The sequence below is a fragment of the Cannabis sativa genome, chromosome 2, assembly GCF_029168945.1.
Source record: "Cannabis sativa cultivar Pink pepper isolate KNU-18-1 chromosome 2, ASM2916894v1, whole genome shotgun sequence".
Classification (NCBI taxonomy): domain Eukaryota; kingdom Viridiplantae; phylum Streptophyta; class Magnoliopsida; order Rosales; family Cannabaceae; genus Cannabis; species Cannabis sativa.
In genome coordinates, this window is record NC_083602.1 from 91570459 (window position 1) to 91853294 (window position 282836).

Below are 282836 nucleotides of genomic sequence, written 5' to 3' on the forward strand. Positions count from 1 at the left end.
ATGAATAGAAATAGTAAGTAAGAAAGAAATAGGATAGATAGGTCCCACCGTAAGGCATAGGGTGGACCTGCATGTGGATGAATTTGAATGTTGAAAATGACATATGAAACTTTCTTGATTTAGCACATACTACAAAAATGTACCCTATCAATAAAAACTCACCAATTCCTTATTATCATTATTGCTCTTCTTTTCTATTTTTATTTTTTCACTTTTCATTTTTACTGATTACAAAAGTGAACTTAATAAGTCTGAAAAGTCAATGAAAGTTTGCAGATTTTTATTTATTTATAAATGTTTATCTTAGGTTGTTAGGGCTTGTTTGGTTACAATTTCTATTTTTGCTTAAAAAAAACCTTTTTACAAAAAAATCACTACTTCATTAAAAATAATCAACATTGAGTATACCACATAAAAAAATAATAGAAAAATATCTATTTGAATTAGTTCATCGTTCATTTCAAGCATAGACAAGTGGACCCTAAAAAATTCGAGAAAAAAATTTATATGTATTTTAATTCATTATAACATATATTTGTAAATAAAGATGATGCTTATTAATATTTTTTTGAGTGAAAGTTTGTTGTATATTATTAATTAAAGTGTAAATCCACTAATAAAATAGCATAAAGACCTGTCGGGATAAACCCCTCACTGAATCGACGACCTGAAAAAAAAAATAAGCAGCACGAGCCAAATTGATCCCTTGTTCACAAATTGATTTACATGTAGAAAACAAAGTACTTCTTATAAAAATAGCTTATTTATAATAAAAGCTTAAAATTCATTATAAATCTTTTTTTTTTCTCTCACAGTATAAACTAATTTGAAATTCAAACTAGAGTAAAAGTGTTTTTTTTTAAAAAAAAAAAATTAATAATAATAAGCAAAATTTATAAAGACAATTGACCAACCCTTTAATATTATTCATGTTTATTGCAGCTTTTGTCATTAAGTATGGCTCTTTTTTCTTTAGACTATTTTTTACTTTGTTTGGTAAAAGAAAGAAAGTAAATAAATGGTGGTAAAAAGGTAAGGTTAAAAGGGGAAAGTTAATTGGAACAGAAAGAAATGAAGATCATCACCGGAAAAATCAATGATGGGAAATGTTTTTTATTTATTTATTTTTTTTCTAATTTCAATTTATTTATTTTCTTAAAGAAAAATTATATATTTATTCAAAATGTGCTTAAAATAGTTTGATGTCTTCAACTTTTTTACAAAATGTACCAAACCAATAATTTATTGGGCTTTTAATGGGTAGGAGTCTAAGTGGGCCAGATTTTATTTTTTTTTCGTTCTGACTAATTAACTTGTGACATTAAGGGTGACAAAATGGTTACGTCACGAGATACAAACATGACACGAATTTTATTGGTTAAGATCAAGAAAATTAAGTGTGGTCGATAATGGGTCGATACTCCACACGAACCGCTTAACACAAAATAAAAAATAAGTTAAACACGATATGGTTCGCTTGACACAAATTTAACATGTTTGATATATTTAGTGATTTACTGTTGAGTTAAAAAATTAAAATTTATTTTTTCATGAAGAAATTAAAAATATTAAAAAAAATTAATTTGTATTGTAAATAAAAAAAATTGTATAAATAAATTTTCTAATGGAACTCTGAATCTATTATTTTCTCTATAGTTTTAGCTTTCGTAATAGCAAAATAAGTTAAAGTGGGTTAACACGAACACGATGCATTTTTTACGGGTCGTATTAGCATTGAGAAAATTTAATGCGGTCGAAAACGGGTCGACACCTCTAACACAAAATTTAAAGGGATAATTTTAAAAAATAAAATACAAAAATAACAAAAAAAATTACAAAAATACGGTATATACAGAGTTTTAAATATTTTTACGGTTTTTTATATTTTATTTAAGCTAATTAGTAATTTTCTCCCTGAACTTTGACATGTACTAAATCGTGCCCCCTGAACTTTTTTCACCGTTAAAAATTCCCCCCGAACTATTGAGATTGTTAAATTTAAGGATTTTTGTCTAATTTTAGTAAAAAAATTCTAACATGGATGAAAGTTCAAGATGCATGATTTAGTACATATCAAAGTTTGAGGGGCATGATATTGTAGATATTAAAGTCTGGGGAGCATGGTTTAGTACATAAACAATCACTGAAACAGTAAAATTAAATGAAATTAGACAAAAGTCCTTAAATTTAAAAATCTCAATAGTTCGGGAAGAATTTTTAACAGTTTTTTGGTGTACTTCTATGTTGTGTTCTTGTTATTTATATATTATTTTCTTATGTTGTTATGATGTTATTTTCTTGTTATTTTTTATGTTTTTATAAAATATTGTAAAAAAATATATATATAAAAAAAATTTTGCACGTAAATTGTAAATTTTTTTTATAAAAAGTAGTATTTTATGTAAATATCCCAAATATAAAAATATGTCTAATAAAATATGACACAAACACAATACGGCGGTGAGTCAATAACACGTTTGGCCAACCCTAGTGACACCAAGATTTTGGAAAGTGATGGAAAATTCAATCAATTTTGTTAGTTGGAATGGAATTTAATTTAAGAGTGATGAAAAGGAAATAAATAAATGAAAATTTGAGATGAAAAATATAAATATATTTTTTTTTTTTTTGAAAAAAGAAAGGGATGGGTCTCTATCAAGAATCCCTTTTAAAATGGAGAACCAAACAAAGAGGGTATGATGCATGAACAGTAATTATTGGCTGTGACCACTGTCCTATCTTACCAGGCACTACAGTCAAATTAATGTGTTTTATGCTTCATCTTCAAATTACTATTTTACCCTTCAATATTACTTCAATTTCATTCAACTATTCTTCTTGATAAATAAAGAGGTATTTCATATTTATATCTCAAACACATTGTAGGATTTTAGGGTTGATTTATATATATATAAAAAAAAAAAAAAGAGTTGAAGTTTTAAATTTAAGATTATTTCACATCAAATATACAAAAATAATAAAGAAATTATAAAAATATGATTTTACGAAATTTTAAATATTTTACGATTTTTATAATTTTACTTACAGAAAATACGATTTTTTTTATGTAGTACTCTTGTTAATTTGTTGTTAATTTTTTATTAACTATATTTTATTTTTGTTGTACTTTTATATAATTTTTTTATTATTTTCATATTGTTTCTATAGAAAACTGTAAAATTATAAAAATATAAGAATATAAAATTTTTCTAAAAAATAGTGTTTTATGTAATTATTCCTTAAAATTTGGTCCTTTAAAATAAATAAATAGAGATTGTTTATATTAAAATTACAATTTTATTACTAGTCTTTTTTTTCCATTTTTGTAAGATACATTTATAAACTTTCAGTTATAATTTTTTTGTTTATGTATGTATAATAGAAAAAAAAAACAAATTTTAGAAATTGAGAGTCTTGTATAATAATTTAAGCTGCCTAATATTTAAGACGATGCTTGTATGAATTTTCGTATTTATTTGATTTATGAGAAATATATTTTGCTGAATATACAAATGAGACAATGTAAAATATATATTATCTATTAGGTTAAATAAAAATTTAAGATACATTTGTTGGGAGAAAAAAAAATATTTATTCTAAAATTTCAATTACTTTTTTATTCTAGGGATGAAATATATTTAATTTATATAAATAAGTTATTTTCTTCTTAATAATAATGGGAAAAGGATTGATTTAAAAAAGGTATTATATTTGTTTGATTTAAAAAAGGGGAAGATGATAGAGATAAAGATATGTGTGGGTTGGGTTTGGTTTGTGTGTGTTTATATTTAATTAGAATTAATTATGTTAGAGATGATTATCTGTTCAAATAATTAAAATATACTTTATTCAAAAAAAAAGTGGAAAACTTGCCTGGCCTGAATCTATTTATTATTATTATTATAAAATTAGTAATTTGCGGTTAAACTCTTTAAATTTTTAAATTTTGTAAAGTGTAATTTTTATATTGAAAAAATTATAGTTAAAGTTCTCAATTTATATTTTTGTTTTGATTAGTACTTTGTCTATTAATTTTTGGTTATTAAGTGTTAAATAAATTTATCACTGTACACATGACAAAATTTTATTAGAGTACTTATGTAATTTGGGCACTCATCATTAAGTTTTGGGTGCCTAATTTATGAGAGGTCATTTAGTCAATACCACTCATAAATCATTATTATGCTAAAACTTCACTTATTTTTTTTTTATCTTATGATTTAATGTATTGAAATGAAAATGACATTATTTATGATATTTTTAAAATACTTTATTTATTTGATTGGGTGGGTGAAGAAACAATCTTAGCTAACTTAATTTGATTAGTACTTAGGCACTATCAAATAAATAACTAAATAAACAAATTATAAACAATGCCAAATAAAATAAAAAATAATTGTATATAAGTATAACTATATATACATAGGAGAATTCTCTATATATATTTGGCAAACAGTCAAAAAGCTAAATTATAGCTCAATTATATCATAGTATATTTATATAGTTATTATAATAGATTATGTAAAAATCAGTAATACTAAATTTATCTTGTTGTCTTATTATTATTATTATTATTATTATTATTATTATTATAAGCTGAGCAAGCCAAAAACATGTTGCACATGCATGTGTAAGAATACAATAAATGAACAAAAACAATTATATGTTGTTTCTTTCCAAAAAAGAGTGCATTATTTATTTATTTGTGTTTTTTTTCTAAGAATATTGAAAAATATATTTAATATCACATAAATATTTGGTTGATTAAGCATAAATATTCATTAGATTTTTTATTCCGTTTTAAAAAATATGAAACGTAATTGTATGGATGAAAACAAATTAGGCCTCAAACCAATGTTATCTGTTGGTAACAAGGAAGTCTCAATTATATACCACATATTCTAATTTTTAATCAAATTATCAAGAACAAAATTAAAAAAACAAAAAAATTGGAAACCTTCCAAAAATTACATCTTATAAAAGAGTTCATAAAATTTTACAATTAACTACATAATTATCAATTTCTCACTTCGGGTTCAATCCCATATATGACATCTTTAAACACTATATCAGAATCAAATTGTACGCCTTAATCTACAACAAGTTCTAATATCAACAAACAAGATGCAACTTCCTTACTAAGAGTAGCAAAAAATAATTGCTTAGTACCATCCCACAACCACAACACCTTCCCTACATGATTTCGAGCTACCACCTCAAGCATCATACCTCCCTCGAGTTGGCCTAAATTTTTTAAGGACTTTGTGCAAAAGTTTAAAATTAAACCCTTTATAAATAAAAAAAAAATAGGAAAATTACCCATATACTATTTTTTTTAACTTTTTTTTCTAAAAAAAAATTTACGGTTTGGGTTTTTAAAGTGGTTTCTCTGGTGGTTTATATATGGGTTGCTATATGATTTTTTGTTGCGATTTTGGTTGCTCTGCTAGTTGCAATAGGAGTTTCTATGTAGAATTCTGTAAAAATGTAAAAAAAAAAAAGTATATATTTTGAAGTGTAAAAATAAAAAAATCTCCAAAAAATAATGTACAATAAAACTACAATTTCATAACTATTTTTTTTTTTAAAAAAAATACGTTCATAAACTTTTAATTATACATTTTTACGTATGTATGTATGATAGAAAAAAAAATTAAGCATTTTCTTTCCAAAAAAAAAAAAGAATGGGCTTTAGAAAATAGGGCCTTGTGCAATAGTTCAAATTAGGGTTGTACATCGGTCGGTTTGGGCGATTTATCCTATATATTTTCTAACCCAATCTAAAGTTTAGGCTGCTAAAATTTAAATGCAACCCGCCCAATTTAAAAAAATAATTTGTAAACCGACCAATGATTTGGGTGGTTTGGTCGGGTTAACCCGCCCAAACCGATCAAATTTTTTTTTCTTTTTTAGTTTCAAAGTCAAAATCAATAAAAATTAAAAAGATAAATTAAAAACATCACATTCCACCAAAGTACAACACAATATATATGACTTTAAAACTAAAAATTAAGTATATAACTTTATATTATTATATATTTAATCATTTATGTTATATATAATAAAAACTAAAAAGTTAAAAAAAAAATTAAAATCTAAAATCGGGTTGGTCGGTTTAATTGGGCGGGTTGGACTTATTTTCAACCCTCCAATTTGTTAATTGGGCGGTTTGTAATTTTTTCGGGTTATTTCGGTTTGTATTTTTATCGGTTTTTTTAGTTTGGTTTGGGCGGGTTATTCGGTTTGGGCGATTTACGAATTTTTTTGTACACCCCTAGTCCAAACTGCCTAATACTTAAGCCAATCCTACTCCTTCCTAACTGCTACATCACAATTGAGTTTAATTCGGGCAAAAAATCCCGCTCATAATTAACAGAAAAAGATTATAAATATGAGACAAAAGTAAAAGACTAACAATGACTAACAATTTGTTAATTGGGCGGTTTGTAATTTTTTCGGGTTATTTCGGTTTGTATTTTTTATCGGTTTTTTCGGTTTGGTTTGGGCGGGTTATTCGGTTTGGGCGAATTTTTTTGTACAGCCCTAGTCCAAACTGCCTAATACTTAAGCCGATCCTACCCCCTTCCTAACTGCTACATCACAATTGAGTTTAATCCGGGTAAAAAAACCCGCTCATAATTAACAGAAAAAGATTATAAATATGAGACAAAAGTAAAAGACTAACAATGACTAACAATTTGTTAATTGGGCGGTTTGTAATTTTTTTGGGTTATTTCGGTTTGTATTTTTTATCGGTTTTTTCGGTTTGGTTTGGGCGGGTTATTCGGTTTGGGCGAATTTTTTTGTACAGCCATAGTCCAAACTACCTAATACTTAAGCCGATCCTACCCCCTTCCTAACTGCTACATCACAATTGAGTTTAATCCAATCTACAGTAAAAAAAACCCGCTCATAATTAACAAAATAAGATTATAAATATGAGACAAAAGTAAAAGACTAACAATGAGTAATTAGATTTGTTATTCTACACATACACGAAAATATTTGAAAGAGAGATTAGTAATGCAGCCAACAAGGTTAATTATCTTTAATTAACTACTACATAATTAAATAACATAAAACATAATGTAAAATAATAATAATCTTAACGTAATGTTTTTACATACATTCACATTGAAAAAAAAACAATTTACTAAATCAAATAAATATTTCTTTCAATGAGATGAATTATTATTTTTCCTAATAATATATAGCTACGTCGTGCCATTATATTTTTTCATTACTTTTCTAATACGAAAATTCGTCAGATAAATAAATTAATAATGACTAAATATTAACATAATAATTTTTAATATGCACTTGAATTTAAAATTTACAAATTTCTCGACGTATATATCTATAAATTTCTCAATTTCGTTTTGTGGGATTTTTTCAAATGTCACGTTCGACCATATGGTTTCTTAAAAGTCATTTGTTATGCTCATACTTTTTAGACCTAAACATAAAAAGAGTGTATTAGAGTTAGTCTGACATTGCTAATGTGAAAAAATAAAATATCATATATAAGATGAATGAGTTACTCCTCACATTGTCAGTTAATCTTGAGATAGAACACCATGCACCTTCATCACACCTTAATCCCAAATTCTAACAATGTTTGGTACACACTTTTATTTTTAAATTTTTTTATCAGAAAATGGAAGTAAAATTTTTATTTTTAAACTTTTTTTTTGAAAAATAAAAATATGTTCAATAACTACTTTTGTTTTTTAATTTTAAAAATAAAAAATAAAAGTGTGTTATGTAATTTTTTTTTTTAAAATTTTATTTAAGTCAGATTTGGGTCTGGGGTCGTGTTGGGGTTGGCCGCTAGGGTTTGAGATATGGGTTTGAGTTTGGGATCCAGGTGCAGATTTGGGTTCGGGTTCGAGATCTGGTTCCAAGTCTAGGCCGAGGTCGGTGATTGGGTCTGAATCCATGTGTCAAAGTCCAAATTGAAGTCGGAATTCAAAATATTGGTTAAAAAAATTATTTAAAAATAATTGAAAGTTACTTTTTTCTGTTTTTCAAAATTTTATTTCTAAATTATAAAATTAAAAAGTAAAACATTTTTATAAAATATGTTTTTACTTTTTTAATTAAAAAAATAAAAAAGTGTAATCACACTTACTATTTTTTATGTCCATTTTTTTTTTGAAATGGTGAAATATATAGAGTTTAGGTGAACTATTAATGTGTATCTATTTGTTTTTTTTAAAAAGAAAATTGTGTATCTATATATAAACATGGAACCCTAATAAATTTGTTGCTTGGTTTTTTTTGCTTATATATACATAATGATTAATGATATATATAGATATATACACATTGTCATAAGTGTATAGGTGTTGTCTGGTTAATTTGATTGCTATATATATAATTTGATATAGTATTATGGTATGGTGCAACTATATATGTCATCAAATTTATGGTACAACACTACTACTAGAATAGATTTATATAGGGAAATTTGATTTTCTATACTTAGAAAATCAAAAAATTTGATTTCTAAACCAATAATTTAAACCCTAAAAAAATTATACCTTTTTTTTTTCAAAACCCCAAAAATACCCCCAAACTAAAACTATCTCTCTTTCTCTCTCTATCTAGCCGGTCCCAAGAATCCCACACCCCAGGTCCGATGGTCGGACCATGGGGTCCGACCAATCGGACCCATCGGACCCCAAGGTCCGACCATCGGACCTCTCTCTTCCCCTCTCTCTCAAATCGCGGGAAAAAAAAAAAAAAAAAATTAAAAGCGGTCGGACCTTGGGGTCCGATGGGTCCGACCATCGGACCCATCGGACCGAAGGTCCGACCATCACCTCTTTCTTCCTCTCTCTCCCAAATCGCGGAAAAAAAAAAAAAAAAAAATTTCACAGACGGTCGGACCTTGGGGTCCGATGGGTCCGACCAATCGGACCCATCGGACCCCAAGGTCCGACCATCGACCTCTGTCTTCTTCCCTCTCTCAAATCGCAGGAAAAAAAAAAGTTTCAGAGACTGGGGTTGGGGTCGGACTGGGGTTGCTCTTTCGGGTTGGGGTTGGGGTCGGAGGGGTTGGGGTCGTGGTCGACGGGGGTGAGGGTGGTGATCGGCGTTGGGGTTGACGTGGGTGGGTGAGGGTGGTTCGGGTGAGGGTGGGCGGTTGGGGTGAGATAGAGGGAGAGAGAGATGATGCAGAGAGAGAGAATATTGTGAGGGGGGTATTTTTGGGGTTTTGAAAAAAAAGGAATAGTTTTTTTAGGTTTTAAATTTTTGGTTTAGGGAAAAAAAAATTTGATTTTCTAAGTATAGAAAATCAAATTTCCCTTTATATATATACAATTATTTATAAAAAAAAAAAAATGACATGAATTTCTCTTCTCCACCACTTATTTATTTTATAAAAATAAATTAGGAGTGCCCAAAAAAATAAAAAATAAATAAAAATAAAGAAAGGACAAGAAAATAGAGAGTGATGAGGTGGGGTTGGGTTGGGATGAGCTGTCCAATACTGAATTAGATGCTTTATCTGATGCTTACCTGTGCTGTCTATATATATATTGTATCTATCTATATATAATATATAGTATTTATTTATATATATATTTATTTGAGTAACATACATAACCAATGTAAAATATTCACATTAATTTAAATCACCTAATCTAATCTAATCTAATCACAGCAAGTAATTACTATATTCAACATATGTTTACTTGTTATAAGACTATACTAATATGGTAATAATATATAAACCCTAGTAGAAGAAAAGAAGTAACTAATTATTTTTTGTTTAGAAAAATACCATAAAACTAATAAAAATATCGAAAACAACAAACTCTTGTCCTAATACCAATAGCGTCTAACACCACAACTTTTCATTCCAATCTTTTAGTTAATTTTTGTGCTCGAAAACGCATGTCGGAATATTTTTTTTTTCATGGCGGTATTCGTTATGCTTACAATATTATTCCAATAAATTTTTGATTTTTTTTAATATTATCGAAAATGCGTTTGAAGTTTTTTGAATACGTGTGGTAAACTGAATTATTAGAACTTATATTTTCAGTAATGTAAACTATTCGGAATTTTTCAAAAATTTATAAAAATAACACTGTAACTATAACAAATATACCGCTATGAAACAAAATACTCTAACATATAATTTCAGACGTGAATGTTAACTAAAAAGTTGTAATTAGCACGCCTCTATGATCGGAATATGGCAGTTCTCTCAAGTAAAAAGACAGAAATACCCCTGGATCTAGGTATAGATTAGATTAGAGCAACATGGAAGTGTTGATAATAGTACATATATGTTGGGTTTTCAAGGCCCAAAAGTTGTGGAGAATGTCCAGACTTCAACCACAGCATAAAATTCAACTATGTAAGTTTGTTTTGTGTCCTAAAAAAATAAAGATTGGTTTTTTTTTTTTTTTTTTAAAGTTTCAATTTTTAATTAATTAAACATTAAAGAAGACTGAAGTGAAAGACCCCACGAGTGGGTTTTTTTTTTTTTTTCTGGGTGTTCTGGTTTATAGTAGCTTCAATTCAAGGTCCCCCCACCTGCATATTTCTCTCTCTTCTTTCTCTCTCTAAAAGAAGAAGAAGAAAGACAACAGTCAATCCCAAAGCAAACTAACCCCACATACCCAACACTATCAATTTTAAGTCTTTGGTTACTTACTTTACTTATGTCCAAAAAAAAATGAAAAAAGAACACATTTTTATTTCATTAATATAAAAACACAACCTTTCTCTCACTCTCTCTTCTTATTAACTCTTTCAAAGTTTCAATCTTTCTCTATATCTCTTATGACCCAAATTTTCAATTTTTTTAATAAATAAAAAAAACCCTAAAAACCCCTTTTTTTTTTATTAAAAAATAAAATATATATCATATCCCAATATACCCACAACACACACACACAAACCCAAAAAAATAAAAATTTAAAAGAAAAAAAAAACAAAAAAAATTAAACCCTTCCCCACCAAAATGGACTTAGCAGATTTGCAAAGCAATAACAAGAACAACAAGCTTCATCAGCAAAAACAGTCATCAAATTCTTCTTCTTCTTCTTCTTCTTCTCCTTCTTCTTCTTCTTCTCATCATCAATTTGTGGTCCCTTTTGATGGCAGATCTTCTTCCAATTCACCTTTCATGGGCTCCATTTCAATCCAAGCTGGTCTTTCCCATAGCCATGGCCATACAAATTCATCAACAACAACAACAACAACAACAACAACAACTTCTTCTTCTTCTTCTTCTTCAACGACAACAACAGTTGATGCTTCACTAGCCATAGCAACCAGATCCGAATCTCTTCCTCTTAAAAACCAGTTAGTGGTTGCGCCGGCGGCGCCGGCGCCGGTGAAAAGATCGACTAAAGATAGACATACTAAGGTGGATGGAAGAGGTAGGAGGATAAGAATGCCTGCCACGTGTGCGGCACGTGTTTTCCAACTCACTAGAGAATTGGGTCATAAATCTGATGGCGAAACCATCGAGTGGCTGCTCCAGCAAGCCGAACCTGCTATCATTGCGGCCACTGGTACCGGAACGATTCCGGCTAATTTTTCGAGTTTGAATATTTCTTTGAGGAGCAGTGGGTCTACTCTCTCTGCTCCTCATTCTAAGTCTGCTCCTCATTCGTTTCATAGTGCTCTTGCTCTTGCTGCTCATCATTACGATGATGGTGGCGGTTTTGCCCATTCGGGTTTAATGGGTTTTCACCACCATCAACAACAACAACACCACCATCAACAACCGTCTCCCCCGGTTCCGCTTATGACGGCGGATCAAATTGCCGAAGCGTTACCCGGGGGAGGAGATAACGGTGGTGGTGGTGGTGATTCTAGTGAGAATTATATGAGAAAGAGGTTTAGAGAAGATTTGTTTAAAGAAAATAGTGACTCTACTACTAATCAAGGCGGAGGAGGCGGAGGCGGATCGCCTTCTTCTAATAGTAATAAGAGTTTTAAGAGCGGTGATGGCGGCGGCGGCGGTGGTGGTGATAGCGGTGGTGGGTTGCAATTGCCTAAGCAACAACAAAATCAAGATGGGTCAGGATCTTCTGGGTTATTAAGACCTTCTAATATTTTACCGGCTACTGCCATGTGGGCAGTAGCGCCAGCCCAAGCTAGTGGAGCTGGCAGCACCTTTTGGATGCTGCCAGTCTCAGCTGGAGCTGGAGTTTCTCCAGTTCCAGTAGCTGCTGCTGCTGCTGTTACGGTCAGTCAGCAGCAACAGCAGTCTGAACATCATCACCAGATGTGGACGTTTCCGACTCAACCGGTGGTTACTCATGGTTCGGGGATTAATACATTGCAAGCGCCGTTGCATTTTATGCCACACCGGTTTAATCTTCCGCCTCATCACGGGAACATGGAGTTTCGAGGAGGAGGTGGAGGAGTGAGTAGTCCTCTTCAACTTGGCTCTATGCTAATGCAACCGCAACAGCAACAGCAGCAGCACCAACCTTCGCAACATTTAGGGCTTGGTGTTTCGGAATCGAATTTGGGAATGTTGGCTGCTCTAAATGCTTACTCTAGAGGTGGTTTGAACATGAATTCAGATCATCAAAATCATCCATTAGATCATCATCAACAACAACATCATCAACATCATCAAAATCAACAACAACATCATCAACAACAGCCTCAAACTACTGATAGTGGAGATGAAGACCCAAATAATTCAAGTTAAAAACTTTGGGGTTAGTTCTTGATTATTGATTTAATTAAGTTTACTTTTATGTTTGTATGTAAATAGATATTTGATTGGTTTTTATTTATTTTACATTATAGGAGTAAGAAAGATGTGGTTGAAGATTGCTCATGGGTTTGTTTTTGAAGATTTGTAAGTGTTAAATTTGTGATATTTTGAGTGTTTTGTCTTTTTTTGAAAAAATTATTAGTTTTTTTCTTAATGGGTTACTAATTGTTATTGTAGCTTTGTTGATTTTGGTCATTTTTTTTAGAGATTATTTGCTTTGGGAAGAGATTGTATTGATTATGTAATTTGATTAGTTTTGGTCCTAATGGGACTGAAGAAAAAGCAGAGAGTGAGATTTGTATAGAAGGATATTATATGATATGATATCTATTTTGTGTTTATTATTATTATAATTAAGAAAAAAATTTAATTTTATAAACAAGCCTTCATAAAAAGAAGAAAATATAATAATATTTAAGCTCAGAAAATTATGATATTGGCATGCATAAAAGTGTAAAAGTATTTTTATTTTATTTTTTTTCATGTTATTTATGGAGAAATGTAAAGAATTTCTTGCATTGTTGTAACAAGTGTTTAAAATTCAGAAAAGTAGAAAGAACAACTCACTACACTTGGCAAGATATAAATAAATATACAGATGAAATTGTATTTTATTGTTTGTTAACTTAAGTTTCTTTTAATGTCAAGGACTTTTTTTAGGGCTTAATTTGTATAGGAACGAAAAGAACAAAATAATAGTTGTTTGATTTTATTTTATTTTTAATTTTGGGGATTTTGGATCTATAATAATTAAAAGGAATTTTTGAATTTTTTATTTTCTTTTCACTAACCAATAAAATGTTTGATTTGATGTTGTAGATATTTGTTACAGTAAAATGAAAGGTACCCCATAATAATAATAATAATTATTATTATGAATTATGGTTATAGATTATGTATATGTGTAATACTTATTTCTCTTTCCACTTAATTATCTTTAAAACATTCTTTGTTAATATAATACTTGATAACTTAAAGAATTGTTTCAGCTTGTAAATCAAGTTATATCTTTATACCATGTTTAATAATGTCTTCAAAACATTTATTTATATAAAATTTTCACTTTTAAATTCCAAAAATCTTTGATGATGAATGAAATGAAAAATAAGTGGAAAGAGGACTTCAATTTAGGACTTGCAAGATTCCATTGTTTTTGGTAAAATTGTATGTTTGTATATATAAAATATGTATGTGTCATATAATCTTAATATTGTATTTATACCTTCTAGATTTAGAAAAAAAAAATTATGCTTTTTGGGTTTTTTTTTAAAAAAATTTATTTTGCTCTTGATTAAATCTAAAAAGAAAAAGCAAAAATTCAAAGTAACACCTTAGGTAGCATTGATATTGAAGACACTTTTGGTTTGACTTGTAGCTGTACACATTACATCAATTCAATTTCATTTATTTGATTGCTTAATCATTTTTCTCCAATTTCATTTCTAAGTGAATTTACTATTTTGTCCTTTTCTCTTAATAGTTTTGGTGTTTATCTAGTTTGAAGTTGAACCCCCAAAGATTTTTCTTTCTTTTTTTCTCTTTAAATTTAGTTGAGTAGATATGAAAAAAAAAAAGAAGAGAATTGTTCCATATAAAAAAAAAAAATAATTGTTCTATAAGAACAAGGCAAATAGCATTAGTCCTTATCTATTTTCTTTAATCTTTACCAAGATTCTCTTTCCAAAAAGGTAATTTAAACTTTAGCACTTTACCATCTGTATTTTTATTTTTATTCTAAAATATGATTTTATTTTTTTATTGGGTGAAAAATGTTATAAGGTTCTTGAGTAATGTGTATAACGTGTAGTTATAAAGATTATCCCTGGTAAAATGACATATATATATATAGTATTAAAAATGTCACATCATTTTTGACAAATATATTATATATATAATAAGGTGTGGTGTGATCCCAATCTATGGAAAAAATGGTATCAATTTCAAAAAATAAAATAAAATAAAGAATTGATGGAATAACCCTAAATACACTATAGTCAAATTGATAAGCTTAAAGGGGTTTGTTTTTAATAGAATAGCTAAGCTAAGCCAAAAGACAAAACACTACTTTGTACTTTCTTAATCCAACCAATTTTCATATAACAAATTTTAAAATAGTTGATTGATTTTATGTAAATGAAAATTAATACTATTTTAACTTTTATGATTTGTAAAAATTATTATTTAAATTTTTATTTTGTAAAATGATAAATGAGATTCTAAGTTCAATTTTAAATATATATATTAATATAATTAATTTGAACATAATTTTTAGCATAAATAAATACGAAAAAATGTACTTAATTTTGTTATAACAACTATAAATCGAATTATTATTAATTTTTATTTTAATTAAAAAATGACTTTAAAATATTATTTTATACTATTTTAAAAAATATAGAATTCAACTTATCATTTAACAATACATGAATTCAATGAGATTTAAAATAACCATTTATTCTAAAAATAATAAAAGCAAATTTACTTTTATTATAATGTTTTTTTTAGGACCTCCAATTTTCTAGAAGCAATAGTGGAACACTAATCCCGTAATTTACGGAAGAAAAAGATAGAAGAGAAAAACCACTAATTGGTAATTAATTTTAAAGTAAAAAAGACTTAATATTAAACAAAACAAAAGTAAGAAAGAAATGTTTTTTTTTTGACTTAATTTTCGAGTTTGGGTTTGAGCTGGAAGAACTGGAGTTTTTATCATTATATGAGATGAGGGAGTGACCTGTAAAGTGAATCAACGATCAGGATTGATTCCATTTTTTTGGGTTGCCAATTGTCATTCATTATATATTACTTTCTATTTTTTTAATATATAATAAATAATAATAATAATTATGCCACGCGCTTCACGTAATCCAATCATATGTGTGGTAAGTGGGGTTTGGGCAAGAAGAGAGCGCGTGGCATAAAATTGAAACACTCACTCATTATAGTCATATACTGTTCATACATATATATATATCATCATATATCATTACATTTTCACACGTACTCAATCTACTGAACACAACACCACACGTGCATACCCTTATATCATTACTTCTACTAAAATATTTACAAGACTACATAAAAAAAGGAAAATTTGATTTTCTATACTTAAAAATTTTCAAAATTTCTTTTTTGAACCAATACATTTTACACTATGAAAAATATGACTCTTTTTTCAAAACTCCAAAAATACCCCCCTCTATCTACTTTGTCTCTCTCTCTCTCTCTCTCGGATCGAAAAAAAAAAAAACATATGGTCAGACCACATGGGCCGATGGGGTCCGACCAATCGGACCCATCGGACCATGTGGTCCGACCATCGTGACCATGTCCATCTCTCTCTTCGTTTTCCTTAAAAAAAAAAAAAAAAAAAAAATATGGTCCGATGGTCGGACCACATGGTACGATGGGTCCGATTGGTCGGACCCCATCGGACCATGTGGTCCGACCATCGGACCATATGTTTTTTTTTTTCTGTTCGAGAGAGAGAGAGAGACGAAGAGAGTGAGAGGGGGCGGTACAGTGGGTGGGTGGTGGAGGTGAGCCGTGGTGGTGCATTTGAAGGTGGGGGCGGTGAAATGGTTTAAGCGTCGACGGCGTGGGTGGTCTGCCGTGGGTGTGTGGGTGCGGCACCGAGAGAAAGAGAGAAAGAAAGAAAGAGAGGCGAAAGAGAGAGGGCTGATGGTTTCAAATGGGGGGGGGGGGTATTGTGGGAATTAAGAAAATGTTATCCCATTTTACCAATATTCCCTATTTTAAGTTTAGAGAAAAAATTATTCCTTAATGTAAGCATAGAAATTCAAATTTCCCTAAAAAAAACCAAACTGTTAATAACAGAAGGGAAATTTGACTTTTTATGCATTTTATAAGGGATAATAGGTTAGGAGAACCAATAATTAAGATAATTTTAAAAATAGGATACTTTTACCAAAACCCCTAAAATACCCTCATAATTTCTAATCCTTTCTCTCTCCTTCTCAAACAAACTCTCTCTACCCACTTCGCCTGAACCGAACCGCGCGACCCCCACCTCCCACCACGAGACGACCCCCACCTCCGACCGAGACGACCGCCACCTCCGACCGAGACGCCTCCGACGGAGACCCACAGAACCACTCCGATCGAGACCGCACGGTACCGACTATACTTTGGTCGGATCCAAGAAAAACATACTCGTCAAGACCATCGGACCCAAGGTCAAGACCATCAGACCCAAGGACAAGACCATCAGACCAATCGATTTTTTGGGGGGGGGGGGGGCCATCGGACCCATCGGTCCGATGCTATTAAAATCGATTTTTGGGACCATCGGACCCCATCGGTCCTATCGGACCCCTGGTATTTTTTTTTTTTTTTGGTTTTTGGTTGAGGCTCACGGGTTGAGAAAGAGGAAGAGAGAGGGGACTGGGTCCGAGAGAGGGGGCTGGGTCCTTCGTCGGAGGTGGTGGGTGGTCCTCGGTGGTCGTCGGAGGTGGTGGAGGTGAGTCGTGTGTTTGGGTGGTCCTCACGGGTTGAGAGAGAGGAAGAGAGAGGGGGTGCGTCGTGGGTATTGTGGGTCGGTGGTGGTGCTTCGATGATGGTGCGTGGTGGGTCGGTGGGAGAGCACCGTGGGCTAGTGTGTGGCCGTCGTTTGGGGTTCAGCTGGGGTTGGGAGGGCTGGGTTGGAACGGTTGAACAGAGAGAATAGAGGAAAGGGTGTGTGATTTTCAGAGGGGTAATTTTGGGATTTAGGTAAAGTGGGCATATTCTAACAATTACCAATAGTTTAAGTTTTCCTAACCAATTAACCTTTAAATCATGCATAAAAAATCAAATTTCCCTAACAGAATTTAAATTTTCTATTACAATCTCTTACTCAAATTCTGTGTTTAAAAACACATACTGAATTCTTTTTTTCTTCGTGATAGTGTAATTAGTTATTCTCACAATATCATTCATGTAAATTTTTAAAATTTTTTAAATAATTTACAGTTACAAAAATAAATTTAAAGTTTATTTAACATACATAGTAAGCTAGAGGCGTTTGGTTGGGAGGAATGAAAATATAGGAATAGGAATGGGAATGAGAATAGGAATAGGAATGAAATGGAATAAAATTTAAAATGCATAAAAAAAATTGATAAAAAAATAATTAAATTTTTTTTCTCGTTACATTGGAATGGTCATTCCTTTCTTTTTAAAATGGAATAGCCATTCCACCAAAATGGTGGAAAGAGCATTCCATTAGAATGTCATTCCAATACTTTAAAATGCAACCAAACAAAGGAATGGAATGAAAATTGTTTCCTTTCCATTCCATTCCATTTCATTACCTCCAACCAAACGCCACCTAAATTTTCGAAATTTTTTAAAAATTTACAAGAATAATATTGTAATTATAACAAATATTACTATAAAAAAAATATTTCAACATGTTATTTTGAATATAAAACAATTATAATAAGAATTTATAATTAACAAAGATCAACTTTTAAAGATTAGTGGAGAAAGTACAAATTTCCTATAAAAGCATTCTATAATGCATCATAGGTTACTCTCATGCCATATAGTTTATGTTATTGGTACTAATAGTATATAACTATTCGTATAGTTATTCACTAAATAAGGCTTATACTTTTTAATTTAAAAATAATGTGTGAAACCTCATGAAATCATTTAAGTGTTTTTTTTTTTTTTTTTTTTTTTTTTTTTGATTTAAGCGTTTATATATTACAACATGTTTTACCCGGGACTCGAACCCAGGACCTCCAACACTCACACACCCACCTATGGCCACTTGAGCTAGCCCCAAGTGGTTGAAATCATTTAAGTGTTAAAGATTACAAGTAGTTCCTAATAATGCCACTTCTTATTGATGTAATTTAATAATAAATCACATATATTTTAATTAATAACTAGTATTTACTTATTGTTGTTGGACACCACGAGTACAATAATTTAGGTAAATTAACTCATTTTTAATCATTTTGCTAATCAAAACAACATATTTCATGTTTTCATCAGTATAAACTATTTAAATTTTTAAAAATAGAACTATATATGTAAGATTCTAAATAACTTAAATAGTTTTTGGATTTTGGATTGTTAATCATGAGCACTGTTTTATACATAGATTATTTTGAAAATATAATTTGGACACTATATTATTTAAAATTTCACAAAAATTTATAAGATCCTAAATAACTATATTATACATCTTAAAAAAAAATACTACCAATGGAGCCGAAAAGCATGTTTCTGTCGATTATCTAATGTGTGGGAAATGCTATTTTTTTTAAGGAAATACTGATTATATTAATTCATCTCATATAAAATAAACGAGATTAAGGATACAAGAAAAGTAATTAGGCCACAAAACCTTACTAATAACTTCCAATAATGCATATTTAGTCAAGGGAATTGGCAACAACACTAATAAATCTAAAACAGAAAGAAAGACTAACAAAATTAAATTCAGAATAATATTATTATTATTATCCCCCAAAAAAAAACCATAGCAAAAACCTACTTTACCAAACAACTCTATTATACTAGTATAAATCACATGAAAAAAATAACATTAAATATGAAGTTAGGAAACAACTCTCCAATTATACTTACCTGCCCTAAAAAAAATGTTGTTACAGCTAATTTCGAAGTGGGGATTATATAAATGTGAAACCTTTTCTTATGGTTTTGGTGAAGAGAAGATATATTATCAATATATATAATAGGGACCGACACTACACACTCACTAGGTGTAGGTCTCCATCAATAGAGATTCTATTCCAATTTATAATCAAGTGAATGAATGGTTGTAAAGTGTTCCAAGCATATACAATAAAGATATTTATATGTATATATACATACACACACATGATTCAATAGGCCATGCCGTACTACTGTCCGACTCTAATAAGATGGGTCTCTCTGAAAATAGCTTTTATGATGAGGGATTCAAATCAAGACAATGACCAACCAAATCTAATAGATTCCACAGAAGTTTCTAAAAAAAATAATAAAGCAGTGAAATATTTATTATAGTTATGTTATGTTATGGCACACAATAATGAAATAAACACTATAAAGCTCGTGGGGTTGTTTGTGTATGTGTGTGTTTTTATGTTAAATGCTATACAGATTAAACCCTTTTCTTTCTCAATGTGAAATTTTCTATGAATGTACATGATATACAACTAGATACCTCGATGGAAGCTGTTTCCTCAGGATATGCTTGATCTCGAAAGAGTTAGAAACTCGTCGTCTCTTTTGGCTGCTGGCTAATCTGCTTGTGTTGTGTACTACACCACCGCCATCATTCTAATAAATTAAAGATGATTAAGAGAGCACGAAATGGTCATTACCATGAACGTTGTTTTGAAGATGCCCAAGCGAAGCTTAAAGCCAAAAATGTTTTCTTTTTCATTTCAGTTTGTTTTCTTGTAGCTGTTCATGAGGTTCCGAGGGTAAGAAAGACAAGATCTTCATCCTATGGACATAACAAGAATAAACAGGGCAGAGTTTAGTTTTTCGTAGTATCATCACTGCTAATGACAATGGCAATAAAAACATCTGAAAATATGATAGCTTTAGAGCTTACGATAACACATCAGCCACGTAAAATATTGGAAGCCTTCCCAATCTTGTATCTCCCCATTTATTTCTTTGAGAAGAGATAACTTTCTCAGCCTCTGAGTTGCTCGCTGTCAAAACAAACTGAAACACGCATTTTGTTTTACCATTGCAATGAGAATACATCCACTTCAATTTAAACAACTGGGAACAGAAAGGCTTTTTAAGCATACCAGTGGATACAGCATAGCCATAACACCAGATGACACGAAAGACGAGCAAAATAGAACAGGAAGAGCACATGGACTACCTGCATTGACATCAAAGTAATTTTAAAAAGGTATCTTGCTACACCACTTAAGGAACAGAATAAGATTTAACATCTCCATTTTATATTCTTGTAAACAAACTCCCTCCTATATTCAATTCTAAAGCATAAATACATTAAACTTCTGATGTTCATCTCATAAGACAAACTATTGAGTATCCAAAGGGAATGTATGTTCTAAAAATGACATTAATTTTCTTAGCAAATAACCACCACATAGGAAGGCCGCTGCATAACTTAGAAGTTACCAATTCAAAATTAAGGTCACAATTATTACTCATGTAGAATAAACCACTGCTAGCAGCTAAGGAAATGAAGATTATATATATGACAAAACTGGCTCAAAAAACAATAATAAAGGTGAAAAAGTACTTTACCAAAACCTAAAAAGAATGCCCAGTTAGATTCAAAAAAGCTTAGCCGTTTGTCCAGTTCTACATTATGAAGATTCCATTTGTACCTTACAATTTCAAAGGAGAAATTAGTATAACACTATATGCAATAGTTAGTGGAGCTCAGAAAGAATAAGAGAGAGAGAGAGAGAGAGAGAGAGAGAGAGAGAGAGAGAGAGAGAGAGAGAGAGAGAGAGAAAGACAAAGAAAAGGAAAAGAACTTGTCACATACTCGAAACAGAAGTAGGCATACATCCAAGAAACATGAAGAAAATTCAGTGCCGTCCCAATGTAGGGTACAAATCCTGTCACAGAAACCTGCATATATAAAAATCATATCATCATACGTGAGGACCCCACTGTATACAAGAACTTATTGCATTTTCTTATGTTGCAAATAAGCATATCAGATGATAATTTGTTTGAGCCAAAAAAAATATGTGGTAAAAGAGTATAGCGCATAATATTGCAGAAATTGAGAAGAGATGGAGAAATACCACAGGCTAGAATGTTAGATATATTTGAACAATGCAAAACTAGAGAAAGTAAATAAAACTGTACTATTTGATATATCTTACCTCTATGAAGAAGAAGCTCAAAAGAAGTATAGAATACAACTGTTCTCCTATTACAATCATGATCCTAAAGATAAATAAAATAGCAAAGATCAAAATGAATCAAAATATCTGAAGTAAAAAAGGAAAAAAAATCAAATCAAATCTTACCCTCCCAAGCCATCACGCTGTCGCACATGACCTGTATTTTGTGAGGTTAATTTCTCCTTTCCCATGGGATCCACTTTCACGGGACCAGACTTTTGTGCGGCTTCAAAACCATACTTAGCAATATCATTGTACCTGAATTTGATATTTTAGACCCATGAAAAGAAAGGAAATCTTAAGTATGGGGAAAAAGTTGTATGTTACACTAATGAAACACAAGCTTATTGTCACTTCAGAATTTTGGTGGACTGAGTTGTTGTTCATATGAGATAATGAGACCATAAATTGACTTAAATAAGATTAAGAAATAAACTTGGCTGACCAAGTTAAAAAACAAAAGATGCAACAAAGGTAGAGCAATAAATACCAGAGAGCGCTTAGAATAATGCTCAGTGCATACAATGGGTAGAACCATATGATCTGAAAGTAGCAAACACTTACATCAGTTAACCACAATAAGATTGCATTATGTGTAGGAATAGGAATCAGAATAGAATGAAATTTAAACTTCATTAAAAAAAATGATCAACTTTTTTTCATCTTGTTTCCATTTCAGAATGGAATAGTCATTCCACTAAATAGTAGAAAAGTCATTCCAATCTTTTAAAATGCAACCAAGTAAAGAAATGAAAGAAAAGTTGATTCAATTCCATTCCATTTCAAACGACACTTAAGTGTTCACAAAATTGTAAGTAAACTATTCCATCTTTAGATAGAAAAGAAAAGTATAATGTTATTTCGTTGAATAGGACTACACTACTAGGCAAAATATTGAATTTGAATATAAATCTTCAACTGCATACTTACATAAAAGAGTTTAATGAGTCCAAACTGTAAGAAGGAATAAAATTTCAAAAGACCACCAAAAGAGCAGAGTTCTTGAGAATCAAACTGTGAGCAATCATCAGGTAATATCCATTGTAGAGTTGGGACTATAACTGAATTTAGGATAAATATACTGCATAAAAGAAAAAGGATGAACATCTCTAATCACTTTACTCATCACTTAAACCAAACCCAAGTAAATACATTAAACATATGTAAACAATTTACAATCCTTTTAAGGTTTCAAGCTCTAAAGTATATTAACAATGTACATTCATCAACTAATCCAATCCAAACAATTGACAGTTTCTTCGTACCTTCCCAAGAAAATAAACCCATTTAGAAGAAAACATTGACCAGTGCGTATCAAAAGCTTCCTTGACCTGCCACATAAGTTCAAAACAAACCTGTTTAGTCTTATCAAAAAGCAAGTCTTTCATTTTTTTTTATTTTTTTTTCTCTAATTTTCTCGTCAACCAAACAGAAAAAGTAATAAGAAAAGACAATAATTGAGAGACCTGAAGTAGAAAACAATAACCCGATGAAGACAACAAGCTTCTCTAAAGCCTTCAATCCAAAGCATCGAAGCTTGTTTCATTTTCGCAACCGAAGCTAATCCAAACACTTTAATTGCTTCCATTTTTGATCAAAACTGAGAGACTTCGAAAGCAACAGAGAAGAGATAGAGAAGAAACAAAAGCAGTGAAATTACCAATCAGGACCTCTTATAAACAAACCCATATTCGGATCCCCGACCCGACCCGACCCGACCCGATTCGAATTAAACCATCCAATAAAAATGCCACGTGGCAGAGTACGACGTTGATTTAGCTGTCGTTTTGTGTAGTGAAATTGTATAAATAGGGTTGGCTACGAAGAAGGTATGAGAGAGAGAATCGAATTGTGGAGAAAGAGAGAGAAATGGCGAAGCAAGAGAATAAAGAGCCGTGCAAGAAGGAAGCATGTGATATTCAAGCTTGTTTATCTAAGAATAATTTTCTTTCTCAAAAGTAAGTCTAATAAATCAATAATATTTATACACATATTTGTATAAATTATGGTTCCTTAATCAATTTTAATCTGAAACGCTATTTCAATTTGATTTCAGTTTTGCTTACATTGCTTGGTGAGATTGAAACTTATAAATTGACTTGTTGAGCTTATTTTGTGTTACCCAAAACTTGTTCTTAACAAGTCTTAATACCAAAATGGGAATGGGAATATTGCATCAAATTCTTTAGATGATGATACCAAGCTATACTAGGTGAAAACATTGGATTTTAAAACTTAAAACGAGTAAAAAGTTCTTTGTCTTTAATAATTGGATTACAAATTGAACTTTTTATAGCAGAGCAAAAGTAGAGCATTGTTATAAGGTATTACTAGTGTCTAACAGCAACAATAACGCTTGTAATTAGTTAGTAATATTCTATATGTAAAACTCAATATTTAATTATAACAAAAGTGTGATATAAAATTTCTAAGTGGTATTAGACATTACTGATACCTTTTAACATTTCTCGTAGGATAGTTAGATTTTTACAAAAAGATCTTGAATTGTGCAACATCTAATACTTTTTACTTGATTGACAGGTGTGTTAGTGTCATTCAAAAGCTTCAATCATGTTGTGAGAAGTGTAATAACAACTCCACACATTGTGGTTCTGTGGCTGGTCTCCTCAAGCAAATTTCCAAGTAAAACAAACTCAACTCTCTTTCCAAGTAATGAGGAGAAAGAAATGACATAAATTTTAGTGAGATTTTGTGGTGGGGATTGCTCACTAATTGGTGAAACAAACAAACAATGATGATGTATTATAGACTTTGTATCAATGCAGAAGTGTTTTTTTTAGTCATAATAGTTGTTATCATTAATTATGATTAAAGTAGCTACAATGCATTTTGTGAAAGATTGAACAAGATGTTCAGCCACTAAAGACTAAAGAGCTAAGCGTTCAATGCCTGAAAATCTAGGAGTGAATCATAAAACAATCACCGAATTCACTCTAAATAAAAGATTTCAATTTGCCTAAAACTTGTCCTAACCGTTTCCGTACACTATATACTTACAGTATAGTACTGTTCCATGGCAAATCGTCCAAACCGTTTCCATAGGCTAAGTACTTACAGTTTGAGTATTATCGTTCACTGCTTCGAAATCCATCGAAGTGACTGCATCGCTTATAGAATTCGTGTACTGATGAAACTGCAACCACCAACATGCGAAAGAGTGAAGACAATGATTAGAAAATGAAAAATGCTTGACAAAAAACGCTACTAGGTTAAAAGGCCAAAAGGGTATTTCGAAAGCAGTGTGTGGATTGTACCTCGTTGGCAAGCTCCTCACACTTTGAGAGTAACTCTTGCTGTTTAGCTGCTCCGGACTCTTTTACTTGTGTTGTTCTTGAAGTTATATCATCCACCTACAGATTGCAACAAAGGTTTTAAATCATCACAACATCAAACCGATTTAGGGCTCGTTTGAGGTAAAAATTATGAAAATAACACCTCTGCTACGACAGCTTCAACAGTCTTCTGCCGTGCTTCCAAATTACGCCTCTTAGATTCCACATCAAGTCTTACTTGATTAAGCTGTTTTCTAGCTTCCTCGCATTTCAGTTCATTTTCTTTTTCAAGTTGCTTTTTGTATTCCTCCAACTGCTCCACTGAGGAAAAGGAGAAAACAAGGCTTAAGGCTTCATCTTTTTACTATATGAGGCTATGAGCATTACCCAACAACAGTCTTCTCATTCATTCCAACTGATTAAAAGAAAAGGTACAAACAACACATCAAATCAAATAAAATTCTAACCACACCTTTTCCACGCCGATCCAACAATTTTGCTTCTAGTGACTTGTCCAATACTACATCATCACTTAGTTTAGTTTTTAAAGTCTTGTACTCTTTATCAACAGATTTTGCAGAGTTTACCTGTTTGGGCAATGGAAACTTGTACTTGTGAAGAACAACTCTCATTACTCAAAATCCATGTAAAAATTTTAAATCATAAGCTTAAACTTATCACCTCAAAGAAAAATACAGCAATATATGTAAACTGACTAAACTTTTTTGTGAAAAGAAAAAAAAAGTGAGAATAACGAACCTGTTCCTGTATAGCCTGCATTTGAGTTAAGTGCTTTGTCATTTTCTTAGAAACCTGAGAAAACCCAATAGAAAATACAATCAATTAACTTCAAAATTTTCCAGCGTCTCTTCAGGCTATGAGTTATATTGTACAACATCTATCTTGCTCACGCATGTATGTTTTTATGTTAACAGAAAGTTTGTTACCTTGGCATAAATCTCAGCTACAGCAGTCTTCTGTTGAAAAGATTGCATAGCCAACTTTTCAGTATTTTTTGCTTCCTCCCGTACAGATTTCTTCTCCTCCAGAGCTCTCTTTAAGAGAGAAAAAAATAACATCTTAAGATCGTTTATATAAATTAACCAAAAACAGAAAAAGATAAGTATGGATGCAGACAAACAAGCATATAACCTTATACTAAAAATATTGAGGTTGTGTCATTTTAAAATGACTTGTGAGTTGTGACCTTACCATCTTATACACATGACAGACTTTTCTTAGATTATAAATAGTATAACAAATAATTCAGACACAAATATTGAAATCCCACCAGAAACTCTTTATTGAATCTTCAAGAATTACAAAGACAAGCTCTTTGAGAGACTTTCTTTCATATTCCAAACTTTCAAGAGGTTTGGTCTCTCCAAAAGAGTAATCTCCCGATAATTCCCAGCTGGTTTAAATGAGGTTGTTACCTCTCCATTTATAGGCATTGGCCTTTAAAAGACTTGGGTCACCTAGGCTTACAGTTGGACCAAGAGAACTAAAACAATCAAAACACTAAGACAACTCAATCTATGTACATGAAAAGACTAAGTATTTCATTTATTCCTTCTGTGATACATTTGATAAGTCTTAGGCTTATCAATACTTACCCTGCATTTTACATTTCTAACTGCTTAAAAGTCTATCATTTGTTCAAATTGATTTTCTAACGATGCTCTTAGTGGTTAATTATTGCATGATTACTTAACTTTCATGTTCAGTCCTAGGGATTGGAATACATCTCCTGACGAATACTTTGTTTGGTGTGTTCCTAACAGACTCCTTTGTTTGTAATTTTTCTAGACAATAACAACAATCTAGTATGGTTTTTTATTAGAAAATTGTTCAGAAGAATACTAAGTCGGACCACACCAAACAATATGTTCATTGGAAATCATGTACATAAATTTGGAAGAAGAAAAAAGTTACCTGCAGTTTATCTGGTGATTGCACAATCTTGGAACGTAAATTTGCATTTTCTTGGGCACTTTGTACAAGAGCGAATTCAGCACTAGATATCTGGACATGGAAAGAAGGAAGCATAAGTAAAACTAACTCACATAACCAAAACCAATCTGCATAATAATAAACTTGAAACAAAATTATTATAAATTATTAGAATCACAGTGCATTATGCATGAAAATCCAAGATGACCCAACCCAGATCATCATATACTACTAATTGTTCAAAAGTATTCTCCCTTCAACAAAATATTAGTTCACAATGAGAGTCAAGTGAAGAACTTACATAAATAAAGTATTAGTTCTAATTAATTAGGACGTCCGATACAGGTATACATATACAGTCTAGTTGAATATAATAGAGGTACTAGCCTATAGAGAAAACTTAAAAGTGTTAAATCATTATACGAAATCCAACCTTCTCATCCATTTCACCAGTCTTCTCTTTCAGCTTTCGTAAAGTGTTTCTCAGTGATGCCTGGCTACTGTTGAGGCTTCCAATGGTTTGATGCAATTCTTTAACCCTTGCATCTACATCTTGTACAAGAGGTAACTCTGATTCTCTTGCTTCATTGTAGCCTGCAATCTCTGCATTTAACTGAAAATAAATGCAGTTAGCAAACATGAATAAGCATCGATTGAAAGCCCATTACATCTGTTGGAAATCAATCCAACCCCAATCTCAACTCCCTGTATACAAAACACAGCAAAGCACAAAACAGCGCAGCAAATCCAAGAACAAAGCATAAACAAATCAAAACCAAAAAAAGTAAAGAACACCAAGAATTTTGTAGAGGTTCAAATAGAACTTCCTCCAACAATTGTTGAAGAGCCCATTCCTCTCTTCTAAACTCCCAAAGTTGGATTCAGATCTTCCACTATGATGCTCAATGTCTAATATTACAATCCAAGGTAACCTGACATAGGTCCCTGAAAACTTCTCTATACAGACTCGACTATACAGCTTAGATATTCATCTCACACTAGCACTTGACTCTCTCTGTTTCTCCCTCTACGGTTATCTCATAATACAGTCTTGGATCAGAAACTTTTTCATCTGAACAAATGAGCTAGGAGCCTTTACATAGACTAACTAGCTTTATAAGAGTAGACACTAAGGTGGCATTTAGTTGGAATGAATGAAAATGTAAAAATGAGAATGAGAATATAAATAAGAATAGGAATGGAATTAAATTTAAAATACATAAAAAAAAAATTGATAAGAAAATTATTAAATTTTTTATCATCTTGCATTGAAATGGTCTTTCCTTTTATTTCAAAATAGAATAGTCATTCTGCAAAAATAATAGAAAAGTCATTCAAATACTTTAAAATCCAACTAAACAGGAATATAATAAAAATTATTTCTTTTCCATTCCATTTTATTACATCAAACCAAACGTCACCTAAAAGACATAATAGACAACTACCAAACCAAGAACTCAACTAACTAACAGTCTTTGATTAAAGAAACACCTGCAAGAACAAGCGTAGGCTGAACCAACAATATCTATAAAATTACCTGAGAAATCTTCTCCTCCCAATCCTTACGCTGATCCTCTAGAAGTGTCAGTTCATTGACCATTGGCGATAAGAGTGCCATTTTTGTCTCTCTAACATAGCAAATGAGCAATAAAACGTCAAATACATAATAATAATAATAATAATAATAATAATAATAATAATAATAATAATAATAATAATAATAATAATAATACCCAAAATCAAATATTAGGTTTGATCATTTCCAAAAACACAAATAACTTACTTGTGAAGACAGAAATTGAGAAGAGCACTGACGAAATACTCAGTGCGTTCAGCATCTGGTTTGATGAGATCTTTGAGAGTAAATCTCTTAGGACAAGCTAACGAAGCCACAACTTGCTTCACCCTATTAAACAACTTAAGTAGACTAACCGTATCCTGTTGAAGATCAGGATTCTCAAGCTGCACAAGAGCAGAAAATTCAACTTGTTCTTGATCTTCCCTAAAAAAAAAAAGAACTCAAAACCAGATAAACAAAACAATCACAATATCAAATAATCTGTTCTCTGCTAGTGTAAATTATTACTTACTCGTGAATGAAATCGAGGTATATCAAAATGCGAGTGTAGAGGTCTTTAACGAAATCGGGATTAGGTTTGAGAAGATCGTTGTCGGAGATGGTGATGATTTGAGCTTCGGCGAGAATATTAACAATCTCCGATCGAGAAAGTCGTGGGTACTCGAACTTCGACATTCTTCTCTTCTCTCTTTTTCTTCTCTTTGCTTTTTTTGATTTTCAAAATGAAATGAAATGATATGAATGAGTGAGTGAATGACCCCTTCTTCTTTCTTCCCGCCTTTTAACTTCAAATGTCTAAATTACCCTTTTATATTGTTATTATGGCTATGTAGAATTTTCCCAACTTTTGAGATTTAACAAATCATTTCTCTTGTATATTTCAGTTGTTAAATTTTATTTTTTTTTTTTAATTATTAAGATTATTAAATGTAAGGACTTTTATTTCATTTTACTAATAGAAGGTCGACGTGGGTAAAAGTTCAGATGAGATGATTTGGTATATCAAAGTTCGGGAGTATAATTTAGTAGACATCAAAGTTTGAGAATATGGATAATTGTGACATTAGTAAAGTTGAACAGAACTTGATATAAGTCATTCATTGAATTCAACAATCTAATAGTTCAGGGAGAGTTTTTAATAGACTGGAAAGTTTAAAATTTGTGATTTGATACGTATCAAAGTTTATAGAGCAAAAATCGTATTAGTCCGTTATTATTTTTTAAGAAAATGATAACTCATAAAATTCAACTTGAACTTCAAGTTAACACTGTTTGGTAGAGTGGGTGGAGAATGATGAAGGAAAGGAGGTAAAGGAGAAGAGGAATCATTTGTTTGGCGAAGAGGAAAAAAGGAAAGGCGAAGAGAGTTGGATGGAGAGAAATAGGGCTAAACTTTTGGGCAAGCGAGCAGGTTTTGGGCTTCGTGGGACAAGGTTTCGAGTTTTGAGTGTGGGAAAACTCTATCCAAATTCGCTCTTTTACTGAGTTTTTTTGGGTTTAGGTTTGGAATTGGACTAAGTATGCTTGATCGAGTATGTGCGGGCACTGGTGTAAGTGTCAGGTATGGGTCGATTCATGGCTTGTCAAGAGAGTCATGGATACTTGAACTTCGACATTCTTTTTTGAAGAAAAAAAATATCACCGATATGTTTTTGAGAGGGTCATATACTGATATAGTATAAAGTTGTGTTATATAGTAATAAACTACATGCATTTTTGTGGTGGTTTAGAGTCTTACATTTCTTGAATGTGTGTAGACACATTACAATGTGCAATCTTTTTTAAAAACAATACCAAATTAAAAAAAATAATAATAATAAAAAGATCACCTTAAAGGGACACTCAAGTAAAAAATTATACCACTTGTAAAAATGACATTAAGCATCCATCGAGTTGCTATGGAGTTTCATCGAGCAACATCATTTTGTTTAATAAAAATATTATTTTAAGACTTTATCAAGTTGGGATCGAATATTATTGAATTTTTGCAAACTTTGTTATTTCAAATTTGGGAAGAAAAACAAAACATTATGAAAAACTTGGAAAATCTAACTTTATTCACCATCAATTTTTGCAACCAAAATATAGTAACAAATCAGTTGGAGTGTCCCCACCCTAAAATAACAACTAGAATAAAAATAGAAGCTTGAGTAAATTGATGAACAATTAATTTATTTTTTGATGTAGTGAGTAAATTAATGAACAACTAAATTAGTTGATCGTATAAAAAAATTAAAATATTTTTTCACTCGGAAAATAAATTTTTACAATCTTGAATAACAATATCAAATAAAAAAATTATAGACAAAACTCTACATAATAAAAAAAAAAATACATAACACAATGAGAACAGTCATGGTGATAGTAGATCGTTTTATAGATATTGTGGTAATATTTATATAGAAATGGTGGAAAGAGGAATTGTGAAATAGATATAGGAAATAAAAATAAATAAAAAACATATTTTGATGATTTATTTATGACATAGAAACTCAAATTCAAATTTCCCTTCAATATGCACCCATGATTTCAATTATGAATAGCTCTTAATTTAACCAACAAATTCACTAAATTTGTCAAATAATTATCTGGCTTGGCAAAGAATTAACACCCATGTCTACTATTTATTTCACAAGAATTAAATTGTATCTTCTCCTAGTTTTTTTTTTCTTTTTAACTATTGCTTATTCCTTAATTATTTCTACAAACATCCAATCACATTAAACAAAATAATAATAATAATAATAATAAGAGTTTTAAGAGAGAAATGGTAAAAAAATAAGGAAAAAAAGAGCCAAAACTAAATTTGAAACGACTCTTCATGTGTCCAAAAGAAAAAGGATACATGGCTTTTTAAGCTTTTTTAAAATAATTTTATTTTTTTAAAAAAAATTGTGTATTCACCATTATAAATTTATAATTAGATATGTTAATAAAATACAAAGTTGAAACTAATGAGATCACCATATTGATTAGGTGAGTTACTCTTGTTTCTTTTTCTAAACAATAAACTATGAATATATACATTGGAAATGAATTTTCTCTTTTATTTTTCACAAAAAGATAAAAGGTTTTTTTGGAGTTGGATTTAACTTGTGTTGGCTTTTATATAAATATAATTAGGAGTGGATAGGATGCAAACCAATCTTATTATACTAACTTAATTTAAACCAATTCAATTATATACAATACGAATAAATTGTATTTTAATTGGATTAGATTAGTTATTCGATGACACTTTTAATTTTAAAATCAACTAAAAACTCATGTATATAATAATTAAATATATTTTTTATATTATTTAAAAATTCGAGCAGAAATAAAATTTAAATATTATTAAATATATATTATATGCAATTAAATTTAATCAATTTTTAATTGAATTTAGAAATAAAATTCATTCCCTTCTCCTATAATTTTATGCCATGAAAGAAATTTAAAATATATTAAATTTGATATTTTTAGAATATATGATATATGGGCCACTAATTTGTGATTGTTTGATCTAGTGAGGTAACACATCACATCATATATTAAAATTTTAAATTAATAAAAAAACTCATCACCATAAGGAGGGAGGTTTTTAAACCAATTTAGCCAAAATAGATCTTCCAATCCTTTTTTTGTTAATTTTAATCTAAGGTGGTTAAACAATAATGCTAATTTTGGATTTATACCCCAAATTGTTGTGAATTAAGGTGGCGTTTAGTGTTTTTTTTTTTTTTTTTGATGCAACAGAAGACTTTATTGAAAAACAAACTAGAAACCAGTAGCAACAAAGGGTGCTACTTCCCTTTCAAAGCAAACACGAGAGACATTGTTCATTGCAGCCCAAGCTGCAAGATTGTGAGCCACCCCATTGGCACCTCGAGGCAGCCAAGAAACACTTAAACCAGAATTCATTTTAAGGCAAGAAAATAAATGCAGAAAGAGATTAGAGAGGTTCCACACAGGGATAGAAAAATTCCTAACAACATTAGCAAGTTGTAAACAGCCAGTGTAGAATACAACATCCTTGCAATTCAGCTTCAGGCTCAAGGAAAAGGCATGGCAGAGAGCCAAACTCTTGGCTTGAAGTGCAGATGAAGCAGGCGTTTAGTTGGGAGGAATAAAAATATAGGAATAGAAATGAGAATATGAATTGGAATAGGAATGAAATAGAATAAAATTTAAAATGTATAAAAAAATTGATATTTTAAATCTTGCATTGGAATGGTCTTTCCTTCTATTTCAAAATGGAATAGTCATTCCACCAAAGTGATGGAAAGACGATTCTATCGGAATGGTATTCTAATGGTTTTAAATGTAACCAAACAAAAAAATAGAATAAAAATTGTTTTCTTTCCATTCTATTTCACTTCATTACCTCCAACCAAACGACACCTAAAAACATCTTTAAAGCTGCACTAATTCACTAAATTTGTGTAAAAATTTTACACCATTACACTTTTAAAGATACATTATACAAATTGTCATAAATATCTTATTTAATTGCATTTTATTTCTTTTTAAAGCAATTTACTTATATGATCATGAGTTATATATATTTACAATATAATTATCTATTTAACAGCTTTAAGCTACGAATATAATTTATTGACATTAAATATACAAATATTTTAAAAGCTCAAAAAAATTAACATATATTAATTATTAGACTGTTAGTTTTGTATTTTATTTTTGTTTGTATACTTCAACTAATTATCGCCAAATTAGTGTTACATCAATAAATTGTGAAGAGATATTAACAACAATTTTTATAGTTCAATAAAAAATTTTGCAGCAAAAAAAAATCATAAAGTAAAATAATACATAAGTATGAAAAAAAAAATAACTATTTTTATATGAATATTGAGAAAAAGAAAAGATAGATGATATTATATAATTAAATAAATGATATTATTTTATATGAGAGTGAGAGAATAAAAATAATAATAAAATAAAAACATAATTAGATTAGATTGGATTTTTAGATGGAGAATGATTGAGTGTGGTATTCAATTTCATCAATCTTTAGTCGGAGTCCAGTCACTAATATTGGTAAAATTTCTATTTCTATTTCTACTTTATTATTTTTTTAAGTACAAATACATATAAATTGGAAAATTTGGGTAAAAGTTTATTTTGATATAGATAAATTTTAATTTTTAAAAATAACGATAATAATAACTAAATTTGAGATTGTAAATATGTTTAATTGTCATTTTAACAGATCTATTAATTGTTCAAAAAATATTATATGTTGGTATTAAATTGTAACATAAGTTTCTAAAAAATTTATTTTGATACAAATAAGTTCTTAATCTCGAAAAATTATAATAATAGCTTCGAACTCAAAATTCTCGTTCATCCATAAATACCCAATTAATTGTTCTAATTGTTACTTTAAAAAACAGAACTGTTAAATTAGGTGCTTATAAACTAACGAGAATTTTGACCTGTAAAACTTTTACTATAATTTTTTAAAATTAGGACCTTTTCTGCATCAAAGTAAATTTTTTGAAGACTTATGACACAATTTAATATTATCAACACCTGACATTTTTAGAGCCGTTAACGAATTTGTTAAAATAAAGAGAATTTCAAACTTGTAGTATTTTTCGAAGTTAGCGACTTATTTATATAATGTAATTTTTTGAGAATTTTTACCGTAATTTTTAATTTTTTTATTATTTTATTTGAAAAAAAATTTATTTTATTATTTATTTATTTTTCAAAAATTTCAATTTTATTTAAAAAAAAACACAAGAAAAAACACACACACACACTCTCTCTATCTCTCACTTCTTTCTCTCTCTACTTTCTCTCTCTTCCGTTTCCGATCCAAGAAAGAAATCTCAAACACTCACAACAACAGCTGTAGACACCTAAATCAGGCGCCGACAAATTGTTTCAGTTTTCAGTTTTTTTGTTTTTGTTTTCTCAATCTAAATCTGTGTTTGTCTCTGTTTTTTGTGATCCCGAGTTTGTTGTGACTCGGCCGAGTTCGAACTCAGTTCAGCATTGATTCTATATCTTATCATTGAAGTTTCAGTCCCAAACAATAATGGTTGTTGTGGCGGATGTGATTTTATGATAAGACTGTACTACTGACTCGTTTGGTTGGTGGGTGGTGTGGTGGAGGAAGAGGAGAAAAGGTGTGGTGTGGGTTTAGGGTTTGTTCGATTCTCTTCTTCTTCTTCGGTTTTGTTTGGGAATGGAGACTACTCAGAGTTCGAGCAGTTGGAGAGATGCATACAAGGGTATGTCTTCTGATAATATCAAGGGTTTGGTTCTTGCTCTTTCTTCAAGTTTCTTCATTGGTGCTAGCTTCATTGTTAAGAAAAAGGGTTTGAAGAAAGCTGGGGCTTCCGGTGTCAGAGCGGGTAATGCTATGATTTTTGTTCTATAAATTTGTTCATATCCTGATTTTCAATGTTTGAGATTTAGATGAACCCAAGTTAATTGGGGTTTTGATTTTATATTTAATTTTAAGTATGATTTGGGAAATGAGTTGGACTGTCAAATGTGCTGTAAGTAGTGGATTTGTGAAGTGAGGAATTGGGTTATTTTAGTATCAGTTGGATTTTACTATAATTTTGTAGTTTTTGTATAGATGGTGATAGTTAGAAATGAGATTTGGGAATTTTGTTATAGTGAAGAAGGGGATAGTTGAAAATGGGATTTGGGAATTTGTGTTAGTGAACAAGATTTCTGATCCAATTCTGTAGATGATCAGCTTATATAAAGGGCTTAGGACAAGGCCCAAATCTTTGTGCTACTATGGCAACTTATGTCTAAATTAATTCTCTCATTAGTGATCTACTATGGCAACTTATGTCTAACTGAATTCTCTCATTAGTGATTAAATAGAGTGGTAACTTGTATTGGATCTGTTCTACTAGCTCTGAAGTTGTTCGTGCTTAAGTTCAGTGCTCATTTGCCCCTTCTGGGATTTGGATTTGTGATGTGAGGAACTGGGTTAGTTTAATGTGGATAGTGCTATAATTCCGTAGTTTTTGTATTGATGGGTGATAGTGAGGAATGATATTTGGGCATTTGTAATAGTGAAGAAGAGGGTAGTGGAAAATGGGATTTGGGAATTTGTGTTAGTGAACAAGATTTCTGATCCAATTCTGTAAATGATCGGCCTATATAAAGGACTTAGAATAGGGCCCAATTGTGTGATCTTTGTGCTACTATGGCAATTTATGTCTAATTTAATACTTTCATTATTGGTTACACTGATTAGATAGAGTGGTAGGCTGTATTGGATCTGTTCTACTAGCTCTGCAGTTGTTGGTGCTTAAGTTTGATGCTAGTTTGCTCCTTTCTGATTATTTATTATTAGATCATAGATTTGTAGGAGCTCTTGTGGAGGTTCATAAAATTGACCTTAAATTGATTTCTTTGATTTGTTCCACAGGTGTGGGAGGATATTCTTACTTATACGAGCCACTTTGGTGGGTGGGCATGATTACAAGTGAGTTCCATTTGTTCTGTTATGGATCTGTTCATTAGTTTTTATTCTTTTACTCTTCTATTCAGTTGAGTCACAGAAATTTTACACAAGGCTATTTTTCACTTAACCAACTATTATAGTATCTATATGATTGTATATTACCTGGGCAGTTCAATTTCCAATCGACATTTGTATTGTTATAAACTATATTTGTTAAGCTTTTCAGCTTGCTAACTATTTGAGCTATTTATAGTGCCTTGGTTTTGTCTGCTCTGCTGGAAGAGAAAGAAATGTACATTCTGATTTGTTTCCATTTTGACAGTGATTGTTGGAGAAATCGCTAACTTTGCAGCTTATGCATTTGCACCGGCTATACTGGTCACCCCTCTCGGTGCCCTTAGCATAATTATCAGGTAGGCTACATACAAATTATACCTACCATGACATGTTGAATTTACAGTATTTTAGTGCTGATGATCATTTTATTTGCAGTGCTGTACTTGCACATATTATTCTACGGGAGAAACTTCATATATTTGGAATACTTGGTTGTGCTCTATGTGTTGTGGGTTCTACGACAATTGTTTTACATGCTCCTCAAGAACGCGGAATTGATTCTGTGACAGAAGTTTGGGATCTTGCCATGGAGCCAGGTAACTATAGATTTTCATGCTGCATTATGATGCAAATTTTCAGTCATATATATTGTTGTTTCATTAGATGCTCCATATCCATTGCAGCTTTTCTTTTTTATGCGGCCCTGGTTGTAACAGCTGCACTTGTACTTGTATTCCACTTCATCCCACTTTACGGCCAGACACACATTATGGTTTACATTGGAGTTTGTTCCCTTGTTGGTTCATTGTCGGTATGTCTCACTATATAATGTTAACTGTTTATTTGTTTGCTTTGCTTTGCTCGTCTTATCACTTATCTAAGTGATTTTATATTAAAGCTATCCTTTGGCAGGTCATGAGTGTAAAAGCGCTAGGAATTGCTCTGAAGTTGACATTGTCAGGAACTAATCAGCTTATATATCCCCAAACATGGGCCTTCACTTTAGTTGTAGTTTTTTGTGTTATCACTCAAATGAATTATTTGAACAAGGTAATTTGCTCTTTGCTTTTTTTAGGGGGACTTCTTTATTTCCTTTGAACTAGATAGTGTATGCTTGAGTTGTTTCTGGAACTAATTCATTTAATTTGTATGAGTTCATGTGTCATGGTGGTTAATGATTTTCTACTTAAAAGTCCCAATAATATTAATGTAGATACTTCAATTACAATTTTAAGCATAATATTTTATATTTGTTTCATTTTATTTCATATGGTGCCCATATATACTGCCTTTCACTTTTTTATTTTTGGATTCTTTTCACAATCTTGTTTATATTATTGGTCTATAACAGTATATCTATCTTACGGCTTTTGATTGCAGGCTCTTGATACTTTCAACACAGCCGTTGTCTCTCCCATATATTATACCATGTTCACATCATTAACTATTTTGGCTAGTGTTATCATGTTTAAGGTAACTTTTTCCTTTTGATTGCAACAAAACCTATTTTTTTATTGCTTTATTGGTATGATTTGATTAGTTTATTGAAACCGAAAAACGAAAAATTTCTGCTGTTGATACCTTCTGATAATTCCTACCACTGTGCTCACTACCCTTTTGTTCAATACTTCTAATTTTGGTAGGTATTTAAGTGCTAGTATATATTAGAGAATATTTTACTTCTTATTTGTACTTGAAGTTGAGATTTTGGATCAAATAAATGAAATCATGGAGAATGTCAAGCGAGAGAATAAGGTAGCGTTTGGTTGGAAGTAATGAAATGGAAAAGAAATAATTTTTATTCCATACCTTTGTTTGGTTGCATTTTAAAGTACTGGGGTATCATTTCAATGGAATGAGTTTTCCATTATTTTGGTGGAATGACTATTTCATTTTAAAATGAAAGACCATTCTAATGCAAGATTTAATCAATTTCTTTTATGCATTTTATATTTGATTTCATTCCTATTCTTATTCACATTCATATTCTTATGTTTCAATTCTTCCCAACCAAATGCCACCTAATAATATAAACTAGGAATTTCTCGCTCTTTCTTTTACCAAAAGACATAGAAGAGTGTTTGAAATGTAAAAATTGTTGGTGATGAATCTCATTTATAACTCTGTCTTTGCACTATTGATTTCCATTGCCTTTCAGGATTGGGATAGGCAAAGTCCAACTCAAGTTATCACAGAAATGTGCGGGTTTGTGACTATCCTCTCAGGGACTTTTCTACTTCACAAAACAAAAGACATGGCCGATGGTACTTCCTCTCAATTATCTCAAATTCTTCCTTACATTCTGAACCTTTGTTTGATAATGTTATTAAAATCGCGTGTAGGTTCATCATCGTCCACACGCATGCACAAATATTCAGAAGAGGACGGATTTGGCCCAGAAGGGATACCTCTTAGACGGCAGGAATCCATGAGATCGCCATAAATCTTATTCTTTATAATTGAGATTCTACCATGTCAAGAATGAAATTTGCATTACTTGTGTGGGGGAAAGAAGAAGTAGAGGGTTCACCCGGCCTTTGGTGTTCATTTGTTATCGGTACCTCGTCCCACTTATCCATCCCCGGCATATCCTTTAGAGAAGATGGGTGAGAATTTTTGGTGTTTCTATCTCCTTTCCCTAAATCGAGTTTCGGCTTCTACAGTTAGCTGGTTTCAGCTGCCATCTTTGTATACCGTTTCGCATATTCGTCGTCTTTGTTGTTCTTCTACAACCATTGATACTTGCCAATGTAATTTTGTGCACATTGGTTATACATATATTGTACTGTATCTGACAAATGCTACTTCAATGAATTCTTGCAAGGACTAAAAGAGAATCTGAACTTTGCCCTTATTTGAGTTAGCAATCTCATTATCTCTTTTTGACTTTTTTCTTGTTCTGGTCAACCATATATAATCTTATCTTATGTGGCTCTCTAAACATTATTGTTTGTTGATTAATCTTCTATTATTATATTTACCTCATTAAGAAGGGTTATTACCATTTTGCAAAAATCAATTGAATTTTTTTAGTGTGGTTTAGACAACTTAGTGCATGTTTAGCATCATAACTAAAAAAATTAGTTTTTTATAAAAATAGTTTTTTAAAACAATTTAATTTTTAACATTTTTTTTAATATAATTAACTTTAAAATAATTTCTGATTTATGCTTTGCTATGCTGAGAGTATCTTACTAAGCTGAATTTGATTCTATATCTATATTAATTCCTCTTACTAATGTTTTATAGTACTTTTGAAATATTTATTTATTATTAGTTTATTCTCTTGTTTTGCAAGCTCATAACTAGAAGAGCTTTGGTGTGTTTTGAAAGTAATAATCCATTTCTAAGTTAGTCATTATTTTTATTGTATTGCAATTTGCAATTTTATGTTTATTACAGAGAAATATGATATAATATTTTATTTTTTTCACATTATTTTTAGCAATATTATTTCTAAAAGTAGTATAGTAGTTAGTACTTTCAAAATTTGCTATCATTTACACGTTATTATTTAATATATTATTTGTTTTAACTTTATTAAAAAAAAGTATTATCTCCAATAATTAGTTTTTTACAAGCATTCTTTCACATATATGTTCTTTAAGGTGAAATGACTTAGCATTTAATAAGTAACCTTTTGTTAATTTGGTTAATATATGCCTTCCAATCTAAGAGGCGTTTGGTTGGGAGGAATGAAAATATAGGAATAGGAATGGGAATGAGAATAGGAATAAGAATGGAATAGAATAAAATTTAAAATACATAAAAAAATTGATAAAAAAATAATTAATTTTTTTTTCTTGTTACATTGGAATGGTCATTCCTTCCTTTTTAAAATGGAATAGTCATTCCACCAAAATGGTAGAAAGAGCATTCCATTGGAATGCCATTCCAATACTTTAAAATGCAACCAAACAAAGGAATAGAATGAAAATTGTTTCCTTTCCATTCCATTCCATTTCATTACCTCCAACCAAACACCACCTAAGTGTTGCAATAAACATGCTTAACCCAAGTGAAAATGGCATTTAGGCCTCATATAATCCAATCCATCACTTTTAAAAGTGATTCAATCAAACTAGTAAGTACTAGATTTATATAAGTTATTGAATTATGAAGGAATTTGTGTAATAAAGTAAATTTGACAATTTGTGTTATCGTGTTCATGTTAACACGTTTATAAACAACACTAAATTAAGGTAAATACGATCATGAAATAATTACTTAGTAAGTCACACAACACAATACGATAACACTATTATTGTGATAAATACAATTATTTTTTATTTTTTATAAAATATATAGAAATTAATTAGTGTTATCATATCAACATGACTATAACATGATACAATTATTCAATATGTTGATTCGGCTATAACAAAACACGATTAAGCTAAATAAAAATCTTTAAAACCGTATAAATATTTAAAATTTTGTATAACTGTATCATTGTATATTTTTAAAATAATCCAAAATTTATATTAACTATTATTTTTAGTAGAAATTTACACTTTTACATTTAAAAGATTTTTTTTTACATTTTCACAGTGTTCAATAGAACAACACAATATCTAAATAACAGAAAAACAATATCTAAATAACATAAAAAATATTATACAAAAAAGAAAAATCAACAACAAAATAAGATACAAAATACATAGTATTTTATGTAAATAAAATTTAAAAAACCGTACAAATATTTAAAATTCCGTACAACCATATTTTTGTAAATTTTTTAGTTATTTTTGCGTATTTTTGAAATAATCCCTTTATTGATCAATAGGCCCATAACGAAAGTCCAATAGTGGACTGGGCCACGGTATTGGGCTGGCACCAAAATTAATAAATAAAAATAAAAAATAAAAATAAAGCCTTAAATTTGATAAACCCTAAAACCCAAAGTAGTTGCAGTGAAAATGGTTAAGGCAGGGAAGAACACGACCACCTCCGAGAGGAAGACTTCAATGGCGAATACTGAGAACTCACTCAAGCAGAAGCGCAAAATGACCAAGCAACTCCAAGACGATACCAAGAACACGAACAATGACGAAGAACAACCAACTGTTTCCCATTCAGATTCCGACTCTGACTTTGACTCTGATTATGATGATGCCGTATGTAGTAATTACCTTCTTTGATTAGATACATATGCTTCTATAAGTATATATATGTATGTAATTTTGTATTATGCGTATTCTCTGTTCAAATAGGTGTTGTTGCTTTTCTTTTAGATGTTATTATTCGTTTTATGATATTATCTAATGTTGATTATGGCGTTTAGAAATTCAGTTTAGTTGTTTTGACTTTTGATTTAGATGTTTAGGCTTATGCAATTTGATTAAGTATAGTAGTTTGATGCCGTATGTAGTAATTATGCTTCTATACGTGTGTATATATATATATATGTTTGTACGTTATTTGTATTATGCGTATTTCTTGTTCAAATAGGTTATCTTTGATCTGCTGTTGCTTTCATTTGAGATGTTATTATTCGTTTTCTGGGATTATTTTATGTAGATTATGGCCTGTAGAGAATGGAGAACATTGCTGTAGAGAATGGGGATTTTGCTTTTGTGTGCTTTTTTCTGGTTGTTGTAGTTTTTAGTGTCTTACTGCTAAAATTATGTAACCACACCACAAGTGAGGGTTTTCAATACATAACCGGGGGGAGGGGGAGTCTTAGACAAGTGGCGTCTTCCTCTTTTTTTCAAAAAAGATTTTGGCCTGTAGAAATTCATTTTAGTTGTTTTGATTTGTTTCTGTTTGTAGTTCTGGGCAATTCTCGCAATGTCATTCAAAAGTCCGAAGAATATGAACAATGTTTTTTCTTTATTTCAATTTTCTTAATAGGATTCCTTGGAAGGTGATGACTCGGAGTCAGAAGAGTATGGATCATTGAGGGACTCAGAAAGTGGTGAAAGTGATTTTTCCGATGATCAGGTATCTAGAATTTTTCCCCAAGACAAAATGATATGAAGAGATTTTCAGTAAAAGATGGAAACTTATTCATTACCCCAATTATTTCTGCTTACCCTTTTCATTCCCTGCTCTAAATTTAATTTTTGCTTGTTTAAATAGCACCATGGTGTTTGTACTTAGCTACATCTGGATTTTAATATTTAAGTGTAATTACCATAGGAAAACATCAACACTACTAATGGTGATGGTTTGGCTGATGACCATAGTCATGAGAACCAAAGTGATAGCTCCGATGCTCATCCAGCAATTGAAGAGAGTGATTCTTCTGAAGATGAGGTTGTGTGTTATTTTTGCTTATGAAAATATGTACCTTTTTTTTAGTTACTTTTGTTTGGCTGGATTCATTCAACTGTTTCGTCTTCTTTTGTTTACTTTAAAGTAGGTTGCTCCTCGAAATACAATTGGAGATGTGCCCTTGGTATGGTATCGGGATGAAGATCATATTGGTTATGACATTTCTGGGAAAAAGATAAAAAAGAAAGAAAAAGAAGATAAATTGCAGTCTTTCCTTGCGAGTGCAGATGATTCCAAAAATTGGTGAGTTTTCCAGAAAGCAAATTTATGTGCTAAATATGTTTTCTTGCTTACATTACCTCACATTTGCTTGGTGCTTTTTTATTATATTGAAGGCGCAAAATTTATGATGAGTATAACGATGAGGTTGTAGAACTCAAAAAGAAAGAGACCAAACTTATTCGTAGAATGCTTGCTGGAAAGGCACCGCATGCTGACTTTGATCCATATGCGGTACGTCTATCTTTAGCTTTCCATTTATTGGTCAATTATTAGTAAGACTCTTTTTGCATACAATTATAATTTATGTGTTCTGAATGCAGCCTTACGTTGATTGGTTCAAATGGGATGGTGCTAAACATCCCCTTTCAAATGCACCTGAACCCAAGAGACGCTTCACTCGTTCGAAGAGCGAAGATAAAATGGTATGCTATTTTTATAGAGAATTTAAGTAAATTTACATTTTTTTTCCCTTTTATCTCTAATGAAATGAATGAAATTTCTGGTATGTTTTCCTTCTGAAATTTCATTTCACCTACTGGTTGTTGAGATAGAACACTTGAAGGAATTTCAAACACGAGTAGTTTAGTTATTCAGGCCTTGCGCTTTTGCTGTATCTACAGGTTGTTCGTTATCGTCGGGCTATTCGTAAAGGGTTAATTAAATTTGACGAGCCTAAAGAAGAACCGTCTGTCTACCTCTTGTGGGGAGATGAATCCAACTCTAACGATAAGTCTGGGCATTTAGCCTATATTCCTGCACCGAAGCCGAAATTGCCAGGTACTACTTATCACCTGTTTTCTGAATGAAAATTAAGATAAGGTACAACCCTTCTTCTCATATTTTTCCTTATTGAGTTCTGCTAAAAATTTCCCCGCCCTCAGGTCATGAAGAGTCATATAATCCCTCTAAAGAATATATCCCTACACAAGAAGAGATTAATGCTTATCAGTTAATGTTTGAGGAAGACCGACCTAAATTTATACCTAAAAGGTAAGATTATTTGTTTCTTAGATGTTCATCCTGTGCTTATTGCTTCTTCGGTCTTAACTCAGCTTATGATGTCCTACTTCTTATCAATTTTGTTAGTTTTGCATCAATGAGAAACATCCCAGCATATGAAAATGCTGTTAAGGAGTCCTTCGAACGATGCTTGGATCTTTACTTGTGTCCTAGAGTACGGAAGAAAAGAGTAAGTGACAAATAATTTTTTTAAAAGTTTTCCTGTCCCACATTTAGTCCCAAATTAGTGGTTTCTGCCATGCTTTGACTTTTTTGCTTTGCTTCTATATAATATATGTATGGCTGCTGATACTATTCTATTTTTCTTGTTAATGTTCCAGATAAATATTGATCCCGAATCTCTGAAACCCAAGCTACCAAGTCGTAAAGATCTTAGGCCATATCCTACATCATGCTATCTCGATTATAGAGGCCATACAGATGCAGTTTTGTCCATTTCAGTTGATCCTTCAGGGCAATGGATTGCTTCGGGTGCTGACATTATTATTGATTGATTGATTTCACTTATTATTATTATTATTGTAGCCTGGACATTCTGAGGTTCTAATGACCCTTGTTGTATCTACACAGGTTCATTGGATGGAACTGCGCGTGTTTGGGAGATTGAGACTGGTAGATGTTTAAGAGTCTGGAGTTTTGATGAAGCTGTGAAATGTGTCTCATGGAATCCTGTGCGGGATCTTTCTATACTGGCTGCTTCTACGTAAGGCCTTATGCTACTGTTAGGTTTTGCATCTTTAAGTAAATTAACATTTGAGTATGATTATAGTTGCTGCTCAAGTATATTAACTATGAATTAATATTTTCAGGGGAGCAGATATATATATTTTGAACACTGATCTAGGAAATGGAGAAGAACAGGAAAGAGTAAGGGAGCTTCTTTTAGTCAAGACACCCACACCGTCAGAAGACTCTGGTAAGTGAGATTCTATTATTAGTAAAAACTGTTGGCATGTGACTTTTTAACTGTTTCTTATTTATCATTTTGGCATAGACACTGTGTCAATTGCAAGTTGGCATCAAGATGACAAACACGGTGGAATCAGAATGAAGCATTTTAAGGTGTGTTAATAATTGCCCTTTGTTTTTTCTTTCGACTTGATGGGGGCACTTCCTATGGAGAAGTTTTAACTCCTTGGTTTGATGTGTGCTTGTAGACTGTTTCTTCGATAGAGTGGCATCGCAAAGGAGACTACCTTTCGGCAGTAATGCCAGCAGATATCCTTTTCCATTATTTGTCTTGTTCTTTAAACATCTGCAATATTTGGTTGTTTCTTTTCATAACTAATTGGGGGCCGCTATGCGAGCTTAAGTAATATGTGGGTATAACATAAATATTGATTCTTGGTTAGGGTAAATTTACTGTTTGCCAAGTTTCCTTAACTTGTTTTTTACGTGAATCGAGGGCTATAGTCATTCACCAGATTTCAAAGAAAATAACTCAAAGAATTCCATTCAAGTTACACGGGCTTCCAGTCACTTCAGTTTTCCACCCCACTCGTTCTATTTTCTTCATTGCAACAAAAAAGAATGTTCGTGTTTACGAGTTAGTTAAGCAAAAGCTCGTTAAAAAGCTTGAGACTGGACTCCGTGAAGTTTCCAGCATCGCCATTCATCCAGCTGGTAGCCTTTGATGCTTCATTTATTTATTTGGTCATCACAACTTTTTTTGTGCATGAAATCTAAAAATCTTCATCACTTTTTTTGTTCTATTGTGTATCGAGGCAAAGACGGTGCTCGTTATCCTCTAATTTGTCTTACTTTTTGCATGTACTTTCTCACAGGTGACAATGTAATTGTGGGGAGCAGAGAAGGAAAGTTGTGTTGGTTTGACATGGATCTTTCGTCTAAACCTTACAAAACTCTGAAGTATGATGCCACTTCTTTGCCATATTTATGTACGGTCATCACTTTTATGGGATACTATTTACTAATCTGGTTTCGAATTTTTCTGTGTGCAGGTGTCATCCCAAAGACATTACGGGTGTGGCCTTCCATCGTTCGTACCCCTTATTTGCATCGTGCTCTGATGACTGCACGGCTTATGTTTTCCATGGCACAGTGTATTCAGATCTTAATCAGAATCCTCTCATTGTTCCGCTGGAAATCCTAAGAGGACATAAAACCTCAAATGGTAGAGGTGAGAAAGTAGAAAGATTTTTGAATAACTGTGTTCCATTTTTACTAGAGATGTTTCTATGTGACCGAAAGTAGTCATTAAGATATTGCAGACTTTAGATTGTTTCTATTAATCTTTGTCTAGAAATATAATATTGAAGCCAAAGAACAAGTTCATCTAACTCTTTATTCCTTCTCTCTGCATTTTAGGTGTGTTGGATTGTAAGTTTCATCCAAGGCAGCCATGGTTGTTCACGGCCGGTGCTGATTCTTTGATTAAACTTTACTGTCATTAACAATATGATGGATTGAACACCCTATTTTCAGTGTCACTCCAAAAGCAAGGTGGAAACGATCGGTAGGGATCCGGGATCCCATGACCGGAGAACCGGCAACCAAATTTTGTTCGATTTGTTGTGTTTTTATTGTTTTGTGGAGATAGTCAAATCATTGATCATTACAATTGTCATCAGTGATTATTGTCAAATGTAATTTATCTTTTATAACTTTGGTCTTCTTTTTTAATTTATAAAAGGAATGGAAAGGTGAAACTTCTTTTCTTTAATATAATTTATTCATCAAACAAAAAAACACTATGGATCTTGCTTAAATGTGTATCGAATTCCACATATAACGTTATTTACAAAATTATTACCTTTTCCTATTCACAAGATTGCTTGTAGAGAATTATTTTCTATTTTACCAAATTAAGCAAGAACAATCATTGTCACATATTTAGATTATTACAAAAATGTGATTCCCACACGTATAAAATTTGTATGGAATTTAAGTGCATCTCTAGATGTATTAGGATACCAAATTGAAGAGCTTAGACAATACCTATTGGTTAGTTATATGGGATTTGATATTTATTTATACTAATAGTAGTACATTTAAGTATTTCTCCAAATTGACAATGGTAGCATATATTCCATCTTTTAGAAAATAAGAGTTTTGAAAAGTGAAAAAAGCTTGTATAAAAGGCCCCCCATACTAAAATTTCCTCAAGTAACATCATTGCATCTGTAGTATACAATACTGTACATACTGAGTAAACATTATTACTAAGGCCTTACAGAGCTTATACACATTCTTCTTTTTATCTAAAACAACAAAAAATAATTTAGAACAAATATAAAATGAGCCTAATTCCTTTAGAGAAGCTGAACTGCAGCGATTGCTGGAATTTTTTCCCTCAATTTCTGTGTAACAGCAACTCTTACAGTCATCACTCCTGCCGCTGGACCTGTAATCCGAATTTTTACTATCGGCTCCTCTATTGTCACGAGCTCAAGAGATCCCCCAGCTTCTCCAACTAGGTATGGCCTTATTTCTTCGAGTACCTGAAAAAATGACCCCGCAAATTAGTGAGACAGACAATAATTTTAACTGTGAGTTCTGTGCAGATATAGTTCAACCCGAACAACAGTTGGACTATGCTAACTTAGCGAAAAATGTTTTGTTCATTGACTAAACGAAAAAGCAGCTTTGTCATATTTCTTTAGTTGTATCCCTAATAGAATCAACCTAGCACATATTTCTAGTCAAACCATAAAGGAATAAGGAAATTTTATTGCTTCAAAGAAACTGAACTTCCAACACTCAACCATGATTCCGAAGCCACGAGAGAATCAGAGAGCTTAGTTGAGCCTCGTGGTACAGCCGACCTCATCAAGATTCGAAATATTAACATTTGACAGTCAAACCTTCTAATTCTAAAACTACCCGAGTTATAAGTTACTAACCTTCTCTATATTTTCTTCATTCAACTCCAAGCCAGTTTCTTCATCTGGAACTGGTTCCACTGCAACTATTTCAGGGATTTTTTCCATCAAACGACGCTCAATCCCCATTTTCATTGTCATAACAGCACTCGGACAAGAACCACAAGCTCCCTGTAACTTCAACCGTACCACATTTCCATCGATTTCATGCAATGCTACATTCCCACCATCTGCAATGAGATATGGTCGAACTTCATCCAATACAGTTTCAACGTTCTCTTCAGTTAGTGGTAATTCCACTGCTGAATCTGGAGTAGCAACAGCCTTTACAACTGTACATTCATGAAAAAAACATTAGAGATACAACAAAGAGATAAACTAGTTGGAAGGAATAAAAACACAATTAGGAATAAGGATGGAATATAATTTTAAAATGCATAAAAGAAATTATTAATTTTTTTTTTCATCTTCCATTGGAATAGTCATTTCAAAATGTAACTATCATTTCCACTAAAATAGTAGAAAGATCATTCTATTTACAATGACATTAGAATATTTTAAAATGCAATGAATGAATGAAAATTGATTCATTTCCATTCTATTCCATTTTATACCTCCAACCGAACGCCACCTAAATTCACTTTTTTTCTTTTGAAACTAAGCTCCTCACCTAAACTAACATTTACAGACCAATAAATTATAGTAATTGCTAATTAAGTAGTCAAAAGAGATTCAAATCTCAGAGCAAACCTCACACCTCACCATTAGAGCTACCCCGTCTAGGTTGAAATTCACTTATTTTTAGTGCTAATGTGCACAAGATTGTGGTTTATAGTTATACTTCCACACTAGTTCCCAATCTTTCTCTTTTGGAATTTGAGACTCTTCTCTGTTACCATATAGAGTGAAATTTGCCAAACTAACAGTATGAAATACTAAAATTTGTACAATAACTTCACTTAATTTACTCTATACGACTATAATGGTCCCACGGTGTAAATCTACGATCGTTTCTGCGACTGTACAAGATTATTTTGCTAATAAAAGATTTTATACTCAGTCATAAATGTTTTAGAAATATACTTCAAATTAGCTATAGTGAAAATCTAAAACTTTACTAGTCCTAGCTCATCAAAGATAACAAAGAATCAAATATTCCTAATTACCCAAGAAAGAAAACTATAAATATCTCTAGCTAAAAAAAATAACAAAATTCTTACCCTAAGAAATATGGTCAAAAATCAAATTATTATAATTTAGCCTTTGGTATTGAATATAAATAGTTCAAAGCAAACAATAACACAAAGTACTTTCATTTAAATTCAAGGCTAATTAGGATTTTTTTCTCACAAACTTAAACATATACCAAATCATGCCTCTTTTTTAACTATTGAGATTATTAAGAGCCTAAGCGATTTGGTACATCGACAATCGCCGGGTTAGTAAAATTACTTGTCAGTGTTTGGAGAAAAAAAATCCAAATTAGACTAAATTCAACACAGTAATCAATATTTCAAACCAAAAATATAACTTTATAAGAAAAAACTAACCTAACCCTTTTGAAGCTGAAGGCAATCGAATCCTAAGGGAGCTACAAGAGCCTCTGCTAAACGAAACATGGCCACCTGAGCCTCTGAACGAGTTCCAACTCTGCCAAACACGTCCGAAATATTACAAACTATTCTACAAAATTTAATCTTCAGAGAGAAAAAAATGAATTCAGACCTTTGAAACCGATGGTTGAATGGTTTGTTGGGCTGTGCAGATTGGTAGTGGTGGATTCAACACCACGGCTTGCATCTCGAATTGATGATTAGTTTTGTTGCAAATAACAAATAGGATTGGAAAAGAAGAGAAAAAATTTGAACTTTCCCCTTTTCTTGCTTTTTCTTTCTGATTTTCTCGGGAACCAAACAAAACGACGGCGAACTTTCTCGTTCTTCTCTCTCTTTGGGTTGTTTTTCGTTTGGCGCTGTCTTTCTATTTGGACCATTTATTTTGGTCTATTTGATATTGTAGGTCCCTATGTTACTATGGTTCTTGTCATTTGGTCCCTAGTTTATTAGTTTTTGCAATTAAACTAACTAATTTTTATTATATTTGCGAAAATGTTCAAAACTAATTGGTAAGTAGCTATGTTTGGTTAGAGGGAATGAAATGGGATAGAATGGAAATAAAACGAGTTTAATTTTCTTTTTTTGTTTGGTTTTATTTTAAAGTATTGAAATGTCATTTTTATTCTAGTTATGTTTTCATTCCTTTCAATCAAACGTCACCTAATAGCGTGTTTTTTTTTTTTTTTTTTTTGAATAAATAGGGTGTTTGTTATGTAAGTTTGAGTTGGAGAGAGTAAGAGTTGGATGAAATATAAAACCCATATGTTTGAGGGGATTAACATTACTACCATTTTGATTTAAAAAGTGAGACCTACTTAAAAACACAAATCTCATTCAAATTTAATATAAATTTTACATTTTCATTATCATCAAGTCTAAACCTCATACCAAACGCTCCATAAAAGGTATGTTTGGTAAGAAAGAAAAAGAGTAGAATTGATGGAGAGCAGGGTCGGCCTTAGACATAAGCAGTCTAGGTCCACATTTAGGGCTCACTCATTTTAGGGGCTCAAATAAAGAAAATATCTTTTAAATATATATATATATATATTTCTTAATAATATTTAAAAATACCATTTATCTTTTATAGTAAGCTAAAATTCTATTTTTTTTTGTTTATGACTCATTTCAACTCAGAGTCGGCCTTGATGGAGAGTTAATGAATAATGAAATATAAGGGAGGGGAAGTAATAATCATGTTATGTTGTTTTGTAGAAAAAATGGAGTACTGATAGAAGAGTCGATAATTATTAATTTATAAAATTATTACTTTATTCTTATAATTATTTTCTAATAATATTTGTTAAAAGTATTTTTATAATTTAAAATATTTAAAGAGAGAGAGGATTCTAAATTAGAAGTTTGAGTGGATCTATATCTTCTCACCTCTCCATTCTCTCTCTTTCATTCCTTCTTGCCAAATAAAAACTTTTCTCTCAATCCATTTACTTCTCCCTTTTACCAAACATATTCTTAAAGTTGATTTTAAAATGAGCAATACTTGTTTAACAAAAATATTGTGTATCTCGATGAATAGAGACTTGTGTGTTGTGGTAAGTAACACATTCGAGTCACCTATTAGTATGTTTAATAATTATTTACATATTTTCTAACTCTGAAACTTTGTATGTTAGAAATGTCGAAACTAATTAGTATGTAATATTTTCGAGTCACGTAATATATTACAGAATAAATAAAATAAAAAAAATGATCGAGATTTTTTTGACTAAAACTTCCATCAATATGTATAGTAACCAAGGTAAGATTAACATCAATAAATAAGTATAGAAACTTTACATATTAATTCAACAAAGTTACACTCAAAACTCAAAAGTGAACAAAGAAAAGAAGGTAAGCTCACCGTGAATAAAGAATTACACATATACATTCACAAACAAGATTTTACATCACTTGAAAGTGTTTGAAATATGGAATAGAACACAAAACAAATTAATATGAAAGATACACAACAAATAATAAAAACAAAAAATGAGTGAGAAAAACTATGAACAATGTATATAAAAATAAATTAATATTTTTTCTTTGAAAATAAATCTCCAACAAGAGGAACAATAGGCTTGATTTTCTTCTTATTGGTACTACTTCTTTTTCTTTTTCCATATTGATCATGATCATGCCCTAAGCTTAATATTTGAGCCAAAGTAGGATTCTTCTCCATTCTCCTTACCAACTCTCTTCTTATTCTCTCTTCCTCTGCACTTGTCCCCGCCGCAGCTGCTTTTGCTGCCTCAACCGCCGCCATCTTTGACATGTTCTTATGGAGCTCGGCATTGAGTGAAGCCACCGCCACCTCAGTCTCCTGTTCTCTCTCCCTCAACACCTTCAACTCGGCCTTTGTTACCTCCAACTCCCTCTCTAATCTCTTCACTGCCTCCATTATCATCGAATTCCTATTATCATTACTATTATTATCATCTGATGATGATAATAATGGTGAATTAGGAGAGTAATGCACATTACTTGTACTAATCACCTCATTTTTTACGTATTGTTCTTGGTATTCATTTTGTTGTGGCAAATGATAGCTGTTATTAGAGAAATTTGGTGAAGGAGTTAAAGAGTATATTTCACCCGCAAGAATACGTTCTCCAAAGATTGCGACGGCTTCTTTGACAGAGCGAAAGGGACGAGAGGTGTCCACGGTGGAGGAGTGGTGGCGAGAATCATGAGTATTATCATTAGCTAGGGTTTCTTCCATGTATTTATAAGTATAGGTATATGTATAGTATAAACATAGGTGATGCCTTTAAAAATGAGCTCTATATATTTATAGCTACATATAGATTAGATATGAGATGATTTTATTGGTTTGGGAGTTGGGAAATTTTTGGATATGTTTTTTGTAGTCTTAGCTTTTACTTCAAAACTTTAATGTGTTTGGTTTGGTTATTGTGAGATGGGAGGAATGATATACTGTTGTTTCAAGCTTAAGACAGTTCTTTATTAGGGTGACAACTTAGCTAACATATACTAACTACTATATCTATATATTTATGTATATGATCATCAATCAACTTCATATAACATATCATGTATATATACATTTTGTTTTGCACTATACTTTGTTACCTTAAATTCAACATTAATATATATTATACCTTAATAATAATTATCAATTGATTTTGATAAGTCTTTTTGGAGAAATGGAGAAATATTTGGTAAGGCATGAAAGTCTTGTATGTCAAATATAATATTTGACATAATTTCATTCATTGAATTCTTTAGTTTTTATTTAAATCTGTGATCACAAGTAATGATAATTGTGATGTTTAATTCTAATTTCTACACATTATCATAATAGTAAAATAGCTAAATGACATTGAGAAAGAAAAAGAATCCCACAACGTAAAACAAACTACAAACCAATTGTATTTTATATAACAAGACATGTTGTTTACCAACATAAAACGACATGTAGTCATAGTAAAACGACATAAAAACAAAGGGATTTAATTATTTGTAGCAACTAGCAAGGCATGTCGTTCGTGTACAAGCCTAAAAACACATTTGTAAGTAAAACAAACTACAAGACTGCAAGTCAATTGTTCATAGCACGACATGTCGTTTAAAATCCCACAAAACAGACATGTAAAACAAAGTATAATATTTTAAGAGTACAAGAATGGAATATTTGCGGTACGGGTAGTGTAGGTTTTAACTTTTTTTTTTCAAACCAAATCGCATGTACGATTTTTGTAATTTCTTAAACCGCAATCGCACTGCGAGATCTTAAAATCGTAAAAACTACACCGCACAAATACAGTGTAGTACAGTACAATATAAGCAGTTTATACTATCATTATTATCAAACATTATAAATGAAAATTCAAAAATCAATCTAATAAAATTTTAATATTATAATATATATGGTAATGATCAAATCATTATATTAAATTTTCACTAAAAAATAATACAATATACATATATTATATATATACTAGTTAGAAGTTACGTGCCAAGGCACGTAAATATTAGTTTTCAAGTTACGCCCACACAAGCCCGGAGAAAACCGAAGGAGCAAAAGAAACTATATGTTTGAATCGAAATTAATCTTTTTTTTTTAAAAAAAAATAAAATAAAAACTGAGGTATACTTACAGTTGCATGGTAGAGAGGTTGATACAAAAATACCTTAAAATTTGAAAATTATATCAGAAGAGAAAAAAAAAATCTTACACTTCTAACGAAGTGGCTGCAATTGAAAATAGTAGAAACTTAATGTATAAATTTGATGTCATTTAATGATTAATTAGGCAAAAACATTAGAAAAAATTTCTTACATTGGGAGCTATGATTGCAATTTTGTTCTAAAGAAACCATGTTTGAATCGAAATTAATCTTTTTTTTTTTTAAAAAAAACTAAGATATACTTACAGTTGCATGGTAGACCAAAAAACACAACAATTACGACAATCATTAAACCAAAAAAAAATGATAGTTACCTTCATCATCGATCAAATCTCTGCTGGCCGTCGAGCCTCGGTGAAATCAATATCAAAAGACCGCTCCAAAAAAAGATCAACCACGTACATGCTTTGCTTTATTTTAGTTGCTATATAATTTGACTTTTAATGACATAACAAATAATCATACATAATTTAATTTATTTTTTTTCATCTCTTTATGAACACCCAAAATAGATATAATTTCCTTTTCTATACCAGATACTAAATTTAGTAATACATATTACCTTTCTGACAATGGTTAGTTTTTGATTTACCACTGATAGACCACCCGGTGGAAGCCTAGGTGCACCAGTGACAAACAGCGAAGGCCCATCGTTCGAGTGTGAACTCTCCCATAATCTCAAGCTCATATGAGCCATGAACTATGGACTTTCACTATTAGCACATTTGCATAGTGATGATAAGTGATAGTAATGAAGTTACTGATTTCAAATGCATTTACCTCCCACATGATCTCTCTACGCCCACAAAGTAGACAATCCAACTCATATGGTGTGAATATTTGTAAAGATGAGATGTCAAATACTGTTATTATGAAGAGTATAAAAAGTACTTAAATGTAAAAAAGCAACATCGTGGAGAAGAGATGATATAAACACTACAAAGTAAAACTAACTATAAACTGTCACATCATAGTGTAAACATGATTGTGATTATGTGTACAAAATATTATAAAGAAAAAGAAACTAACATGATAGAGTAGCAGATGATACAAACAGTGTGAATCAAAAATTATGTCACATGTTTGGGACAACTACCTACCTATCAGATTGACAAATTCAGGATCTTCTTCAAGGCGAATGTGCATAAAGGCACATGTACCTAAAGCCTACATATTCATATTGTTCACTATAAAAACTATGCATTTGCACTTATCCTTTTAGCTTATTATTAAAATTCACTCTAAAACAAAATAAACACCGTCATTACCCACTTCTCTGATAATAAACTTTCACCAAAACCAGGAAGGATCACAAATATACCTAAAATTTCCTAAGTAATATTGAATAAAGAACCTATAGTTGGTCCCAATTACATTGAAAAAGAGAATAATGATGCATATGAAATGACGATTATGTTGTTAATTAGATCCAAAAAGATGTAAACATGTCATGAGCAATATAAACTTACAATCGTAATTTAAACCAACAACTTTATTTTACTTAATTGAAACTGGCCTAAATGCTTCCAAACGCCACGCAATTCCAATCTTGACTGTTGAATCAACAACCAGGGATTAAACAATATTCACAACAAATTCAAACAATATTCTCGTTATTTCTTGGAAGACAATTTTCCATCTCTTTATGTACACCAAAAACAAATCCAATTTTCGAAAGAAAAAAAATCCAATCACGATCAAACCTTTACAAAATTCGAATCCATATAATTGAGAACTAAAAGTAAAATCTCTACAATTGTCATCCCTAACATGGTATCTCGCATTCTATATATGCTCTCTACTACCATTTTGAACGACTATTTGTTTCAAAAATCCCAAATGAACTCAATACCAACAGGGAAGCCAATCCAGGTTGAACCCAAATCTTTTTCAATCGTAGACTCCAACCGAAGGAATTTTATTTTAAAATTTAAAAATGGTAGGATTTGTTAGAGAGATATGTGGGTAAGATATTTTTTTTTAATTTAAAAAAAGATTGTTTAATTTTTTGGATTTAATTATTGGGTTTATTTATTTGTTAACGTTTAACGTTAACAGTCTGTTAAGTTATTCGTGTAAATAAAAAAAAAAGAATCGTTAAACCACTGTTAAGTTATTCGTGTAAATAAAAAAAAAAGAATCGTTAAACCAAGAATCGTTAAACCAAGAATTGCCGTTAGATAGACACTTTTAATATATAAAGATACATTAGTTCTTATATGAAAAAACAAAAATAAAAATCATATTGTAAAAAGTTAGTAACTTTATAATATACATTACAGTGCGATTTGAACCGCAGTTATTTAAAATTACAAATTGCATTGCATTGTCATTGTGCAGTTTGACAAAAATACAAACTACAATCGAATTACGGATAATTTTAAATCACATTTTTATACGGTGTGAGCGGTTTGGGCAGTATAGGCGGTTTGATGAATAACTGTCTTAGCCTGTATGAAGAAATGTCGGTTTCGTTCATATTCATGCAAAACGACATGTAGTCAACGTAAGAAACGACATATAAAACAAACTACGATAACAAGTACAACCGTAAAAACGACATGTAGCTGTGTAATAAAGGAAAACGACGTGTCGTTTTTTGACCATCGTTGGAAGTGTAAAAGAGAAGAAACAGAGCGAAAAACCGAACAACAATGGCTCCCAAAAAGAAACAACAGCAGAAGCAGAAAAGCACGGCCAAAACGCAATCTTCGTCGTCGTCGGCGACGGCTTCCGGAGGTCCCAAGCTTCACATTTCGGCTGAGAATGAGAATCGGCTCCGGAGACTTCTTCTGAATTCGGGTCGGACGGCGCAGTCTGCTGCGGCTCCGGTGGACGATTCCCTCTCCAAGACTCAGAAGGCTAAGAAGCTTAAAACCATTTACGAGAAGCTTTCTTGCGAAGGCTTCACTAATGATCAAATTGAGCTTGCTCTCTCTGCTCTCAAGGTTACACTTTTTTACTTTGATTCTGTGCTTGTTCGTATTTGTATTCGATTCAATTTTTCTGTTTTGTAAATGAGGAAATGTGAAACATCATATTCAAGTGTTCATTTTTGTTAGATATTGCAATTCGTATTCATTGATAGTTGTTTGATTGTTTTCCCGGGAAATTGTATGAAAGAAAAAGAAAATCTTGTGTTCGCTTTGCTTGAATTAACTTTGTAATATTGAATGGTCTATTTTCCATTTCCATTGATTATCAAATTTGTTATTGAGTTTTAGATATTGCAATTCGTATTCATTGATAGTAGTTCAACTATATTTCTATTGATTATCAAATTTGTTATTCTTTTGCTTGAATTAAACTTAGTAATATTGAATTTTTGAATTGAATGGTCTATTTTCTATTATTGAGTAGGAGGGTGCTACGTTTGAGGCTTCTCTTGATTGGTTGTGCTTGAATTTGCCTAGTAATGAGCTTCCATTGAAGTTTTCAAGCGGGACATTTCAGCACATTGATGGAGGTAAATTATGGTGGAGCTGTTTTGAATGTCTTGTTGTATTAGTAGCTTGATTAAGTTGGACAAAGGGTTTAGAGGAATTTGGTTTATGAGGATTTTGGAAGTTTGCACTATAATGTTCAATCCTTAAGCGATTTTGCAGGTGGTTCTGTTCGCGTCTTATTGGCTGCTCAGGATAATTGGGCTCCTTCTGTGGAAGCATCATCAAATATATTTGAGGATGAAGTGGGCATTTCTGTTAAAACAAAGGGACATGGTAAAGATGAGACTTTGGACTCATGCCAACCTTCTCAGGCAGATTGGATCAAACGCTACGTGGAACAACAAGAAGAGGTATTAACAGAATGCATTAGCAAATAAATCAATGATCATTTAAAAAAACAAAAACAACTAAAAATGACATGTATGTGTTATTTCCAGGATGACTCTAAAACATGGGAAGATGATTTACTTGGTACTGAGAAGGTACTTCCATTTTATATTAAGATCAAATGAGTCTACAAAGTTCTGATCTTTTGTGTTTGAGATCCGAAGAAACACAAACATTCTTTTAAGTATCTTTTATAGAGGACTCATTCACTTCGTAGTTGATGAATTTTGCCTAATGTTTTTCTCCAAATTCTTAGTTGATGTTATTGAGATGACTCTGTCACTACTCTATTTTAATTTATTTAAATAGATCTCTGAACCAAGGTCCTATGATGTGATTGCTAAAGAATATCGTGATGCACGGTTGGAAGCTATGAGAGCCAAAGAAAAAGGTGACAAGAAAAGTAAGGAACAGGCAGGAAATATCATCCGCAAACTGAAGCAAGAGTTATCTGCATTAGGTAAAATTAAATTTCTTTCATGCTTCATGTCATACTTTTTGTCATTTTGGATCTTCCATCAGTGCTTATTGAAATTTCTATGCAGGTTTATCTGTTGACATTTTGGATTCAGAGTTTGAGAACGAACAAGCTTCTTATGCAGCTTCTGAGGCAACAAATGTGAGTTCTGTTCCCCACAACCAGTCTGAAGGAGAAACTCCTGGTGATGTAGAATGTGCTTCTGCATTTGTTTCGCATGTTGACGAATCAATTGTTGATGGAAGGGTCATGGAGTTGTGTGGTTCCGAAGAGGTTTCTGTGAAAGCTACTACATCAGATGAACCTATTAAGGATAAAGACTCTGCAGAAGAAGAGTCCCCAGATGTAGAGCTCGGTGATTTCTTTTCAGAAGATGGTCCCCAAAATGAAAGTCTCTCTCTTGAAGTTCAAAAACTGCAGCAGAAAGAAAAAATGAGAGAAATGCTTAGTGACAAAAATTTGGAGAAATTAGCTGGTATTTGGAAAAAGGTAGTGTATGGCGCTGCGATTACTTGTTTGAATATCTTTTTTTTCTTTTTAGTGGTGTATTTATGTGAACTCTACATGTTTTCTTTCTATTAAGTGTACTATAAAAGGATGATGCTAATAAAATAACATTGTTAAGTCAAGACTATTAATTACACACCATTTTCTGATGTTAATCCATTAATTTTACACATTTTTTATGATTATTATTATGCAAGGGCTTATATTTGCTTGCGATTGTACTATCTTATGTATGCTTAATTGCTATCCTTTTCACATCATAGTGACGTAGTCTAAAATTACAGGGAGATCCTCAAAAGATTCCTAAGGCCTTTCTTCATCAGTTATGTCAAAGATCAGGGTGGGAAGCCCCTAACTTCAATAAAGTGCATGGAAAAGGAAATAGTTTCTCGTATACTGTGAGTGTTTTGCGTAAAGCCAGCGGGAGGGGTAAGAGTAGAAAAGCTGGGGGACTTGTCACCCTTCAGCTTCCCGGTGAGGGTGACACTTTTGACTCTGTTGAGGTAATGACTTATCCCTATTCCTGATATCTTTCTTATGGATGCTTTAGCATAGCATACAGAAACACATACGATGCCATTTATTATTTCCTCTCTTAAAACAAACTTATATTCCATTTACATCATGTCACTTAAGTGCGTAGATTACTCATACGAATTATTTTGGTGTCAGAATGCACAAAACGCAGTGGCAACTTTTGCTCTTTATCGGCTGTTTCCAGATCTCCCAATACACCTTGTGTTAACAGAGCCTTATGCTTCATTAATTATCCAGTGGAAAGAAGGTAACTCTCTTGACAATCTGATTTAATTGCCCTGAGCATGTTGAATTCATGGAAATGGAAATCCATACTCGCTTATATTTTCTTTATCGGTAGCTTTATTGAATATCAGTGTGAGTTCTTATATTAAATATTAATTTCAGTATTTCTTTTGGTTTACAAATATATGTTTTCTTAGAAAGTAGTTATTATTTTGGTGGAGATAAAAGATTTTTATAACATTGGAACTCTTGCAGGAGATTCATCAGTCAACGTTGAAGACACCGAGGAAGATCGACGTGCAAGCTTTGTAGATTCACTATTGAATGCTGATGGTTCTAGGTCAATTGTTACCACTGATAGTTCAATTAATATTCCTCAAGAGAAATCTCAACAATCCCCTACTGAAGAAAGTGAAAGTTCAGCTGCAACTGTTGTTGATTCAGCTGTTGAAAGTATGCTCCTTCATTTCTTTTTTGGGTGCTTTGTAAAACAAAAATTGTATCTGACTTTCAATTTTATAAGTACTTGCTGCTAATTGATTATTACTCCTTACTTTTGTATGCAAATATATTTTTTTTCCTTTGTTATTTTATGTTTCTTTCTTCACAGGACAAGGCAAGGATAACTTTTAGGTGTAAGATTGTGTATGTGGTCTTCATTTAATTATAAATATATATATATGTATATATATTTGTGTATCCAAATGCAGAAGAGGTATCTTAATACAAAGCAAAACTAAAATTACATAATACATAAAATAGGGCCAATCCCTGACTAGATAAGAGCATAAAACACCTTTATTCTCTTTGACATTATATTACTATATATCTACCCAATGTCGTATTTACAGGGAAAAAAGCTTGACTGTGGGCTGATGAATAATTTTACATGGAAACTTTAGATTTGTATTTGAAGTGAAAAAAGAAGAAGAAGCAAAGAGAGTGTTTTATATGCTGCTTCTGTGTTCTTTCTCCCAACTTCTCATTGACATTGTTATATTACAGGAGTGAATCATCAGAAAGAAGTGGAAAGCGCTTATTTGAGAAAAGAGCAGGAGAATAAAATGAAGATGCGCAAGTACAGGGTTGGTATTTTTGTTCTTTGCTGACATAGAGATATGTGTTCCAGATAAATTGTTATGCATTTACTGATTTACATGTTTCCCTGTTTCAGGACATGTTAAAAACTAGAGCTTCACTTCCTATTGCTCAGCTAAAAGGTGATATATTGCAGCTACTGAAAGATAACAATGTTCTTGTTGTTTGTGGGGAAACTGGTTCTGGGAAGACAACTCAGGTATATGTTTGTTTTCTAAATGATTCTAAACAATTAATGGTGATTCTGAGTAATCCTTTACTGGCAGTCCCTTGATTCTAAAGTGCACTTACATGCTCTTCTTTCATTTAAACATTGTCACTTATATGTTATGTAGGTTCCACAATTTATCTTGGACGACATGATTAACTCTGAACGCGGTGGGCATTGTAATATCATTTGCACACAACCCAGAAGAATAGCGGTGGGTACATATAAAATCTTTACTTATATATGTAAGATACATCTATGGGCAGTAAATCCTTGCAAGCTAAACTTAGCCCTGAATTTGGGGCATTTTTTTTTTCTTTATACCTATCCTTGATAAATATTCTCTTCATGATCCAAACTGTTTAAATCTTTTACTGAATAGGAAACTTAGTCTCAGTTTGTCTGTAGTGTACCTATTGGTTAAAAGGTGCAAATTTGAGCATTGACAGAAACAAAGTATGTTTTCTGTTTTATGCTCACATAAGGCTTCCTTGTTCGATACATTTCTTTTTGAGTCTAGATAATGTGATTGTATGAAATTACTAATAGTAACTAATAACCACAAGGGAGCAAGTTAATACATTCTTGTGGCCATCTGCGGCAAAATTAAGATACTATTTTCTTTCTGTTTAATTAAATTTATATATACATTTAAAATGTTATTTATATATAATATTAAAATGGGTGGTTTCTGAACGACACTTTTGTGTTTTGCTGTTATTATATTATAGGCTATTTCTGTAGCTGAAAGAGTAGCCGATGAGCGTTGTGAATCTTCACCCGGCTCAAATGATTCCTTGGTTGGTTATCAAGTTCGTCTTGATAGTGCAAGGTGCTTAAATTGCTTTTTCCCCTTAATAGTTATGAAGTCCAAACACATGAGGAACTTTCATAAAATCGCTTCATAAATTCCTTATTATCGTCTTGTAACAGTTTCGGAGAGAGTTTGCCATTAACATTTGCACTTATAATTTATTTGTTAAATCACACAGGAATGAAAAAACAAAGCTTTTATTTTGTACAACGGGTATCCTTTTGAGGAAAATTGCGGTGAGCCCTTTATCTTCTATACTTGTAATTGATATTAAAGTTGCCTTACCCCCGTTCTCCACACAGAAAACTATCTAAAATTACTAATTTGTTCAATTTTCAGGGAGACAAAAACTTAACTGGGATTACGCATGTCATAGTTGATGAAGTGCATGAACGCTCTCTTTTGGTGAGTTGGTTTATTTTAAATGGTTTTGCTAGAAACATTGAATGTTGTGACTACACTTGATTTGCACACTATTCAAAGTTAAAGTCAACCAAACTCATCTTTGCAGTTTCAGCTTAGGCATTTGCTGCATAACTACTACAAACTAATATTCATATAAATTGATGCCTCTCGATACTTGTTACGATTGGGTTGTTAATAGGACAACCTAAATCCTTAGGCAATTTATCTGATTGTGAAGATAAACTTACTGGTGTTTTTTTTTTGGGGTTTAACAGGGTGACTTTCTACTTATTGTTCTGAAGAATCTGATTCAGAAGCAATCGGCTCAGAAATCTCCAAAACTGAAAGTTATTCTTATGTAAGCCTTACAATCTAAATTTTCTTCTAAGCTTGTTAATTTTGTAGTTTATTTATTTATTGTGTTCTCTTTGTTCAGGTCTGCAACTGTTGATTCAGATTTATTTTCAAGATACTTTGATCACTGCCCTGTGATTACTGCACAAGGCAGAACACATCCCGTGACAACTTACTTTCTGGAGGATATATATGAAAGTATTAATTATCGGTTGGCTTCAGATTCTCCAGCATCTGTAAGATATGGAGCATCTGGAAAAGAGAAGGTATTTCATCTTTTGGATCCTTGATTTCCATGTTTGTGCCTGAGCTCTATTACTCATCTTTCACTCTTTGATAATTATGTCAATAGTGAAAAGTTTCTATCACTTATATCAAGTAAATGTCTTTGTACATGTTCGATCAATTTGAATATAAACTAAAAGCTTATAATGTTTGTTTGTGGAAGTTTATTTGGGTTCAAAGCTTACAAGTAGAATGTTTGTTTGTGCTGTCAGCCTCCACTTGGTGAATAATTAAAGCATTCTTTTCCCATTTGATTTGCTTTACATTTTTGATCTTTGCAATATTAATATAATTCGAGAAACACTTTTGATTTTCTGTTGAAATTTCCGTTGTATTATATATATATTTTTGTTATATATATATAGCAATTTCTGTAGTTTCTTGGTCTCCGAAAATTGTAGGTTAGGCGGGAAGCCTAGCTTAAAAGATTATGCAGATTCAATTGTATAAATATATATATTTAGATATATTTGTTTTAACTTATTACCAAATGTTGAAACTGTGAGATCAGAGTGGTCCAGTAAACAACCGAAGAGGAATGAAAAATCTTGTTATGCAAGCATGGGGTGACGATACAATTCTTTCTGAAGAACGTGTTAACCCGTACTATGTGCCAGAGAGTTATCATTCATATAGCGAGCAAACTCAACAAAATTTGGTAAGTGCTTATGAGATGTGTATTCTTTGACCTGCATGCATTTACTTCTTGTTTGTCTGTAGATTTTATAATAAATTGAATCGGCTTTTGAACAGAAAAGATTGAATGAAGATTTCATTGATTATGATCTTCTCGAAGACTTGGTCTGTCACATAGACGAAACCTGCAGTGAGGGTGCAATACTTGTTTTCTTGCCTGTAAGCCCACATCCTTTTGCTATGAATTACTTGTGTGTACATACATTCTTCTAAATATTTAATTAATTATGTATGTTAATTACAAAATACAGGGAGTGTTTGAAATTAACATGTTAGTGGATATGCTAGCTGCTTCTTATCGATTCGGTGGACCATCTTCTGACTGGATTCTTCCATTACATTCATCTGTTGCATCAGCTGATCAAAAGAGGGTGTTCTTAAGACCACCCGAGAACATTCGTAAAGTAACATACTATTTTTCACTACTTACCCTTGCTAATTCTTCTTTAGTTCCACATTTATCATTTCCTTTTTTTATGTACCGGCAAGAATGTTGTTCTGATGTATAATGATTGTGTGCATTAATCTGGTGAAATTAACGATTGAATGTTGAATTCAATAGCAGAGAAACAATTTTTATGCACTAAAAATATAATGTTGGATTTAGAGTTTTTATTCTCTTTAAAATATATTTATATATTAATGTTGACTAATAATAACTCCTATACTAGCTATTTACATCTTTCGTTAATACTCTGTATCCCAGGTCATTGTAGCCACAAATATTGCCGAGACGAGTTTGACCATAGATGATGTGGTGTATGTTATTGACTGTGGAAAGCATAAAGAGAATCGTTATAATCCACAGAAGGTTTGTTTTTTGTATCTTGTATAATAAAAATGTTGTTACACAGAAGAAGCTGCCTATCAAGACACTAAATAAAAGTTCAATGAAAAGTTATTATACCAAAATATATATATATTATATATGATAGTTGCAGTCCGAGCTGAAATCCTTATTCTTTTCACCACTATCAAATTACATTTCACTAAAAGAAATACATTGCTAGAATCGCACATTCAATGGCTTTCAGTTCTAGAGAATGACTAGATTTGATCATTGAAGCAAGAAGTTGTCAAAACAATTCATCATTTTAAAGCTTCTGTGATCAAATTGATCATTTTATTATTCTTTTATTTATATCAATAGAAATATAGTGAAGATAATGAAGATAGTTTGTTGATCATGTTCATATGTTATAAGGACCAGCCAGCTAAGATCTGATTGTTTTATTACTGTAGAAATTGTCAAGCATGGTTGAAGACTGGATATCTCAAGCAAATGCAAGGCAACGCCGTGGCAGGGCTGGACGTGTAAAACCTGGAATTTGCTTTTGCTTGTATACACGTCACCGTTTCGAAAAACTTATGCGACCTTTTCAGGTACTTTGCCCAGTTTTTTTCCCCTATTTATAGAATATGTTTTGTCACGCTCTTGCTATTCCTATTTCATTTTTTTTTTCTAATGTGTAATATTCTATACCCAGGTTCCAGAAATGCTTCGAACTCCATTAGTAGAGCTGTGTTTACAAATAAAATTACTTTCTTTGGGATTCATAAAGCCATTTTTGTCTGAGGTAAGTATACCATCTTAAATTACAGGGTTTTACATTGACAGTTATGTCTAATAGGTTCTATTCATTAATTTTTATGTTTCAGGCTTTGGAACCTCCTAAAGATGATGCTATGAAGTCGGCAATTTCATTGTTGTATGAGGTACTTATTAAATTCGAAATCGCCATCATGAAGATTCATGAAAATTCTGCTTTGCCTACATGTCTGTTTCTTCTCAATAATAGTGATTTACTTGCCAAGTTGATTGCTTTCGCTCAACATTTTACTTTATTATTTGCTAGTTTTCTCTTCCAGTATCTTGGTTATTTTGTTTTTTTGTAAATATTTGGTTGACAATTTAGAATCAATGATTTATATTGTTTGGCATGCTTAATATCTTGGTTTTTGCATTAGTCTTAATTTTATGCAATACTCTATTTAGTTTGTTAGTAAACTAACCCTTGAGTCTCCAAATTGGAATTTATAACCACTTTCTGTTTACATAAATTGCTTCTGTTCATATGTTTTTTTTTTTTATCAGTTCACACTATTTTTGTGTATCTTTCTAGTTATTAAATGCATTTCATTGTTTTTCTCAAAAGTAAATCGATTCTAAATGTTGGGTTATTTCTATAGGTCGGTGCTCTTGAAGGAGATGAGCTCCTTACTCCTCTTGGACATCATTTAGCTAAACTTCCAGTTGATGTATTGATTGGGAAGGTAAACAACTTCCATTTTTTCCTTTCATAATCTGTAGAGTGTAATACAATTTTGACATCGGGGTATTATGTAAAATATAATTGGTAAGACCGAGTATGAAACCTGCTAAAATTCCAGCAGCAGCCTTAGCTTCAGTTTTATTTTGTCATTATTTTCTTCCTTAACATTTCATCCCTTATCTCTTTGTCATTAATATCTATTCAAATTTCCTTTTGAACTAAATTTTTTATTTATGTGGTCTTCTGCAACTACAGATGATGATATATGGTGGAATATTTGGTTGCCTGTCTCCCGTTCTCTCAATTTCGGCATTTTTGAGTCACAAGTCTCCTTTTGTCTATCCAAAAGATGAGGTTACAATTCTTCAAAAGATATTTAGTTGTTTATTCTATAAAATTAAATTTGCATTATAAACCTGTTTCCTTCTCTGTAATTCCAGAGACAAAATGTTGAAAGGGCTAAGTTGGCGCTTCTAACTGATAAGCGGGATGGTCCTACTGATTCATATGATGTTGACAAGAACTCTGACCATCTGTTAATGATGGTTGCATATATGAAATGGGAAAAGATTCTTCGCGAGGTTATTGTCTGTTTTACTTGTATTCATTCGTAATATATGATTTACTTGGTTCCAGCGGAAAGGACGAGTCCAGTTAGTTTTATTGCAATACTTTAGATATGCCAAGCTTGTCATTATAACCCACATTGAAGGCCAAGTGCTCCATAATATCAAATAAATCATTTTCATCTTTGGTAAATTTATCAAGAGCTATATTGATAGTGTTCAGAGGGGACTTATTATCCATCGTTGGCTTCTATGGTAGAATCAGTTGGTTTGTCAGAAGTATCATTTACTGTCCATTTGAAATCCGGAACCATTATTGATTACAAGCTTACATGTTACCACTGATCAGTATATATTGCAGGCATCATTTCAAAATAAATTGTATGAACATAACATCGTCCTGTTATTTGCAGAAAGGGGTTAAAGCTGCACACCATTTTTGCAGCTCTTATTTTTTAAGCAGTTCAGTTTTGTACATGATAAGGTGCAGTTTCTTCTCTGGAGTTTAATTGTGACAATAATCTGTTATTGAGGCATATTGTGTGAACAGTGTTTATAGTGTTTAACTATTATTCACTGATATATTGCTGGGAAGAAATTCATTTTAACTTACAAAAAGGAAAACCTTTGAAAAGACTTGCATTCCCAAAATTCATGGGTTAGTTCATCTTGGAGGGTTGATTCATTAAATGCGTTTGTGTTTCTAATTCTCTGTGTTTCAGTAAAAAGAATCATAAATTGTATGAAGTTAGTATTTTTCAACGATCCTAATATGTATTTTCAATTTTTTGTACCTGGTTCAGAGATATGAGAATACAGTTTGGAACCTTGCTTGCAGATATTGGGCTCATCAGTTTTCCAAAAAATTTCCAGGTATGTGGTTTCAGTATCATTCAAGCAACATAGCCTAACTGGTTTTAATGCCATGGTAAAGTGGTTCAAGTAATAATCCAACAACGGTAAACTATCTGAGATTATTTGTGTTATGCTCTTGAGGTTTAGTTAAAAAAATTGTTTTCATGTTTCAGGTTGGACGGAAGAGAGAAAACATTGACATTTGGCTTTCTGATCCATCACAGCCATTCAATATGTATTCACATCATTCATCAATAGTAAAGGTAATACATGTGATTTGCTTCTGGTAAGATTTGATCATAATCACACAAAACCAGAGACATTTACTGGGTAGTCCTCCATGAATTTCATGTTTGTTGGAAAATGGGAGAAAGACGATGTTGGTTTGTAAATCTTTGAGCTTTGGTCCATTTAGTACTAGGGTACATGATATTGTGCTTCTATTGCTTGCACACTCAACCGCAAATGCTCTTTTTCTTTTCCTTCTTAGAGGAGTGTACCACTGTAAACTCCGAGGTTTCCTTACTGTATCTAAAATAGCAGATTACTTGGCTCTGTTGTTATCCATGATTAATTGAAATATTTTATTTTCAAACTCTGTTCAGCTTTGTATCATAAGTACATTATGCATTCCCCGAATCAGAGTCAAGTAGTTCATGCTATGTCCAAATATGCAGGCAGTATTATGTGCAGGTTTATACCCGAATGTTGCTGCCACTGAGAAAGGAATTGCTGGAGCAGCACTTGGGAGCCTTAAACAGTCTATTGGTTTGACTAGTAATATAATCTGGTACGATGGAAGAAGAGAAGTTCACATACACCCTTCGTCTATCAACAGTAACTGGAAAGAATTTCGATATCCTTTCCTTGCGTTCCTTGAAAAGGTTTTCCTCATTATTATTCCTTGGATTTACTCATATACTAGATTGTATTTCATCTCTTCTATTGAGATATTTACTTTAATCTTTTACGTAGGTTGAAACCAACAAAGTGTTTCTTAGAGATACCACCATCATATCTCCATACTCGATTTTGCTATTTGGTGGTTCAATTAACGTCCAGCATCAGGTATGTCTTTCATTCAATAATGAAATTTGTGTAAGTTATTGGTGCTGGTGCTACAGTTTGTGCAGCTAAACTATTGATGCTTATAAATATAATGAAAAGTAAGTTTCCTTGTCATTGTTGGAAAAACTATAACATGACGAATCCATGGTAAAAAAGAAGAAGCTAAGGCGTTGTTCGGAAAAGGACGATTAAGTGCTTTTTGTTAAAATAAAAATAAAATTGTCAGAAGTTCTGTTTATATTTCTTTATTCAGTGTTTCTTTGGCAAGTAAAGTTATCGATGTGTGAATTTTATAGCTAATATTTTTCTTGTCTTGTGGCATCATCATTCCTTTATTTCCCATTTTCTGCTCGTATTTATCATCGAGTACTTCGCTGTTTGTCGTCATTGCAGACCGGGCTTGTCATCATTGATGGATGGTTAAAATTGGCAGCACCAGCCCAAATTGCTGTTCTGTTCAAGGAACTTCGGTTGACTCTTCATTCTATTTTAAAGGACTTAATAAGAAAACCAGAGGTATTACTAATACATTCACTATCTTGTAGTCTTTAAAGGGTTATCTTTTCCTTCTCTGAAAACTTGTTATACTTCTCTTGAAAAGTTAGGTGGCGTTTGGTTGAAGGTAATGAAATGGAATGGGAATGGAGAAACAATAATTTTTATACCATTTCAGTGCAACATGAAATTTTTTTCAATGATCTTTTAATATTTTGTTTTTTATGTATTTTAAATTTGATTCCATTCCATTGCATTTCTATTTCTATTCACATTTTCATTTCTATTTTTATGTTTTCATTTTTCTCAATTAAACACACTTTAGTTCTCTAGTCCATGACATTTAATGAGGAGCTCACTACCATATATATTTTACCTGTTGGCCCAAAAAATTATAATCATGTAGTCTCTAATGCTTGAATAGTGCCATGCATGATCTAGATTTAGTATATATATGGATATATGGTCTGAGTAGTTAATGATTCCCATGCTTATATATAATTAATTAAGCTTTTGTGTCACTTTGTTTGGCCCATCACCTAGATTGACAATGTTGTTACTTGTTAGATCCTAGGTTAGGTATAACCTATTCTAGAGAGAATGGAAAGGCTAGGATTGTTAATTAGAAGAAAGTTACGAGGTGTCCCACATATTTTTATGAAAAACCGCTAACCATTTGTAAGGATTCATCTCGTGATGGTATTGAACACCTCTGGTGTCTAATAACAATGTTTGTAGTTGAAACATGGCCAGATGTAACCAACTAATTAGGATTAGGATATTAAATAAGCTAGCCTAATAAGGGTTAGATCATTATCTCTAATTGTCTTGTTATTAAAAGAGTTTTGACTCTTTGGGAGAGACCAACCCTTCTCTAAATCTTCATTTCGAAACCTATATTAGAGTACTTAAAGAGAAATGCTAAAAGACACTAGTGGTGCCTAACACCGTTAATATCGCTATTAGTCCAATTAAGTATCAAGTCTTATATAATTTAATGTAATAACTTTTAGGGAGTATCGCTAACTAATTGTAAGACGACATGTTTAGAAGTACTAGGCACCACTGGTACCCAATACTACTTATTGTGTTCTACTTCAATAAACAATTACCTTTGCTACTAGTTCCTATTGAATGTCTTTTACTTTTTTGTTATATTTATTTAGTCAATAATTAATCAATTCCAATATGATTCATTTTCCATTTTTTCTTTGTGCACCAGAATGTGAATGTTGGTTCTGACAAGGTTATTAGCTCCATAATTCATTTATTATTGGAAGAAGACAAACCACCAGCATGATTCATCTGGTTTTTGATCCATCCTTGTGTTGTCATCTCAAGAACCGAGCTCTTCGAGACCGAGTATTGGTTCGATTCTGGTGGAGCAGAGTCGTGGACATCATCAACAGCCGCGGCTTAATGAAATCGAGTAATGGAATTCTTTCTTCATCCTAATCAAGTTTAATGTCTGATGTCCTAATACATTTGCTCTAACTAATTGGTATAATTCCCATTGATGATGAATCTTATCAATAAAAGGAAACTATCATATACATATTATTATGCAAAACATTTATTTATGAATGAAAGTTTTGCTATGAAACTATTATATTAGTTTTTAGTTTTTTAATTAAATAAAAATGTTTAAAGTACTTAGAGGATTTTTTAAGTTGAAAAAATGAAACAAAAGTTGGTATAATCCTCTTTCCAAGAAAAAAAAAAGACAAATCATTATCTGAAAAGAGTTATAACTTGATTAAGAAGCATTATCTTCTTATTAAATAAGCATAATTTTTCTTAAAAACATACTTATCATTCTTTGTTTTTTTTATTCAATAAAAGTAAAGTAACAAAATATTATTTATTAAACTTAATCTATTCGAATTCGAAGAGCAAGCACAACTAATTAATGTGCAGCTATATAAGCCGGTTAATATATATGGATCAGATACTCTTCAGATAACACACTTGTTACATCTTTTAATAATAATCTCATATCACTGGAAAAAAAATCTCCTAGCAAAAATAGACACAATTGCTAAGAAGACATAATCAACAAGAACAACAAATTTTTTTTTTAAAAAAACTCTACCCAATGTCACTAAAATTATTAGACAATATTTTTGAATTACTTAAAATCTTCATCTTAACATAAAATATTCAAAATTGCATAAAATGCAAAATAATAATAATAATAATAATAATAATAATAATAATTGCAATTAATAAAAATTAAATAGCAACTAACGAAACAATTTAAATCGCAACTAAAATTCACATAGTATAACAATTAACAGAATAAGTATCGATACAATTCAAACCGTAAATTTAATTAAAAAAATTAAAAAATAATATTGGATAATTCACCTAAAAATCAATACACTACACTCATTTTTTTTTTTAACTTTATATATTTTTTTTTTCTAATTATTATTATTATTTATTTTTTTCTCTAATAATAACATCCCAAATATCTTTCTTCAAAAGAAAAATGAGTTTATATATGTTTCTAACTTCTTCTTCTAAACCTTAATTGGCTGCTCATCACTCTCTCTCTCTAAAACTCTCACTCTTTCTCTCTCTAACTGTGTCTCCCATGGCGGCAAAGAGAGCTACTTTGCTCTCTTCTCTCCCTCTCTTTCTCATTCTCATTCTCTTCTCTCTCTTTCTCTCCCATTTACAACTTCTCACTGCTACAGATTCCCACTTCGAAGGTTTCGAAGCCGATGAAGAAGAAGAAGACTCATCTCTCATTCCCGATTCCCTCCCTCGTTCTCCTCCACTGACTCAATCTCACCTCGAACCCGACCCGATTCCAGATCCAGCTCCATCCGATCAGAATCCGGATCCAAATCAACCCTCCGATCTTCCTCCTCCTCCGACTACTACTAAGCCTTCTTCTACTAACTTCGAGTATTGGGATGAAGACGAATTCGAAGGACTTCCAATCGAACAACCGCCGCCTCAGGAGGAAGAGACTCCTAAGAGTACGGAGCAACAACAACAAGGTACAATTTCCGATCCCAAAGCATCGGAGAGTCCTAAGACGAGTTCTGTTAATACTGGTCCGAAGTATTATACGATTGAGATTGTTTGCGGAAGCTTTTTGATTGTGTTTTTGATTAATTATTTTACTGGTAAACGTGAGAATGAGAACATCGCTCTTTCTTGGGCTGGTAAATTTGCTGTTAAGGATTCGATTTTCGATAAGAATTTCAGTCTTCTTGGAATCAGTGAAGGTGATGATTCGCCTTTGTTGCTTAAAGAAGGTCAGAATGTGTTTAAATTCTACGCTAGTGGAAGGAGGTATTGTCAGGGGCTTTTGGCTACGATGGAATTGAAGAGTAGACATGATTTGATTGCTAGGATTTATAACATGGTTGTTCCTTGTAAGGATGAGATTACTTTCGAGGTTTATATGAATGATGATGCTATGGATCATGTGATTTTCGCTTTGGCTAAGAAGAAGGCGGCCAAAACTATGCAGAAGGAAGTTAGAGATTTGCAGAGGTTTGCTAGTGTTGTTTCTCCTCCTAATGGGAGAAAATGGGTTGCTGATGAATTGAGTGTTATTTCTGAGTCTAAAGAAGTTGCTTGTGATTTGATCACCGATACAGTTCTTGATCAGGTTAGTTTGTTGGTTTGTTTTTCTTTCTATTTACTGATTAATTTTTCATATGGGTGTTGTTTGTTCTCATTTGTGATTGCATTTAGAGTGGCAAGATTGCATTTTTTTCCACTTCATTTGTGTGTGATTGCATATACGTAAATAACTTGGGTGTTTTTTGTTTTAGAGAAATTATAAACTAATTTCTTTTACATGTTGGGAAATTCTGAATAATTTAAAGTATAGAAAATAGGATTCGAATAGTTTTACTTTTATGAGTTTGTATCTGACTATTTTGAGATTTACTTTTGATGACTTAAATTATTCAGAACTTATTGATGCAAAGGTGGCGTTTGGTTGGAGGTAATGAAATGGAATGGAATAGAAAGGAAATAATTTTCATTCCATTCCTTTGTTTGGTTGCATTTTAAAGTATTGGAATGGCATTCCAATGGAATGCTCTTTCCACCATTTTGGTGGAATGGCTATTCCATTTTAAAAAGGAAGGAATGACCATTCTAATGTAACAAGAAAAAAAATTTAATTATTTTTTTATCAATTTTTTTTATCCATTTTAAATTTTATTCCATTCCATTCCTATTCTCATTCCCATTCCCATTCCTATTCCTATATTTTTAAATTGAAGAATAATTTTCTTAGGTACGGAAAACAAAAAATGTTCATACTTCAGGTTAATATCCCACCTAAAAAGCTCCCTCTATATGTATATTCTTTCTTGATGTGATCATTAGTTAATCTGAGTCCCTATAATATAAGTTAAATGATTCTGTTCTGTAATAGAATAAAGCAATTGTTCTTCTTGACATTACAATAAATCATAATGGCAAAAGATGAATTGATAGTGCAGAACTCATTCAGAGCTAAGCTGGCAAACCCGAAAAGGATAAAGGGTCTGCTGCTGAAATTGAAAATGCAACCAATATCTGGGTTGGATGAATCCAAGTGATACCTGGTGGGTGAATTAGATACCGAATATTGTCACTAATTTCTTTATGCGCAACTTAGTTTTTAGAGGTTTGCTATCTGGCACCTCGTTGTCCAACATCTAGAGACGAGGTATATTGTGATTGGTACAATTATGTATTGAGAATATGTGATTCGATATTTATTTACACCAATAGCGGTATTAGGGTGTTGGGCACACTCTTAGCATTTCTCTAACATTTTTCCTTTGATAAGGAGAGGAATTAGGAAATCAACCATCTAACTAGGATATTAACTTTACTTTAGCAAATATTATGTTATGTGATGCTCTTTTTCGTAAAATTCAGTGTAATTTGTAGTTTCCTGTGCTGGTCTCCATATGTGCATATTCTATTTTATTATGCGCTTGAGGCTTGAACAAGTACACAAATGAATTTGCAGGTATTTGGCGAGAAAGCTTTCGAGAAATATGGAAAGGGCTTCATCTCAATGCATTTTTCAGATCAACACTTAGGCACAACCAAGAAGATGCTGCTGTTCAAGTTTGCCCTCCCAAAAGTTGAAGACATGGGTGATATGACTAATCTGGTGGCTTTGGTAACCTATTATATCGATCTGATCGGAAGATACAAGCTTAGCTCACAGGTGGGTTGGTTTTACATTCTTCTCTTACGTGCATACCTACACAAAACTGATAATTTATTTAGCTATGTTTGTTTTAACAAAATATACTCATTTTGTTCAATCTCAGGCTCGGTCTAAAACCGATGCAATAAGAGCAAAAATAGCTCAAGAGGAGTACAAAGAACATCAGAATGCTAGGCAAGAAGCATTGCAGAGAAAGAAAGCCGAGAGGAGAAAACTAATGGAAGAAGCCGAGGCCAAACTCAGCGCAGAAGCCATTAGAAAGAAAGAAGCAAAACGTCAGGCGAAGAAGTCCATGCCTAGAGTTAAGATGACCCGCGGTCACTAGGAGTTACTCATGAGTTAGTTACTGAGATGTCAAAATGGAACTTTGATTAATTTGTGTTAGTTATTTCTTTTTAATTTTCTGGTATTGTTATAGTTTTGGATCATAATTTTTTTGGTCACATCTCATCACGGCCTTTTGTACTTTATGTTGCACTACTTTATTTAGTAGTTTCTAACTTATGAAGTACCAAAATCAAAATGCCTGCTTTTCTTTTTTCTTTATTTAATCCATAAATTATAAATAAGAGGAGCTCTTTTATTTTCAATTAGTTTTTAGTCTTTTTTCATGGCCCTTTCTGGTTATGTATTTATTTCCATTTTTATGTAAATTAATAGGGAACTTTACTCTAATATACTACTAACAACTTTGTTAAGGAAATTATATGGAAAAAAACTAAACTTTGTTAAGAAAAGAATAGTAATGATATAAGAAAGTTATAGTATCATATGGGTTAAATTATCTCAAAAAAAAGACAAAAATAATAAATAAATGAAACGCCGTCTGTGGGAATCGAACCCACGACCACATGGTTAAAAGCCATGCGCTCTACCAGCTGAGCTAAGACGGCAATGAATTTTTCAATTAAAATTTCACTATCTAACACAGTTCCTTATCGAGCCATTGGGCCTAGTTTTAATCAGCCATTTGGCACTAAATAAAGGCCCAGCCCAATCATTTAAAGAAGCCCAAACCCATTCATGGACTGCTTCTTCTTTCTTTGTTCATTTTGGTCGAGTGAGTGAGCCGAGCGAGTTGAACTCAGCCACCATGGCTGTCCAGACAAAGCTTCCACACAGCTTCATTCCCACTCGAACCTTCATCAACGCCAGAGTCAAATGGGTACGAGACCCATACCTAGATTTCGCAGTAGAAAGAGAAAAGAATCTCAAACAAGCAATATCATTCAAGGATCAAATCATCTCAGACCCATCAAAATCACTCCCTCTCTCACTAGCTTCACTTCTCAAACCTCGTCTCGATCTCAATATCACTTCATCCAAATTCTTCAACAAATACCCATCTTTCTTCTCCATCTTCCAACCAAGTCCAGGTCTTCCTCCACGTGTCAAACTCACAAGACAAGCTCTCTCAATCCACACTGAAGAGTTCTCCATTCACACCTCCCAAACTCATCGATACGACGCCGTACAACGTCTCACAAGGCTTCTCATGCTCACCAAATCATCAAGATTACCCATTTACGTGATCGAGAAGCTAAAATGGGATATGGGTCTTCCTCACAATTTCATATCTTCGCTTGTAATCAATTTTCCCGATTACTTTCAGGTTTGCGAAATTGAAAACCCTAATGGTGGTAAAGATCTCGCCTTGGAGTTAATTTCATGGAGAAAAGAGCTTGCTTTATCTGAATTAGAGAAAAGAGCATTAAACGAAGGTAAATCAACTAAGCACATTGGGTTTCCAATGTTTTTCCCAAAAGGGTTTGATTTGGTTAAGAAGATTAATGATTGGGTCGAAAAATGGCAGCTTTTGCCTTACATTTCTCCTTACGAAAATGGGTTTCATCTATCTCCTAACAGTGATCAAGCTGAGAAATGGACTGTTGCTGTTCTCCATGAATTGTTATGGCTTATGGTTTCGAAAAAGACTGATAGAGATAACTTGTTTTGGTTAGGAGAGTATTTGGGATTTGGGTCTTTGATGATTAAGAAAGCTCTGGTTCATCACCCTGGTATTTTTTACCTTTCGAATAAGATTAGAACACAGACTGTGGTTCTTAGAGAGTGTTATAGAAAGGATTTCTTGCTTGAAAAACACCCTTTAATGGGGATTAGATATCGTTACATACATCTCTTGAATAAGGTTCCTAATCCTAAGATTATGCATAAACCGGCTATTGCTTTGGACTCAACAAGACACTGAATTTGAAGTGAGTTTAATCATGGTGGTTGTGCCTGAATAATGTGCATGCATATTTGCTTTGATGCTCATATTTGGTCTTTGCAGTGTACATTATATTATATATATTTGGACCAGACCAATAGATTTGTATGCTGAAACCATTATACCTCTCATTTGAGTACTTATTTAACTGTTACAACTTCTTGAGTTGGGTATCAATGGCTTATCAAACGTAGGCATTGCTCAGTGTGGCGTGCTGGCCCATGACACACTGACAATGGGACCACACACTGACAATGGGACCATTTTGTAACATGAACATACCTGCTTGATCATTAGTCACCTCATTAAGGTGGGGAGACTTTTGGTAATTAGTTTTTTTTTTGAAAATCTCTTGAAATCCCATTAAGCTTTTTAAGGAGGTGATTTGGTGACTTACGAAGCACCTTGTCACGGGCTTAGTTATGTACTCCCTTACCCTATCAAGGCCGTATAATAATAAAACAAACGATGTTTATTCATATTTCTTGTGTATGTTTCTATATTTTCTTTGTGATGCCTGTTTGTTGCTTTTGTTGGGTCATTTCATGTCATTTGTCTATATGTTTACTTGTGGGTTGTGTGAGATAAGTCCTTGGGAACGATTGATGTTTGCTTGCTCATGCTTCTTGTTTGCACTCAACATGTGCGAAACATGTATCCTGCCTAACCTTTGAGCTTGTTTGCCTGCAAGCGTATTTAGGTTGACTTGCTAACTCGGTGTGCCAGCAAGTGCCGCACGTTCCGCCTATTTGGGAGTGTCCAAATAATCGGCCCGTGAGACTCAGCTATGTGAACTTCTATCCACCAAGTTTCCATTCCAGGCCAAACTACTGACCTGGTTAAGCCTTTAGAACTTCTACAAACATGAGGTATCATATTCTCCATCTTAACTTCTTATGGGATAAGGTATTTTGAGAAGCCAAAATTGGGCTGCCAAAAGTCTTTGTCAGCATTATCAACCACATTTACTATCTTCAAAATTGGATTATACAAAAACTTCCCTAAATTGAAATATAGCTTGGTCACTTTCTTAAACCACCAAAGTTAGTTGGCAACATGCTTTCCATCAACATTTTTCCACTATAGTTTTTGGTCATTTTCTGTATAGACTTGAACACTATCATATGCTTGCAAAGCTTTAAATCCCATGTTCAAATTATGCTCCTACATCATCAATGAGATTTATACTCTAAAACAATGAATTGAAACTATAGTTGTGATCTCAATTGTAGCAGGGGAAGAGGTGTCAAGATGGTCTGAAGCATCATCAGAAGTGCTCCCAAATTCCCAACTTGAAGAGTTATCTACCTGTCAGATTAGGCATGCCATGACTCATGATTAGAAACATTAGGCTTGTTATGACTCATGATTAGAAACATTAGGCATGTCAGATTAGGCTTGCCATTATACAAGTTTTTCGAATAATGTATGTATGCATGCACATTTCCTTAAAACCACAGAGAGTTTAATGTTTCTGCTGCTGTTTTCTTTCATGCTCATCATAGATATAGCTGTTTAAGTCTTCTAGTATACAAGCTAGTTTGAATTAGATGTAGTCTATTATGTCTGTTGGATTACAATGCTCTCTTCTTATCTTGTTTCGTGTGGATTAAAGTTAAAAGCATAAAACTTTGCATTTTATTGTGTGAAGAATTTTATTGACTTTGGGAGCTGTTTCATTGCAGCATCATTTAGATAATCAATCCTTATGGTTATGGCACAGAGAAGATGTTTTCTTTGAAACGGGTGCAATCATCCCAGCACTAATACACCAGATACCATCAGAACGCCGCAATAAAGCGTGCTTGGAGAAGAGTAGTACTAGGATGATCTCGTTAGATGGTTTTATATGGCATGATTTGAAATCTATTCACCGCGCGGGATTAATGCGAAAGCTATTTGTAATTGGTTCCAAGAAGTAAAATTTGGTCTGCTTTTCATATGTTTAATTTAGAAGCTTCTTTGGTCAACATGAGCTACCTAAATTTTCATTCAATCTTAAATTATTTATTTATTATTTCTTTTTATGCAAGTTTAAAGTATGAGGTAAAAGGTAGAAATATAGAAAAGGGTAGTAAGAAGCTTAGTTGAATTGAACCGGTTCTCTATTTGTTGTTTAGTAATTGTTTGTTTGTTGTCACAACCTTTTCATTCTTTGGTTTTCTTATGCTTTGTGATAAAGATGGTTGTTTTATCTACATACTTTTCTACAAAAACCAAATACCTTAATGTTGAAGTTGTTTATAATTCTTGCTTTATCTTATAATGACTTGATATTAAAAGCTTTAATTATATTTCAAGATATATAGTAATCTTATCTAGTTGTTGAAATTTTTGTCTAGTTTTGAAATATAATTGAATCAACTTGTCATTATACTTAGTAGCTTCCAAATCTTAATTCTATGATAAGATTTTAATACTTGGATAAAAGTTATATTTGGTGTGATTTATCAAATAAAAATCGAACAGAAGGAAAAATGGCAATTTTCTTTTTGTTTTGCATTGGAAAAAAAAAATAATCTTGGGAAGCTAGGAGGAGAAATAAAAGTGTTTGAAATTGTAGTTGTTGATGCAAAAATAGATATATTAGTCTTAATTAAGCTCTTTGATTAGTCTCAATAAGATTCATAGATTGATTAAAAGATAGAGACTTTGAAGTGTAGTGTTATGCAAAGAAAATTTGAAAAATTTGTGAATGAAATTTGATGATTAGTTGAACAAGTTTATAGTTACTTTTATTAAAAAAAAATTATTTTTGGCATAACATTTTAGAAATATAGCTACATGTTCTATTATATTATATTATATTATTGAGTTTTTTTTTTTTTTGGTAAACTACAGCATAAGTATTTAAAGTTTTGAATTTGTAAATAGCATAAATTTAATGATTTTTTTAGCGATATAAGTACTCAATGTTTATAAAACTGTAATTTTTTTCCAGTTTTATCAGTACAGACTGTTTTGAATTTATTAAAAGAAGATTTAGAAGTAACTGATACTAATACTACATGTTTTCATCCAGACTCGATATAGAATATGAGTCTTATATGTGTTCTGTTTAAGACAATATCAAAGTATAAATTGATGAAATTTGAGAAAAATTACAGTTTTACAAAGATTGAGTACTATGCTGCTAAAAAAAATCATTGGATTTATGCTTATAAACTTAAAATTTTAGGAATTTATGCCATTATATTTACCCTTAATTTTTTTTATTATTATTATTGTTGATTATTTTTTATTTATTTACTATTATTATTTTTATAATATCATATTCTAAAATATTTTTATTTTTATTTTTTATTGTTGGTTAAACGATGTGGAAAGTCATATTTTGTACATATTAAGTCATTATCAAATATATATTTGAAGGTGGTGGTTGCCTATACAAAATGACCTTGTAATTTTTTTTATTATTTTTAGGAAAATGGCATTATAATTTATTAATTAATTATATATAATCATTTTCATTAATTATTTGTTGAAAGCTCTATATTATTATTATTTTTTTAAGACCAAGAAAATTTTAATTATTTTTTTACTCCAATAAGTAGAATATGATATACCCTACCTAACATAAATATATATATATATATATATATTTATATATATATATATTCCTAGGAAATATGATAAGATCTCTATGTGTAATCAATGATAATAAAAATTAATTTACAAGAAAAAAAATTACCATTATTTAAATTCTTGGGTTCATGTGGTGATTGGTAAGAAATATTTGATACCATTTTAAAAATTCCAAGCAGTGTTGTTGTAGTTTGATTATTAGTATATATTTCTATGAACTTTAATTAAATATAAAATAAAATAAAAATAATTAATTTTATATTTTTTTTCTAATTATAATAATAATAATTAAGTTTCAACACGTAATGGAGACTACTATAGAAATAAGCTTCTTCATTATTTGACTCAAATTTATTCTTAAAAAATAGAAGCATGCAAAAGGAGGCTATGTGAGTCATCATTTGTTGCTGATGTCCTTTATTTTATTTAATATTTTTGGTGATTTTTATTTATTTAATTGAGTCAATAATCTTAATAATCATGCATGGTAGTGACATTAGTCTACTTGCTTCATAATAAAATTTATAAATTTAAATATTAACATTAATTATTATTGTCATTATAGTTTATATATTAATATTAATTATTATTGTTATTAGATACTAACGGTGTTTAATATCTAATATTATTTTGAGAAAATTCTTTATAAATATTAAATTAAAATATAAAATCTAATACAATTAATTATACTAATAACTTATATAATTAAATTTCGTGACCTAATATTTCTTTAATCTTAATCTTACTAACAATAGAATTACATGTTAGCAACCTAACCTAATTAAATTGAATAATTAACATGAGAAGACTTTGATTGAATGCAAAGCTTTTTTATTTTTTTCACTACTAGCCATAGCCCTACCCTAGAACAAGTACTCCTATAAATTTATTGTATGGTATAATTTTATTGTATACATATTTATATATATAATATTAAATGGTCTCAATCTCTCAACAATAAAATAATACATTAAGTGATCAAGCTTTTTCTATAGGGATGATATGAATAGTTGGGGGCTGCAAAAAGTTTTTAATTTGAATATTAATTTTAAATACACTTTTTTTTAAACTAAGATCCTCCACTAATATTTCTATAATGGTTAGGACCCATGTGGCTTTTAAGTCTATTTTGAAAAAAAAAAATTATTAATGGTTGAAATAGGATTTTGCTTATTTAACCATTTCTTCTTTTTTCCCCCTTAATTTAGTAAATATTAAAATTGATATATTATACTATTAATTATGTGAGAGTTCCATTAATTCTCTCCACCTCATCTTATTCCCTATTAGTTAAAATTTATTTACTAATAATACTATACAATTTATATCACACTTGACAATTATATATGTACTATAGTTAAAGATAATAGTTTATTTTATGTTTTATTTGTTTCAACTTTTCTATAAATATATATTTATTATTATTTTCTAGCTTTCTATTTATTTAGAGGAAATTACATTATACTCATTTTACTTTTTTTATTTAAATTTTTATTTTTATTTTTATATTTTTTAAGATATACCTACTTTTATAGATGATGTCCCCATTATAACCTTTAGAATAAAATGAAGGGTGAGGATATATTAAGCAACCTACTAATAAAAGTGGGTACATTTCAATAAAATTTAATATGAAAGTATTTTTAGTTAATAGATACAAAAAATAGTTATTTCTCAACTTCTCCCATTTATTTATCCAAATATATGATATTTTTCTATTTTTTTTTAATTTTAACGATAAAATGAACATTCATTTTATGATTTAGGAATATGAGACAAGAGGATAAGATAAGTCATTATTGTTAGTATTAATTTCACAAATGCACAAAAACAACAAAAAAATAACAAAAATACGGTTTCACGGAATTTTAAATAATTTTACGATTTTTTTGATTTTATTTACATAAAATACTACGGTTTTTTATGTTGAAATTTTGTTCATTTGTTGTTAATTTTTTGTTATATGTATGTTATTTTTTGTTATTTTTTTGTTGTTATTTTGATGTTATTTTTATGTTGTTTTCTTGTTGATTTTATGTTGTTTTCGTGTTATTTTTTGGAAAACTGTAAAAATGTAAAAAAGTATTCTTTGAACGTAAAAATGTAAATATTTTACAAAAAATGGTGCCTTATATAATTCCTTATTGTTATCCATTTCTCAAGAAAATAGATAATATATATCTAAAAAATATCAAAATCAATTAACAATCAATATTTGTTTTCAAAGAATGAGATATTTTTTTTTACCAAATAATGCACTTGATAACTACATTAATAATCTTCTTTACCAATATACCAAAGAGCCAATGAATTATGAAAGTACAATTAATCAATAGCTTAATTTCAAGAAATAGTAAAATGATATTTATTATTTTCTAAATTTTAGATTAAAGAAAAAACTCTCAAGGTTATTTTGCTATCCACGTTGATAATTGAGTGATAACAATCACCATCGAAACCTTGTTTCAAAAAAAAAAATTATTATCCAAATCAAAATGAAACAAATATATATATATATATAAAAAAAAAAAAAAAAAAACATAGGAGGACCCACTTTTGTAAACTTGTAAAAATTATAGAGCTTGAAGATTTTAGCTAAATCTCCACCATCAATTCATGATAATTAAATTATTAAATTCTTCATTTTAATTATGAGTGATGTTAGTGGCACACAAAAATTGTACACATTTTTTACATACAAAATATGTACTTAATTAATTTTTACTATATATTCTTACAAAGGAAAAAAAATCTGCTATAGATAATTATTATATTATAAACCCTAGGAGCTAAATTATTTTTGATTATTTCATTGAGATTAATTATACATGACCATTATACGTAAATAATATGTGCAAAATTAAAATAAGTCATAATAATTATAATACTTTCTTCATTTTGAATTTCTCACCACAAAAAAAATTAATGATCAAAAACAAATCATTAATAATTTACATATCTTAAGTCAATTCAATTGCAACCACATATTGTAATTAATATTTATTTCTAACTAAAAATAACAACCCCACTAATTATATGCCAACTGCAAACATTCTTTTTTAATTATTTTTTTTTCAAAAAATTATATGTGTATTATTTGTTTTTATGTTTTTGAATAATTCATAAATTTATATTTTATACTAGTACATTAATTTCTATAAAACTTTTTTTATTAATATATAAATTATAATAGTAGTATATATATCCTCACTTAATTTTTTGCCAATGCATATTATTTGATATTTAATAATTATATAATTAAGTTTGTTTCAACCCTACGTGTTCACAAATATGGTAATATAGACAGACAATCTTAAATGTAGACAATAATTAAATAGCCTTCAAATTTGAACTTTATAAAATAAAAATAAATAAATAAATAAAAATAAAAAAAATCACTAACTTAATTTTGAGATGTGTTTAATTAGGTGATTTGCTAAAAATAATTAATATTAAGCTGGTTTAAGAAAAAATAACTTTAGGTTAATTAATTCAATAAATTTTGATCTTAACTTCTTTAATTAAATGTATGTGTGTTTTTAACAATGTTAATATATTTTTCTTGAAGCATTTAATTATTTTAATATTAATGAATTCAATGATTTCCATGTTTTTAACTAAAATTGATGATTAGATATTTTTTAATTAAAAAATAAACCAATTTATTAGTTTTATCGATAATTTAGTGGATAATATATATCCTTTTTAGAATAATTTGTTTTTGAAAAAAATAAAATTATCCTTATATTATTTTATAAATTGAAAACAATAATTTGATGAGCCTTTTTTTTTATCAAACATATTATATATATATATATATATATTATAATAATTTCTCAAAACACACTTAATAAAAATTATTAGTACTTAATTATATCTTTTTTGAAAAAAATTAAAAACTAAGTTGTTCTATATGAAACTAGTTGGAAACATATGTACAAGTAATAACGAATCAAAGTAATTGATTATTATAGAGCAAGATTTGAAATGTATAAATAAAAATAAATGTTATTAATAATTTAATATACACTTGTTATTGCTATACAATGATTTAATTATAAAAAGTTTTTGTGGTAGAGCTATTACACCTAATTCGTCATCATCATAATAATAATAATATATAACCATGAATAAGGATTTATTTACCTAAAATAAATAATCACATATTATTATTATTAATTAGAATAATTACATGGGATACTATTTTCTTAAAAAAAATTATATTTTTATATTTAAAGATTTATTTTTATATTTTTATGGTATTTTGTAAAAATAACATGAAATAACATAAAAATAATAGGAAAATAATATCCAAACAATATCATGACAACAATAAAAAAATATATAAATTGACAAGAGTACAACATGAAAATACATCAATTAAAATTATTGTATTTTCTGCAAATAAAATCGTAAAAATATTATTTAAAATTTCGTACAATCATATTTTTGTAATAATTTTTTTCAGTGTGTTTGTAAAATAATCTCTTATTAATTTAATGGTGTTTTTTCTCATTGGATTCGATAATTATTAACTAAAATAATATATAATTAATTAATTAATTAATTTGCTCTATATATTATATGGTATGATGATTGCAACGCAAGCAAAACGAGTTGACATCACACATATATACATAATTTAATCAAACAATATACAAATATATATATAAAAATATACACCTTTTTTCCGACCATATAATTAATCATTATTTCTTTTTTAAAAGTGGTTATTAATTATGTAAACTTTAAATTAAAAATTAATATTAAGGTAGCTAAGATTGAAAAAATCAACAAAATCGATCCTCATTCTTAATTTCTTTAATATGCTCCTATTTTATTAATTAAGATTAATAATTTTTATAAATATATATTTATATATACAACTAGCTAGCTATAGGGTTATGTATATTAATGTATACATATATTTATTGAAGAGACTAAGTATTACGTAGTTTTTTTATTTAGGATAAAAAAAAACACATGCACGTATTCTAAGACCAAAAGCCATAAATATCATTAATGTTACTATGGTATATATATCTATTCTATATAAAGTGTGCCTATATAACTAAAATTCTTGGTTTATGAGAAATCTATGGGTGACTTGATTATTTTTATTTAATAAATAATAAAATATTATTTATATATCATAAAATAATAATAAAACAAATCATATTAATATTTGAACTGATATTTAACATATTTCAACTCTATATATAATTACAACTTAACTCTAGAAATTAAAAATATATATATAAAATAAATTGAACCTTAAACCCCATATACAATTAGTTTGTTGAGAGATCGAATTATATATGGATTTTTTTTTACCAAAAAAAAAATGGACAATCCAATTATATGCAGACTCGGTTAGAATGAAAAGTGCAAAATAAAAAATTATACTATTGTCTCTGTCGAAGCAAATGTTATCTTCAATTATCAACAATTTAGAAATTAATTTTTAATTTTCTTTTTATCTTACACACATTGTGTTTCCTTAAGTATTTGAACATCAATTTTTAGTTTATTATTGGATTAATTTAAGAACATATTTAAATTATCAAGCTTTTTTAAACACTAATATACTGCATTCGGTATTTACTTTTTATTTATATTAAAAATAAAATGGTTTATGAGAAATTCATGGGTCATTTTTCATTTATATATAATAAAATAAACAAAATAAATCCCATTCAATCCAAAAAAAAAATACGATTGACTTTTTGCTGTTGTACATCTACGATTAGGTTTTCTTCAATTATTTATTGTATTCCTTTTCCTATTACAATTTGGACATTCCCATGGGATCAGATATAATATTTCAATCCGCACTTCTCTTTTATCTTCTTCACAACTTAATAACAAATTATATAAGTAATAATAAGAATAAAAAAGAAGCGTGACTTTTATCAAAGTTCACAAAACTAAGCATCAATGGCGAAAAAAACCCAACAAAGTTTACATCTAATAAAATGATTCTAAGTGCTCGGCATATGCATTAGTTTCCAGGAGTAAAGTTTTTTAAAGTTACGTAATAATTTACATATATGTTGCAAACACAATATACAAAAAATAAAGAAGAATATGGAAGAAAGAAGAGACCATTATTCACATCTAGAAAGGCAGTGGAGATAATAATAGAAACTTTTCATTTTTTTTCTTTTTTTTTATCAATTTTTTTTTCTTTTTGAGTAAAGATAAATATGAAATTTTAATCGCATAGAGTTTTATTTTAATAAAATATAGTATTTTAAAATAATTTAATAGTATTTTGTTATAGAATACTATCACTTTTTGTTAAACATGGTTTTCACTTTTTGTCGACACTACCATATTCAATTTATCAACGAAAAAATGGACAATCCAAATATATGCGGATCCGGCTAGAATGAAAAGTGCGAAATACAAAAATTACACTATTGTCTCTATCGAAGCAAATGAAGATTGAAATCCACCAATGACTATCATTAGTTTTCTTATCTACAATTTTTAGACAAATGCTATCTTCAATTATCAATAATTTAGAGATTGATTTTTAATTTTCTTTTTATCTTACACCCATTTAAGTAATGTTTCTTTAAGTATTGGAACATCAATTTTTAATTTATTTTTGGATTAACTTAAAACATATTTAAATCATCAAGCTTTCTTAAACACTAATATATTGCATTCGGTATTCACTTTTAATTAAGAACATTATAAAATTTAATATTTAGATACACATAATAATCTCACCTAATAATTAATAATACTTTTTCTTTAATTTTTAATTGTATCACTTTCAAATAATCTAGAAAAAAACTAGCATAAATTTAGTATACGTGCCTCGCACGTAATTTTTTGCTAGTATATATATATATTTATAAATATATATTTATTATATAATCCATGTGGAGGTGTAATATCTATTCTATATAAAGTGTGCCTATATAACTAAATTTCTTGGTTTATGAGAAATTCATGGGTGACTTTTTATTTATATTTAATAAAATAATAAAATATAATTTATATATAATAAAATAAAAATAAAACAAATCTCATTAATATTTGAACTGATATCTGTAATTTGAATTTCTTGGTTTATGAGAAATTCATGGGTGACTTTTTATTTATATTTAATAAAATAATAAAATATCATTTATATATAATAAAATAAAAATAAAACAAATCTCATTAATATTTGAACTGATATCTGTAATTTGTTTCTGATTTAATTTATATATATATCTATTTTATATAAAATGTAGCTATATAATAGAATTTTTGGTTTTTGGGTGACTTTATTCCAATTACTATTTAATAATTTTGAATGCCTAAGCTAACGTAACGTCTGTTAAGTTTTTAATTTTTTCTTAAAATAAATATAAATAAAAATAAAAGTACAAATTAAACTATGAAATCAAAATGATCTCCCGTGGAAATCGAAACTGAAACCCAATTTATTAGCAAAAATAAACTAAAATCCCAATATCTACTTCTAATTTTCAAATGTAGTTTAGTAGAAAGATAGGGCTTTATTTTGTTTTCTCCTGGTCACATTTTTAACGAGCTTAGTTTTTATAATAAAGGTACTTACCGGTGGCATTCCATTTAAAATATTCAGTTTTACCTCTCAAAATCATTTCTGCTACACCTTGGGGTTATGACTTTAGGAGTTGTATATTTATTTATACTCTTAATATCCATTTTGCAAATTCAGAACACTGTTAGAATCGAGCCTGAAGATGTTGCCCAGCATCCAATGGACTACGAATTCCACGCACTATATCTAAATTATAAAGTATATTATTTAGATACACGTAATAATAATCTCACCTAATAACTAATAATATTTTTTCTTTAATTTTTAATTGTATCACTTTTAAATAATATCGAAAAAAAAAACTAACATAAAATTTAGTATACGTGCCTCGCACGTACTTTTTGCTAGTATATAAATAATTAACTATATATTATTGTTATTATATATAGTAATATATGGGGTTAGTAGCCACCCATATCTTATAAAGTTTTTTGTAATTGTAAATTAATTAATGCAAATTTAATATGAAAAAAAAACATTATTACAAATTTTAAATAATAATAATATATAATGATAATAGATCCTCATGTTTCCTGGCTCTTGTTACTGTGAAAAGCAAACAATAACTTGTATATATAATACTCATTATTATATACTAAATTAAAATTTATTGTGTACTTCAAATTATTTACTTTGATGTAATAAATAAGTTTGTAATCTAATAATAAAAATAAGTATTAATTAATGTTTTTGTTTTGGTAAACATAAAGGGGAACACGTTGCTCTTGTTCAACTATTTTCAACAAAGAACATACACAAATGTTGCTCATGTTAGGCATATTAATTTTTATTATTTTTAAGAATTAAAAAATATAATAATTTGGCCACTTCAATTAAAAAAAAAAAAAAGAAATATTTTATATTGCTTGTACTCATGAAGTTGCTCTCATTAAAAAAAAACCAATATTTCATAAGAGCATTATTATTGGTGCCTAATTAGTTATCGATATTTTTTAAAAATGATTACATTAAATTTATATGAGATTTGATACTTAATTACATTAATAATAATATTAACACGCACCACTATCAAGGCCGACCCAAGCATTAGTTAGCTTGTGCCACTGTACAAGGCCCCCTATATATTAAAAGGTCCCATTTTCTTTTATCATCCCTATATATATAATATAATATTTTTTTATAATATATACATAATAAATGTTCATAACACTAAACATATGCACTTACAAACAAAAAAAATCCATAAAACCTTATGGTCTGAATACACATGATTCTAAAATTTTTCTCTATTCTAGAATTAATGAAGTATTTTTTTTTTTAAAAAAAAAAAACTAAATTTATAAAATATTGATTGCTTATTGTTGATCGAGGTTTTCGGCAACCAATAAAATAATAGAAGATTAAAGAGCTGTAAGAAATTAAGAGAATGATTTTTACGTGGTTGGGGCGTTAATGAGCCTTAGTCCACGAGTCTGTGTATTTATGAGTGTATTAAATACAGAGAATGTTCTTGGTGAGTATTTACTCTTTTTGCACTTATGCAACCCAAAATTCTCGACCCCATTAATGAGCTTTGAGGGAGTATTTATAGTATTTTTGGTGGGGTGATTCCCAGAATTATAGTACATGTATTTCTGTAACTATCAATAAAGTTGGGTATTCCCAATGAATATACCATGGGTAATGCATAGTCAAATCCCTAGGTGCTGTAGGGCTTTTATGTGGAATGTCCTTATTGTCTTTTGACTTACGTGACTCTTCGCAGTGTAGCCGTCAATAGAATTAAGTGATCATAGCCTCGTAGGTGCAGATCGGGGGTGTTGTAGGGCTTTTATGTGGAATGTCCTTATTGTCTTTTGACTTACGTGACTCTTCGCAGTGTAGTCGTCAATAGACTTAAGTGATCATAGCCTCGTAGGTGCAGATCGGGGGTTGTGTCGTCAGACTTTATTGCGTGTGGCAGTCCCAACACGTTTCCTCCCATGCGGCATTAAATGCGAGATGACTGCTCAGGGAAAGCCTGACACCTCGCGGAGATGCTTTGATGTTACTTAGGCTTCCGGGAGTATAGAGGACTTCGTATGCCTTCTCCGGGAGGCAGGTCCCGGATGCTGCCTTTCTTCATAAAGACTTAGCAATTAATTCAAATGTTAAGATTCTTTGGTCCACGTGTCCTTGTCCGGTTAGTCCACGTATATTGGGCAAAAACAGGGGCAACACTTATTTTTTAAAAAAAATAAAAATAAAAGATTCAATTTTAATTTTTCGCCCAAGATCCCCAAATTGCTTCCTGGAGCCTTTTAGCATTACTCTTGATTATATATTTCATCGACAAACGTGTTTTAAGAGTTTATCCAAAAATAAATAAAATTTGCGGCATAAATACATAAATTTAATTCTCTGTTACAAATAAATACTTTAGTTTAAATTTTAGCAGTAATAACACCTAAGTTATAATTTTGGAACACCATAGGTATTTGGTCGTTAAATATCAAGTAATTATCCATGTGTTATTTTATAATTGGTATATTTAAATTAATTTTTTTAAAAAAAATAAAAATTTAATGACCTGGACCAATCAAGAATTTTTAGGTGACAATTTACTCAACACTAACAATCAGGTACCTATAAAAGTTCCAGAATTATAACTTATGTATTATTATCGTCAAAAATTAAATAAATATATTTATTTATTACTGAGAGTTAAATTTAAATATTTATGCGGTAAATTACTTAAAAAAAAAATATAAAAATTTTATGAGTTTATATACTATTTGTGCTAAAAAAATCAAAACAAAATAATCTATAGGAAAAATTTAAGAAAAAGTTAAAAATATGGGAAACTATGTAAAGGTAAAGAGAGAGTTATACAATTTTTCTCATATTTTTAAACAAATCCTCATAAAATAACCCTTTTTTTTAGGAAAAAACTATTTTTATATAAATTTATACCTTAAAAATCATAAAAATAAAATTTCCAAATGGATAGACTTTCAACAAGAAAGGTAGATGTTAGCAAAAACATTTAATCTAATAATTTTGAGATTTAAATTCCATATATATATAAATATATATATATATATATATATATATGAACACGCATGCAGTAAAGTCTCAATTAGACAATATAAAAAGGAGCCGTACCATATTCTTGTTCAAACTAATAAAGAAATCATGAAGAAGAGAGTAATAAATATTGCACATGTTAAATTCTCTTCTACACATAATTATTATTATTAAAATTCTCAAAAAGAATGAAAGTAGATGCTACAAATTAAAAGAAAAAAATTATTTATATATAGCTTCCCTTTTTACCATAATATATTTATTTATTTATGAGTAATTTGTTGTATAAATATTTATGTTTAATTTTCAGTTATAAGTAAATATTTAAATTTAATTTTTGACAGTAATAATTACTTAAGTTATATTTTTGAAATTCTGTACCTAACTATTAAATGTTAAGTTATTATTGGTATATTTAAACTAATTTTTTTTTAAGAATAAAAATTTATTGACTTGGACCAATTAAGAATTGTCACGTAGTAATTTACTTAACATTTAATAATCACATACCTATATAAGTTCTAAAATTATAACTTAAGTATTATTGACGCTAAAAATTAAACTTAAATATTTATTTACAATTAAAAATTAAACTTCATATTTATACCTCAAATTATTCTTTATTTATTATATATGTGTGCAGTGTACTTCCCTTTTCACTGGGAGAAATTAGAGAGTTCGATGTATAGATATATGTGAGAATCTATATATATATATATATATATATATATATAGAATATTTTTTGTACTTATAAACTTTTAAAATATTTAATTACTAGATTAAAGTTGAATTTTTATATTTAATTTAATTATTTAGTTAAAAAAAATTTATAATATATCAAAAATATATTTATATACAAAATATTTACGTCAAATTTAATTATTTTTTGTTTGTCCAATTTTTTTTTTTAATTGATAGATTTTCCTCAATTAATATAATATAAAATATAAAAATAAAAAATAATTTTTATTAAATAAAAAATTAAACATAAAAACTCACCCCATAAATATATTTTGAACACGATTAAAATAATTAAAGTGTTGTGTTGTAGTGTATAACTAGTTGATAATGACTACTTGAAAATGGGTGTGGGGTCTTTTTGTCTTTTCACATTATATATTATTTAAGGTTTTGTATCAAATTCCATAGACAACTTTTTATTACACTCATATCATCACATGGTGTTTGGTAAAAAAAGTACTTTCATCCGTATTTGGCTTTTTTTAATTTTTTTTTTTATTTATTATTGAAATATATATTATGCTTTTTTTTATTATTTTAGGTAAAGGAGTTGAAATTATATGATTTCATCTTCATCTCAAAAGGGGTAGTTTTTAAACTATTTGACTACTTAATTTATTACACACCCACCAAAATATAAAAATAAAAAATTTACTAAAAAATAAAAAATAATTTATAACATAAATACTTAAATTTAACTCGCAAATATATATAAATATTTGAGTTTAATTTTAACGGTAATAATAATTAAGTTATATTTTTAGAAGTTTCATAAATACCTAACTATCAAATTAATATTTATTTCTTATTAGTATATTTGAATAAATTTTTAAATAAAAATACAAATTTAATAATTTGGACTAATTAAGGATTTTTATGTGGCAACTGACTTAATAATTAAGGGTCAGGTATTTATAAAAGTTTTAAAAATATAACTTAAGTATTATTACCGTTAAAATTTAAATTTAAGTATTTATTTATAACTGAAAATTTAATTTAAATATTTACACCGTAAATTATTCAAAAATAAATTATGTATATCTAGATCTTAGAATTCAAAATTAGGAACCATATACTTATATAATATAATATATTTGTGACTTTTTAAGCTATAGTGGTTAAAATTGGTGCATGTTATTCATCACTCTATTTAACAAGTAATCTATATATTAATTAATTAATTAAGGTGCCGTTTGGTAACACTTTTGTTTTTTAATTTTTTAATCACAAAATGAAAGTAAAATTTTTGTTTTTAAAAAATTTATTTTTGAAAAACAAAAATGCGTTCTGTAACCACTTTTGTTTTTCAATTTTAAAAACAGAAAACAAAAGTGTGTTCTATAAAGTTTATTTTTATTTTTATTTTTTGATTTTATTTAAGTCGGGTCTAGGTTCGGGGTCGGATTCGGGTTCAAGTCAAAAGTCGGGTTTAGCGCCAGGGCCGTAGGGAGGGGATTTGGGTCCGGGTCTGGTCCTAATCTAAAAGATTGATTAAGAAAAAAAAAAACTGTTTAAAAAAATATTGAAAGTGATTCTTTTTGTTTTTAAAATTTTGATTTCTAATTATAAAATTGAAAAGTAAAAACAGTTTTATAGAACATGTTTTTGAAAAATATTTTCACTTTTCTACTTTTAAAAACAGAAAACTGATTAAAAAAGTATTACCAAACGCCACCTAAGTTTTTTCAAAGAAAAAAAAAACGCCACCTAAGTTAATCACCAACAAAGAAAGAAACAAATGAGGTTGGTAATCATTTCTTGTACGGATCATTATTTAATCAACTAGTAAGATTATGAGATTAATTAATATTAATGTATAATTATTATTATTACTAGAGAACACCAACAATATATTATATATAATATTAACCACTATACAAAAATTACATGAATTTTCTCACACAATATATAATTTGTATACATTTCGTGTATGTTTGAGTTTCTTTCTTTCACACATTTGAAAATGAAACTACAATTATATAAATATATCTATATATAAATATTTATATATATATATTTTAGAAAATAATAATAATAGAGAGCTCTTCTCACACCACAAACAAAAAAAGACAAACCTAATTTGTCAATTTATTTTTCTTTTTTTAAAAAAATCCACTTGTGTATTTACAAATTAATAAATCATTGTTATTTAAATATATAAACTATTTTGTTGTAAGATTTATATATATAATTAATGTGAATTAGTTGAACAAGTCTGAAAATAAGAGAGATTTAAGGCGTGAGAAAGAGTTTCACGTGGTAGCTGAGTTTAATAAAAGTCGTACTTATAATTTGTCTTATATAATATAACTTCTAATAATTAATTACTAATTTATATATATATATAAATATAAATAATAAATATTACCAAATTATTTTTATATTTGAAAAAATGTGTCATGCAAAGCTGTATATTTGTAGGATATATATCTGATCACTATGTATGACATCTTTCCCAACTTTTTTGTAAATACATTTCTATAATTAATTATATATATAAAAATATATATGGGTGTGTTAAATTTTTCAAATTTTTTAAAATTTTGTAGAATTATAGTTGTATTTTTTTTTTCTTAAAAAAAAATTGTAGAATATTTTAATAATTATAATAATTTATGAGAAAAAATTTAATTAAAAAATTAAATATATATTGTAGAATATTTTTCTTATATTATATAAATTAATAATTAATAATTATATAAAAAAAATTAAGGTGGAAAACAGAGAGGCAAAGCTACTTTTATGTTTCTTTTTGGCATGAGATTCACTTTATTGGTTTAGTAGTGATCTAAAATCTAAATTCATATTTGGAATCATATTAGAAAACTCTAGAAGATTTATATATATTTTCAATTTATATTTAATTAGAAAAAAAATAAATAAAAGAGTAGAATATCAACCAAAACATAATTTGTCCTTACATGCTTAAATTCATATCAACCACAGAATATCCTAAAATCATTAAAAAATCCTAAAAAAATTAAAAAAAAAAAAAATCAATTAATAATTTTGTTGTGAATCTGAAAGGAAAATATATATATATAAGGAACAGCTCATATCAATTCATATAGCAATAAGATACCTATGTAATTTCCGAAACATAATATCAAATCTAATAATAATAATAATAATAATAATAATAATAATAATAATAATAATAATAATAATAATATGAAGAAGAATAATAAATATGGGAGCACACATTCCATGTTGTTGTTTTTATAATTAAAGTCAATAAATTTGGTAGTAAAATTAGATCATATATATTCATGTGTGGTCTACATGGATAAGGATGCCACATAATATGAAAACAATATATCACATAAAATAAATATTGTTTTTATTTTTTTAGAAAGACAGCAAAAAAATCTTTTAATGATTACTATTTAATTATCAATGAAAACAAGTTAAGTAATAAAAAAATTATTTATTTATTCGGTTTTATAAAAAAAAAAAAATAATATACAAAAATTGGTTATATATTTTTTTTAATTTCATTTTAGTGAAAATATTTTGAAATATGAACTTGTTGGGAAATTTCTTGTAATTATCTCTTAATTGAAGGTCTAAATGAAATATTTAGCAATAATAATATAAGAGTACAAAATGTATTATTAATTAATTAATGTTATTTTTTTTTTAAGTTTTTGTGTAAGATTTATGGGATGGAAGGTGAGGGTTGTCCATTCTTATTGTACTATAGATAGTCATTATTAATTATGTAATCAAATTTTAGTAGTTATCATTATGTAAGGAGGTCAACTTGCCATTTCACACCCTACCCTATTATAATAATTATAAAAAAATGGTATAAGTGTAAATAAATATGAAGTCTTCCATATTTTAATTTAAACCAACTTAATTTGAATTAAGTAAATTTTGTCCATACTCAAGTTACCTTATCAAATTGGTATATTTAAGTAACAGCTCTCATATATTTTATTTTAAATTAAAAAAGAAAAAAAATATGAAAAGATATCAAGAGTGTTTAGCATCTTACTACATGATAATATCACTATTAATACAATTAATGATTGAGTCTCATATAATTTAATGTAATAATTTTTTATGGAGTATCGCTAACTAATTATAGGGTGACACGTCTAGAAGCTGGTAGGCACCATTGGTACTTAATAGTCATTCGCATTATTATTGGGCACCAGTAATACCTAGCACATTTTAAAGGTAGCACCCCACGATTAGTTATTCCCTAAAAACTATTCTCAATAGTAGTATGATACCGAGAAGGGTGCTAGGCACTAATAATACCCTTTAGCATTTCTCAATAATAATACTAAAAAAATATTAAAAAATAATAATAGCACCTTAATACGAGATAATAAACTGTAATTAATTATCAGTTCTCATATTTTTTTAATTTAATACTTATTAACTATTTGCAAGGAGTCACCTTATGATAGTGCTTAATATCAATGCTCCAAATTAAAATATGTAAAATCTGATACAAAATTACACTAATAACGATATCTCACAAATTCTCTATTATATAATCTATTTTTTTTTATATAATTTTTTTAATATTAATTTTTTTGACAATAATTGTTGGTCTATAGGGGAGAGAGGACTCTGTTACTGACTCTCCCAATAAAGGACTCATATTATAAATAGAAGCATTATAGTCCCAATATTCAATCACATTTCTTAGATCTACAAAATTAAATCAACTACTCTCTCTCTCTCTCTCTTTTTCTATAGAAAAAGAAAAATTAAAAGATAAAAGAGAGATCTTTAAATTAAAGAACAGAGAGTAGAGAGAAGATTATTAATTATATATATATATAGTGAGATCAGATTATAGATATATATATAATGGGGAGTTTAGGAACAGAGATTAGTGAGGAGTATTGTATTAATAATGATGATTTGATTATAATAGAAGAAGAAGAAGAAGAGAGTTGTGGTAGTTGGAGTAATAATAATGGTTATAATGGTGTTAATAATGGTAAATTACCTTTATTATCCCTTAACCATGTTTCTTATGTTTGTAAATCAGTGGCTAAATCTGTCAAATTTTATGAACAAGTTTTGGGTTTTGTTCTTATCAAAAGACCTTCTTCTTTCAAGTTTGAAGGAGCTTGGTATGTCTTCTCTCTTCTCTCTCTCTATATATATGTATAAATAGTTTTTGTTTCTATGAGTAAAAATTATACAGTGATTTTACGATGCACTCTTTAAAAGAGATGTACTGATGTATTTTTTATTTGTTAATTTTAGTCTAATTTTTTTAATATTTATATACGTTACAGCTATTTAAGATATCTTATAAAATTTTGAGAAATTTAAAATAATTTACAATGTAAAAAATAATGTTCAAACGATCTATTTTATAATAGTTACACTTTAAACACAGTGTTTGAACATAATTTTCGATGTATTTTTTTGAATTTTTTAAAAGAATACTAAAACAAATAAATATTTATCGGTACATCCCTTTTAAGAAAGTGCATTATAAAATTTTCTAAAATTATATATACCAAAATGAAAATGTTGATGATATTTGTAGTTGTTAATTAAAACTTGACTATGATGAGATTAAATTAGTACATTATATTAATTATTAGATTAATTTATGGTATTGGAGAGTTATATGTATGCACATCTTTATGAAAATTTGACTTCGATTAAATCAATATATAAATATATAAATGTATCAAATTGTTATATACACGTATGCATGTCTATTATAAAACTAATATTAATTATAAAATATAGAATAGAATATACACATGTATTATTAGGTAAAGTCTCTATCCTAAGAAATGTTAAAGGATACCAGTAGTGCTTATCACTTTTCTATGTGTCAGTATCGTTATTGGTCTAACGAAATATCGGGTCCTATATAGTTTAATATAATAGTTTTTAAAGAGTATTACTAGCCAATCGTAATGCGACATGTCGAGAAAGTACTAGGCACTACTAGTACCTAATAGCAATGCTATTAAAAAATCATGAGTTATTAATTCATTTTATTTACAATTAATATTATATTAATTGATCATCATTAATATCCTCAACTATCCTTATTCTCCACAATTTTATTTATGCTCTTAAATATTTCTAATAATTCATAAAATAATACTATATTACTATATGTTTAAGTGTATATTTTAAGTACGTGTAGTACCATTATATTTATTTATTTATTTAAAAAATAATAATAATAATTACAGAGGAGAGTGTCGGCAGTTTTGTGGAATTTATAAGTATTTATTATTATTATTATTGTTAATATTTTTTTCTTTTTGAAATGGAAAAATATGAGTATTAAGTAGTGGGGTATATCAATTTTGTGTGTGGATGATATTTCGTAATTACTATTATGAATTATGAGATCAAATGGTATGGTAGTGAAAGTGATAATTATGATGATGAATAGTGAGTAAATAGTGGGGTCACTCTACTCTCACACCTCCATAATTATGCCAACTGTCCACAACAAAAATATTTGAAAATAAAATATATTATTATTAGTATAATTTAATAACAACTTTCATATATTTTAATTTAATTATTATTATTGAAATTAATTACCAAAATATAAAGTGCATTGAACACTACTTACTTAGTACATAATAATATTGTTCGAAACTCTTTTTTTCAACATAAAAATAACAAGTTTTATTATTATTATTACTATTATTATTATTATGGGTTTAAACTATTTTTTGTTTTAACTATTTTGGGTTTAAACTTAATTTCACAATAATTTTTTTTATTTGAAACTCTATGTTCCTCTCAAAATTGTTGAAAAAATATCTTTTAATTAAAAGTTAACAGTCTCATATATAAAATGTAAAAACAAAATACTTCAAAACAGATATGATGATTATCTATAAAATATTTTCTTCCATACCTAAAATCTACATAATATTTTTTATTATTATTACTTATACATTTATAAATTTTGATAATTGATATGATTTTTATTATTATTATTTTTCAGGTTATTCAACTATGGAATTGGGATTCATTTACTTGAGGCAGCAGCTATAGCTGATGAATCAAGTAACAAAAATAATAAAAACATTAAGAAAAAAATAAACCCAAAAGACAATCACATATCATTTCAATGTTCAAATATGAGTTTAATTATGGAAAAATTAGCTCAATTGAATATTCATTATGTAACTGCTGTGGTTGAAGAAGGTGGAATCATAGTAGACCAACTCTTTTTTCATGACCCAGATGGTCATATGATTGAAATTTGTAATTGTCAAAATTTACCTGTTTTACCACTTGTCTCTTCTTCGTCTTCTTGTTCTTCTTGTCCTCTCAACAAGTTCAAATCCGTCACCAATGTTGATGTTGCTGATGATGTTGTTGCTTCGAGTGTAAGCAAAATGAATAAGCGATGTTCTGAAGCCGCGGCTGTGAGTATGATGGATAATTTGGTTATGGATATGATGAACATTTATTTATGAGAGTCTTGTGTTATATCAATATGATTATTAAAGAGTGTGTTTTGTGAAATGGTTTTGTTGTTTTGTATAGAGAGTTGTAAAGATAGGGTGATCTATGGCTCTTTTTTTAGTCAGTTTTGTTGTGTTTTTTTTTTGTTCTTCATTTTTTAAGTCTCTTTTGTATTATTACATTATTATTATTATTATTATTATTATTATTATTATTATTATTATTATTGGTTAATTTAATTTGTTGAACTAGTTTAATAAATGTTGTAATATTGTGTCCCTCAAGAAAAATAAAAATAAAATGAAAAGTTTAAGTGTGAGTTTTCATTTTTCAATCTCTCCTCTAAATCTTTCTTGGTATTAAGATTAGCCTTATAATATCGAACTAGTTAAGGATGTCATTATGATAAAAACAAATAAGGGACTCACGTAATAGGTAATACCACATGACTCGAAATACATAATTACACCCTAACAATCTTAATAATTCGAGAGAATTTTTAACAGCCAAAAAAGTTCAGGAGACACGATTTAGTACATGTCAAAATTCAGGAAAAAAAATGACTAATTAGCCTTATAAAAATAAATATGTAAATCCAACGAAGTTAATAAGAATATAATAATGATTAAAATTGGTATACTATTAATTGTAAGTACAAGTTAAGAAGCAAAAACATTTCTCTTTTTATTTAAAATAAAATAAAAGTAAGTGTAGTCAAAGTAAATTAAACAAAATGTCGTTTTCCTAATCAAGTAAAACGACATGTCGTTTTATTATATCAATGTATATGTACATATAAGCAAATTTGAATTAACTATTACTCAGCTTTGTTGTACAAGCTAGAATCTCTCAGCAAGCTTTACCAATACCACTCCAAATTGAGCATGATTTTCCAACTCTTCCACACACCTTGTTGGCCTAATTCAACAAAACCGTAGAGGCACATCGGATCATTCAGCAGAAGCCGGGTCAGATCGAATTTTCTCATACAAACGATATGTAAGAGGAGACCGAGACATATGAGGTTCCCTTTCGAGTACAGCAATTACATCCTTGATTGTTATATTACTACGGGGCACCTTTGTTTGAGGCGACACGCCTTGGCTTCTTCCGAATTTTCTTCCACCTGGTAATACAGAAGAAAAATCAAACAGCAATAATGGCATAACAAATTGGACTATTTTTAAGATTTTAGAGCTAATGCATATGTAAAGTTTTCACACATGATGCAAAAACATTGCCCAGGTTAAGATATCAGCAGTCAATCAACAAATACAGTGACATTATACCAATCAAGAGTTGGTTAGAAATTTATCACGTACCAGAAGCAGCAGAAAATGTTGTACCGCTTCTTTTCTCAGCATCATGATGGTCTTTTGTAGTTTTTCCAGGTGTTGATGAAGTTTTTCGGCTCACATCTTTACCTGGCTGAGAGCCAGATGCAGCATCTGTTCCTCCTTCACGTTTTTGTCGAGCTTGTTCAGCCATAAGCTGCCATTTCGAAAGCATATCATCTCCTCCAACAGCAGCTCGTGCAGCCACATTTGCCGCCGTTGTCCTCATTTTGTCATCATCCTCTTTGTTAGGTTGTTGACCCTTCGGAGGAAAAAAAAGAGCAAGGAGATAATTATCTCTTCACCTGTATAAAAAGATAACATAACAACAACTCTCACAAGAAAAGCACCATTGATACCTTAAACGATTTAGAACGAAAGTCATCTTTCTCCTTATCACCATCAACTCCATTGTTACCGTCAGGCTGCATACAGAGATAGAGTTTTCAAGATCTCGAGAAAGCAAGTATTATACCAACCAAGTGTGCAATTTTATTTTAACATACAAATGCATGGGACTCACATCATTTTGTTTACGAAGTTTTTCTGCCTCAGCCTGTTTTTTTTCCCACTCCTCCCTAGCTTTCATATTCATCGTCATAATTTGAAGCCTTATATCCGATGTGGTGATAGTCTGGTGTCTTGACTTCTCAGAATCGACGCGCTAATGAAGTTCAATCAACAGAAACAAAATGAAATGAGATATCTCAAACTTTCAAGGAAACATGAAAATAAGAGATTATAAACGAAAATTAACCTGCTTCGACAGTCTGATTAGATTTTCAATCAGTCCGCGCATCCTTTCCTCCACAGACTGATAGTCCATTCCATTTAGCAATTAGCACGGACCATAATAAATTATATATATTGAGAAAGATAAATTGGGCATCTTGGGTCTCACCAGTGATAAGCACCGCTCAACATCATTGCTTATGTTTTTCAAACCACATTTGGCCACTGCATAAATATTCAAGCTCAATTCCTATTCGGAGAAATTTAAAAAGAGCACACACAACTGGAAACCAAAACAAGCAATGAACAAGTAGGTATATCTATATATATAGTGTCTCTTAACTGATTTCTGCTAATTTTTTCTGCAGGGGATTCTTCTGCAAGATCAACCTTTCTTCTTCTTCCTGCACAGCTTTTCGAGAAGCTTCGGTTACTCGGCTATCCTCCTTGGGTACAGAAAAGAGCTGTTCTTCCTCCTCCTATAATGTGTGAAACATCATAAGATCAAATCATTGCATAATTAACTAGTAGACTACAACAAGTAGATTTTAAAATGGCAAGATCCGCACCCTAAGGTTAACTCCACTAACGGCAGTAACATCATTGAGTTGCTCAATGCTTTGATCGGAAAAGTTGCCAGTGACTTTTTGCTTCTTACTGCAAGATATTCAGCAATCAATGTGGACGAAAATGAGCAATGTGCATAGTGTTGCTTACGGAAAAGATTAAAGTAAAACTATCATATGACTGTTACAAATTACATAACATTAAGTAAACTACCCTGCTGGTGGTGGTGAAGAACCAAGTGCTTCAAGCGGTTTCTTCTGGCCAACAGAAGGTTTTTTCGGAGGTGTCTTATTATTAATTCCAGCTGGAGTGATTCCTGAAGGTGCCCGAGCTCCTAACTGAAGAAATAGATAAGCAACAAATAAACTTGCAATCAATAACAGGTAGAGATTATAATTATATCAAGTATCAACTAGCAAATTCTATTGCTAAGAATAAAACTATTGCACTCTCTCCTTAAGACGTCATAGAAAATGGAAAGCAAAAATCAAGTTATAAAATTACTAAAACGAATTAATCTTTTCAATTCCTCCTAAGCACGTGACATGTCAATATCGATTGTCTGACAAGACAACAGAAACCAAGAAGTAATCACATCTAATTTTAACAGCATCTATCTAAACATCACATGAAAGAAGAAAAAAATGCATAAAAATAGCATACATAGCAGAGATTAAAGATAAAGATGGAATTACTGGGACACTGGGATCTGGTTGCATAGCCATGGAGGAAGAAAGTGAATGTGGGGGTGCCATGCTTGTGGATGATGAAGGAACAACCCCAGCAGAAGTTGGAAAACCCATTCTTGATGGCTGCTTCTCTAAAGACTCATCTTTTAAAGTTCCAGAAAATGTGTTTCCCTGTTCAAACTTTGCGGCAGAAACTGAAGGCGATGCCTGTGAAGATGATGGAGTTTTGCGCTGAAGCTCGATAGCCTGCTCAACTGGTTCAGGTTTTACGTAAGACATTGAATTATTTGCAAAATGAGAAAGACTAGGATTTTGCCCCAATTTGGATACACCCAAGACATTCGCACCATGTGTTTCTCCACCTGACTGAGCTGATCCCAATCCCATGCCTTGATGTTGAGAAATTTGCCTCATTTGTAAATCATGTGGTTGCGATTTGACAGACAATGTTGAAGTATTGGCACTTGTGCCAGAAAACAAGTGAGAACGACTACCGGTATTTCCAAAGGAGGAAAAGGATGTCTGTGGAAAGTGCAACTGTTGCTGTTGATGCTGAAGTTGCTGTTGCCTGTTAAATCCATGCTGCATAGAATCTCTCTCTTGATTGGGGGTTACCACAGTTGACAAAGGCATTTGATTAACAAGCTTTCCATGAGAGTCTGACTGACGATCTGCCTCTCTTAACATTTGAACATTTTTGTCCATAATTTGGTGGCTTGGATTAGTCTGTAATTGGCCCATTGAAGCAGGTATGTGTGAGACATCTGCAGAAGAGCCGGCGCCCTTCTGATGTACTTGTGCAAATGAACGAGGATCAGTAAAATGTGTCGTCCCTGTATTGATAGATGGCATCCCTTGAGTCTGTTTACGCATTGATGCTTGGGGCTGCAGCTGATATTTTAGACTTGGTTGAAAGTTCTGTACGTGCTAGTTCTAAGCTTAATAACAGTATTAAATGTCTCAAACTTATAATGCATTTGGATTTACCTGTGATTGCACTGCATGTACTGCTAATTTAAGCATCTGCTCCCCAACAACACCTCTAATGAGACGGACAAATGACTCTTTGGTGATTTCTTCCCTCTGAACATACAAAAACCAATAAGAAATAGTAAAAGAAAACTAATAATACAAATGAGGATTATGTAAAATATATTACACTGACCTTGAGTTTAAGAAATAATTCTTGAAGTTGCATACCCTTATCTCTATCAAGTTGATTCATTAAAACAGGCAATAACAAGCCAAAGGGCACCTGTTTACTACGAGCTTGTGGTGGATTGGTCGGCTGATCGGACACCGTAGCCTGTTGATTACTCATCTTTTGAAGTTTCACATACTGTGATTCATTTTCTGGAGGAGGTGGTCTGTCTGGTTCCTGCATCAAGACAGGAGTTTTTCCAGACATCTGCATCCCAGTAGCTTGAGGAGTCTGAAGGGGAGTTTGTTCAGTATGCTTCTGTTGTGGTTCATCTTGGGACACCATAGGAGGCAAACCAAGGTCCTTGGGTCCTTGTGAGGTATTATTAATACTGTTATGTTGTTGTTGCTGCTGCTGTTGTTGTTGCTGTTGTTGCTGCTGCTGTTGATGTTGTTGCTGCTGCTGTTGTTGATGTTGTTGCTGTTGTTGATCGGGCACAGGTCCATGATTCACTACTTGCTCCTGCACAGATGAATTCATTGATTGTGGCTGTGCATTGTTCTGGTCTTGTTGAATTTGAAAGTTTGCACTTTCATCTAAAGTAGCCCCTGGGAACTGTGGTAATGACTGAGTAGTAGTAGCAGTAGTAGTAGTAGTAGTAGTGTTATTGCTCCCTTGGGACAAAGACAAACCAGCTGTTCCCCATATAATTTCATAAATCAATAAACAAGAAATCTTAACTTACCCAAAAAAAAGTTCGAATTTTTAAATTACACACACATTCCTTCAAGAAAACTAATTCAAGAAACTTGACAATCTTAAATTCCAACCAGTACATATAAACATAAATCAAATCAAGGGAGCTATATAATTTCATAATCTTAACTTACACATTCTCTCGAAAAATCTAATCTAAGAAACTAAACACACTCTTAAATTCCAATCAGTGCATATAGACAGAGATAAATAAAACTAGGGTTAAACTAATATTTACCAGAGCTTGGTTCAGAGGGAAGAGAATGGGAGGCATCACCGCCAATATCTCTATTTAGAGCAGCCTGAAAAGCTTCCACATCAGCCCCCGAATGCATGCTTTCGTCCTTCGAAAAACAAAACACAATTCAGTTCAAATCAAATCAATTTTACAAATCGAATTCTTAATTCTATTTCCAAAAACAAAATCCAAACCCTAAAAAGATTGCAGAGAAAGAGAGAGAGAAGGAACCTCGTCATCTTCGAGAAGCTTCTTCATAAGAGAGGGATCCATGGTGATTTGGGTCGATCGAAGCGAAGAAGAAGAAGAAGGATGAAGGCGCCAATATTTTTAATTTATTTTTAATCAATTAATAATCAATATATATAGAAGAATGGACGGTGACATGGCGCTCTCTTCTCTCCTTAATTTTTTTTTTTTTTTAATTTTTCATTCTTTTTATAAATCTTTTATCTCATTAATTCACTTATTCTTTAATTTTTTATTATATTATATTTTATAAATTAATTTAAAAATATCTTTTAAAAAAATATCGTGTATCTATATAATTTTTTAAATGGGACTTTTGTCCTGACATGTACTAAATCGTGAGTTCTGAACTTTTTTGGTCGTTAAAAATTTCCCCGAACTATTGAGATTGTTAAATTTAAGGACTTTTGTCTAATTTACCATGATTTAGTATATATCAAAGTTTGAGGGGCATGCTTTGGTAGATATCAAAGTTTGGGGAGCGTAGTTTAAATTAACAATCATGTTAGAACTAAAATTGAATGAAAAACAAAGTCCTTAAATTTAACAATCTCAATAGTTCGAAGGGAATTTTTAACAAAGGAAAAATTACTAATTAGCCTTTAAAAAATATCGTGCATCTATATAATTTTTTTCAAAAAATTAAGCAAAATATCTATTTGGAAAAAAAAAAAAAAAAAAAAGGCAAAAGCCAACCAGAAATACAAAATCTTAAGTGAAAATAAGATGTTCCACACCACCCTAGCATCAATCAAAGAATCTAGCCGATCCATAAGAAGATTGAACCAACACTTATTATGCCAGCATAGAACTTTTTAAGCAGAAATATCATCAATCAACACTTTACAATCCAAAAAGAAGAATAGAACTCTACCGGGCACCCAAGAAGCAGAAAGAAGCTGCATGAAGAAAAATAATGATTTCTCCTTTAATGATAGTATAAAACTTCATTAAATAGCTAAATATGCTATTACAATGGAACAGAAAACAGTAGGAATGGTGCTCTTAGTGAAACTACGATCTTACCAATAATAAGAGTCATGAGCCAAATAGTGAACAGTTTGTTAACAAATCGTTTAACATCATAAACAAGATGACATATCAACAAAACTGTGTAAAGCTTGTATGGTAACAAAACAATCCATGTCAACGAAACATTATTAACTTTTATCCAATTTAAGGCCTTGATGTTAAAGTTTTTCAATTTTTATTATAAGGTTTCAATATTTATACCCTATATCACCCAAACAAAGAGAATAAATAATAGAACTGAAACACAACATGGATATAAATATTTGAATCCTTAAAAAAGAGTTTACAATTAAGGGAATTAATTTCCAATATATAAATATTATTCATGTAATAAATTGTATAAATATTGATACAACATGTTTAGTCCTTTCTAGTTGACTAAACTCTAATCTCAGCCTATTTTAATTAATAGAGTTACAATAATCACATCAGACAACAATCTACAAATCTTGTGCTATATAACTTTATATATTTATATATATAGTTGGTGAAACTATAATAAGATGAAAGTGAAAGAATGGTCAATTGGGTCAAAAACACCATAAGATTAGTTTTAGTTCTAGAACACCCTCATCATCAGTCTTCTGAGGCTATAACAACAAAAACATCATCATGGGACCATTTTCTTGGTTTTGATTTCTCTGATGGATTAATTATAGCACATTCTGTGTTAGCAAGGCGATAACCGATAACGATTTCACACCTTTGTCGCGCTCTAATCATGATTTCGTAAAAGCAAAGTTCTTCTTGATCGAATAAGTAGAATTCTGCTGGTTTTATACACATTTCGTTTCCCTGCATAATAGAATCCAACAACAAGTAAGTTATAAATGTTAGATTCTTTATTTGCGCTTATATTAACTTTTATTGTTTTATTAAAATATGGATTGATTAGATAATTTGGACTTAAAGTTTAGTTGAAAGAGAAGTGTGGATTTTTTAGTTTACTGAAACCTTTGATGAGCAAATCAGTCTAACTACAGTTATATACCTAAGTTCCTTCCTAACTTTATATATACATATTATCTCATCACGACTTTTGATAATCAAGTAAAGAAAATTGATTTTAATTTAGAAATCTAGAGAGAAAGACTTATTGTACTATTTGAGTACCAGAAGAAGAAAATGATACCTGCTCTGCGAAAAGTTCCTCGAGTACTCGGTTGATTTGCTTGTCTTCAGCAACCATTGCTAGCGCCATACTTACGAGCTCATTTGACAATACATAATCGCTGATTCTCGACACTGATACTAGATTTCTAGTCCTAGAGTCCAAAATTTCGCTAATGATTATTGATTTGTGTGAAGCTTGCTGCATTTCGCGGATCCAAGAGCTGTGTGAGAACCCAGCAAACCTCCAAGATGTTGACTTTGTATCCTTGCTTGGAAGACGCTTTGACTGAAATCGTGAACAGAAAGTGCAGCTTTAACAATAAGTTCCTTTTTTCTCAACAATGATCATATTTTCGGCGAGTTGGGTCAAAGCAGTTTTACCTGGATATCGCGAATGAGGAGAAGAGTGGCAAGAGATCTCGAATCAGACTGCACAACAGAGTCCTCTAATGACTCATCTGCAAGAATTAAAATCTGTCCATTTAGAGTTAGTATTCAATTCAATAATAATTTCAACACTAATCATCATTAAGCACATCAAAATATCAAACTCAATCAGTATAATACGTACAGAATCAAAAGTTTCAAGAGGAAGATTCTCTAAATGCCGTTTGATCACAGCATTTCCCTCGCGATGAACAAGTTTCAAGTTCACCAATCCAGCAATGTCAAGCCCTCCATCGGTAAGCTTCCTCTCTCGATCTTTCTCGGGAACTTCATTAAACATCCAAAGTTCTGATTCTGGTGGCAAAAATGCCTCAAGAACCTGCAATGTAGAATTTTGTAAAGATTTTAGACTCGTTTGGTACGATATATTTGGTCGTATTATATGCAATTTTTTTATATAATACTATGTTAAATTTTAATTATTTGTGACTTACCATAATCATATCATCGATATCACGACGCCAACCACAAAACAATATCTTCTCAGGATATTTCGGAGGATCAAAAATTTTTGGACAAGAACCCCTACGAACCTGAAAATAACACAAACTCATTAGAAATAAACAGACATAACTGTCAAGTGGGGTTAAAAAGAAGAAAGTTACCTCAGGAATGGAACCTGGAGAATATGTATCGTCATCTTCGGCTATAACAAGGATTTCATCCCCCTCTCCAAGAACATAGTTATCATCTGGATTCAAAATTATCTTCCCACCTTCAGAAGCAACCTTAACTCCACATGGAACTGCCTCTGGAAATGAAAGTAACACATCTTCAAAGCGAAGACCGTCGAGTTGAGGCCACCTTTTGATATAAAACTCGGCATTCTCAAACCCCAAAATGTCCTCCCATATCTAATCGGAAAAAAAAAATGAAATTAGAAACTGAAAAAACTCCTGTTAAAAATTTGAATAAGGTGAATAGGGTTCCATCTCAAAACCAATTAGCAATGGTAGGAATAGTCCATTCATCTTATATATTCTATTATCTTTCCACGTATTAGCAATGTGAGACTCTCTAACAACTCAAGTTCTAAGTTTAAACTTAATCGAAGTTGAAACACATCGAACCTGTGCAAGACCGGGTTGCAAAGCACATTGGATCATCAAGCGTCCAATCACATCATGAGCAACAACTGTTTCGATGAGTTCTCCCCCGACGAGCTTCACCAAAGGCTCGTTGTCAAGGTCACTCAATTCCACAACAACATGGCCCCTTAAACCTTCTTTCACTCCTGTAAGGCTGAGCACAACCCGCAAAGCACGAGCATCGCTCTGGAAACAAAACACAAAACGTAAATAGTTTGTCCACAATGATGACTTACTGAAAAGCATAACAGCATCAAAAATTGGGGCAATAACCTGATCAGCATTTTCATTTGATGCCAGAACAATGATAGCCCGTGCTTTCGAAACTGAAACCTGCAAACGGAACATTACTGAAATTTAAGTACAAAATCTCACAACTGAGAGAGAGTTGGGCAAGTAAAGCAGGTATAAAGTGTAAGCACCTTTTTTAGATCAGCCAGTATAAGAGGACTACCACTTCTGCATATAACAGAAGTCCCCATAAAATCGAATTCGAGCTTTGATATATCCATCTCCATTTCTTCCTTGTCTCTTTCAGCAAGTACAACCACTACACCACCACCAATGCTCTTGTTTGCTATGGCTAGTTGTTTCAAAAGTGAACCCTACAACAAAAGTATAGCTACTCAAGACTTTATTTCGAATTCAATGTTTAAATCGCGAGAATGATAAAGGTGACAAAACAAAACATGTCAAAAGATTAAGCAAACGTTTGGTTGGAAGGAAAGAAAACACATGAATCAAATGCAACCTAAGAATTCCTTATATGTATGTGTGAAGAATGAGTTGAAGCTTAACAAACCAATGACAAGAGAAATTACTAAAAGACATGAAATTTGAAGGTATTAGAAGAAGCTACCAACCAGTTTGTCACTCCATCCAAGAATGAGTATATGATTCCTTTCAATGACTTCACTCTTCCCTTTCCTTAAGGAATCCACCTTCTCCGATATGGCATCTGAAACAAGCCCGAGCATCATCGCAAATATAAGCATACCTCCCGAACTTATCGAGACTGAAACAATTCTCGGTCCAATGCCTTCAGTATCGGCATGATTTCCAGAATCAGCTACAAAAGTCCATGAAAGCCAAAGAGCTTCAGCAAAGCTATTGGTATTAACAGCATACAATGCTAATCCACCAAACCCAATAAGGAACATAGTTGCAAATAGAAGAGCAAGCAGCTTGGCATAAGGATAGACTGAGAAACAAACATCAACAGTGTAAGCAATTCTCTTCTTCAAAGGAACTTCTTCCTTGTTTTTCTTAGTCCTTTTCGAGAAATTCATTATATGAGGAAGATAATCAAGGTATTTGCACAACAAGAATGGCATTACTAGTGTGATTAGAACAGAATACAATGCAACACTTCTATCTTCAGCATTGCCATAATCCAAAATACCAATTTCATCATTCTCTTCACTCTGCATATTATCCTTGGTGCTTTCATAACTATGACTATCTCTATTACTACAATTCCTACGTAGAGAAGCATTCTCAGCCTGAAAACCCAACAAAATATACAAAGTTCATATCTATACAATTACAAATCTAAACGAAATTAAACAACAGATCCAAATGAAATTGATATATGATTACCTTAAGTTGTTCAACTCTTCCATGGAGATGAACTGAATATACTCCAAATATCACGATAATAGCAAAAGGCAACTACACATAGTACTTACATCCATCAGTATCAAAACTCTATTATGCAAAATGTTAGAATTTTATGCGCTTAATAAAATTCTCAATATAATCTTGTTAACTTATCAATGAATGATATAGAAATCAATTTTCTATTATCTAGTTCACATGATTTTTCGTGATTATAATTTTAATATGTAAATTCTATTAAATTCTGAACTTATGGATAATTATGACTATTGCGTTGTCTACACAGTTAAAAAAAAATCATGATTATATGCTTCAAACATTTAGTCTTATGATTTATCAGTGCATTGAATTTATACTAACGTGATAATCAATGGTAGGATTTGCTTACACTTAGATTAGTGGAATGTCTTTTTCAAGGCATTAGTAAAGTAAACTAGCATCGGATGTATTGGCTATATATCAGATTGGACTGATATTCACAGCAGAAAAGATATCGTAAACTTACCGTAATATATTTTCTAAATGAATAAATATCACTTAGTTAATCTTAAATTAAAGATCTTTATCCTGAGATGGTTAGGTTCTGGCTTAACTGTACTGCATGTGTTCCTTGACTTGTTCGTTATAAGCTTATCAGAGAATCAACTCAATACTTACATCTTGGAAACATAGTAGTGTAATTAAGTGGGAGCGCTAATCATAGAAATAGAATTTATAGCTTCTATAAATACTTAGAAGTAAAATGATAATTTCCTTAAAGTTTTTGGCTAACAGACATAAATGGAAGAGCTCTTATTTTAGTAATTCTCTTATTTTAGTAATTATATTAATTTATTAAAATATCATTTATAAGAAACTAAGTGTTTTAAGGAAAAAATACATTGAAGGATAAAACGGTAATTTTAGTCCCTATTCAATGTAAACCATTTATGAAGGATCATTGATTATTTAAATTAAAACAATAGATAACTTATAGCGTATTTATTCTTAGTAAGTGTTTTAAGGAAAAAATACATTAAAGGATAAAACGGTAATTTTAGTCCCTATTCAATGTAAACCATTTATGAAGAATCATTGATTATTTAAATTAAAACAATAGATAACTTATAGCGTATTTATTCTTAGTAAATAGAGCGTTATATGTAATCAAAAGTGCAATTTCAAATCTACAGTGGAATTAGAAGGAATTAATAAGATAAAAAAATTTACTCGATAAATTCTAAAACTACTTATTGGGAACTTGATTATATAAGTCTATGGTCCCTACACTTGCTGAGTTAATATTGTTTTGCAGTCTCAATTAACTGATTTTAATTAATTAATTAAAATTCTAAGTAAGACTATGTTTTCTTTATGAGTTTTACTAAGGAAGGACATATTTGAGAAGAAACTAAAATTTAGGATTTATTTGTTAATTAAGAGAGCTTGTAAGGTCTAATCAATAAATATGATAAATGTTAATTTTATTTAATAATTAATTATAGTTATTAAATAAATAAAATTAGCATTTAAACAATTAGAATAGAAAAATAGTATTTTTGAAAAAAAAAAATAAGTATCATTAAGAAAACAATAAAATGGCAAAATTTAAACTTGTGGGCCTCCATATGAATTTTGACCATTTAAGTTTATTAAGCCATTTTTTTTTATTTTTTTAATCCATTTTAATTCTAAACCTAACCCTAGACCTACACTATAAATATAAGGTTAATTAGTAATTTTTTCCCCCGAACTTTGACATATACCAAATCATGCCCCCTGAATTTTTTTGGCCGTTAAAAATTCTCACTGAACTATTGAGATTGTTAGATTTAAGGACTTTTGTCTAATTTTATTCAATTTTACTATTTCAGTGATTGTTTATGTACTAAACCATGCTCCCCAGACTTTGATATCTACCAAATTATGCCCTTCAAACTTTAATATGTACTAAATCATGCCCCCTGAACTTTCATCCATGTTAGAATTTTTTACTAAAATTAGATAAAAGTCCTTAAATCTAACAATCTTAATAGTTCAGGAAGAATTTTTAACAGCCAAAAAAATTCAGAGGGCATGATTTAGTACATGTCAAAGTTCAGAGAGAAAAATTGCTAATTAGCCTAAATATAACTCTTCACCTCATAACACATTTTGACTCACTTTTGTCAAACAAATAGAATCAGAGAAAGAGAGCTAGTATTTTCTTTAGTGTAATTTGAAATTGTCATAGATTTTTTCTTAAATTTCGTGGTCCCTTAAATTTCGTGGTCCCTTGGTATTGAGTGATTGCATACACATATCAAGATAATACTTAGGATATTTTGAAAAACTATGTAAGATTTTCTTAACCTTAGGATTTTCATATTAGGATATTAGATTAGAAGCTAATTTAACATAATTGAATAATAAACAAGATCCTAGTTAAAGAAGTTTTTCACTTTTTTAAATATATATGGGCTATTAAAATTTTTGCCCACAAACTTTGACAAGTACCAAATCATGTTTTTTGAATTTTTTAAGTCGATAAAAATTCTCTTTAAATTATTGAAATTGTTAAATTTAAGAATTTTTGTCTAATAAACATGAATGAAAGTTTAGAGAATAAAATTTGGTACATGTCAAAGTCTTTCGAGGGTACAATTTAGTATATCGACAATCGTCACATTAGTAAAATTGAATAAAATTACACAAAAATTTTAAAATCTAACAATCTCAATAATTCAAGAAAAATCCTAATAAGCTATTTATATGTCTTAATTTTGTAGAAGAGATTAGTTTGATTTTTTTCTATATTTCTCCAATTAATCTTTCATGGTTTTTCTTACTATTAAGCTCATTAGTGTAGAATTTCATCTCTGAAAAAAGACATAAAAGTAGTTTCATGTATTAATAAAAAAACAGCACAAAATACAAATTAATATATTAAAATGTATATTGTAATATATATTTATTATACACATATACAGATTCAAAATAAAATGTGTAGAATTTTCTTAATTTTTAAGAAGAGATTAGCTTGATTTTTACTTTTTTTTTTCCAATTAATATTTCATTGCTTTTCCCATTATATTAAATTCATCAGTGTATATAAACATATAGTTATATTATATACAAAAATTTGAGTGAGTGATTGAGTAACTAACCAAGAACTTCAGCTTCCGAATCCAGGTGATCCTACTACACCAGGGCTTAGACTGAGTCGACTCAGTAGAAGAAGAACGATTAGGAACGAGTTTCACCTTCTCACTCTTCTTACACGACGGAGCAGAGATCCGATGAGGAGGTCGCGAATCGGAGGAGGAAGGGAGTTTGTGAGCCACGCGCTTCGTTGTTTGAGGAACCATGAAGGAAGGGTAGAACCAGTCACGATTCGAAGGTGGATCATCGTTGTGGTGAGTGGTTACCACGCGCAGATCGGTTCTGGCGGCGGAGAAGGGTTGAGTTGTAGTGGGCCTCCGGTTGGGCCCATCACCGGCAATGGTTTTGGACCTTTTCGGAACCGGTGGGCTGTCTATTTTGTTGGGCCCACTAATAATACCACCACTACTCCTTCTCATCTCAGACATAACTAACTAATTTATAACTGAAGATTCAGTTTTTCTTGGTAATTGTTTGTAAGAAGAACTAAAGAAGAACATAAGTAAAGACTAAAGAGAGAGAAAGAGAGAAATGAAATGAAAATTTAATTAATTAATTAGTTAATTAATAATAATAATAATAATAAATTTGAGTTTGATTAAAATGGAAGAATCTGGGCCGTGTTTGGTGGGATTTGGTCAGGCCCAGATTGCATCGATATGGGTTTGAGATGAGATTCAATTTTCAGTTAATAATGAGTTAGTTTAATCAGTTGTTTTAGAGCTCAAAACTCTTTTAGAAGAGAGGGGTTTTTGGAATTGTGAAATGGGAGTGAAATAGTTATTGTTGTAGAAATGAAAAGAAAAGAAAAGAAAAGGAAAACTTTGATGTATTATTAGTATCTATTGGATGGGATCCAACTAGGAATAAAAGATGGCCACCACACTAATCCAAACCAATATATAAATTCTTTTCCATTACAATTTTAACTTTTAGTGTAGTCAATGTCACATGCTCATCATTACCTATTTTAGTTACCTAAAAGCTAAAATATTTATTCTTTTTTTTTAGTTAGGATAATGGCAAAGATGACTTACTAAGACATTTTTAAATCTAACCGGCTAGTTCAAGTGACCATAAATGAGTGTGTGAGTGTTGGAGGTCCTGGGTTCGAGTCCCAGGTAAAACATGATGTAATATATAAACGCTTAAATCAAAAAAAAAAAAAAAAGACACTTTTAAATTTATTGGGTTTTTTAAGAATTGATTGTTATGTGTCAATTTAAATTTGCTAACTGATCCACGTGGTAAATACAAGTTGATCGATAAATTTAACTATAAATTTATTGACCAACCTATATCCACCACATGAATCAGAATAGTTAGAATACTCGAGATGAATAATAAAGTTCTAATAGAATTTATAATTATAATATTTATTGCTCTTAAAATAATTATTTTTTTAACCCTATTTTATAAGATAGATCTCTAAAAAATATAAAAGATAGGTATAATTTTTTTTTAGCTTTAAGAATAACTCCAATATTAAAAAAAATTGAGTTACTTATCAAAATAAATGGACCCATATGAGTCCCTATTTAATTTAGTACTAATAAATTCTCTTAATGTCCATTAAGAAAGTATAGACTTTTGTATGAAGGCACCACTAATAAAAGGAAATAGAATTCTATCCAAATAATTAATGTTATTATTATTGATACATGATAGTAGTAGATTATTGCAATATATTTTTGTAAATGGTAATTAATGAATAAAATGGTGAAATAGATTGAGGAGGACGGTGTCGTTTTGACAATATTGTCTCTTCCTCTAATATATGATTAATTGATGGGTCTTGATGCCACTCCAACTCCTCCATGTGGATTTTTGCTTAACATTCTAAAAACCAAGTCACCAAACCAATAAATAATAAATACAAAACTTAAAAATAATAAAAGTAAATAAATGTACATACTAAAAGTGTCGAATATTTTATTTAATTTTATACGATGCAGTATAATTAAATATACAAATTGTAAAACATCATTACTAAATATTATTGGTGTCTAAGAATGCTCGATTTAAATACATAAATATATACAAAGATTTTTTTCATATATTTTTTTTATTCAATGTTAAGTGGATGACTTATCATGTAATCATTTAGTATATCATAAATTAGGAGAATTCATATCAATTTTAATTTTTTGTGTTTGAATTTATTATGACATAATCATCATGAAACACTTAACATACACTTTAACATTGTAAATTCTAATTTATCTAAGACCAAAATATTCTTCTTTTCCTTGATTTTTGTCAATAAAATCTACTAAGTAACAACTTAAAATTCCAATTGATCATATTTTTCTGTATAGCATGCAAATAAATATATATTATTTTAGTAATCTTAAATTCTTTGTGTATATTTGGTGTTTCTAAATGCCATCCTCTCTTGTTAAATCATTTGTTTGTACATTAATAATATATCATGTATTTTTTTTTTGCCATGAATAATATTATATATATTTTGATATTAGTATATATAATTTGTTTACGTAGTTATTAGAATTATTTATGAATTTATGCAAATATTCTCAAACAGCGTAAGAATCTCTTTAAACCAATATAGCTCATCACATATTTTGTAAAACCGAAAGTCATGTAGATATATAAATTTGTAAAAATATTTTTTTAAAAAAATAAAAATTAAATTAGATTTAAGAAATTACTTTATATATTATTTTTTAAAAAAATGTATATATATTTTGAGTTGTTCCGATAATTTTTATGTAAATTTTGGTTGCAAGACTAAGTTTTTCAAGAAAAGATTGGATTTGATATTTTCTTGCCAATTGAGGAGGACCTCTAGTTTAGTACAAAAGTCAATAATTGTGTTTTTATGTATTAAGTCTTTTGACTTTTTATATTATATTAATATAACTAATAATAAATTAATAATAAGATTAATTAATAATTAATTAAGTAATTACCTGGTTTGGAATTTTGAAATGAGTACATTCCTTCTAAGTTAGAACCTTCTCTAACATCACTATCACCATCATCAAGAATAAGCATAATCTTTTGAGCCTGCAATCAAAATACAATTAGTGTCGTTTTATAGTTTTTGTGTCGTTTTCTTAAAATTAAAGCTTTGAATTTTTGTTTGTTAACCTTCTCAGCAGAAATATTGTCGTATACATTAACTTCTCCATTATAAAACAATGTGATTTGTTGTTGTGATTTACTTGAAGATTTCTCAACAAACGACACACTTGATTTCATTGCATCACACCTTCAAACCAAAAAAAAATTATAAACAAAATGATAATAGAACACAAACTTTAACCAAATATCAATACTCATTTGTAAAAATAAATAAATAAATAAAAATAAAAAAATATCAGAGAGATTCGATCCTCAAATAGCATTTATGATCACTCACTACAAGAAAATGTTACATTACCGGCGGAATTATTAGGGGCGGACTAAATCCGCCGCTAATAGTAGGGTTTATTTTTTTAAAAAAATAAAATAATATTGAAAGAATTGGTTTGTGCGGGAATTCTCCCGGCATTAAATTTCAAATTTATTAGCGGCGGACTATTACCGGCGGAAGTCCGCCACTAATAATATTAAATAATATTTTAAATATTATACTTTTATTATTACCGGCGGATCCTATTGTGCAGGCGGATCTCATACTAACCTAGTATTTTATATATATATATCATCTTCATCTTTACTCTTCATTAATTTCTATTTCTCTCTCTCTCTCTCTCTTCGTCTCCGTCCTTACCACCATCAATTCCTCTCCTCTTGCTCCTTTAAATCCACCCCTACATCTCACCAAATTAATGATAGTCTCCTCTAATGGGTGAGTATGATCTCTGATATATATTTTTTTTTGAATATTTACTTGAGAAATATTTAATTATATATTTAAAAATGGGTTTCTCTTTCTCTCTTTTTAGTTATTTTCTTTATTGGAAATTGTGCGACAAGGAAATCAAAACCATTATTTTTGGAGTCGATGCTATTAATAAATGAAAGCAAACTGCCGACAAAGGAAATCAAATTTTTTTTAGGAAACCATTATTTTTGGGTCGATTTCTTCTCTAAATATAAATTATTTTTAATCATTTTTTTTTAAAAGGAACTTTATTAAGAGTAAATGAGGTATATATGTAAAATATTATGGGTATAAAAGTATAATTTTTTTTTTAGATATATATTTTTAATATATATAATATATTTATATATATTATTAGGTGTATATTTTTTTATCGAAGAAAATTAATTAGAATATAAATTATGTTTTGAATGTATTGATTTTTTTTATTTAAAAGGAGTGTATGTATTGATTAAGAGTATATATATTTGTATATTTTTATTAAAAAAATAAATATACATGTAATTTTTAATATCTTTGTGTGTATTTATTTGTTTATATTTAAATGAGTATGTATTTACATATTTATATTTCATATATATATTTTTATATATATAATATATTTATAAGAATATATTATTATGTATATGATTTTATCTCAAAATTAATTAGTGATTATTAGAATTTAATTCATGTGGGACAATGTTCTCCAATCTCTCGTGACGATAGTGAATATTTTTGCTCACCAATCTTGAATCACCTTATCATAGGGCATGCCATTTCGCATGGTTATACCATGTTAAGACACCTTATCTCATGTTCAGGCCCGGCCCTGGGCATAGGCGGGCTAGGCCTGTGCCTAGGGCCCACCTATCCCAGGGGCCAAAAAAAAAATATTCTCCTTTTAAAATTATACAATTTTTTTTATTGATTTTCAAAAATACCATATTTTTTCTAAATAAGGGCCCAAAATAATTTTTTTTTCTATGGCCCACTAAGAGTTAGGGCCGGCCCTGCTCATGTTCTTATGTATATGATTCAATACTTTTATATTTAATTCATGTGAGATAATTTTCTCCAATAATTACCTAAAATACTATAATTTACCTTGATATAAAGTTATTAAAATTATAATTTTACATAATTTAGAATTTTTATATTTTTTTAGCAATTACATTATACATACTAAACTAAATTACATTCCCAAATCCATTCAAAATAAAGAAAATTACATTCCCAAATATTTGGTTTAATTGATTATATTATCCCCAAATATTTGGTTTGATTATTATCTATTTTTCGTGTTTTTTTCCTTCAAATTGTTCTAGTAGAAAACTTAAATAAATAATAAACTTAATAAATTGTAGTTATAGACATAGTAATTTCACACTTTTTCTTAAAAAAATCCCAAATTTGAATCTTCTCTCTTAATATATAATAAATTTATAAGTTAACAAACAAATTTATATTAGTGTGTGGCTCTAAAATAATATTTATACATAGTCATTATACTATATAATTTTCAATGAACCACCATTAACCATTATAGTATCTCATGCAATATATAGTAAATTTAGCAATTAAATTAACATATAATCATACTACTAATTACTATATTAATTACCTTAATTTCGGGGTTAATCGGAGTTCTAGAAGAGACGGCGGCCGGAGCAAAGATGTAGGAGTGAATTTTTTAGGTGGTGAGAATAAAGGAGTATTAGTATTAGTATTAGTCTTCTTCCCCATAATCTTAAGTTGATGATCTCTTCTTGCATGAAGATATTTTCTAAATAAACAAACACTATACGACATGTCGTTTTCGTTTTCTAATCTCATTCCACTTTTTGCAATACTGTCGTTTAATTGCTTCATAATGATGTCGTAAAACTATTATATATCACTGTCTCCAAATAGAGAAAAATAATATAGCATAAGATAAAAATATGAGAATCTCAATACAATATCATCATCATATACTCATTTTTTTATATATATATATATGATCAATAAATAAATAAATTTAAGGTAGTGGAAAGCTCAAATATAATCAATATATAACTACTTGACTTGATAGTGTAGTGTATTAAGTAAACTGCATATATTTATATATGCAACTATAGATGAATATATATATATGTGTATGTATAAATGAGAAGAGAAGCAGGCGATTGTGAAATTGAAAATAACGCCAAGCAAGGTGACAATTAATTAATTAGAGTTTTCGTTAGGTTCGAAACTCACTCTATTTTTTCTTTTAACTCATATACATGTATGCATGTGGAGAATACATTAGCATGAGATACATAGAAATATACTATATGAATGAATAGGTTTATTTAGAAACATATTACAATGAGACTTTTAATATCAATCATGAACTGTATTAGAATTTGGGGATAAGATGAATGAGGTTCCATCTCAAAACTAATTTGCAATGGGAGGAGTAGCTCATTCCTCTTATATATTCTATTATCTTTCCACACATTAGCGATGTAGGACTCTCTAACAAACTGAATTGGCATGAACTAAAAATATAGAGTTTAATACTCATCTTGTCATTCCTAATTCGGTGAAAAAAAATCTCATAATAAATCTTTTCACTCAAAATATATTCTTATAACCATATATGTATTTTTTGGTATTCTTTGATTAGAAGATATGCTTTTTTTTTTTTTTTTTTTGAGTGGAAGATATCTAATATTATTCTTGATCAAAAAAGATATCTAATATTATTGATAGGATTTGTCATGTTTACATAAGTACATTAATATTAACTAGAATATAATTAAATATCACTCTAATATGCATGCAACATTTTTATGTCCATACTAAAAAGTACAATTAATCTTTTCAACTATAATTAAAAGAAAAAACTAAAATTAGAAACAATGAAGAATGACCTTCTCTATTATTATGTATTTGGCCGTAAAGGCAAGAGGAATTAAAGTGGAGGCAATGTTTGACATTTTTGTACACAATTGTTAATTTTAAATTACCAATTAATGTATAAATAAATAAAATATTAAAATATACAAAACAAGAGAATGTTGCTTCGATACTATCAAATATCAATCACTACTAACTCATTTTGTTTTGACATAATTGATTGAAAAATCCAAAATGACTATTTTACAAGGTATAATATTATTATTATTGAGAGCGTTATTATAAGGCACTAAGGTTACGTCTTATAAATAATTAGTAATTTTTTATAATTTTTATTAAATTAAAATAAATAAGATTCGATATTAAATTGTACCAACATTGATATTACACCTCATAAGTGTATTAGGCAACATAAATACTCTTTAGCATTTCTCCACTATTAATATAATTCAATATCGGATCCCAATTTTATAAAAATTATAGATAAACGCTAACTAAATTATAAAATAACATGTCATAGAAGTGCTAACACTTTAGTGTGCCATAATAATACTTTAATTGATTAAAGAATATTAATGGAAGAAGAAGAAGACTACTAAAAGTAACTCAATGAAACAATGAGTTAATTCCCAATAAGAAAGAAAAACAAAGAAAGAGAAGAAACTTAATTAAATCAACTTTGATTAGGATTTTGCAAATCAAAAACTCAAAACATGTGATTATTTTGTTCAATGAACTGTACAAAAACAATTTACAAAATTCAAACCAATTGCTAAAACAATTTAATTCCCCTGTTAATCTTGTAAGTATATAAACCAATCTACCAATATTTACTACTAAACCTTTGAACTTATTCATCACTTCTCTGCAATTTTGCAACTTTAGGTCTTCTTGTGTAGACATACTTCAGAGGAGGTCTACTACTCTTTACCTTAACAGAAATTAAACTCTTTACATAGAAACAAACCGAATTATAAAATATGTTCATGTTGCTATCTAAATCATAAACAACATTTCTCAACTTTTGCTTACCAATGTTGTAAGAAGTCAACTGAAATGCAGACCTATCATCTCCAACAACTTTCATTAGAATTTCATTGTTCTTCCAAAAGGTTAGTAAATGACTGTAATGCTTTTCTAGCGGTCCAATCTGCCTGTATTCGGTCCAAGAACAAGCACCTGCAGCGTCTTTCTTCATCATGAAGATAAAAGAGGTGTTGTCACCGTTCGGGGTCAAACACAACACAACTGAATCATTCCACACTGCAAAACGAAGTGAATATTCTTCGAGTGCCCATTCTTCAACACCCAAAGCTTCAAAATTTGGCAAATTTACCAAACGAAACTTGTCATTACTCATATCAAAACTGAGGATGAATATAGCTTCATCGCTTATCACTACCATCCAGTAACAAACGCCTCCCCAACATAACCCGTTGCATAGTTGAGTATCGGCTATAGCATCAACTATGTCTTCAGACATTTTGATCTCTCTCCAATGATCAGATCCCACTGTGTATACCCCAACTTGACATTCATCTTCACCGAGCCAAATGGCAACACATTTGTATTTGTTGTTTTCAGAATCGAGTTCAAATCCTACATTGGGATAAGCTTCGAATCCAACATTCATCGGTTTTGGGAGAATCACAGATTCTTTCAAAGAAGGATTACATAACATCATTCTCCCATGATTATTCACTAGCAAAAGGAGTCCATCACAGTGATACATTACATTGTTGAACCCTTCCTTAAGAAAAACTGGTAAAGTTACAGTATCAACCACAGTTCCCAAAACATTGGTCTCAACATCATTGTAGATTATATTTAACAATGGGTGTGTGGCTAAACGATGATCAACATTGGGAGAAGGGTTTGTGAAACAAAGTAATGAAACTAAAGACTTGTTTTTGGCAATGATGAGGTGTTTGGCTACAAATTCTGGGTCTTTGATCAAACTTGAAATTAGGGTGTGATAAAACTTGTTCACAAATCTAAATTGTACAAGGGAATCAGCAGGTGCCCACAACATAATTTTCTCCACAAGTTCACTTGGCAAATCATAAAAGCAAGCCATTTCTGCCATGAGCAACCAATCTTTGTATCAAAATTAATAACTTAAACATGACATCACATAAAAATGTGCATTAACAAACCCTAAACACTCAAGAACCCTAATACCCAAATCAAGTTGTAAACAGTAAACACTATACATGAAATCACATACAATATTTCTACAAAAAGAACAAAAAAAATTAAAACTTTACATCCAAAATATTTCTTTAACAATGGATGTTAGTAAAATAAATAATCAAAATTGAAAAGAATTAAAAAAAAAATTATAAAGCTAGAAGAAGTAATAATGGCTGACCTTAATCTGCACCAGAATTGAGAAGCTGTTCTTGAAAAAAGAACCTTTTCTCTTCCTTTTCAATCCGATTTTACCTTTAGAAAATCAAAAAATGTAAATTCATAAACAATAAACTGAAACTAAAAGCTTGCATTTCTTGTTGAGTAGAAGAAAAAGAAGAAGCGTGATATTCGATTATGGGGAAGTATTAATTCAAGCATTCATCAACAATAACCGAACAAAAATCATATCTTTATCAAAATAAAAGTGAAAATTCTCATATATTTACCTTAGCTCACAGCAAATTTTTTCCAGAAAAACAGAGCAAGAACTCAGAGAAAGGAAGAAGAAGAAGAAAAGGAAAAGAATGATTTATTATTTTTATTTGATTTTCTGTTTTTCTTTCTTGTGACGGGCCTCGTGGATGGGCCTATCATTTGGGCTGAAAATGAGGTCCACATGTAGAGGCCCAACCTCGTGTTAATGATGGTAGAGAAACTTACAAAAATATTAAATTTTGGACAAATATTTACAATTTTACTACCATATGGCAAAAAGAGAAATTTGCTAAACTAATTATTTGAATTACTAAAATTTGCAAAATAATCTCACTTAATTTACTCTATTTAAATAATGGCTAATTAGGATTTTTTTCTCCCCGAACTTTAACATAATCCAAATCATGCCCCTGAATTATTTTGGCCGTTAAATTTTTTTCCTAAACTATTGAAATTGTTAGATTTAAGGATTTTTGTCTAATTTTAATAAAAAAGTTCTACCATGGATGAAAGTTCAGGGACATAATTTAGTAAATATCAAAGTTTGAGGGGCATAATTTGGTAGATATTAAAGTCTGGGAAGTATGGTTTAGTACATAAACAATCACTGAAACAGTAAAGTTGAATGAAATTAGACAAAAATCCTTAAATCTAACAATCTCAATAGTTTAGGGAGAATTTTTAATGGAAAAAAAAGTTTAGAAGACATGATATGGTACATGTCAAAGTTCGGAAAGAAAATAATCCTAATTAGCCTTAAATCATATATGATTTGTATGTTTTTTTTTTTTTTTGTTGCTTGAACTATGATTTGTATGGTTGATAATACAACTTAACAAGTAATGTTCTTCGGCCTAACTTCAAAACATTGCGTGGAGTGAAGAACAACACATTGAACTTCATATATTATGTATTAACCAAATCACTTCTAATTATTGTAAAGGAAACAAATTATGAAACTAACATTGATCTCTTGCACCAAAAACAAAAACAAACAAATTATTGCATATGTAAATATTATGTATAAAGATGTTGGACTCAACAATTTCTTTTTTATCTTTTTAAGTTTATTTTGTAAGAGCAAAACTTCTTTGTGAAATAATACTTTTTTTTACACATATAAAAGACTAATTTATATCAAAATAATATTATTTTGTAAAATTAATTAAAATATATATATTTTTTCAATAATTATTGTAATTGATTACTTGAAAGTAAACACAATTCTTTTTAAAACAAATTTTTTTTATTTAAAAAGAAAGTAGTATATATTTTACATAATAACATATATCTTACACTTCAATATAATAAAACAAAAAAAAAATATTTACATAAAAAAATAATTGGTAAGTATCATTTTTGATCTTATATTTTGTAAAAGTTATCAATTAAAATCTCTGTTTTGTTAAATGACAAAACAGACTTTGTATTTTCAAAAATAGTACAAATAGGACCCTGAACTCAATTTTCGACAATTTTTTTTTATTATAATCAACTTGAAGATAATTCCTAACACGAATATTTGTAAAAAATTTAATCGCAGTTTTTTCATAACACCTCTAGGTTGGATTATTATTAAGTTTTATTTTGATAAAAAATCAATTCAATGTCCTATTTGTACTATTTTAAAAAATACAGTGTCTATTTTATCATTTAACAAAATAAATAGTTCAATCTATAACCTTTACAAAACACACAATCTGAAAGTAGTATTTATCCAAAAATAATAATAATCTTTTTTTCATCCATTACTCATATATGTGTTAAAACTTACAATTGAATTAATCAAATAAAAAATAAATTAAAATTGTATTATTTGCCCGGTGTGACAGGATAGCCAATGCCATGTCTTCGGGTCGGAAAAACCACAAACAAAAGACTACAAACCACCCCGATTCCCACCGGAACTATATCCAAAACCTCGGCCGCCGCCTTCCCCGGCTGAGGACACAAACACATAGCCACATTCCTATCCCTAATCGCCACAACCCCAAATACCAAAACCGACAAAACCGCATGAACCCAATCCACAAACCCGATTCTGTACCCTCCCAAATCGGGTAAACCCGACCCGACTGATCCACCCGACCCGGTGGGGCAATCGAAGAGGAAGATCCCTTTGAAGGTGGCTATGCCGTAGTAGACTCTGCCGTCGGAGGCCTTGACACTGTCGGTGAAGGAGGCGACGAAGCACGAGAGAGAGAGGAGAGTCAACAGAAGAAAAGTCAACGTTCGGGTTACCGGGTCGCATGACCCGTTTTGGGTGAAAATAGGGGTGAGGAGTTGGAAGGCTAGGAGGGTCCCTGTTGGGAGGAGATTGGCTAAGTTGGCTGTGGTTGTTAGGGTTTGGGATATGGCTCTTTGGGGTAGGCTCTGCTGACGTGGCGGTAGCGGTGGTGGTTCGGTGGTGGCGGGTTGATCCGGGTCGGGTTTTGTTTCGGGTACTGATCTTCTTGATCTAATAAGAGACATGTTTGTTGATCTGTTTTTTTTCTTAAAGTTATTAAGGTTATGTGTTTATATATAGCTATATATTATATATATAGATATGTATTGAGTAGTGGTAGTGGTTAACTTGTCGTGAAAGGTGTTTAAGTATTTAATATTTTGTATATATAATATGTGTATATATGTGGAGATGAGAATTATATATAGTTATAAACAGAAACTAAGAAGTACATATTATATTGAATTGTGTCAACGAAAGCAAACTCACACATGGAGTTTGTTTGAATGTATATCATATTAATTGTTTGTTCCTACTATGATCGAAGCTTCTTATGCAAATATAGATATGATCATATGTAGACTAAGCCTATAAAAGAATATATGTGCATAATAATTAATATGTATTATTTGAATTGTTTTTATTTATTATGATTAGTTATTAGACTAATAATGGGGTTAGGTTGTTAATTAATTTGTTGAATATTTGCATGCATGTTGTCATCATAATTATGTGTGTATAATATTATAATATGAGAATTACTAAAAAGTATTATTGGTGCTTAGCATTATTCTCGGTGTAACATTCCTATCGGTATAATTAAGTATCAGGTCCTATATAAAAAAATAACTTTTAGAGAATATCGCTAACTAATAACAATACTAGCAATTAATTAAGTTGTGGCAGAGGTTAATTAGAATTACAAACTCCAACTAGACACCTTTTGCATATGTGTTATTATTAGTACCTAATTAATAATCCATTTATATATATATATATATATATATATATATATATATATGATTTCCATCAATATTAGGATTAGAAGGATATAACATAGCTTTTACAATTAGTCTTCTGAATTTGGTAAAATTTCAAGCTAAGTTATATATGCTTCAAAATGCTCATCATATATAATACACACATAGATTAATTATTTTAAAAGAAAAGGAAAAGAAAATGAAATCTTAGAAAAAAAGATATAAATATTATATATTTATATAATTTCTGAATTTATTGAAAATATTTGGACTTAATTAAAGGGAATTATATATATATATTCTTAGATTATATATATATAGCTATATAACAATATTTACATTTATTTGATGAAATATATATTCATTTGTATTACCAACTCAAGAGAAAGGTAGAATTGTGTCTCTAAAATTAGAAGCATCATTCTAATGAAAGTGTCCTTTTGACATTAATATATAAACAACTATATTTACAGTTAATATATAAATTACATTTCAACATCACACACCATTTTCAAACCAATAAGGTCAGTTTAGATAAATGTGATTATTACTTCTTTTTTTTTTTTGAAAAAATAAATAATATATTTTTAGTTTAATTTTAAGTACACATTTCATTACTCATAGATATATTCCTACCTCATTTAACAATGATTAAATACAGGGGAATCAGTCAATTGACTATTTTTTTATTTCAAAAGAAAAATATTGGTATAAATCTTGTTTAATTTCAAAAGAAATTATTCATAACACTAATTTTATAATATATCAGTGATTCACACTAATTTATAATACGTAGTTGTGGGGGAAGTAATAAATATCTTTCATTTCAAATTAGGTGGTAAAACTCCAAAAGATATATAGTGGTAAAATTACATAAATTACTATTTTTTTTGTAAATTTTTTAGTTTTATGTTTAACATTTTTATGGAATTCTATAAAAACACAAGAAAATAAAATAAAACATCAAAACAACCACAAAACAATATCAAAAATAATATATAAATAACAAAAAATTAACAAAAAAAATAACAAGAGTACAACATAAAAATACATTAAAAGACCGTATTTTACGTAAATAAAATCTTAAAAACTGTAAAATATTTAAAATTTTGTACAATTTTTTTTTGTTGTTTTTGTATTTTTTTTTAAGTAATCCCAAAGCTAAATGGAACTCTTAGTATGAGCCCAATTAAATTAAACTATATTGGGCTGCTCAACAGGCCCAATAGGCCCAATAAAAGGACCATTATAATGACTTGTCACTGAGAAAGAAAAACAAAAAGAAACACACGACGAAACGAAACGTACCCTTCGAAACCGTAAACAAAGGTACATACAATAAACATATTCATCTTCTTCCCTCTCATTGTGTTTTCTCTTTTTAAATAAATTAATTATTTTTACATTTTAATTCTGTAATTAATTGACGGACTGTCATTCTCATATTCGTAACAGACAAATCGCTCTAAATTTTTACAATTGGGGTAAATTTTAGGGTTCTAACACTCATAATCTGTGATTCGAAGTTAATTAACTTGTTTGTGCTTATTCTGTAATTTAACTTCTGTAAAATTCAAAATTTCTTTTGCCCATTTAGGTTGATTCGATTTCTGATGCGAAAGATTCAAGCTTTGGAGATTATATTCAAGTTACAATATTGGGATTGCTTGTTTGAATTTAAATTACTGAACTTTGGTTTGGATTCTGGTTTTTATTGTAATTTAGCATAATAATTTGATTATAAGAAGATGAAACGCAAACGTGGGCACAAGAAAGGGAAGTCAAAAAAGGGATCTGTGACTGTGAGTAGTGTTAAAGAAGCAGAAGTTTCAACTGTGGAAAATGAGTCAGGTTTGGATGAGTTTGATGATAATCCCAACACACCATCTTCAACTGGTAATGATCAGCCTAACAATCTTGTTGTTAGTGGTAAAGGGGTTGGGAAGCCACTTGGGATTGTTAAAGTGAAGCTTAAAAAACCAAAAATAATGGAGTCCCAACTTGCTTCTTCTGATGCTCCAACACAGAGTGATACTGATAAGAGTAGTCAGCAAATGGGGTTGGAAAGACAAGCTGTGGTTGCTGAGAAAATGGAAGATAGTGCTAATTCTTTGCTTGAAGCTACATTGAGTACACTTGGGAATTCGTCCAAGAAAGCTGGGAGCATAAAGATTAAGTCTTCAAAGTCTCTTGGACCAAGTATTAAACAGGCTAATAATGATGATGTTCCAACAATAAGAGAAGAGAGTCCATTAAAGGAACTGAAGACCCCGGTTCGAGATCATCGATATGATAAGGAAGAGTTAGATACTTGTCTTATGGTTAGTTGAAATTGTTGGATAATGTAGTTTTCGATTAGTATTGTGTCATTGGTTTTTTATTGTTTTTTATGTTGCTTGTTGTAGGTGATTCAAAAGGTAATGAAAATGGATGCTGCTGAACCGTTCAATTCCCCTGTTAATCCAATTGCTCTTGGAATTCCTGTAAGTATATAAACACACCTGTATTTCAAAGTGAAGTTGAAGATTCATTCAAGCTGAAATTGAGTTTTTCTTTTTTGTGAGACCAGGATTATTTTGATGTGATAGACACACCAATGGATTTCGGAACAATATGTAGCAATCTTGAAAGTGGTGTTAAGTATTCTAACTCTGAGGATGTATTCAAAGATGTACAGTTTATTTGGGGCAACTGTTACAAGTATAACAATAAGGGTGACTACATTTTAGAGCTTTTGAAAAGGGTTAAGAAGAATTTTACAAAGTATTGGACAGCAGCTGGATTGTATAGCGGACAATCAAGAGGAGCCGAGGGTGAGGACTTCTTGACTATGCTAATCTTCTCTGTTGATTCAATTTTTCTTAAGTAAGCTAGTTACTGTTAGATTCTTTATGTTTCAACAGATGGTGTGGTATACCAGCTTCTTGTATCTCGGATGCTTTACAAAAGTTCCAAAGCTCAGAGATTAGGACTTAATTTATAGGCAAAGAAATTTACAGGGTACAAAGACTAACAGAAAGCTAACAAGAATAACAGCTGTAACTAATCTGATCTGTTTGATTGGGTTTTTACACACTTGAATAAATAATATTTGGATCCTACAAGTTTTTTCTTCGATTTATTTTTAGATATCTGTATAAAGCTGTTTTTTGCTTCTCCCAAACTTCTGGGAGAAAATTTAAAATGGGTTTTTGAGATATATAATATTGTTTCAGTAATATGCTTTGGTTTGTATTCTCATCAATTATATGATATTTGTATTCTAAATTTCAGTGGCAGTGTTTATATTTAAATTATATTATATACTCCCTGACCACCCAGCTCTGTTTTCTCGTTTTCACCCCTTTAGTTACTATTATGTTGTTTTGTTCTTCACACTCTTGACATGTTTAAAAAGGTTTTCTTTTTGTGTATTCTTTGATCTGTGTTTGTGTATTTATGTTTTAATAATTGTTGTAATATGTATACAGTCCATTAGTTAATATTTGGAATGAAGATGACTTTTTTTGTTATAACATCTAGTCTAAGCTATTATTACATTTTCGTTGTTTTAGATGGTGAAGGGAGTCAAGAGAAGGCTGCACTATCTAGTCAGGGGAAATTACACGTGAAAGGTGGTCACTCGAAAAAATCAAAGAAGGGCGGGTATGTTCATTTTACTTGTTTAAATCTGCAATTTTCTGTTTATGTTAAGATTCACTATCACTTGCAAATAAGACACCTGAGTTGCAAATATTATGTAAAGCCTTAGAAATTGTGAGTGTTATGTTCATTCATGCACTTAATGTTAATGATATATATTGTTAGACGTTAGAAAGATATAAAGATATGGGGGCTTGATAACTAACCCCTCTTGCTGGTCTCACTATTCTATGCTATGTTTTCTGCAGAGTTTGTTGTTCTAATTCTTGTGTCTTGATTTTCTTACAGAAGGCGTCATAAAGCCGATTGTTTATGTGCTATATGTGTTCTAAAGCGTCGTAGAAGGGAGCGTGAGGAGAATGATCGAATAGCGAAAGGTCAGATTGGAGGCAGTGATAATAATCTTTCTCAAGAGTTGAAGCAAGAGGTAACAATTGGTTTATGATTTGACAGTTTTTATTTACTTTTGAGATGTTTGGGAAATTTAAGGCCGGCCAATTGAGTTGCAGGAAGAAGTTGCTTTAGTATTTTGTTTCGTTTCGTTTGTTCTATAGGAATCTTCACCGGCAGAAAGCCCTTCTGGTGAAAATTCATCGTCAGATATGGATGAATCTTCAGCAGACCCAAATGCAACTGCTGAAGGGGAAGAAAGGAAAGAAGGGACAATGGAGGAATCTAAGCAGCAATCGCAACCTTCGGCTGAGAAGGAAAAAGAGGAAGAGAATGAAGACGAGGATGAGGAGGGGGATGATGACGACGACGATGATGATGCAGATGGAGAGAATGGCGTGGAGGTCGCAAATGAAGAAAATGTTGAAACGCCAGAGCAGTTTGATAAATCAAACGAGGACGCTGATAAACGATCTCAACAAGCAATAGGAGAGGAGTCGGGTGACAGAATTCAATCCGATACTCATCGAAAAGAAGACACAACAATGCAGCATGAGGAACTAACGACAGATGTTGATCGACATAAGAATAAGGTATTCATTAAGTAATATCATAATGATTCTCTTGAGGGAACATGTTAGAGAGTTTATGATAATTTTTGTTTGTTTCAGGAAATCGAAGAATCACATAAAAAATTTAAAGCTAACCAGATTAAGCTTTTGGAAAATCCTATGCTTTTGGATTTGTGTGGAGTTCTATTCCCTGATAATCCCAAGTCCATATGGAGAGGACCTCATTCTTTAGTTCACTGTAAGAATACTTCTCGTCGAAGCTCGATTCACACAGCTATCGATTCACTCATGAAATCGGCCAACCAGTAAAAGGGTTTTTTGATTTACACTCTTGGCAACATTTCTCATGGAGCTGTGAGGCAATCTAGCTAAAAACATTAGCAAAATTTCTGTCTTGTTATATTTTTTTTTATTTTAGTTGGGGCAATATATGTGTAACATATATATCATGTTAAGAATGAATAATAATTTGTAGCATTTATGTACAAATATGTGATTATTTCAATTCTCATTTTCCATTGTGCTACTTTTAAGTTTCCAAACAGTCTAATATTCCAAAGTACAATGAATTAAACAAGAAACAACTTGGTTCAGAAAATCAACTTGATTTCTACAAGTCTAACCAAACCAGAGATGTGTTTGGAAATGAACTTCTTCATCTCCTAATAGAAATCAGACTCTTTTCATATATCGGAACTGTATCATAAAATCTTCCATTTTTAACTAGATCATAATCAACACTTCTTAACTCTTCAGTACGAATGTTGCAAGAAACCAAATGTTGTTTTCCATCATTGTCAAAGACTTCCATTAAAATCTCATCATTCTTCCAGAATGGTAGAAAATGTCCGGAATGCTTTTCTAGCGGTCCAATCTCCCCAGTCCAAAAATAATCACCTGTTACGTCTTTCTTCAAGATGAAGATAGAAAGAATACTCTGACCAATAGGGGTGAAACACATCACAACCGAATCATTCCACACTGCAAGGCGAAGCGAATAATCTTCGGGGTCCCAGTCTCCATCACCCAAAGCATCAAAATCTGGCAATTCTATTATACGAAATTTCTCATTACTCATATCAAAACTGAGGATCATTTCAGTTTCATCTTGGGCAATACACCAGTAACAAACACCTCCACAACATACATCATCAGATACTTGTTTACCTCAAATATACTGCATTATGACTTGAGATATGTTGATCTCTTTCCAAGAATCAGAACCCACTGTGTAAACCTGAACACAACATTTATTATGATCGAGCCAAATAGCAACACATTTGTATTTGTTGTTTCTAGAATCATGTCCAAAATCTATAATGGGAATAGATTCAATGCTAGCATTCTTTGGTTTTGGGAGAATCATGAATTCTTTCAAAGTAGGATTACATAACACCATAGTCTTGAGACCATAATTTGCTAGCAAAAGGAGTCCATCACAGTGAAACATGCTATCCCATCGATTCATATCCAAACGTGGTAAAGTTAGATCTTCTGTGACAGTTATAAAATGATCCTTCTTACCATCATCATCATCATCATCATCATGGATTATAGTGAGCAATGAGTATTCGATTAAGCGATTATCGACACCGGGGGAAGGCACTTTGAAACAAAGTAAGGACATAGAAGACTGGTTTTTGGTCATGAGAAGGTGTTTGGCCACAAATATTGGATTGTCGATGAACGTTGAAATACAAGAATACCAAAACTTGTTCATCAATTTAAACTCTACTAAACAATCTGCAGGTATCAACAACATGATTTTCGCCACAACCTCACTTGGCAAATCAGAAAATCTAGCCATTTCTGCCATGAATGATCAAACTAAGCTTTTAATCAAAACTAATCAAAACTTGTTTGTTCATAAAGACAGAATATACTAAAAACTCAAGACCACAATATCAAAAAACCTATTTGAAAGATAAATGAAAATAAAAATAGTACAGAAGTGAAGTGAAGTGAGTAGCTGACCTTAATTTGTGTATGATTAAGCTCTTCCTCTTCTTCCTTTTCAACCTGGTGTTTAACCCTAACAAATTAAAAACAAAAATGCATGTAATCAACAATGGTGGGTATGAAATGAAGTTAAAAGGTGTTGGTTTAAAAATGGAGTTGAATGAATCGATTGCTGCAAATAAAATTCCAAAATCAATTACTCACTCAGTACTTGTCTTCTATAGCATAAGAGTTGGATCAGTTGCTCACTCACACCATGGAAGGAAGCTTGGTTCGAAAGTAATATATAGTACTTTCTTGAATAATTGTTTTACAAAAGGGAAAGAGCTTTATATAGCCCATAATAAAATCAAGAATAGCTGTAACAGAAATGTACAGCTGGACAAAACAACCCTTAACAACCTATAACTAACTTAATACAAAGCTTAAATAACAGAATTCCAACTAATCCTAACAAGTACTGTTTGAAAATGAGTGACATGTTATTAACTGTCGTTTTCTAATGTTTTGTGTCGTTTTTGTATACGACGAAAATCATTATGGTTGAGAAAAATGGCTTAAAATGATCACACTAAGCTTTAAATCAAAACTAAGCGTCAGATTATGAAAAAGTGCAATAGTAACACATGACAGAAAAATCGAAGCTTCAAAGATTTTTGTTCAGTTGAAAATGAAAACAGTAAAAGAAAAAAATGAAAATTGAGAAAATGATAATAAATAGAGAAGTGAAGTGAGTGACTAACCTTAGTTTCTGTATGACTAACCTTTGTTGGCTGAATTATGAGTGATATTATATATAGTGAAGGATTTTCACAACCTTTTCTGTCTTACAAACAACTGAAGAAGAATAAGCTTGTTTGTCACACTCTCATGCATTTTATGATCAATAAAATAATCAACACAAACTTCTTACTAACTGTACTCCTGTATATATATATATATATATATATCTATATTATATTGCACCAGAGCAGTACATGAAAAGTATTCTCCATAACACATTTCAAAATCAATTACTCACTCAGTCAGTACTTGTCTTCTCTTCTTCAGTAGTTGGTTAGTGAGTTAGTGAAAAAGTTGAACATCAAAGATGATAATGATAAGATAAAAATCTCAATTTGGATATTCAAGATTTGTGCATTGTGCCTCTTAGTGGAACCTTTGATTAAATAATTACTAATTATGGACAAAGTTTAACTACTGATGATGATGATCATGAGGATCCAAAATCACCTTCTTCACAAAAATCTCCTCAAATTCGTGTTTCATATAAATCTTGAACACATGCCTGGCTGCCATAGTTAAACTTCTTCATCCTCTCCTTATAGAAATCAAACTCTTTTCATATAGACAAACTGAATCATAAAATATGTGTATTTCTCTATCTAGATCAAAAGCAACATTTCTTAACTCTTCGGTGTGAATGTTGCAAGAAGCCAAGTGATTTACGCGTATATCATCTTCAAAGACTTCCATTAGAATCTCATTATTCTTCCAAGCACCTCCTGCAGATTCATACATGGTGAAGATAAAAAGGATGTTGTCATCAAGATTGCGGGTATCCCCAAAAAAGGGAGCCAAAGACATCACAACAGAATGATTCCACACTACAAGGCATAGATGATAAGTATCGAACCAATCTTCATTTTCAAAAAGAGGTTCTAAATCTGGCAAATCTATCATACCAAATTCCTCACTACTCATATCAAAACTGAGGATCATTTCGATTGAATCTTGTTTCATACACCAATAACAAAAACCTCCAAAACATACAGCATTGCATAGTTCAGTATGCACTATATAATCCATTACCTCTTGAGACATGAATTGATCTCTCTCCAAGAATCAGAACTGAGCCAAATGGAAACACATTTGTATTTGTTGTTTTTGGAATCAAGTTCAAATCCTATGTGGTGATGAGCTTCAAATTTAACATTCTTTGGTTCTGGGAGAATCTAAATGATGCGCCACATTCTTGTACTTCTCATTAAGAAAATGTGGTATAGTGAGAGCTTCTGTAACAGTTATAACATCATCGTTTTCAACATCATCATCATCATGGATGATAGTAAGCAATGGGTATGTGATCAAGCGATGATCATCATGGGGGGAAGGGTCTTTGAAACAAAGTAAGGACATAGAAGACTGGTTTTTGGTAATGAGGAGGTGCTTGGCTACAAATTTTGGATCGTTGATGAAAGTCGAAATACAAGAATACAAGAACTTGTTCACAGATTTACACTCTATCAGAGAATCTGGAGGTACCAACAACATGATTTTCTCCAAAACTTCACTTGGCAAATCAAAAAAACTCGCCATTATTTCTGCCATGAATGATCAATATAAGCTTATAATCAAAACTAATAACCTACACATGGCATCACTTGTACAAAAAGGTGTACTATAGAACACAACATACTACTATATCCAGTAAAAAACCTATATGATTAACCTAGAAAAAAAAAGAGAGATAATAAATACAAAAATGAGTGGCTAACCTTAATTTGTGTATGATTAAGCTCTTCTTCCTCTTCCTTTTCAATCTTGTTTTTAACCCTTGCAAATTTAAAAGCAGAAAAGAAGAAAGAAGAAACAAATAAATAAAAATGATTTCTTTACTATATAATTCAGTTCAAAAATTTCCATGACTAAGCAAGTCTTACAAAACTCCCCAAATACATTAAACCCACCAATAATTATGACGTAGAAAGAACAATAACCTTAGTGATAGTGACTGTGTTGTGTTGTGTTGTCAAGAAAGATCAATAGCAAGAGTTGAGTTGCTCAACAAAATCTCACCATGGGAATTAAGTAGTGATAGTGACTGTGTTTGAGCCTTTGAGCGTCAAGAACCATCTTACAACTGATTTCTATATTTAAGTGTCCTAGTTAAACTTTGTGGTAAATGAAAATGTGATATAAACATGAAACATGTATAAATAAGAATATGTCAAAGCTCCAAATGAGTTTTTGTATTGTATGTAATGAATTGAGACTTGAGAGTTTTCTTTTATGATATAATCAATCAATATAACTTTGTTATAATTCTTTATTGTTGATAGTCAAGTATTATCATGGAGATGAAAAACTGTTCCGGGCAGCCTCGGTTGGGCGTGGTTGGTTCTTGATGGAGAGTTCATTTCCATGGATTTGAGGATCACATTCACACTCATTTCCAAATCCAAATAAGCTCATTTTTTGTTGCCTTCCAAAAAGACCAACATGAAATTTAGAACCATTTGGGGGAATTCACATTTTATTGTCCTATTCCTACAAAGTCTAACCAGTAAACCAGTAAAAGAGATTATCTTTTTCAACAAATATTCTTATGTTTAAACTATATATCAAAGTAATAAAAAAAACTGTGAAAGGCATCAATAATGACTTCATTTCATTACATAGATAATGTTTAAATCATAAAATCAAACTAAACAAATAACATTTTAGTCTCTACACTTCTAGAGCCAAACCAGAGAGTTTGGAAATTAAATTTCCTTCACTCCCTCCTACCTAATAGAAACCAGACTTTTTTCATACAAACAAAACGAATTATAATATATCTTTAGTTTTCTATCTATACCAAAAACATTTCTTAACTTTCCAGTACGAATGTTGCAAGAAGCCAAGTAATATACGCGCGTATCATCTACAAAGACTTCCATCAGAATCTCATCATTCTTCCAAAATGGTAGTAAGTTATTGTAATACTTCTCTAGTGGTCCAATCTGCACATATTTGGTCCAACCACCTGCTACGCCTTTATCCATGGTGAAGACAAAAAAGATTAACTTATTCCCCCATGTGAAATCAGGGGCCAAATACATCACAACAGAATCATTCCACACTGCCAAGCGCGTACTATAAGAAACCAAGAAATCTTCCGCAGCATAAAAATGTTCAAAATCTGGTAAATCTATCATACGAAATTCCTCACTACTCATATCAAAACTGAGGATCTTATCAATTCCAGGTTGGCTAATATACCAGTAACAAACACCTCCAAAACATACAGCATTGCATAGTTCAGTATGCACTATATAATCCATTACGTCTTGAGACATGTTGATCTCTCTCCAAGAATCAGAACCCACTGTGTATACCTCAACTTTACATTCGTCTTCGTTACTGAGCCAAATGGAAACACATTTGTATTTGTTGTTTCTAGAATCATGTTCAAATCCTATGTGGTGATGAGCTTTAAACGTAACACTATTCTTTGGTTGTGGGAGAATAATGAATTCTTTCAAAGCAGGATTACACAACGCCATAGTTATAGTCTCCTCGGTACCATCTTTTACTAGCAAAAGAAGTCCATCACAGTGATATATGTAAACCCATCGATTCATATTCAAATGTGGTATAGTTAGATCTGCTTTGACAGTTCTAAAATGATTCTTCTTACCACCACCATCATCATCTTCAAGGATAATAGTGACAACATCATCATCATCTTCAAGGATAATAGTGACAACATCATCATCGCCATGGATTATAGTGACATAATCATTATCATTGATTATAGTGTCATCATCATCATCATCATCATGGATTATAGTGTCATCATCATCAGCACCTTCATCATTACCATCAACATGGACTATATTGAGCAATGGGTATGTGATCATGCGATGATCGTCATGGGGGAAGGGTCTTCGAAACAAAGAAAGGATATGGAAGATTCGCTTTTGGTATTGAGGAGGTGCTTAGCTGCAAATTTTGGATCGTTGATGAAAGTGGAAATAAAAGAATACCAAAACTTGTTCACAGATTTACATTCTACTAGAGAATCTGCAGGTACCAACAACATGATTTTCTCCACAACTTCACTTGGCAAATCACAAAATCTCACCATTTCTGCCATGAATGATCAAACTAAGCTTATAATCAAAATTATTAACTTTAAAAAAGGAATAAGATTATAAAAAGGTGCAATTGTTCATTCATAGGACAAAATATACTAAAACATCATGACAGAAAAATCCAAACTTCAAAGATTTTGTTCAGTTGAAAATGAAAACAGTAAAAAAAAATGGAAATTAAGAAAATGACAGTAAATTCAGAAGTGAAGTGAGTGGCTGACCTTAATTTCTGTATTTCTGTATGATTAAGCTCTTCCTCTACTTCCTTTTCTACTCTGGTTTCTAACTCAAACCAGAAAAAGAACCCAGAAGAAGGAAGACAACACAAACAAAATAAATAAAAAAAATGGTATTTCTCTTGAATTTTTCTATGAGCTATTCTTATTGTTCAGAACTCTCATATATATATATATATAGGTAAATTATAAAAGCAAATAATACATTGAACTGAACCAACCAATACCATAATTATGATTACATAGAAACAATACAATACACCTTTTTGAAAACCCCAAACAACTGTAGGACTTCCCAATACAAGAAGAATAATTGTCAATTCATATTTCCAATACTTGTCTTCTCAATAGACAATTCATATTTCCAATACAAGCTTCTTCCCACCGTCCTATTTATTTAATTTCTCTATCACAAAATAACTCATATATAAGACTTTTTTTTTTTTTTTCATTTTTAGCTGGCTGAATTATGAGTGATATTGATTAGGAAATACTTTTAGAGGTTTTATAATGGATACGATTCAAGTTTTAAACAATAAGTGATAGTGATTAGTATAACATATAGTGAAGAATTTCCACAACCATTTCTTTCTTAGTGAAATATTTCACTGAAGAAGAACAAGCTTGTTTGCCACACTCTCATGCATTTTATGATCAATGAATTATCTACACAAACTTATTACCAACTTTACTCTGTACATATTATATATTATAAAGTTGACCAAATTGTGACATTAAGACCTGAAACAAAGAAAGAAAGCATAATGCACCAGAGCAGTACATGAAAAGTAGTCTCCATAACACATTTTAAAATCAATTACTCACTCAGTTCCTGTGCTTGTCTTCTCTTCTTCAACAGCAATACTCAGTAGTTGCTTAGTGAGTTAGTGAATAAGTTGAACGTCAAAGATGATAATGATATTGTTTTTGTTAATGATAAGATAAAAAAGGCAACTCTCACTCTAAATTTGGATAGTCAAGATTTGTGCATTGTGCCTCTTAGTGGAAGCTTTGATTAAAACACATGAATCAATCAAGAAACAGCATCATTGCTAGTATGAACTCAAGAAATAGAAATTAAAAATAAAATCACTTGAAGAAGAAGCTCCAACCTGGAATTTAGATGAAACTGAATCAGGAGTTTGGATTCAAAGAAAAAAATTTGGACCATTTCTCGATTTGTGCGTGTCATCCTTGCGCAGGGGCCATGCTAATCTTCTCTGTATCGTTCCAATTTTATCGGATGTCCCCGAAGGGACAAGCAACAAGACTGAGGTAAGGATATATAAACACTCTAAGGAAATGTTATATTGGCGATGTGGGACAGTTAGAATTTGTACTTTGTACAAATCAAATCTGTGGGCCGTTATTTACAAGGTAACAAATTTGTTGTTGGTAAAGTCCGGCCCAATACAAACAGAGCCTGCTATGCTTTGGATGAGTGACTGACTTATGTGTCGTTCTCTTATGTTTTCTGTCGTTTTTTGTAAAGACTTAAATAAAAGTTTCTATATTTTATGAGTGCCAAAAGCATATATAATTAAAATAAATTTGGGTACGGTTGAGTTCTCCGTGATTCTGGAGCCAAGTCTTGCAGGCGAGAACGGGGTCTTGGGATGGTTGTGTTAATCCGGCTCTTGCTGAGGCTCTTGGTGTGAAAGAGGTAGGAATTAAAGCTTTCTCGTGTCACTGTGGAATCGGATAGCCTCATAACAGTTCAAGCTTTTCGGAGCTCGGTGAATACTAATTCTCCTTTCGGTTGTTGCATTGCAGAATGCAAGAGAATAATTTCAAATTTGAATTATGTTTGTTTACGTTTTGTTAAACGTTCTGCTAACCGTGTGGCTCATGGTCTTGCCCGAGTCTCATGGTTATATGATGAGCGTAGTTATTTGGTGGACACTGTTCCGAATAACATTAGTGATGTAATTGCGCAAGAATTGTTTTAAATAAAGTTATCAGCTTTTATTAAAAAAAAAATATGTATCATTGGAAAATAGTAAACTAAGCCAAAGAGACTCAACATAAATTCCCTAAAGAAATTAGATATTATAGTATATTACTGGACCCAGCTCGAAGTATTTTTTCGCATTAGTCACAATGAATTCGTACTACTAAGACGTGAATATGAAGATTAATTTCGTGGGAGGAAGCCAAGATTGTTGTCAATCATTTTTCTATTAGTTACGTTAAGCGAAAACCTAGTTTTCAAGCACTAACAATCATTTTTATTGAAATAGTAAAAATCTCACATTTCTGATAGTGGTACTCCTTTGTGAAATATCGCCCGGACCATCTCAGAATATTTATGCTCACTCGTCACAATGAATTGGTACTACTAAGACGTGAATAAGAAGAGTAGTTTTGAGTTAAATTTTGTTAAAATGGCCTCCTAATTAAATAATTAAAAATATTAAATAATTAAAAATATTCTTCTTTTCAGGATAAATTTTAACAAGTTTTTTTTCTTATTCTTTCACTCGTTAGTGTTCTCTTAAAATCTCACATTACACATCTCGAAAAATCGTAAAATTTTACGGAACAAAACCAAGACCGTTGTGAATCACTTTTCTATTAGACACGTTTGAGAGAAAAAGTAGTTTTCATGCACTAACTAGTCATAATGAATTCGTAAAATTAAGACGTGAATATGAAGATTGGATTTGCATTAAATTTTGTTAAAATTGCCTCCTAATTAAAAATTTTAAAATATTTTTCTCTGTAGGATAAATTTTAACAAGTTTTTTCCTTACTCTTACACTTGTTAGTGTTCTCTTGAAATCTCACCCTACACATCTCGAAAAATCGTGAAATTTCACGTGGACAAAGCCAAGACCGTTGTGCATCACTTTTCTATTGGAAACATTGAGAGAAAAATTAGTTTTCATGTACTAACAATCATTTAAGTCGAAATAGTCAAAATTTCACATTTCTAATAGTGTTACCCCTTTGTGAAATGTAGCCTGGACCTATCTTGGAATATTTTTTGCTACTAGTCACAATGAATTTGTACTACTAAGACGTGAATATGAAGATTGGTTTCGCGTTAAATTTTGTCAAAATGGCCCCTAATTAAAATATTGAAAATTTTCTTCGTTTCAGGGTAAATTTTAACAAGTTTTTTCCTTACTCTTACACTCGCTAGTGTTCTTTTAAAATCTCAACCTACACATCTCGAAAAATCATGAAATTCCACAAGGACAAAGCCACGACCATTATGCATCATTTTTCTATTGGAGACGTTGAGAGAAAAAGTAGTTTTCAAGGACTAACAATCATTTTAATCGAAATTGTGAAAATCCCTCTTTTCTGATCGTGGTACCCTTATGTGAAATGTGGTCCGGACCAATCTCGAAATATTTTTCACCACTAGTCACAATGAATTCTTACTATTAAGACATGAATATGAAGATTAGTTTTGCGTAATTTTTTTTGTTTAAATGGCCCCTAATTCAAAAATAGAAAATATTCTTCTTTTTTGGGTAAATTTTAACAAGCTTTTTTCTTACTCTTACACTCGTTAGTGTTCTCTTAAAATCTAACCCTACATATCTCGAAAAATCATGAAATTTCACGGGGACAAAGCCAAGATCGTTGTGCATCACTTTTCTATTGGACACGTTGAGAGAAAAAGTATTTTTCATGCACTAACAATCATTTTAATCGAAATAGTGAAAATCTCACATTTCTGATAGTGGTACGTACCCCTTTGTGAAATGTGGCCCGGACCCATCTCGGAATATTTTTTGCCACTAGTTACAATGAATTTGTACTACTAAGACGTTAATATGAAGATTGATTTCGCGTTAAATTTTAATAAAATGTGCCCTTAATTCAAAAATTGAAAATATTCTTCTTTTCAGGGTAAATTTTAACAAGTTTTTTCCTTACTCTTACTCTTACACTCATTAGTGTTCTCTTAAAATTTCGCCTTTACACATCTTGAAAAAATTGTGAAATTTCATAAGGATGAAGTCAAGACCGTTGTGTATCATTTTTTATATTGGACACATTGAGAGAAAAGTAATTTTCAAGCACTGACAATCAATATAATCAAAAGAGTTAAAATCTCACATTTCTGATAGTGATAACCCTTTGTGAAATGTGGTTCGAACCCATCTCGAAATATTTTTTCCCACTAGTTACAATGAATTTGTACTACTAAAATGTGAATATGAAGACTGATTTCGCGTTAAAGCTTGTTAATATAGCCCCCTAATTAAAAAAAATTAAAAATGTTATTCTTTTAGGGTAAATTTTAATAAATTTTTTTCTTACTCTTTACACTCGTACATATCTCGAAAAATCATAAAATTTTACGGGGACAATGTCAAGATTGTTGTGCATTATTTTTCTATTGGACACGTTCAGAATAAATTTCAACAATTTTTTATTTTCACTCTAACACTCGATAGTGTTCTCTTAAAATCTCTCTATACGCCTCAAAAAATCGTAAAATTTTACAGAGAGGAAGTCAAGACAAATTTCTAAAAGGACGTCAATAATGATGAATTGATTTATCAAAATGTTTAAATAAGAATTTGGTACCAAACCAAACATGGTGGTACTAAAGAATACTTGTTCTAGTTCTATGCTAACCAATAAAAATTTCAAGCTCAATTCAATACAAGGATCTATACTTATTGATGACCATCAAGAAGAGAAGGCTCTAAAGTCATCTCTCATGGCAGATCATATTTCACTTGTCCGAGGTAGAGACCGCACGCAGGCGCCATTGGACTCGCCGCATTCACACTCCTCGCGTTCAGAATCCTTTCAACTGAGTTGTCCATTATGTTTTATAAATGATTGAAAATAATAATAACAAAAAGAAAAATAGAATAAAATAAGAAATCAGTCCATCTCAAACAGAATCAAAACATCAAGGAAATTAATAATTAGAAGAAGAAGAACAAAGCCATAGAAGAGAAGCTCACCATCAGCTATTGTTATATCTCCGGTGCCAACGGCTTTGAGTACACCAACAAGTAATCTTACCTGAATAGACAATGTATTTGCAATTTAGTCCATGATGTTTTACAAGAGTGTAGTAATAGAGATTGGACAAGCAGAATATCATCAAAACCTGGTGATAAAGAAAAGAGCGTATATCATCTTCAAAGACTTCCATTAGAATCTCATTATTCTTCCAAGCACCTGCTGCAGATTCATACATGGTGAAGATAAAAAGGATGTTGTCATCAAGATTGCGGGTATCCCCAAAAAAGGGAGCCAAAGACATCACAACAGAATCATTCCTGTTGTGGACATTGTCCCACATATAATAAATGGTAGAGAATTGAGCCATATATAAGAACATGGGCTACTCCACTCATTGCCAATTGGTTTTGAGATGGAACCCCATGATTCTCAACATGGTATCAGTCCGATCCGCACCTATACAGATAGTGACCATTTCCACGATCCGCACCTATACAGATAGTGACCATTTTCACTCTGATACCGTAAGCCAATTGGTTTTGAGATGGAACCCATGATTCTCAACAATTCCACACTACAATGATAAGTATCGAACCAATCTTCATTTTCAAAAAGAGGTTCTAAATCTGGCAGATCTATCATACCAAATTCCTCACTACTCATATCAAAACTGAGGATCATTTCGATTGAATCTTGTTTCATACACCAATAACAAACACCTCCAAAACATACAGCATTGCATAGTTCAGTATACCTCGACTTTACATTCTTCTTCTTCTTCACAACTGAGCCAAATGGAAACACATTTGTATTTGTTGTTTTTGGAATCAAGTTCAAATCCTATGTGGTGATGAGCTTCAAATTTAACATTCTTTGGTTCTGGGAGAATCGTGGATGATGCGCCACATTCTTGTACTTCTCATTAAGAAAATGTGGTATAGTGAGAGCTTCTGTAACAGTTATAACATCATCATTTTCACTATCATCATCATCATCATGGATGATAGTAAGCAATGGGTATGTGATCAAGCGATGATCATCATGGGGGGAAGGGTCTTTGAAACAAAGTAAGGACATAGAAGACTGGTTTTTGGTAATGAGGAGGTGCTTGGCTACAAATTTTGGATCGTTGATGAAAGTGGAAATACAAGAATACCAAAACTTGTTCATAGAGAATCTGGAGGTACCAACAACATGATTTTCTCCAAAACTTCACTTGGCAAATCAAAAAAACTCGCCATTATTTCTGCCATGAATGATCAATATAAGCTTATGACGTAGAAAGAACAATAACCTTATTATAGGAAGTTTGCAATTAATAGTAATGCCAGAATCAATAATTAATTACTTACTTGTGTTGTGTTGTCAAGAAAGATCAATAGCAAGAATTGAGTTGCTCAACAAAATCTCACCATGGAATTAAGGAGTGATAGTGACTGTGTTTGAGCCTTTGAGCGTCAAGAACCATCTTACAACTGATTTCTATATTTAAGTGTCCTAGTTAAACTTTGTGGTAAATGAAAATGTGATATGAACATGAAACATGTATAAATAAGAATATGTCAAAGCTTTAAATGAGTTTTTGTATTGTATGTAATGAATTGAGACTTGAGAGTTTTCTTTTATGATATAATCAATCAATATAACTTTGTTATAATTCTTTATTGTTGATAGTCAAGTATTATCATGGAGATGAAAAACTGTTCCGGGCAGCCTCGGCTGGGCATGGTTGGTTCTTGATGGAGAGTTCATTTCCATGGATTTGACTTTTGAGGATCACATTCACATTCATTTCCAAATCTAAATAAGCTCATTTTTTGTTGCCTTCCAAAAAGACCAACTTGAAATTTAGAACCACTTAGGAGAATTCACATTTTATTGTCCTAGTCCTACAAAGTCTAACCAGTAAACCAGTAAAAGAGATTAATAGATTTACTGTTTGGTGCAAATGTAAGAATGGGATGGCATGATCATCTTTTTCAACAAATATTCTTATGTTTAAACTATATATAAAAAAACTGTGAAAGGCATCAATAATGACTTCATTTCATTACATAGATAATGTTTAAATCATAAAATCAAACTTAACAAATAACATTTTAGTCTCTACACTTCTAGAGCCAAACCAGAGAGTTTGGAAATTAAATTTCCTTCACTCCCTCCTACCTAATAGAAACCAGACTTTTTTCATACAAACAAAACGAATTATAATATATCTTTAGTTTTCTATCTACACCAAAAACATTTCTTAACTTTCCAGTACGAATGTTGCAAGAAGCCAAGTAATATACGCGCGTATCATCTACAAAGACTTCCATCAGAATCTCATCATTCTTCCAAAATGGTAGTAAGTTATTGTAATACTTCTCTAGTGGTCCAATCTGCACATATTTGGTCCAACCACCTGCTACACCTTTATCCATGGTGAAGACAAAAAAGATTAACTTATTCCCCCATGTGAAATCAGGGGCCAAATACATCACAACAGAATCATTCCACACTGCCAAGCGCGTACTATAAGAAACCAAGAAATCTTCCGCGGCATAAAAATGTTCAAAATCTGGCAAATCTATCATACGAAATTCCTCACTACTCATATCAAAACTGAGGATCTTATCAATTCCAGGTTGGCTAATATACCAGTAACAAACACCTCCAAAACATACAGCATTGCATAGTTGAGTATGCACTATATAATCCATTACGTCTTGAGACATGTTGATCTCTCTCCAAGAATCAGAACCCACTGTGTATACCTCAACTTTACATTCTTCTTCATCACCGAGCCAAATGTAAACACATTTGTATTTGTTGTTTCTAGAATCATGTTCAAATCCTATGTGGTGATAAGCTATAAACGTAACACTATTCTTCGGTTGTGGGAGAATCATGAATTCTTTCAACGCAGGATTACACAACGCCATAGTTATAGTCTCCTCAATACCATCATTTACTAGCAAAAGAAGTCCATCACAGTGATATATTTTATTCCATCTATTCATATCCAAAAGTGGCATACTCAGATCTACTGTGACTGTTCTAAAATGATTCTTCTTACCACCACCATCATCATCATCATCATCATCATCTTCAAGGATAATAGTGACAACATCATCATCGCCATGGATTATAGTGACATAATCATTATCATGGATTATAGTGTCATCATCATCACCATCAACATGGATTATAGTGAGCAATGGGTATGTGATCATGCGATGATCGTCATGGGGGGAAGGGTCTTCGAAACAAAGAAAGGATATGGAAGATTCGCTTTTGGTATTGAGGAGGTGCTTAGCTGCAAATTTTGGATCGTTGATGAAAGTGGAAATACAAGAATACCAAAACTTGTTAACAGATTTACATTCTACTACAGAATCTGCAGGCACCAACAACATGATTTTCTCCACAACTTCACTTGGCAAATCACAAAATCTCCCCATTTCTGCCATCAATGATCAAACTAAGCTTATAATCAAAATTATTAACTTTAAAAAAGGAATAAGATTATAGAAAGATGAAATTGTTCATTCATAGGACAAAATATACTAAAAAATCATGACAGAAAAATCCAAACTTCAAAGATTTTGTTCAGTTGAAAAAGAAAACAATAAAAAAATGGAAATAAATTCTGAAGTGAAGTGAGTGGCTAACCTTAATTTCTGTATTTCTGTATGATTAAGCTCTTCCTCTCCTTCCTTTTCTACTCTGGTTTCTAACTCAAACCAGAAAAAGAACCCAGAAGAAGGAAGACAACACAAACAAAATAAAAAAAAATGGTATTTCTCTTGAATTTTTGTATGAGCTATTCTGATTGTTCAGAACTCTCATATATATATATATATAGGTAAATTATAAAAGCAAATAATACATTGAAGTGAACCAACCAATACCATAATTATAATTACATAGAAACAATACAATACACCTTTTTGAATACCCCAAACAACTGTAGGACTTCCCAATACAAGAAGAATAATTGTCAATTCATATTTCCAATACAATTTACCAACTCATTTTTATTTAAGCTTCTTCCCACCGTCCTATTTATTTAACTTCTCCATCACAAAATATTAACTCATATATAAGACTTTTTTTTTTTTCTCCACAACTTCACTGAATTAAGAGTAATAGGGATTAGGAAATACTTTTAAAGGTTTTATAATGGATACGATTCAAGTTTAAACAATAAGTGATAGTGATTAGTATAACATATAGTGAAGGATTTCCACAACCATTTCTTTCTTAGTGAAATATTTCACTGAAGAAGAACAAGCTTGTTAGTCACACTCTCATGCATTTTATGATGAATGAATTATCTACACAAACTTATTACCAACTGTACTCTGTACATATATATATATAAATATATGTTATAAAGCTGTCCTAGGTGACCAAATTGTGACATTAAGACCTGAAATAAAGAAAGAAAGAAAGCATAATGCACCAGACCAGAACATGAAGAAGATTTTGAGGAAGCTCCAACCTGAAATTAAGATGAAACTGAATCAGGAGTTTGGATTCAAAAAAAAATTTGGACCATTTCTCGATTTGTGCGTGTCATCCTTGCGCAGGGGCCATGCTAATCTTCTCTGTATCGTTCCAATTTTATCGGATGTCCCCGAAGGGACAAGTAATGTGACTGAGGTAAGGATATATAAACATTCTAAGGAAATGTTATATTGGCGATGTGGGACAATTAGAATTTGTACTTTGTACAAATCAAATCTGTGGGCCGTTATTTACAAGGTAACAAATTTGTTGTTGGTAAAGTCCGGCCCAATACAAACAGAGCCTGCTATGCTTTGGATGAGTGACTGACTTATGTGTCGTTCTCTTATGTTTTCTGTCGTTTTTTGTAAAGACTTAAATAAAAGTTTCAATATTTTATGAGTGCCAAAAGCATATATAATTAAAATAAATTTGGGTACGGTTGGGTTCTCCGTGATTTTGGGGCCAAGTCTTGCAGGCGAGAACGGGGTCTTGGGATGGTTGTGTTAATCCGGCTCTTGCTGAGGCTCTTGGTGTGAAAGAGGTACTAAGCTGGATAAAGGAATCAAAACTTTCTCGTATCACTGTGGAATCGGATAGCCTCATAACAGTTCAAGCTTTTCGGAGCTCGGTGAATACTAATTCTCCTTTCGGTTGTTGCATTGCAGAATGCAAGAGAATAATTTCAAATTTGAATTATGTTTGTTTACGTTTTATTAAACGTTCTGCTAACCGTGTGGCTCATGGTCTTGCCCGAGTCTCATGGTTATATGCTGAGCGTAGTGATTCGGTGGACACTGTTCCGAATAATATTAGTGATGTAATTGCGCAAGAATTGTTTTAAATAAAGTTATCAGCTTTTATTCAAAAAAAAATAAATATGTATCATTGCAAAATAGTAAACTAAGCCAAAGAGACTCAACATAAATTCACTAAAGAAATTAGATATCATAGTATATTACTGGACCCATCTCGAAGTATTTTTTTGCATTAGTCACAATGAATTCGTACTACTAAGACGTGAATGTGAAGATTAATTTCGTGGGAGGAAGCCAAGATTGTTGTCAATCACTTTTCTATTAGTTACGTTAAGTGAAAACCTAGTTTTCAAGCACTAATAATCATTTTTATCGAAATAGTAAAAATCTCACATTTTTGATAGTGGTACTCCTTTGTGAAATGTCGCCCGGACCACCTCAGAATATTTATCCCCACTCGTCACAATGAATTGGTACTACTAAGACGTGAATAAGAAGATTAGTTTTGAGTTAAATTTTGTTAAAATGGCCTCCTAATTAAATAATTGAAAACATTCTTCGGATAAATTTTAATAAGTTTTTTTTTCTTATTCTTTCACTTGTTAGTGTTCTCTTAAAATCTCACATTACACATCTCGAAAAATCCTAAAATTTTACGGAACAAAGCCAAGACCGTTGTGAATCACTTTTCTATTAGACACGTTTGAGATAAAAAGTAGTTTTCATGCACTAACTAGTCATAATGAATTCGTAGAATTAAGACGTGAATATGAAGATTGAGTTTGCGTTAAATTTTGTTAAAATGGCCCCCTAATTAAAAAATTTAAAATATTCTTCTTTGTAGGATAAATTTTAATAAGTTTTTTCCTTACTCTTACACTCGTTAGTGTTCTCTTAAAATCTCACCCTTCACATCTCGAAAAATCGTGAAATTTCACGTAGACAAAGTCAAGACCGTTGTGTATCACTTTTCTATTGGAAACATTGAGAGAAAAATTAGCTTTCATGCACTAACAATCATTTAAATCGAAATAGTCAAAATTTCACAATTTTAATAGTGTTACCCCTTTGTGAAATGTAGCATGGACCTATCTTGGAATATTTTTTTCCCACTAGTCACAATAAATTTGTACTACTAAGACGTGAATATGAAGATTGGTTTCGCGTTAAATTTTGTCAAAATGGCCCCTAATTAAAATATTGAAAATTTTCTTCTTTTCAGGGTAAATTTTAACAAGTTTTTTCCTTACTCTTACACTCGCTAGTGTTCTTTTAAAATCTCAACCTACACATCTCGAAAAATCATGAAATTCCACAGGGACAAAGCCAATACCGCTGTGCATCACTTTTCTATTGGACACGTTGAGAGAAAAAGTAGTTTTCAAGGACTAACAATCATTTTAATCGAAATTGTAAAAATCCCTCATTTCTGATCGTGGTACCCCTATGAGAAATGTGGTCCGGACCTATCTCGGAATATTTTTCGCCACTAGTCACAATGAATTCTTACTATTAAGACGTGAATATGAAGATTAGTTTTGCGTAATTTTTTTTGTTAAAATGGCCCCTATTTCAAAAATTGAAAATATTCTTCTTTTTAGGGTAAATTTTAACAAGCTTTTTTCTTACTCTTACACTCGTTAGTGTTCTCTTAAAATCTAACCCTACACATCTCGAAAAATCATGAAATTTCACGGGGACAAAGCCAAAACCGTTGTGCATCACTTTTCTATTAGACATGTTGAGAGAAAAGGTATTTTTTCAACACTAACAATCATTTTAAAGTAAATAGTGAAAATCTCATATTTTTTATAGTGGTACGTACCCCTTTATGAAATGTGGTTCGGACCCATCTCAGAATATTTTTCCCCACTAGTCACAATGAATTCGTACTACTAAGACGTTAATATGAAGATTGATTTCGCGTTAAATTTTAATAAAATGTGCCCTTAATTCAAAAATTGAAAATATTCTTCTTTTCAGGATAAGTTTTAACAAGTTTTTTCCTTACTCTTACTCTTACACTCATTAGTGTTCTCTTAAAATTTCGCCTTACACATCTTGAAAAATTGTGAAATTTCATAAGGATGAAGTTAAGACCGTTGTTCATCATTTTTTATATTGGATACATTGAGAGAAAAGTAATTTTCAAGCACTGACAATCAATATAATCAAAAGAGTTAAAATCTCACATTTCTGATAGTGGTAACCCTTTGTGAAATGTGGCCTGAACCCATCTCGAAATATTTTTTCCCACTAGTTACAATAAATTTGTACTATTAAGATGTAAATATGAAGACTAATTTCGCGTTAAAATTTGTTAATATAACTCCCTAATTAAAAATGTTATTCTTTTAGGGTAAATTTTAATAAATTTTTTTCTTACTCTTTACACTCGTACATATCTCGAAAAATCATAAAATTTTACGGGGACAATGTCAAGATTGTTGTGCATTATTTTTCTATTGGACACGTTCAGAATAAATTTCAACAATTTTTTATTTTCACTCTAACACTCGATAGTGTTCTCTTAAAATCTCTCTATACGCCTCAAAAAATCGTAAAATTTTACAGAGAGGAAGTCAAGACAAATTTCTAAAAGGACGTCAATAATGATGAATTGATTTATCAAAATGTTTAAATAAGAATTTGGTACCAAACCAAACATGGTGGTACTAAAGAATACTTGTTCTAGTTCTATGCTAACCAATAAAAATTTCAAGCTCAATTCAATACAAGGATCTATACTTATTGATGACCATCAAGAAGAGAAGGCTCTAAAGTCATCTCTCATGGCAGATCATATTTCACTTGTCCGAGGTAGAGACCGCACGCAGGCGCCATTGGACTCGCCGCATTCACACTCCTCGCGTTCAGAATCCTTTCAACTGAGTTGTCCATTATGTTTTATAAATGATTGAAAATAATAATAACAAAAAGAAAAATAGAATAAAATAAGAAATCAGTCCATCTCAAACAGAATCAAAACATCAAGGAAATTAATAATTAGAAGAAGAAGAACAAAGCCATAGAAGAGAAGCTCACCATCAGCTATTGTTATATCTCCGGTGCCAACGGCTTTGAGTACACCAACAAGTAATCTTACCTGAATAGACAATGTATTTGCAATTTAGTCCATGATGTTTTACAAGAGTGTAGTAATAGAGATTGGACAAGCAGAATATCATCAAAACCTGGTGATAAAGAAAAGAGCGTATATCATCTTCAAAGACTTCCATTAGAATCTCATTATTCTTCCAAGCACCTGCTGCAGATTCATACATGGTGAAGATAAAAAGGATGTTGTCATCAAGATTGCGGGTATCCCCAAAAAAGGGAGCCAAAGACATCACAACAGAATCATTCCTGTTGTGGACATTGTCCCACATATAATAAATGGTAGAGAATTGAGCCATATATAAGAACATGGGCTACTCCACTCATTGCCAATTGGTTTTGAGATGGAACCCCATGATTCTCAACATGGTATCAGTCCGATCCGCACCTATACAGATAGTGACCATTTCCACGATCCGCACCTATACAGATAGTGACCATTTTCACTCTGATACCGTAAGCCAATTGGTTTTGAGATGGAACCCATGATTCTCAACAATTCCACACTACAATGATAAGTATCGAACCAATCTTCATTTTCAAAAAGAGGTTCTAAATCTGGCAGATCTATCATACCAAATTCCTCACTACTCATATCAAAACTGAGGATCATTTCGATTGAATCTTGTTTCATACACCAATAACAAACACCTCCAAAACATACAGCATTGCATAGTTCAGTATACCTCGACTTTACATTCTTCTTCTTCTTCACAACTGAGCCAAATGGAAACACATTTGTATTTGTTGTTTTTGGAATCAAGTTCAAATCCTATGTGGTGATGAGCTTCAAATTTAACATTCTTTGGTTCTGGGAGAATCGTGGATGATGCGCCACATTCTTGTACTTCTCATTAAGAAAATGTGGTATAGTGAGAGCTTCTGTAACAGTTATAACATCATCATTTTCACTATCATCATCATCATCATGGATGATAGTAAGCAATGGGTATGTGATCAAGCGATGATCATCATGGGGGGAAGGGTCTTTGAAACAAAGTAAGGACATAGAAGACTGGTTTTTGGTAATGAGGAGGTGCTTGGCTACAAATTTTGGATCGTTGATGAAAGTGGAAATACAAGAATACCAAAACTTGTTCATAGAGAATCTGGAGGTACCAACAACATGATTTTCTCCAAAACTTCACTTGGCAAATCAAAAAAACTCGCCATTATTTCTGCCATGAATGATCAATATAAGCTTATGACGTAGAAAGAACAATAACCTTATTATAGGAAGTTTGCAATTAATAGTAATGCCAGAATCAATAATTAATTACTTACTTGTGTTGTGTTGTCAAGAAAGATCAATAGCAAGAATTGAGTTGCTCAACAAAATCTCACCATGGAATTAAGGAGTGATAGTGACTGTGTTTGAGCCTTTGAGCGTCAAGAACCATCTTACAACTGATTTCTATATTTAAGTGTCCTAGTTAAACTTTGTGGTAAATGAAAATGTGATATGAACATGAAACATGTATAAATAAGAATATGTCAAAGCTTTAAATGAGTTTTTGTATTGTATGTAATGAATTGAGACTTGAGAGTTTTCTTTTATGATATAATCAATCAATATAACTTTGTTATAATTCTTTATTGTTGATAGTCAAGTATTATCATGGAGATGAAAAACTGTTCCGGGCAGCCTCGGCTGGGCATGGTTGGTTCTTGATGGAGAGTTCATTTCCATGGATTTGACTTTTGAGGATCACATTCACATTCATTTCCAAATCTAAATAAGCTCATTTTTTGTTGCCTTCCAAAAAGACCAACTTGAAATTTAGAACCACTTAGGAGAATTCACATTTTATTGTCCTAGTCCTACAAAGTCTAACCAGTAAACCAGTAAAAGAGATTAATAGATTTACTGTTTGGTGCAAATGTAAGAATGGGATGGCATGATCATCTTTTTCAACAAATATTCTTATGTTTAAACTATATATAAAAAAACTGTGAAAGGCATCAATAATGACTTCATTTCATTACATAGATAATGTTTAAATCATAAAATCAAACTTAACAAATAACATTTTAGTCTCTACACTTCTAGAGCCAAACCAGAGAGTTTGGAAATTAAATTTCCTTCCTAATAGAAACCAGACTTTTTTCATACAAACAAAACGAATTATAATATATCTTTAGTTTTCTATCTACACCAAAAACATTTCTTAACTTTCCAGTACGAATGTTGCAAGAAGCCAAGTAATATACGCGCGTATCATCTACAAAGACTTCCATCAGAATCTCATCATTCTTCCAAAATGGTAGTAAGTTATTGTAATACTTCTCTAGTGGTCCAATCTGCACATATTTGGTCCAACCACCTGCTACACCTTTATCCATGGTGAAGACAAAAAAGATTAACTTATTCCCCCATGTGAAATCAGGGGCCAAATACATCACAACAGAATCATTCCACACTGCCAAGCGCGTACTATAAGAAACCAAGAAATCTTCCGCGGCATAAAAATGTTCAAAATCTGGCAAATCTATCATACGAAATTCCTCACTACTCATATCAAAACTGAGGATCTTATCAATTCCAGGTTGGCTAATATACCAGTAACAAACACCTCCAAAACATACAGCATTGCATAGTTGAGTATGCACTATATAATCCATTACGTCTTGAGACATGTTGATCTCTCTCCAAGAATCAGAACCCACTGTGTATACCTCAACTTTACATTCTTCTTCATCACCGAGCCAAATGTAAACACATTTGTATTTGTTGTTTCTAGAATCATGTTCAAGTCCTATGTGGTGATAAGCTTTAGACGTAACACTATTCTTCGGTTGTGGGAGAATCATGAATTCTTTCAAGGCAGGATTACACAACGCCATAGTTATAGTCTCCTCAATACCATCATTTACTAGCAAAAGAAGTCCATCACAGTGATATATTTTATTCCATCTATTCATATCCAAAAGTGGCATACTCAGATCTACTGTGACTGTTCTAAAATGATCCTTCTTACCATCATCATCATCATCTTCAAGGATAATAGTGACAACATCATCATCATCATCATGGATTACAGTAACATCATCATCATAGCCGTTGATTATAGTGACATGATCATTATCATGGATTATAGTGTCATCATCATCATCATCATCATGGATTATAGTGTCATCATCATCAGCACCTTCATCATTACCATCAACATGGACTATATTGAGCAATGGGTATGTGATCATGCGATGATCGTCATGGGGGGAAGGGTCGTTGAAACAAAGAAAGGATATGGAAGATTCATTTTTGGTATTGAGGAGGTGCTTAGCTACAAATTTTGGATCGTTGATGAAAGTGGAAATACAAGAATACCAAAACTTGTTCACAGATTTACATTCTACTAGAGAATCTGCAGGCACCAACAACATGATTTTCTCCACAACTTCACTTGGCAAATCACAGAATCTCCCCATTTCTGCCATCAATGATCAAACTAAGCTTATAATCAAAATTATTAACTTTAAAAAAGGAATAAGATTATAGAAAGATGAAATTGTTCATTCATAGGAAAAAATATACTAAAAAATCATGACAGAAAAATCCAAACTTCAAAGATTTTATTCAGTTGAAAAAGAAAACAGCAAAAAAATGGAAATTAAGAAAATGACGGTAAATTCAGAAGTGAAGTGAGTGGCTGACCTTAATTTCTGTATTTCTGTCTGATTAAGCTCTTCTTCTACTTCCTTTTCTACTCTGGTTTCTAACTCAAACCAGAAAAAGAACCCAGAAGAAGGAAGACAACACAAACAAAATAAATAAAAAAAATGGTATTTCTCTTGAATTTTTCTATGAGCTATTCTTATTGTACAGAACTCCCATATATATATATATATAGGTAAATTATAAAAGCAAATAATACATTGAAGTGAACCAACCAATACCATAATTATGATTACATAGAAACAATACAATACACCTTTTTGAATACCCCAAACAACTGTAGGACTTCCCAATACAAGAAGAATAATTGTCAATTCATATTTCCAATACTTGTCTTCTCAATAGACAATTCATATTTCCAATACAATTTACCAACTCATTTTTATTTAACTTCTCCATCACAAAATATTAACTCATATATAACACTTTTTTTTTTCTTTCATTTTTTGCTGGCTGAATTAAGAGTATATTGATTAGGAAATAAGTGATAGTGATTAGTATAACATATAGTGAAGGATTTCCACAACCATTTCTTTCTAAGTGAAATATTTCACTGAAGAAGAACAAGATTGTTAGTCACACTCTCATGCATTTTATGATGAATGAATTATCTACACAAACTTATTACCAACTGTACTCTGTACATATATATATATATTATAAAGCTGTCCTAGGTGACCAAATTGTGACATTAAGACCTGAAATAAAGAAAGAAAGAAAGCATAATGAACCAGACCAGAACATGAAAAGTAGTCTCCATAACACATTTCAAAATCATTTACTCACTCAGTACTTGTCTTCTATGCTTGAAGAGCAATACTCGGTAATTGCTTAGTGAGTTAGTGAAAAAGTTGAACATCAAAGATGATAATGATATTGTTTTTGTTAATGATAAGATAAAAAAGCCAGTTGAAGAAGATTTTGAGGAAGCTCCAACCTGAAATTAAGATGAAACTGAATCAGGAGTTGGGATTCAAAAAAAAAATTTGGACCATTTCTCGATTTGTGCGTGTCATCCTTGCGCAGGGGCCATGCTAATCTTCTCTGTATCGTTCCAATTTTATCGGATGTCCCCGAAGGGACAGGTAACATGACTGAGGTAAGGATATATAAACATTCTAAGGAAATGTTATATTGGCGATGTGGGACAATTAGAACTTGTACTTTGTACAAATCAAATCTGTGGGCCGTTATTTACAAGGTAACAAATTTGTTGTTGGTAAAGTCCGGCCCAATACAAACAGAGCCTGCTATGCTTTAGATGACTGACTTATGTGTCGTTTTCTTATGTTTTCTGTCGTTTTTGTAAAAACTTAAGTAAAAGTTACTATATTTTATGAGTGCCAAAAGCATATATAATTAAACTAAATATGTATCATTGGAAAATAGTAAACTAAGCCAAAGAGACTCAACATAAATTCACTAAAGAAATTAGATATCATAGTATATTATTGGACCCATCTCGAAATATTTTTTCGCATTAGTCACAATGAATTCGTACTACTAAGACGTGAATATGAAGATTAATTTCATGGGAGGAAGCCAAGATTGTTGTCAATCACTTTTCTATTAGTTACGTTAAGCGAAAACCTAGTTTTCAAGCACTAACAATCATTTTTATCGAAATTGTAAAAATCTCACATTTTTTATAGTGGTACTCCGATGTGAAATGTCGCCCGAACCATATCAGAATATTTATCCCCACTCGTCACAATAAATTGGTACTACTAAGACGTGAATAAGAAGATTAGTTTTGAGTTAAATTTTGTTAAAATGGCCTCCTAATTAAACAATTAAAAATATTCTTCTTTTCAAAATAAATTTTAACAAGTTTTTTTTTTCTTATTCTTACACTCGTTAGTGTTCTCTTAAACTCTCACATTACACATCTCGAAAAATCATAAAATTTCTCGGAACAAAGCGAAGACCGTTGTGAATCACTTTTCTATTAGACACGTTTGAGAGAAAAAGTAATTTTCATGCACTAACAAGTCATAATGAATTCGTAGAATTAAGACGCGAATATGAACATTAGGTTTGCGTTAAATTTTGTTAAAATGGCCCCCTAATTAAAAAAATTCAAAATATTCTTCTTTGTAGGATAAATTATAATAAGTTTTTTCTTTACTTTTACACACGTTAGTGTTCTCTTAAAATCTTATTATACACATCTCGAAAAATCGTGAAATTTCACGTGGACAAAGCCAAGACCGTTGTGCATCACTTTTCTATTGGAAACATTGAGAGAAAAAGTAGTTTTCATGCACTAACAATCATTTAAATCGAAATAGTCAAAATTTCACATTTTTAATATTGGTATCCCTTTGTGAAATGTAGCATGGACCTATCTCGAAATATTTTTCGCCACTTTTTTTTTTTTTTTTGATAAAAAGCGTTTATATCATAGATTCATAAAGAGTTAGACCTCTCGGTCATTACAAAATAGGGTGTCCAGGACGAAATCGACCGGGAGAGACCCAAAAGTCTGATGGGTAAAAGCCCATCTAGCCACATTATGAGCGGCATAATTACAAGATCTACTGACATAAGAAAAACAACAACTACTAAATGAGTGAGATAACTTAGTACAAAATGAGATACAATTCTCTATTGCCCAACGAGACCCCTTCCCATTGATGGCGTCGATAACCACTCTCGAGTCATTCTCCACTATAACATACTTAGAGCCGATATCCAAAGCAACAGCCACAGCCAAAGAGCAGGCCGCCGCTTCACACAAAGAACATCCGAGAAGTTCTCCCGAGCTGTCTAAACTCTAACCACTCTGCCAAGATGGTTCCTTGCCACAACAACAATACACATACTATCCAAACCCACTTTAACATCACAATTCAGCTTAATCCAATCCTGAGGAGAAGGGGACTAAACTTCCTTTAAAGCTGGGGTAGCACATTGGAGCAAGGAATCATACATATCTACATAAGAAGTACAAATATTATCAATGCATTTGTTAATATCAACAGGACAATTATTATGGACCTTCTCAATTGCGCACCCTCCAAATAGTATCCACAACAATAGAAGCATATAAGAATATATCATCGACACAAGCTCCTTTATGTTTTAGGTCCCAGATGAACTTGACCCAATCCCAGACACGGATGCCTGTATCACACACCGGATAGATACCCCAAGGAGATGAACGCCAAAAATGAAGTGCCACCTCACAGGATAGAAACAGGTGTTCAATGGATTCTTCACACCTTCCACATAGGGGGCAGCTTGGGTCCTCTATATGGAATCTGTTACCGATCACAGCTCTTACAGGGAGAGCACAAGACAAGATACACCACCATAAGACCTTATGTCGCTCCAAAAATTTTGCCACTAGTCACAATGAATTTGTACTAATAAGACGTGAATATGAAGATTGATTTCGCGTTAAATTTTGTCAAAATGGCCCCTAATTAAAATATTAAATTTTTTTTTTCTTTTCAGGGTAAATTTTTTCCTTACTCTTACACTCGCTAGTGTTCTTTTAAAATCTCAACCTACACATCTCGAAAAATCATGAAATTCCACAGGGACAAAGCCAAGACCGTTGTGCATCACTTTTCTATTGAACACGTTTAGAGAAAAAGTAGTTTTCAAGGACTAACAATCATTTTAATCGAAATTGTGAAAATCCCTCATTTCTGATCGTGGTACCCCTATGTGAAATGTGGTCCGGACCCATCTCGTAATATTTTTCGCCACTAGTCACAATGAATTCTTACTATTAAGACGTGAATATGAAGACTAGTTTTGCGTTAAAATTTTTTTTGTTAAAATGGCCCCTAATTCAAAAATTGAAAATATTATTCTTTTTAGGGTAAATTTGAACAAGCTTTTTTCTTACTCTTATACTCGTTAGTGTTCTCTTAAAATCTAACCCTACACATCTCGAAAAATCATGAAATTTCACGGGGACAAAGCCAAGACCGTTGTGCATCACTTTTCTATTGGACACGTTGAGAGAAAAAGTATTTTTCATGCACTAATAATTATTTTAATCGAAATAGTGAAAATCTCACATTTCTGATAGTGGTACCCCTTTGTGAAATGTAGCCTGGACCCATCTCAGAATATTTTTTGCCACTAGTTACAATAAATTTGTACTACTAAGACGTTGATATGAAGATTGGTTTCGCGTTAAAATTTGTTAATATGGCCTCGTAATTAAAAAAAAATTAAAAATGTTATTCTTTTAGGGTAAATTTTAATAAATTTTTTCCTTACTCTTTACACTCGTACATATCTCGAAAAATTATAAAATTTTACGGGGACAGTGTCAAGATTGTCGTGCATTATTTTTCTATTGGACACAATCAGAATAAATTTCAACAAATTTTTTTTTAGTCTAACACTCGATAATGTTCTCTCAAAATCTCTCTACACGCCTCGAAAAATCATAAAATTTTACAGAGAGGAAGTCAAGACAAATTTCTAAAAGGACGTCAATAATGATGAATTGATTTATCAAAATGTTTAAATAAGAATTTGGTACCAAACCAAACATGGTGGTACTAATGAATACTTGTTCTAGTTCTATGTTAACCAATAAAATTTCATGCTCAATTCAATACAAGAATCTATACTTATTGATGACCATCAAGAAGAGAAGGCTCTAAAGTCATCTCTCATGGCAGATCATATTTCACTTGTCCGAGGTAGAGACCGCACGCAGGCGCCATTGGACTCGCCGCATTCACACTCCTCGCATTCAGAATCCTTTCAACTGAGTTGTCCATTATGTTTTATAAATGATTGAACATAATAATAACAAAAAGAAAAATAGAATAAAATAAGAAATCAGTCCATCTCAAACAGAATCAAAACATCAAGGAAATTAATAATTAGAAGAAGAAGAACAAAGCCATAGAAGAGAAGCTCACCATCAGCTATTGTTATATCTCCCGTGCCAACGGCTTTGAGTACACCAACAAGTAATCTAACCTGAATAGACAATGTATTTGCAATTTAGTCCATGATGTTTTTCAAGAGTGTAGTAATAGAGATTGGACAAGCAGAATATCATCAAAACCTGGTGATAAAGAAAAGAGCGTGCTCGCGCAGTTACCACAAGGCAACGGTGTTTCCTCCTCGCGCCAAAGCCTAGATTACTTTCGCTATGAAAGCTTTGAGTATCGTCGTGAGTAAAACCATTTCGACCCCTCTCTGCAATTGAAGGGAAATATGGAGTAGGTGCCATTTCGGAAACATTAAGCTCATCTAATGTTCTCACTGGTGATTTTGCCTATTAACCAAAAAGGGTTTTACAATAATGCATAAGAAAGAGTTGCGAAATAGAAAAATACTGTTCTAAAGAGAAACAGGATGATGAAAGAACCTGACAGCCAGATCCCCGGAATGTGCTAAAATCATGATGACCAACTAGAACTTTACAAGCTTCCTGCAATGATTATAACAAACATACTTATATGATAAAACAACATTACTAGACATAATAAGAGATAAAATGTCAACCTGCATCGCACTGAGATTAAGCTCCTCGGGTATATGCCAAGCACGGCCTTTCTCCAATGTTGATAAAGGCTCTGGCCCAGACAACAAACGATAGAAGTACCTGAAAAGCACTTTTTTTAAGTAAATAAACAAAAAAATTACAAGTAGATCTGCTCCTTAATGCATTATATATAATAATGTAGATCTATGAGTACCTACGTTCGCTCTTGAGCCTTATGTCTAGCATGAAAATCAGGTGGAATGCAGCGAACGTCAATCACCATTATGTCACCTTCATTTTTCTGATGAGCCAAAGTCAACAATTCTGAATTTCATTACTATTCAATGAATGCATGGACCATTAAAAAAAATTCAAAACAAATAATAGGCATTTAAATCAGATACAATTTAAGTTGTATTTTTAGGATAAATAACTATTAATCCATCTCTTGAAGCATGTATACTTAAACACAAAACCAGCTTGAACTTTTGTCAAAATTTCTGAGACTTAAATCAATTTAACATCATGGGAATATTAAATTCAAATCAATGATCACACAACCACCACAAGATTCACTGGACATATTCAGCTCAAACTTTCTTAACAACTCATTTGGTTGCTCGGTTAGCTAATTCACCAAAGCTGTTCACAATCAGATGAGGCTGTTTCGGTTATAAGACGATGGTCATATATGGTTAAAGACTGTACCTGTAAAAAATGGTTCACAGCTTTTTTCACCACATCAGGTTCATGAGGCGGTAACTGCATTCAAACAAAAATGACACAATCACCAAAAGCTGGGTAAAATATGGTTGCAGTTTCATAAATAAGCTTAACTGATAGAGAATCAGGTTGATGACAAGGAACTTCACGGCTAAGACGTTTGGGTGTAAATTTGAGAAGAGGGCCTCATTGGTCTTTCGGATGTGAATTAGACTTTAAAAGCACTAACCCATTGCAAAGAAGGCCTTAAACTATTATCAGGACTTTAAAGGAGTATTAAATAAACTGTCATCATACCACTTCCCCTGGCTTCCTCTTGCTCATGCGCTCAACATCAACATGACAAACATTTGATAAGGCATGCACTCCAGCATCCTGCAATAGCGAAAAAACATATTCATCAGAAAAGGGAAGCGAAACCAAAGAAACTAAATGTTGTTTCTTCAGTTTAGTGATACTGTGATTGTAAAATTAATACTGAGGTTAAAGATCAAACAAGGACAAACTTACAGTTCGACTTGAGCAGAAAACTGATACAGGTTTACCAACAAATTTTCGAAACGCCTCCTATAGAAACCATTCAAACACAAGTTAACCCACAAAGCTGCATGACATGAAGAGCTTAAAGCCATAAACTTTTCATGTTTTATAGATTCTACAGAAACCATTAAAGCCAAGTTAATCCACAAAGCTATATGACATGAAGATCTTAAAGCCATTAACTTTACAAGTTTCAGATTCTACAGAAACCATTCAAACCCAATTCAATCCACTAAGCCATATGACATGAAGAGCTTAAAGCCATAAACTTTTCAATTTTTTTCTTTTTTTACAGATTCTACAGAAACCATTCAAACCCAGGTCAATCTACTAAGCTATATGATATGAAGAGCTTAAAGCCATAAACTTTTCAAGTAGATTCTACACAATCCTTCAAACTCAAGTTACCCACAAAGCTATCTAACATGAAGAGCTTAAATCCATTAACTTTTCAAGTTTTACATAATTCAACCAATAACATTCATTCTATGCTTATTGAACGAGAATTGAGCTACATAAAACATAAAAAACAGCTCTTTGAATCACTACACACATAAATCTTCGAAATCAGTAAAACAAAAAAAGTGGACCTGAAGAGCACCAACGACAGTTCTGAATTTGGGTTGCTGCTGAGATCCAGAGAAGCGAGTCCCAATGTACTCAATTGCAATCAAATACCTCTGAATATTGGTTCTAGGGTTTTGGGTCATGGATTGGGGATCAGGACCAAACTCTTCTTCTCCTCCTTCTACTTCGTCTTCTTCTAGTTCTAGGTCGTCTTCTTCGCTGGTCCTAGCCAACTTTGAAGGTCTTTGGGGTGGTGATTCGACTGTATCCAATGGATGTTTCGAATCTTCAGTCATAATTGGCCCCAAAATCCAAACCCTAATTAGAACCACGATTTTCCCCCAAAGGTTTGGACTTTGGACGACGGAGACCCTCCGACCAAGGTTTAAGGGGGTTTTAGGCATTTTAGCCCTTTAGAGATATATACGACATGTCGTTTTCTTGGGTAAATATTTTATGCTTTTTTAGCTCTTAAGAGTATTTATACGACATGTCGTTTTCTTGAGTAAATATTTTGGGCTTTTTTAGCTCTTTAGAGTACATATACGACATGTCGTTTTCTTGGATAAACATTTTACGCTTTTTAGCCCTTTAGAGTATATATACGACAAGTCGTTTTCATGGATAAATGTAAACTAGCCAAATAACTAGTATTTTCAGCTTACAAGTTTGATGTTACGACATGTCGTTTGTATAATGAACAACTTGTTGTTTTGCTCTCCAAAAGCATATAAAGAACGACTTGTTGTTTTGCTCTCCAAAAGCATATAATGTAGGGTACACATCAGGTGAGTTTTAACGAGTTTCAGGTTTTCGGATTTGTACTTCCCAACCATATCTCGCTATTGAAATTAAGTTTTTTCTAATTGAGTTTTTAAATTTTGTGTATGTGCATAGTTAGACCATAATTAATTTCTTTTTGGTTTTTCCTCAAAGTTATCCAATATGTACTTTGTTGGATTAATATTCTCCATGAGCTCACATGTATTGGTATATTATTAGAAGTTTGACCCAAATAATGTAATCATTTTAGTAATTGTAGGTCATTGAATATTAAAGTGTCATAAACTAAATATGCAAATACTTTAAAAGATATTTCTAATAATTAATTCAATTGAATGTTAGATGTATTGAATTTTTAAACACTTCATCGAGCATCCAATCTGATCCAATTAAATATTCAAAAATAGCATCCAATTCAATTCGACCACAATTAAATATAATTGAATTAGTCAATAGTCATTGGATCGATTTATGCCCAACTTCTAATCCTAACTTCAAAATGAGTTTTTTCAATCCAAATAACAAATTTAGATACATTATTGTTTTTTAGCGATAAAAACCAATAGCATATCTTCACATGCAAAGTGCTAAACTCTCAAAGCTTCCTCTTTAATTTTTTCAAGTGAAGGATTTGAGCATATAAAAGTACATATAACTAAACAAAGCCAAAAGTCTATTAACTCACTAAGTTGATCCCTATTATGTGTCTAGGCCCCACTTTGTCCAAGAGCTCAAAAAAAATTCACTATTAAAATTACATATCGTTTTTACTAATTTTAAAAAATACCATATTTTTTTTTCATAAATAAGAGCCTAAAAATATTTTTCTATTTCCTATGACCTCCTAAATTTCAAAACCGTATGAACCTCGAACCATTTTTATTGGTCTACAAAGGGAATGTTCACAGATGATGTAATGTATCACACATTGGTGGAAATTAAAACAAAATGCTCAAAACATTGTCACTCTAAATTCTCCTAATTTACCGGTAATTAAACAGCCATGAAAAGAGGTCCTCACCCCGGTTCAATTTATTCGGTTTGATATTCAACCTGTCAAACAGCAAACATAGCCACAGCACTCCTGCTCGACCATACGAGACAAAGACATAAATTTCGCACCTGGAGTTCGCCACAGCATTATCAAATCAAGCCCTCTTTACTAAATGTTGAATCCCGATGATCACATGGTAGGACAGAGCTAACGCTGCAATCTCGACAGATATTGGGAAGAGCTTTGATGAGTAGAACATAAATTGGTAGAAATAAGCACTGGTGAAGCTCACCCACCCGATTTTAACAGAGAGATAGTTGAACAATACTAAAGCTGTTAGGTAAGAACCGGATATTCTATTGAAGATTGAAAGCATTGAACTGAGTTGGGGCTGGTAAACAGGAAGATGAGGTGATAGGGGACGAAGGACATTGCGAGTAGTTTTTTCATCATTGTTAGAAATTGCTGCAGACGAAGTTGAATAAGTTCTACAGAAGCTCTTGTACTGCAAAACGGGGAAAAATACATATTCAAGGATCACGAAGAGAATAATAAGCTCATTAATTTTACCAGATTTGAAGTGGTTCTATTAGGATTAAACAACTTACTGCCAATCCAGATCCTTGAAAAGCAGCACCTTCTGCCTTCACTTCACCGCCAGCTTCCTGCAATTCATTAAGTCTACCAAGTTTATGAGAAAGAATATTTCCGGTTCAATTGTTTTTTCTACCAAAAGAGGATGAAAGGAAATGGCTTAAAATTATAATATCCAAACTCACACGAGGAGGAGTAAGATTCTTCAAGAAAATTGAGTTGTTGAAATGACCTGCAAGTAGAGATAAAAAGTTAATAGGATGACAACAAAATAATATAAAAGAAGACTAACATTTGTAAGTAAGAATGATCATAAAGTTGCCGAACATTGCCTTGGAACACCAATGGTGCCTAACACCTACTAAAGTGCAATCAATGTGTGTTGGGCAACATTGGTATGATAGCAATATTCAAGCTGGTAAGTGGAAATTAGTTAATCAAATCCATAAACTACCATGGGAGCCTGTGAAGTTTCTGTTGGACCCCAGGAATGGGTAGTATGAGATAGCACATAGAGAGGAAGGGAGTATTTGGGTCATTGTATGGCAGGGTATGTTAAAGTGTGGAGCACGTGTTGATGTTTTTCAAATTGATGAGTCATGTAATTTGTTTAATCTTTTTGTTGAGTCAATATGTTGTCCTATTCTTTAGGTGTTAATGATGTTAATGGGTAGTGGGTTAATGGGTAAAGAACGTGATGTCATGTAGTCATTTCAATGCTTTAACTTTTGTTTGTAATGCCTATATATATAGGCCAATCAAGTATCAATCGACGCAGTGTATTATTTTGGGTTTCTTTACTTTGAGTTTCTTTCAATATATATATTTATTGTATCAGTGGTATCAGAGCCAAAAATATAAGAGAGAGAAAGAAAAAAGTGAGTGTGAGATAGAGAGTAATACAGCAGTTTTATTTCTATTTCATTTACTCTTTCTGTTTTGCAGATCAATCATGGCCACCGATAGTTTTGTTCAACCAGCTATTCCCAAGTTTGATGGTCACTATGACCATTGGAGCATGTTAATGGAAAATTTTTTAAGATCTAAAGAGTATTGGCAAGTGGTCTCTGAAGGAATTACTGAACCAGCAGCTGACACAGCAGTGTCAAATGGACAAAGAACAGAACTAGAAGCTCAAACGTTGAAGGATTTAAAGGCAAAGAATTATCTGTTTCAAGCTATTGATCGCTCAATCTTGGAGACTATTCTTTGCAAGGACACTTCCAAGCATATTTGGGACTCTATGCAGAGGAAGTATCAAGGCTCTACAAAAGCAAAGAGGCAGCAGCTTCAATCACTTCATACGGAGTTTGAAACACTTCGAATGAAAATGGGAGAATCGGTGTCAGACTATATTGCTCGAACAATGGCAATTGTGAACAAGATGCGGATTCACGGTGATAAGATCGAAGATGTCACTGTAGTTGCAAAAATCCTTCGAACCATGACACCAAAATTTAATTATATTGTTTGTTGTATTGAAGAGGCTCATGATATTGATGAACTTTCAATTGATGAATTACAGGGTTCTTTGTTGGTTCATGAGTATAAACTTACTCAACAAGAAAAGGAGAAAGAGGAGCAAGCTCTAAAGGCATCAACTGAAAACAATACTTGGGCTGCAAATAGATCAGCAGATCGTGGACGAGGACGAGGCAGAGGTAGCGGTCAAGGAGGTCGAGATGGAGGAGGACGAGGCTATGGAGGCAAACAATTTCAGAACTTCAGAACTGAAAATGAGCTATTTTTTCCTCAAGGAAGGGGAAGAGGACGTTCTAAAAAGCTTGACAAATCCAAGATTGAGTGCTACAGATGTCATAAAATTGGGCATTATAAATCTGAATGTTACACAAGGCTGCCGCAAAATAGAGAGGTGGAGAAATCAAATTTCGTAGAGAGAAAGGAAGAGGAAACTCTGTTGATGACAACTCATGACAACAAGCCCAAGCTAAAAGAAAATATATGGTATTTAGACACAGGCTGCAGCAACCATATGTGTGGAAGTAAGTTATTTTTTTCTCATTTAAATGAGGATTATCACACCACTGTTAGTTTTGGTGATAATTCTAAAATAAATGTTATGGGAAAAGGTGATATCCAGATCAAGACTAATGATGGTTGTGTTCAAGTTATGTCTAATGTGTTTTATGTTCCTGATCTTAAAAGTAATTTGCTAAGCCTTGGACAGCTTCAAGAAAAGGGATATGAAGTTACCATAAAAAATGGTGCTTGTGAGATATTTGATCCAAAAAGGGGTCTTGTTGCTCAATCTAAAATGGCCCATAATAGACTCTTTCCTTTGAAAATCAACACAGTCCACGCTTGTCACATGGCCAAAGTTAGCGATCCAACATGGCTTTGGCATTTTCGGTATGGTCATTTAAATTTTAATGGTTTAAAAACTCTATATCAAAAAAGCATGGTGATTGGTCTTCCTCAAATTATTCCTACTAACAATGTATGTGAGGAGTGCATTATTGGCAAGCAACATCGGCAGGCATTTCCACAAGGGAAGTCATGGAGAGCGAAAAAAGTTTTGGAGTTGGTTCACTCAGACATTTGTGGACCAATAAATCCAACTTCTAATGGAGGTAAACGATACTTCATTACCTTCACTGATGATTATACTAGAAAAACTTGGGTCTATTTTTTACAGGAAAAATCAGAAGCTTTTATTACATTTAAAAGCTTCAAGGCTCATGTTGAAAAGGAAGCAGAAAACATCATCAAAACTCTTCGTACCGATCGTGGTGGAGAATATTGCTCAAAGGAGTTTGAGAGTTACTGTGATGATCAAGGAATACGAAAAGAATTAACAACTGCATATACACCTCAGCAAAACGGTGTATCTGAAAGGAAGAATCGAACAATTCTTAACATGGTGAGAAGCATGCTAACAAATGGAAGAGTTCCGAAGAGTTTTTGGCCAGAAGCGGTAAATTGGAGTGTTCATGTGTTGAATAGAAGTCCCACCATCTCTGTTCAAAACTTAACACCAGAAGAAGCTTGGAGTGGGCGTAAACCAACAGTAGATCATTTCAGAATTTTCGGATGCATATCTTACGCACATGTTCCAGATGAGAAAAGGAAGAAGCTTGATGATAAAGGTCAAAAATGTGTCTTTCTTGGAATAAGTGAAACTTCCAAGGCTTATAAATTGGTCAATCCACTCACAAAGAAGATCTTGATCAGTAGAGATGTCATTTTTGATGAAGAAAGCACCTGGAATTGGAATGAGCAGCAGCCTACTCAACTTATTTTTGATATCTATGATGAAGAAGAAAAGCAACAATCTCTGCAAAGACAAAATCTGACAGCTAATACATCCGAATCAAATGGAGCTACTACAGCTTCTGAAAATACACCAATGGCAGCAGAAAACACATATGAAGAGGCTGTTTCAAGTTCTCGTCGTGTTCGGAGGAGACCCGCATGGATGGAAGACTTTGAGGTCACAGGTATCCCATCTGATAATATTGATTCAATTGATTCAATTGCCCATTATGCTCTTTTGTCAGGTTGTGATCCAATTTCATTCGAAGAAGCTGTCAAAGACTCAAAGTGGAAACATGCAATGAATGAAGAAATTGAGTCAATAGAGAAAAATAATACGTGGGAGTTGGTCAAACTTCCGAAAGAGCATAAATCCATTGGTGTTAAATGGGTTTATAAGACAAAGTTGAACAAAGATGGTGGAATTGATAAGTATAAGGCGCGGCTTGTTGCGTTGGGATACAAACAAGAATTTGGTGTGGATTACAAAGAGGTGTTTGCTCCAGTTGCAAAGATTGATACTATTCGGTTGGTGTTATCCATTGCTGCCCAAAACTCATGGCCTATATATCAATTGGATGTGAAGTCAGCATTCTTGCAAGGGCAATTGGAAGAAGAAGTTTATGTTGACCAACCACTTGGATATGTGAAGCAAGGTAGTGAAGATCAGGTATATAAGTTAAATAAAGCATTATATGGACTGAAACAAGCACCAAGAGCTTGGTACAGTCGTATAGATGCTTATTTCCTTAAAAATAGTTTTATCAAATGTCCATATGAACACACTCTTTACATTAAATATGGTCTGAACAAGAAAATTTTGATTGTGTGTTTATATGTTGATGATCTCATTTGTACTAGCAATGATAAAACTATGCTTGATGAATTTAAGTTGTCTATGATGAAAGAATTTGATATGACAGATTTGGGGTTGATGCACTATTTTCTTGGCATTGAAGTTGTGCAATTATCTACTGGCATATTCATTTCTCAAAAGAAATATGCTTCAGAAATCTTAGACAGGTTCAAAATGAAGGAGTGTAATCCAGTCACCACCCCAAGTGAAGTTAGTCTAAAACTTTCAAAGAATGGTGCAGGAAAGAAAGTAAACACCACAATGTACAAGCAAATAATTGGAAGTTTGATGTATTTGACAGCTACAAGACCAGATATTATGCATGCTGTCAATTTAGTAAGCAGATATATGGAAAATCCAACCGAAGTTCACCTCTTAGCTACAAAAAGAATTTTACGGTATTTAAAAGGTACTGCAGATTTTGGAATTCTGTACAAAAGTGGTGAAAAATCAAGTTTAATTGGGTTTTCAGATAGTGATTATGCTGGAGATCCTGATGATAGAAAGAGCACATCCGGAGCAGTATTTATGTTGAATTCAGGAGCTATTACATGGTCATCTAAGAAGCAACAAATTGTAACTCTGTCAACCACAGAAGCTGAGTTTGTTGCAGCAGCATCAACTTCATGTCAAGCAATTTGGTTGAGAAGATTGCTTGAAATGTTAGACTATCAGCAACATGGTCCTACTGTAATTCATTGTGATAACATCTCAACAATAAAACTCTCAAAAAATCCTGTCTTACATGGAAAAAGCAAACACATTGATGTGAGGTATCATTTCCTGCGTGATTTATGCAAAGAAGGAGTTATTGACTTGGTGTTTTGCAGGAGTGAAGATCAAATTGCAGATATTATGACTAAGCCTCTCAAGCCTATGGCGTTTCTGAAGCTTAGAAGTATGCTTGGAATTTATTCTTTAAATGAAGTTCAGAACTTGGGAAAGACAAATTAATTTTAAACTGATTTATGCATATATCAGTTTAAAGGAGGGTGTTAAAGTGTGGAGCACGTGTTGATGTTTTTCAAATTGATGAGTCATGTAATTTGTTTAATCTTTTTGTTGAGTCAATATGTTGTCCTATTCTTTAGGTGTTAATGATGTTAATGGGTAGTGGGTTAATGGGTAAAGAACGTGATGTCATGTAGTCATTTCAATGCTTTAACTTTTGTTTGTAATGCCTATATATATAGGCCAATCAAGTATCAATCGACGCAGTGTATTATTTTGGGTTTCTTTACTTTGAGTTTCTTTCAATATATATATTTATTGTATCAGGGTAATTATTGAGTGAGGAATGAGATAGCATATATATATATATAAAGAGAGAGAGAGAGAGAGAGAGAGAGAGAGAGAGAGAGAGAGAGAGAGAGAGAGAGAGAGGGCGTGCTGAGATTAGTGAATTAATTCACAGCATCAAGGAGAGACCCAGGTTCTCAAAACCTGTGGAATCGTGTACTGTTTGGCTATCTTAATTTCAATAAAATTCCCCTTTTCTTCATCTTTGCTACTAGTTTGTTCTACAATTTAGCTACTGCTCTATTGGAAACTAAGCTACAGGTCTGGTTCTTATCATTATCACCCCCAAATTATAATCCAAATCTAACAAAATAAACCATTTCAACTTTTCAAATAAACCAAGCAGATTGTTAGAAGTTAGACAACATTTAATCATTAAAAAGTAAGAATTTTTATTCCACATGAATCTTTAAAGAGTCAATATCATCAAAACCAATCATTTCTATTAAAATACTCAAGAATTCAAATTTCAAATATCTATATATCAACTTACAATCAACAACAGATGCAACAAAAAATTATTCTGAACCAAACTTGGAGTACTCGATCCACATATTCAACAATCAGATAAACCGAAATTCGAAACAAGAACAAATTAAAAGAGCGATTAACGAACCTCCGTCCCGGTGATGGAGATTGCCGTTGTCGGAAGGGAGCGAGGTCTGTGAAGCGCGAGAGTTGGAGATTCCAGAGGCTAGGGCTTTGGCTTGGGTCTGAAACCCTGAAGCCAGGGTTTTTTTGGCTAATAGAGCACGGAGCGCCATGGGTATGGAAATCGAAGCTCTGTGAAGAAGAAAGGAAAGCGAAAATTGTAAACCAAGGGAATGAAGAGGTATTACTTATATATGCGGGTGACCAAGGCTATGCTACCGTCACAGCTGGTTACCATATATGTAATGAAAATTTTTATGGAGCATTTTTTTTTAGGCTAATTAGCAATTTTTTCCCCGAACTTTGACATATATCAAATAATGCCCCTGAATTTTTTTGGCCGTTAAAAATTGCTCCTAAACTATTGAGATTGTTAAATTTAAGGACTTTTGTCTAATTTCATTCAATTTTACTGTTTTAGGTACTAAATTATGCTCCTCAGACTTTGATATCTACCAAATCATGCCCATCAAACTTTTATATGTATTAAATACTTTCACCCATGTTAGAATTTTTTACTAAAATTAGATAAAAGTCCTTAAATTTAACAATCTTAATAGTTTAGGGGGAATTTTTAACGGCCAAAAAAGTTCAGAGAAGTTCGGGGGAAAAATTACTAATTAGTCTTCTTTTTATAAATATTTAGTGTTGATAAATATTTAATATTTAATTTTTGATAGTAGTAATATTTAAATTATATTTTTAAATTTTTTTTAGTATTATTTATATGTTAATTTTTTATTAGTTAATTTAAATTAATTTTTTAATAAAAAATAAAAATTTAATGATTTTGATTAGACTTGATAAGTACTATGTAAATTAATAATATTATTATAGGTGTAGGTATTTTCAATTTTATTTTAAATACTATAAATTATTTTAAATTTTGCAAAGGTGAGAAACTTGCTATAACAACAAAATTGAATATTTAAATGAAAATTGAGATTTAACTAGCTAATTTTTAGGTCCCTAGACATTTTCATTATTTTTTGTATTGATGTATATTTATCAGAAGTAATAAGTTATACTTCAAATTTTATGATCAAGTTTCTATAAAATTGATTAAATATTTAAGTTTGTATTTTTGGATATGAATTTCTTTCTTTCCTTCAGAAAAGAGGTTTCTTCATACTAAATACGAAAATCAAAACACGAGTGAATTAACTCAAATGGCCAAGCGTAATTCAAATTGATCACATAATTCAATTAGAGACCTAGTAAATTTTTCAATTTTGTTTTAGCTAAACCACACAAAGCTTTGTCAGTATTAATATTTTAGTTTAATGTTAAAAACAACTGATGATAACAAATTGTTTTTTCAAATTAAATTAAGTTTAGGTGAGTAATCATTTAATTTGTTAATCAAATACCAGTGATAATAGTTTTAGGAAAGCTTGGATTTAAAATTTCTTGAGGGCACTTACTTAAATGTTGAAGTTGCTCAAAATTTAAAAACGCAAAATAGAAACTAAAACTCACTCAATCTCTCTCACTCACTCACTCACTAACCAATCTCCAAATTCAACTCATTACTCACTCACTACTACCAAGTCCCTACTATGCTTTTAGAAAAAGAAGACCAAAAAGAAAATGAACACTTCAAATCTCTTCTACTAGATCGAAAACTAGAACAAAAGACAAAAATTGAGAGATGAAACAGAAAAGAAGTAAAATTAAAAAGAAAGAAAAAAAAAAAAGACAAGAGAGACCTATTTGTGCTATCTCTAAAAACTATGTGATGACTTTGTCTCAAATTTCAGGCACATTTAGTTACTACTCTTATGCATTGGCGCTAAGGGAAAGATTGGCGAGACTGATGAGAGATGCTGCGCGCTGCTCTGAGTTCTCGATGTCAGCATTCCTCTCTACTCCATTTCCGCGTTGCTGTTGCTGCTGCACAGAAATTACACATTCTTAGCTTTATTACACTTCATATCATAATACAGGCAACCATGACAGTACGAATGGAAAGAGACTTACCGTGAATTCGCTGTTGTTGAAATTGGTTTCCATCTTCAATGTTGCTGCAGGCTTGATGTTAATGGCTCTTTTGGCTAGGAGGACCTTTTCTCGGCTTTCGTAGAAGCTAAAATCGTCTAACAAAGAAGTCTTCGGTGTGTAACTCTTGAATATATTCAACATTTCCAGTCCTTGCTTTAATCCAACCTGTGCAAAAAATCAAGACATAAAGAATTGAAACGTTATTAACCAACAATAACAACGGAAAAGCAGAAACAGTCGAGTATGGTTGGCTCTAAGCAGCGGTAGTACCTCTTGGGTATCACGAGTGAAAGTTACGGGCTTGTTATCATTATTTTCGAGGATAATGTGTCGCAATTGAGTGTTGGGGATGTCTTTTACTATATGCCACTTGACGGGGAAGAATCCGTTCCACTTGTCAACTTGCCAGAAATCCATGTCTTTGTTGAAATCTACCTGACCGGCCATTTCGGCTACACCGAGAAATTGTCCACTTCCATTTACCTGCACAATGGAAAACAGAATCCATGTTCACTTAGTTATATAGGACATTCAAACAATCCTACAAAGAGAGTTGATTTGTCATGAGATTAAACAAGTAAACTAACCGAGAAGAAGAGGAAAATAGGGTATCTTGTGCCTGTCTCAGTCGATTTCACTTCTGCATCATGGTATGCTGCATCTAGCTTCTTGTTGCCATTTGGGGTACTAGCCCAAACAGCGTATTTAATAGACTTGTGAACGTCATCTTCACTGTAGGACTTGATAACATAAAACTTAGCATGTTCATAATCAGTGGCGAAATCAACTGTGTTATACTGCTCTTTCTGAACAGCAGATCCAACGTCTTCCTTCTCAGGTGTAGAATCTGACTGGCTCTTAATGCGAGACCTTGGACCACGGGTTAATTCAGTTGAGGCTTCAAAATCTCCATTCCTATTATTTTTGTCCCTTGACTTGAATCTATCGTTTCCAGGCCATATTTTTGACCCAAAAGGTTTATTATAGCTTGAGAAACCAGTCTGCTGTGGGTACAGACCTTGTTTCTGATTAGCAAATGATGCATATCGTCCAGCCTGAGGGGGAAATCCTTTAAAAATGGGAGCTGTTGCAGCCGAGAATTCAGAACCATAATGAGGCACCTGTAATAATAAACACCATACAAGTTAATCAGAAGTCCAACAAGAAGAATAAATCCCATTTATAGCCAAGAAAGACCAAACGTATTTACTATATTCATAAAATTTACTTAACAAGGTAAATGCAAGTAGATGAGTACCTTGCTCAACTGTTTGGTTGGTTGCGCATTAAGAACAGGCTTGGAAAACTTGTTTGTAAAACTGCCATTAGTTTTTGATGAATTGTAGCCATTCGTCCTTGCTACACCACCAGTAGAGCGAATACCAGACTTGGCTCCATTGGGAACATCTCTCCCAAATGCCGGATCCCATGAATACAGAGCTTCTGATCCATAAGAAACAGCTGGCTGATGATACCCTGATGATGGATAATATTGCTGTTGACTAATACCTTGTCCATCAACTCCCACCATATGCCCAGATTGATACGGATTAAAATAATAGTTATAATACATACCATTGTCTGATGGTATAGCCTGGGAGATAAGAGTAAATGTTTTAATTAATAAACAAAAAAGTTTATAATATACAATACATTACAAATTTTCAAAAAAAAAAAAAATAATGAACATAGCAATAAGGAAGAACCTACTGCATTAGAACCATTGGCATGATAATAACCCTGATCATCAACCTGCGTAAACGATCCATTATATCCTGTAAAATGAACATAAATCTATTTAGAGATAATAAATATAACCAATAACAACCTAAAGTAAAAGGACAACAAGAAAGACACAATTAAACGCACAAAACTGAGTAATTCTTTCTTGTTTGTGTATAACTAGCGCTAAGTTCTGGCTTTATGACTTGAAGCTTAACTTTACTATTAGATTCAAAAATTCCCACTCAAATGAAACGACTAGGTTAACACTACTATATAGGACTTGTGTGACATCTAACCTGGATAATAATAACTGTCACAGCTAGAAGGTGGATTGTGAACACCATGCTCTCCCACTGACTGTTGATCAATCTCACCTTTGATGCTAGCGTTGACATCCTTTGAAGTTGATATGGATGAGGTCAAGTCAGATGGGACCCCATCTTTCCCTGAAGCCTGCAAGAATGATTGAAATTTGAGTTTGACAGAGAGAAATGATTTTCAAAGCAAAATATACAAATATACAAGGCGATTCGACTCACCACTTCTTGCTCCGGCAGACCAGTAGCAGGATCAGATATCAACACTGTAGCAGCAGGCTCACCTTGATTAAACAGATAAGAAAAGTTTAGCATCAGCATCAATAATAGATAACAAGACCTATCATGTTGTTGAAATGAAGGTAAAGAGAAATACCATTTTCGATTTTCTTCTCACCCGCCATGACCAGAAACTCAAACGAAGAGTCAATTTCACCTAAAGAAGCAAACACAAAACAATTCTTCAATCTTCAATAATAATAATAATAATAAGAAAAAAGGTGTCAATTCTCTATATTATTATAGTGTTCATACAGTCACCATCTTCATGAACTAAAAAAGAAAACTCCACTAAAACTTTACTTAAGCAGCTGGAACACAATAACACAGCCACGAAATTCGAGTACAACCAAACAAGATTCCCTTTCTTTTTCAGAAAACGACTCTCTCTTGTATTCTCTTTTATCTTTCACAAATAAAATAAATCATAATTTCCACTAAAAATAATAATAAAAAAAGCAAGATATTTCAACGAGAGATTCGGAATTTTCCATAAGCAAAACGTTCATCGAAACTTTTCAATCCAAAAAAGTTTCGAGTTACGTTTTCACAATTTAGTGAGCTTCAAACAATACTACACACAAAGCTATATACGTATACATACACGCGAATATAAACAAAGTCGCTGGTGAAGTTCGATCTACTTTCACTGACTGAAAAATCAAGAAAATCAAAAAAATTCAAAAGAAAAAAGAAAACAGTGCGTAGAATGATAATACGAACCGACAGATCGAGACGGAGTGACGCGATCTGGTCGAATCGGAAAACCGGAGAAGAAAAGCAGTTTTCCAGAGAGCCAGGAGCTGAAAGTGACTGAGGCAATGGGAGCAAGTAGAGTCGAAAGAGGGAGAAGCTGGAAAAAGAGGTTTGCCCTTATAATACTCGATTGGACGGTTCAGATTTAATCCTGATGATCTTGGGCTTAGATTTTGATGAGCTGGGCTTTTTCTTGGGCTGGGCTTGGACCAGTGCTGCATTTATTACTAGAACAGTTGGTTAGATTGAAAAGGAATCTAATTTTGAATGGGGAAAATAAAAGATGCTTTATGATAATTATTTTCAAATTCGTTTTAATTAAAATTTTGAGAGAAGGAAAAAAAATGATAGTAATAATATTTTGAGTAATTTGCGGTATAAATATTTATATTTAACTTTTAATTGTAAATAAAAATATAAGTTTCATTTTTATCAGTAATAATACATAAATTATAATTCTGGAATTTTTATAGGTACATGTTGTTAAGTATTAAATAAATTGTCACGTGTAGGGGTGCACAAAATATGGGCCAAACTATTCAACCCGACCAACCCAACTCATTTTTTGTAGTAAATGGTTATGTTAAGAGTATGTAATGGCTCATTGGGTTTAAAAATGATAGGCCATATAATTATGAGTTGGACACATTTTAACTCTATATAATCAAAACCAACCCATTTCTTGAAAGATGTTCCAAATTTAAAACAACTTTCATACATAAAATATATTTTATATTCACAAAATATATACAAATATATATTTTGCATTTTCATACATAAAAAATATTATATTGTGATAACCTTAGAATGTGAATTAACCAAAACACATCACTAACATGTAGTCTACAGTTACCCTACTACTTCTACCAACAAGCCTAATGTGAGAATCAATCACTATTATTAACTTTGTTATACTCACACAATGATACCACTACTATCTTACACTACAACAGATAACATTATTACCGGCGGAAGAAACCGCCGGTATTAAATGCCCAGACCGCCGGTAATTATAAATACCGGCGGAATCCGCCGGCATTAATTGGTCGCTATTAATGGTTATTAGCGACGAAAATGGGAATCCGCCGGTAATAATATTAATACCGGCGGATTAATAGCGGTGGGGTCCGCCGGTATTAATATTTTTAAATATATAAAAAAAAATATTTTAATGATTAATACCGGCGGACCAATCCGCCGGCAATAATACTTTTAAATATTTTAAAAAAATATTATTCTGATTATTTAATATAATTAAATTAATTATAATAATTATTTTATTTATAATAATTATTTCATAAATAAATATATTAATTAGAAATAAAATATTAAAATTAAAAAATTAAGCATTAAACATTAAAATTAAGAAATTAAGTATTAAAATTAATTTGTCCATTACAATAAAAAATATATTAGCTTAAATAAAATTAGAAATTGTCTTTAAATAAACCTTAAAACATAACACATAATTAAAAAAAACCTAACTATCATTGTTCAAATCAGTAAACTCTAAAAATTCATCTGCATTTGCACTAAGTCTTGAACCATCAATATTTTCACGGGATTGAGCCGGCGGGGCAGGGTAATAAGGTTGTCCAGTCTGCGGCGTAGGAAAGATCTCCACATATGGTCGAGGGTGCGGGCGAACCAAAATTGGTTGTTGCTGTTGTTGCTGACTCTGAGCACTGAAAAAGCCTCCATACATAGGCTGTTGTGGAGATCCTCCCATTTGACCATACACTGGTTGTTGCTGCAACAATGACCCAAATTGACCGTACACAGGGTATGGTTGTTGGGATGAGCCTCCAATATTACCAACCATAGGTTGTGTCTGAGATCCTCCAGCCGCTTCCGAAAAGAATATAGGAGGAGACTGTGAGGGAAGCCCGAACATGTAATGCAACTGAGGCGATTGTGAAGAGCCAGCAGACATGTTGGGAGAATGTTGTTGTTGTTGTTGAAAAAACTGGGGCTGCTGAGGCGATCGTGGTTGTTGTTGTTGTTGTTGTTGTTGTTGTGGCATTGACGTTGGAGGGGGGGCTGAACTGGACGCGCTACCTTGCGGTTGTGATGGTAAAAATTTTTGTAAGAAATTATTAAACCTCGGGTCATGCAGAGACGCGTCACTGGAGGTGCCAGACTGATCAATCTTATCACGCATTTTTAACATAAACTCGGCGAAGACTCCCATATCTTCCGGAGTAATGGATGAAGTCGGTACTTGTGATTGCGCTTGACTTTGAGTACTAGAACTTGATGTCGAGCTGCCTTTCAATTTATAACCCAATCCTCTTATATAGTCCGACCGGCTCCCAAGAACTTTATTCATAGCTTTCAATTGCTTGTATTTGCTAGCAGACGCATCGCTGGAATCATCTTCTGTATCTGTCATGCTAGCAGCCTCTTCAAGCATTTTCTCCTGACCAGATAAAATATTAGAAATACAATAACAACAACATGCATTAGTTGGAAGAAAATTATTAAAAAACATATTTAAACTTACATGTAGTTCTTTGCATGTCTCGCTGATCCAAGTGTTTTCTGTTCCTTTTCTGATGTGGCCTTTCTTCCAAGTATCAATTGCGTAGTCTTCGGGGACGTCCTGTTTAAAAATAGAGTTAGTTTATGCTTAGTAAAAGAAATTTCTAATAGAAAGTTGATAATTTTACTTACATGTTCATTTCGAGACGCTGCCATCGACCTCGAGCCTTGCGTTGACAAATACTGCATGTCTGCTCTATTTTTCTTGTTTTGATTTGAACGCGCCCTGAATTTTGGGCTCAAAAATAAGTCAATGATTTGCTTCCAACTCTCGGTAGTGCAGTGATCAGGTACTGCTTCAATTACACTTGCCAAATCATCTGGATCCCCGGAATAATGTTCCTTAAACCACGTGTGCCTGATATTCTTTCTCTCAGAATATCTTCTCTTCATCTCATGATAAAGAGTACTCATGACTTTTTCAGGCTCAGGATGGCCATCAATATCGTACAAATACTACAAACAAATAGTATTCGTTAAAAAATTATGTGTTAATTGAAATTAATTATTTGAAACATTAAACTTGTTAATGTGTTTTACCTTCATTTTTTGTACAATTTGGTCTTTAAAGTGTTGAGGAATTTCACTGAAATTCAAGTAGTGTCCTGGCAACGTAATTGTGACCTCAACACCCATTTGGCGTACGAAAGCTGAACTCTCCTTACCAACCACTTTGCCTGTCACGGCATCAAGTTTTAGTGGTAATGGTTTCCCTGCATCACGCCTTCTTTGCTCAACATCCAAGTTGGTAGCAAGGCCACGCCCCTTTCTTCTTGGCGGTGGAGCAGTCTGACAAGTTGGCGGTACCCTAGTAGGGTCCGGTGGATCAGTACCGCCCCCGTCTCCACCATGATAAGTGGATACATCAGCAGACATTACTTTTTTTTTAAAAAAAATATTTCATTTATAAGTAATAGTAAAAATAAAATTAACTTAGAATAAGAAATATTAACTTGCAATTAATAATTGTATGATTTACAAATTAAAGTGATTGAAAATTAATCATCCATATCACTATCATTATTAAATAAATGATCATTCACATCATCTTCACAAAGGTCAACTAAAATTTCTTCGTCTGATTCTTCAGTAGCATCTTCGTCGTCCACGTTGCGGCCATCTTCGTTGACAGGCGAACTAGGTTCAGTGTCTATAGGAGGTTGATTAGGTAGCAAAATTAACTCCCCAAGATCTACTGTTAACACAAAATTGGAGGAGTTGGTGTCGTGTACCAAATCAATTTCGACGTTAGGATCATCATCCACGATATCCCAAATTTGTCGGTGATTTACATTCTCAACTATTTTCCAATTTTTCCCTCTCAATAAATCATCGAGATAAAACACTTGCTTTGCTTGACTAGCAAGTATGTATGGGTCATCTTTATACCATACACCACTGACATTAATACTAGTGATAAGGTTCTCGACGATTGTCTTCTTCCGTCTTGGATTTGTATTGTACCACTTGCACTTAAATAATGTGACAGAGTAAACACCAGTGAAGGTTAACTTTAGCACTTCAGTGAGTGTGCCGTAATAATTGAAACCTTCTGTTCCTGCCACAAACACTCCACTATTTTGTGTGCTCCTCTTCTCATCTCTTTTGGTAGCCATAAATCGAACTCCATTCACAATACAACCTTCATAGTAAGTGCCTAAGTGATCAGACCCGGATGCTAAAGCTAGCAACTCTTTGCCATTGTCTAATGATCCGGACTTGTGCAAGTCATATATCTATAAAAATAAATACATCATTAGAAAATGACAAACACCACTTAGATAATAAATGTTTACAACACTTATGCATTCACCTTCTTGTGAAACCACGGACGAAAATATTTTTTGTGTAGGACATTATGATCTCCATTCGGGTAATTTTGTCGGATCACTTCCAAGTGTTCACTGTAAAATAAAATAGATTTGAATTGATTGATTGAAATTTAAGTTTAAAAAAATAGGAAAATAAGTATGGGAAAAAACTCACTCTAAGTAAGCTTGAATTTCAGGTGAATTGTTGAATATATACCACTCTACTTGTTCACGAGATGCGCGATCAAGTGGCCGAAGATTGCCTTTTGTGATGGGTCGACATTGAGATTGAAACACAGAAAGCTTTCGTGGGACAACCTCATCTTCATTACGATCAAGACGGTTAAACCTTGTTTCAACCCCCTTGAAATACATTGAACAAAATGTCAAAGCCTCATCAATCACGTAACTTTCTGCTATCGACCCTTCAGGACGTGCTTTATTTCCTACGTAGTTCTTCAATTTTTTCATGTATCTTTCAAATGGATACATCCACCTCATAAAAACAGGTCCACCCAAAATTGCTTCTTCAGGCAAATGAAGGACCAAATGAATCATTATGTCAAAAAATGCAGGAGGAAATATGGACTCCATTTTACACAAGATTAAAATAAGATCTTGTTGAGCAACCTCCATGTCTTTAACATTTATAGTCCTTGAACAAATTTGTCTGAAAAAGTTACACAGTTCAGAGATGGTGGTCGATATAGCGTTCGGGAGAAACTTGCGAACACCAACAGACAGTAATCGTTGCATTATTACATGACAGTCGTGTGACTTTAATCCGATGACATTTGTTAAATTTTCATTTACTTTTTTTTTCAAATTCGAACAAAAGCCATCGGGAAATTTCACATCCTTAATAAATTTACAAAATCGGATCCTGTCATCAGGTTTAAGCACGTAAGGTGCATGAGGTTTCAACAACTTTCCCCTCTCGTCTTCATAAATCCACAACGATTCTCTGACGCCTAGCTTCTTTAAATCATGTCTTGCATTGGTAGTGTCCTTGGATTTCTCATTGTCCAATATTGTGCCCAATAAACTATCACAAACATTCTTCTCAACATGCATGACATCAATATTGTGTTTAAGAATATTTGAACACCAATAGTCAAGCTCGTAGAAGATGCTTTTTTCCGCCAATTATGATTTTCTGCAACTCGCCTACGTTTCACACCACCAAAGAGCTCATGATTTCCAGGGAGGTGGGGTGGGAGTTTGTTTACTTGTTCTAATACTTCTTCACAAGTAAAACGTCTTGGAGGAGGTCTTCTCTCAATTTGTCCGTCAAATTGAGTATCCCTTCTCATTCGATGGTTATTTGGCAGAAATCTTCTATGACCCACGTAAGATGTCTTACCAATTACTCGAATAGAAGATGTATCTTCATTGCAAGTAGGACACGCTTTATATCCCTGACCACTCCAACCAGACAAATAACTACGAGCAGGAAAATCATTCACTGTCCACAAAAGAGCTGCACGCAACTTGAAGACAGTGTTGGTTCGACAATCTCTGGTATCTACTCCGTTAACCCACAACTCCTTCAACTCATCCACCAAGGGTCTTAAAAATATGTCTATGTCCATTCCGGGTGATTTATCTCCAGGAATTAGAATGGTCAACATAAAATTATTATCTTTCATACATAACCAAGGTGGAATATTATAGTTCGCCAAAACTACGTGCCACATACCGTAAGCTTGGCTCATATTGCCAAATGGATTAAAGCCATCGGCGAAACCGAGACGAACATTTCGAGGTTCACTAGCAAAATCAGGATGTTTGGCATCAAAGTCTTTCCACGCTGCACCATCCACAGGGTGTCGCATCACACCCTCATCTTTTGATTTACCACTGTGGTGCCATACCATGTATTTCGCCGTATGTCTTGAAGTATACAGTCTTTTCAGTCGCGGAATTAACGGAAAATAACGCATCACCTTATGAGGCACCTTTTTTGCTCCTAAATTTTCTGAAGTTATCCATCTACTAGTGCCACAGACTGGACATGAATCTTCATTTGCATGTTCATTATAAAATAAACAGCAATTGTGCTTGCACACATGAATTGACTCATACCCCAATCCTAATTTTTTCAATCTTTTCTTGGCATCATAATAGTTTGATGGAATTTTATTTTCCTTTGGAAAAGCAAATTTTAGTAACTTCAGTAATTCATCAAATATGTTGTTAGGAATTTTTCCCCTAACTTTCAAATGCAATAATTTTGCCAAAAAGTTAAGAGAAGATATCCAATCACAACCAGGATACAACTCGGCCTCAATTTCTTCAAATAATTCGTCGCGCCATTGATTTGCATCAGGATTATCATCCATTTCGAATGACGGTGAAGGAAGTCATCCACTATTGGAATCATCTCGTCAATTTCGGGATCATCATCGGCGGCATCATGGTCGTTCATTGCATTAGTGGCACTAGATTCGCTTCCCGTGGTATGTCCACTTTTCGTAACCAGTAAAAAAACCCCAATCGAATATGTGTGCTTTCACAACAGGTAAAGTTTGAAGCCTATTGTTCACACATCTTACACAAGGGCATCTAATCCTACCATCACAATCTTTACATTTCGAGGCCATCTCTAAAAATGCATTTAGACCATCCCAATATTGTGGACATCTACGATTTCGCAAAGTGGTCCAAGACTTGTCGATTGTCATCTAAAATTTTATGAAGACATAAGATTTAAAAGTATAACGAAAAATTGAATCATCAAATTTTATGCTATTTTATGATATTTTATGATATCTTATGATACTTTATTAAAAAAATTTACATTATTAATTTATATTAACTTACACAATTATTTATGTATTATTATAATAACTACAGTTCATTATTAATTATCTTTTCTATTGTTAATTTTTAAAGGATTATTATTTTAAAATGTTTTCCTATATTGACACTTTTTTTTTCAATAAAGTTATCATTAAAATCGTAAAAAATATAATTTTTTCCTTTTATATTTATTTTTAAAGTAAATATTACACTAAAATTTTCATTTATTAAAATTTTTTTAATTTTAAAAAAATACATTATTATTATTAATATTTATTTTTCTCATATTTCAATGTTAAAATTTAATTATGTAATTACTTTCATTAAAAAATTTTGGAACTTAAATTTTTATTATTAAAAAAACTACAAAATCTTATTTAATAATTTATGTAAAAAAGTTTTATGATATTTTATGCTATTTTATGATATCTTATGACTTTTTATTAAGAAAATTTACATTATTATTTTAAAAAAAATAAATTATTATATTTAATAATACGTATTTAATAATTTAAAAATTATTTTACTATTAATTAATTAAATTAATTTTTCATATTTATACTTCTAAGTAAGTATTACTTTATATATATATATATTACATTTTATTATTTAAAAAATTTATAACTAATTTAATTTATTTTTATTTTATTTTTAAAAATTTATTATTTCAAATTTTTTATATTTATTATTTATGATTTTTTATATTACTCTACTTAGTTATATTTTTGTATATTTATTTGGCAAAGTACTTTTAATTTATAATTTTTTCCATGTTAAATCTTTATTATTTATATACTACAATATTACATAATTATTTTAAAATATTATTTTATTATAATAAACTTTTTAAGTAATTAATATATTTTTATTCTAATTTTTTTTAAAAAAATAAAAAACATTACAAAATTAATTATTTAACAAGCTTATAATTTTTTAACTATTCAAAATTCTAAATGTTAAACAAAAATACACATTTACTATTATAAAATACATTTATTACTATATAAACTTAAAATCTAAAATTTTACAAATTTACACATTTAAAACTTTTAAGCATATATATAATATATAATATATTTATTATTATATAAAAATTTACATATGTAAAATTTTTAAACAATACATTATATATATTACTATATATACACACTAAATTCTAAACTTTTATAAATTTACATATTCATAATTTTTAACAATATATTATATATACATATAATATAATATATACACTGTTTAAAAATTATATATGTATATACATATATACATGTCATATATATAATATAATATATTGTTTAAAAATTATACATTTTCATATAACACATATATCAGAAATACACAACATTATATATTTACTCATACACAAAAAAATTACTAAACAGTTGCATAAAAATTACCAAACACAAAATTATATATTTACACATACATTTGCATAAAAATTTACACATACACAGATATATAAATGTAATATACTAATTACTAAACATTCAAAGATTGAAAAAATAAAAAAAAAAAACAAACCTGTAAATTTTTCTGCCAAGCTTTTTCTTCACTTTTCGTTTTCACTTTCAGTTTCGAGCAAAATATCTCCCCCAAAACTTCAAACATGGAGAAAAAACTAATAACTATCAAAGAAAAATAAGATGAAAAAAATGAAAAAACTATAATGAAAAAAACATTACCTGTGAAAAAAAATAATGGTGCAATGACGCTTCACGGTGGCAAATGGGCGGACTATGGCGGAGAAGACTCCGAGAAGGGGACTATGGCAGAGGAGGGAGGAGGAGGAGGAGGAGGAGAAGTCGGAGTGGGGTGGTGTTTTTTGAGTTATCTGTAAATAATGGGGAAAATGGAAAAGGTTGGGGAAAATGGAAAATGTTTTCTGAGTGATGGGGGGGGATTATATAGATATTTATTACCGGCGGGACCCGCCGGTATTAATAGGGGTTCCGCCGGTATTAATAAAACGGTCAGAATACCCTGACTAATACCGGCGGGACCCGCCGGCAATAATCCGCCGGTATTAGTCTTTTCAAAAATTTAGGCGGTCAAAATCCCGCCCAAACTATTAGAGGCGGATTTCCGCCGGTAATACTAAAGTTCCGCCGGGAATACTAAATTTAAATAAATATTTAATAAATATTTAATTATTCAAAAGTAATACCGGCGGAATGCCTTTTCCGCCAGTAATAATCCCATTAATACCGGCGGTTTGGCTCCGCCGGTATTACTTCCGCCGGTACTAAGTAAAAATGTTGTAGTGTTAGTTTTTTTAAGCACTATATTACACACACATATCTGTATCGTTTTTTTGTGTATGTATTAGGTTGAAAATTTTTATCCTGTTGTAACATAAATATTAAAGTTTAAAATATTCATCTCAACCCAATAAACCCAACCCAACCCACCCCTATATTATTATACTAAGTAGGGTTGGGTTGTACAATAAAACAAATTGAATGGTTTATAGTTTATCCAAATCGCAATTATTGGGTTGGCCTATTAAAATACTTCTAACCCAGCCAACCCAGCCCATGTGCACCCTAGTCACGTGGTAATCTCTTAGTCCAAGTCATTAAATTTTAATTTTTTATAAAAATATTAGTTTAAATATACCAATAAAAAAATGACACTTATAATGACTTGACATTATAGAGTTTTAAAAATATAACTTATATATATTACCGATAAAAATTAAACTTAAGTATTTATTTACAATTCAAAATTAAACTTATTTATACTACAAATTACTTTAATATTTTCAAAATATAAAATAAATAACGGAAAGAAACTTTATAGTGATTTAGCTCCAAAGAATGGTAATATAAAGTGAGATTGAATGAAAAAGGAGTCATGAGAATTTGATTATGAAATATTTAAGTGAAAATATCTTCGTATTTAAACTGAAAATCAAATTCAAAAAGTTTTTTCAAGCCGTAATTAAGTGCTTGAATTATATAGTTTTTGATAAGTTAATTCTTAAATTTTGACAAATTAATCCCCAAATAAATATGTTTTAGAAAGTATAGGTCATTAAATTTTATTTTCTAACAAATTAATCCCTAAACTTTTAATTTCTAGCAATATAATTTCTTACTTTAAATATTAAAATTAAAAAATTTAAACATTGTTAAAATAACAATTAGTGTTAAATAACTACTTTTTTTAAATAAAGATATATAATACAAAAAAGGGCATCCATGCTTGCCCAAATTAAAGCTTTCATGCTCTTCTTTTTTCCCACTTATATATAAAACGCACCGTTTTGAAAACAAGTGCAAAACTATATATATTTCATTATTTTAATTCTAATTAATAATATCTAACTCTAATATAATAATTGACCACAATTGTCTCTCTTCTCTTCCTTCTTCCTATATCTAAACCAAAATAAATCCCCTCAAATTCTTGTACAACCAAAAAAAAAAAGACAAGCCACTATATAACAATATTACACCCATTTAACTCAACTCTAGAAAATCATTAAAATTAAGGTAGAAAATAAAAAAAAAATGCTATTTTTAATATATTATACGTTCTTTTTTTTCTTCTTATATATAGAATTAATTATATCATATTAAACCAAAAGATCTTGTCTAAACTTAGGGCAAGTAATTTTTGTGTCATTATTTTCACATTTGATCTTAGAAGAAGATGATGATTGGTGATGATGAGGAGTAGTACTATGGCGATCTGTGAACTCAGACAACATTTGAACAACTTCTCTCATTGTTGGACGTTGGACACTATTCTCTTGTATACAAAGAGTAGCAATGAAGAACAAGTGAGTCACTTCGTCTTCGGGGACGGCGGTCAACCTTCGGTCAACGATTTGAACAACAACTTCTTTTTTACAACTTGTGGCTTTTTTTGACCATTGAACTATGTCTACTCCTTCTCCGAAATCTCCTACTGGACGTCGTCCCGTCACCAGTTCCAGTAACACAACCCCGAAACTGTACACGTCACTCTTTTCGTCTACTCGTAATGTATAAGCGTATTCTGTATAAGAACATAGAACAAAAAATACATTCAATTTAAAGAGTATGTTAGTATTTTTACGTACGTAGATTTATGCATGCATGCATGCATGGGGTTAACTTAATTATAAGGCTTTTTTAAAAATAAATAATGGGCTTTGATTATAGAAGAAAAAGCCCATTTGTGTTTTGGACCGTGATGGGCCCAATAAGAGAAAGCCTTAGTAGTGGAAATTAACAAAAGTTGTCTAACGTGTACGTGAGTGCAAGTGCATGCATACATGGGTTAATTATGAGGCCACTCTTTAGTTTTGATTACAAAAAAAGCCCATTCTGAATTTTGGACCGTGATGGGCCCAATAAGAAAAAGCTAAAGGGTACTGGAAATCAACAAAAGTTTAGTCTAAGGATTATTTCACAAATACACAAAAACAATAATAAAAAAGTTTCAAAAATACAGTTGTACGGTTTTTATTGTATTTTTATGTTGTACTTTTGTTAATTTTTTTCTTAATTTTGTGTTATTTGTATATTATTTTTTTGTTATTATTTTGATGTTATATGAATACTATTTCTCTATATTTTTTGTACATGAGTTGCATCCATGCATGAGTTGATTATGAGGCCTTAGTGAGATAATATGGGCTTTGATGACAAAGAAAGCCCATTTATAGTTTTGGACCGTGTTGATGGACCTGACAAGAAACAGGTTAGAAAATGGGTTTTGACTACAAAGAAGAAAAAGCCCATTTTTGAATTTTGGACCATAATGATAGGTCCAATAAGAAGAAAAAAAAAAAGCTAAAGTTGAGAAATAAAAAAGAAAAAAAGTTGGTCTAACGACAAAAAGGAGAAGTTCATTAAAATCAAGTTGTAAAGAAAAGGCAAAGTCTTTACACGTAAGAATGGGCCAAAAAACCAAGTACTTAAAAACAACAACACAAAACCAAACAAACAAACCCACTTTAGCTTTATCTTTAGTTTTGGCTTAAACACAAAAAACCTTTAGAAAAGCCAAACAAAAGCCATAGTTTTTAATTTTGCTTTCACAAAACTCAAAAAACTCTTTCACTGTTACGTTAAACATCAGTAGTGTCAGTCATATATATAACTGTGTTGAAAATAAAGAGGTTTTCTTCTTCACTTGCATGCATGCATGGTATGACGTGGACCCCATAAAATGACACTTATTAAAAATGACTTCACTCTAACTATGGCACAGAATTTTGAGTAGTCTTAATTTCACTTTCTTCTTATATTATTGTTTTGTTTGTTCCTTTAGGGCATGATTTTTAGGTTTCTTTCTATGCACCAAAATTAGAATTCTCTAGAGACAACCTTAAATCTATTATGAGTATCATTTTAGTGTCATATTAATTTCACTAGTAAAAATTAATTTTCTTCAAGTACCAAAAATAATATCCCTACTATATAATTTTATGTGTTTGAGATGAGAGTATCATATACCAAGATATTTTATTAATTTTTAGAAAATTTTGAATAATCACAAAAATTAATTGTAGACATAATAAATTATTCAAAAAAATTTCATTAATTAGTTTTATTCAATTTTTTAATTTAATAGTAATAATAATTTGATTTGAGAAATTATTATAAGAATTTTTGTTTGATAGTTTGAAACTTACTATACAATGTGGGGCCATATATTAGTATCTATGATTTAACATCAAAGGACAATCAAATCCAACGGCAGAGACTGATTAAGATGATGAGTGAACCGTACGATACTTTGACTTTGACTTTTCCAAACAATTAACTAACATAACTAACCAAAACAAAAAACAGAGTACAAAACAAAAAAAAAAAACAGAATTTTGAATATGAATTAGTACTTACCAGGAGCAATGTAGCCGTAGGAGCCAGCAATCGCCGACATACATTCGGAGGCGCCGCCGTCAAGCAAGAACTTGGCAAGCCCGAAATCCGCCACGTGTGCTTCAAAGTTGGAATCAAGCAAAATGTTATTGGATTTCACATCTCTATGGAGAATCAAAGGAGAACAATCATGGTGAAGATAACACAGTCCTTTAGCAGCTTCAATGGCAATCTTATATCTCATATTCCAATTCAAGAAAGGAGCACCCTTTTTTCTTCCATGAATAGCTTCACCTAAGCTTCCATTTCTCATGTATTCATAAACAAGAAGATTGGTTTCTTTGTTGGAACAAAAAGCAATCAATCTAACAATGTTTCTGTGTCTAATTTTCCCAAGTGTTTGGATTTCTGCTTTGAATCCGTGATCATGGCAGCTGTTTGATCCGAACCCCAGTAGTTTTTTGACAGCGATTTCGACCCCATTTGGCATTTTTCCATGGTAGACAATTCCAGCTCCTCCTCTGCCTATAACATTCCCATCTTTGACACATTCGAGTATGTCAAACACAGTGAATTCCAGTTTTTGAAATGCTGTCATTTTCCATGAATTCGCGCTGTTTCTTTTGAAAGATTTGGCTTTGATTATGGCTGCTGCTGCGAAAACTAAGGAGCATATGAGTAGGCCTAGCGCGAAAATAAGCTTGAAATCTGGTTCTTGTTTTCGGGGTTTGGTTTCGATTGTTGTGAAGTTACAAGGGTTGTTGAGCAATGAACCGCAGAGTTGTGGATTTCCAGCGAATGATGAGGCGTTGAAGAACCCGAATTGGCCTGTTTCGGGTAATTTGCCAGAGAAATTGTTGAAGGAGAAATCAGCTGTTGTTAGACTCTTCATTGTAGCTATTGATCTTGGTATGTTTTGGTTCAGATTGTTTCTTGACAAGTTAAGGTAATTCAAGATTCGAATATTCGAAATCTGTGGTGGGATTGAGCCAGAGAGGTTGTTTTGACTCATGTCAAGGACAGTTAGATGAAGACAGTTACCAATCTCAAGTGGGATTTGGCCAGAGAGTGAGTTTTGGCTTAGATCAAGTGTTAAAACTTGAGTGAGTTGTCCTATTGAAGTTGGGATTGGACCTGAGAATTGGTTTTCACTAAGGAGAAGGATTTGAAGAGAAGTGAAATTTGAGATTGAAGATGGTATAAAACCTGATAAGAGATTTTTTGAGAGGTTGAGTTGGGTTAATTTGGTTGGATTGGATGATGAGTTACTACAATTTTCTGATAAAAAACCAGATAAGTTGTTTTCTTGTAACTCAACAAGATTCAATTGAGGCAAGTAAAGAAAACCATTTGGGATACTACCATTCAAGTAGTTTTGTCCCAATCTAACTCTAACAAGACTAAAACAAGTTCCTAAGCCAAATGGGATTGGTCCAAAAAGATAGTTTTTCAACAAAATTAGAATCTTTAACTGATTGGAAGAACACAAGTTTGGTGGGATTGTACCAGTGAGTTTGTTTGTAGACAAATCAAGCATTTGAAGCTTACCATTTTCGCCGAGTTTCTTAGGAATTTCGCCGGTGAAGTTGTTCATCCAAAGCGAAAGAGTCTCCAAATAAGGCAATTCAGCTACAAAATCAGGTATTGAACCATGTAACTTGTTGATCATTAAGTTGAAGAGCTTGAGCTTAGTGAGATTAACAAACTCGAATGGGATTTCGCCTGTGAGCGCGTTGTTGGAGAGATCAAGATTGATTAAGCTTGTTAAGTTGCCTAATTGTCTTGGGATTGAGCCTGAAAGTACATTAGCATACAAGTAAAGTGTGTCTAATGCTTTCAAGTTACCCAATTCAATTGGTATTGAACCATCTAATTCACTATTGGAAAGGTCCATGTGAACTAGATTAACTAACTTACCAAACTCACTTGGAATTCCACCTTCAAAAACATTGTAATAACCCAAGTAAATCTCTTTCAAGTTAGTTAAGTTACCTAACTCACTTGGGATTTTACCATTAAGATCATTACCAGCTAATGACAAGTACTCCAACTCAACTAACTCACCATAACATGTTGGGATTTTGCCAAAGAAATAATTCCCTGCAAAATCCAAGTACTTGAGTTTCTTCTTCAAACTAAGAATCCCAATTGGAAGAACACCAGTGAAGTTGTTGTTGTAAGCATCAAAAACTTCCAAGTCTGAGATTGTTGAGTAGTTCCAATGTGATAAGCTTCCACTAAACTGGTTATTTGAGATGTTTAAGAATTTGAGTTTAGTCAAACTTGTTATCTCATCAATGCTGTTTGAGAAGTTGTTACCAGCTAGAGATAAGTGAGTGAGTTGGTCAAGTTTTGAAATTTGAGGTGAAATAGTACCACTTAGACTTAAATCAGTTAAGTCAAGTGAAACTACTCTTCCTTGTTTAGAACATGTAATTCCAACCCAAGAGGAACAAATTGAGCTTGGCTTTAAAGAAGGGTTCCATGAGTTTAAAATCGGGTTGGCGAATTCGAATCCTTCTTTGAGATTTAACAACACATGAAAATCACTAACCAAAGAAGAAGTAGAAGAAGAAGAAGAAGAAGTAGTAATGAGTAGAAGAGAGTAAAGTGTATAGACAAAGAAAAAGACCATGTTTGTATTTTTTTTGTGTTTTGGCTTAAGAAAATTGGATTTTGAAGCAATCTAAGGAAAGAGGAAAGGATTTAAGCATTTGGGCAAGAATGGATTTTCCGGGAAAGTGAAAGAAAGTGAGTAGTGGAATATGAGAAACTTCAAGTGTGTATAAGGGTGTTAAGGAATCAAACATCTTACTAAAGAGGAAAAAAAAAGAGTCTTGAAATACAAGGTTGAAGCTTTTTCTCTTTTCTCTTTTCTTTTCTATGTGAGAAGAAGATGAGATTGAACAAGATTGAAAATTTTTGCTGGGAAAAGAAGAGAAAATGGTGTGGAGAGCCAACAAGTCTTTCTTTAAAGAAAAAGCAAGAAAGAAGAATGAGAAAATGTTTTGAAGTTAAAAATTATAATGAAAATGAAAAAGGCCGTTGGATAACAGAAATTTAAAGTTTAGATTAGAGGGAGAAGAGGAAAAAAAAAGAGTAAAGTTTGATGCTTTGTTTCTTTATTTTTTTTTGTTTTTGACAAAAATGCCCTTTAGCTTTAACCAAAGTAATAAAGTCCTTTATTGCTTTGAATGAAAGAGGTGATAGCATATTACACTTTCATCAATCATTGAAAATGGCTTCTCTGTCCTCAAAATTTATTTTGGTAAATTACTTCCTCTATTAGCCATATTCATATAAACACATATATATAATTCTATATTTCATCTACATATATATACCATCAAGATCAAGATCTCATCTTTCTTCTTTGTTCTTAAATATTACATTAGAAAATTTACACAATCTATTTAAAATTTGACTTTTTTTATACTATTTTTGTTTACCTTTTTATAAATTCTGTTTTTTCACATGCTTATTTCTATGTAGTAGCAATGTGAAAATAACATAAAATTAATATTTTATATTTTTATTAAAAAGCTGTAAATTTGTAAAAATGTAAACTTTTTATTATTTTTGAGTATTTATGAAATAACCCATTATAATCCCTTGTGGGATTGAAGTTTTTGGTCATCATTTAAGCCACTCAAAGCTCAAATCAAAACACTAAGAAAAAATAAAAGGTATATATATGCATAACAAATATGAAAAAATTATATATATTTATAGTATGGTAGGGTTATAGGTTTGGGCAACTGGGATAATAATAATAATAATAATTGATCATATATAACACTAAGAATGAATGAATGAATGAATTTGCAAAGGGCAATAATTCAGATAGATTGCTATTATTTTATTGCATAGGCAAGCAAAGAAGCCATAATAATAATAATAAAAAAAGTGTTATTGTATATGCAGGAATGGCAACAAGGAAAAGCATAATAAACATCTTTGATTAATTAATATTGTGTGTATATATATAAATGGATAGGACCCATTAAAAAGTTTATATATATATATAAAAATCATCATCATATACAGTGTTAACACTCTCACGTGTACTTCATAGATTGGTCGGTTGGGACCATAATGGATCAAGAACCATACATATATATCATCATTATATATCTATACATATATATATTTGGTCTAGATAGGTATGATCATCACAATATATATACATATATATAGTAACATTTTGTAATTGACTAAATATTGTATTTGGTGGATTTACTTGTATAAAAAATAAGATTTTTGCGCGTAAAATTATGACACTTGTAAGATTATGTTCTTTTAATTATTATTATTATTTATAAAACATTATTCTTAAACTATGAAGATAATTATAATTTTTTTTCTTTTATTTGCATTCTAATTATTTTTTAAAATAATTTATTGATGTGGTACAAACTTAGTACAACTATTATTCTTCATATGTTATTTTATTTTAAGATATATATTATTAATATTATTGTTGTGTAAAAAATATAAAAAAAAAAATTATTATCTGAGTTGGAAACAAGTGGTCTGCAAGATGTACAGTAGTAATAAAAAGATTGATGATGATCATAATTAATATATCATTACAATGTTGTTGAAAAAATGATTAATTTTTTTTTATATATATATAAAATAAATATGAATATATATAAAAATAGGTGCATGGATCAAAAATTAAAGAAAGCTTTTTTCTTTGTAAAATGGTATCATTCATCAGCTTTATTCCTTCTTCTCCTTCCTTGGGCTACAGTGTAATGGGGACCAACTCTCTATGTTTGTAAAAATTGTATTAATTTAAAAAAAATTAAAAAAAATAAAAATGTAAAAATATAAATATTGGGTCATGTTGTGTTCTTTGAGAGAGCTTTATTAGAAGAAGAGAAGAGAATAGTCTTAAAGAGAGGGCTGAAAAGTAAAAGCAGAGATATATATATTTACATATATAATATAAACCTTTTGCTTTTGATCTTCCACTTCATAAAAAAGCAAAAGGAAAATCCATGACCCTTCTCTACCACATGGAAAAGAGTGCTCTTGTATTTATATTATTTATTAAAATTTATTTTCCAAAAAGAAAAAAAAAAGAAGAAGAAGAAGAAAAAAAAAAACTTATGGCCCCCCTCTTACATGGGAAAGAGTGCTCTTGTTTATATTATGGATCAACTATTGCTATACAACTCCTTAACTTGCACTATGTTTGGTAAATAAAGAAATGTATGGAAAATAATGGAGAATGTTTGTTTGTTTGTTTGTTTGGTTGGAAAGAAAAGAAAATGAAAGAGAAAAATGAATGAAATGGATCATGAAATTTAAGAGTGTTTTGTAAAAATAGTTTTTATGAAATTTTTTATTACTAAAATAATATTATAAAAAAATTTATTAGTAAAATAATTTTGTATAGTCGCAGAAACGATTATAAATTACATTGTGTAATTATATAAATGACTATTATGATTTATGATTGAAAAACAATTACAGATTTTACAATTTGTGACTATATTATGGTCACGTAAAATAAATTAAGTGAGATTATTTTATAAATTTTAATATTTTATATTGTTTTTTTTTGAAAATAAATATTTTATATTGTTAGTTCAACAAATCTCATAAAATTCAAATATTGAAGTACTAAAAAGTTGTTTAATTTTTATGTGCAAGAACTGAAATTAAAATTTTACTATTTAAAAAATTTACTTTTAAAAAAAATTATTATGAATAATTAAAGAAAAGAGCAAAAGAAAAGTATAGAAAATAAAGAAAAATATATGTTTGTTTGGTTAGAAAGAAAAGATGATTGAAAGTAATAAAATATTGAATAATTTATTGAGGAGAGAAATTCAAAATTGAAGTAATTAAAAGTTTATTATGTATAAGAACGGGAATTAAAATCATTTTTTCTACTATTAATGTATATTTTTATTTTATTACATATAATTAAAAATTATTTGAATTGGATCTATTTTCTATCCCTTATTATTATTATTCTTTCTTTCTATTTTTTGCTTTTTCTTTGAATCAATGATAGTATTGGTAATTAAGACCAAATTTAGATTGAGATAAGTAGAGATAGTTGACCCCTTTTGATTTTTGTTTCTAAATAAAAATTATATGCATGTTTATAAATTTAGTTTATTCTATATAAATTTTACATTTTTAAAAAAAAAAAAAATATTTTCTCAATTTTGTCACTTGTAAATTTACATTTATTAAGTGCCATAAATGAATGTATGTATGGTGTCTCAATTTGTGTTATTGATGAGTCATTGTCTAGGGGCCTTGGCTAACTTTTTGATGGGCAAATTATTATGTGATCACTCAAAATGTTCATTATTATCATAGCTATTCCCATTCTTGTGTGAAATAGTACCATATGCTATATAGTCTTATGTTTATATATCTCTATATCTATATCTATATGTGTATGTATATATATATGTTTGTAGGTAAAGATCACAAGGGAACAACAACATCAATCTCAACATCACTTTTGTCTAAATCTTCCATTCCATGCCTACTCATCTTAAGACAAGTCATTTCCCACTTTATTAATATTATTAAGTTAATTATATTTATTATAATTACTTTGGAATATAATGACAATAATTAATAAGGTGGAATGGGATATTCAAATTATTTTTATTTCATTTTTTGTCAAACATAAAAAAATATATATTATAAATTTTGTACCATACTATATATAATTTAGTGATACTTGACATGATTGAGATGAACTTTGTATATATATTTATTTTTTTTAGTTTTTGTTTTTGTCAATGTAATATTATCTCATGATGTATACTACATGATATTATTCCAAACATATTTATGTTTAGTCAAAAGGGTATTTTTGATTGTGTCGGTGTATATATAAATAATATAAATAAATATATATGTATATATTGACTTTTTTTTTTTAATTATTTGGCTATAAATTTATATAACCATGTTATCCAAAAGAGAAGAGAATCATGTTCTTCTCTAATTAATGAGCTTTTCTATTTAAAAAAGATGATAAATTAAAATACACTTGTATGTATATATTGAAATATTCTTTTCTTTTTGTTTTAATTTAAATATATATATATTAAGCCGAAAGAATACACTTTTTTTAATCTCATCTCATCACTAATACTTTTTCATTAATAATAAATAATTAATTAAAAAGCAAAAAAAAAAAAAAAGTATTTGGCAATCAAAACCAAATGATGATCATTAAATACAAACAAGGATGAATTTTTCTTACCTTATTGGAATATGTGAGATGAGATCATTAAAGTAATTAAAGTAATTCTTCTCATGCATGAACAATTTTTGCCAATTCTTATTGTTTATTTTTTTATATATAATTTATATAGATAAATATATGTATATTAATTATAATATATATGATATGGAAACTTGGAAATATAAGGAACCACTTAGTTACAAGTACTAGAAGATAGAATTGGCAGTGTCACATCCAAATAAATGACACACTAAAAGTCTCTCATATCAAACAAAAACTCTCAACTCATAATCATCATGTACTATGCATACGCTTATGTTAGCAAATAGAGTAAGTATTTAAAATCTTAAATTTGTAGTATTATAAAATTCAATATTTAATTTTAAGGTCATACTAATTAATGTTTATAAAAATATAATTAATTTTTAATTTTATAAGTATAGATTTTGTTATTATTTTAAACATAACATATGTAAAACTCATATTCTAAATCAATGAATCTAGATAGAAACATGTAATATCAGTTATTTTCAAATATTCTTTTAATAAATTCAAAACGGAATCTATACTGACAAAATTAAAAGAAATTACAATTTTACAAATATTAAGTACTTATATCGCTAAACATAAATGTTAAATTTATGCCGTTTACAAACTTAAAACTTTAAATATTTATGTTGCTATTACTCTATTATTAATTATACATATATTGTGGGTATGTATACAATATACTCTCTTAAAGGGTTGTTTAGATAAAGTTTTTATTAATTTACATATTTATAGCAAAGTTTTTTAATTTAATTTTTTTTATAATCGTGTATGTTATAGTTATTTAAGACCATTTATAAATTTTTAGGGTGCGTTTGGAAAGCCACAATGTAATTGGATTTGTGTGTAATTGGAGGTAATTACACAATTTGACATGTTTGTCTGACCATGTTATTACACTGTAACTGTGTAATTGGAAGTAATTGAGGGGTTCCAATTACACTCTCCAATTCTCATGGCCTCCCAAGAGAATTGAATGTAATTACACTATGTAATTACTAAAAACTTTCCATATTAAACATTAGCTACTAAAAAATATTATTTTTTCATGTAATTACTAACTATTTTGCTAAACAAGATATGAAAAATTCATATGTAATTACCACCTCATATCCAAACATAGCATTTTAAAATATAGTGTAATTACTACACTGTGTAATTACCACCCTAGTAATTACCATACCTAGTAATTATATAGTTACTTCCAAACGCACCCTTAGAAAATTTTGAGTAGTTTACAATACCAAAAATCTAAATTATGACTGTTTTTTCTTACACGCGTGGTACGTAACTGTTTAAATAACTTTATTTTCGGTACTGTAAACTATTAAGAATTTTCTAAATAATTTATAAATAATCCTAAATAACTATATGCAATTATAAATAAAAATATAGACTAATTTTTTTTTTTCTAAATATCAAAACATCTACCAGCTGAAAACACTCTTTTTAGGGGATTAATTGCTCACACATAATATATAATAGGATGAATTTTGTTGTTTTCATAAAAAAAATAACAAGGGATATCTATTAATTACTAATTAACTATAACCGTTAGATCAACTCAATCATAATCTAACCGTTATGATAATAAATGAAATGCTTTTCTTCACAAGACAGAATCCAAGTATGCAAACAACTACATGATGAGTTTAGACATTTGCTTCTGCTATACAATGATTCTGCAATAGAACAAGAAATATTGTGTGTATATATATATATATTTATATATGTGTATATATAGTGTACTATATATAGCCTGCAACACAGTGAGACTTTTATTTGTGGGGTCTTTGCTTCATTCTTACAACTTAGCTAGAAATCAAAGTGTTGGGTTGTGCATGCACACACAACACACTCATTTAATTTTTAAATATATATATATATTTATATTAAAAATGAAAATGAAGTTATTATAATAATTAAGGTTTTGATTTATATAGTTGAAGTTTCAACTTCATTGAGAATTTTCTGTCCTTTTTTTTAATAAAATAAAAAAAAAAATTAGATTCAAAGTTGATAGATCTCATGAATCATTAATTGCTATTTGCTAATGCAATATGAGGTGGTTAATTAATTAATTAGTGATTTAATTAATTAAAGTATCTAACAAAAATAAAAGGCACAAAAACACTAACCCAACTCTTCAATAAAAAAAAACAGTCACAACATAATTTTTTGTTACTAAATGTGACTTTTAGTTATAACAAAAAGTTATTTGTGACTAAAACATAAAGTATTTAGATACAAATTGTTACTAATTTAGTTTTAGTCACAACAAATTAATATTGTGATTAAATCACAGTAAATTAATTGTGATTTTTGTGATTAATACTTTTAATCATGAACCTTTTAGTTATAATGTAGGAATAATAATTTATAATTAGTCACAATTTTTTTATTTTTAATTATAAATTTTGTTGTAATTAAAAATAATTTTTTTTATAGTGGTTGCATATATTTAGATCTTAATTATTACATTATTTCATGATATAATTAAAATTTAAGAACATATACAACTTTCTTTTGATGACATAATTATTAAAGCACAATAAGTACTATTCATATCATATAAGAAAAACTTCTTGTTCATTAGTACAATTATTTGATATATATGAGCCACTAAAAAGCAATAGAGAGAAAAGTAGGCTCCACTAATTAATTATATATATATATATATTAATTATTCATATGCAAGTAAGGCTTATACATATGAAAATCAAAATCAAAAAAAAAAGAAAAAAGTACTATATATTACTATTAATGGGTCCCATAGCAAATCAATGAGAGCTATGTAAGCAAGTTTGAAAGAACCAAAATAGAAGAAGAAGAACTAATTAATAAGACTATCTACATTTATATAATTATATATAAATATTTATAGATATATAGGAGACAACATAATTACTATAACCTATATGAAATGCATAATGGAATGTAAAAGAATTATTGTCCTTTTTGACTAGAGTGAGTAAAAAGAGAAGAGATAATTATTTATGAAAGCCAAGCATGAGCCTAGAAAACCTTATAGCTACAATTAATGACACATTGAAAACCTTTTTATTTATTTTTTTCCCAAAAAAAAAAAATCACACATATATTTATAAATAATTTGTGGTACAAATATTTAAATTTAACTCTCAGTTTAAATTTAATTTTAGTAATAATAATATTTAAGTTATACTTTTAAAAATTTTCATAAGTGCTAAGTGTTAAGAGAATGACCATATGGCAGTTCTTGATTAGTTTAAATTATTAAATTTTTATTTTATATTTAAAAATTAATTTAAATATACCAATAAAAAATTATACGTGAGTAATAATAATACTTAACGGTCAAATATCTACGAAAATTTTAAAAATATAATTTAAATATTATTAACATCAAAAATTAAATTTAATATTTATCTACAACTAAAAATTAAATTTAATTATTTATACCATAAAATATTATATATATACATGGTAGGCTGTCTTCTTTGCTTAATTACTTAAAAGAACAAAAAGAAGCATCTTTAGAAGGTGCAAAGCAATGGTCTTTATTCTTATGTAAGAAAGAAAATGATATGTTCAAGAAAAATTAAGAACAAGTTGCATGGGAAATTAAATAATAATAAATCACAAGTATTAATGTTAATTTTGTTGAGTCTCCAATAATAATAATAATAATAATAATAATAATAATAATAATAATAATAATAATATGTGTAAGAAGAAAGAAAGAAAGAACAATCTTAATCAAAATGTGTGCAAAAATAGGTCAAGAGTCTTACTTAGATTTTTTTTCACAGTAAAAAAGAAGAGTAAGCACACCTCCCTATATACCATTGTAATTTGTACTTGCCACTCAAAATCCCACAAACCAATATAAAGCTATATCATCAAAAATAAACTCTTACTATAATTATACACTACAAAAATTTTAACATTTCATCACAATACAATTTTAGACTCAAAATATATATTATCATAACTTTTATGTTATTATTAAAATTTCTATAGCTAAAAATATTAATTATAAAAATTACAGTTAATTTGTTATCATTAAATATATTTTTAACTGTAATTGAAATTAATTAGTGATAACTTATATTTAAATACTATTTTTGGTGACAAATAATAATTTTTGTTGTAATTAAATTAAAAGTGATATTTAATTAAAAAAAATCTATATTGTAAACGAGAAGTTATCACTAAAAAGTAATATTTTTAGTTGTAATATTTCATAGTTGTTTATGTATTTTTTTTTATCACTTTTGTAATGGTTAGATTAATGATTGAGTTAATCGGACGGATCATTTTAATCACTAAAAATCTTAAAAGATATTGAAATGAATTTATAGTATAAATGTATATTCTAAAATAAATTTTAACAATTTATTTTTTTTAAAGAAAAATTGCTACTACTTCAAGCAATGTGTTAGGTACACACACAACTTTTTGTAATTAATATTTTTTTTTTTCTAAAATAATAATAATAATAATAATAAAAATAAAGCATCTCTCTCGATCCCTATTGTTGCAGAAAAAAGGTTATTACATATATCTCTGTGCTAGCTCTGATATATATATAAATTTATATATTTATATATGGACCAAAACCTTTTGTGTTCATGCTTGATTTTAGCATGCAGAGGGAGAAAGTTGGTGTATATATATTTATATATATTTGCATTAATATATATATATATATATATATATATTCACAGCCTTAACCAAAATTGTCTTTGAATAAAAAGAAAACTTAAATCAAAGAGAGACCTTTTTTAATTTTTTTTTACTATATATTGTATTAATTGTTTTGTTTGTGTGGACATTTCAAATGAAATCAGTATTATTATTTATATTAATTATATATGCATGCAGAGGGAGAAAGTTGGTTTTTTTTATATCCAACCTTAACCAAAATTATCTTTGAATAAAAAGAAAACTTAATTAATTAAAGAACCTTTTTTAATATATTAATTAATTATTTTGTTTGTGTGGACATTTAATAGGATGAAACATTGAAACCTAGTAAATTTTCCATGCATGATAACCACTAATTAAGGTAGCTAGCTCTTCCCTTTAATTAATTAATTAATTGTAATATTATTCAGTGATTGATATTACCAAAAAAAAAACAATATATATATATGTATATAAATGTGTATAAAATATATTAAGTCTCAAAAGAAGCACTTCCATACAAACAATAAGACAAGTTATTTACGTATGTGATAGTCTCTTTAAAGATTTTGTCACATGCAACCAACATCAACAACACATTTTCTATTTTTTTTATATATATGAAATAAATATACATAATTTTATTTTTATATATAATGGTATACATGAAATATATTTGTCTTTTATTTTGATTTGTAATATTATTTAATATTATATATAATAATCCAACATATGGCTCATTAGATAGTGATATATATCTATAAATATATAATTTTATTTTTATTTTTATATGTATAATGGTAAGTAGTAGTGAATAAATATTTGTCTTTTATTTTGATTTGTAATATTTATTATATATAATAATCTAACATTTTGGCTCATTAGATAGTGTGACACTATATATATATATATATATATATATATATATATATATATATATAGCCATGGAAACCTACACTATCAACTGCAAGAAGATTTATCTTTTGACTTGAAATATTTGCTAGCTTTTTATATCATAATCAAAGATGTTTTTTTCAACTTTAAATTATTATAAATATCTTAATTAAAAAAATAGATTATGAGTTTACACTTATATTTACACGAACGGTAATGGGATATGGCATCATCATCATAATCATCATTAATTATGATATTTCATCATCAAAAAATGACAAAAATTAGTGTTTGCAATTTAGTCCTTGTAAAGGTTAATAATTATATCATAACTAAATATAGTACAATTTTCACACTATTTGCTTTCTAGAGCGCGCTACATTAAGGAGTGTAGTTTAAAATGAAATTAATCACCATTTAATTTAAATAAATGTTAAGAGTTGGATTAAAATCTGCTTAATTAGTACAATAACTCATAATGCAATATATAAGAGTAATTTGCGACGTATATACTTAAGTTTAATTAACTTTCTCAGTTTATAGATAAATAGTTAAGTTATATTTCTAGAATTTTCGTAGTTATCTGACCGTTAAGTGTCAAGTCTTTATCCATGTGTCATTTTTTTTATTAGTATATTTAAATTAAATTTTAAATATAAAATAAAATTTAATGACCTGAACCAATTAAAAACTGTCACGTATGAGTCTTAATGATCAGGTACTTAAAGTTATTTTAAGAGTAATTTACGAGATAAATACTTAAGTTTAACTCCTAACTGTAAATAATTAAATATTTAAGTCTAATTTTTGGCAGTAACGATATCTAAGTTATAATTTTAGAATTTTTATAAGTGTTTGACTGTTAAGTGTTAAGTTGCTACGTGGTAATCTGTGATTGGTCCTAATTCAAATATATCAATAAAAAAATAACGCGTGGATAATGATTTGACATTTAACGGTCAGACACCTACACAGTTCTAGAAATATAACATATGTATTATTACTGCCAAAAATTAAACTTAAGTATTTATTTTGAACTGAAAGTTAAACTTAAGTATTTATAGTGTAAATTACTTAATTTTTAAAAGTATAACTTAAATATTATTACCGTAAAATATTAAATTTAAATATTTATTTACAACTAAAAATTAAATTTAAATATTTATACTATAAATTATTTTATATATATATATAATAGAGCTTTGAAATTAGATTTTAAATAATAATAGTCCAAATTAAGAATATGTTTCATGTGAACTTGATTTGTACTTTTTTGAGATAAATGTAGAAAATCACATAAGTATTGTATATATAAGTACTTAGTACATATATAATAGAGTGAAAGATAAAGCTAAAGAATCTATATATGTATATAGTAGTGATGATGTAAGAAATGGAATATATTACGAAATAAAGAGAAGAGGAGGGCCATACATACATTATAATAGATATATTTATGGAAGAGGTCTAGGGCCACAAATATAATAATATATATGTATAAATAAAGATGGTTTGAATTGAAAAATTGAATAATAATAATAATAATAATAATAATAATAATAGTGTTATTAATATCCATTTGACATTATGAGATTGACTTTGCATATATAGTGTGTGGGGTTATTAGATTAGTCTGGCAATGGTGGAAATCCAAGTCATTTTCAAGTGGCTTTGTCCATACTCTGTCCTTTGGATCCATATTCATCATTGCATAAATTCTTATATATAATTAATTATGAAAAATTAATCCTAAAATTCACTAATATATTATATTATTATTAATATAATTAAATATTAAATTTTATTTATCTTAATTTAGTAATTATTATAAATAATCGCTACAAATTATCACTTTATTTTTCGTGTTAATTAGTACTACTAGTATATCTCATGCTAGTATAATTTTTTTTTATTATTTGATTGATTATTTTAAACTTTATTTTTTTTACTTCATATAACTTATTCTAAAAATAACAAAAGAAATGATAAAATATTTATAGTGACAAACATGTCAATTAAGGTTGTCGAATAAAGTTAAATGCATTTATAAACACAAATATGTATTAGAATATTTTCATAGAACAATCCAAATTTAATTACCAAGAAAATAATATATAATCAACAATATACATTATGATTTAGAATGACATAGTTTTAAAAAAACAAATCATGGAAATCTTTTAGTTATAGAGAACCACAACAATATATGTATCAACTATATACACATATCTCACTTCTTCATCACCACAAATACATATATAATCCATACTATTAGAAACATCAACAAAATATTTCCCATTACAACATACATTAGGTCTCAAATATATGCTTTTTTTAATAATGAGGAAATGATACTCTATACCCTTTTTTATTGTTCTCTTTTATTTTTACCCTATTTTTTAAAGTCTATCATTTTTACCTATTTTTTCAAAGATTATACCAATTTTGCCCTATCACTTCAAGATACTCTCCATGTGACTCTCTTATGCCAGGGTATTTTGGGTACAATACACATAAAAAGAGGTATGTTCCAAATAAATATAAAAATAGAGGTAAATTTGATTAATTGATTAATAAAAGTGTCATTTTTCAACTTACCCATTTTTTAATTGGGCCCAATTTTTTTTTAAAAAAAATGATATTTTCGAAAATTAATATAAAAATATGTGTATTTTATGAAGGAGTTTTTTTTAGCCCTGAATTTGGTAAACCCTAAGTACACGCCTAGCCTGTCTTAGCACACATTATGTAATTCGGTTTCTCTTAACACATTTTTTGAATAATAAATCTTACAACTATGAGGAAAAAAATTACATGAATAAGTTAAGGAATATCTCTTTTCTGTATCTACTAATCAAAAACACTTTTATATTATATTTCATTAAAATGTATCCATTTTGTGAGTGGATTGTCCAATATATCTTTACCTTCCACTTAAGTTTAGCATATAATTTACATTAACCTAAGAGTATAATGGTATAATGGGGACATCATCTATAAAAGTGAGTATATCTTAAAAATATAAAAATAAAGGTAAAAATTAAAATGAAAAAAATAAAGTATGTATACAATGTAATTTTCTCTGTCGTAAACTCAAGCACGACCCTAAGAATAGGCAAACTAAGCCTGTACCTAAGGCCCACCTAACCTTCAAAAAAAGAATTTCTTTTTAAAATTACATATTTGTTTTATTAATTTTAAAAATACTATATTTTTTTCTAAATAAAATTCTGTTTTTTTTTTCTATAGCTCACTAAAGTTCAGGGGCCGAGCTTACTTAGACTGATCCCTACTCAAAATTATTGACAAGCCTCGCTTGTGGCGGAAGAAAACCGCGGTAACAAGTTAATAAAAAGCATAAAACTACGTATTAGAACAATAAAACAACTCCCCCATAGATTAATCTTACTATACACACTATATTTCCTCAATCCATATTCCCTACATAATTCTTGAAATGATAAGTACTCAACACCCAATTCTAGTTGCTACCAACCTTATTGAGTTTCTCAATGACTTCTCCAACCTGTTATCAACACCATCTTCAGAATAAACACCAGATAAAGAATCTGCAATGTCTTTCAATCCCACAAGGCTCGAAGCCCCCGAAAATGTGAGCAAACCACGCGATAAGGGGGCGACAGTTTTAAGTGTTTCGGGCATTTTAACTCTCTTCCCATCAATAAAGCTACACAAATAGTATAAAGTAGCATTAGAAAAATCCTGTTTACTCTCCATAACACATAACTTCCCATTCAAGGCATCAATAGATTCATTCAGAACATTAACATCATCCATTATATTTGCTTAGATAACTTGTTCTGCTTCACCAATTTATCATCAATGTTTTGTCAAATTTGAAACAGCCTTAGACATGTTACTTCTTGTCACGTACATAAAATCCCACAATGAATCATCCACATTGCACATAGTACATACTTATATTGGGGTGAATTAGTCATTCAAAATATTCATTTAATGGAAGTGAAAATTAATGTCTTTCATAATCTCTTCATCAAATATTTTTTTACTCGTAATTAATTAAACAAAAGCTTTTATCATATTCCCCATAATAAAACATCAATATTTCATTTTTTTGACAGAAAAATAGTGACAATAATTTAGTTTCAAGATTAAGTTAACTTGGCATAAATAATCCTATTTCTTTTTGAGGTGCAAGGCATAAATTTTTCCCTTTTTTTTGGTTTGACCAAAGAAGACAAAATCTAGCTTCATTTATTATTTTACATTACAAAGATTACTCAATTACAATTAGTAGTTGCCCTCTTTGATTTTGTCAAAGAAAAATCTTACTTAAAACATTGGAAAACACAAAAATTGAGGTACCCAAAACCCAACCCAATTGATATTTAGTCAATCTTTGACTTTTTGTGTTTTAATTTGGAATTTTGGACACTTGGTGAAAATGTGGAACTCTGATCTGAAATTAACAAAAGAAGAAGAAGAAAGAAAGAAACTTGTGCTATACATGGAGAAAAAGACTAACTCAAAATTTACAAGCAAAATCCACACCAAAAGGTCAATTCCAAAAAAAAGGACCCCCCCCCCCCCCCCCCAACCCTAATAAAACCATCCTAATTCCCAACCAACCCTCATCAGCTTTAGTATTTTTCAGAGCGAAAATGCACCGAAAACCAAAAATGAAAAAATGGGTACAACAAATTCCACCGCGATACCACCACAGCCTGCAGCAACAGAAGAAAAGAAAGATCAATTTTTTTTGACATGGAAGTTATGGAACTAGAATATTTTGAAGATGGGGGGCAATGAAATGCACCGGTGTTTTTAAAAGTCTCCGAGGTTGGTAATGCAGGCAGCGACATCTCTGTGTAAACCAATTAAATTTAGATACGAACGAAAAATAGAGAATAATAAGAAAGAGATTAATGTTTTGAGAAGTTACCGGGTGCACAAAGGGAAATCGATGTCATTGAAGATGATGAAGGCCATGGTGCTGCAATATTGTCACTCAAGTCACATGTAAAGCTGAAGCCGGTTATATTGTCGAATATCACATCTGTAGGAAGGCTTCGAAGGAGACAACCTGTAATCGGATAAAAATTTAAACTTAAAACACTTAGCCATAGCGACAAGCATTCCCACAACTAACTAAAGCTCCAAACAATAACGGTAAAAGAGAGATAAACGACCAACATACCTTCTTGTCCATATGCTGCTCGAGTGGCCATAAAAGGAAAAAGAATTAAATCATCAGCTTAGGAAGGAAAAATGTAATGCAAAATATGAATGACAATAATATCATGCATAGAAAGCAACCTTGTATGCTAAAATCTTTCAAGTCAACATCACAAAGCTCGAAAATATCAGTCATCACCCCTCCTTTCCGCAACATGGATCCAAATACTGTTGCACAGATCATGGCTTGTCTATTTGTAATCAGCATTTGCTTTTGTATTCCAGCAATGTAAGCATTTAATGAGCTGCAGCAGGAAGGACTCGGGGCAGCTACATTGCGACATGCTTTGATAACTTCTGAAGGCTGCTTAAAATCCAAAGGGCAAACTGCACAAGTAATGACTATGGAATGAGAAGAAACATGAGTATGTATTGATAACTAAGTCAAAACATATGCCTTTCAATGCTACTTTTATGAACAAAATAAAATATCGATATAAAAAAATAGAGTTTTTGTAGTAACAGGCACTGTGCCAACATGACATGACCAAAAGTCTAGAATGTGATTATTTGATGAAATTTCTAGCATTATCCTGCAAATATAAATCTAATCTTTTAGACAAACCCGAAAACAAGTGCAATGCTTTGTTCGTACACAATACACATCTTCAAGATACTCCAACACTATACCTTTGTTAACTTTGCAGGATGATAATATTCGAAATGCAGCATTTGCTGTATCCATTGATAGTTTCCTTGAAATGTATGCATAAACCACTCCTTTACAATCACTAAGATAATCAAAATGAGCAAAACCCCCCGCTACATTCTTGTTCTCATTGATCGTCAACTGTTTTCCTGAAATCTGGAGTGCAGCTTCCATAATTGCAGGCTGACAAATCGGTCTGCAACACTCCTTAAGAGGATCCACACTACTGCAAGCCTCCAGTAATTTGCTTGTATTAACCGTTTTTTCAAATGTAAGAACATCATTTACCGGGCAAGACCCACCTGTGAGGTTTGATGGTTTTACCGAGCAAAGCGTGGGAATTGAACTGTTTGCCCCTCTGCTCGCCAAGATATTAATAATATCTTCGAAACAGTAATTAGCACTCGAGTTTTGTAACACCAACTTATCTGAGCTGAAGCTAGAGAAACCCTTGAAGACATGAACTAAACTATTAAGTTGGGGACAACATATTACATTTGCTACAAGTGCTGCCAAAGGTTGAGAACAATCAGATGCTGTTTTGTCCAAGATACTCGATATTGCAGAAAATTTTACAGGACATTTTCCAGTCAAGACAGGATTATATCTTGTTGGGAAGGTCGGGTACATTGGAGGTAAAGGTTCATCTGGACGTGGATTATGTGGAAGAACAGCTGGTGATATTTCAATTGGCTCGAAGAATCCACTAATAGGTTGTTTTGTTAGCTCTGATACGGAAGAAAAATTAGTTTGCTTAAGCAGTGGCTGCAATGCCACTACATCCTGAAAACCGGATATCCATATTAGAAATAATGATAATAACCAATGCGGCAATGAACCTGCAACCATAAAGAAATAAACTTTCGCTCAAATTCTCATGTTAAAGGAAGTAAAAAAAATTTACTACATAAGCAAAAGTACAAAAGGGTAAGAATAATGTAAGTAAACACGTATAGAAATTCCTGTTAGAAGATGGATAAATCATATACATTCGATACATGAAGCTTAAAGCTTAAAGCCAAAACCTTAGAATAACTATATTATACAAAAATGAAGTACCACTGATGTTCAACTAGATGGTGAGTAGTTAAACTTAGTAACTTGCCTTTAAAATAAATAACAGCTCGAAAACAGTCCATAACTCCGCTATCCTTCGGGTACCATTGATATATTTTACATAAGTGAGTCCCCCAGTAATTCCAGATACGCCCAAAAATAGTTCATAGCCATATGGTGGTGCCTGTGGCCCCTTCAAGCATTAGGCCAATGGTAACTATAACAAAAATATAACTCGAATTAATTACTAAAAAAGCAGATAAACTCTTAAAGCTTCATAAAATAAACATTTCATTCAGTACTACTCTGTTCAGACAAATTAAATTGTCACTTTTGAGAAAGATACAAACAAAAGCTTCACAATAATATTATGCATTTACTAGCCAAAAAAAGTAAGAAAAAGTCATGCGATTACTGGATAATTTAACCAGTTTCAGTGAGCCCAACCATGTTAATTGTTAATAAGCACAAGTAAAGTTCAACCCTACCTTTCTTATTTTGCTAGAATTTAATAATAAAAATACATGCTTTTACTCCAAAATCTCAAGAGCCAACCATTCATAAGGAGTCTTTAATTACCATAAAGCTTTTTTATGTTATCAAAAATCAAAGAAACAACAAACTAAACTACAGTACCTACTGTTAAGATAACTCCTGAAACCCTACCAACACTAGTTCATCAACTAAAATAACTAACAAAAATTCCCCAGATTCATCTTACTCCCTCTACAAATATATATATACACATAAATAAAACACAGCTCAAGCTGAACCTGAAGCTCAACCAACCCCAATACTTACATTATCCTTAAAAAAAGCTCAAAGACACAATTTTTCCTTACTTTCTCAGCTACCAAACAAGAATTACCATACTCATCGGAGTAAATAAAAATCAGTACAGAGAGAAAAAATGAGAGAGAAGTGACCTGAAGAGATTGAAGTCATCTGAGTGACAAAAGGGGTTTAGAATCGAATCCAATGAGTTGAAAAATCGAAACTTGGTATGAATTTTGAAGACGATCGGAAAAAGGGGGCAGATTTGGAAACCCTAAATCGGAGTTTGGTGAAAGAATTGGGGGAAGTTGTTGGAATCCGAGGCGGTGGAGTTGGACTTATTATTTTTTATTTTTATTTATTTTTATTTTAATTTAATTTTAATTATTATAATTATAATTACTAGAGAGAGAAAGAGAAAGAGAGAGAAAGTGGACGACAGTGGAGTTTTTTTCTTCTTTTCTAACTTTTTAAGTTTTAACCTTTTTTTTCAACTCGACCCGATTGACTCGGGTCTCTTTTTATTAATAAAGAAGCCCTTAAAGTTTGTAGATATTTGCAGTTTGGTACTTTACTGTTAAGTCCTTGAAGTTTGCGTATATTGTTAGTTTGGTCCTTGGACTAACTCCGTTATGTGGCCTGACAAAAAACGACGCCGTTAAATGCACTTCCTTTTTTATTATTATTTTTTTGAAAAGGTAACACTTGAAAAAGTGGTCTTGCTCGACCATAATAATAAGATAATATTTTTAATTAAAAATTAAAATAACTTACTTTATTTTTATTTTTATTTTATTAATTAAAAAAACTATAAATAAAAGATAAGTATGTTTTTTAATAATGGTAAATTAATTAAATTTTAACCTTTTGAGTTTTGATTACCTTTTCAAGTTATACAAACACACTAAAATAATTTTAATTTTTTTCCAAACAGTTTAATAAATAATATAATAAAATATCTCAGTGATTATATTGATTTGAGATACAATTTGATAAAGGTGCAGTGTTGTTATGATTTGATCAAGTTTTTATTACTAAATAAAAAAATTAATGAAAATTTGTTATTGTTTTTGAACAAAAGTATTTGAGTTTTATTGTTTTTAACTAAAATTTAATTTTTCATTTTAATCCAATGCCTTTTATCAAACATATAACCACACTTTTCATTACATACAAGAGATCTAAAGTTAGAATTTTCTAAAATTATAAGTGTCCAAGCGCCCACTTATATCATTAGTTTAAGAATAAGATTTTGCTCTCAATGGTGGCAAACCCAATAATAGATAAGTAGTATTCTTACATGTACACAAAATTAAAATTAAATTAATTATGTAGAATAAATAGGTGTTTACCCCTCATAAATAAATATATATAATTACATTTATATATTATATTGTTTTAATATTTTATTTTGTCCTCGAATAAAATTCTAAGTCCACTGCCAGTGACTCTCAAGTCGATTTAAGTCGAATTGTTCTAAGAAGGATGACCACCTATTCACCTTGATCGCATGTAAAATCAATAATTTTCCTCTTTCATGGCACAAGCACAACAATGTCCTCTCTTTCTAAAAAAACATTCGTTCATATCAAAAAGTTCTTACTTTGGAGGTTTATGACTAAAAAAAGAAAAATCTACACCTTTTTTTCATTAAAACCACTTGAGTACACCCACTAAGAAAAATTTTGAGGAAAAATAGTATCCAAAAAATATAATTAGAGTAGTTAGAACATAACATAATAATCGTCCAAAAAAATATTAACTTTGTTCTTTGTTGTTAGTTTTTTCATATTAAGTACTATTGTTATTGTTAGAAGCTTTATTTCATTGTTATGGTAAATAAATACCACTTGTTGCTAAATAGAAAAAAGATTACATGTGACCATACCATAAACAAGATTTAACATTTTCTATTTATTTTTTTTCTTTTCACTACATTAAAGTTTGAGCATATATGTGTATGATTGGGGTCACATAATGGCATAAGATAAGGACAGTGAGAGCCAGCCAAAGTACAAATGATAAAATGATATAATAGAATGAATGAATGAATAAAGGATGAGGACTTAGAAGTTAGGATGGATCATGATTTGGGTGGTGGACAAAATCCAACGTCGTATCAAGCACAAGCTTTGTCGAAAACAATGATGACTCACTCAAACATTTCTCACATATACACATTTCCATACATGTGAATGTCATACTCATGCCAAGGAATATCTATCACATACAGATAACACCAAAACATTCATTACAATTTTCTCCCCTTTACTAAATTGTGCTCCAAACTTTTCAAGCTGTTACAAACTTTGCCGATAAAAGTGTACTAAATTGTGCTCTAAATCCAAACCTTTCAAACCCTTGAAAACTTTCCCTGAACTTTCACATGTACTAAATTGTATCCTAAATCTTTCAAACCATTAAAAACTTCACTCGAACATTCACATATACTAAATTGTAAATTATACCCCAAACTTTTTAAACCTTTAAAAACTCTTTAAACTTTTACATATACTAAATTATATTTCGTACTTTTTAAACCCTTTAAAACTTCCCCATGTACTAATTTGTACCCTAAACCACTTCACATGTACTAAATTGTGTCCCGAAATTTTCAAACTCCCAAACTATTGGGAATTATGCCTCAAATATATCTTATACCAAATTTGCAGCCACTAATAATTTTGTATTTATTATATACACACAAAAATTAGTAAAACAATCCTTGATTATTATTATAATTATTTTTATAAGAGGGTACACGAAAACTAGTGTTCTTACTAATGCACAACTTGAAAGTGAAACATAGTTTATATATTAACTTAATATATAATACATCAAAGGGACAAAATTGAGGCTTGTATGTGAGCAAGGTAAAAAAATACAATCAAAAATGGAAGATCAAAGCAAAATTGCAATGTGAATAAAGTTAACTGTGAGCAGTAGACAAATCCCACTTACTACTTTCACCTATCTGAGTTTCTCTTAAGTTTCTTTGTTTGTTTCTCTTGTTCACGATATCTCTCACGTCTCTCCTCTCTCTGCCGCTTTCTTGCTATCTCGTCGTCTTTGGCTTTCTGAGTTTCGAGTTCTTTTCTTTTCTTGTCATCTTTGATCTTCCGCTTTTTCGTCTGCAGAATTCAAAAACACATAACAATCAAGATTTTCACAACTCAAATATTCAATCTGTAAATAATTTTATAAAAACTAATTATACCTTCTCGTGTCTGATAAGCCGAAGATGCTGAACCAGAGCATGAACTTTTCTCTCGTGAGGCTCCATGACAACAGCTCTTCTGTTCTCAAGAAGAGGTTTTCTTCGGCTGGGTATGTCCTTAGGCTTCGACGCAAATGGAAGAGCTGCTTGTAAAGACTTAGGTACCACCATGGGATTGAATTTTTTAACCTTCCTTTCAATTGGCTGTTGAGAAAGAAAAAAAAATAATTACATAATTAAGAAAACTCAGTGGCGAAACAGAACAAGAAAAAGAATACCAAAACGAGATTGAGTTACCTTATAGAGTGAATCCTTGTTAACAGGGATAGGAAGATTGTGTTCTCTCCTCAATTCAGCTAGAGTTTTCATTCCTTGCCAGGTTTGTTGACGAGGTTGCAAAGATGTTGTCAACGGGTTGAAAAATTGAGGAACATCAACTCGGGTCCAAGCTCGTAAAAAGACAATGTCGCTCATTTTAATCTTATCTTCAAAAGTGCACCTAACGATTCCTTCCTTTACTTGTCCTCCCATCTTCTTGGGATGGTTACCGATTTCTTCCTTTGCAGCCTGGTCGGGTTAAAACAAATAAAAATTAATTAACATTTCATATAAACGAAAATTAAACTTGTTCGTTAATATATGATAACCACCAAGATATTGACTTTGCACTCAGCAGGAGGCATACCTTCTTCACTTGCCCTCTAATCTTAGAGACTGTAGTGACAGCAGCACCTTCGAATCGAGCTATTTCATGATCCGAAGTAAACATGTCCTTTATAAATGCTGTCTTCTTGAAGATCTTACAGGGATACCCAACTAGCTTCAGCTTCTTCACTATCTTGGTTTCATGTTTGGACTCAAGAATAACTGCAGTCGCTGTAATCCTAAACGTTGCCTGAACAACCAAATAAAACAAAATATAAGATAATCGGAACCACTTAGAGCATAATACTTCTCATCCTAATTCTGACAATCTTTTGAGAGACAAAACCTCCAACCAATTAATCGTGACATGAACACAAAACAACAACCTTATGTTATGAACTAGATCATATCCTCATTTGAGTTGATAAGCACTAAAGAGCATATGCGTACCTGGTTGTTAGATAAATTTTGAAAAGCAACCACTCCGGTGTTAGGAGGGGCAAGAGGGCCCCAAAACATTGCAAGGCAATGCATGTGTTCAGGAGTATACTTAAGCATTCGATGCCTTTCGTTGGCATCTTCAATAGCATAAACAGGCATGGTTTGGTATCGCCTCCACCCTACAGAAACAATAATAGGATCTCTTGTTTTGAGTACTTTCTTGTGCCACCTGTGTCGCTTTAGCCTCGCCTGTGAAGAATGACAATATATCATAAAGATTCCTTGCATTTGTTAACACGAAGAGAAAAAAAATCATCAAAAGCTCATGTGTTCTTGAAAATTCTTAGTAAAACCTATTCAAGCTTCTAATAAGTATGTCAATTTGGTCCTAAGATGGAACCTATCAGCCACAATTTATAAAATAAGCTCAATCAATACTTTCTAATAATTATACAAAAGCACTCATTTCATTCTTGTTCAGTTGATCACAAAACTTTTTCACGAACATGGATGATTCAGTTTTAATAATTATACAAATGACATGTAAATTATTAACTAGGGAGAGTATACAAGATTACTAATTTATATTTGAGTTGTTTGACGATTTAAAGAAGCAACGATTTTCTCTAGCCAACAGGCCAAAGTGTCTACGAAACTTCTTATAAGCAAAAACCAACACCTCTAAATATAGTTAGAGAGAAACCAAACAAAATAAGAATGGTATGGAACAAATGCAGGTAAAAAAAAACCTCTTATGTCTCAACAAACCTGGTAGTGAGAAATGATAATAGGCAAATTATACAACATCGAGAAGAAAATAAGCACAGCAAAGAAAGAGAATAACTTTTTGTAATGTAAGTCAACCTGCATATATCCGACGCTTTCTTCCCCGAGACCAATTCCACCAACCAAAATAGGTTGGCAGGGATCAAAATGATCAACCATCTCAACAGGGACACCATGAATCTCCAACCTGACGTAAGTCCCAGTTCGAAATCCTTCTATCTCCAATCTGGTATCATTGTCAAGTTCATTAAGTTCAGCCATGTTCATTTGCTTCTGAATTTCAATCTCCTCCTTCAACTGGAAAACATGCATCAGCTAAGAAGTTAGTGCCCTCCTACAGTTTACATTGCAGATAAACTTACTAGGATTATGTCAGAGAGTTTACCTTGTCAAAATATCCAATTTCTTTAGGCTGATCTCTAAGAACCTTGGCTCCATGTTTACCATCTAATTCTTCTTCTGATAATTCAGCTTCTTCAAAAGTACATCGAAGTTAAGGTCACAGAAATTTCACACAGGTTCTAATACCTAAGAGAGTGAAAATAATGGCATAGGGAAGTTCTGAGGTTTGATTCCCATGCTAGTATTTCCTTGCTCCCAAATACTATAGGGTGATGACTCAATATAGAAACTATAACGAGCCTACAAATAACAGATAACTAAAAGAATAATTTTCAAAACCCTTTGTCTAATAAATTTCTAAGTTATATTTTGGAAGGCAATGAGTGGATAGATAATGTAAAAACTATAAGTATATTGCTTAAAAAAGGATATTGAGCATCGAACTTTGCACGAAGTGCAAGCTTTTTTAACCTCCGCTCTTCATTTGCTAACTCATCTTCCTTGTGATCAGTGCCTTTGCCAACTTGATCTGCATGACTCCCGCCATGCTTCTCTCCAGTTTCTAAATCTTCGAAGTCACCATACACATCATCATCTTCAATGTTGTCTTCTGATGTCTTATTTCTTTGAGCAGCTTTCGACCAGTCACCAGTAACAAAGCGATCACGAATACTTGCAATAAGCTTGTCGTCCTCTTTCCAGTCCTTGAGACTAGAACGATTTCTGAATTTGGAACAGTCCTCGGGATTCAGATTCTCACCATCAACTCCATCACTTGTTTTCTTCTAAAGAATAAAGAGAAACGCGAAAGCAAAGAAAAAAAGTAAAAAAGCATGTTGTTTGGTGTTATAAAGGAAAACAAATGCAAGAATTGCATGTTAAAACGTCAGGGAAAGAACCATCAAGAAGACTTCACAAAAAAAACTGTGCAGTACAAACCTTGCTCCATTCACCTTTTGGCTTAAAGAACTCATCTCCATCACTTTCCTCACCACTCTCTTCTTCATTAATTGATGTAGTCTTCCCATATACAAGTTCCATAAGGCTAGTAGTTTGTCTCGAGTTAGTTCTTTCTATTATAGACTCTTTCCATCTCGAAATATTTCCCATGCCCTCTGAAATCAGGACCAAAATATTGCAGAAAGTGATAATATATTAAGCAGCCTGACTTACAATTTACTAACTTCAATAAACAAAAACAGCATACTAATCGACCATTTTCCATCAAGTTAATGATCATGTAAAAATTTACACACTTTTGATAATGAGTAGCACTGCTATATGAAAAATAAGAACACTAGTGTATTATAAATTCAAAAGAAACGTTGAAATGTACCCTCTGCTTCATCAATCTCTTCATCATCACCAGAGGCATCTGAACCAGAAGCTGCTTCATTTTCTGAATCACTACCACCAACATCATCCTCATCTTCATCCTCATCATCATCCTCATCATCTAAATCCTACAACGACACAAATGTAGAGAACCTTAGTATAAAATGAAGAACATTTTTCTAATTTAAATGACATAACCATTTATAATTCATATCAATCAATATATCAATCAAATCAACATAATAACATCATTAACCTCATCAAAACATACATAACCATAAAATTGTTTATGCAACATTCTTATTTCAAGGCCTCATTCCCATCTGTAGGAATCACAAGAAAGGGCAAATCCCTTAATGATACACCAAATCCGGCTTTTTAACAAGTACTTGTGTTATTAAATTGGACATTCTTCAATTCATATTTTCAATTAGCAAAGCTATAAATAAGTTCACCAAATTCACCTTCCCATTATCATCAGCAATGTCTTCTCCAAAAACAGCTTTTCTCCTTAGCCTTCCTCCATGAAATTCAACATGTTCCTTCACTTGCTCGTTTTGCTCAGTTTGTTGCTCTGAAACATCATCATCGTTATCTTCATCTGAAACCTCTGCTTCACTATCCATCACTGCATCTCCTTCAGTAGCTTCAGCTTGATCTAACTTTTCATTATCTTCTCGTGATTCTGATTCAGGCTTCCGACCAAAAAGTGAAATGAAGCTCTTCTCTAACTTTTCATCAACTGAATATTTTGCCTTTTGAAGAGATTTTACCAAAGCCACACCCACCTCATCTTCCTTTTCTGTTAATATGTCAAGTCAAATGCTTAGTAATTACAATTTTTAGTACTTGCAACAATGAAGGAAAATTTTCTATCAGTCTTTAAACAAGTCACCTTCTTTTGTTGCTTCCCCATTTTCTTTATTTTCCTCTTCTTGATCAACTGTGGAGTATTGGAGAAAATGACGGTTTATATTAACATATACCGCATCTTTGTCGTAGACTAAATCTCCAAGTCCAGACATAGGAGCATAAAATAATTTTTCCTTGTCACGTAAACCCTTCTTTTTTGCAGCTGATGGCAAAGGACAAGGGTCGGGCAAGTTAGAAACACTAGCAGCATAATCACCAACGCCAGCAATATGAACCTGTCTCGAGAAAACATGGCAATAATTTGTTCATATTTCTTTTGTGAGAGAGAAAAAAATCAACTTCTGATTCTCAATGACAAGACAAAACAAATAATAAATATACATAGAACAATAAAGATAAACTTTGCAACAGAAGTGACAAAAATTTTAAAGTAACCCCACCAAGAGAATATAAAACAATTAGAACGAATAGAAGAGTTTTCACCAAATCAAATTGAAGTAACAATGACAGACTTTTAAGTATATACATACCTTAGTTCCCTTTTTAAAGTTACAGCCACGCAAGTAACCATAAAGTATGACGTTCCTGTCACATTTTCTATTCTGATGCACTTCGTTAGGATGTGTGGCATCTTCAAAACGATCTACCAAAACATAAGGATGAGAAGCTCGCCAAGACAAAGGATGGAACTTTGTAACAGATATAAACCGTGCAAGATTATGTACTTCACGTTTAAGATACCTACTCATCAAAAGAGAAAATGTTAATTACAAAACGTGTAAAGAATAAGGATGCTAAATAGGCTTTATTGGTTTGCATAAACATGAATGGTCCTTGGCAACAAAATGGTCAGGTGATACTTACTTATCGTGAATTAGACCAGATAAATAAAACAATTTAGCCCCATCGTATATTTCAGTCCAGAATCGATGTTTAAGCTGCTGCTTTGTCTTCCTCAACTTCTTTGCATCGTTGAACTTATCAAGGTGAGTAAGAACTCCCATGACCTTTGGAAAGCCATGGACTTGTAATATATTGAGAAATTCAAATGTTTCCTACATAAAACCAATGTAAAATCATTAGCATATGACCAACTAAATTGACCAATCAGCATCAAGGAAACTAATAAATAAGTCCATATGCAAAAATCAGATAAATAAATCCAAGACGGTTCGCAAGCAAAAGATGCAAGCATATAATGGCCTAGGTTGGCTTAATTTTTACTTTTGCTAATTGCTTAAAGTATAAAATAAGTAAAACTTTGGCTTAACTTTTTTTCAGCTTGGGTAACTATTATATAAAGATCAATTTTTAGTGAAAAGCTCTTTTCAAAAAGTTTGGATATCTTAAAAGATAGCTTCTCAAAAATCCATTTGGGAGAAGCAACTTTTATGTTTTATCCAAACACTCCTTTTTTTTAATCCTTAAAGCTAAAAAGAGCTTAAAATCAATCAATTAGAAACGAAAAAAATAGCAAAACAATTACAAATAATTCGACTCACCATTTCGAAACCATAACTTCCATCTATAAGAAGCAATGCCAAATCCGCAAACTTGGCAGCATCAATCATGCCATTGATATCATTAGGGCACTCCACAAACTGTACCCGCCTATTCTTACCTAACGAATTCAAATAAAATTAATCAGCTCAAATCTTTGCTTAGCATCAAGAATAATTTCAATATAGATAGATACAAACCTGAAACAACAGTAATTGGTCCCTGAACCGATGGCAGATTATGTTTAGTATAATGCTTCACTAATGATTTTATCAAAAGAGACTTCCCAACCTACAAATTCCACAACCAATAAATAAAAATGCACACCAATAGCAAAATAACCGTGTTTGTGCAACCAAGAGCTGAACTCAATGGCTTTTTATGAAAAACAGACAAATTAAACCAATGTGATCAGCCGAACTCAATGGCCTTTTATGAAAAACACCAAGAGCTGTCTTAATCATTCAACTTAAAATAAAACTAATCTTCTTTCGTATTTGTATTCGTAAACTCATTTAACTACTTCTCTAGCTTAAGGAAAGATATATATAAGCATATCACAAAATTTATCAAGGCAAATCATGTCATAGTCTTATCTTTTATAAATAGCATCAAATAGAGTATATATATATATATATGCTATCAATTCCAAGAACTATAACACAGATGACAGAACATACACACACATATATACATATCAAATAAAGCATTTTGCTAATTTAACATTTTAAAGTTGTTAGTTTGGCAAATTCTCTCAAAACCCAATAATAAAATTCAAATACCTTAGGAGGTCCCTGAACGAGAATAACAAAAGGAGGCGGTTCACCATAGCTCCGATCAATAGTAGGAACATGAAGTCTACGCTGCTCTTTCTCAACAGTACGCGATTGCAATCGCTTCGCTTTCACCGATGAATTGAAAGTAAATGCCTAAACAGGATAATACATATATATATATTCAAATTAACCCCAAAATACAAAATAACAGTGTTGAATCGAAGTAAAAAGAGAATCATAGAAGATAACCTTAGGATTTTGCTTCCTATCGTTTTCAGAAACCTCGCCTTTCTTCTTCCCGGACTTTCCGCCTTTCTTCTTCTTTGCCGAAGCACCAGCCTGACTAGTCCTGTGAGACTTGTGAGACTGGTCCGTGGCTCCAGCATCGATCGCCATTGTTGGCGTAGAAAGTGGAAACCCTAAAACTGAGAGATAAAGTTTGTGTCTTTGGTGGAAGAGTTTGTCTCAGGTGAGAGTTTTTGGGGTTTAGGGTTTTTGGAGACGAAGCTGCTTAATTAAACTTTGCTATTTTGCAATTAAGGTCTCTTAATTATATTATTTTGTAAAAGTGGCTTTTATAAAATAAAAAATGACAATGAAGGTACTTAATTTATTATTAATATTTTTTTAAAAAAATAATAAAAAATTTAAACTTTCATTAATGAGATAAATCGTCCATTTCATTAGATATTTAATTTGGAGTTGATTACAATGAAAGTAATTAATTTATTATTGTTTAAATTTTTTAAGGCAATTTTGTCTAATATGTTTCATACAAATAACATTGCGGTTTATAATTTGGCTAAATATGATCTTAGGCTATATAATGAGTCATGTTAGTTCGAAGAGGTTCTTGTGCTAATTGTTGAAGTATTCTCGCGAATATCTTAATGTGATTTAGATCACGTTATTAAAAAAAATTAAGAGCTCAATTTTCACTAAACATACAATTGGCATGAAAATAAGCAACTCGAACAATTATTGTTCGATAATGAGCAGCATTGTTACAGTGTTTTAGAAATTATAACGAAATATTTAATTTTGTTATAACGTTTTTACAATCTTAAATAAAATTATTCTTGTTTTTTCGAAAGAGCCAATTAAATTCACATAAGCTATGAAAACTCATCCCAACTAAATGTTTTAAGTCTTTGCAAAATCATATGTTTCATCCATCTACCTATAAATTTCATTAGGAAGAAGGAAAATTACTCATTACAGAGTTTGGTAAAGCTTTGTGCAATAATTTTGATAAAAATAAAAATTTATTTTCTCGCATGAGACAATAATTTACTCTAGTACCTTAAATTACTTTCCTTAATTCCTTTTTAAGAACCTTAATATAGTTGTTCTATTTCACTCTATTATACTAGGTAAACCAAAGTAAGAACTTTATGGGAATCCACGCACAATATTTCAATTTTAGCTCTTGTATATTTAAAACTATAAAATATCGAAGATTTTGCAAAATTAATCTTAAGAAGCAATCTCAAAAATTATAAACAAGTACATTTGTTGCTTTGATAAGTATAGTCTTACAATAAAACATACATGTCATTGTCATTGCTTAATACCATATTCTTTTTTCTTAACTTCTTAATTAAAGAAGAGAAACCTTCATGAGATAAGATAAACACATAAGGTGAAAATAGATCCCTTTATCTAATCCATCTACTATGAGAGTAGGATCCATAACTTTATTATCTTTGTAAATTACTATTAGAGTCCTATAAATTTTACAATGTTGGTACTCCAATATCAATTTATTTATTGTTGTTAATGTGCAAACAATCTTAATAACAAGCTAGATTTATCAGATAAGTTAGGCTTAATAACTTTCTCATAGAGAAGTAAATACTTTTGCTCATGTATGTCTTAGCTAAGAATACTTAGAGTTAATTGGGTTCTGTAAAGAAAATGAAAACGACATATCATGTGAAAAACGACAGGAAAATTTTAATGAAAAACAAACATTTTAAACGACATGTCGTATTTTATTACTGAAAACGACATGATTAATTGGCAGTTAAATAATAACGACATGTCAATCAAACAATTAATCCGACGGATATGACGACAGATAAAATTAATCGTAGCCGTTGATTACATTACAAAGCCTTATAAGAAGTGAGACCTAGCAAATAGGGTTTCACTTTCTTCCTTATAGCACTGAAATTGAGAGGAGTCGCCGCAGTGATCTTCCTCCTTCTATCCAAATTTTTTATATTATTTGGGTTTAATTTCATTCGATTTCGAGGTAGCAGCTTATAATCAAGTTTCACTAATCATTTCCTGCTTCAAAGTTTTAATTTTTTTGATACAAATTATGAATTGTGAATGCTTTTAATTTTCAATTATGTTATTTCAATTTCAATTGTTGTTAATTGCTAACTGTGTAATTTCCTGATTAAAGTTTTGATTTTTAGATAGAGATTATTAATTGTGAATGCTTTTGATTTTCAATTATGTTATTTCAATTTCAATTGTTGTCAATTGCTAACTGTGTCATTTCCTGATTTAAAGTTTTGGTTTTTAGATAAAATGATTTTTTTTTTGCCATGATTTATATGTGTTGTAGATCTGGATTCGTATTTATGGAAAATTTTGTATTTTGAACAAGGTTTTGGTATTGTTGTTGTTTTTTTTTTTCTGTTTTGTATTTGATTTTGTCAAACATGTGGTAATGTGGTTATTTCCCAAATGCTGTTTGGAATGATTTCCCCCAAAAATATTATTAATAATCAAGGCTGGAGTCTCGAAGCGGCTCTGTTTGCCATAAACCCTTTTTGAGGGTATTTGGAAAGAAACACTTATGAGCTTGAGAATTGGTATAAATTATTACCATAGGCCTTTGGTTGTGGGGATCATTCTGTTACAGCTGTTGGGTTTAATTTATATTGCCCTTGTTTGCAGGTTAATTGTATGCATTGGTTGTTGTATATTTTAGTTATACTATTTTTTATCATGTGTAAATGTCTTTATACATGTGATTTATGTTTTATAATCTAGACTAGTGCTGCTTGTTTATAATTTAAGTGGTTTTGTTCATTGTGTAATTGTTCAGATATTCAAACCCCAGCTGGGATAAATGTCATGTTATATTGTGTGATGTTGCTTCTTTTTTTCCCTTTGAAAGGGTTGTTGATTGTTGATTTGCTGTTGTTTTTAATATCGAATTGTATTCTTTTTATTAATTGTCACCAACTAAGGCTTTGACTGTTTGTTAAGTTTAGCAGGAAGTATGTCTCATCGTAAGTTTGAGCACCCCAGACATGGTTCTCTTGGTTTCCTCCCACGAAAGAGAGCTGCTCGCCATAGGGGAAAAGGTTTCTTTCAGTTTACGTAACTAATTTGATTATAATGGTCTACATTTGAATATTTGCTGAATTATTGACTGTTTTGAATAGGTTCTGTGTTTTTAATGATCTGATTTTTATGTAATAATTTTAATTCTTTGCGAGATCTCTTTGATTTAATTGCTGTCTTTAAGAAGTTTGTTATGTTTTGTAGAGTTAAAATGTTAGTTTGTGCTATTTTAGTCAATTTATCATCGACATGCTTGTAATTTTGCAAGTCTGTTTTGATTTTCTGTAAAAGTGTTGATCTTTTTGAGTTATGCTTGCAGTGAAGGCTTTTGCAAAAGATGACCCAACAAAGCCATGCAAATTTACTGCTTTCCTTGGATACAAGGCTGGGATGACTCACATTGTCAGAGAAGTTGAGAAACCAGGATCAAGTAGGTTTTCTTCATTTAAAATCCATTGTTTTTTACATAAAATTTGTGAACAGAAACACATGCTAGTGCGGTTATAACAAGTTTTCCGAAAATATATACCAAGTGTTGTCAATTCAATTTATCCTTTATATTATACCTGGTTTTTTTTTCTCTAAACAATGTTCTTGTTTTCAATTTTTGATCTGTTAGTATATATTATAGTTTGACCATTATATGCTTATATGGCATTAATCTTATCTGTTTTTATGGTATAGAACTCCACAAGAAGGAGACATGTGAGGCAGTGACAATTATCGAAACACCACCATTGGTTGTTGTGGGAGTTGTCGGCTATATCAAGACACCTCGTGGTCTTCGCAGTTTGGATACTGTTTGGGCCCAACATTTAAGTGAAGAGGTGAAGAGGAGGTTTTACAAGAATTGGTGCAAGTCTAAGAAGAAGGCTTTCTTCAAATACTCAAAGAAGTATGAAACTGAAGATGGTAAAAAGGAAATCCAGGCTCGATTGGAGAAGTTGAAGAAATATTGTACTGTGATCCGAGTTTTGGCTCATACCCAGGTATTTGATTTTGCGTTGATACATTTTCATTAAGATATAATTGTACTTCCGTTCCTTCGGTTGAGCACTGATGTAATCAATTCAATTTGTTCTCATTTTGTAGATTAGAAAAATGAAGGGCTTGAAGCAAAAGAAAGCGCATCTGATGGAAATTCAGGTGAACGGTGGAGATGTTGCTAAAAAAGTGGACTTTGCTTACAGTTTCTTCGAGAAGCAAATCCCTATCGATGCAGTTTTCCAGAAGGATGAGATGATTGACATCATTGGTGTGACCAAAGGTAAGGGATATGAAGGTGTGGTGACTCGTTGGGGTGTCACTCGTCTTCCTCGCAAGACTCATCGTGGGCTTCGTAAGGTAGCATGTATTGGTGCATGGCATCCTGCTAGAGTTTCATTCACAGTTGCCCGAGCTGGACAAAATGGTTACCATCACCGCACAGAGATGAACAAGAAAATTTATAAGCTTGGAAAGGCTGGACAAGAGTCTCACTCTGCAATGACCGAGTTTGACAGGTTTGTTGCTTTGCATTTCTACGTTCTTTCCATAAGCACACTTTTGTTGTCGTTTGTCATATAATTCATGGTTTTCTGCTTTGCTATGATCAGGACCGAGAAGGATATCACCCCGATGGGAGGATTCGCCCATTATGGTATCGTGAAGGACGATTACATTATGATTAAGGGATGTTGTGTAGGACCGAAGAAGCGTGTTGTGACACTGAGACAATCACTATTGAAACAGACATCTAGGGTTGCCATGGAAGAGATTAAGCTCAAGTTCATCGACACATCGTCGAAAGATGGCCATGGTCGCTTCCAGACTATCGAGGAGAAGGCTAGGTTCTATGGACGCGCTAAGGCTGTCTAAATTTTTGTTTTTTTTTTCTTCTTTTGAGCAATTAGAAAGAGTTAACTTTGTTTAATCTTAGAAGTGTTAAGATTTTGATGTCCTTGAAATTTTCTTTATATTTCTGCTTTGTCTTGTCAAATTGGTTGGCTATTCTTTACTACTTTGTTTGGTTGTTTATCTCAAATTACCAATTTTTTAATTTTTCTTTTTTCTAATTTGGTAATGGGCAGCAGATTCATTTGGAAATACTTTTTCTTAAATTGATTTTTCAGATAATATAAGATTGTATGTTGATTTCTTGTTTTTTAGTATCTTTATTACACTGTTTCTAAATTATAATATAAATCATTTTAAAAAGAAAATAATTTTTGAAATTTTTTGTAACTTTACCTGTTCACTCAACTCTAGTCTTCAATTATTTTGCTGACACTATAAAATTCAAAGGTCTCCAAACTTTTACTTCTAAATTAACCACACAAGTAAATGAGTAATTTAAATGGTTAAATATTTATACGTGCAATTGTGTGTGAAGTGTGCAATTTGAATGTTTGTAATACCTTGATATGGAATGGATTGTGAAGGGGCTCAATACCTCTTAACAATCCCTAGATTTGAAATTTGAAATGCTCTTTGAGATTTGAACTGCTTTTAAAGAGAAAGAAAACTGTATAGAAGGAAGGACTAGTGACACTTTTGATTATTGTTGTGTTCTCTTTTTTTATTGATGCTTTTATTAAGAGCATTGAATACAGAACTATATGATAATCGACTAGTTTGCTTTGGCTTTGTACTTGTAATGAAAAGAAAAATAGTAGTGGTACTCTTAATTGGGTCCCATATTCACAAATCAATAAGCATTATAAGTTGAAAAGAACCAAAATAGAAGAAGAAACCTTAATGCTTTTGAGTTTTGAACACAATATTTTCATTTCATTTCACTTCATTACCTCAATTAAACGCGCTTTTGCAGTCTCTTTAGTCCTAAACTAGGAGGGCCGCTTTATTAATGCTGTGCATCCAAAATTGCAGAAGTCTCTTCTACACTGGAAGCTGAAGTCCATGGATTGTTGTTGGCAGTGGGAATGGATTGTGCAAGAGATTTGCGTGGGCTGAGGTCTGTGTCTTCTCCAACTGCCAAGTCCTCATCAAGGCATTGGAAGTTGATGCTTCTCTAAATTGGAAATTGTTGGCCTTATTCCAGTCTTTGGTGGAGAAGAGAAAGATCTGAAAACTTAATTAGTAAGATATATATATAAGTTGAGAAAGAATGGTGTTTGCTTTTTAATTAGATATTTTAGAATTTGAGGTTAATTAATTAGTTCAAGATACACAAATGGATAGCTTAATTAAAACTATACAAAAATTACTAAACTACTTTATATGTTAAATCATGTACTTAACTTACTTAGCCCACAAGTCCTATACATAATAACATCTCTCTCATTCTGTACAACAAAACCAAATCAATGTTATACTTTTAAGAAAAATAATACCATTGAGTTTAGAAGCACTTCGGTAACAAGTTTCGCTGACCCGTTTTGACATCCCTAGTTAGTTAGTTACAGTAAGCAAGTACTCGTGGGATTTGCGAAATAATGGTTACGATAAACCAAGTTTGGCTTGCTAAAGCTGCTGCTGCTTCTGAAAAGGGTCCCCAAGATTGTTGGAGGTGTAGCATTGTATGTAGTTTGATGCATCTTCCTTACATTAAGATGTTTATCCAAAATCATCAGCTCTAATAATTTTCTACAGCTCTGCAATAGATCATTCGGAACTCGCATATTAGCATGGATATTTTAGAACATATATATAGATATGGATATCATATTGGTCTTTCAGGTAACTGAATTGTGAAATTAGCAAACTATTTATTATCTATTTTGAGTTCTTGAATTGAAGAGAAATTTTAGTAAACAAAATTGGAATGATGGCATACCTGGGGATTCAAAACATCAATCCGATTGATAATTTCATCCTAACACAAAAAACAAGAAATTAAGAACAAGTGAGTAGAAAGTAAATTGTTCTGCTTCGATGTAAAAAACTCCGAACAAAAATTCTTTTAAAAGCAACAAATTCGAGTCATTAACAATGGGGAAAGAAATCAATGGAAACAACTAAAGCTTTCCAGAGAAATAACAGTAACACAATAGGGATACACTTCCAATGCATGACACTAATGGAGTGTTTGGTTATGGGGATTTGAGTTCTTGGAAATGAGAGTGTAAAACCAAATCTGTGTGGTATGATTTTAGTGGAGGGCTTGTGTTTAAGCGGGTTACCTTTTTAAGTTTATTTCGGGGGTAATCTCAATAAAGAGTTTGAGATTCCTTTAATGTCAAACTCTCTTAACTAAAACCCTTACACCAAACACCTTGTCCAAATAACATTGCCTACTCCAACGCCTATTTTCCAAACCAAAAGGTAAGCGGGAGTGTTGAATTTAAATCTAACTCGGCACACTTGCTTTGGGTTTCTTATTATGACTAAATTTCTAGGCTTGAATTTAGCTTACAGATACAGAGCATATTTGTGTGAAGTACCTAACTTGATTTTAGTTGTCAACATTCACACCCTTCGAATGGCATTGTTAGTCTAAAATGGAATCTTTTAGTTTGTTTCCGTTAACATTTCTAAAACAATAACAGAATAGGATAAGTGAATACCTCCAATATCCCTGGATTTTGCATGGCTATTCCAATGACACGTCTTCTTAGTCCGTTGTAGACCACCGTATTGATTGTTCCATCTCCGTTTATCCATGGTAATATTGGCATGCATAATTCACTAGAAGAAACAATACAGGTTTTAACTTCTTCATCCCCTTCAGATGAAAGATCACTCGCTTGATTTTCGTTAATTGAGTTGGGAATTTCTTCAGAAAAATTAAGGATAGAGACTTTGTGTATATCATCATTATTCACGATGGATTCCTGCTGTGTATGAGGGGCAACGAAATCATGACTGCTATCGCCTTTTACGGTCTTAACCGCAGAACAATCTTTGAGATCTTGACACTTAACAGCTGTTGATGTTAAAAAGTACTTGGAACGATACAAAGCATCAACAACACGTACGGAGTTGAATGCGTTAACCTGAGTAGGGAACACAAATAAAACACTAATTAAATCTAGTTTTTTTATTAGACATGAGATAGAAAAGCCTATTTTTATGGTAGTATTGTGATTCTGTTGTAATGTAAAAACAGTTTTGACATAGGCAAAATCATAACAGTTACATAGCCGTACTTTAGGTTCATTTATTTTCTAAAACTGACCTTCATAACACGACCAAAAGATTCGAGCACAGAAATGATAAGCTCGGTGATCTTCTCACCTGAAAGAGAACAATACAGAAGTGAATCATGATTACCATCTCTCTGTCAGGCACATGGCATACATCAAATTTTGAAAATCCTAGCATGCATCCATACCTGGCATAGTTATGACTTCAGAAATTTCATCCATGCTCAAACCTTGGTCACCAGCCTTTCGAATGCCAGCATAAACAGCCTTAATGAGATCAGGATTAATAGAACTAGAGCTTCCAAGATCAGCATGTTCGGGAAGCAAACTTTGAGCATAGCCTGCCATAGCTATCCAAGGTGACTCATTCGTGTTCTTTATTACAGAGGTATCGCCTTCTGAATTAAGGATTTCCTTTACTTGGTCAGAATCAGATAAACTTGTCGGATCTGAAGTAGTGACACATACATTATTTCCATCCATACGTTGTGGTTCAACAGAACAAGTATCCGGTGCTCTGAACAAATCTACAATATCAGCTGTAGAAAATTCTGCCCGGTTAATCGATATCATTATGCCAGGGAAACCTTTCTCTCGGCGAGAAATAATTTCACCTTCTGCTGTCACCAAGGATTTTAGTTTCTTAGCTTTATCACCATCAGAAAAGTCATTATTAACAATTTTTCGTTTCAAGCTTCTTGTATCCTCAACCTCGCCAACACCTTCATCTGGCAAGCGTGGAGAAAGCGACAATTGACCCGAAGAAACTAAAGCAAACAAATGAAAAATATCCCCACACTGCAAATCTGCAGGGAGATCAATTCCTCCTTCTGTAAGATCTTTCTCTATTTCGCAAAGCCAGTTGGCAAAGTTTGAAGCTCGTGTGCCTGAATCAGCTGGAAATGATGACTTAAAAACATTACCCATGAACTGTTGCGACAGTGAAAAAGGTTGATTACCACTACCACCAACCTGCCAAATATTACAGAAAATTCATTCAGGGAAAAAGAAATGCATTTCCTAAGAAAACATATTTTTAAAGTGACAATTATAAATAAGATAAACCAAAATCAATAAGACAAACACTTAAAATGAATTTAATAGCACAAGAATGATAATAATACCAAAATTATCACGATATTAGTATTGTAACCAGCTAAACCATGTGAAGAGACGAAACCAAAATGCACATATTCTTGACATAAAGAAGACAACATATAGATAGACATCAAAGCTAAATTCTGATCTCACTGTTCTGCTAATCCCATTAAGAATCATTTGAAAATACTATTTTCTTACATAAGAAAATGAACCCACTAGTCAGTACCATCAAAACTGTTCAAGGCAAGATAGCTCAAGCTTTAGGAATGAAAAATTTCTACTATAAATAATAGACAGCTACTCCGGATAAAAGGGTGTCCTAATTGCTAATATATAGAAAAACTATAATAATATCACCAAAAATTAAAATATATTTACATGATTCATCAGCCTTTATTTAAAACAAGTACTTGAAATGAACAGCAAGAATATAAGTGGAGGCTTAGCAATCGTTACCATAACTCTCTTCTCTCTAAGGTAGTTAAAAGCTGCAAAAAGGTCATGCTCAGAGTAACGGCGAAGAATTTTTGCCAAGATATTGGGTACCGCTGATGCACTAGATGCACTCAAAAAAATAAGCTTAAACAGCTCTACAGCATTAGATATAGCCAATGATTTGTATACTTGTCTTCTGACTTTAACCTCCCCAGAGTGTTGAGCCTGTAATCTTGGCATGGAACTCTGTTGTAGTTTTCCACCAAGGTTTTGGACATCCTCAGGAGTAGTAGCATCAGTTTTTTCTGACTCCGGAAAATCCTACAAGGAATAGTACTATACGTTATAGAAGACAATGCTGTCTACTCAAATACCATTTTATTTCAAACAACAAATATAAAATATTAAGTGTAAGAGATTGCATGTTAACATGTTTCTTGGCATTCATCTTTATATCTGACCGCTCCTCATATGTAGATCCAACTCTTTTTGAATCCCCAAGTTTAACCATCTTGCAACGAAGAACCCCATCAAGAGCAGTTTTTAGACTACTGATATTGAAATCATCCCAGCCCTCTTCCTTAGCATGTTCATTTTTATCGATAACTTTACCCGACGAACCTTCATCTTTTCCAAGTAGCACATACCGTTCACTGAGGATGTTACAAAGCTTCATTACAGCTTTTCTGAAATTGTCATCATGTCTGAGTATTGCCATTCTTCTACGGCAGGTACTTGGAGGTGCTGGAAGATCAGGAATTGATCCCCAAGATGCACGGTAATATTTTGCTCCAAGTGCAGCACGGTGTCTAGCATATTGGATCACCAATTGCCTGAAAGAAAAAAATGTGTAGAAGAAAATGAAATGACAATAGAACACATTTAATTTCTTCTTAGACAAATATATTGCTTATCACAAGTTTACCCATTATTTATGTGTAGTTCTCGCCATTTTTTTTTATTATAATTATTGCTGAGTGGTATTAAAATTAAAATTCAGGGTTGGAAGTTCACATAATGTCCCCATGTTTTTAAAATGACTCGTCTGATAACTCTGCTAAATAATTCTCAAGTCTATAGTAATATCTCGTAATATGATTTACCTATCAGCTTCGTCAGTCCATGAGAACCTTTTTTGTGGTGATGCCTTCATCTTCAAAATGTCTTCCCTAATGTTCATGTGATTTTCATCATCCAGAAAGCTTTCCTCATCAAACTCTCCAGCTACCCTGTCAACTTTCCTCACTTTCACTGACCTTCCATTAGATCTTTCAATAGGAATTTGATCATCCTTCATCACACGCTTCAAGTTCTTGGCAGGCTGACCCGATGACGTAACTCGACCAGAAGCCCACGATTGGGAACGGTATACCTGCAAAGGTATGGAAAAAGAAAATTATTATTGAAGAAAAAACTAGAAGCTATGCAAAGGACAAGGCAAGTCCCTTTGATGAGAACTTAAGTTGCAATAGAGTGAGGACACCATTTATTTACGATCATGTTCTTCTATCCAGTTTTAGTCCTTTCCTTCTTTTTTTTTTTTTTGAGTGAATAGTCCTTTCCTTCTTGACATAAACATTTTAATCTTTCCCTAATTGTGTACAAAATTGGCCGTGGAATAAAATGTAGGATAAATGGATAACTTCATTAATTAGTTGTATACTTTTTCTATTTATTCATTGTAATTAGATCAAATAAAAAAAATTCAATACACAAACTTTTCAAGTAAGAAAGAAAAAAATCACTTCCATACATGCATACCTCATTAACAGCAGATCCAGGGAATGCATGTAAACCAGCTCTTGGATCTGCAGCAGCATAGCAATCTTCTAAAGTTTTCCAATACTCATCAACAGCTTTTCTATTTGAGAGGACAAAGTCATGTCTGACTCGTGGACGGAGATCAGAAGGTCTAAAACTCCTCAACGTAATCGTGTCTTTTGAGATTGGCTCCTCAATGTAAGGCTTAAGCTCAAATGCATCAACTAAGACATTGGATCCATCTTCTGGATGTTCCTCATTTATTAATCGAATCAACTACATTAACAATTAGTATTAAGCAAGATAGTGGAATATAAAACATAAAAACTAAATAATGAAATTTCAAGGATGCAAAAGTAAGCGGGACAAGCTTTTCGGAAGAAAAAAATGTGGAGTTAGTTGATGAAGCAAAGCTTAGTTCGTAGGGCTGGGAATCGAACTTTAAGTGTACAAATATTATAATCTATATACAAATATTGATAAACTAGTAAAACATTCAAGAACGTTACGAATGATGGATGAGATGAAAAAACCTATGTTCTAACCAACCAACAATACCTTTAACCTTCGCAAGATATCGATGACCGATGAAAGCCTTTTTTTAGTTGAATGAGAATCCATCAAAGACTTGTACTCCTCAGCAGTAAGATCAGAGAGACACAACTCTCTCTTGCGCTTCTCAATCATATTTTCAATGTTTTCGGTAGATCCTACAACTTGTAAGAAAAGCTCAATGGGAATTGCCTTCATTGTTGCTTCAAGAGAAAACACTTTGCTGCAGCTGTAAGGATTCTGGAGCTTGTACGCATCTTTTTCGGATAATAAAACATCATTGGAACCTTGAGATCCATAGAGGTGATCCCAGAAAAAACAATGCAGCAACTTTGCACGAATCATTTTTGCCAAAATGAAACCATTAGCACGCATAGCTTCTGATCTAGTGGGTCTGTTATCTGAACTGGCAAGTTTCTGAGTCCTTTGGACATCATTCAATACAGGAACAGATTTACTGTTCTTCGGTCGAGAAGAGCACTGGCCACGACTTTGAATCTCAAAGGATCTCAATTGATCGTGAATATTAGACACTAGTTCAGGAGACAAGCTTTTAACATCCAGCTCCGGGTGCAAGACCACCTTAGTAATGCGATTACTGCTACAATTTGTGATAAAAGGAACCTTGATATCTATGCACTTGCAGAGCTTATCTTTTTGAAGTTCATTTAGAAGACTATTTATAGTTTTTCCATCAGTTGTGCTACCTTTATCTTTTTCAAGACTCCTTATCCACTTACGAAGCTCACTTATTAGGATGAACTTCTCATTCTGGATAAGAAAACAAATATATACATATATATTAATTATATAAACAAAGAAACACAGTTATTTTCAAGTGAAAATTTTCGGTTCAATGAAGAGACCTGTAACCGTTCAAGTACAATTTTCTTCCTCCATGCATTCTCCACAGTGAACGGTCGACCGGGATATCTCTGATTTGATTTCGAGCTGAGCGGCTTCAATGCAATGGAAGTTTCAGATGAAGCTAAACTTGTTTCCATGTTCACCAAGTCAAGCCCAGTGTCAGAAAAGGTCTCTTTCGACTCAATGCGTATCACTTTAGAATCATTACAAAGAAGATTAGATTCAGTGGCATCCTGAAGGGAGCTGCTGGATGCATCAAAACTTGTCACTTTTTCAGGGCTAGAAATATGCTCTTTCGAAATTGAAGGCCCATACTCTGAATAGGTCTCAATAGGCCTCTCAGGAGCATCTAAATTGGCAATATCTACATTAGACATTCTATTGTCATTGACCATATTTGGTAACCTTGGTTCACCAGGAAATGCATTAGATGATTGAAGATTGTGTCGCCCAGGTGCCCAAACTCGATATACTATACATTTTTTATGAGTTTCTGCTTGCAAGTCCATTCCAAATCTGGAGAACATACTGACAAGTCGATCGTGGTTCTTTTTATTGTCAATCCCAAGTCTCTTGCAAACCTGTTTGTCACAAATGCATTGATGGAATTAACAGTTGAAACGCATCACTCATTTATATGCAACTTTAAAAAGAGGGTAAAGCTGTAGTAACAAAAGCCTCCTATAGAAAACCAAAAACCTAATACAATAAGTTAAATAAAAACAACCACAATACACTAATGCACCAACCTCCATTACAGTCAAACCCTGAGAACCAGCAGCATCAATCAAATCATATATTTGATGCTCAATTGGGAGTTCTACAAGCTGGTCATTGACTTGACATTTCTTCCCGAACCTCACCTGTTCTTTCTTAAAATCATCATCTACACATTCAAGAGTTTTGGGGTCTAAACTCTGTGGAGCAAAACTCTTCAGTAAACGCAGGCAACGTTCAACCTGCCCAAAGTAGGAAAGAAAAATCATGCCATGACCTAAAAAATAACTAACTAAATGGCCCTTTTTTATTGAAAAAACAAAAGATATATTAAGGTAAAAAAAGTGAACTTTGATAACTCAAATAATCACATGTATATATTTATAAAGGCAGACACTATAATGAATGGAGTGAACATCCAAGAGCATAAAAATAATTAATCACATATTCAAAGATCAAAAGTTATATAATAGCAATTAATTCCAATGTAACAGAAAGTTATTTTATCTACATACATACAACATCTAAAGCAGCAGCTATATGGCTTATAATAAAAAAAAAATATAAGTGCAAAGAAAAGGGGGGAGAAAAGTTATAGACTGGTATTAAGTCAGTAACACAAGGATTCTGAATTCAAATTAGGATGCAAATTTACTACAAATAAAATCAGCAATTTTGATTTTTATTCGAGAATTCACTTAGTATGTAACTATAAGAAAAAATAGTAAATGAAACATAAAAATACCTTCCCGTTTACTTTAGCATCAAACTCCTCCACAATATGGCCATCTATCAACCTGGAACGTATCTGGTAGCATAAATTGCGATTAGAATATCTGAAAAGGCCATAGTAAAAGTAAGGCGAAGACTTTTAATTTTAGCATGATAACATCAAATCCTTAATCATTTACCTTCCTCCACTCCCTATGACGAGCCCTTGTTCCAATATACCTGAACTCCTTCTTTATATCTGAAACAACAAGAACCTTTCAACAGAAAATGTCATGGTCAGGAAAAGGAAAAATAGAGAAGCTCCTTAAGAAATTCCAACAAGGTTGACTGACCTTGCCAGTTGCTTTTTCAAGTTTATCGCATACTGCCTTCATTTCTGGAAGATAATCCTTTACCAAAACATCCTCTCTGCCTTCCAAATCATTTACATTACTACCAAAGCTCTCAGTACTTGGTTCCCCCTTAATGATCTCAATTTTTTGCTGTGAGCCTAAATGCTTCGCGTAGCGAGATAAGTAGACTAAATTGGTTGTCACGCTTGGAATGCTTCTTATTGCCTCTCCTTCATCATCATCATCGCCAGCTTTTAGTGTCTTCACAACAGCAGATTGCCTCACGATTAATCCTTGACATTCAAGGCTCCTCATTACATAGAATAAGTTTTTTCCTTTAACGCCAAGCTCTTTGCCAAGTTGATTTTGTGTAATTCCATTTTCCCTACAAGAGCACATGATTCTCAAAATTAGTCGTTTGCATCACTTTGCATATTTGTTTGTATATGCGCACACACACATGTGCAATAGAAAATGATGAACCATAATGTTAGGCCTCAATATATGCTCACACAACAAATCAGTTAGAGAGTTAGTACAGTTTAAATTCCTATACAGCTGGTTGTATTGCTAGTTAGTTAGAAATTTTTTATTCTTTTCAATTAGTGGCTGTGTCTATATAAAGGCTAGTCCTATATTCCTAGAGGTATCAGTAAGAATTTGTGTTAAAGAAAGTGAAATACTTTCTACGGAGAATACCAAACTGTCTCGAAAAGTTGGGAACTTTGTAACTCTTTCTTTGATATTGATAAAATGCCTATTTTCTAATTCGTTTTGAGAGCTGAATGGGAACAATAATGTATCACATAAGCATAACAAACAAAACATCATTCTAACTTATGGACATGTTCAACATCAAATAGAATAGAAACTTAGTGCATGTACAAGCAATTATTGATCATCATTCATTGTAGCTTGTCAAATTCTTGTGTGGAAACTAAGAAATCAATAATCATCCAGAACAAAAATGATCACCAAATACTTAACTCACCTCACCACTTAAACACTTGCTCACTCCATTCATTAAGCAAACACCAATTTAAAGTTGATTGACAAGAAATTTAAGTTTCAAAGCATAAGAAAGATACAATCTTGGATTTAAGAATCGAATAATTAACTACATTAAGAAATCATTCACCTAACTTGTCAAATTCTTGTGTGGAAATAAAGAAATCAATCATCCAACACAATTACACCACCAATTAACAAAAATGATCACCAAATACTTCACTCACCTCACCACTTAAACACTTAACAAATTTCCCAAACTAACAACATGAAAATATTCAATTAGCAAACTAACAACATTAACTTTACACTATTTGAATAGTCATTTTATAGTCGCATAGTATAATTTTTTATTACTTCTGTGACCAAACATGGTTATTTTGCAAATAAAACTTTTAGAACGTATTTGGAAAGCCAAGAAGAAATTAGAATTGGTTGAATTGAAGATAATTACACAATTTTACGAATATGTCTGACCACATAATTACACTGGAGCCCAATTCTCATGCCCCATATTAATTAGGTGTAATTACTTAAAACTTTTCATTTTAAATATTAAGTATATTTTCTTGTGTAATATCTAACTATTTTTAGCTAATAAAAAAACTCATCCATTTTTACAAAACACTAGCTCACTTCATTCATTCATTAAGCAAAACACAAATTCAAAGTTGATTGAGCAACCAATAATCAATAAACTGCAACGAATACAAGAAATTTAAGTTTTTCAAATTCATAAGCAATTTAAGAATAAATCAAACCTGGCAAGGGCGAGGAGGTGTAAGGTGCGGCGTTGATGATGAGAAATCGAAGCATTGAAAGATTGGACATTGTAAAGACCCAAAAAGTTATCCCTAAGATGTTGTTTCGCGACTATCTTCAAATTCATAGCTTCGGCTGCTTCGAAAGACTGAATGGAGGGGTCGGAAGAGGTAAAGACGGATTGAATGTGATGAGCAGCATGAAATTGGAGAGTGGGGATTGTAAGAAGAGCGGTCCATAAGGCTTGCTTGATGTTGATGAGGCCAGATGATGCAGAGGAATGAGGAGAAGTAAGGATTGAGAAGAGCGTGGGAAGAGTGACTCCGTCTTCGCCATGGGAGCAGATTTCTTCGAGCGCCATGGATATCATCATGGGTTCCATACCCATTGAAGGTTGAAGCTCTCGGAGCATGCAATGCACGCCGAGAAAATCAAGAAAGAGTTTAAGCAAAATCAAATTAGCTTTTATATTTAAAAAGAAAAATAGAAATATATATAATATTTTAATAAAATAAAATAGAATTTTTTTTATTTTTACACTTTAATTTTTTTTTTTTTATTATTATTACAAAATTTACATTGAAATCTATATAGCAATTAATGAAATAACTTAAATTTTAAAAAAATATATAAAAAAAAAATAACAAAAAAAATTACAAAAATACAATTCGTATAAAACTTTCAATATTTTTACGGTTTTTTTATGTATTTTTAAGTTGTATACTTATTATTTTGTTGTTTATTTTATTATTTGTATATTATTTTTTATGTTATTTTGATATCGTTTTTTTGTTATTTTTATGTAATTTTTTTATTTTTTTGTGTTTTTATAAAATACCGTAAAAATATTAAAAAAAAAAAAACTTTGTACGTAAGAAAGTGAAATTTTACAAAAGTTAGTGTTTTACGTAATTATCCTATCTTTTAGAGTAAATCGTGGATAAGTATCTAAAATTTCAAATTTATAAGTGATGTAAAATCAATATTTATTTTTAGCGGTATAAGTAACTAATATAACACAAAATATAGATCATTGAGTCTAGTTATATTTTTGTTATAAGTTGTTGTACTCAAACAACTCTTTTTCAAGCTCTATATATAAAGAGCCATTATATATTGTCAATTTCTCGAATCAATAAATTTTTCTCTCTCTGAAACTAATATGATATCAGACGCATACAATTAAAGCTTCAAGAAATCAAATTGCAGCTCTAAGATTCTTTCAATGGCGAGAACTCGAGCCACCACTTTAGCTACCACCACTGATAATGATCCTCCAGTAATCGATGCACCTCTAGTTCCGCCGCAATCTCAAATTTCTACAGATACTTAAGTTTGAACTGATCATGTTCCTCTAATTCTCAATCCTATCCCAAATACTTGTCCAGCTACGATTGATCATCCTGCATATAAGGATATTCGATCACCTTACAACAGAAACATATAGTATTCGTGACTTCTAAATGTTATTTTAATAAATTTAAAATAAAATTTTTACTGATAAAACTAAAAGAAAATTATAATTTTACATGCATTAGGTACTCATGCCGCTAAAAATAAACATTGAATTTGTGTTGTTTACAAACTTAAGACGTTGAGTACTTATACTGTTTTTTACTCTTATTTTCATTAAAGAAATGTGACAATTTGTGTTGTGATATTTTTAATTAATCAAAAAGAAAATTATAGCTTTTTTTTTAGAGAAAATTATAGCTTATTTAATCACGTTTAGATTAGTGTTCAACAAAAATTGAACGTTCAATAAAATTGAATGAGAAATCAAAGGAAAAAAAAAAAGATTATTAGCACTTTAGGCTTCGATTATTAGCTAATAACTAGGACTTATTTAGCTCCGTCGAAGCTCAAAAACTCATTTCTCTTCTCTTCCCTTTCACTTTCATAACCTTCTCTCTCTAAAAACCACCATTCTTTCTAATGTCTTCCTCCCATATTCTCCATTTAGCTTAATTTTTCCTCTTTATTTGAAAAAAAAGAGTTCACATTTCATAGTCGAAAAATACATCTAAATTACAAAAATTAGTTTATACAATATTTTTTACGGTAAAAGTTGTGCAGTTTTAAGGTGTGGTCACCTATGAGACAGAACCACTCTCGCTAAGTGTTGTAGCAAGTCCGACCCCAAGCTAAGATAGACTAAACTTAAAAAAAAATTGATCCATATGAACTTTAAGTTAAAAAGAAGGAATATTGGCGGCTAAACCACATGAACTTTACGGTTTGTAACAGTTAACCACAAAAATCGAAATTTTGGCAACATAACTACCTAAATCCTTGTTCCGTTTTGCTCTGCACCCCTCCGTCCGAAAATCACAGTTAAGTGTCACAGTGAACTGTCCACGTGTACACACTTAAGTTTTTAGTGGTCCACGTAATATTAATTTTTAAAAATAATTATAAATATTTAAAAAAAATTAAAAAATCAAAAAGAAAAAAAATATATTTTCTTTTCTTTTTTTTTCTTTTCCTTTTCTTTTTTTTTAAAAAAATTATAAAAAAAAAAATCTTTTATTTTCTTTTTTTTTTTCCTTCTCCTTTTTCTTTCCTTCTTCTCTTCTCTTCCTCATGGAGGCTTGTCAACTTGAATGAATCTCTTCTCTTCCTCTTCTTCCTCCTCCTCTTCTCCTTTTTTTTTTTTTTTTTTTTTTTTTTTTTGATTTTTTTAACTTTTTTAAATATTTATAATTATTTTTTAAAATTAATATTACGTGGACCACTAAAAACTTGCCACGTGTACAAGTGTGTACACGTAGACAGTCCACCGTGACACTTAACTTTGATTTTTGGACGAAGGGGTGCAGAGCAAAACGGAACCAGAGTTTAGGTAGTTATGCCGCCAAAATTTCGGTTTTTGTGGTTAACTGTTACAAACCGTAAAGTTCAGGTGGTTTAGCCACCAATATCCCTAAAAAGAAATAGTTGTGTATTTAGTAAAGTAGGCCAAAGTGAAATACTCAAAAATTGGCTAAGTTAAGCCCTCCCATTACACAACTCACTTTATTTAGGGATTATCTTATAAAAATAATAAGAAAATTACAAAAATTAGGTAAATACACAACAATTTTTCTTCAAGTTTTATTAAAAATGATTGGGCCCGCAATTTTTCAAGGAGCCGGCCCTCTGTTGTGGTACTTGCATTTTAAGTGGGAAACTTACAAAAATACTGGAATTTGGGTTAACTTTTACAAAAATACTGTCACACGGAAATCTTTTCAAAAATACTGTGTTTTTATAGAACACCAGTAAAACACAAAGCACGACAACTCAAAACAACAGTAGAACACTAGTAAAACACCAGTAGAACACCAGTGAAAACTTAACACAGTATACTGTAGTATGAAACTTATAAAAAAAAACAGTAAAAAAGTAAAAAATACCGACTGGCAGTATTTTTGTAAAATAATAGTAAAAGTTAGTATACTATGTAAATTTCCCTTTTAAATTGGTGAAATCAAAGGTGGTAAGGACCAGAACCAATACATTGTTGGATTTTTAGTAAAAACAACAAAAAAAAAAAAATATTACACAAATATAGTTAGTACGAAATTTTAATTAAATATTTTTACGATTTTTAGTGCCTGACCGAATGTAACTTTATTTTTTATTAATTTCTGTTATTGTTTTGATGTTATTTTCTTATTATTTTTATGTAGTTTTTATAAAATATTATAAAAATATATAAAAAATTATTTGAACTTAAAAATATAAATTTTTTACAAAATATAATGTTTTATATAATTATTCCTTTTTAATGACCTTCAATAATTGAAGTATTGAACTCTTTTATATTTATCATAATCCAATGTTTTTATTTTTTTTACCAAATATAACATAGTACATTACAAAAAAAAAAAAAAAACTACTTTATTGTGACGAAATATGACTTTTAGTAATAATAAGTTACTTGTGACTAAAAGTTTAAAACATAGTATTTAGATACAAATTGTCACTAATTTAATTTTAGTCACAACAAGCATTATGACTACAAAAATATTTAGTCATAACAAATTATAATTTTAGGTGCTTATGTCATTATTTATCATCATAATATTTTCATAATTTCCCTAAAATTAAGTTGTGATCAATGAAAGGGAACGAGGATATAAATGCTAAAAGGTACTAGTAATGTTTAGCACCCTCTTACATGTCAATATTGTTATTGGTTCAACTAAGTATCATATCTCATATAATTTAATATAATAATTTTTAGAGAGTATTGATAGTCAATCATAAAGCGACACCTCTAAAAAGTACTAAACACTAATAGTGTCCAATAGCAACAATGCTCAAACTATAATTAAGAAGTTTGGTACAACCAATTAGATAAAAAGCATGATTTTCAAATTCAATTAGTTGCATTGTTTTGTGTTTATGAGAATGATGATGATGATGACATATCACATATATATTCTTTAAATTCTATTGTTGAACATTCCTTTTTGTCTTGTACGTACAAAAACTACAAGAAAGAATGACACTAAATTGGAAATGCAAATTCAAATGAACTATGATAACAAATTAATAACCTTTTTCATTATGTTTTCTTGTTGTGGTGATGATATATACATCTTAGGTACTATTCATCATTACATTACAGAAAAAAAATATAGAAAAGAATTAATGGTGTGATGATATCATCATATAAACTTAGAACAAAGTGTCAAAATTATTACCATGCAGTGAGTGAGTGAGTTGGTTCTGTCTTCTGTTCCATTGATAGTTTTCTTTTTGGTAAAAAAAAAGAGTGTTTTCAATTTCAACATTTTCAACCACCACATGCTGGCCTAATGGTGGTATCTTTTGCTTTGTACTATTTTTTTTTGAAAGAAATGTTCATTCAATAGAAAAAATTAAATTTCACGGTCATTACAAAAGAGGTTCATAGGAATAGACAAAATAGCTAATCGCCCAAATCGGTTATGGACAAAAGCTCACTTAGCTACGTTATGGGCTACAAAATTACAAGTTCTTACAGTAATACAGAATAAACGGCCAACAAAGGAAAAAATAATTCTCTTACAAAACAAGGAATAGTTCTCAATTTCTCATGTAAGATCTATGTCTTTGAAAGATTTGATCACTAAATTTGCTTTATACTAAAGGGTTATGGGTTTAAACCTAACTCCAAGCCGCCTAGACTTAGGTTAAGGCGGGAGAGTTATGTCCGTGCTTAGGGTCCATCCAAATTTAGGGCAAATTTTTTTTATACATATATGAATGTGTAAGAAGAAAAGTGATAGTTTTGTAAACATTGTGAAATAGGCACATAATGCCTAAAGCTGCCCTATTACCCAAAGTTATTTCTTAGGCCCACAAAATGTCAGAGTCGACCTGCCCAAAACAAAACAAAAAATCTTGTATATTTGCAAATATATACGTACATGTATATGGAGGTATATATACTCCATGATGATAAGGTAATATTAATATTTTCGAGTACTCGCAATAACTTTTTTGAGATAGGAAAACTTTAAAAAAATTAAAAAACCTACTAAAAATACGTTTTTTAAACTCATTTTTCATTTTAAAGTTTCTTTAAAATTTATTATGTATGCTCTACATTTATAGAATACTATTCATTTGCTTGAAATATATTTTATTAATTATTTTAAATTTTAATAATTATTTTTATATGGAATATGTGTATATATTAACATTATATATTTGAAAAGAATAAAATATAATAAATTTTTTAAAAGAATAAAATTTTGATAGGGTATTTAAATAAACTAATAAATGATATAATATAAAAATATGTTGGAAAATAGAAAAAATAGATTTTTAGTAATGTATTTTAAGTAATAGTGTAAAAAGTTGTTAGAGTACTTCTTTTCTCGATAAGTACTCCTTGTGAGTTTTGTTGGGTTATGAATTATACAATAGTTTGGAAATTATTATTACTATAATATATAATGAATTTTTTAAAAAGAAAACTTCAACATCTTCTTTTTGTGTCATTTCTTATCAATGTAAGCAAAGCCCCAACCCCACCACCACCCTAAAACCCTTTTTCTCACTTTCTTTTCTAAAATATATATAGTTTAGAAATATTGCATGGAAAATGAGAAAAGCAATTATCTTTAGTAGTGGTGGGATACAAAAACATGGCCTATATGTCTCTATGTATGTGGTTGTGGTCTAATTTTAAGTAAGGGGAATGTAAGAACAAAAATAACAAAAGGAATCCTTTACTTTCTTTGTTTTTGTATTCTTCTTCTTTCTTTTCTTTTGATATAATAGAATGTTACCCTTTTCTTTACTTTCTTTCTAGATTTTAATAATGCAATTTAATTAATTAATTAATAGATATTATTTTCTTTCACCAACTTAATAATAAGCAAAAAAATTCAGACTTGTTATGAATAAGTTTTAGATAGGCTTTCATATCATATTCTCAGACATTGTGATTGCCTTGTTTGACAAATATAGACCCTCCTTTCTCTTTCTTAGTAGGGTCTCACAAAAAAAATCATATCTATAGTTGTAATCATAGCTTCATTTCTTTTCAAATATGATTTGATTTATGTGTATATACATTTTCATCAAACAATTCTTGGCTTAATTGAATAATTTCATTTCATTTCATTGTGTTGTTGTTGTTGTTACATGTAGTGTTTTTATATTACTTTTGTTTTTGGTTTATAGCAAATAAATTAAAATTTAGTAAATACTATTTCAGATTTTTTATTTTGTAAAAATTATTAATTAGATTTTTTATTTTGTTAAATAATAAATTAGATCATATATTTTCTAAAATATAATATAAAATAGTTCTTTGAACTGATTTTTGTTAAATGATAAATTAGATCATGTTTTTATAACATAAATACTTAAGTTTAATTTTCAGTTGCAAATAAATACTTACGTTTAATTTTAGTGGTAATAATACTTAAGTTATAATTCTAAAACTTCTGTAAGTACCTGTTTGTGAAGTGTCATGTAAATTGGAGGAAATTACACTCTATACCCTTTTTATATTGTCCTCTTTTATTTTTATCCTCTTTTTTAAAGTCTATTATTTTTTTTTAAAACATTGTACCAATTTTGCCCCTATCACTTTAAGATACTCTCCATGTGACTCTCTTATGTCAGAGTATTTTGGGTACAATACATATAAAAAGAGGTATGTTTCAATTAAATATAAAATTAGAGGTAAATTTGATTAATTGATTAATAAAAATAGTATTTTTTAACTTACTCCTGTAAATTGCTATGTGACAAATCCAGATTAGTCCAGGTCATTAGATTTTTATTTTTTATTTAAAAATTAATTTAAATATACCAATAAAAAAATGACATGTGAATAATGACTTGACATTTAATGCCTATGTACCTACAAAATTTCTAATAATATAACTTAAGTATTATTAACGTAAAAAAATGAAATTTAAGTATTTATTTACAACTGAAAGTTAAATTTAAATAATTACGTCGCAAATTACTTAACTTAATAATAGTTCGATCTAGAGGTATCATGAAAAGATTGCGTACATTTTATGTATTTGTGCATGCTAAAGATTATCTTTAAGTTAATTATATTAAAAAAAATGATAGAAAATTAAGCTCTTTATACTATTTTATACAATTTTAAAAAATAAAAAATTTAATTTACAAACTACATAATCTAAAATAGTAGTAATCCTGTCAAATAAAATGTTATGTGTTATGTTAAGATTTATTTTGGGAGAGAGAGAGACAAATAAATGAATACAAATTCAAATAACAAAAGCTATATAATGGTTGGTGGTGGGTTTAGTGTTTCTGACAAAAGTTATGGGTTTCAAATTATTCATACTTAGAAAACTATTATTTATTTATATGAGAGGAATAAATTAAATTTGGTCTAAATCAACCTTTTTCATAACACTTTTTCTTTTATATATATATATAATTATTAAATGCAGTAGTAGTAGTAGTACTAGATCTATTTCTTCTCTTGAATCATGGCTACTCTGTTATTACCCAGCTGTAAGGTAATCCAACATTGCTTCTCTTTCTCTTTTTCTTTTTTTATTTTTTATTATAATGTTTTTTTTTTTATTTAAGCGTTTATATATTACAATCATATTTTAATTGAGACTCGAACCCAGGACCTCCAAGACACACACACATCCACCTATGACCACTTGAGCTAGCCTCGAGTGATTATTTTTTATTAAAATGTTCTTTACTTGTTCTTTGATCTCAAACCTACCAAATGGGCAAAGAAAATAAATACACAAACATATATATTATATATAGGCTTTGCAGCTATAATAGTAATAATAATAATAATAATAATAATACCCTTAGGCTATTTTTTTCAGTTTTAATTGCTTTGTAGACTCAGTAGGAATAGCAGCTTTTTCTTTTATGGTGTCTTTATTTTTTTTTTTCTCTTTTATATTTGGTTGTGTTGATTATTTGAGATTTTGTGAGATTTTGCTCATCTTTCCATGATTACATCCAAATGGGTTATGTTATATTTTTTGAATTGCTTTATGGAGGAGTGCTAATGTTAATTTTTCTACTTAAAAATATATGTTAGAATATTTTTTTTTTTTAATTTTTTTTATGGCGGTGTTTGTTGTTATAACATTATCCCAGTTATTTTTTTTAAAAAAAAATTTGAATAGTTTTTAATACTAAAATAAGTTTGAAGTTTTTTGAACACACGTGACAGACTAAAATATTAAAAACTTTATTTTCAATACTGTAAATTATTCAGAATTTTTTAAAAATTTACAAAAATAATATTGTAACTATAACGAATATTTCAGCATGTAATTTTAGACGTAAAAATTGACTAAGAAGTTGTAATCAACACTTTTCTAACTTTATTTTACTTATTAGTAAGGATGAGTACACTTTATAAAATAATCATATTTTTTATCTGTTTCAGCATCTAATTTTTTTTTATTATTCTGTATATTATAGTTTTTTGGTACCAATAATTTACAATCAAAAGAATTGTTTAATGTTTTGTTGACTTTTTAAATTTATTTTAAATATTATAAATTATTTAAAAAAATTTAGATATAGAAGCAAAGTATACTGAAAGGATGTTTTGAAATTTTAACAAACAAATTTTTTCAATGAGTAGCACTTTTTTTCACAGTACAACAAAATGAGTAAAATTGTTCTTGCCATGGCCAAACCCATGTGTGCTTTTTTTTTCATCTTTCAAATTGTGTACCAAAGAAAAAAAAAATGATAGTGACAATCATATATATACATGGTGGAAGATGGTTAAGGGGTTAAATCATATGGTTAATTATGTATCATCAAGATTGTGATTATAATTATTATTATGATTTTTGATTGGTTGAGAAAATCATAACAATAATAATAATATAGATTGCAAAAGAGTCAAAGAAGAATAAGAAAAAAAGGTGTTACTTACCATACCTATACATGTGGGTTTAATGAATAAATTTGTACTAAAGGAATACTAATTACAATCTTTTATTATCACTTTTTAGTTAATTTTTATGCTCAAAATATTTTTTTCTATTTTTTTTATAATGATATTCTTTATAGTTTTTTTTGAAGGAAAATGGTAAACTTTATTAGAATGAACGTTCAACCATTACAATAGATAAAAGATCAGTAGGAGCAGTACTCTCACTGAAAATACGATCTGAATACAAACAAGAGCTACGAGCAAGACAGTGTGCAGCTTTGTTTACAGAACGTTTAACAAAATTAATAGTGACTAAAGGTAAGGAAGCCAACAATGTACGACAAACAGACACATGTTGACCAAAAGGAGATGGAATGAATACCGAACCTCGAACTGCTTGAACAACAACCAAAGAATCCGTCTCAACATCGGCTGAGCCCCATTGGTGTCTCTTTATCCAACTCGAGCCTCCTTAACCCCCATGACTTCGGCTATGACGGGTCCACGCACCCTCCGAAGAGGGCAAGTGAAGGCTTGATGAGGCAGCCACGTCATGGTCTCGAGCCACGCCCAGTAGCTCCAAATTTTCGCGTCATTTGCACGAAGATTGCGCCATCAACATTTACCTTAATCTTTCCCATAGCTTAGGTTTCACCAAATGCTCCAAGTCTATGTTCGAACTTGAAGGAACAAATAAAGACCCCATTCTCCTTTGTTGAGCATTTCTCCATTGATTAAGGACTACTGCCAATAGAATAACCTCCGCTGCGACGGTGATTTCTCCCTTCAAACTAGCTCATTTCGGGCATACCAGTGCCCAATCACCATCAATAATTCCTCCTGTGCCATAGTAGAATCTTGAAGTATCATCGACTAAACCAATCCCAAAATGATGCCAAGAACCACGAGACCATATTTAAACTCGACCTCTGCCAACATGATCTTGCAAAGGGACACAGAACCAATAAGTGGATGATCGTCTCAGACGATTGGTGACACATGGGACATAGTTGATCCAGAGGAATGTGCTTGGTATTGAGTTGAACTTTAGTAGCCAAACAACCTGTCAAAGCACGCCACATAAGTTGGTGAACTTTCGGGGGGACTTGAAGCTTCCAAGCGATCTTCCAGATTTTCATCTGAAGTCACTAATGTTAGTGACATCGGCTGATGTAGCAAGCGATAGGCCTCACTTACGGTGTAAACACCATGCGGATCCGAGAGACCAATACCACGTATCAATTGTAGACTCCGAACAATGTTGGTCTTCAAAATTAACTCCTTATCCGTCATTGAAAATATCGGAGATCAACTTCCAAATCCCGACATCTTTCTCACGGCACCATGAGATTGTTAACCTTCCACTGCTCCATACCATTAGCGATAGTAGTGACCCACGGATGAGAAGTATCTTCTAACCACGGATCAAACTGAACACTAATACTTGTGCCAGGGCCAACAACCCGTCGAGCGCCCTTCTTGATCAGCTCTTGTGTTTCGAAAATGCTTTTCCAAATAAAACTAGGATTCGGACCAAGAGAAGCAGTCAAAAACGAACCATGAGAGTAATATCGAGCCTTGGGCAGAGCTAACCAAAGAATGCTCATTCGAGACTAATCTCCAAGCTTGTTTCCGAGCATAGCTAAGTTGAAATCCGCATGATGACGAAAACCAAGCCCACCATGATGTTTATCTTGACACATATGCTTCCAACTAGACCAGTAACCCACGTTTTTGATGGGAGCCCGAACTCCACCAATATTTACTCATCATTCCTTCTAACTTATTACAAGTTTCCACGAACGAGAAGACGAGACATAGCATAAGTAGGGAGAGCTTGGGCGGCAGGTTTTGATCAGCACCTCTTTACCTGCTTTAGAAAGCAACCGACCTTCCCAACTCAACATTCTTTTCTGCATCTTATCCTTCAAAAAACCAAGTATGGCATTCTTATTACGGCCCATAACACAGGGGAGGCCGAGATACATACTATTGTCAGGAGCTTCATGCATGCGGAGGAGATTACACATATCTTGTCGAGCAGTGGAGGTAGTGTTTAAACTAAAGAAGATATTTGATTTTGAATAGTTAACACACTGACCTGAAGCTTGTTCGAAAAGTTGAAGTAAAAGAAGAACGCTATGAGCCTCCCTATCAATGGCTTTACAATAAATGTAGCAATCATCAGCAAACAACATATGAGAAACAACAGGAGCACCATTACACACCCGACACCCATGAAGAACTCCCCTGGCTTCAAATCTCTTTATAAGAGCAGAAAGACCCTCGGCGCACAACAGATACAAATAAGGAGAAAGGGGATCACCTTGACGAAGACCACTCGGTGTAATCGGCCCCATCTCACGACCCCCATGAGTAATTGTGTATGAAGCTTAGAAGAAACACAATGCATAATAAGATCCACCACTCGGACTTGGAAGCCCATTTTAAGCATCATGTGACGAAGAAAAATCCACTCGGCCGATCATACGCTTTGCTCATATCAAGCTTGAGCCATATAACCTTCCTTTAAGGCCAATACTTTTAAGCTTAAGATAATGCATTACCTCAAAGAAACCATAATATTATCAGTGATAAGACGCCCCGGGATAAAAGCACTTTGGTTTTCGAAATCACGGAGAGGAAGAACACTCTTTGGAAGCAGCAAGCACTTTAGAACACACCTTATAAAGAACATTGCGAGAGAGCGATAGGGCGCAGGTCTCCAGCTAGTAGTGGCATTTTCTTCTTAGGGATCAACACCCAAGTTAGTATGATTAAGACCAATTGGCAAATGACCAACTAAGAAAAAAGAACGAACCTGTTTGATTACATCAGCGCCCACAACAGCCCAAAACTTTTGATAGAACCCGGAGTGTCATGCGTCGGGACCGGAGACTTATCGGGGTGCATGCGAAAAGTTTGCTTTCACTTCTTCATCGAGTCAAAGGTTGCATTAAAAAATCATTACGGCGAAGAAATAGAGGTGAAATACCATCGAGAACATCATCCATATGACAGGTAGAGCTAGTAAATATGTTTCGAAAGTAAGAACACATAACCTCAGATAAGCCGAGATCCCGGTCGACCCAAAGTTCCATCGTCATTTTGAAGCTTCTCAATAGCATTTGACCTTGTGAGAGGAGGCGAGTAGCATGAAAGAATTTGCTATTTTTATCTCCCTCTTGCAACCATAGTTGCTTCGAGCGTTGGCGCCAAAAAACCTCCTTTTGAGTAAGAACTTCGAAAAGCTCAGTCTCGGCCTCTTTGTACTTAGTAATGGCATCAGGGTCACGGCCATTCTTCCAACGTCTCACCTCATTTTTCCAGTGTTTAATACGAGAAGCAAAGTTTCCGGAATAGTCTTTTCCCCACTCCGAGAGAATCTCCCCACACCGCTGAATTTTCTCTTGAATTCCCACCGAAGGATATTCCTCCCAACACTCCTTTACAACTTGAAAACAAAGTGGTTCACGGAGCCAACAATTTTCAAAACGAAATTTACGGTTGAGAGAAACAAACTTTTTAACAGCCATATCAAGTAAAATAGGACAATGATCTGAAGAAGAGACCTCAAGATTAATAAGCTTAGCTGAAGGAAAACGATGAAGCCAACTTTAAATCCTTTAGAGCACGATCTAATCGAACCTCGATCAATTTTCGGTACCACGACTCTTCTCCCAGTACTGATGACCAATAATATCTAAATCAATCGGCCCGCACACCGGATAGTCTCACGAAAACCATCGAAGCCGGTTGGATAAGGATGTCCTCCTCGTTTGTCTTCCTGAGAGAGAACATTATTCAGATCACCAATCACACACCAAGGAAGAGTATTACCATTAGCTAAAGTCCGAAGTTGTTCCCAAGAGGACCACCGAAGACTTCTTTTTGATTCCCCATAGAAACCAGTTAGGCGCCACGGCCCAATATCACTAGAAAGAATTTCCACATCAACAAAGTTTGTAGCAAAATTCAGCACCTTGACATCCTCCTTATTTCGCCATAATAAAGCCACCCCACCACTTCTACCACAAGCATCCACCGCAAACACCCCATCAAATTTCAATTTCAGTCGGACTCGTTCCAACACATCTTTACGACATAAAGTTTCACATAAGAAAATAAAATCAGGCTTTTTTTGGGCCACAGTGTCATATAGGAATTGTATCGCCCGTGGGTTGCCCATCCCACGACAATTCCAACTTAGAGTATTCATAATGCCCGGTGGGCCTGGAGACCAGAGCCCACCTCGAACTCGTTTTTTGAGAGTTCATTATCAACCATATCAGCACTATCATCCTCATCCATATCAACACAATCAATCCCAACAACCCCTTCACTTTGTCTCCTTCTCTTTGTCTCTAGAGAGGACCCACGGCCCCCTTGTCCACCACGTGGCATTAATGGACCAGGAAGAAACAGGGAATGTTGAACTGGCACATGATCTCCAAACACAACAGACTTCCCTCTTTCGTTGGCACTGAACTTGGAAACACTTTCTTTGGTACCACTAATATGTTGCTTCCCAGTAGTAGCTTTATGTCCATTATTAGGAATATTCCCCTCATCCTGTAAAACAGGAATATTGTTCCCATTCTTTGACCCTTGAGCTTCTCCAGAATCTAATCGAGGTAAGTTTGAATGATGCGATTGCATCTGTGGCATCTCCTCTGGCTGCCGCACCGGTGACTGTTCATGGCCAAATTGTTCATCGGCCTCCGTACCCAAGCGCAAGTATTGAGCACCAAGCAAATAATTCTTTCTTCGTGGTGGCGCTCGCATAAAATTCCCATACGGTTTAACAATCTCCTCCTCAGGCGTATCAAAAAGTTTGTGACAGAAATTTTCTGAGTGTCCAATAATACCACATATAAAACAAAATGTTGGAACAAACTCATATTTAAAATTAGCATAGAACCACTCACCACCAGTCTTCTTTAATTTCATACGTCTTTTCAAAGGAACATCTATATTCACCGTCACCCTTACTCGAAGATATTCACGCCAAAGGCCATTATAATTTTTCGGATCCGATTCGACTAGAGTGCCGATATAATTTGCTGCTGTAGACACAATTTTCTCTGTCATAAATCCCGTGGAAAGGCCATGAATCTGAACCCACATATCCAAGTTATTTAGACTGACTGCTTTCGGATCACTACCCCTCGGTACCCTGCTGAAAATCAAAGGAAGCCTATTGAAAGTCCAAGGACTACCATTGATGACTCTCTTGATATCTATTTCATGGTAAAACTGAAATAAGAATAAATTTGGACCCAACTCCTTGACAAAAAGACCCTTCCCCGGCTTCCACAGCCCAGCCAATGTGTGCTTCATAGCTTCAAAGTCTAACGATCGAGCATTCAAAAATCTACCCACCAGGCACCACCGATCATCCACGAGAGTCATCTCCTCATGATCATCATCAATCTCAATTCCAAAACACTCCTCATCCTCCAACTCTATATTCCCGTAGCTCTGCTCCATGTCCTCCATGGCATGACTGCTTGACGCCATGCTCCACCGGTAAAAATCGTAGCAAGCAGCGAGAAAGAATAAACAGTCGTAATACCGAAACAGCCACAACACCAAAAGAAAACGTATCAAAAAAACCTCAAAGAGAAACACGCAGTCGCACCAAGCAGAAAAAACGCAGCCAAACAGAACGAGAAACAAATACCCAGTCGCACCACACCAGAAACAAAACGCAGCTCAATCCGATCTTGAGAAAAACCAGAAAAAAAACAACCCAGAAACCCCGAGTCTTCAACCCCAACACGCAGACCCGAACGCTGGAAAAAACTAAAGAAAACTTAACGATGATGATCACCTACCAGTCGACGCCAAGCACCACCCGTGGAGGCGCACTGATCGGAGATGGAAGCCGTAGTCGCACCAGTCGGAGATGGAAGCCGTAGTCGCACCAGTCGGAGACGGAAGGTTGAGTCGCACGAAAACAGTACAATCGTAACAAACTTTCAAAAAACTGAAGAGAAAATACTCACTCATGCCAGCTGGCAAGACATCATACGTTATAATCCACTATGATATTCTTTATAGTTAAAATATCATTCATGTAAATTTTTGAAAAATTTCGAATAATTTATAGTATTGAAAAGCGGAGTATTTGACATTCCAGTCTATCACGCGTGTTTAAAAAGTTTCAAATTTATTTTCGGCACTGTAAATTATCTAAATTTTTTTAAAAATTTATAAAGATGATGTGGTAATTATAACAAACACCACCATTAAAAGATATTCCGATATGAAAAATTGACTAAAAAATTATAATAAGAGATTAACTGTATATTACTCCTTTTTGTAATAAATGAAATTTAACAGCTTTTGAAAAAGTAAATCTAATAGAATAACAGAATAGAATAGGTGACACTTGGTTTTTGCCTATACAGACATGAAAGGCCCATTCTTTTTTATTATAAATTAGGTGTTTCTTCAGACAAGGTATAGTATCAATTAAGTTAGGCATCAAAAAGGATCATGAAACAAAATTAAAAAAATAAAAGAAAAAAAGAAAAGGGTACCAATGGGATTATTATTATTATTATTATCATCATTATATAACTTTGTTTTTACATTTTCTATAGTTTTTTAGTATAAAGCTTTACTCACTCACTCACTCATTCACTCACTACTACTATACATTGTTTTAAATAATGCTTTGAGAAATGTGAATGAGTGTCTTGTTTTTTCTTAGCAGAATCCTAAATTAACATGATTTATGCTCCTAAATCTCTGGACCAAAAACAATGCCTATGATATCAAAGCTTAAGCCTAAACAAGGTTTGTTATAAGATTTATATGATTATTATTTTGTTTAATGAATTATTACTTCTTCTTCTTCTTCTTCTTCTAGCTCTTGATTTTTGCTTATTTTCTTCTTTTTTTTTTGGTAAAAATAAATTAAAATGGTTTATGATTATCTTGTTTATTATCCATAGACTTTTGCATCTCTTACTCTGTTTTTTTTAATGTATCATTTCTACATTTTCAGAAATGGTTTTTTTCTCCAAGAGTTTCTCTTTTTGTGAAAATGTAATATTCATAATAATAATAATAATAGATTTTTGTTTATTTATTTATTTGAAGGTGTATACTATAGAGAGGAAAGTATTCTTAATATTTGGTTTCATGCCATTTTTACATTCTTAAAAATGGTTTTGTAAAAATGCTTCTATACAACTCAATAATAATGAGAATGAAATCAACTCTCTTCTTAATGGTTATCTTATTTAGTTACTATATTTATTGTCACTAATTACCATTTGTTTTTCCATTAACAAAAAATGGTTACTGGTTACCTTCTTTTCTTCCTTTGTTTACCATTTTAAAATATTCTATGAAACTCAATGAGAATACATTTTTCTTTATTTTTTGTTTTGCAGGTGTATAGAGAGGAAAGTATTGTTAAAGAAAAGATCTAAGTGTATTGAATTAGTTAAACTCACTTTGACTTAAAGAAAGGTCAAAAATTAAGTTGTAAGAAAATTATGAATGACATTAATAGTGAAACATCATCATCATCATCATCAACATCATCAAAGCAACCATGGAACATTTATGGAAGCTCACAAGATCTAACCCCAAATCCAATTTCAACTCAATCTCAATCATCTACATGGAAAAGCTTTGGAACATCAATGAATGCAATTTCATTTGGTTTTGTGGCCACAGCTATTTTGATTTCTATGTTTCTTATTATGGCAATTTTTGAGCATTTATTCAAGCCAACTTCTTCTTTTTCTTCTCCTCAAGATATCAACAACAACAACAACCACAACAACTCTTCTTCTCTTGAATCGGGCACCTTTCAAAAACTCGGAAATTCCCATAATGTAAGTCTTCTCGATTCGAAATGTTGTTTGAATAATGGTCGATCATGTGGTTTGATTCAGTTTGGTTTGTGTGGTTTTGTATTAGAAATAATACAAATTTGCACGAAATATGATTTGAAATTAATTTAGAAGCACCGAAATAAAGTGTGAAATTTGTAAAATAATTATAGTGAATTTACCTTAAGTGTCTCTTGTTATTAATTTTAAGTTTAAAAGTAATGGTCGAGCATGTAGTTTGTTCGATTTGATTTGTGTGGTTTTGTATTAGAAATAGTACAAAATTCACACCAAATAAAGTTCAAAACAAATTTAGTAACACTGAAATAAAATGTGAAATTTGTTAAAGAAATTTGATAAATTTACATTAAGTGACCCTTAAGATTAGAGCCTCTTGTTATAAAAATTAAAGTTGCTTAATGTAAAATTTTAAGATTAGAAATGATGGTCGAGCATGTGGTTTGCTTTATTCGGTTTTGTATTAAAAAAATAATTAACTTGCACTAAATAATTTGCAAAATTAATTTTTCGAAAGTGTGAAATTTATAAAATAATTTTATTAAATTTAGATTAAGGTTATTTATGTAATTTTTTTGATTGTTTAGCAAATAATTTGGTTTTCAAAAAATTAATTTGTATTAAATGTTTCTAAAAAAAAAGAATATAATATGATTATTCAACTTTTAAAACAAATCAATGTAGAGTTTGTTTTTATGAGTACATTTTATATATGATATTTTATAATTACTTAGACATATGTTATAAAAGTTTATTCAATATTTAATATTTAATTATACTAATAATAATATAATATATAATATGGTAAGTTTTTTAACAATACTTAATTACACTAATTAAGTTACACTAACAATAATTTTTGATAATTTTTTTTAATATTATTATATATATTAATGGTATATTTTGTTTAATGACAGGTGTCAACATCATATGCATCTGATTTCTCAGTAGTGATGCCAGGTCATCAATATCCTACTCATATTGCTCAACCAGCTCCTCTCCCATGCTCAAGAGAAGGAATTTATTGGCCACCCCATTGACCAAAATTTAATTAATATAATTTATAATATAAATATATATTTATATATATATTGTAATATTGATAATTTAATATAATATAATTTGCATTCTCTTCTTCATATTCATGAGAGGTAGTTTGTATATTTATGAAGCCATCTACTCTTTTGTTATATATCATCTTTATTATAATTTATAATATAATATATCTTAGACTAAATTTACATGAAAATTTTGTATATTCAATTTGGAATATTTTATTGGAAGAAATATTAATTGACTTTGGAGTAAGAAGAGGATCCAAATAAATTGGAGCCAATTGAAAATATTATTTATACCCTAAAAATTGAGGGAAATTCTATAATGCACCCCCTTAAAAGGGATACACCGATACATCTATGTCTGTTTTAGTATCCGAAATAATTTTTTAGTCAGATTTTTTCTCGTGGTCATGTAAATTATACTTATTTAAGACATTCTGCAAAATTTTAAGAAATTTAAAAAAGTTTGACACGCTGAAAATTGCGTTCAACCAGTGTATTGCACTCGTGACTATTTTATTTTATACGCGTGTAAAATATACTATTTGAACATTGTTTTCTATATTGTAAATTATTCCGAATTTCTTAAAATTTTGTAGGATATCATAAATAGTTATAACGTACATGAATATGAAAAAAAAATTATATGTGCATCTATTTTAATAATTTTTAGGGGGTGCATTGTAGAATCACCCAAAAATTTATATGTGCATCTATTTTAATAATTTTTATATAAATATTTAATTATATTGTTTGTAAAACTGTAAATTTTCTCTAATTTTGTCAGTACAAGCTATATTATTTTCTTAAACATGCCACATTTAAGGTCCAAATTCTTGATCATTGGGTCTAAATATAAACATGCAGTATCAGTTACTTCCAAATGTTCCTTTAATATATTCAAAACAGAGTTTGTACTTATGCCGCTATTTACCTTTTTTAAAAGTTATTTTAAGCTTATTTTTTTTTTTAAATATTGAGTTGTACTTATTATTTTGCGGGGTGCAAATAGAACTCTTCTTGTTTTATTTATTGTGATTTTTTTTAAATATCACTTTATTTTTAAGTAATATATTTTACTATAATTAAACTTGTTTAATATATTTTCTAAACTTTCATAAATTTCTTAAAATATATAGAATTTTTCTAAATAAAATATAATACCTCATCTTTTGAAATAAAAATTACTTTACAAGTAGTGATAGATTTTTTTTTTAATTTTTCTTTTCAACTCTGGAATGAATAATTTAATTTATCGTTTTTGTTTTTGAAAGAATTTAATTTATAGTTTATAACAATATAAGTTATTTTTGACGTGTTATATATGTAGCAAAACAAAATTATTAATTAGTAAATAAATAAATGGGATTATTTTACTAATACGCAAAAATAATAAAAAAAATTATAAAAATATAGTTGTACGGAATTTTAAATATTTTTATGATTTTATTTACAGATAATATGGTCTTTTTATGTTGTATTCTTGTTAATTTGTTGTAGATTTTTTATTATTTGTATGTTATTTGTTGTTGGTATTTTAATATTATTTGGATGTTATTTTATGTAAGTTTTTTATTATTTTCGTGTTATTTTTATAAAAAATTTAAAAATATAAAAAAAATTAAATGTAAAAATATAATTTATTTTTTTTAAAAAAATAGTGTTTCATCTAAATATCCATAAATAAATTGTGTTAAACAAGAGGGAGGATTCAATTTCAATGATCCACATTATTAGTCGAGCCCAAATTTTCATGTTTTCCCATTAATATGAAAAGTAAAGAGATAAAGAATAATAACAGTCACAAACAAAACATAAACACTTTTTTTTTTAAAAAAAAAAAATAATAAATAAATAAATAAAAGAAAAAGAAAGAAAGAATGCTTGGCTTTTGGCACACATGAAGATTTATAAATTCAATAACAAGTCAAGTCGACATGATATGCTCCACTGTTTTATATGAATTAATATAATATAAATGTTGAAATATCTTATAATTAATTTTATTATATATAATATAAATGTTGAAATATCTTATAATTAATTTTATTATATTATTTTATATTAATCTAATAATAATAATATTGCTATTGGTTACGTGTCTAACACCTTATTTTAGATATATTATTTTGTAATTAGCTACTGATACTCCCTAAAAATTATAACATTAAATTATATAAGACTCGATATTTAATTAAATCAATTGCAAAGTTGATATGTATGATGATATTAAACATTATTGGTACCTTTTAATATTTTTCTAAGGCTAATTAGAATTTTTGCTCTCTGAACTTTGACATGTACCAAAGCATGCCCCTGAACTTTTAAGGTCGTTAAAAATATCCCTGAACTATTGAGATTGTTGGATTTAAGGATTTTTGTCTAATTTCATTCAATTTTACTATTTCAGTGATTGTTTATGTACTAAATCATGCTCTCTAGACTTTGATATCTACCAAATCATGCCCCTCGAACTTTGACATGTACTAAATTATGCTCCCTGAACTTTCACCCATGTTAGACTTTTTTATTAAAATTGAAAAAAAGTCCTTAAATCCAATAATCACAGTTCATGGGGCATTTTTAACGACCTTAAAAATTCAGGGGACATGATTTGGTAAATGTCAAAGTTCTAGCAGGAGCGGACCCACATACAACCGAGGTGAGGCAGTCGCCCCCTGAAAAAAAAAATCGGGAAAAAAATATATATGCAATTTATAAGCATAATATTAACTTTGGTGTAATGATTAAGCTACTATGCATATATGTTAGAGGATAAAGGTTCTAATCCCATTAAATGCATTTTTTTTTCTTTTTAAGTTTACTTTTTTGCCCCCCCAACTTACAAAAAAAAAATTACGCCCCCTCACTTTGAATCCTAAGTCCGCCACTGAGTTCAAGGAGCAAAAATTTTAATTAGTCTATATATAATATAGTAAATTATACATAAATTATATGTTATTTTAATTAAAAAAAATCAATGGGTAATACATTTTTATTTTCGAATTAAATTCTAAATCTGCCTATATATAATATAGACAATAATGCATAAATTATATATTATTATTACAAAAAATTAATCGTAATGAAGGTACAATAATTGTGGTGAAGATTGAATTTTTCTTAGTTAATTACAATCATTATGGGAAATTTACACAGTTTATTGTTTTTTTCCATTTTCTTTCTTTTATACTGTTACACGCCCAAAATAACTTTTATACTGTTTTTTTTTTTTTCGAAATTAACTTTTATACTTTTTTTTTTTTCGGCTGCCAACAATTTTATGTTATTGTTTTGTTTTTTTTTGATTGATTGAGACATGGACTCAATTATTTATTTAATTTTTTATTTTAATGGATGTAAAAGTTATTATTTATTATTTTTAATATTTAATAATTATTATTTTTTGAGATAATTTAATAATTATTATTTTGATGAAAAGATTGATGGGATGTGTCATAAAAGTGACATGTTTTACTTTTTCTTTTATTTAAATAAATTTAAAAATCACACCCCATGTCTCACTCTTTTTTTTATTTATTTAAATAGATTTAAAAATCTCACTCTCATTTCTCACGATTCATCTTCTTCATCATCTTTATCTTCTAGCTTTTCACATAAATCTCACCCCCATGTTCTAATATTCATCTTCTTCTTCAAGTTTTTTTTTTCTTCATCTTTACCGTTGTTTTAGTATTGTTCTACTGTTGTTTTTCATGATTTTTTTTTTCATGTTCAGTTCTTCTTCATCTTCTTTTCTTTTATTCTTTTTTTTTTTTTTTTTTTTTAATTTTTTGAAGTTCTTAGTTATGTTTTTTTTTTGAAAATATAAGAGTTAGTGTGGTTTTTTTTTGTTCTAATTTTCTAGAACTTTTCTTGCAAATATAGTGTATTTAGTATTGAGGATGTGCACAACATAGTTAATTTTTGATCATTTTTTTCTTTTATTGTTTTTTTTTGTTTTAGTATTGTTTTAGTATTGTTTTACTGTTGTTTTTCATGATTTATTTATTTGATGCCGATTTCACTGCCCTTGCTCCATCTCGCTGGAATTAATAGGTATTTTCTGGGTGTTCTCGTGTTGTTGTGATGGTTATGTCTGTGAGTGTGGAAGATGGAGGCTATAAATACATTTCTTCTTCGTTCTCTTTGGCTATTTTTGTGGTTTTTTTCTTTTGGTTGTCCTATAAATATATTTGAGGAGCTCACTCACAAGAGAGTTTTGAGGTGTGTGTTTCTTTTATATTTTTCTAAGTAGTTATATTTGCTTCATTTATTTTTGTGTTGTTTCAGTGTTGTTTTAGTAGTTTTTTTTTTTATAATTTTCTAGGAATAGACTTGCAAATATAGTTAATTTTGCATCTGGTGTTGAGGTTGTGCAGCAGATTGTTTGTTTTTTTTAATCATTTTTTTCTTTTGTTTTGTTTGATTGTTTTAGTGTTGTTTTACCGTTGTTTTGCCATGATTATTTATTGACGTCGATTTTACTGCTTTTGTTTATTCTTGTCGGAATTAATGGTTATTTTCCGGTGTCCTGGTGTTGTTGTGGTGGTTATGTCTGTGATTGTCAAAGATGGAGGCCTCATACTTTTGTTTTGGTATTGACAGTATAAAAGAAAAAAAAAAGAGGAGGACAGTATAAATGTTAATTCTGCCGTGTGGCAGTAAAATTGAAAAGTATTACCCCAAATCCAGTATTTTTGTAAAATGCCCATCATTATCCACCTAAGAATACCAAAACCTTTTAAAAAGGCTTTCCACATACAAATTGTGGTAAAGTTGATGCTGAAGTTATCCTCATATTTTATCACTCCAATTAAATTAATAAATTTATCTTTCAATCATAATATTAGTTCTTAATATTTTTTTTATATAGCCTTTGATATAGAAACATTCTATTTCTATTCAATGTGGGGAGAAAATGTAAAGTGAATTTTATTCACATTTTTCCAACAAGAACCACCCAAGAGTAGAAATAAAGGTGTCACATAATAACCTTATGTGTTTTAATTATATGAATCCACTCAATGTTTGAGTTTCTTGCTCTCTCTCCCAATGGATAGTGGTAGTCCATTCTTTCAGCATTGATTATTGTCAAAGTTAAAAATGTCTACAAACAATTGCAATCAAACAAGAAATTAATTATTTTGCATTCTTCATTGTCACAACGCTCAAGTTTATAATCAAATTCAGGATTGATTTTAAAATTTAGTGGATCATAGAAAAAAAATATATTTTGAACTCATATGTTAAAAAAATATATAGCATTGTTAAAATTAGTAAGAAAATATATAATTTAAAAAAAGAAAGAAATTGGGCTCACGAGCTAGGTGAGTTTTAAGCAACCCGCCTATACCTAAAGTCAGGCCTAATCAGATTGATGCCAATCAGTTTTCAGTAGATCTTCCATACTCATCATCATCATCTTATTTCCATCATGATCACATAGTTGTTGAAAATCTGGTTTACAGCCATTGTAGTTGCTATTTGGATTGAGAAAAAAATGCCAAGTGGACAGGCATTTTTAAGTTGGACTTAAAGCTAAATACTTAGAAGATGAGACAACATCTTCATCTGATTTTGCAATACATATTTTTGTATCACTACTCAATAAGTACTAGACTAGTTTCCTTTTGCATCAAATTTATAACTTAGAGCCTATTTTAAAGTAGGTAATGGAAGTTTTATGATATTGGATAGACAAAGATATGAAATTGAGCCAGGGCCCGATTCTAAAATTTAATGAGTCATATGAAAAAAATATATTTTTAGATCCTTATATAAATTTAAAATCAATAAAAAAAATGTGTAATTTTAAAAAACAAAAAAAAACTTGGGGCCTTAAATTAGGTGGGTCTTAGGCACAGGCCTAACCCGCCTTTGCCCAGGATTAGGCCTAAATTCAGTAGGATGTTTGAAACTCTCCCACATAGCTGTCCTATTCACGTCAAGCAAAACAAAGTTGCTTCTGTTGTGTCATTCATCTAGCCATAACTTACAAAATCGCTCATGTTCTCGCCAACTTTTAGCTCGGTTTTTCATACTACTTGACAAGGCTGATCCTGAGATTGTGTGGGCCTTAAGAAAATAAAAGTTATTGAGCCTTTTATTTAAAAAAAATATGTAGTATATTTGAAAACTACTACAAAATATGTATATTATTAAAGGAAAAATATTTTTTTTGGGCTCACGATCCATATGGCAAGCAAGTAAAGTTTCATCATTAAGATCAAGAATCAAGATCAAGAAGGTTGTGACAGTCAGTAGTCCCGTGATCCGTAAGGGGAAATTTCGGGTAAGCTGTGCAATCCCACATCGCCTGGGGAAGGTCTAGTGGGATGATTCTGAGACTGTGTAGGTATGGGACTACACAGTTAAAGAGAGCTTAAATGGATTAATTGGTACTACCTGTATCAACAAGGTGCATCTTGTTTTTCGGTAGCCCATCTCGAAAGAACTCCACAGTTAAGCGTGCTTGGCCTGGAGCAATTTTAAGGATGGGTGACCTCCTGGGAAGTTTTTCCAGGAAGCGTGCGAGTGAGGACAAAGCACGCTGGAAACACTCGTGTTGGTCTGTAGGGTCAGACATTAATCCAATTTGCAACCAGAGTGGCGTACTCGTGTATAAGAGCCATTCATTCCGTGGGTGTAAGGGCCCAATGGAGGCTTGAAGCGGGGACGTTACAAATGGTATCAGAGCCTTGACCCAGCCGGAAGTGTGGTCGACGAGGACGTCGGACCCCGTAAGGGGGGGTGATTGTGACAGTCAGTAGTCCCGTGATCCGTAAGGGGAAATATCGGGTAAGTTGTGCAATCCCACATCGCCTGGGGAAGGTCTAGTGGGATGATTCTGAGACTGTGTAGGTATGGGACTACACAGTTAAAGAGAGCTTAAATGGATTAATTGGTACTACCTGTATCAACAAGGTGCATCTTGTTTTTCGGTAGCCCATCTCGAAAGAACTCCACAGTTAAGCGTGCTTGGCCTGGAGCAATTTTAAGGATGGGTGACCTCCTGGGAAGTTTTTCCAGGAAGCGTGCGAGTGAGGACAAAGCACGCTGGAAACACTCGTGTTGGTCTGTAGGGTCAGACATTAATCCAATTTGCAACCAGAGTGGCGTACTCGTGTATAAGAGCCATTCATTCCGTGGGTGTAAGGGCCCAATGGAGGCTTGAAGCGGGGACGTTACAAATGGTATCAGAGCCTTGACCCAGCCGGAAGTGTGGTCGACGAGGATGTCGAACCCCTAAGGGGGGGTGATTGTGACAGTCAGTAGTCCCGTGATCCGTAAAGGGAAATATCGGGTAAGCTGTGCAATCCCACATCGCACGGGGAAGGTCTCAGTGGGATGATTACGAGGCTTGTGTAGGTATGGGACTACACGTTAAAGAGAGCTTAAATGGATTAATTGGGTACTACTGTATCAACAAGGTGCATCTTGTTTTTCGGTAGCCCATCTCGAAAGAACTCCACGTTAAGCGTGCTTGGCCTTGGACGATTTTAAGGATGGGTGACCTCCTGGGAAGTTTTTCCAGGAAGCGTGCGAGTGAGGACAAAGCACGCTGGAAACACTCGTGTTGGTCTGTAGGGTCAGACATTAATCCAATTTGCAACCAGAGTGGCGTACTCGTGTATAAGAGCCATTCATTCCGTGGGTGTAAGGGCCCAATGGAGGCTTGAAGCGGGGACGTTACAAATGGTATCAGAGCCTTGACCCAGCCGGAAGTGTGGTCGACGAGGACGTCGGACCCCGTAAGGGGGGGTGATTGTGACAGTCAGTAGTCCCGTGATCCGTAAGGGGAAATATCGGGTAAGCTGTGCAATCCCACATCGCCTGGGGAAGGTCTAGTGGGATGATTCTGAGACTGTGTAGGTATGGGACTACACAGTTAAAGAGAGCTTAAATGGATTAATTGGTACTACCTGTATCAACAAGGTGCATCTTGTTTTTCGGTAGCCCATCTCGAAAGAACTCCACAGTTAAGCGTGCTTGGCCTGGAGCAATTTTAAGGATGGGTGACCTCCTGGGAAGTTTTTCCAGGAAGCGTGCGAGTGAGGACAAAGCACGCTGGAAACACTCGTATTGGTCTGTAGGGTCAGACATTAATCCAATTTGCAACCAGAGTGACGTACTCGTGTATAAGAGCCATTCATTCCGTGGGTGTAAGGGCCCAATGGAGGCTTGAAGCGGGGACGTTACAAAGGTGGTCATTGTTGATTTATTCCCTATTGTGAGAGTTTCATTCAGTGTCACTAAATCATTGGATAGAGCCAACACAATAGAAAATAGTTGGAAGAGAAGTGTAGGGATAGAAGACTCATGTGTTCTACAATAAGTATGTGTGAGTTTTAAGATGTATATAAATATTAGTATTAAGTATTTAAGTTTATTCGCAGATAAATAATTAAGTTTAATTTTTGACGGTAATAATACTTAAAAAAATATTTTTTATTTTATTTTAATAATTATTTATCTTTCAAAAAATATTTTATAAAAAATGTTAGAATTTTGAAATATAAAGTTTAAAAATTAAATTAAAATTAAAAATTAATTCTTAATTAATTTTAGATCAATTTAAATTAATTATTTTTTATTAATAATTAATTAAAATAAATAGATTAAAGTATATTAAAATAAATTCTAGATAATTAATTTCTAAGTAAATTATTTAATATTTTTTTATACACATTTAATTAAATAAGATAATTACATTTATGTTGAAAATTAATTTCTTAATTAATTTTAGATCAACATAAATTAAAATAATTCTCATAATTTAATTTAATTTATTTTATTAAATTTACATATTTAATTTTAAATATATTAAAATTTTCAAAATTAATTAAATATATTTATAGAAAATTAAATTTGAGTTGAAAAATAATTTTAATAAATTTTGAACCAACTTAAGTAATTTTTATAGAAAATTAATACTAAGGATGAAAAATAAATTTTATTTATTTTCAGATCTTTAAAAAATTATAAATATTAAATTAAAATTTATAATATTTTTATCTTTTATAATTTATTTAATTTTAAAATAACAATATTAAGTGTACTAATATAAATGTGTCACTTAATCGGATGACACCTTAAATTTACTAATTATTCAGTAATTTGAACAATTTTACTATCAAAAATTAAATTTAAAAAATTAAATGCAAGTAAAACAATAGTGAAAAGAGTTTAACTGCCAAAAAAATAACTAAAAGTTTAACTTCACTTTTATTATTATCAATAAAATATTGCCTTAATTTGAATATTAGAATAATAATAATAAAAAAATGAGATTCCCTCAAATAAATATTGAATTTTATAAAAAGTAAAATAAATAAAAGCTGTGGTGTAAAATCTTTTAGATTCAAATAGAAAAAAAATAACATTATTATTATTATAAATAAATGAATGGCATGTCCTATATTTAGATATTTAAAAAAAATAAAAAAAAAATAATTTAATTGTGTTGAAATTATGAATGGCCTAAAATTGTTTTTGCTTATTTAATAACTACCTTCCCTTCATTCTTTCTTTCACTTTTAAATTTTTAAATTTTATTTCTTGTCGAGTTTTCTGAGTCGAATCAGCTTGACTCGGTTGGTGGTGGTTTTCAATTCTAATCATCTATGGCGAGCGAAGAAGAAGAAGAAGAAGAAGAAGAAGCCATTAATGGTGGTTTATCATTATCATTATCATCATCATCATCACCAGAGGATCTCCCACCTTCCCCAAAAAACAAGTTCAAATTTTTATGTAGCCATGGTGGAAGAATCTTACCCAGACCTGCCGACGGCCACCTCAAGTACGTCGGCGGTGAGACCCGAGTCATTGCCGTTCCTCGCCATATTTCTTTCTCAGGTAATCAAAATTTCCCACAAAAATATATGTATCTATATGTGTATATATGAATGTGTTGTTGTTGTTGTTCATCAAGTGTTTGTTAAAATGTTTTTTTTTTGCAAAAATGACATTTTTTGTTGTGTAATTCTTTACAATAAGAATGTTTTTGACACCCCAAATTTGGAAAATGAATAAATTTTTGAGAAAAAATTGCCACGATTGAGTTAATATATATAACATCTGTGAGTGTTGTTTATCTTGTTCATCAAGTGTTTGTGAAAATGTTCTTTTTATTTTTGCAAAAATGGCATTTTTTGTTGTGTAATTTTTTACAATAACAATATTAATGATACTCCAAATTTGGAAAATGAATTCTTTTTATTAAAATTGCCATGACAGTTAATATGTACATTTGTGAATGTGTTTGTTTGTTCTTGTTCACCAAGTGTTTGTCAAAATGAGTTTTTTTCTTTCAGAAATGGCATTTTTGGCTGTATAATTATTTGCAAAAACAGCATTTTTGATAGCCCATACTTACAAAACTTCTCATTTTAAAATATACGTATATGAGAAATGCCATGAAAAATATATGGATATTTTTTCAGAAATGACATGTTTTGTAGTACAATTCTTAACAAAGCTGCTCATTTTGATAAGTTTGTTTGTTAGAATAAATACTTTTTTAAAAATACCATTTTTCTAAAACTCATTTCAAAATTGCCATAACAGAGTTAAACAAGAGGCTTTCAGATATGATCAAGGAAGGAGATAACAACAACAACAACAACAACAACAACAACATGGTACTTAAATACCAATTGGGTTTTGAAGATCTTGATGCATTAGTCTCAATAAGAACAGATGAAGATTTAAAGCACATGTTAGATGAGTATGATCGTCAATTAGAGACAATTGAAGGCTCACCAAAGCTTCGTATTTTCTTATTCCCATCATCACCACAACAACAACATTCTACAATAGACTCTCATAACAACAACAACAACAACAACTCAATTGAACAACGTTATATTGATGCCATTAATGGTGTTGTTCGTATAAACAAAACCAACAAACAACAACAACAACCTCCCAATATTGTTACCACTTTCACCATTTCAGCTTGTTCTTCACCAAACTCAAACTCCCCTGATTTTCAAGCCATTAATGAAGGACATGAGATCATGTTTTCTTCGAATAATTGTAACAATTTGCATAGGGTTCAAAGTTCTCCAAGTCTCTATCGTTCAAATAGTCCTCAATGGATTAATAGTGGTTATATTCCTCAAGCTTATCACTATGGTCTTCCTCAACAAAATTACCTTTTGGATCTTCAAAAGGCTGCAGCTAGTGAGCGACTCGCCCCGGCGTTGTCCATGGCTAGAGGTGAGTTTAGAAGAGGAGTTTTTGGTCATGGTGGTGGTGGTGTTGTTAGGCATGATTTTTGTGGTTATGGTACTAATAATTTTCATGGGATTGATCATAGAGATGATGTTAGTCATCCTAAGAGTCCTAGAAAGAAATTTTGGGAGTAGATTCTTTGTTTTGTCCCTTTTTTGTGTGTGTGTGTATATAGATTGTTATTTCTTTGTTTTGATTTTGTGTTTGTTAAAGTTTTTGTGTGATATTCTATGTGGTGTTATGTTGAATCAATTCCATTAAGGAAAATGGTGTGTTTGGTGAGTTTGGATCACAAGCACAATGTTCCTAATAGTTCATTTTTTGCTCTTCTACTTTTTTTTTTAACAATGAATAATTCATTGAAAAAATAAATTATCTAATTAAACAATTTTTTCATCTTAAGAGAGTATGTATAGATAATCTATATGTAGTATATTGGTTGTTCGACACATCTAAAAATCTAAATAACAAATTTACTAAATCCTCAAGCAATCAGGGACGGGCTTAGAAATATTAGCAAGGAAGGACAATAACATAAATATTAAAATATTAATTTAAATTTTTATTTATTTTTTTTGACAAAGTGATTAGAATCACTCATGAATTTACGATGCAGACGTCTGGATCCTCTTCGAATCAAGATAGCTCATCGTCTAACTGCAGAGCATGCTTTGCCATGGGCTGCTAAATTGTCAGAGCGAACCACATAGGACAAAACTGCCCCCGAATATTTAGACAATAAAGCTATAAATATTAAAATATTAATTTATATTTTAAGAGTGATAAATAAAGAGAAATCATAATTTTAAAGGGAGCCTAAGAAAATAACTATGTTATAGAAATAAATTTAACATCACAGAAAATAGCACACTTAAATTACAAAACAATATCTAAAATATTACTATTATGTAAAATAGTAATATTGTAGCATGATGATTATGATATGCACTACAGATAGAAAATAAATTTTTGGGTTGGAAGAAATTCTTTTTAATACGAAATGTATTGTGTGACTCTTAGTAATAAAATTAGTTATTATATTAAAAAAAAAAACTAAAAGTATAAATTTATCATATAGTTAATATTTTTTTTACTGTAAATAATAAAAATATTATGTTCCATTATATTTGGTAAGAAAATAAAAAAGGATAAAATAGAAGAAAAAGAGATATTTAATTTATAAGAGATAGTAGTATATTTGAGATATTTAAATAGATTTTTTTGGTGGACAATCTATGAAAGATTTATACATATAGGACATTTTATTAAATGAAGAAAAAGACAAGAAAGCTCACATTTTCTCTTTTCTTTTCTAGAAACATATATTTGATACTTTAACAATAGTACCTTTTTATGCATAGATACGAAGATTTCAGATTTTTTTTTTGTCCAACAACGATATTTATATAAACATAGATATTATTAAAGTAATTTGCGGCAAAACCTCTTCAACTATCAATTTATTTGTAAAAAACCATCTAACTTTATATTTTGGTGGGAAAACCCTCTAAAGTTCTGTTCCGTTTACATTTTAAGGTGTTGTCTGTCCAGCCTTGTTAAGTCCTAATTTTGTCCACGTGGCAATGACAGGTCACTAAAAAATTATCCTACGTGACAATATTTTACAAAATTAAAATAAAAAATTTAAGAGTAATTTGCAGCAAAAAACCATCCAACCTTAAAGTTTTTTGGATGGTTTTTTGCAAGTAAATTGATAGTTGGGGGATTTTGCCGCAAATTACTCTTAAAGTTTTTATTTTATTTTGTAACATATGACCACATAGGATAATTTTTTAGTGACCTGTTATTGCCACGTGGGTAAAATTAGGACTTAACGAGGCTGGACAGACGACACCTTAAAAATGTAAACGGAACAGTATTTTGAAGGGTTTTCCCACCAAAATATGAAGTTGAATGGTTTTTTGCAAGTAAATTGATAGTTGGGGGGTTTTGCCACAAATTACTCATATTATTAAGATTAGGGATGTATATTTCTCAAATAGGAAAAGGTCTAGCACGGATTCAGGACGGAAATTTTCCGTCTAAATGGGAAACAGGTGAGGGAGAAAAATTATTTTTTATCCTCGAATGTTAATCAGAGCATAAAGGTGGATGACACTTCCTGGATCTGTTTAATATTTTATTTTATATTTCTCTTAATATTTTATATTTTATAATTTATGTTTTATTTTTTTGAGTGTATTAATATTTTTTTTTATGAATTTTAAATTGCGTTTTCGATAATAGTTAATTTATTGAATAATTTAAAAATATAATTATAAATTTATTTTTTATTAGAAATTTTTCGTCCCATCCCCGCTTTCATTAGGGGATTCTCCGCTCTATTGTCGATAGAAAATAAGTGGGGATGAAAATTAAAATTCTAAACTACGTCAATTCCTCATTTAGTGTGTGGGCCCCTAATTAAGATATATGATATGAAGAAATAAGAGGACTTTTTCTACAAACATATTTTTTTGGTCTTGAAGCTAGGCACACAATATCACTACTAATATGGTACTAGAGAATTAGAATAATAATTGGTACTTATAATTTATTCATCTAATCTTTAAAGTACAATTAAGGAAAATAATAATTTAATAAAAAGAATAGGAAATCGAATAATTTCATAAAATAGTTTCATGTTCTTATCATGGGAGCATCTATATATATAATATGACCTTTTTCAACTTCATATGCTATTTTGATATAATATTAAAAGAACCAACTATTAAAAAAGCCATGATGAATGCAATAAAGAATTTTGTACTTTGTTAAATTTTAACCATTTATTCATAAGAAATTTTGTATTTTTTTTTTCTAAAGAAAATAATAATAATAAGCTCAGAGTAATAAAAATAATCATATAATAACCTTAATAAAAATAATAACCTTAATTATATTTTGAATAATAATAATAAGCTCAACTAAAATATTTATTTTTATGGTAAATAGTGTAGTGTAATATAATTACAACATAGTAATTACACTATTTTAAAATACAAGCCGTGTTTTGATATTATGTGGTAATTATGTCTTGTTTGAGAATGAGTGTAATTGAGACTAAAAATGTTCACGGTACGGGTAGTGTGAGTTATAATTTTTTTTTAAGAAAACCAAACCACATAAACGATTTTTATAATTTCTCAAACCGTAACCGCACCATAAGATCTTAAAACTACAAAAATCACACCACGAAAATACAGTGTGGTGCAGTACGATTTAAGCGGTTTACATTATCATCGTTATCAAATACTATAATAAAAATATAAAAAAAAACAATCTAATAAAATTTTAACAATACAAAAAAAAATCTTATTAAATTTTAACATCATTATATATATACTATTCATTAAGTTATTATTTTGAATTGTCTCTAAAGATATAATAGACATATATATTACGTATATTTGTTTTTATATGAAAAAAAAAACAAAATCATAATGTAAAAATTGATAACTTTGTAATGTATAGTGCGATACAATTTGAACCGCAATTATTAAATTCAAAATCGTAAATCCCACTACGCAATTTAAAAAAATGTAAACTGTAACCGTACCACAAATAATCTCGATCTGTATTTTTTATACAGTGCAATAGCAGTTTATGCAATGTGAGCAGTTTTATAAACACCCTTAATTGAAATTTCTCATTACATAATCACCAATGTAATTACCTGGTGAAATAAACAAGCAAAACTATATAACTATCTTCATTACATCCAATTCTAATTCCTTCTTTGCTTTCTAAAAGTGCCTTTAACAATAACAATAAAGATGATCAATTTGGTGGTTTGCCCATAGAACCACTCATTATGAGCAATAAAAAATGTCTCTTTTGAAAGTTAAAGAGCTGCTAATGCTATGCTACAATGAGCATTGTTATGTGAAAACGACAAGTCGTATAGATATATAAATTTCTTTTGTATCCAAAAATAAAACAAAACAATTAAACACAAATGTTAAGACCATTATAAATTAATGAAACTCAACTAAATCATCTTCTTTGTTAGGTGAAGAAGAAGAAGAAATTAAGCCATAAATCAAGTCTCTTTTCTCAAAGTTCATACATTAGAAATCAAAAAACACCTATTCTCATAATTATTATTATTTTTTTTCCATTAAATTTATAGAACAAGTTTAGTTTTTTGATACAAATTGTTTCTGAGGCAGAGCTCTCCAACCGATATCTCGCCTATAAAACCCGCCCGGCCAATTAATCTGTTCAACAGCTTGGTATGCTAAGTCCCTTGCCTCTTCTAGATCTCTTCCTTGAGCAGTGACACCAAGAACACGCCCTCCTACACCGATGAAATTTCCATCTGAATCTAAGGCAGTTCCAGCATGAAACACCTTGACAGATGGAGCAACATGCTCAGCTTCATCGAGGTTTTTTATAACAGTTCCCTTTTGGTATGAACCGGGGTACCCTTTGCTCGCCATTACCACAACCATGGCTGATCCGGGAGACCATCTTAGTGATCCATCGCTTAACTCTCCTCTACATGCTGCAAGCAGCGCTTGTGCTAGGTCGGACTCCAATCGAACCATCAGCACCTGTTTTAAGCTCATATTCAGTCTCAACTCAAGTAACCAAGTACCGAAGAAAAAAGAGGCAAATATCGCAGACAGTTTAAGCTCTTCTTTGGTACCAACAGAAGCAACTACTATTTCACCAACTAAAGCAAATGACATAACAACATTCTGATATGTTCAATTATATGACTAAAGACACTGACAATCTAAAATGGATATGTATATGGAGAATGTTAACTAACCTGGCACTCGGGATCTCCAAACCGAACATTGTATTCAATTAGTTTTGGTAAGCCAGATTTCTTCTCAATCATGAGACCAGCATATAATACCCCAACAAACTTACAACCTTCAGCTGCCATCCCTTTCACAGTGGGGAGAATTATAGACTTCATCACGACATCCTCGAGTTCTTTTGTTAGTACAGGGGCCGGTGAGTAAGCCCCCATACCGCCAGTATTGGGCCCTGTATCACCATCTCCAACTCGTTTATGGTCCTGAGCAGATTCCAATGCGATAGCATTCTCTCCATCTACCAAAGCAAAGAAAGATGCCTCTTCTCCTTCTAGATACTCCTCAACAATCACACGACAACCAGCTGACCCGAAAACCGCATCTACAAGCATTGAATCCACAGCTTCGTATGCCTCTTCGAGTGTCATGGCTACGGTAACTCCCTTTCCTGCAGCTAGCCCGTCCGCTTTGATAACTATCGGTGCACCTTGCTCTTTTATGTATTGCTTAGCAGCAGATGGGTCGGTGAATGTTTGATACTGCATCGATAATAAAATTTCATTACAAAATGAAAAAGAATAAAGCAAAAACAATGGAAACAGAGATTGCATACTAATAATGCATATTGTTTGCTCTCACACCTTATGAGGTTCGAGTCTGTTTTGAACATCAAATATTGAGGATTAAGTGGATAGCCTAGTTCAACCAAAAGAACATGTGAACATTTGTATTATTCTTTGCATAATTTTAAGAAATACCAAATGAGTAGAATAATATAAAGTCCTATATTCACACTACTCATATCTACACCCACCAAGATTTCAAATTGAATTACTATCTCTAATTATAAAGCTCAAAAATTTATCAAGAAAAGTAGTAAGCAGGCAAGAAAAAAGACAAACCTTATCAAGTCTACACACACCAAGATTTCGAATTGAATTGCTCTCTCTAAGTGAAAAGCTCAAAACTTTATCAAGAAAAATAGTAAACAAGCAAGAAAAAAACAAACTTTATCAAGTCTACACCCACCAAGATTTTGAATTGATTTGCAATCTCTAAGCGAAAAGCTCAAAACTTTATCGGGAAAGATAGTAAACAAGCAAGAAAGAAAACAAACCTTATCAAGTCTACACCCACCAAGATTTTAAATTGAATTGCTAAGTGAAAAGCTCATAACTTTAACAAGAAAAATAGTAAGCAAGCAAGAAAAAAACTTATCAAGTTAACACTACAACCACTAAGATTTCGAATTGAATTGCTAAGTGAAAAGCTCAAAACTTTACCCTACTCATATCTACATCTACCAAGATTCCAAATTGAATTGTTATCTCTAAGTGAAAAGCTCAAAGTTTTATCAAGTAAAGTAGTAATACAAGTAAGTGCTTTCTGGTATCTATCTAGTATGAGAGAGCCTCTACTAAACAAGCAAGAAAAAAATAAACAAACCTTAGCAGTGGGAATGCCATACTTATCACACAAAGACTTCATGAAATTCTTAGAGCCCTCCAAAGCAGCAGCCTCCTTTGTGGGTCCAAAAGCTGGGATTCCAGCCATGCCCAGATCATTAACTAACCCAGCAACTAGAGGAGCCTCAGGTCCAACCACAACAAGTCCCACATTCCACTTTTGGCAGAATGAGACCACAGCCGAGCTATCAGAGATATCAAGGTCGGAAATACAAGTGGCATCATCAGAGTTGGAAATCCCTGCATTGCCAGGAGCACAGAAAACAGTGTCGCATGAAGGTGACCGCTTCAACGCGTGGCAAAGCGCGTGTTCCCTTCCTCCTCCACCAATCACCAAAACCACAACTCTCTCAGCTGTGGAAAAAAAAAAATACAAAATTTCAAAAAGAAATAAAAAATAAAAATTGGAATTTGGAAGTTGGATTTTGGTGGGGAAAGAAAAAAGTAAAGAAAAGTTTGGAGCTTTGGTTTACATTTTCCTTACCTTTTTCTTTCCCCACTAAAATCCAACTTCCAAACACAGCCTTAGATAAAAGGTAAATAAAACTTTGGAGCATTGGTTTAGGAATGAATTACCTTGAGAAGGGGTTGTTGTTGAGGTTATCTTGGCTTTGACAGAAAAGGAGCAGTGGGATTTAAGAGTAAAGCAGTTGAAGTTGTTGGAGTGAAGAGAGTTTGGAGATGTCCGACAAGAGAGGGAGGAGATTGAACGGAGTGGAGCTTGAAAAAAAGAGTTTTTGAGTCTGAGGGTGGCAGCTCCGCCGAGATTGAAGGTGGCACATGCCATTATTGAGAAGAGAGCCTAAAAAGAAAGCCTTTTTTAGTGTTGTTTCTTTAAGGGTGGCAGCTCCTCTTGAAGTTGACATGACACAATATAGGATAAATATGAGACCAAAATTTAGTATAAGAGAAAGCAATGCAACTACTCCTGTATGAATGTATGCATACAATAAGAAAAGAAACCTTACTCTTAGGTGGAATAATAGCATAGTTTATTGGACTCAAGGGTTGAATTCTTAGATTAGTACTAATTTGAGTTCACCTAGTTTGGGTTTACAACCCATTGGAAATCTTCCCATTTATGTTAGAATTTGGGACAAGGTGAATGGGGTTCCATCTCAAAACCAATTGATAATGAGAAGATTACCCCATTCATCTTATATATCACATTTTATTTCTACACATTAGCAATTTTTTTAAAGAAATTTGGCTACTGCTGCCATTGTTGAAATTAGATAATGATGGGAATTTAAGGATTTATAACTCTGCTAAGGGTAGTGGTACTAAAACTGAGAGATGAGCTGCTGTTATTGATCAGTGTCAAGTTTTTGTAGTTATAATCAGTCTTTTCCAGTTTGTAGTGTGCCCTTGTCAGAATTTTGAACTAGTTGATGCTAATGATAGTAGAAAATGGTGTAAGAGAAAAGTTGTGATTTCTGATTGTCCTGGTAATGTTATTTATGCTAATTAAAAAAGAGACCTTTAATCAAACAAATCAAGAACATAAGGATTCTGACTAAATGACTAAAAGGGTTTTCATCTATAGTAGAGAAATAGCTAAATTGTATGACATGCATGACAATTAAGGTTGTTGAGTATATACATACATATATAAATATAAAGAGGCATTTAATCAAACACTTGGTGGTCTGAGTTAAAAGAAAGTAGCTACCTTTGCAACAGATTAGAAGAGAAGAGTGGTTTCCGATTGAGACTAGCAACTCCCGCAGAAAGGGTAAGAGTAAGAGTAAGAGTGGAGTGTTGTTCCAAGCTTTTGTTGTTTTCTCTTTGAGTGGACGAAGAGATGAAGAAGAAGAAGAGAAGAATGTCGTTTGTGGTATTTATGTCATTTATAAAATTAATTAATTTATTTTTATTAGAAGCTTTCCATTAAAAAAAAATAAATAAATAAGACATTAAAAGTTCTAATTGCAAACCTAAAAAAAAGTATTAAAAAATTATACAATGCACACTCTTAAAAAGAGTGTATTTTTTTTGTGTCTGTAATAATTTTTTAATCAATAATTTTCTCATGGTCATGTATGGTATAGTTTTTTAAGACATCTTAAAATCTTTAAGAAATTCAAAAAAATTAAACACGCTGAAAACGTGGTTTAAACAGTGTGTTACACACGTGACTTTTTTATTTTATACGCGTGTGAAATAAACTGTTTGAACACTGCTTTCTATATTGTAAATTATTTTGAATTACTCAAAATTTTATAGGATATCTTAAATAACTATAACGTACACGAATATGAAAAAAAATAGACTAAATTTTTTTTCTAAAAGTCGAAACATGTAGAGAATGCATATTATAGAAGCACCCAAAAGTATTTTATGCATTTACTGACATTCTTAATTGTTTGGGTCAAGGGTTCGAATCCCACTATACTCTTTTATGGGAGGAATTATACTTAGGTGGCGTTTGGTTGGAGGTAATGAAATGGAATGGAATGGAAAGGAAATAATTTTCATTCCATTCTTTTGTTTGGTTGCATTTTAAAGTATTGGAATGGCATTCCAATGGAATGCTCTTTCCACCATTTTGGTGGAATGGCTATTCCATTTTAAAAAGGAAGGAATGACCATTCCAATGTAACAAGAAAAAAAATTTAATTATTTTTTTATCAATTTTTTTATCCATTTTAAATTTTATTCCATTCCATTCCTATTCTCATTCCCATTCCTATTCCTATTCCTATATTTTCATTCCTCCCAACCAAACGCCTTTGGGAGGTTAGGTTGTTGTGACAGTGACATCTTTAATGGAATAGAAACACTTGAAGTGTATACTGATGATCCAATTAAGGGATGATAAGATATAAAATCTTTATAACTGACATGTAGTTGCTCAAATTTTCAAAATAACTGAAAAATGAGAAAAATATCTGCACAATGTGATGCCTTTTTAATTATAAAAGAAAAAAAGGTATTTTAACTTTTAAGCAAATAATTTAGTTATTATGAATTTAATTTAATTATGCTTAAAATTGTTAAAACAAAAAATAAATAAACCATAACATATTAAAACAATTAAAGCCATTTTAACCTCATCCTTCCTTCTTCATTTTTTCCCATCAAAACCATTAAAGAGTTCCAATTACTAAACCATTTAAGTAGCTCAAAGCCCATTTAACCTTCAATTCCTACTATTATTTATGACACATCAAATGAAAATTAGGCATTTCTTTAGCTTTTCAAAAAGCTCTCTACGACTATACATGTTCAAACGAGTATTATTATCGAATATCAGTGGTACCTAACACCATCTAAAAGTACCATTATGCTATTGGTTAGCAATATTCTTTAAACATTATTAAATTAAATTATATAAAACTCGATACGACACTTAAGACCACTGATATATTCTAACATTTCTCTACTCAAACAATGTTGTTTATTTGATATCTCCCTTATTCACATGGTCTCTACTTATATACAAACTTACTTATTATAGATGAAGAAAAAGACACACAGCCACACGTGTATATATATATAAAGATATACTACTAATGTGTTGTATACGTATATATGTATGTATATAAAAGCAGAAATGAATACGAATTGTAGGATATATCATCATATTTGGTACTGGGGTGTGTTGTTCTTGGTCTTCCTATCAAAGTAATGGCCAAACTATATATAAAAAGAAAAAACATACACATATGCCAGAATTTTCATACAAAGATCATCATCATCATCTCACCTTCGTCCGTCTATCGCCTTCTTCATCCGCATTCATACACAAAATCTCAGATTTTTTTTCATCATTCAAACACTCTTTCTTTCTCTTACAGAAGATATAACATGTCTACATCTATTCGGCGAAACAAAGAGAGAAAAATCTCATCAAGTATGTAAAGCCATGAACAAATTCTGCTTACGAGCGTGCTCTGGAATAAGCCGATTCACAATGTCTGGTGGAATACCCGAAAGCTCTGTCAAGAAGAACAATAGATAACCGCGGTAAGTAATTAGCATGGACTCGTTCGAGGAAAACTGATGATAACAAACTTACCCGGGGATTTAAAATTGAACAAGGGTGGAAGAGGGCGTCCATTAGGAAGGCGAGTAGTAGGGTCCCTTAACTCGTCGAAGAAGGGGTGAATACATGCTTCCAACTACAAAACCGGAGAAAAGATAAGTGAATATGACAGACAATTTCAGCAGAGAAACCAATGTAGTTGAGATGAGACTTACTGCAGTGCAGCGTAAATTCGGGGAATATTGGAAAAACCTACATACGAGGTCCACTGCTTCTGGGGGTAGACGTTTCTGAAAAACCTGTTGAGAGTCACACAAGAAACTAGAGAATTAACCGAAAGAGAAAAACCGTTATGGAATGACACCAATGCTGCTTAAATAAGGAAAAGAAAAAAAACCACCGAACAAGTGGCCTAGTGGCAATGCTTGCTTTCCTGTAGCATGAGGTAATGGGTTCGAACATGGGTGGTTCCCTCTAGCAAAAAGTACTTAATAAACCCAAGGAGCCTTAAATGTGAATCTTTGGTGTCAGCCCATTCCACAACCCTCTACTTCAGGAAAAGCATTCACCACTAGTTGTTCGGTGCGGTTCTGGTGACACACCCCATTGTAGGTGGGGGAGACCACACGAATTGGGTCTTGGTGAACATTCCAGAGCAGGGTTGGAGCTCCCTTGGTAATACTCGGAGAGGGGAACCACACTGGTAGCCCCCTCCTCCCCATTTCTTAAACAAAAAAGGAAAAGAAAAACAAACCTTGTGCCATGGATGAGGTTTTATCTGTGGAAACTTAAATTCGGTGTAGTTTGGGTTCATGCACTTTATTTCCTCTCTAGTTGGCGTTCCCAAAACCTGAATATTACGAGTAATAATAATCGTATTAAGAAAGCAAACTTTAAAATGCACAAACATGGTGGTGCTAACGGGGTGATTTTACAAAAGGCACTCACCTTAATGATCTCAACTAGCTGATCAACTCCACTGTCACCGGGAAACAAAGGCTGGAAGAGAAATAAAAGGTTAAGATTATCAATATTTGACGATCGAATGAAATCATCGAAGAGTAATTCGAGTATGAATGCCTAACCTGTCCGAGTAGTAGCTCAGCCATCACACAGCCTGTAGACCAAATATCAATAGCTGTGGTGTATTCAGTCGCTCCAAATATAAGCTCGGGAGCTCGATAATATCTCGAGCAGATGTAAGAAACATTCGGTTCTCCTTTCACCTGATAACATAGAAAAGAGACTAAACTTTTAACATTTGGATCAAGCTAAGCTAACAAGCTAGAGTAATCACTCAATATGTAACATAGCGAAAATACTTACCAACACTTTGGCACTTCCGAAATCACAAAGCTTCAACTGATGAGTGTGAGGATTTACCTGAATATTATTATAGCATATTTTTAGAATTTGACAAGGCGAAAAAATGATACATAAACAGATAATAACACATCCATAATACACCATTAAAAAGTATTTAAACATCTTCCACTGTAATCCTACAAATATCACCAAATCCTTAATTCTCACACTAACAAGTTTCACTCTTGACAATAAATTTTTCTTACATACCCTACAAACAATAGGGAAACTGGACTTTTATAGGACAAGTCTCAAGAGGGTCTTTTGTAAAATGACTTGTGAGACAAATATTTGTAAGATGATCGATTCGATCTACTTTTACATGACGAAAGCAAGAGTGACCAAGTGGGTTGAGAAGTGTAAAAATGAAAGGTCATTTTCTAATTGCACTTTCCAAAGATTGTCATTTTGGCAAACACCAACAAGTCTTATCTACACAAGTACTATATGCTCTAAGAAAAGAATCTTACAAGTAAGTTTTGAGGCTTGATATCCCGGTGACAAATACCAATGCAATTATGGATATAAGCGAGTGCCCTGCAAATCTGTACCCGAAAAACAAAAATGAAATCGAAACACTAACCAACATATTGTCTAGCAATAAAATTAGTGAATATATCCCATGATCTTAACCGAAGAACCAAGAACATTCAGAAAAGAAGGTTTTAATACATAACCAACAGAATTCAACAACATTACTTTCATACCTGATATGTGTAGAGTTTGACATATATTAAGGGCATTCTTTGGTTAATCCTGCTATAATTTCTGGCAACACGGTGAACAGTCTCGGGGACATATTCAAGTACAAGGTTCAGATAAAGCTCTTCTTTGTCTGTTGTTGAGAAAAAACAGTGTTTTAGTGCGACGATATTAGGATGATCCAACATTTGCATAATCTGCAATTCCCTGTTCTTGTAGCGCTTGTCTTGAAGGACTTTCTTGATGGCAACAATCTCTCCGGTTTCTCTACATTTAGCCTGGAGAAAGAGGTTTACATTATCATCATCATTCAATATGTTTGGCTAAAAAAGTTGAGAAATAGCTTCAATTATTAAAAAAAATACTATGATTCTACGTACTTGGAAAACAACACCGAAAGAACCAGTTCCAACCACATGTTCTGCAATGTAACTGACCGTCTGTCAATCGAAAACAAATGAAGCACTGTAAGACACGAAAGATAAACCAACAAATCGAATTATCTACCCTTCATAGTAGTTTTCTACAAACCTGCCTAGATTGACCATTTCGACCACCAATAGTTGTTCGTATCACATGTCCAGTTTCAGCACCCACATCGTTTACAACTTCATGTTCACTATCCTACATTGTAAAAAGATAATAAGAGCCATCAAAATCTGTACAAAACATTTCAAAATACCTATCACAAGATATTTTAAAACAGAAATTCTTACCCTATCATCGTCATTATCAACGTTATCCCTTAATCTCATCTCGAGCATCTCTCTCCCAAGCCAATCAACCGAACTAGAAGAACTCTTGAAGCCATTAACAGACCTGGAACTGCCTACTCCACCGTTTCCTAGACTGGCGGACGCCATAAGTAAGTTTGGTGTGTGTAAGTGTGTTTGTTGCAGATGCTAGTTTTGGCTGCACTCGTTACAATCTTTACTTGTGTCTCTCTTCCCATCCAAGCATTTACTTTCCTATTACAAATCAATAGTATATCTATATTAAGAAACAGAAATAAAAAAGAGTACCAACTAGGAAGAACACGGAAATATCAATATTAGACGAATAAAATGATAATGAGAACATTGAACCGAGGTATTTGAGAGACCTCAACTCTCCCAAGAGCCAAAGCTCAATGACATACAATTCCAATACCACACTCATTCAATCAATCCCATCTCCTATATATATACTGCCCAATTCAAACAGCCTACCTCTCATTACAATTACTCCTTAACCCTCTTTATTTACTATCCTAAGGCCTAACAAATACATAGATAATTGAGTATATATATATACACCATCCAGTGTAGAAAAACTGTAACTAGAAATATTCATATCAGATGAATAAAATGATAACGAGAACAATCGAACCTGAGGTATTTGAGAAACCTCAACTCTCCCAAGAGCCAAAGCTCAATCTCATACAATTCCCATACATCACCCATTCATTCAATCAATCCTATCTCCAATATATACTGCCCAATTCGTACAGTTTTCTCTATTAGAAGTCTTAATCTGTATTATGAGCAGTTTTCACCCTCTTTACTTATTATCCTAAGGCCTAATTCAACAAATAAATACATAATTGAGTCAATACCAACTACACCCAGATAGGAAAGAAGCAACTTTCTGTAATAGAATTCATAATCCAAAATTCTTGAAAGGTAAAATTACCCCAGTTCATACAAAGTCAGTATTATCTACACATGTATTATGTAAAAGAAAAGGAAAATTCAAAGATATTACAAGTAAATTTCCAAAGCAAAAACCTTGAAAGAAAAAGATAGAAACAAGTTGCTAAAATTCGAATAAAAATCCATAATTTATTACTAATTTAAATAGGAATATTTGCAGAGAATTTTCAACAGAATAATCCACACATACAAGACTATTTTCATAAGTCAATTCAGCACTAATCAGATCTGACTGGGTTTTCAGCAAACTCCGGCGAGAAAAAAGTGGATAAGATTATTATGGCGATCACATATATATATAAAAATTAATAAAATATAAAGAAAAAGAGAGATCGGAGAAAGTGAATGAATATACCTGAAAGTGAAAGAGTTGGTAAGAGTGGCGGAGGAGGAGCATTTTACGCCGCCAAAACTGTATAATGATCGATCGGAAACCTCCAAAATCTTAACTTTTGTGTACCATCTTCATCAAAATTCGATTTTTATTTTTATTTTTATTTTTTTATAATAATAAAAATAATAATAATATTTATGGATAGAGAGAAGAGAAGAAGAGTGGAGTGGTTTGTTTGTAGTCGATTTCAACAGCAGTTTCAGATAACACAAAATACAAAATTAATATTAATTTGTGATATAAATAGATAATTTTAACTTTCTAAATATAAATAATTTAATTTAATTTTTTACCCTAATAATTTATTATTTATAAGTTAATTTTTTATTATTATATTTAAATTATTTTTTTAAAAAAAATAAAATTGTAATAAGATAGATTAATTAAGAATTATACTAAAATTTTAAAATTATAATTTATGTGTTATTATTAAAAATTAAATTTAAATATTTATATCGTAAATTATTTTATAATTAATAATTAATTATACAATTTAATTATTTAATTAGCTTTACCAAATTAGACTTTCTGTCAAAAAAAGAAAAATTACACTTTCTCCTTTTGTATATACTTTATTCTTTTATTTAATACATAGAGATTTTACAAATGTTATATGAGTAGTTTCCCAATTGAAAAAGGGAAATTTACACTATTGTATACACTAAAAATTCATTAATATAATGTTTCCTTTAATCTTTAATTCTTTTTTTTTTCTGAAAATTTTAATCTTTAATATTCAATCAACCTACTTAAAAACTATATATCAACCTTAACAAGTACAACAACACCAAGTGGAAGTAATAGCTTGGCTTCTCCCATATTTTTTATTATTTTTATTTCTAATACAATTTTATATAATTATATTTAATATTTGAAAAAATTACATTTTAGTCCCTATTTATTTGTTTTTTTTTTTAATTTTCTAATGCAATTTTCTATAATTATATTTACTATTTGAAAAAAAAAAAAGTATATTTTAGGCACTCTTTATTTATTTATTTTTTGGTAATTTTACCAGTTAATGCTTAATATAACAGTTAATAAAATTTGATCTTTAATACAAACTTGAAAGTCGTAAAAGATTCGACCATTAGCCACCACCAAATATTAGATACACAATTAGTTGTAAAGTGAAATAACAATTCTTACTATAATTATCTTAGATTGAATTTTACTAATTTCAATTAGGAAAAAGAAAATATGGATTAAATTTATCATTTCATCCTAATTTGATGTATTTCTAACATAACTTATTGTTTGGGGAAAGAAAAGAAGAGGGGCCAATTTAGGTAACATGCAACTAAATCAATCAAAGTATAATATAACCTTCTTTATTTTTTTAGTTGGACAAGAAAAGAAAGCATATATTTATATAAAAGGAGTTGTTATTTATCCAAATCAATCATCTACTCTATAATTTTGGTCTACAATTCTTCTCATCTATCTATTACTGTTTTTATTACTAATGGGAATTTTCTGCTTCGTTCTCTGCTTAAAATAAAGTAGGACGAAACACGAACAAGAGCGAGAACATATTCCTTGCACTGCCTTGTTACCATGTGCATCCTTACTCTTGACTTGCCATTAAATCACTATTGTAATAGAATAAGGCGTATATGGGTCATTTCTATAAGTCTCCATTCAAGAATAGAGTTGCATACGGGGGACAGGGAATACATTTCCCGCATTGCTTGTCCCCATATACACCCCTATTCTTGATTTTTGGTCATTAAATCATCATCAAATCTCTTCTTCCATGCATAATTTAATTTAATTTGTATGATAAAAAAATATGGTAAAAAAATGACAAACTTGAACTAGATCATTAACCTTGAGCCAGTCAAAGGACATCACTACTCAAATCTTCAACTCAAATCATCAAAACATAAATAATATGAAATGAAAAATGAAATACAAAAGGTACTTGATATGAAAAAAAGAGAAAAAAGTATGGAGATATTTTTATTATTCTTTTTTTGCATTATGAGATGGGATTGGAAGGAGGAGGTGGGACCTTTGGTTTATCTTTCTTTGGGTGTGAATGATTGAAAATTTTCAAACTTTATTATGCACGCCTCTTCATGTGCTCTTCCTCCTAAACCCCTAAAATGTTTTACCCCCAAATAAAAAGTGAAAATATGCTCTCTAGTCTATAATGATGATGATGATTTGTGGGCATTGGGGGTTGTTGTTGGTTGGTTAGTGGTCCTCAACTTACTTACTTATACATACATATACATAAAAAGAAATGATAAAAGACATGAGCAGAGCAGGGCCGGTCTTAAAATTTAGTGGGTTATAGGGCCGGTCCTAAAAATTTGCCCTTATTTAGAATAAAATATAGTATTTTTTAAAATCATTAAAAAATTGTAAAATTTTAAGATGGAAAAACTTTTTTTTGGGCCCTTAGGTTAGGTGGCCTTAAGCACAAATTTAACTTATTTATGCTTAAAGTCGGGTCTTGCTTGTGAGTGTTATCTCGCTATTGGTCACATTTATTTTATTTTAATAAAGGTTGTAAAAAATTATTAACCATTTATAAGACGTCACCTTATAGTAGTGCTACTAATAATGGAGAATATAGCATGCCCTTCTAATCTTTTTCACCACTGTTTTTTTTTTCTTCTCTAGCCACCTTTCGGTGGTTGATTCACATTGTCAAGTCTAATAGTAGGTATAGGTGCCAATAAGACATGTAAATAGTTTAAATTGGAAAAAGGAAGTGATAAGATTACAAGCATATATGAATGCTTTATGCCTATATTAGATAACATTATATGCTAATATAGATACAAGCAAATAAATGCAGATTTCACATATAATAATGATAATAAAGAAAGGGTAGCAGCTTCTTTGTGGCTGGCTCGTATGATTATGTTCCTCTATTTCTACTTAGAAATCATTCATGTGTCAATGGGGGGTTCCAACAAAATCTTCAAAGTGAAAAGATAGACTAAAGGTGAATTTATGTTATGAATCTATGATGATCTTTGGGAATTCAGCTTGGAATGAGTTGAGTCATTTACAGAGTTGATAAGACTTAGATAAGCATGTAATGGACTAAGTGCACTAATTGGTACATTTTCAAAAAATACATATGATTCAGAAAAATATCAGTTTACAATACATCTTACTTTTATCAACGATTTTGCTCTTTCTCTTATACTAATACTTTCTAAGGTTTGTCTCGTGAGATCCAAGTTGAGAATAATAAATTGAACAATTATAGTCGCCTATTATTAGAATATACTATTAACATTAATTAGGGTTATCTGATAAGAATTACAATAGAGCAGTTTATAATGTCTTTAAGAAATTAAAACTGTTTATATGATGAATCTTTAAGTCTTTTCTTGCTTGTATATAATCTGACAGAGTTGGTTCCATGCTAAGACGGGGTAGGCCCATGCCTAAGGTCTACCTATCTTAGGAACCCGAATAAAAAAAATATTTTTAAAAAATTATACATATTTTTTAATAATTTTTAAAAGTACTATTTATTTTTATAATAAGAACTTATTCTTAAGGCCAATTTTAACTCAGAACCACTCTATAACCTAATTCATATATAATATATTATTTTATGTTAAATACAACACACCAAACAATCTCGTATGCCATCCAAAATATTTTATTATTATCATGTTCACCTTTATGTTAATGCATGAATGAATGGTTTGCATTGACATGATTTAAAACATTAATAAATAATTTTACAGTATCCCACATAGATGTATTGCTAATAAATAGATAAAAATGAGGATATATATTCATCCTAATAGAGATTTCTAATTAAGTTATATAATCATGACATAAATAATCTTTAACTATCAATCAATATAAACAAATTTTTCTACTAATGTTATGGTATCATATATAAGAAGAAGATAACTCAAAAACCAATCCAAGCCCCAAGAAAATTCTCCTTTTAAACACATTATTTGGTTCCGATAATTCGTTATGATGGGAAATCACCTAATTTAAACACCCGACAATATTTATAAATTTCTAATGTTAGATAACCTCAACTTCTACAATCAATATCATAATAATAGTTCATTTTTGAAGAAATAACCATTGTCAAAGAGGGCTATTTTTATTATTATCAACTAAACTAAAAAATCATTAACACAATTGATATAAGTACTAAATGTTAAAAGGTTTTAAGTAAAAAAAACAGCTCATCTATAACACCGAAAATTGATATAAGTATTAAATATTATGCCCATGCAAAATATACAAACATAAGTAGAGGGAAATATGTGGTTTAGTTGTTAGATCTTTTGTAAGACATAAAGACTTGTTTTCAAACAGATTCTGCCTTTTATTATTATTAAGACACTGAGGTTAGTGAATAAAACCAACAAGTAAAATCTCGATACTGGTTTCATATTGAGAGAATGTAACTCCTTAAATTGAAGTTTGTCCGAAAATGTCATCAAGAAGTACTAAATATTTCTTTTGTTTTCCAAGATTGTAAAGCTGTTTGATATCTTTATCAAATCCAAAAACATGAATCTCCACAAAATGAGAATTAGCTCATAACAACATGAATCTCCATTTGAGGTTAAATGAATGCACATACCAAGCTCTTTAAGATTATCATTGCCCTTTTACAAACTTGATAAATAAATAAATAAGAGCATCACAACAAATTACACAATATCAAACATAAAGCTCTTTAAGCATTTGGGTTTTAAAGCATACCAAGAGAAGTTTAGGCCTTCTCTGAATTGTTATCTATTCTTCTGATCTGTTTAATGAAGCTTGAATCATTAAAAAAAAATATTCTAATGTATGCATGTCATTTGGGCCTTGACTTTAGCTCTGATTGAGTGTGTGACCCAATGGGCTCATTGGGCTGGAGAGCATCTATTCATTTAGAAAAATAACACCATTCTAAATATGGTCTTTAATAACACATGAAACAAATGTGGTTGTTTAACACTGCTAGACATGTTTATATTAGTCCACACAGTTATTTCCAACACAACTCTACAAGCCTTAATCACAATAGAAAACAGGGTAAGTTAGAAAATACCACTTTTAATAATCAATTAATCAAATTTACCTCTACTTTTATATTTATTTGAAACATACCT

The 282836-nt window shown here is 31.1% G+C and overlaps 35 protein-coding genes, 2 long non-coding RNA genes and 4 other non-coding genes across 77 annotated transcripts; 13 read left to right on the top strand and 28 right to left on the bottom strand.

Moving 5' to 3' along the window:
* Positions 1-7734: 7734 nt before the first annotated feature.
* Positions 7735-8761, top strand: LOC133035195 (uncharacterized). The gene is made up of 2 exons (XR_009686484.1): positions 7735-8636; positions 8689-8761. It is a non-coding gene; the product is annotated as an uncharacterized LOC133035195 (long non-coding RNA).
* A 1945-nt stretch (positions 8762-10706) lies between these two features.
* On the top strand, positions 10707-13101 carry LOC115719378 (transcription factor TCP8). Its single transcript, XM_030648397.2, has 2 exons — positions 10707-12701; positions 12793-13101. Exon 1 carries the CDS (start codon positions 10982-10984, stop codon positions 12689-12691), a length of 1710 nt encoding a protein of 569 aa, XP_030504257.1. The 5' UTR covers positions 10707-10981; the 3' UTR covers positions 12692-12701; positions 12793-13101.
* A 6609-nt stretch (positions 13102-19710) lies between these two features.
* On the bottom strand, positions 19711-23320 carry LOC115719645 (protein EI24 homolog). The gene is made up of 11 exons (XM_030648762.2): positions 23097-23320; positions 22896-22961; positions 22561-22711; positions 22121-22173; positions 21757-21888; positions 21610-21673; positions 21264-21349; positions 21017-21099; positions 20545-20621; positions 20340-20455; positions 19711-20228 (listed from the first exon to the last, which is right to left on the bottom strand). The coding sequence occupies exons 1-11, from the start codon at positions 23216-23218 to the stop codon at positions 20162-20164; spliced, it is 1017 nt and encodes a 338-aa protein (XP_030504622.2). The 5' UTR covers positions 23219-23320; the 3' UTR covers positions 19711-20161.
* Positions 23321-23429: 109 nt separating this feature from the next.
* LOC115719646 (uncharacterized) lies at positions 23430-24437 on the top strand. The gene is made up of 2 exons (XM_030648763.2): positions 23430-23588; positions 24172-24437. The coding sequence occupies exons 1-2, from the start codon at positions 23500-23502 to the stop codon at positions 24275-24277; spliced, it is 195 nt and encodes a 64-aa protein (XP_030504623.1). The 5' UTR covers positions 23430-23499; the 3' UTR covers positions 24278-24437.
* A 41-nt stretch (positions 24438-24478) lies between these two features.
* LOC115719644 (kinetochore protein NUF2 homolog) lies at positions 24479-29237 on the bottom strand. Its single transcript, XM_030648761.2, has 11 exons — positions 28967-29237; positions 28660-28878; positions 28414-28504; positions 27310-27489; positions 26859-26948; positions 25871-25978; positions 25683-25736; positions 25396-25510; positions 25087-25244; positions 24906-25001; positions 24479-24784 (listed from the first exon to the last, which is right to left on the bottom strand). Exons 1-11 carry the CDS (start codon positions 29128-29130, stop codon positions 24695-24697), a joined length of 1365 nt encoding a protein of 454 aa, XP_030504621.2. The 5' UTR covers positions 29131-29237; the 3' UTR covers positions 24479-24694.
* A 4955-nt stretch (positions 29238-34192) lies between these two features.
* On the top strand, positions 34193-38807 carry LOC115721170 (probable magnesium transporter NIPA4). 2 transcript variants are annotated; one of them, XM_030650425.2, is made up of 9 exons: positions 34193-34820; positions 35861-35917; positions 36219-36309; positions 36389-36549; positions 36637-36764; positions 36866-37003; positions 37334-37426; positions 38112-38217; positions 38296-38807. In XM_030650425.2, exons 1-9 carry the CDS (start codon positions 34652-34654, stop codon positions 38394-38396), a joined length of 1044 nt encoding a protein of 347 aa, XP_030506285.1. In that variant the 5' UTR covers positions 34193-34651; the 3' UTR covers positions 38397-38807. The 2 variants fall into 2 exon arrangements, with proteins under 2 accessions (XP_030506285.1, XP_030506284.1); XM_030650424.2 differs by having other exon boundaries at positions 38112-38807.
* A 2029-nt stretch (positions 38808-40836) lies between these two features.
* On the top strand, positions 40837-46253 carry LOC115721169 (ribosome biogenesis protein BOP1 homolog). Its single transcript, XM_030650423.2, has 18 exons — positions 40837-41070; positions 41807-41896; positions 42095-42211; positions 42318-42472; positions 42565-42682; positions 42772-42873; positions 43072-43228; positions 43333-43441; positions 43538-43640; positions 43792-43942; positions 44042-44174; positions 44281-44387; positions 44466-44533; positions 44629-44689; positions 44867-45094; positions 45256-45340; positions 45433-45611; positions 45800-46253. The coding sequence occupies exons 1-18, from the start codon at positions 40873-40875 to the stop codon at positions 45883-45885; spliced, it is 2247 nt and encodes a 748-aa protein (XP_030506283.2). The 5' UTR covers positions 40837-40872; the 3' UTR covers positions 45886-46253.
* A 288-nt stretch (positions 46254-46541) lies between these two features.
* On the bottom strand, positions 46542-49362 carry LOC115720966 (nifU-like protein 2, chloroplastic). Its single transcript, XM_030650188.2, has 4 exons — positions 49039-49362; positions 48864-48963; positions 47335-47645; positions 46542-46932 (listed from the first exon to the last, which is right to left on the bottom strand). Exons 1-4 carry the CDS (start codon positions 49111-49113, stop codon positions 46744-46746), a joined length of 675 nt encoding a protein of 224 aa, XP_030506048.1. The 5' UTR covers positions 49114-49362; the 3' UTR covers positions 46542-46743.
* A 1311-nt stretch (positions 49363-50673) lies between these two features.
* On the bottom strand, positions 50674-51757 carry LOC115720097 (WEB family protein At1g75720). The gene has a single exon (XM_030649259.2). The coding sequence runs from the start codon at positions 51646-51648 to the stop codon at positions 50959-50961; it is 690 nt and encodes a 229-aa protein (XP_030505119.2). The 5' UTR covers positions 51649-51757; the 3' UTR covers positions 50674-50958.
* A 3955-nt stretch (positions 51758-55712) lies between these two features.
* On the top strand, positions 55713-69377 carry LOC115719538 (DExH-box ATP-dependent RNA helicase DExH7, chloroplastic). Of its 2 annotated transcripts, XM_030648620.2 has the most exons (34): positions 55713-56025; positions 56438-56543; positions 56683-56873; positions 56961-57005; positions 57220-57370; positions 57456-57877; positions 58180-58398; positions 58568-58679; positions 58913-59110; positions 59663-59742; positions 59832-59954; positions 60091-60177; positions 60695-60795; positions 60956-61013; positions 61117-61182; positions 61458-61540; positions 61619-61802; positions 62333-62479; positions 62575-62676; positions 62769-62921; positions 63224-63328; positions 63760-63900; positions 64005-64094; positions 64177-64233; positions 64708-64791; positions 65046-65144; positions 65231-65371; positions 65770-65840; positions 66160-66229; positions 66385-66474; positions 66889-67095; positions 67187-67279; positions 67673-67795; positions 68997-69377. In XM_030648620.2, the coding sequence occupies exons 1-34, from the start codon at positions 55732-55734 to the stop codon at positions 69072-69074; spliced, it is 4371 nt and encodes a 1456-aa protein (XP_030504480.2). In that variant the 5' UTR covers positions 55713-55731; the 3' UTR covers positions 69075-69377. The 2 variants fall into 2 exon arrangements, with proteins under 2 accessions (XP_030504480.2, XP_030504481.2); XM_030648621.2 differs by lacking the exons at positions 55713-56025; positions 56438-56543 and having other exon boundaries at positions 56779-56873; positions 57257-57370.
* Positions 69378-70247: 870 nt separating this feature from the next.
* On the top strand, positions 70248-73564 carry LOC115718936 (uncharacterized protein At5g49945). The gene is made up of 3 exons (XM_030647764.2): positions 70248-71402; positions 72768-72971; positions 73078-73564. The coding sequence occupies exons 1-3, from the start codon at positions 70371-70373 to the stop codon at positions 73297-73299; spliced, it is 1458 nt and encodes a 485-aa protein (XP_030503624.2). The 5' UTR covers positions 70248-70370; the 3' UTR covers positions 73300-73564.
* Positions 73565-73690: 126 nt separating this feature from the next.
* LOC115721130 (protein WHAT'S THIS FACTOR 9, mitochondrial) lies at positions 73691-77221 on the top strand. 19 transcript variants are annotated; one of them, XR_009686474.1, is made up of 4 exons: positions 73691-75415; positions 75990-76149; positions 76437-76590; positions 76890-77221. XR_009686474.1 is itself a non-coding variant. In XM_061111054.1 (2 exons), the coding sequence occupies exon 1, from the start codon at positions 74068-74070 to the stop codon at positions 75181-75183; it is 1116 nt and encodes a 371-aa protein (XP_060967037.1). In that variant the 5' UTR covers positions 73691-74067; the 3' UTR covers positions 75184-75190; positions 75896-77221. The 19 variants fall into 19 exon arrangements, 3 of the variants coding, with proteins under 3 accessions (XP_060967037.1, XP_030506238.2, XP_030506239.2); XR_009686475.1 differs by having other exon boundaries at positions 76437-76524; XR_009686473.1 differs by having other exon boundaries at positions 75990-76073.
* TRNAK-UUU (transfer RNA lysine (anticodon UUU)) lies at positions 73795-73867 on the bottom strand. The gene has a single exon. It is a non-coding gene; the product is annotated as a tRNA-Lys (tRNA).
* Positions 77222-94773: 17552 nt separating the features above from the next.
* Positions 94774-97698, top strand: LOC115719667 (glyoxylase I 4). Its single transcript, XM_030648789.2, has 2 exons — positions 94774-95242; positions 97108-97698. Exons 1-2 carry the CDS (start codon positions 94974-94976, stop codon positions 97583-97585), a joined length of 747 nt encoding a protein of 248 aa, XP_030504649.2. The 5' UTR covers positions 94774-94973; the 3' UTR covers positions 97586-97698.
* Positions 97699-98239: 541 nt separating this feature from the next.
* Positions 98240-103469, bottom strand: LOC115719129 (transcription initiation factor TFIID subunit 4b). Of its 2 annotated transcripts, none has more exons than XM_030648053.2 (14): positions 103263-103469; positions 103032-103137; positions 102062-102732; positions 101884-101979; positions 100903-101787; positions 100421-100545; positions 100210-100297; positions 99984-100119; positions 99810-99865; positions 99666-99722; positions 99432-99572; positions 99268-99333; positions 98897-99170; positions 98240-98700 (listed from the first exon to the last, which is right to left on the bottom strand). In XM_030648053.2, the coding sequence occupies exons 1-14, from the start codon at positions 103302-103304 to the stop codon at positions 98525-98527; spliced, it is 2919 nt and encodes a 972-aa protein (XP_030503913.2). In that variant the 5' UTR covers positions 103305-103469; the 3' UTR covers positions 98240-98524. The 2 variants fall into 2 exon arrangements, with proteins under 2 accessions (XP_030503913.2, XP_030503914.2); XM_030648054.2 differs by having other exon boundaries at positions 100903-101781; positions 103263-103416.
* A 1132-nt stretch (positions 103470-104601) lies between these two features.
* Positions 104602-112552, bottom strand: LOC115720622 (ion channel DMI1). Of its 3 annotated transcripts, XM_030649785.2 has the most exons (12): positions 111703-112550; positions 108560-108631; positions 107824-108462; positions 107383-107565; positions 107234-107293; positions 106943-107146; positions 106478-106726; positions 106307-106405; positions 105997-106191; positions 105807-105899; positions 105445-105711; positions 104602-105107 (listed from the first exon to the last, which is right to left on the bottom strand). In XM_030649785.2, exons 1-12 carry the CDS (start codon positions 112123-112125, stop codon positions 104889-104891), a joined length of 2703 nt encoding a protein of 900 aa, XP_030505645.1. In that variant the 5' UTR covers positions 112126-112550; the 3' UTR covers positions 104602-104888. The 3 variants fall into 3 exon arrangements, 2 of the variants coding, with proteins under 2 accessions (XP_030505645.1, XP_060967040.1); XM_061111057.1 differs by having other exon boundaries at positions 106307-106726; positions 111703-112551; XR_004012278.2 differs by lacking the exon at positions 104602-105107 and having other exon boundaries at positions 105572-105711; positions 105807-105883; positions 111703-112552.
* Positions 112553-119079: 6527 nt separating this feature from the next.
* On the bottom strand, positions 119080-121252 carry LOC115718927 (putative F-box/kelch-repeat protein At3g17570). Its single transcript, XM_030647754.2, has 3 exons — positions 121055-121252; positions 120787-120860; positions 119080-120494 (listed from the first exon to the last, which is right to left on the bottom strand). Exon 3 carries the CDS (start codon positions 120490-120492, stop codon positions 119266-119268), a length of 1227 nt encoding a protein of 408 aa, XP_030503614.2. The 5' UTR covers positions 120493-120494; positions 120787-120860; positions 121055-121252; the 3' UTR covers positions 119080-119265.
* Positions 121253-122755: 1503 nt separating this feature from the next.
* On the bottom strand, positions 122756-123553 carry LOC115718930 (protein DMP3). The gene has a single exon (XM_030647758.2). The coding sequence runs from the start codon at positions 123513-123515 to the stop codon at positions 122856-122858; it is 660 nt and encodes a 219-aa protein (XP_030503618.2). The 5' UTR covers positions 123516-123553; the 3' UTR covers positions 122756-122855.
* Positions 123554-125499: 1946 nt separating this feature from the next.
* Positions 125500-129380, top strand: LOC115718926 (uncharacterized). Of its 2 annotated transcripts, none has more exons than XM_030647752.2 (8): positions 125500-125579; positions 125848-126571; positions 126656-126733; positions 126820-127063; positions 127805-127895; positions 128181-128319; positions 128447-128875; positions 128954-129380. In XM_030647752.2, exons 2-8 carry the CDS (start codon positions 125999-126001, stop codon positions 129161-129163), a joined length of 1764 nt encoding a protein of 587 aa, XP_030503612.2. In that variant the 5' UTR covers positions 125500-125579; positions 125848-125998; the 3' UTR covers positions 129164-129380. The 2 variants fall into 2 exon arrangements, with proteins under 2 accessions (XP_030503612.2, XP_060967044.1); XM_061111061.1 differs by having other exon boundaries at positions 125572-125734.
* LOC133035198 (uncharacterized) lies at positions 129351-129950 on the bottom strand. Its single transcript, XM_061111063.1, has one exon. The coding sequence runs from the start codon at positions 129948-129950 to the stop codon at positions 129510-129512; it is 441 nt and encodes a 146-aa protein (XP_060967046.1). The 3' UTR covers positions 129351-129509.
* On the bottom strand, positions 129351-130670 carry LOC115718928 (putative F-box protein At1g47790). The gene has a single exon (XM_030647757.2). The coding sequence runs from the start codon at positions 130668-130670 to the stop codon at positions 130023-130025; it is 648 nt and encodes a 215-aa protein (XP_030503617.2). The 3' UTR covers positions 129351-130022.
* A 6394-nt stretch (positions 130671-137064) lies between these two features.
* LOC115721575 (U6 spliceosomal RNA) lies at positions 137065-137167 on the bottom strand. Its single transcript, XR_004012590.1, has one exon. It is a non-coding gene; the product is annotated as a U6 spliceosomal RNA (small nuclear RNA).
* Positions 137168-140406: 3239 nt separating this feature from the next.
* Positions 140407-141016, bottom strand: LOC115720921 (uncharacterized). The gene is made up of 3 exons (XR_004012345.2): positions 140995-141016; positions 140846-140906; positions 140407-140688 (listed from the first exon to the last, which is right to left on the bottom strand). It is a non-coding gene; the product is annotated as an uncharacterized LOC115720921 (long non-coding RNA).
* A 1859-nt stretch (positions 141017-142875) lies between these two features.
* Positions 142876-145868, bottom strand: LOC115720838 (putative F-box only protein 9). 2 transcript variants are annotated; one of them, XM_030650027.2, is made up of 3 exons: positions 145336-145868; positions 144504-144564; positions 142876-144294 (listed from the first exon to the last, which is right to left on the bottom strand). In XM_030650027.2, exon 3 carries the CDS (start codon positions 144290-144292, stop codon positions 143012-143014), a length of 1281 nt encoding a protein of 426 aa, XP_030505887.1. In that variant the 5' UTR covers positions 144293-144294; positions 144504-144564; positions 145336-145868; the 3' UTR covers positions 142876-143011. The 2 variants fall into 2 exon arrangements, with proteins under 2 accessions (XP_030505887.1, XP_060967041.1); XM_061111058.1 differs by having other exon boundaries at positions 142876-144564.
* LOC133035303 (U6 spliceosomal RNA) lies at positions 145378-145480 on the bottom strand. The gene has a single exon (XR_009686576.1). It is a non-coding gene; the product is annotated as a U6 spliceosomal RNA (small nuclear RNA).
* Positions 145869-148690: 2822 nt separating the features above from the next.
* Positions 148691-160905, bottom strand: LOC115720948 (uncharacterized). 2 transcript variants are annotated; one of them, XM_030650161.2, is made up of 10 exons: positions 160212-160905; positions 159592-159648; positions 159379-159456; positions 159067-159120; positions 158577-158659; positions 158379-158478; positions 158242-158304; positions 157936-158148; positions 157787-157847; positions 148691-148986 (listed from the first exon to the last, which is right to left on the bottom strand). In XM_030650161.2, the coding sequence occupies exons 1-10, from the start codon at positions 160590-160592 to the stop codon at positions 148889-148891; spliced, it is 1188 nt and encodes a 395-aa protein (XP_030506021.2). In that variant the 5' UTR covers positions 160593-160905; the 3' UTR covers positions 148691-148888. The 2 variants fall into 2 exon arrangements, with proteins under 2 accessions (XP_030506021.2, XP_030506022.2); XM_030650162.2 differs by lacking the exon at positions 148691-148986 and adding an exon at positions 157335-157629 and having other exon boundaries at positions 160212-160899.
* LOC133035196 (putative F-box protein At3g17500) lies at positions 151187-154069 on the bottom strand. Of its 2 annotated transcripts, XM_061111060.1 has the most exons (3): positions 153829-154069; positions 152871-152931; positions 151187-152646 (listed from the first exon to the last, which is right to left on the bottom strand). In XM_061111060.1, exon 3 carries the CDS (start codon positions 152642-152644, stop codon positions 151289-151291), a length of 1356 nt encoding a protein of 451 aa, XP_060967043.1. In that variant the 5' UTR covers positions 152645-152646; positions 152871-152931; positions 153829-154069; the 3' UTR covers positions 151187-151288. The 2 variants fall into 2 exon arrangements, with proteins under 2 accessions (XP_060967043.1, XP_060967042.1); XM_061111059.1 differs by having other exon boundaries at positions 151187-154069.
* LOC115721564 (U6 spliceosomal RNA) lies at positions 153872-153974 on the bottom strand. The gene has a single exon (XR_004012579.1). It is a non-coding gene; the product is annotated as a U6 spliceosomal RNA (small nuclear RNA).
* A 928-nt stretch (positions 160906-161833) lies between the features above and the next one.
* On the bottom strand, positions 161834-168845 carry LOC115719470 (succinate dehydrogenase subunit 3-1, mitochondrial). The gene is made up of 4 exons (XM_030648531.2): positions 168604-168845; positions 162745-162791; positions 162574-162630; positions 161834-162470 (listed from the first exon to the last, which is right to left on the bottom strand). Exons 1-4 carry the CDS (start codon positions 168749-168751, stop codon positions 162120-162122), a joined length of 603 nt encoding a protein of 200 aa, XP_030504391.1. The 5' UTR covers positions 168752-168845; the 3' UTR covers positions 161834-162119.
* Positions 168846-170020: 1175 nt separating this feature from the next.
* LOC115721260 (YTH domain-containing protein ECT3) lies at positions 170021-173841 on the bottom strand. Of its 2 annotated transcripts, none has more exons than XM_030650521.2 (10): positions 173684-173841; positions 173058-173117; positions 172904-172965; positions 172661-172817; positions 172350-172414; positions 171898-172233; positions 171227-171760; positions 170910-171122; positions 170619-170804; positions 170021-170528 (listed from the first exon to the last, which is right to left on the bottom strand). In XM_030650521.2, exons 2-10 carry the CDS (start codon positions 173083-173085, stop codon positions 170418-170420), a joined length of 1692 nt encoding a protein of 563 aa, XP_030506381.1. In that variant the 5' UTR covers positions 173086-173117; positions 173684-173841; the 3' UTR covers positions 170021-170417. The 2 variants fall into 2 exon arrangements, with proteins under 2 accessions (XP_030506381.1, XP_030506380.1); XM_030650520.2 differs by having other exon boundaries at positions 170021-170531.
* A 1237-nt stretch (positions 173842-175078) lies between these two features.
* Positions 175079-176907, bottom strand: LOC115703752 (mediator of RNA polymerase II transcription subunit 15-like). The gene is made up of 2 exons (XM_061111064.1): positions 176798-176907; positions 175079-176713 (listed from the first exon to the last, which is right to left on the bottom strand). The coding sequence occupies exon 2, from the start codon at positions 176205-176207 to the stop codon at positions 175197-175199; it is 1011 nt and encodes a 336-aa protein (XP_060967047.1). The 5' UTR covers positions 176208-176713; positions 176798-176907; the 3' UTR covers positions 175079-175196.
* Positions 176908-177255: 348 nt separating this feature from the next.
* On the bottom strand, positions 177256-180410 carry LOC133034607 (uncharacterized). The gene is made up of 3 exons (XM_061109722.1): positions 179175-180410; positions 178294-179127; positions 177256-177993 (listed from the first exon to the last, which is right to left on the bottom strand). Exons 1-3 carry the CDS (start codon positions 180408-180410, stop codon positions 177256-177258), a joined length of 2808 nt encoding a protein of 935 aa, XP_060965705.1.
* Positions 180411-184012: 3602 nt separating this feature from the next.
* Positions 184013-189702, bottom strand: LOC115719696 (leucine-rich repeat receptor-like serine/threonine-protein kinase BAM3). The gene is made up of 2 exons (XM_030648841.2): positions 186705-189702; positions 184013-184869 (listed from the first exon to the last, which is right to left on the bottom strand). Exons 1-2 carry the CDS (start codon positions 189316-189318, stop codon positions 184445-184447), a joined length of 3039 nt encoding a protein of 1012 aa, XP_030504701.2. The 5' UTR covers positions 189319-189702; the 3' UTR covers positions 184013-184444.
* Positions 189703-203949: 14247 nt separating this feature from the next.
* LOC115719541 (uncharacterized GPI-anchored protein At1g61900) lies at positions 203950-207673 on the bottom strand. Its single transcript, XM_030648624.2, has 8 exons — positions 207373-207673; positions 206496-206663; positions 205372-206229; positions 204823-205068; positions 204704-204718; positions 204449-204589; positions 204323-204370; positions 203950-204230 (listed from the first exon to the last, which is right to left on the bottom strand). Exons 2-8 carry the CDS (start codon positions 206527-206529, stop codon positions 204157-204159), a joined length of 1416 nt encoding a protein of 471 aa, XP_030504484.2. The 5' UTR covers positions 206530-206663; positions 207373-207673; the 3' UTR covers positions 203950-204156.
* A 2257-nt stretch (positions 207674-209930) lies between these two features.
* LOC115721168 (ribosome biogenesis protein bms1) lies at positions 209931-217630 on the bottom strand. Of its 2 annotated transcripts, none has more exons than XM_030650422.2 (18): positions 217385-217630; positions 217142-217288; positions 216560-216650; positions 216362-216480; positions 215724-215914; positions 215390-215600; positions 214882-215134; positions 214451-214788; positions 213988-214114; positions 213591-213766; positions 213084-213433; positions 212695-212791; positions 212388-212606; positions 211533-211772; positions 211123-211332; positions 210735-211004; positions 210438-210641; positions 209931-210351 (listed from the first exon to the last, which is right to left on the bottom strand). In XM_030650422.2, exons 1-18 carry the CDS (start codon positions 217529-217531, stop codon positions 210187-210189), a joined length of 3555 nt encoding a protein of 1184 aa, XP_030506282.2. In that variant the 5' UTR covers positions 217532-217630; the 3' UTR covers positions 209931-210186. The 2 variants fall into 2 exon arrangements, with proteins under 2 accessions (XP_030506282.2, XP_030506281.2); XM_030650421.2 differs by having other exon boundaries at positions 213084-213436; positions 217385-217629.
* A 1605-nt stretch (positions 217631-219235) lies between these two features.
* Positions 219236-222495, top strand: LOC115719281 (large ribosomal subunit protein uL3y). Of its 3 annotated transcripts, none has more exons than XM_030648256.2 (6): positions 219236-219392; positions 220369-220461; positions 220761-220871; positions 221126-221430; positions 221534-221943; positions 222037-222495. In XM_030648256.2, the coding sequence occupies exons 2-6, from the start codon at positions 220377-220379 to the stop codon at positions 222296-222298; spliced, it is 1173 nt and encodes a 390-aa protein (XP_030504116.2). In that variant the 5' UTR covers positions 219236-219392; positions 220369-220376; the 3' UTR covers positions 222299-222495. The 3 variants fall into 3 exon arrangements, with proteins under 3 accessions (XP_030504116.2, XP_030504118.2, XP_030504117.2); XM_030648258.2 differs by having other exon boundaries at positions 219284-219392; positions 220372-220461; XM_030648257.2 differs by having other exon boundaries at positions 219291-219392; positions 220364-220461.
* Positions 222496-223537: 1042 nt separating this feature from the next.
* On the bottom strand, positions 223538-234239 carry LOC115719280 (uncharacterized). The gene is made up of 16 exons (XM_030648255.2): positions 233792-234239; positions 232023-232407; positions 231870-231944; positions 231704-231766; positions 230991-231200; positions 230241-230822; positions 229381-230145; positions 228823-229098; positions 228165-228433; positions 227492-227894; positions 227083-227382; positions 225714-226497; positions 225558-225616; positions 224947-225375; positions 224217-224255; positions 223538-224034 (listed from the first exon to the last, which is right to left on the bottom strand). The coding sequence occupies exons 1-16, from the start codon at positions 234202-234204 to the stop codon at positions 223840-223842; spliced, it is 5247 nt and encodes a 1748-aa protein (XP_030504115.2). The 5' UTR covers positions 234205-234239; the 3' UTR covers positions 223538-223839.
* A 7276-nt stretch (positions 234240-241515) lies between these two features.
* On the top strand, positions 241516-252253 carry LOC115718569 (uncharacterized). 3 transcript variants are annotated; one of them, XM_030647371.2, is made up of 4 exons: positions 241517-241783; positions 249914-249996; positions 250599-251048; positions 251981-252253. In XM_030647371.2, the coding sequence occupies exons 3-4, from the start codon at positions 250704-250706 to the stop codon at positions 252101-252103; spliced, it is 468 nt and encodes a 155-aa protein (XP_030503231.2). In that variant the 5' UTR covers positions 241517-241783; positions 249914-249996; positions 250599-250703; the 3' UTR covers positions 252104-252253. The 3 variants fall into 3 exon arrangements, with proteins under 3 accessions (XP_060967049.1, XP_030503231.2, XP_030503230.2); XM_061111066.1 differs by lacking the exon at positions 249914-249996 and having other exon boundaries at positions 241516-241783; XM_030647370.2 differs by lacking the exon at positions 241517-241783 and having other exon boundaries at positions 249395-249996.
* Positions 252254-261498: 9245 nt separating this feature from the next.
* Positions 261499-263671, top strand: LOC115721418 (uncharacterized). Its single transcript, XM_030650711.2, has 2 exons — positions 261499-261979; positions 262691-263671. Exons 1-2 carry the CDS (start codon positions 261748-261750, stop codon positions 263491-263493), a joined length of 1035 nt encoding a protein of 344 aa, XP_030506571.2. The 5' UTR covers positions 261499-261747; the 3' UTR covers positions 263494-263671.
* Positions 263672-267307: 3636 nt separating this feature from the next.
* Positions 267308-271464, bottom strand: LOC115720996 (phosphoribosylamine--glycine ligase). 2 transcript variants are annotated; one of them, XM_030650218.2, is made up of 5 exons: positions 271267-271464; positions 270171-270446; positions 269575-269948; positions 268137-268667; positions 267308-267915 (listed from the first exon to the last, which is right to left on the bottom strand). In XM_030650218.2, exons 2-5 carry the CDS (start codon positions 270379-270381, stop codon positions 267499-267501), a joined length of 1533 nt encoding a protein of 510 aa, XP_030506078.1. In that variant the 5' UTR covers positions 270382-270446; positions 271267-271464; the 3' UTR covers positions 267308-267498. The 2 variants fall into 2 exon arrangements, with proteins under 2 accessions (XP_030506078.1, XP_030506079.1); XM_030650219.2 differs by having other exon boundaries at positions 270171-270396; positions 271267-271428.
* A 1687-nt stretch (positions 271465-273151) lies between these two features.
* LOC115719113 (shaggy-related protein kinase kappa) lies at positions 273152-277970 on the bottom strand. 3 transcript variants are annotated; one of them, XM_030648032.2, is made up of 13 exons: positions 277696-277970; positions 276366-276617; positions 276181-276273; positions 276030-276089; positions 275655-275927; positions 275418-275492; positions 274909-274965; positions 274668-274808; positions 274531-274581; positions 274337-274432; positions 273798-273881; positions 273616-273718; positions 273152-273535 (listed from the first exon to the last, which is right to left on the bottom strand). In XM_030648032.2, the coding sequence occupies exons 2-13, from the start codon at positions 276510-276512 to the stop codon at positions 273447-273449; spliced, it is 1269 nt and encodes a 422-aa protein (XP_030503892.1). In that variant the 5' UTR covers positions 276513-276617; positions 277696-277970; the 3' UTR covers positions 273152-273446. The 3 variants fall into 3 exon arrangements, with proteins under 3 accessions (XP_030503892.1, XP_030503894.1, XP_060967050.1); XM_030648034.2 differs by having other exon boundaries at positions 276366-276639; positions 277696-277936; XM_061111067.1 differs by lacking the exon at positions 277696-277970 and adding an exon at positions 277531-277626.
* Positions 277971-282836: the final 4866 nt, after the last annotated feature.

Excerpts from the sequence above, each read along its gene's own strand:
- LOC115720622 (XM_061111057.1), bottom strand. The coding sequence starts at position 112,125 with ATGTCTGAGATGAGAAGGAGTAGTGGTGGTATTATTAGTGGGCCCAAC. Across the intron at positions 107,147-107,233 it reads CAAATGAAAATGCTGATCAG|AGCGATGCTCGTGCTTTGCG; the intron begins GTTATTGCCCCA and ends TTTTGTTTCCAG. Across the intron at positions 105,712-105,806 it reads TCCTCATTCGCGATATCCAG|TCAAAGCGTCTTCCAAGCAA; the intron begins GTAAAACTGCTT and ends TCACGATTTCAG.
- LOC115719113 (XM_030648032.2), bottom strand. The coding sequence starts at position 276,512 with ATGGCGTCCGCCAGTCTAGGAAACGGTGGAGTAGGCAGTTCCAGGTCT. Across the intron at positions 275,493-275,654 it reads TCAAACTCTACACATATCAG|ATTTGCAGGGCACTCGCTTA; the intron begins GTATGAAAGTAA and ends TTTCGGGTACAG. Across the intron at positions 273,536-273,615 it reads GTTCAATTTTAAATCCCCGG|AGCTTTCGGGTATTCCACCA; the intron begins GTAAGTTTGTTA and ends TCTTCTTGACAG.
- LOC115718936 (XM_030647764.2), top strand. The coding sequence starts at position 70,371 with ATGGCGGCAAAGAGAGCTACTTTGCTCTCTTCTCTCCCTCTCTTTCTC. Across the intron at positions 71,403-72,767 it reads CCGATACAGTTCTTGATCAG|GTATTTGGCGAGAAAGCTTT; the intron begins GTTAGTTTGTTG and ends ATGAATTTGCAG. Across the intron at positions 72,972-73,077 it reads GATACAAGCTTAGCTCACAG|GCTCGGTCTAAAACCGATGC; the intron begins GTGGGTTGGTTT and ends GTTCAATCTCAG.
- LOC115719378 (XM_030648397.2), top strand. The coding sequence starts at position 10,982 with ATGGACTTAGCAGATTTGCAAAGCAATAACAAGAACAACAAGCTTCAT.
- LOC115703752 (XM_061111064.1), bottom strand. The coding sequence starts at position 176,207 with ATGTTTTTTAATAATTTTCTTCCAACTAATGCATGTTGTTGTTATTGT.
- LOC115719280 (XM_030648255.2), bottom strand. The coding sequence starts at position 234,204 with ATGCTCCGAGAGCTTCAACCTTCAATGGGTATGGAACCCATGATGATA. Across the intron at positions 230,146-230,240 it reads TTGTACTTGAACGGTTACAG|AATGAGAAGTTCATCCTAAT; the intron begins GTCTCTTCATTG and ends TTTCTTATCCAG. Across the intron at positions 224,035-224,216 it reads TTGATGTTTTGAATCCCCAG|AGCTGTAGAAAATTATTAGA; the intron begins GTATGCCATCAT and ends GATCTATTGCAG.
- LOC115721170 (XM_030650424.2), top strand. The coding sequence starts at position 34,652 with ATGGAGACTACTCAGAGTTCGAGCAGTTGGAGAGATGCATACAAGGGT. Across the intron at positions 36,310-36,388 it reads GCCCTTAGCATAATTATCAG|TGCTGTACTTGCACATATTA; the intron begins GTAGGCTACATA and ends TTTTATTTGCAG. Across the intron at positions 37,427-38,111 it reads CTAGTGTTATCATGTTTAAG|GATTGGGATAGGCAAAGTCC; the intron begins GTAACTTTTTCC and ends ATTGCCTTTCAG.
- LOC133035198 (XM_061111063.1), bottom strand. The coding sequence starts at position 129,950 with ATGATCCTCAGTTTTGATATGAGTAATGAGAAATTTCGTATAATAGAA.
- LOC115721168 (XM_030650421.2), bottom strand. The coding sequence starts at position 217,531 with ATGGCGATCGATGCTGGAGCCACGGACCAGTCTCACAAGTCTCACAGG. Across the intron at positions 214,789-214,881 it reads TGGGGAAGCAACAAAAGAAG|AAAAGGAAGATGAGGTGGGT; the intron begins GTGACTTGTTTA and ends ACATATTAACAG. Across the intron at positions 212,607-212,694 it reads AAATTGGATATTTTGACAAG|TTGAAGGAGGAGATTGAAAT; the intron begins GTAAACTCTCTG and ends CATGTTTTCCAG.
- LOC115719644 (XM_030648761.2), bottom strand. The coding sequence starts at position 29,130 with ATGTCGAAGTTCGAGTACCCACGACTTTCTCGATCGGAGATTGTTAAT. Across the intron at positions 25,511-25,682 it reads TGCAGGCTATACAGGAACAG|GTAAACTCTGCAAAATCTGT; the intron begins GTTCGTTATTCT and ends TTGCCCAAACAG. Across the intron at positions 25,002-25,086 it reads TTGAAGCTGTCGTAGCAGAG|GTGGATGATATAACTTCAAG; the intron begins GTGTTATTTTCA and ends TGCAATCTGTAG.
- LOC115719129 (XM_030648053.2), bottom strand. The coding sequence starts at position 103,304 with ATGGATCCCTCTCTTATGAAGAAGCTTCTCGAAGATGACGAG. Across the intron at positions 102,733-103,031 it reads TCCCTCTGAACCAAGCTCTG|CTGGTTTGTCTTTGTCCCAA; the intron begins GTAAATATTAGT and ends TATGGGGAACAG. Across the intron at positions 99,334-99,431 it reads AACTTCGTAAACAAAATGAT|CCTGACGGTAACAATGGAGT; the intron begins GTGAGTCCCATG and ends CTCTGTATGCAG.
- LOC133034607 (XM_061109722.1), bottom strand. The coding sequence starts at position 180,410 with ATGGATGATAATCCTGATGCAAATCAATGGCGCGACGAATTATTTGAA. Across the intron at positions 179,128-179,174 it reads CTACGAGCTTGACTATTGGT|AATGTTTGTGATAGTTTATT; the intron begins GTTCAAATATTC and ends CATGTTGAGAAG. Across the intron at positions 177,994-178,293 it reads ATCGCGCATCTCGTGAACAA|ATATATGACTTGCACAAGTC; the intron begins GTAGAGTGGTAT and ends TTATTTTTATAG.
- LOC115720966 (XM_030650188.2), bottom strand. The coding sequence starts at position 49,113 with ATGCAAGCCGTGGTGTTGAATCCACCACTACCAATCTGCACAGCCCAA. Across the intron at positions 48,964-49,038 it reads TTCAACCATCGGTTTCAAAG|AGTTGGAACTCGTTCAGAGG; the intron begins GTCTGAATTCAT and ends CGTGTTTGGCAG. Across the intron at positions 46,933-47,334 it reads ATGAAGAAAATATAGAGAAG|GTACTCGAAGAAATAAGGCC; the intron begins GTTAGTAACTTA and ends TCATTTTTTCAG.
- LOC133035196 (XM_061111059.1), bottom strand. The coding sequence starts at position 152,653 with ATGGCAGAAATGGGGAGATTCTGTGATTTGCCAAGTGAAGTTGTGGAG.
- LOC115720097 (XM_030649259.2), bottom strand. The coding sequence starts at position 51,648 with ATGGAAGAAACCCTAGCTAATGATAATACTCATGATTCTCGCCACCAC.
- LOC115719470 (XM_030648531.2), bottom strand. The coding sequence starts at position 168,751 with ATGGCGCTCCGTGCTCTATTAGCCAAAAAAACCCTGGCTTCAGGGTTT. Across the intron at positions 162,792-168,603 it reads TCTCCATCACCGGGACGGAG|GTCATTTCAACAACTCAATT; the intron begins GTTCGTTAATCG and ends CTCTACTTGCAG. Across the intron at positions 162,631-162,744 it reads AGAATCTTACTCCTCCTCGT|GAAGCTGGCGGTGAAGTGAA; the intron begins GTGAGTTTGGAT and ends AATGAATTGCAG.
- LOC115719696 (XM_030648841.2), bottom strand. The coding sequence starts at position 189,318 with ATGGTCTTTTTCTTTGTCTATACACTTTACTCTCTTCTACTCATTACT. Across the intron at positions 184,870-186,704 it reads CTACGGCTACATTGCTCCTG|AATACGCTTATACATTACGA; the intron begins GTAAGTACTAAT and ends GTTCTTATACAG.
- LOC115719645 (XM_030648762.2), bottom strand. The coding sequence starts at position 23,218 with ATGGAAGCAATTAAAGTGTTTGGATTAGCTTCGGTTGCGAAAATGAAA. Across the intron at positions 22,174-22,560 it reads GACTCATTAAACTCTTTTAT|ATCATATGGTTCTACCCATT; the intron begins GTAAGTATGCAG and ends TGCTACTTTCAG. Across the intron at positions 21,100-21,263 it reads TATGCCTACTTCTGTTTCGA|GTACAAATGGAATCTTCATA; the intron begins GTATGTGACAAG and ends TGAAATTGTAAG.
- LOC115721418 (XM_030650711.2), top strand. The coding sequence starts at position 261,748 with ATGGCGAGCGAAGAAGAAGAAGAAGAAGAAGAAGAAGCCATTAATGGT. Across the intron at positions 261,980-262,690 it reads TCGCCATATTTCTTTCTCAG|AGTTAAACAAGAGGCTTTCA; the intron begins GTAATCAAAATT and ends TTGCCATAACAG.
- LOC115721260 (XM_030650520.2), bottom strand. The coding sequence starts at position 173,085 with ATGGCGGGTGAGAAGAAAATCGAAAATG. Across the intron at positions 172,415-172,660 it reads TGACAGTTATTATTATCCAG|GATATAATGGATCGTTTACG; the intron begins GTTAGATGTCAC and ends TTCATTTTACAG. Across the intron at positions 172,234-172,349 it reads ATGCCAATGGTTCTAATGCA|GCTATACCATCAGACAATGG; the intron begins GTAGGTTCTTCC and ends CTTATCTCCCAG.
- LOC115718569 (XM_061111066.1), top strand. The coding sequence starts at position 250,704 with ATGAATGACATTAATAGTGAAACATCATCATCATCATCATCAACATCA. Across the intron at positions 251,049-251,980 it reads AACTCGGAAATTCCCATAAT|GTGTCAACATCATATGCATC; the intron begins GTAAGTCTTCTC and ends GTTTAATGACAG.
- LOC115718927 (XM_030647754.2), bottom strand. The coding sequence starts at position 120,492 with ATGGCTTGCTTTTATGATTTGCCAAGTGAACTTGTGGAGAAAATTATG.
- LOC115719646 (XM_030648763.2), top strand. The coding sequence starts at position 23,500 with ATGGCGAAGCAAGAGAATAAAGAGCCGTGCAAGAAGGAAGCATGTGAT. Across the intron at positions 23,589-24,171 it reads AATAATTTTCTTTCTCAAAA|GTGTGTTAGTGTCATTCAAA; the intron begins GTAAGTCTAATA and ends CTTGATTGACAG.
- LOC115719538 (XM_030648620.2), top strand. The coding sequence starts at position 55,732 with ATGGCTCCCAAAAAGAAACAACAGCAGAAGCAGAAAAGCACGGCCAAA. Across the intron at positions 65,145-65,230 it reads TTGTCTATCCAAAAGATGAG|AGACAAAATGTTGAAAGGGC; the intron begins GTTACAATTCTT and ends CTGTAATTCCAG. Across the intron at positions 66,230-66,384 it reads GTTTTCCAAAAAATTTCCAG|GTTGGACGGAAGAGAGAAAA; the intron begins GTATGTGGTTTC and ends TTCATGTTTCAG.
- LOC115720948 (XM_030650161.2), bottom strand. The coding sequence starts at position 160,592 with ATGCCTAAAACCCCCTTAAACCTTGGTCGGAGGGTCTCCGTCGTCCAA. Across the intron at positions 159,457-159,591 it reads TTTTCTGCTCAAGTCGAACT|GATGCTGGAGTGCATGCCTT; the intron begins GTAAGTTTGTCC and ends TCGCTATTGCAG. Across the intron at positions 158,305-158,378 it reads TTAATCTCAGTGCGATGCAG|GAAGCTTGTAAAGTTCTAGT; the intron begins GTTGACATTTTA and ends TAATCATTGCAG.
- LOC115718928 (XM_030647757.2), bottom strand. The coding sequence starts at position 130,670 with ATGGCAGAAATGGCTAGATTTTCTGATTTGCCAAGTGAGGTTGTGGCG.
- LOC115718930 (XM_030647758.2), bottom strand. The coding sequence starts at position 123,515 with ATGTCTCTTATTAGATCAAGAAGATCAGTACCCGAAACAAAACCCGAC.
- LOC115718926 (XM_030647752.2), top strand. The coding sequence starts at position 125,999 with ATGAAACGCAAACGTGGGCACAAGAAAGGGAAGTCAAAAAAGGGATCT. Across the intron at positions 127,896-128,180 it reads AAAAAATCAAAGAAGGGCGG|AAGGCGTCATAAAGCCGATT; the intron begins GTATGTTCATTT and ends ATTTTCTTACAG. Across the intron at positions 128,876-128,953 it reads TTGATCGACATAAGAATAAG|GAAATCGAAGAATCACATAA; the intron begins GTATTCATTAAG and ends TGTTTGTTTCAG.
- LOC115721130 (XM_061111054.1), top strand. The coding sequence starts at position 74,068 with ATGGCTGTCCAGACAAAGCTTCCACACAGCTTCATTCCCACTCGAACC.
- LOC115719667 (XM_030648789.2), top strand. The coding sequence starts at position 94,974 with ATGGGGAGTTTAGGAACAGAGATTAGTGAGGAGTATTGTATTAATAAT. Across the intron at positions 95,243-97,107 it reads TTCAAGTTTGAAGGAGCTTG|GTTATTCAACTATGGAATTG; the intron begins GTATGTCTTCTC and ends ATTATTTTTCAG.
- LOC115720838 (XM_061111058.1), bottom strand. The coding sequence starts at position 144,301 with ATGGCAGAAATGGGGAGATTTTGTGATTTGCCAAGTGAAGTTGTGGAG.
- LOC115719281 (XM_030648256.2), top strand. The coding sequence starts at position 220,377 with ATGTCTCATCGTAAGTTTGAGCACCCCAGACATGGTTCTCTTGGTTTC. Across the intron at positions 220,462-220,760 it reads TGCTCGCCATAGGGGAAAAG|TGAAGGCTTTTGCAAAAGAT; the intron begins GTTTCTTTCAGT and ends TTATGCTTGCAG. Across the intron at positions 221,944-222,036 it reads GCAATGACCGAGTTTGACAG|GACCGAGAAGGATATCACCC; the intron begins GTTTGTTGCTTT and ends TGCTATGATCAG.
- LOC115719541 (XM_030648624.2), bottom strand. The coding sequence starts at position 206,529 with ATGGACTGTTTTCGAGCTGTTATTTATTTTAAAG. Across the intron at positions 206,230-206,495 it reads AGCTGTTATTTATTTTAAAG|GTTCATTGCCGCATTGGTTA; the intron begins GCAAGTTACTAA and ends TTATGGTTGCAG. Across the intron at positions 204,371-204,448 it reads GATTTCCCTTTGTGCACCCG|AGATGTCGCTGCCTGCATTA; the intron begins GTAACTTCTCAA and ends TGGTTTACACAG.
- LOC115720996 (XM_030650218.2), bottom strand. The coding sequence starts at position 270,381 with ATGGCATGTGCCACCTTCAATCTCGGCGGAGCTGCCACCCTCAGACTC. Across the intron at positions 269,949-270,170 it reads AACAACAACCCCTTCTCAAG|CTGAGAGAGTTGTGGTTTTG; the intron begins GTAATTCATTCC and ends TTTTTTCCACAG. Across the intron at positions 267,916-268,136 it reads TTGGAGATCCCGAGTGCCAG|GTGCTGATGGTTCGATTGGA; the intron begins GTTAGTTAACAT and ends AGCTTAAAACAG.
- LOC115721169 (XM_030650423.2), top strand. The coding sequence starts at position 40,873 with ATGGTTAAGGCAGGGAAGAACACGACCACCTCCGAGAGGAAGACTTCA. Across the intron at positions 42,212-42,317 it reads GTGATTCTTCTGAAGATGAG|GTTGCTCCTCGAAATACAAT; the intron begins GTTGTGTGTTAT and ends ACTTTAAAGTAG. Across the intron at positions 43,229-43,332 it reads ACCGAAGCCGAAATTGCCAG|GTCATGAAGAGTCATATAAT; the intron begins GTACTACTTATC and ends CCCCGCCCTCAG.